Source organism: Atractosteus spatula, chromosome 12, assembly GCF_055471065.1.
Source record: "Atractosteus spatula isolate fAtrSpa1 chromosome 12, fAtrSpa1.hap1, whole genome shotgun sequence".
NCBI classification, from domain to species: Eukaryota; Metazoa; Chordata; class Actinopteri; order Semionotiformes; family Lepisosteidae; genus Atractosteus; species Atractosteus spatula.
In genome coordinates, this window is record NC_142717.1 from 4600283 (window position 1) to 4888640 (window position 288358).

Sequence of the window (288358 nt, forward strand, 5' to 3'; positions counted from 1 at the left end):
CAATTATGCAAGCTAAAAACTTTCATTGTTTCATTGTTTTTTAGCATTCTGAGAAGTGTTTAACTGACATAACTAGGATTTTTTAAAGTTTCTTTTCCTGCTTGCTGATTTTGAGTTTCTTGAAAAAAAAACAACAAATGCGTGACAAATGAAAGGCTTTGGCCATAAAACATCTGCAACGGCCTCATCTGCCACTGTTTTAAATGAGGTAATTACCATTTTAGGGGGCTGTGTACCAATACGTTACTGTTTCTTTGCTGTTTTGAGAGCATATGTTACTCAGCTGTTTCTGAAGAGAAACAAAACTGTTCAAGAACGTCACATTTCTGTGGAAAAATTCCACGACACTTTAATCTTAATCTTTAATCTTAAATTAGTGCACAAAGATTAACTGTGCTTTTGTAACTGCTCTTGTAGTCTTACTGTACGTCCTATATGATATTAGTTTTGTGTCTCCTCTAAAGGAGGGGCAGAAGGATGAACCACAGCAAGTCAGTGGCAGATCCACAGCTTCAACCACTGGTAAGAAGCTCAATTTGGCCGAGACTGGATTGGGTAAAGTCATCTTTACGTATTGCTATGTATTACTCTAATAGTAATGAGTGGTACAGTAGTCCTGCATTTTACCAAGCAAACATAAGCGTGTTAAGCTTGATGTGATGTACTCTGATATCCACACCTACTGTAGCTGAGGCTTAGCCTTTTGTACAATAAAGGAAATAAATGACAAAATCACCAAAAGTGAATGTGTATGATTCATTTTAATGCTAGCTGCAATACGTATGACCTGATGGATGTCTATCTACTGTATATAATGGCCTTTATATAGAACAACCCTCCATTACTATATTACAGTACGTCTACCCAAGTAACGAGTTTTTAAGGCAGTTTTACAAAGCCCATATTACAGTATTCAAAAGAAAATCCACCATAGTACATTGATAACTATGAGTGTAAGACATTTCCATGCTCTTTTTCTTTTGTAATCGCAGACGTGTTCCTGTGGGGAGTCAGATCCAAGCTCTGCACTCTGACAGCTGCTTTGTTAATGTTACTGAGTCAGATGATATTCATATACTGGGGAGAGAGCAGAGAAAATACCATCATCGTCGCATCAATATCAGGACTGTTATTTAAGCAAAAGAAACGATACGAGTGACTACAGTTCAACAAGAATTTTACATTTGGAAAGTGACTTATTCCACTCTAAATCCTTTATGACCACAGTATATCCACAGCTTCCTTGAGATTTGACTCATGAGCCAGAACATTCTTTAAGGAATACAAACTCTTCTGTGGCAGCTAAAGTCCTTCACTTCCTTGAGGGAGAAATGGAGAAGATGCGTACAGCTCAGATAGTGAAGAAATGAAACGAATTAGAGAGAATAACCCTATCTTTTATTATGCAGTTGCACCTCTATTCTTACAATTGAACCCATCTCTATTGTTTTTTTGAGTCTCATGTGTTAGTGACTTCATATCATCCATGTCCTTGTATCTACCCTTCTGTACAAAGCACTAAAGCTCCCTCTGTCCTGAAGACGCTCGGTCTTTCAGCTTCTTCTGTCATAAAAGGCATGACCAGCAAACGTGGCTGATGTTGGGATCCTCCCACCCTTTGTTTAGCGTTCGTTACTTACTGAATGTGCCCAGCAGCTGGATTCACTCCAGGCATCTGTTCTATTTACCCCTCAGCCCCCAAACTCATCCACCCATCTGTGTTTGCTGGTGTCCTTCTGCCCCTCCTCATTGTGCTGAGTCGGAGCACGAGCAGCCCGAGGGAAGATACAAGTCGGCCATTCCCCCAGGAGAGTTACACCATCGCCTGCAGCCCTGAAAAATCTGCTCGAGGTAAAGAGAGCGAAGGAGAACGTTTTTGAGTTTTTCAGTGCAGGAGGGCCCATGCCATAGAAACCTGAAGACATGTATGTTTACACACAAAAAAGAAGCTTTGTCTTTTGTTCTTTTCTGGCTAGTTAAATACCTCCCTTGGGTGATTTTCATCCATAATTCATCATCACTGGTTTTCATCTATAATTCATCATCACTGGTTTTCAACCATAATTAAGATGCAGGACACCTCATTTCACGTTAAGTGGAAAGTATCTGTGGAGGTGCCAATGGGGAAATGTTTAGGGTGGAGGTGTGACCAAAAAAATGAATCTGTGCAAAAAAAAATCATTAATGACTTGAACAAGCTTCAGTCACCCAACATCCAAAGGATAAAATCAGATGAATGGTCACTAATGTTCTTACTCCAGCTGTAGGACTGAATCTGGTTGGACTAATTGACAGAAGGAAGGTAGATACAGTATGTAAATTAAGTGTTACAACTATCACACACTCTAAAGTAAGTTAATTTGATATCTAGCTGCACAGTCTTAATAGTAAATTGGAACTCTGCTAGTTTATAGACTAAATATTGATTTAAATGTATTGTATCTCTATAGTGCTTTTTGTCTTAATACTATTCACCCTGATAGGAAAGAACCCATCTTATACTCCTCTAAGGTTCAGCACACATCTGAGTGACATACAGTATACATGTCATTATGTGCCGGCACCCCTACTCCACAGAAGATCAAAATTCAAAGTTTCTTTACCAGCGATCAGAGGAAAACTTTGGGTAGACACCCCTACTTTTCTGGACGATATCACATAAGCTTTACTGACCCAAGTCCAAGAAATCAGGACAGGGTTTTGGAAATTTTGTGATATCAAGAAGTGTTATTGACTGATTTTTGTGTTTTTTCTTAAACTCAGCCTAGAAGGTGGCACTGTTGTCTGGGGGCATCCTTCCTACTAAATATACTGCAAACATTTATGAGGAGTAAGAAAAAAAATACTAAGAAAATTCCGTCTCCCTGTATTGCACTCAGCAATTTAAAGTTTTTCTGTGTGTGATACAGCCTCCATCCACACATACTTACAAAGTTTAATGTCATTTTCAAGAAGCACTCATGATCACAGATGTGAAGTGTCAGAAGTATTTGGATAATACATTTTCCAAATTTCCTCAGAAACCCTTCCTCTCTTCCTTGAGCCAATACAGTCTGTTTCAGAGTCAGAATGGATGTTGTCTTAGACAAATATATTTAAAAGAAATTAAATAAACACTGTGCTTTCAAAACTCCCTTTAGGGCCCTTCAGTGGGAAGATAACAACATAGCAATGAAGTGTCTGCATTTCTGACTGCCTGGAGAAAAAGAATGGGCCAACAGCAATAGTGGAGCACAATTACAAGACACAAACAAACACAGAGATAAAAAATTGAATTACTTGCATTCTTTGAAGAGAAAACCAAAGAATGTAGCTCTGGAATGAAGGTGAGGGATAAACACAAGAATAACAGAATTGACCAGGGCTGTGCATGTCGTTTTTCTTCTACAAAGACGTCGGTGCAGGACAGTAAAGCAGTATTAAAAGAAATTTATAATGAGGCTGTTCTGCCTGGGCTGGAGTCTTGTAATGAAAGGCTAGGGGAGAGTGGGGGGTTGGCGGTTCATGATGGATTAGCAGACTGGTGGAATGATAATGTCTCTGTGATGCTGTACCTCTGGTGTTGGCTCCTTGAGGCAGGGGTGTAGGACTGGAAACCATGGAATTCGACTTGCTTAGCCTGACTTGAAGGGGAATCGGATGGGATTCGGAAAGTGCCAAAAACAGCAGAGACCCTACAACCGTTTGAAAAAGAAAACAGATGCAGAAAAAGGGTGAACGTCATTCAGATTGCTGCCTTGCAAGTCACAGGGATACAAAAACGAGGAGAAAAATACTTCTTGAAAAATGAAGACAAAAGCTGTTCACTGTGTTATGCACATGATAAAGGAAGTCATCATCTCACAGACAAAACTAGGAAAAATGAAAAACTCCGGTGTGTTGTTTACCTTTCAGGATATTACAGAAACATAAACAATTTGTACATAAATATTTATACACTGAAAGTGGTGCAATGTGGTTTTTATCTCAATTATCAATTGGGCAAAACTGAATAACCTGCTTGAGTAGGACATTATGAGAACTGCACACCTTGTGGACAACATTAGAGCTCTTACTACATTTTATCCATTCCCCATTACCTTCTGAGTATGAAATGCCAGATATGCACATTCGTGGTAGGAATTGTACTTGTGAGCCTACAGAACCAGAGGTGATATCTTCATGCGTGACAAACACACTCGTTCCTTGCTTTAAGGTGAAATTCACTGACTCCGTGGCTCAGCAAAAAAGAGAGAATAAGCATTATAAATGCTGCTAGCACTAATTTCCACATGTCGCATTCAGTTTTAATTCACGTTTCATATACACATCTATATAAATAGATCATACTGTATATACTAAAGCAATTCTGAAAATGAAATATAAATCAAAGCAGCTAAAATATAAATAAAATATCACACATAATAAAGACAGAACAAGGGCAGATAAAGACATGTTAGTAGCCTCCTGAATTTTTAATTACAATATATTTAAAATTAAACAGCTAAGACTAGCAAAAGCAACACTCTTGAGTGGTAGTTTATTCTAAGATGTAGGCCAACATTCTGATATTTATTTTTAAGAGTGAAACATACATTTATTTTTGTAAGATCAATTTAAAACATTATATATGTATGTGTTCAAAAACGTTACACTCAGATTAGAGATTATTGAGATTAGAGATTAGAGATTATTATTACACGGAGAATAATGGCACCAATTTATCACCCAAAGCTATCAGGGGAAAGAAAGGCAAAATGTCATTGATAACAGCTGTTTGACGTTTTAACACACATTAACATATTGTTCTATGTCACTCTTTAATTACTCTATTGAGGCCTTAAATGTGCACTTCCAGAACATGTGTATACTGTAAACTGCACACTGTTTTATTACATCTATTATCAGAAAGTTGCTTTCTTATGTTTAGGGGTTTGGCAACCTGGAGCCTATACTGGAAGTATGGGGCACCACACCTGACACTTTTGTACCTTGGAAGGGATCTCAATTAATCTCAGGACAAACACACACATGCAAGCCCAAAGGTACAGTTTAGAAATCAGAGCACCTGAAGAAAATACAGTTGCAATGCAGAAGATTAAGTCATCTTAGACAAAATGTACAGTATGTATGATAACAACATCAACAATTTACTCAAGCATCTGTTAAGAGTCTGTAATAATTACAACAACTTTGGCTGTTATTGATACAGCCTACTTTGGGTGAGGAGAAATCAAATTTGTTGTTGAGCAATTCTGGATTCACTTTGATCAGAATCACTTTGTACGTTCTCCCTGTGTTTACATGAGTTTCCTCCAGGTGCTCCGGTTTTCTCCCACATTCCAAAGATATACTGGTAGGCTAACTGGCTTCTAGGAAAACTGGCCCTGGTGTGTTCATGTTTGTGATCTCCCTGCAATGGACTGGGTTACCTGATAGGCTTCAGGAAAGCCCTCCTTTTTACCAAGAAATACAGAATAATACAACAAAAATGCTTGCACTTGCTTGGTTGGTTTTTTTAACTTTGCAGGTGCTGTTGCTGTTATTAAATATTGTTGAAGAGGAGGTAATTAGCTTTATCACCAAATCTGAATCCTGTCTGCAAGTTACACTACACACCACAGTCATGAATCCCCATTACACAGAGTGTAGGATCCATGCGAGACCTATTTTTTTTTCTTTTCTACGACAGCCCAGCCCACCAAAAGGCATAAGCTTGAGTTCAAACATGGCGCGAAGCCTGAAAAAAAGGTCGAATTGACAGTCAACACTGGAACAATTCTAATCAAAATGTTTCATCCCCATTTTGATTAGAGAAAAATTAATGTTAAATCAACTTCATACCCTGGCTGCACAAATACTCATCAGTCTGTCATACTTTTAGTACATTGTTTTGATCCAGCATTTGTCACATTAATTCTTGTGTTTTACTCTGTCACTCCTAGCTTCCATTTCATTTCTGTTTTGGTTTAAATTTACTTTGATATAGTTTTGTCACTTTATTTATGCATTTCAAAATGTGTATGCACATTTGTAAGGCAAAGAATAAAACAAATATATTAAGGCATGTACTTTGAAATTAAGCGGCCCAGTGCTTTCTACAGTTATGACCATAGCGATATACTATTATTTACTGGCGAGCATACAGGAATTTATTAATGACAAAATGGTATCTGTCCAGGAACATAAAACTAAATAAAACTCTGAAGTTAAAATATTAAACTTCTCTTTCAGTGCAAATCCCAACAAAGGAACAATAATATCAAACACAAAGCTGGCTGATAAGCAAGACTAATTCTGTTTTTATAAACATTTATATTTAATTCATTACCAAGAATTCTTATAAATCATCTCATACAAACATCCCAGATTTAGCACGACAACCAATTCTAGAAATGCAGAAACAGCTGGAATAAGAAATAACATCTTGAGTACTTTTGTCCGAGTGATATGTAATTCCATGTTCATTTCCTTGAATGTTATTTTATGTTTTAACACCACCGTAAAATTGGGTTAAAAAAAGAAAATTGTCACTAGAATTGCCCAGAAAAAAGGGCGAATTAAAAATAGGTAAATGGACTGCACAGAAAAAATTCTTCTAGACTTTCGCTTTTCTGCTTTGTTGCAATATGGCAGATTGAAAATTGCTTAGATTTCCAAAAATCCTGAACTGATCTCATTTTTTACTGTATATGTTCTCCTTTGTGCAGGTTTGGGTGAAAGTGCAGTAAGTGTCCGAAATCTTTTAGAGTTCTGTGTTACAAAATGATGTGTTACACAACAGAGCAATAAATAACCCCTTGTTGTCGAGTGTTTAACAAGGATAATCCCATTTTGACTGTTAAAATTAAAATGGTGTTGAACAATGCCACTTATCTTCCACATGAACAACTGAAGTAAATGAACTAGAAGGGTAGTTTTCACACAGTGTGTTGAAAGGAAAACTAAAACCAGGAGTTTCTTTTGACCATGAGAGTGATTGTATAATATGTGCAGTAAAATGCATAAACTGTTATGAGCCTGTGTGCCTGGGTGTGAGGTTCCAAGCACATCATCAGCCACAGCATTTTAAAAATGTAAATGTTTGTTAAACCTCAGTGAGAGAAATTCTGCATTTAAAATATTTTTCTTTTCTCTCACATGAAGCAACTAATTTCTTTCTAGGTATAGGCAAACATTCCTTGTCATGCTTAGTAGTCAAACAATCATTTGAGTACAGAACAAGAGTATTTTACATTTTATTAATACTTAGCAATAGTGTGGAATATTATCCACTAAAAATATTTATTGTGAAAGGAAAATAAAACTGACACTCTAAGTGGATGTACCTCAGATCTCTCTAGAAACTAGTTTACTATGAGGTAGGCATTGATAATTTATTTTCTCCACCCTCAGTACAGAATATTGAATACATGTAACAATTTAAACAATTTAAAAATAATCTTATTAATGTATGAAATATATGATTAACATCAAACCCTGTACAACACAAATACAAAATAATATAATAGAAATTATTACATTTTGAGTGCATATAAAGATATATACATTTACAAGAAGTAGTTGCTCATTTCTCAGTTTTTGCACTTGCAGAGTTTAAATATACAAATATTTACAGATCAAGTTATGAACAACAGTGCATTAAAAGCTAATGTGCATTTAAATATAATCTCGCTTGCGAGTCTTTTTAAATTAGGTGTTTATTTTGATCAGGTTACAGAGGATGTGTTACGAAAGGGCATTTCTGCTTTTGTGGACACGGAAGGTTGCTGTAGAAGTGCACTTTTAAGATGATGCATGGTACAAATGTCAGTCCCAGCAAAGGCCTTAACGTTCTTTAAAAGTATATTTACACAGAACAATTATGAGCGCCAAAATTGCTTGCGTATTTCTCCAGGCCTCGGCTTGAATGGGCTAAATAAACAAATCTGAAATGCCCAGTCATATATACAGCAATGCACCACAGTTTAATTTATTCTCTGTTTAATTAAAAAAAACATCCACCCCTCACTTTAGCTACAGTCATGCCTTTACCACAGGCTTTATGTAGCTGTTATCTCTTAGGAGTGCTACCTAGACCGAGCAAGAGACGTGTGCCTTAAGAGAAAACCTAGGGGGAAATAGTCCCCCCCGCTTTCTCCTTTCATTGGATCTCTTTTTGTGTTTGGTAAATTACCTTCACCTTTAAAGAGGCAGTAAAGATCGGTTGATAATTCTTGGGAAGTGGTGGAATAGAAGAAACTTTATTGGGCTGTGCCATCGGTCCACGCCGATTCCATTTCTCTCCGCATGCCAGCCCATGAAAGGAGCTGCGACTATTGCCTTTCCCTTAATCTTAAACGGTCTCAGTTTGAACAGGTGCTTGTCACTGCAGCCTGTGTACACTCCTGAAAACTAACAAGAGCATGAAGCAATACAATCCTCCTCTGTCCGGACGTGACTGCCCCCGACCTGGTTTCTGATGGTGCTCTTCGCCTCCGAGCCGAGGAGCTGTCGGCGTCGTTCTTATTAAATGCTCGTTCGGCTGCACGAAGCCGCGTCACCAGACTGACTTCATTGTGGAGAACACGTTAGTCCTGTCTGACTGTTTGAAACGTCCAGGACCCTCAGTTGTTTTGTATCCGTGTGTATTTAGAAATGGGATTAAAAAAAAATCGGATTTGGGGGATTCAAATAAAAAGATTTTTAATCGCAGTGGAATCAGCGGCGTTACTGCCCGTCTAAAAGATATACAGCCTTCCTACATTGAAGTAGTTCAACACCTACTGGTTGACATCTAAACCTGTTCTAAACTGACTACAAAAACTTGTTTCAAAAATGAAATAAAATGTGTTCCTTTCAGCTCTCCCTTTTGGACATTCATGAGGCACTCACTCTGTGGCAAAGCTCAGTTGAAGCGTCTGCTCCAGAACAATTTTGGGGCTTCTTCTCGTCCAAACACGACCTGCCCAGACTTGCTCTTTCGTGGTGGTTGAGCAGTTTCAGCAGTACACCCCAACCCCCCACCAAACCAGGGGGGGGGGGGGGTGAAAAGCAGACCAGAAACGCTACCTGCAACCGCACGATTCCACTACCATGTCTTCGTACTGCTTGTATACAACGTTATTGCCCGAATCGATGTAAAGGATACTGATGGGACTCAACTTTGTGGGAACGCAGCAGCTGGGAGGTGTGGAATTCGGGTCCATTGAATTCATCAGAGTTTGAATGATGGCGTGGTTAGTCGGCTCCAGGTGCGACCTCAGGGGAAAGTCGCACACGCCCTCGCAGTGATAAGCTTCGTAGTCCAACGGAGCGATGATCCAGTCATCCCACCCCAGCTCTTTAAAATTCACGTGTAACGGTTTTTTGCTGCACCTCGACTTGGACTTTTTGCCGTGCCTTTTCCCGTGACGGTTGTTAAAAGCGGTTCTCCTCCTCCGCCTCGCTTTTAATCGAAAACCACTTGGGTCTTCCGCCTTCCGAGAAGACTTGATTTTTTCTTTCATTTCGTTGAAGAGGTTCTCCTTCTTCCTCGACCGTGTGAAAACCACCAGAATCGCTTTCTCTTGCTGACGACGATGGTGTCTTTCGAATCCGAAGTGTCTCAAGTCCATTTCCCTTTCTGATGTGCCAAAAGTAGCCTTGAGTTCGAAACAAACCTGGTTCTGGTGTGCTGAAGGTCGGTGATTTTTAAATAATTCCCACACATCCAAAACCTCCCATCCAGGCCTCTGAGAATCCTGGAGATCAAGAGATCTTGAATCCAGTAGCCGCCCTGATCGACAGGAAAGTAATTGAATGCCATATAGACCTGTCTCAGACATTTGGAAATCCCCGGGCACTTTTCTAAATATCCTTAATTCAGCTCCCACCAGCTCCTCTTTGTCTGAGAGAGTTGAGACATCAAACAGATACTTTTGTCTTCGCAGAGGAGAGTGCGAGAGATCGTCTGTAAGATAAAAGGAATAATTGCAGTCAGATTCACTCAGGGGAACACAGTGCACAGGGGGAAATAGCGCATACAAACTGAAAGACAAACCAAATACATTTTGCCTAATGCGTTATGAAAAATGACTTTTCAATATTTTTTTTTTGCCACAAGAAGTTAAGTATAAGCCAAGAACGCCATGATTGGTAAGATGACCACAAGTTTACTGTGCGTAGTTTTCTTTACCACATACCGAAGCATTTACCTATTAAATCTAGTTATAAAAGTATAAATAGTAAAGAAAATTAAAATAGAGAAAACTGTAATAGACTAAACCTATCTTCCCAACGACTTAAAATGCTGCATCTTAAAAACAAACTTACGGCGATAGCAGCAGAATACGCTGGGGTTCTGATTTTCAACGTGCACTATACAGAAGAAAAGTAAAATTCTTGAAGAGTAAAAAATAGTTCGTCTCTATCGGGGGCGGTTTGGGGCATGTTCACATTTAAAATGTTTACTATAAGTCTAGATTTGTTTTTTCAGAGCGTTTAGAATTCTAATTTCGATATAGATTCGTAACATTAGCATTTATTTGTTCCTTACATGTTATCAAAATGCCCCCTTTTCATTATTAGTAGTAGTAGTAGTAGTAGTAGTAGTAGTAGTAGTAGTATTACCATCATCATTTTGGATAAATATTTATTATTAATAAGTGCCTTTGTTATACCTAAGGTTAGGGTGACATGAGAAGATTTTGCTTCTCGGAAATTGTCATTTGTACACATTATAGACATATATATATATACGAATTCCTGGCGAATTGCCAGGCTGCTTAAAGAACAAAAATATCCTAATAAATATATAATTTGGTCTGAGGCTCAGTATTTTTACTTTAACAGTGATAATCTGTAATCGATGGGGATTTACGTTTTTGTTTCCAAAATTCCCAGTTCTTGCCCATTTTAGCAGTCGTGACTCACATTTACTACAAGCTAACCCATTAGGAGCGCATTCCCAGTTTTGTATATACAAGGTATTTTGTGGCTTTGAAAGTTGTAATCAAGATCGGAATTATGTTTTTCCCCGGGGCATGAACATGTTCAAAGTAGAAAATATATTGTAAGAGACATCTAATTTAGCCTTTCGCTGCATTTTTTCCTGCATCAGCGGGGGGAAAAGGCAACTTTATTCTCTGCAAGTAACACAAATCACCTTGGGACCATCTTTGTTACATGTACAGCAACACCACGATACACCTATCGAAATTGTACTTTTGCACCTAAAACTAGGTGGTCAATGTCTGTGTGTGGTGGTAGTGGTGGTGTGGGAGCAGCGAATTTCAGTAACACATAGTAAATTGAATTGCTAAAAGTAAGAAATCTCAAAGACACATACAATTCTAACCTTTTCGAAGCATTTTTTCACACGAAGTTACTTACTGTGTAAAAAAATGCAGTATTGAAGGCCACGCTTTGGGTACCACTTGTCTTTGTTATTGTGGCTGGAGCTGGTTAGTGGTATTTCTAACCCAGTATGGGCTCTCTGAACAGTTTTGAAAGATCGGTTTAAACGCATCATTATTAACCTGACTATTTTTTTGGACTAGAAAATACAAACAATTAACCGAGTTAAAATGAGATTGGTATGGTAAAGTTGAAGTGTCGCACTCGGGACAAAATACACAACCATGATAAAATTATTATTCATTAATTATATCACCCTTTAACGATTTTTAGGCTAATGTTCAAGCCTGTACTGTAGGTCCACTTTTCACCGGGACAATTAAAAGCTTGCACAGTATGCTAACATTTGCCCTAAATATGTATGGATTTTTTAAACTATTTTTTTTGTTAGTACATTTTAAGAGGTCATTTCATTGAACGACATGCTTTCCTGGAGTTTAGAGACACAGCTACCCAAAACGCATATTTAACGTAACTTTAAATTTTAAGTAATTTATTTGTGTTATGGAATATTGTTCACCGTAATGGTAGCAGTAGTAAGGTTTATTGATGGTAGTGGGTCGGTTTTGTATTATCATCATAATCATAAACGTAAATAAACATAAACAATATCAAGGTGTTTTAAGTCACCTAGAAAATTAATATCACCTGAAACAGGAAAATTCTGCATTTTGCTTATAATAACTATGTCTTGCGCCCAACAGCACCTTTTTACTAGGTTACAGATATAGTTATGTTAGCTTTCCACAAGGAAAAGAGACGTCATACCAGACTTAAACTTTTACTCTTATCTTCATTCCTTTCCTCGCACAGCAGATATACTGTAGGGCGCTCAGAAAACGTTATAGACTCATACAGGTCGTGGTTCATGAAAACCGAGGTTTTCTTTCTGATTATAAAGCAGACATAAACACGAACACGATCATTTCAGAAAACATAAATAAGAGTAAATTTCTGGCAATGCTGCATTTAAGTAGTTGAACATTAACGCCACTCGCGGATTAGATAAATGCGATTAGCCTTTTTTTCTTATGCACAAATTTAGGCCTATGTTGAAGATACATTAACACAAAAAATATTACTGCTGAGTGTATGTTTATATTGTACGGAAATGCAGTGCTTCTGCGATTGTCAGATTTCCTGGGCTTTCCGCCAGATCTTAATTTCACTTTAATTTACTTGTCAGTGCATTGCATTCCTCGAACATGTTTCTAAAAATCATAAAACAGATCCGAACTCACTTGCAGATTGTATGAAATTACTTTATTATCCGTAAGAACGCTTGAATACAACGAAATTTTGTTTGCCACCTGTCAGACCAAAACCTTCACCTACTGTAGGTTTGAGCTAGCATTTCTAAGTCGTGAGTTAAATAATTATCGGAGCAAACGCGAAGAGTGGTTACTGAAAAAAAACGAAGGAAAACTCACTGGTTATAGAGCCATCACACACACCCGAATGTGTAGTACTGTACGTATAAACCACGAGTTTGGTTAATGTATGGATGGAGAAAAGCGTGATAAAAACCTATCTTAGAACATAATGCGATGGACATATTTTCGTGGACCGTGTTTAAAAAGCACTCGCATACGAGAGTCACTGGACAAAATCGAATAATCTCTTTTTTTCCTTAAATGCATGAGAATATTGGTTGTGCACAAACAATGGGATTGCGAGATGGATGTTAATTCTAGAGTATTTAAATGAATACAGTGGGGTACAGTTTTGCCAAAAGAGAATATGGTCTCTTTTGGATAATCCATCTAGTTCCATTATTAAAAAAAAATAAATAACACCCTGTAATCACGCTAACTACGAGTAATTTGTAAGTATGGCACAGACTTGATCTTAGGTTTGGATGTATTTTTCTTCATAATGTATGGCTCATTTAAAAGTGCTTGAAAAGTGTATAATACTTTAACACTAAATCGTTTTTCAGAAGTATCTTTCACTCTCGCATGTCTGATACAAAAACAATGTTTTCGATTTTTGCTCGATAACTAGTTACTGATGTTTAACTTCTTCGTGTTTTATTTCTGTACTTGAACCCAACCGAGTTAAATAATAAAAGTAGATTGGAACCTTCTGTTTGTTTCAGTTGCTCAGCGCGTCTGGTCTGCATTAGAGATTTTATAAGAGCTCAAACAAATCGAATACAAGGTCACCGAATAATTAACAGTTGTGAATTCCCTCCTTACCCATTAAAATACTTCCCTGCTTATATTTCATTTCCCGTTTGCCAACGACAACATTCCCAGTGCAAAACTGCTCATACCGATTACACTGAATTTAAGGTTATTACACTCACATCATCATATTACGAGAACGTATTTCACACGCTGGATATTTCGATAGTTTGTCTCCCTAAAATACAACCAAAACATTTTTTTTTCCCCAAAACGGACCTAATAGTACACAACTGCTTTTTTTTAAAAAACATTTACTCGAATGTTTATTTACATCACACCAAAGAAGATGTTGCTTCTGATTAAGTACCATTAATGTACATGTAAAGATAATGTAGTCCATGCCCAGACGGAAGGTACCATCTGAAAGAAACATGCTAAACTCAATAGCTCCCCAAGAATTAAAAACACTCAACTAAAATTGGTAAATGACTTATCTTTTTTCCCAGACAAAACATAACTGTATATTTAATCGTTCATTATTGACAAAGTTGACGAGTTACAATCCCAGTTATCTGATCTTATTTTCTTTATTCATGCGGTTTCTTTCATAACTGTCATTTTTTTCTGAGCTATTTCTAATGCTGTGGCTTTCGAGGCCAGCGAGCACCATCTGCGTTTTAATGAGTTACTTCAAGTGCCAAAAGTAATTTTCATACATTCAGCTCGTTCTTGTCTGATCTTGCGACCGTAACGAAGCTAAAATCTACGACGTTTTGAGATCAACTTTTACATAAAGCCGATCGCTCTTTTTTTTTGTTCTTTTTTCCAACATGAAAAGGGAATGTCGATGGTTATGGATACTCTACAGTGCAGCCTCAACACTTCAGAAGTGCTTTTGCTTATAAATTTATAATTAAGGACCAATAACGAAAACACATATTTTTATACCCCCCCAAACCCTCTATTTGGGGTGCAAATTTGTATATAAAGGCGACTGTTCACTTCGTTTACACTTTGGTATCAGTATTTATCACAGCACATACGTTAACGCTTATTTTTTCATTTTTTTTTTACACGGATCTGCTTACTTCATCTGGTATTTTAAAAAGACAGAAAAATGCTGTATACAGTAAAGGGGGTATTTCCTATCGGGGTCAATTTAGACCATAGTTTCTGGACGTTGGCTTGGCTAAATCTTTACAGAAAGCCTGTTTAGCGGAGAAAAAAAATCATTCTAGCAATTAAAGTAGCAGTCACGCAGGGAGGTGGGCTGTAAAATAGTAACCACTTCATAGGAACGGAAGTTCTCTTTAATTTTTTTGGTGATGTGCCATTGGCTGGGGTAGTTCATTATGGGAGAATAGACAGTATTTGATATGTTATGACATGAACACTCAATTAGATCACTGAGTTCAAATACTCCAATCAGTGGCTGGATGCTAAGCAACCCTCTGAAGGCCCAGCGAGAGGTCACAGCCTGTGACACATCAAATCAAAATCAGGAGGAAAGTGAGGCTTTTTCCTCATCAAACCAGTTCACAATTCACCCCTTAAAAGCCACGGCCTTTATTTACGGACCAGGAAGAATGTCGATGTAGTAAACTGATCGCTTTTATTTTCTCTGCCGAAGATAAACTCAACATTCACCCCTTGTTGACCGTGAGTTCAATGTGTTTGTAACTTTTCTGCTTTCTTGTCTGGAGTTACACTGTCAGATCATTCGGTTAAATACTTCACTCCCCCGCCCCCACTTCAGTTAAACAGAACAACGAAAAAATATTTTTCCCTCTGCTTTACCACTCTCAAGTTGGCTTACAACCACCCACATGATGCCTTTAATATCGCAGTAAACACTCCGCATGGCAATGCCAAAAATCATAATCTGCAAAACGAAGGCTACATTCTTATATCTTTTGGCCACAACTGCCCTGCTTATTTTTAAACTGGTATAATTTAATTCTTTTTTAAAGTCGATTGGTTACGACACAGAACTGAGAGGCTACAAAGGGGTCATTCAGTTTTGGCAAAGCAGGAGAGTTGTCCTTACCGACATGAAATAAATTACGGTACGGTAATGTAATTTTTCCAGCATTTCAACAGCTAATGAACTCCGCTGACTTGAACGAACTGCCACTCGCACCTTTAGAGCGGGGATGTGGTCAGTTTGTAACAGGCCAATTTGAGGGCAAAAGTGCTAAGCATAGAATTTACTGCCCCATTTACAGTACCTTTCCGTGGATGTAACATCAGCCTCACACTCCCCAAAACTTTTACAATTTTCAAAAAACTTATTCGGATACTTTAGCATTTGACACTGCTATGCTGTCTATGCTTATATCGTTAAGGCGTCACCTAGTTGCACTAAAGCATTCAAAAGCATGTACTGTACCACATACGAGGGATTAGTTAAAGAACTAAATTAAGGCAATCCTAGATTATTCCCAAGAACAAACCAACAAAACGTAGAATGGTTTTTAGAGTTGAACAGGTTTTCAGGTGGACAGCTTATAATACTACTACTACAGTAATATTTTTCTAGATTTCCTTGTTACTAAAACAAGCCATGTTCAATATATACAGATTAACGCAAAACATTCTTGTTAGCCTACTGATTGTTACACTTGTAAAACATTCGCAAAAGTTTCTCTCTCTCTCTCTCAATTAATACAAATTACCAGTAACCCTTGAAAGATAACCTGGAATAATGTTATCATAAGACCTTCCTACTGATACGCAAACTAGACCATAAAACTGCCGAGCACGCGGATGAGCAGCTAAACGCACGCACATTCACTCTTGACGAAATGTTTCGTTTACAGGTGAAGACATGTTGTTTTGTTTTTTTTTTTCTGACCAACCTTGTCCTCTGTCCACAAAACTTGTTATGGTGTTAGCAGTCTTTGACGACCGAAAAAAACTTGCGTTTAGCCCGAGCTTTTCCGCTGCAGAGTAAGTCCTATAAATAGATAGCATATAGTCGTGCGGTACGATGGCGTCTTTAAGCGCATCGGCGTGATGGCTTCGGAGAGTGGAAGACGATAATATTTCTTTGAGAGACTTGGGTGCCTTCCTCCCGTCATTCAGAATCTTGGTTCCCTTGTTGTTCCTCGGGACAGGAGAAGAGAAAAGAGCAGCTGACTGTAAAGCAGGTACATCCCAAAGACAAATAAGGAACAGGGAAAACACCGCGGCTCTGAAGGCATCCATAGCAATATTGTCCCACAGCGAACTGGAAGCGCTCTCTACAGTTTAGTCGGTGCGGTAGCTCAAGAAACGCAGCGGTTAGAGATCCGCAGGCTGTACGGGCAAAAGAAAGTGCGCTCCACAGGACAGAGGGACTGCTGAGGCGATGGAGGGCTACGCCCACTCACTCATGGGTCTGTGCTCATGTATTTATTGGAGAACCTCTACCCCCGGTCCCTCAATCAAGTTGTTAAAGAAGACGAGAAACCCATCCCACGGGCGAGGCGAGGCAGATGGCGTTTTCTCTCCCAGCGCCACATCCAGCAGAAAGGGATGGCACGCTCAGAAGCAACAGGTTAACTTTTCAAACTGCCCACCCCACCCCCTCCGACTTCCACAGACAGTCACACGCTCACTGACTGGTTAAAATGTAGCCACTCTAGATAATTCAGAAATTCATTCCCCCCCCCAAAAGATCAGGCTCGGTGGTCGATAAGCGTTTAGCATTGATAAGCTGTGTACAACTAATGCAAGCTAACAGCATATACAAGACGTTGACCTTTTTCCTATTGAGTCACAGGAAACAGGTTTAGATATATATATTAAAATACACATGAATATCAAATCAAATTAAATCAAATAAGAAAACGCCGTAACAGCCTTAATCGGTTAATATATCCTATGTCATTTTGTGCAATGCGAGTGTCTCATGTGAACTGCTTTGGGCACAAGCAATTATTTTTTAGACAAGAAACCGCACGCGTGCAGTATTTGCACCTGTAGCAGATACGCTACATGAATACCCCGTCATTATCGTCGGAACCACGACAGATTCTAAGGGAAGGAGGTGTTATCCAATTGTATGTACACGAAGATACCAAAAGCTGAAAAAAAGTCGAAAATGATTAGTCCTAGCTTCACTTTACCAGTCACAATAAAGTCGAGAAAAGTTCGAGAAGAAGTCTTACCACTTCTGTTTTTGCCTCGTCACTTTCTTAGTAGTAGTAGTAGTTTATTCTTCTTTTTAAATCTTGGCGAAAAAATAGCGTTACTTTTCCTAAAACGCTATTTTGCTCGTTTGCAGAAAGCTGTGACCTTTACTTTAACTACTTATCGCAAAATATTACCGTATTTAACCACTATCCACCGTCTCACAAGTTTCTGGCTTCGTCACTGATAAATTTGCAACGCTCATTGAAGTTCTCGTATTTAATTTCTGTTTTCTTTAGCTCTAGTGCCTCCAAGCGGACCAAACGCGAATGCAACCTTAATTCACCTAAGAAAACGACAACGCTTGATGCGACGGCTTTTCTGTCCTGGTAGTTTTAATGCCATTAAACGTGCAGACTGGGCATGATTCTACTTTTCGTTAAGGTGCGGCTTTGAAGACAGTAAAAAACAAGGCTTTAAAAAAAAAACACTGAATAACATAAACTGTTTATGTTTTTCTGTGGCTCTGTAGAACCAAAATGCAATGCAACCGATTGCAAAGAAAAATAAATAAATGTATTATTAAATTAAATTGATTTTTTTTTGCGTCAAGCTTTTATTGTTTTATTGTTTTTATTTTTTTCTGAAATCATACACAAATGGGATCGGAGTAAGGATTAGATTCAACTGACATGAATTTTGCTTTTTGAAATCTTTAATTATAATTGTACCCCTCTGTGGCTGTTCTCAGAAAGCAAGGACTTCTCCGCTAACCGCTGCTCCTCTTCTTCATTCTGTAGCATGCTAATTAAGACGACAGGTTCCCTTTAAGCTTCTGCTGCTGACTGACATTTTTTTCTTTATCACACTATCATTACATTTACATGCTGCGGCTTCTATCCATTGTGAACAATCTGACATCCAGAGCAGCATAATCAGGCTAACTAAATCACATCTCCCTAAATAAAAAAAACGTCTTTTAGCAGCAGATAAGACGTGCAAACACGATGTTTGGGAAGTCACATATTAACCAGCTGCAGTATTTGCAGGTCGTATCTAACTGACAGTCTTCCTCCACGATAAGATTAAACATTTTGAGAAACAGGAAAGCCATGAGCAGTGCCACACAAGAGAGGTGATTTTACTCATTCAAGTATTGGTGCGTGTGTGTGTTTGTTCGGAGTTTACATTTGTTAAATCTCTAGATACATTCCAGCACAGCAACTAATTGTGCTTGAGGGTGTAGGTTAGATAAAAACCATAGTTTTATTTTGTGGTCCTCAGAATGATCTTAATTTAAAAAGTCACTGTTATGTGTAAATAGGAATCGAAATATTTCTTTGAATTTTATATTGCTTCTAAACAAGAGCTCCTTCAGCACATTACCTGAAGACGAGCAATGCCATTGCAATGCCTTAATGTGGCCTCTTTTTGAAGGTCAGTGCCTAAAAAGACAAAATAAATTAAATCTAAAGACGTATGCTTGTATTTTTTTAGGATCTGACAAGGCTAGACTTGTAATGAATACACTTCTAGCTCATTGTAGAATGAGCAACAGAAAAATTGTAAAAATGTTTCAGATTGTACCGTGGAATGTTAAACACAGACAATGTGTACAGTAGCCTGGTGATTAGTCATAACCACCCAATTCCATGTATAAAATAAAATACAAAGGTTAGTTGATTCATCCAAAATATAGCTTTCTTGTAGCTCAGTATCTATTATAGTTAGTAATCCTTAGCAATGTGGATTCTGTCCTACATTTCATTAGTTGTATCATAAGGGAATTTCTGCATTGGTATTAACACATTCCTTTATGGATCTGTTACAGATTGTTGTTTTGGATTGTTTTACTGATTCTTTTCACACAATAGTAAAAGCGTCTTCCTCAAAATACAGATTATGAACCGATCTTTGCAAATATCATGTCAAAACTTGTAAACTTTTATCTAACTTAAGAAAATCTCTAATGTATTCAAAATCATATTTTTCAGAATAACCATTTTGCATTTCAGAAGGACATGCATGTCATTGTATTAGGCCATTTTCATTATAAAGTGACAGAACGTAAAATATATTACTGTTATAAATATATCGATTGGTTTAAATAAACCTATCCTTTTTTTGTTTGTTTTTTTGATAGGTTTAATCCAAAGAAACTTACCTATCTTTTTGTTAATACAGATTTCGGTGTCCATTTACACAGCTGGGTTTGCTGGAAAACTCTCATCAAAACTACCAGTGCTCAGTAGCAGTGTCACCCCCTAGAATTTCATTTCCATTAGAATGTTCGACAGACTGTTCAGAAAATACCTTACAGCTATTATCAGTAAACTGTTATCAGAACAAGCACTGGAAGAACAAATGCCCTTTATCTTGTCCAGCTGAAGGAGAGAACAAGAGCACATCAGTACAATATACCATTTAAAACCACACCATGAAAACAATATCAGAATTCAACTATTTGTTCTTTGAAAATGAATCCATTTGTTTTCACTTTTGATCAATTGAATACAATTCCAAAGTATGATGCAATAAAACTATACAGTAGAAGGCTTTAGCTTTTATCAGAATAAAACCTGGTATAATTATGGTACATAACAGCTACCATAATTATACACAGAACTTAGCCAGACCACGTACTGTATGTGGTAATTGGAACTAAGGAACATAATCTTACAGTGACACCAAGTGGTAGAATATTGTAGCTCTAGATGTTTTAAAAGAAATACAACCATAATACAATTATCATAATATCTGCAATAAACGAGAATCCATACTGTCTAAGCATACATTAATTTCTCATCCTCATACGGAAGTTTCCTCTTGTTCTTTTATATTAAACCAGTCTTCAAAATAAGTGCCAATCACGTTTATTTCCGCCTCAGAAGTAGTCCAAATTCTTAACTACTTAAACTACTTATACTTTATTTTTGTGTCGTATTATGAGCAGAAAACAAACACAAATGTCCAATTAAACAAACAAATTCAACTTTACATTAAAGTGAATTAGGAGGTCGAAAGAGAACACAGCCATGGAGACTAGGAATCAGATTTAATCATAATATCAGGCCATTTATATTCCAGATTTGACTGCGTGGTGGAAAGTCGAAGCCTCTGGCAACAACAAAGCTGTCATGACATTAGTGGGTCTATCATTTCTGACTGGCAAGTGGGTCAAAGTTTTGATGTATTCCAATTTGGGAATACGTACAACACTTGGGGTTCGGCCTATGCGTTTTTTTTGTGTTTTAAAGAGCACAGTTCTTTTAAAACATAAATCTGGTTTATTTTAATTATTTCCAGGAACACAAAAAAACAGATTTTTTTGTTGGGTAGCACACGGACACAGTGGATAGCTTTGTTGCTTCATAGTGCTGGGGCTCTGGGTTCAATTCCAGACTTGAGGTGCTATGGAGATCCCCACGTTCCCTAACACACACCAAAAACATACTGGTTAATTGGTTTCTGGGGAAGCTGGCCCTGATGTGAGTGTCAGCATGTTTGTATCTGTGCTCTGCAATGGACTGGCATCCTGTCCAGGGTGTATCCTGCTTCGTGCCTGTTGTTTGCTGGGATACAGTATGTTCCAGTTGCCCTGCAGCCTTGTGCTTGATCAAGCGTTTAGAAAACGGATGGGTTTGTTTGACACAACAGACAGTCAACAACATTTTCAGCTGCTGCTAGCCACAGCAAAACACATCACATCACACACATCAATAAAACTGTTGTTATACAGTAGGTTCAGCATGAGGATGTGTGCCACACAGCTGAAATGTTGTCAAATCAATATGAGGCTGGAGAGGGGAGAAAGTGAGGACACAGGATTTGATCAATGCGGTACCATGCTGGTCTGATTGCTACCCATCATTATAAGTGGTGTGGGACTAGACACTCCTGCTCCCATTATCATACTTGGACCTGCACATCGACGGGTCATTTGTACACATTATCATATGGCTCTCCATATCTTTACCACAGTTGCTGAAGATCAGTCGGGTGGTATAACAAAACCTTGATTCATTGCTAAAAGGGACTTGTTTCCACTGTTGGCGAGCCCATCTGAGGTGCTGTTCACACCACCTCATAATATTGCATTAATGAATGTTGGTGAGCACTGAACCCCCATGCACTCTCTCTATATAATTATGTATCTTTCTCTCCTCAGCTGATCTGCCAACGTAAGGGTTATTTTTGATGCAGTGGAACAAGAGTGGGAAAATGTTCACGAAGAAGAAACATGTTGATGTGTCGGAGAGAGAGGTGATGAGGTGAACTAACCTGTCGAGTTTCAAAAGTCAAAAGAAAGACAAAGGCTGTGCTTACAGAACAGTTAAAATCACTCTAGTGATTCACGAATTACCAATTAAACAAATGATACTAAAACATTTAGTCACAATGGTTATACTTTATTTTTACAAAATGAGCATGCATAGGGTACTGATGATCAGTGTACGCCAAGCACAGCCAGAGCAGAGTACTCAATCATTCTACAATGTTTCTGAAAATATGATAGGTTTCTCTCCCTCATCAGTCCTTAATAAGTAAAGATCTTTACCCAACATGTCTGCAAAATGATAAAAGGTGGATTTGAATCCAGGGTTAAATTCCTGTTGTAATTCAGAAATTATAGGATATTAACCAAGGAAAAAATATAATAATGTCATTTCATTGACAGAGACTGGATTAAAAATGTTTAGGCTGGAACCCTGGACAAATAATGTAGAATCTTTAGTAATACAAATAGAGAGAATGTGAATAGAGAGAATGAATAATACAAATACAGAGAAAATGAGAAAATGAATAATTTCCTTTATGGATCAAGTTATTTACTGAGATGTATATGTTAAAAAATACAGCTAAAAAGCACAGGTCCTCAGTCTTCAACCAACTACGGTACAACAGTAGTGTAATTTATTTTGAAATCCTCTATTTCACATTTACAGTATGTCCTAGATAGTGTTTGATTTAAATTAAAAACTTTGGATATTTAGGTATTATCTATTATTCTGAAAGAAGTCTGATTCTAGCTCTCATTTATTCAGCTTTCCCCAATTTAAAAAAATACATAGACAGCTGGTTAGACCGCCTAATTGAATTCATTTGAAAAAAGATCTTTGAGTTGAATTTTAGTCAGTTCTGCCCAGAGTGCTCAAATAGTCGATTTCAACCACCAGAGGGTAGTCACGAATAAATGTCTTGACGTCTTTGTTGTTTACTGGGCAATTATGAAATTGCCATTTCAGATTGTTTGTTTCACTTCATAACTTGTACATTTGAGTGATTTCCACTATGGAGCCTGAGTGATGACAGAAATTTACAACAGCACAGCTGTACACATAAACGGTCTTCAGCAAATGACTGCTGCTGCATTAAACTTTCAGTAGGTGTGCTCCATCATGAATAGGCAATCAAGAAGCACAAGTCACAGCAGATTTTATTTAAAGCACTAATGGACATTTCAAGAATAAAAAGTTTTAATAAATTTCAACAACAAACCTTTGACGCAGAAAGCATAGGAGAAACTCCAAAATACGACACTTATATTACAGATATAATTCAAACCTAGGGTGGCATGGAGGCACTGTTGTTCGCATGTCTGCTTTGGAGCTCTGGGTTCAATTCTTGTCCTTGGGTGCTATCTGCAGGGAGTTTTTAAGTTCTGCTTGTGTTCACGTAGGTTTCCCTCTGGGTGCTCCAGTTTTCTCCCACAGCTAAAGATATGCTGGTAGATGAATTTGCTTCTGGGAAAATGGGCCCTGGTGTGAGTATGTTTGAGTGTGTGAGGAGTGTGTATGATGCATTGCAACCATTGCTTGCTGGGGCAGACTCTGGCTCCCCCGTGTACCGTCAATCCCTGTTTTGGATAAAATAGTTAGAAAATTAACGGATGGATTTAACTCAAGCCTAACATCAGTGCAACCATAAATAAGCATGCATGCCCATCAACCAGTGAGTCAAGCATACCTTCAATTAGAAATCTATATTCCTTATATTTACCATGGTTTCTGGGAGGTGATTGTTGAAGATGATTTCCCCATGATGTTGGGGCAGTTCATTATGGTTCAGGTGTCTCATTCATGTTACCTATATATGTTTTCACTTCTCAGTGGGTCGTTTGTTCAGTGGCTGAGATTCTGCTCAGGGATTGCTAGTTCAGATCCTAATTTTGCTGCGAGCTTCCACACTGTATTTGTGCTGCATATTTATTTAAGAGATACTGCAATTTCCAGCAGAGTAGTTGTCTGGGGATTCTTAGACTCACTCCACATCATCCCCTTAACCTGCCGCTCAGGCACCTGTTCTGTAAGGGCTGTGTTCATTCTTTGTCTCACAGAAAGACCACTGCAAAAAGGACCAGAGTCAGCCTGCAGTGTCTTGTGCAATGATATACAACTCCCAGAGAGCCACAGTGTCTGATTTCTTCAATTTCAGGCCATTTCTGCTCATAATGACCTAAAGGAGCTGATCGTTAGCTTAATGGAATCAACTTAACACTTTTCAAAGGGTCTTCGGCTGCTGATGATATAAGGAGAATATCTGCTGAATTTTGCACTTCTACATATAGTATGTAAACCTATAGTCTTGTTTGCACAGTTTACATATTCCGCAAACTGCCCTGCAGACCTTAATGATAAGCTGGGTTTGACACACATTGTTTTTCCCAAGTAAATGAGTAAAAAACTGTAAATAATAATTGAGTTAACATTGGACTTTTTGAAACTTTTGAATTTGTATTCAATTTTTTTCAGACCTAACAAGACCTAATAAATACACTAAATACTAGTTAAAAAAACTAGTTAGTTCTATATATATACTGATGGGGGAAAAAAGAAACACAACACCTCCTCCTCCACACTCTGGCCCTCCCCTCTGCGTGGAACAGGCTGAAGAGTGACTCGTCCGTGAAGACGACCTGAAGCCACTGCTGACGAGTCCATCGCAGCCTCTGTCTGGCCCAAGCCAGTCGGGTGTGATGTCTAGGAGGTGTGAGCACTGGGCCTCTGACAGGTCACCTTGCTCTAAGGCCAGCAGCATGGAGCCTCACTGTCCTGTCACTGATGCGGGCATTGTGTCTGCCGGCAGTTTCAGCAGCAGTATGGGTGGCAGATCTGAAACGATCTCTCAGATGGACCAGTCTGATGTGTCGGTCCTGCTCTGGTGTGGTCACTCGAGGGCGACCGGATCTTGGACGGTCATCTGTCCTGCCGGTCTGCTGAAACCTTCTCTGCAGTCGGGACACAGTGGAGCAGCTTACTCCATAGTGTCTGGCAACGCTGGCACATGACATGCCTGCCTGCAGCATGCCAATGGCCCTCTCCCTTGCTTCTGGTGACATTCGAGGCCTTATGGAATGCACAGAAAACTGACTAAGTGTGGCCATTTTCTTGCAGTGACCTCAGCTTTGGATTAAGGCCTTTTTAAAGGTGACCTGATCAGGCACTGTTCCACTTGGACCTCGTCGGGTAGAAGTGCACCTAATGAGCTTTCATGTGATTGGCAAGCTGCAATGCCTCACTGCACAAGCCGTATTGCTGGTCAGAGGGCTTAAAACAAATTGACAACAGTTTGTGAAAGTACATCAGCTATAACACTAGCATTCTCATTGCTGCGTTTCTTTATTCCTTCAGTGTACTGAACGCGATCACAGAGTGAACTGGAAGAACGGCTCTTTATCGGCCCGTTGGCTTCAGCACCACGGACAGCCGTCGACTCTGTGCTCTACAGCTTCATCTCGGTGAATCAACTCGCTTCAGGACCAAGGACAGTTTCCTCGGTTCCCTTGTGATTTAATGCGCTTCAACCGAACACAACCAGCGCGCAAATCCCATCGTTTCAGATGCGCATTATAAGTACTGTACTGTATATAGACAGTAATTACGTTTACGTATTACAGTTAACGCTCTAACCGTATATTGTTTTCAATACTGCAAGAACAATTATATTAACCTACTTCAGAAATTGTACAAAAAAAAGGAAATGTTGATATCGATACAGAGAATAAACAATGAACCAGAAAGTAGAAACAATCGCCGAATTTTACTGCCCCACTTTAAAAAGCAAATTCTTCAGGATCCCCAAGACACGTTGTAAAGGATGACGTAATCCGTGCTTCAGAGCATTACATCTGGAGTGGTGCTAAATAATTGATCGAGCTGCTAGAGTGCATTCACATCTTGTTTTTGTTCTAAACGCACTTTGCGACTTCGAAACCCACAAATAGACCACGGCCTACTAGTGTGGTAAACAGTGAAAATGATTTATTTTACATATTTAATGTTTGCCTTCCTAGCAGGCTTACAATATTAATCATGGTTTTATATAGTTGCTATTATTTTAAAGATGATAAAGCTCTAAATTCAATGGTTATTTTGCAAGTATATTGAAAATGTGGATTGTAAAGCACAACTTACTGTATGCATCCTTCATTATTGTAGTTGATTATAATTAACTTGATTTGTGCTACTGTACATCAAAAGTTAATCATTGGTTTGTCTTTCACAAGTGTAAGAAGAAGTGATGATCATTTTTCTAAATCTCCATGCGAGCCCTGTTACTGGTATTACGTTCTGTTGTTTTTTACCCTCCTCCCGTGCGGGGGTCCATTGCTGGAGGTGGGTGTGTCCCTCAACAGGATATCTCTCTGGATTGGTTGAAGAGAACGGTCCGGTTTTAAATGTCCGGAGAGAGGGTGCGGAAGAGAGGTGTTAGAAGCAGAAACGGCGAAAACGCGAGACGTATCGGATTGGTTTTCTTGGCTGTGGTGTAGGGTTGGGATTGTTATGGCTTCCGTGTTTTTTTTCAGTTTTCCCTTATAGCTTATTTCAGATAGAGTAGACAGATGTCTTGCGGAGGGCTTTGCTTTGGCTTTGCCACCCCTTTCTCAGGAGAGAGGTTTAGAGGGTACTGGGTTGTAGAATAGTGTAATTCGTGTTTTTTTTTTTTGTTTTGTTTGTGTATTTCCGTCCGTTAACCCCTGGCTCATGGGTAAGTCCCCATGCGTCCCTAGACTGAGCCATATTGGGGATGTAACACTGGTAATCCATTTTAGACTCCCCCCCCCCCTCCTTGTAATGAATCAAGACCGATCCTTTTTCAATCCAAAAAGGTACGGCCTCTACTGAAAAATAGTTCTTCAACAGTGGGAGACGACAGCTTCCAGGGCTGTTCCAGACGTGTTCCTCCATTGCTCCACCAATTGTCTAACCAACTTATCCAATGCAGGGTTGTGGGGGAGCTGGAGCTTCAACAAGCAACAGGTATGAGGCAGGATACTCCCATCCTAGGGCACACACAGACACAGTCATGCACACACTCACACCAGGGTCAGTTTTCCCAGAAGACAATTATTCTCCACACTGAACAAGCGCTGGAAGGGACTGTGGGTCCTGTACGGGGACTGAGGAGGAAAACCCTGTTCCCTTGAGGAGGACTGGACGATCGCGTTTTCAGAGCCAGGACAAGAAAAAAGGCACAGACAAGTGATAGGGCCTGGAGGGACTCTTTCATTGCGCAAATCCAGCCCCAGCATCCACTTGCCCGGACTGAGAAAAGACAACCAGCCTTTTAAGAAAGTTTTTAACATTGTAGAAATTGCATGAGTTGTTAGAGTATGTCCTCACTGGAAGATGTCTACTGTACGTGGAATAAAATTTGTTTTGCTAGAAAAAAAAAATCAGTGTGTCTTGAGACCATGGGAGGAAACCAGAGTACCCAGAGGAAGCCCATGTTAACTGAGCACTGAGAGGCAGCAATGCTGACCACTGAGCTACCCTCATGTTTAATCTGTCCTGGAGGGTCAGAGGGTTTCTGGTTTTCCTTCCACATGAGCCTTTAATGACCTAATTGAGCTCATTATTTGCTTAAATAGAGAAGTTGAATTATTTCCTTGCTCTTAAGAGGCTGGAGATTTAGAGAACTATAAATGAGCTGGACTGCAGCCATTGAGGACTGGCATATACAGTAGATGGTACAACCTGCCAGGGATCCAATATTGTAAAACAGGGAGCTTTTGTCCAAATTCCCTATATTATGCACACGTGCAAGTGTAATGTCGTGTTACAAGACATCAAAATTAGAAAACAAATGTGTTCTCACCTTAAATCTTCCACGGCTGCAGGCTGTAGGTGCTGTACTTGCCAGTAGGTGTTGCCAATCTCTTTAAGTCATTACCTGCTTGAGATGAACATGCCAAGTGCTGTAATTGAACAATTATGTCAATAGGGTCATTGAGGTGAAAATCAAGAACAACCTAGAGCAAGATATTGACTGCTGAGAGTCTTGCTAGGCTCTCAGTTGTTAAATTAAACCCTTTATACAAACATATAAAACAATAGATAAAACTGTATCAAGATAGTTCAGTATAAATACTGTATAGCCTTTATATACTGTAGCTGAGTAGGTTCTACTGGTAAGAGATTGCATGTTTTATTCAGAAGTTGTATACATTGTATACATTTTTTGTACTTTTTTGGGCAACTCCTATGGCATGCACTTTGCTGAAGTTTATTGTATTGCAGGGGTTTGGGAAAGTGAAGGCACTGAATTGATTTTAACCAGCAGGCTGGATAATTTCATTTGTTTCAGCACTTTGCCTCTCCCTTTGAGCAGTTGATTTCACCTCGGATAAAAGAAGCTTCCCAGCAAAACACCTTTACCTGTAGCTTTTATTTGGATATGTCACCCCCCTACTGTATTCCAGAGTTTTTCCAAAGAAACCCTGCTGTGTGTTGCATTGGGTGTAACACAGAAGACGGCTCTCAGAACATCAAGCTCATTCACCTTGTCCCATTGTGGCAAAACTAACCGACCACTTCGGTATAACTCAGGGATAGTTAGCATCTGGACTACACGCCATGACAGGACTTTTCATATTCCAATAAGTACCGAATTCATTGTTAACTGCTTAATTAACCAGGTGCTACACATTACTTTATCAATTAAGGATTAGCCTAATTAAAGACTTTCCAAGGCATGGTGTCCAGATTGCAGGAGTGACTAACCTTGCTACAGACTAACTGTATTGTGTGCATGATTGACTCAAAGGCAGGAGGAAATACACTTCCTATTCTCTGGTTTCTACCACCAACCAATCAAGAAGAGTTTCAACATTTATGACCTGTGGAGATTCTTCAAACTGGACTGGCAATTGTCAAGCTCCAACCAGACTTTATTCCTCTGAACTAATAACCCATAATGCCTCAATTAGATCTCAATGCAACAATTCAAAAGTTCATCACCCAATAAATGCTGGATTTAAAAATACAATACTTTCGAAATCTAAACGTTTGAAATTAAATAAATACAGAAATCTATTTCAGTGATTTTAAATATATGTGAACAAGTTAAATGTGTAAAATGTGTATGTTTATCTAGATAGATGAGGGCGATTAAACTTTATTGATATTCAAACGTAACGAAATAGTTAATATCTGTTATGTTATATAACGTGGTTAATGTTAGTCATATTTTTACGTCCTAGTGCCTGTCAGTCCGGAGCTATGTTAACAGCTACATGTTTATCCAATCCGATCTCGACATTTCAGCTACAGGCACATCAGAACAGAGAGCGAAAGCTCAAGAGAGCTACACTCGCTCAGAAATCCCCTGGAATGAAAACTACCCCTTCGGTATTACAATCCTTGCAAGTGTTTTTTTTTTAGAAAAAATATAATTAAAGAGGTGATCAGAGTTGTTAAAACATATTGAAGACGAAGGATAGCCACCTTAACCTTTGGGGACGGTGCTGGAAGAAATCTCTACACTTATCACAGAAAGGCAAGTAGGATATTTATAGACGGTATATGAAAATTGACGATGTCTTCAGAGCATGTTCGCATATAATAATACAAACAGGTTAAATGCTTTACGTACTGTCTAGATACTGAAAAGGATAAGTAACCGAACAAATGTTTTAGATTAAGTAGAATACGCTGTATATCGGTACCATTTTTGGTTCTACGGATTTTCCATACAAAACTGATGCCTCAGAATTGTAATTAATTGTAATTAATTTGTTCCGGTAATACTCAAGATTTTAGTTTCTGTCTATTGCCATCAAATTCCAACAATTTCAACAGTATAGAATAAAAACACATTGATCTTAACATGGATGATGAAAAGAGTTCTCGTTCAAAGCAAATGGTTGATCTTAGTCTTCCTACAGTAGATTCGCATAAAGTCGCTTAAATCCAGTCGCATCAAATAAGAGCGAAACATTTGCAATTCTTTAGATAGCCTGCCCATCTTCCATTTTGTTTTCAGTCACGTACAATAAATTATAGATTAGCAATAAAATGTTTTTTCTTTTTTTAATTTTCCATTATGTTTTAATGGTAACGGATCACATTTTGAGAATTATTTGGCAGCTAATTACATTTTAAAGTAACACTGGCCATAATAATTTGATTATGAAACCCTCAAGACCCACCAGTTATATATTTGTATGTTAAAGAACACAGGGGTTGTAAAACTATTGATACTGATGACTACTGGGGTCAGATTTTGCACTGGATTTGTATTAACATTTAATAAACATTTCCAAGTATACATCTATCCAATATAATTAGCATAAGTTAATGGAAGAAATATACCCAATCTAAAATTATGCACAAATCAATTCATCCATCCCCTGTATACAGTACCATTGTTATTTTCATGAAGGCTCAGTTCAGGGTTGCTAATGAGTGTGATCACGTAACTCCATTGATGTTAATATTGGGATAACGCTAATGGAACTACTGGCACATCAATTGCTGGACCGTTAGCAAATAAGTGTGGTGGAAGACTATCCAGCTATTATATTACTATTCAAAGATGTTTTGAGTATCACCGACAGTCTTAAAGACTATCAAACTACACGCTTTGAACAGATGGAGCATGATGACTCTGAGATGGTAGATGTTGGACATGTCTTTCTGCAGACGTTTTCTCGGGTCTGACAGCCCTTCTAGCACGGTGTTACACATGCCTGTGTGAGGAAAGCATGCAGTAAATGCAGGATCCAGACCCTGAGGGACTACTTCTGAAATATGCTGGAAGGCTTCTGATTCGACTAGCTGGACTTCCACAGGTCCAAATGCTGTATAGGAGATTCTTAGACTCTGAGGATTTTGTTTTGGATAAGCCACCTTTGTAGGCAAGGGGTACAACAAAATACATTTAAAAGATAATTTTCTACTTCTGTGGCACTCTCTCAAACTACATAAAGCTCCAACATTTCTTCCAGCCTTTCCTGCCAAACAAACTAGACTTCCCCACGTCTAAATTTCCACATTTGTGTATGTAACTCACTTTTCTCAAGCACACTTGTTCTTGTTTTAAAGCTAATAATTGTAGTATTAGTACTTAATAATAATTCACATGAATAATTCATATTGAAGTGTAAAAACTCCTTAGTATTTCCATAATGTCAATACAAATTACAGAATTTATGCCTGTGGACTTATTCCATTAGTGTTGTACATGGAGTACTTTTCTGTTGCTAAGTCTGTTGCTAGGCATGTTTTATGGCTCTGCAGAGCCTAATCCGATTCCACTCTGAGACATGTTCAAGAGCTGCTCTCCTGATGTAAATGAGTCTTTTTGGACCTCATAGTTTTATCATTTCTGTGCGCAGTACTGAAATGTAAGTTTCCTGTAAGATTTGCTATTCACATTTTACAGTGTATTCTTTGTTATGTGTGATAAAGAACAATGAAAAAGAATAATTTTCATATGTATCACAAAGACGACATTATCAATAATGAGATATTCCAGTAATGGTTTTGGAAATGCAATGTTTTATGGTATGTTATGCATAAGAAGGTATGAAAAGGTATAATATATTCCTAATAATTTAAAGCACCTTGGCCTTGAATAAATCAGTTATCAACAGGATTAAAAGTTTTAATTTAAGCTTAAAAATATTTTACATTTTCCCAAATACTGTATTTATAGCTTTCTTTTTTGAGGTGGCGAAGGTAAAAAACGAATTATGTCAGATTAAATCTTTTGAAGCACGTACAGTACAGTACATGGAAGAGACTTGAATCTGCAGTCAGGTAGCCCACTGGAATAGCTGAGAGCTGCTGCTTAGCACTTGGGTTAGACTCCAGCCTGGGGACCCTTGTGTGTAGAGTTTGCATTGTTCTCATCATGCTCTTGTGGTTCAGATTCAAAACACAGGCTGTCTAGGTTCATGGGTGTCTCTAACTGGCCAGCCTCGCACATGTGGGAGTGAATGTGTGTTTGTGCCCTTTGATGAACAGGTGTTCCTTCTCGGGTGTTATCTCACCTTGTGCCTTTTGCCTGCTACTTCAGCCTCTGGCTCACACTTACCCTCTGAGGATAAACCTGTTACTGAATATGATGGATGTGATGGATGGAGGAATATTCAGTCTTGAACGATCGTTATAATGCAGGCTGCTTTCGTCTCCTAGACAATTATACACCTGTTACTTTGCATATACAAAAACAAACAGTGCAAAAGCCTGCAAAATCCTCAAATTAATAAGATGTTTGCCCTAAATATTACTTGAATATTACTGAACATAGTTTCAGTTTACATTTAGATATAAGATTTAGTCATTTTAAAGCTATAAATCCTTTCCAAGAACTGACACATACATTTAAAAAGATTTTAATGATTCTTCTAACCTCTACGTTGGCTGTACTGTACTGCAGTTTTCAGTAGCTCAGTAGTTTTTATTCGAATCAGTCCAAATTTCCTATTTCCTCTTTCACCTCAGAAGAAAATGTCTTGGTAATATGAATTTGGGACACTGGGCATAAAGTACATTCATGCCAAGATCAACATTTGTTTGCGTAGAGGGCAAAATGTTTTTTTTGGAATAATAAATACAGCATAGCACATAAGTCATGATCTAAGACATTGAAAGCAAGTCCACTGAAGTAAACTCCCCAGGGAAGTCACTGACATCATTTTCCATCAAAGAGCAGAAATGACTGTTCTTACTTACATAACCACAGCCCTTAGAAATATGAAAAGACTTTACAGAACACACAGTACATTGAAAGATCATGACATTACAAGATGGAAAATGGAGGGTGTTGATACAAAATGCATGCATACACTACTGAGAGACTCAAGATCTAAAATGAAATATTGAGAAAACACAATGAAATTTAGCTACACATTTTTACACAAAATAAAAATACATTATAAATAATGTTAACAATGTACAGTAGTTAGTGTAGTAACAATGGCTACATTAAAAACATATTTTAAGGTGTAAGCTATAACATATCTGCTAGACAGCCTTTCACTTATTGATTTCATGTCAGGAAATACCAAGATGATAACCTTAAACTGGATGAGAAATCAATGGTTACAAAAATGTTTGCTAAAATTTTTCTTTGCAAAAAAGCTTTGTAATAAAGTAAGATGTCAGACAACTTATACATTTTAGTAATAAAGAACACAGTCCAATCTCTGGGCAAAATGATTGATCTACAACATGTAATCTTGTGTTTTACCACTCAAAGTCCTCCTGCTATCCTGCTTTTTATTCCTACCAAGCTTTCCATCGTTTAATTAAACCAGATTAAAATGACTTTGACCTCTAACCACGGACTGAAGACATTTAAAATCCTGAAAAAAGCCTTGAATGATTAGGGCACAGCAGACTGAGAAATCATTTATCCAGCTGATGACACAGTCTCTTGGGTTTAGTTTGTCCTTTCATGTAGGCACTTGTCTAATAACTACAGGTTCTGTGAAATCCTGTGCAAGAGAGTGATGGACAGCAGCAATGATGAGATGCTTTTTTTCTAACAAGCTTTTCGAGATCATAAGGTAGACGTTTTTCAACGCAAACGTTTAAATCCTTTTTATCTCAATTTTTTACAATTAACATCTCCCTTTGATTCATAGACATATTCAGTAAGTTTGGCTGGATGCAGCACTGGGCTGCATGTATATACTGTAGTCTGTAAAGCACAGTCAGAATTTGACCTCTCCAAGGCCCTGTGTAATACTAACTTCAGAGGTCTCCCCTATCATCAACTAATTTATACCTGCTAAGTCTTGTTTTTTATATTATGTTTTTTCAAAATCTCACTTTTATTTATAGATCAGCAGCATATTCAATTACATTTCATGCATAAGACACCGTTTGTTGGTAGGTTTTGCAGAGTTGACAAAAAATAAAATACAGAAGTGTACTAAACTACAATACTTTGATTTTTCTGGAGTATTTCAGAGCAAAATCACATATATTACAATTTGGGCCAGAGATGAATCAGTTTAAAATACAGTATTCAGGAATATCGGTGAGAATCTGCATTTCGATTTCTTCACCCCCAACAACAGTTGATGCAAAACTTAGGAGGTGGAGTCGTATGCTTTAGCAGCTTTGAAGTCACGGATTTACATGATCACTCTTGCTGTCTCATGCTCAGTCTATGTCAAGATATTCCCCAAAGCACTGGGAAATCCAGTTAGCACAAGTGACATTTTCTTGGAAAAACAAAAACCTTCTTCTAAGGGCCATACCCTGGTCCAGCCAATCCCTAAATGGTGCACAGTCAGCCAATTACACAGACCAGCCCTGAACAGGTGATTTCTAAACTATGAAGCTTGAGCCGCACTTTAAACAGACAACCTGCCCAGTCCGAGCAAGCCACCAACCACCCAGCAGAATTCCCCTGGGTTCCCTGGTCCTTTCATTTTAATTTAATTAATTAGCAAGGTGCAAGAACTTCAAGATGGGCTCCTACAAAGGAGGCTGTTTTTGTGTCAGATGTTTGTCCAATAAAAAAAGCAATCATATTGTACAAAGCCTACAACTCTGCCATAAAATTCCATTTTCACTGCAGTGAAGTGTTTCATCGCAGAACAAATTTCACGGTGGAGGCATGCTTTGATCGCCACACAGAAGCCAGAATATAATGCCAGTGTTCTGTCAAGACAGTGCCAATGTGTAAAAACCAACAGCAATAGCTTCAGAAGTGCTAGGTGGCTCAGTGGGACTCATTTGCTAATGACAGGGTAGATAGTTATATCCCTTTCTGTTTCCAAGGTGATGGGGTGGCTCTCTATTTCATTCTCTCACTTGGCCACAGAGGCTACAGAATCATCGGCGCTGAGCTCTGATTTGACACCTGTGGTCAGCCTCTGCAATAATTACTGATCATTAAAAACACTGAAATGTCCGGAGATTTGGGTTCTGTAGCACAGATTGTAAGAATATGTGCTATCAAGTTATGAATTTTTTATTTTCAGTTATCTAAATATTTGAGGGCCTTGAACCTCGTAGATTAATTCTCAAAAGAATTACATTTAGAGAAAAAACAGATAGTCCGACTCTTTAGAGAAATCATGGAACCATCAGTGGTGGGATAAACTCTAGGAGATCCCGTGCCTGTATCAGCACTGAAGCCCATTCCTGCCGTAGAGAATGGAAGGATTTCTTTTTCTTTTTTTTTTAATATGATTCAATCTGAAAAATCAGTTGAGATATTTCATTTAAGGACTGCAGTTGATTTACTCCCAAAAACACTTTGGATTGTCAAGGTCAGCAGTAATTTTCCACTGTTGTTAATGTCTTGCAAAAATAAAAGTATTTAACATTGAAACTTATAGTTAAAAATGAAATAAATACAATATTTACTACTTCACTTACATTAGCTGTTTTATTAATACATATTAGCAATTATATTTTGATATACCTGTATCTATTTTTATGGTATTTATATGTTATTTGTAATATAAGTATTTCTAGGGTCAAAAGTAAATATTGATCAAGAATTCTATTTCTATAATGTTAGTAATCACAGGTTTTGTTAATAAGGAAATTCAAAACTGGAATTAAAAATCATAATGACCAACACCATACTGTACATTATGACTTAAACCCCTAAACCCTGGGACGGAACACTGTAAGGTAAACTATCCACAACATTAACAAAAATGTACAATTTAATGAATAATACTGTCGCTTTGCAGCAGTTAGGTTTTTGTTTTTTAAACATGTATGTATTTCCTAACCACTTCATCCCGTTCAGTGTCTGCAGGGAGCCTGCCACTGGGAAACAAGGAGCACAAGGCAGGAGACACCCTGGACAGGATGCCAGTGTCACAGGGTACACACAGACAGACACAGACCAGGGCCAAAACTTCCAGAAGCCAATTAACCTACTAGTATGTCTTTGGACTGTGGGAGGAACCAGGAGCACCTGGAGGAAACGACTGTGAACAGGGGGAAAACATACAGTACAGTACTAACCCCAGTACCCCAGGTCTGCAGTTGAACCCAAGTGCAGCAATTCTCACCACCAAAATACCATGTCACCCTTTAATAAAAAGCATGACAAAAGATCCAATGCAATACGTTATGTTTAAAATTTAAGCCCAATTAACGTATTTAAAAGGTCATTTCAAGGGGCGGCTGTAACAGATACATTAATTCGGCGTTTATGACAAACTATGCTCTTGTAGGCTACATGGACAGGCATGGAAAGATCTTGTCCAAAGCAAATACCTGAAGGATGCTGCTGGAGTCACTGACGAGGAGCTTGCAGTGAATTATCTGATCTGACAGCACTCTGGCAGATCTGACTCCCGCTCTGAAGTGTTTCGGAAGGAATGTCATTTTCCATCTGCATCTGCAATGTCGTTTTCCACCTGCGTTCTTGGGTTTACCATGCGGTAAATTCCTGTTTTTTTTTCTCGTTAGGCTGTTTGCAACGTTATTAGAATAAAGCCTGCTCCGACGCGCTTTCCGACTAGTGCCCCAGTGCAAGACACTCGGTACAGTGCGCTCTGAGCTTTTCCAGCTCGTATATTTCCAGTGCCACGTGTCTCCGCCGCACAGTACCGCAGTCGTCTGAGCTCTCGTTTTTCTCTCATCACAGGTTGGGGAGAAGTGCTGTTTCAAGCAGAATGGGACCTTTCCAGGAATACGAGGTGCTTGTGTAGTCTTTTCATTACTTCGGGACAAGCATTGTTCTGAGCACTTAGTCCTAGAACAATGTAGGGGAATATCTCACACGTGCAAACGGATATTTTGCACCGTCTTTCATTTCTCTGTTAAGTTTGAATGGCATTTATATTGATGGTACGTATGAGCCACTTAATTGTGTTTATTCCACAGCTGAGCTCTGTGCAGTCTTTATATAAACGTGCATTTTAATTTAGTTAGTTCACATTTAAACGCTGCCTGCTGTTAAACGCTTTGTACTTCAAGGTACTGTAACTACTGTACAGTAAGTCGCTGCGGCTGAAAGCAATACTGCAAAATTTATGTTGCTGTGATGCGCATACTGTCGCTGCTAGATACGCTTGGTGCTGGGTTGCGGTGCTGAGCGAACTCTCATGCATGTTGTAATCCTGTCGGAATCGCTATTTCCTGGCGAATAATTGCTCGCTGTATTTTGGTTTTAAGGAACCGAAGTCGCAGGGGAAAGAAAACTACCGCAGTCGGATCCCTCGTCTGGTTCTCCGCCCGTTCCGCCCCAAGCCAAAGGAATCGCCGCTGTCAGAGTCACCATTTTATGGAGAGGAGAGCAAGGACTGCGACCTCAGTCCCGACCATTCTAGAAGAACTATCAGTAGTAACAGTTTTTGCTCAGGTAAACTGTTAATAACTCTTACATCTAAGCGGCCATATTGTCAGTAGTGCATTGATTTCAGGTGCACGCAGTCGAAACATTAAATAATGTTCCGTCCATTTCGTTGTGAACCGATTCACGGAGGAGTTATTGAGGAAGGGAGTGGAATACTGCCAGACAAGGCACATTGCATCATCCTGACTGTCCCATTCTGTACAGAAGATATGAAACACTTTAATTCTTTCATCCTGTTTTTTTCCCCCATGTATTTGCAGTAGTTCACTCCTCTTGGGAACTCCTCAACTCCTGGGTTGGTTGGTTGGTTGGTTTGTTTAACCATATCGTTTTAAAAAGAAACACCATATGATTGTAAACTGTCCTTACCTCTCTTTTGTTTTTGGAAGTTTGTGTTTAAAACGAAATCTAAAAAAAAAAACCCCGAACTTTTAGGTCGTCATTGCAACCTTACGGCAAATAAAACTAAAGTATATCATTTAGATGTCTGAGTTTGGTTGATCTGGATAGCTAAGCAATACTTCACCTATGATGCCTTCCTTAAGTACTGGGACAGAGAAGTCAAAATGGCTATTTCTGCTGTATACTATACAGATCAACAAGGCAACAGGATCCCACCTGGATAATAAGAAACACATGGCACCCAATTGTCTCAATACTTACGATCACTTGAAAAGGAGGGGATGAAATAAAAAAAGTGTTATTATTCTAAAATGTTAAAATGCCCAGAAATAAAAGGTGGCGTTCTGTACTTCTGCCTCATATTCATCTTTTCATCTCAAATCAGAATTGCTTGGGTTTAGGGCAAAAATAGCCATTTTGACATCACTGTCCTAATACTTCTGGTGGGCACTGTAATCCACACTTTATTTCTGCTTCATTAGCCATGATTGTAAGAAGAAGGAACTCTTACTTAACGAGGCTGGAATGGCAGCTCACATTATGTGAGCTGTTAAGAACATGCAGAGGTTAATCCCATCTATGCCGAAAGATCGAAAGAGTAAAAAACACTTGACAAAGACTCCACAGATAAAATGTAATGTGTTTTAATCTTTCGTTCTGCTTTTCAGTGTAGATGGAATTAACACTGCTTGTTGCTTTGCAGTCCTTGTCTAAATTTGCTCTTTTAACACCTCTGTGATCTGACGACACCCGGCTCCAAAACGAGACGCTTTGTGGTGCAGGAAAAGGATGACTTCTGAAGTACTTAGAGAAGGCGCCTGAATGTTTAGACAAATAGACGTACTCCACCATAGCCATACTGTAGATGAGATATAATAGCAAAAGTTTTCCTTCCTGTGTTACGGACGTAAAAAATAATACTAGACGTTAAAGATTGAGAGATAAGACAACCCACGCGTCACACCAGCAATCTGGCTTTCTTGTCAAGATTTTTGTAATTAGACCATATGTCCTATTTTTCATTTAACATTCACCTACCCTTCCCATCACCCCTGGCTACCTTGTCCTTAAGGCCAAGCTGTCAGCCTGGAGTCATGGCAGTCTGAGAAAGTCAATAACTACTTTCATGCACCTAATAATAAGTTACTGTGTTGTGGAAGTGTTGTCTGTCTGCTGATAAAATACTGTTTTTGGTAAAGAAACATAGCCTTGTAATCACCCTCAAAGCGTAGATCTGCGGTGTAGTAAGTGGTAGACTAAACCCTTCATTATCCTGCTGAACAGTTAAACATGTTTTTGTTCTCCTGTTCCCATCTCAGTTTGAGAGGGAAACTATGGAAATGGGGGCAGCGCGCTTGCTTGGGGAATTTGTGGTTGCATCCTTATAAAGTGACAGATCCCGTGATTGTTTGTCGACAACATGAACAGAGAAAGAAACAACCATTCGCTGACAGGTGTGTTCCTTCATTCTTTTCCGGACCACCGCCGACCGTTCCTGCCTTAGATGACACCGGATGCCCAAGCAGTCAGTCAGCATCCCCTTCGAAAAGTCCTTCAGGCTCGGAAAGCAGCCCGATAGGGCTACCTCCCCCGCTCGAAGACAAAGAAAATGTGAAGAGGACCAAAACGAACGTCATGGCGGAGTGGAATGTACCCCCAGTTCGGCACAAGAGGGAGCCTAGGTCATGCCCTTTGCAGAGAGGTGAGTCGTACCTGCTTTCATTGATACCGCACAGTTGAGTACAGGACGTTATGACTACATGGATGGTGTGTTTAGTCCCCAGAGTGTTTCTGGATTGCTGTGACACTGAGAGCACGATTGGTCTGTATAAAAAAAGGCTTTTCAATCTTTTCAATCGTATTACCCTACGAAAGTGCACACGTAAAGACAGGACGGGGAATAGCTCTCGCAATTAACTTGTAGGGTAACTTTCTCCAGTTTGTTCCAATTAAAACAAAATGATGCAGACTGAACCCTGTACACCCAACGCGAGCCATAATCATAACCTGTGGCTTAAAGTGTTGCCTGAAGGTTTCAATAATTCTGGATTGTACACATTCAGTGCATGCATGACAGTTGGTTTCTTGTCAGTTGTTTCTTGAGTGTGGTTATGAAAACTCTCTGCCTCCAGGAGTTAATACAATGAGTGCAGAGTTTCTATCGAGTGCGGTGAGACTGAAGCTCCCAAGGACAGGGCATAAATACTGGACACAGTATTCTTGCTGAATGACGGGAGTTTAAGAACATTGAAACATAAATCCCAAGATATGCCTTCAGCGAAAACTGGGGGGAACAGCAGACACTTCTTCTCTCAAGAATTCCATTCACGAGAAAGGTACATATCCTTCCCAGAAAATTCTCTAGATCTTTTTTGCACAGATCTTAGAGGATTGGCTGTGTGCCCCACAAGCAGTTTCACATTTTATTCTGTTTATGTTTTTTTCCTGAACGAAATATATGGTAAACCCTAATTGGTTGTCTTGTGTCACGTATCCAGTGTATAAAATGGCTGTGTACAGCATGTGTTTCTGTGAGTAAAAGAATACCTGTAAGTAATGAAAAAATGAAGCCCCCCTCAAATTTTTATTTCCTTTTTTTTCCCTGGGTGTCCTACCATAGTCCCATAAAGTCTTTTAAAATTGTTGGCTGTGTGAGGGAGAGCACTCTGTGACAAACTGGTGTGTTTTCATTTGCTAACTGCATACATTTTTAATGCCGTGTATCAGCTAATATTATTAGATGCATGATGAATCTGTGTTTTACTTTTTCTGCATTGTAGGGTACTTATATGCTTATTCAGCATTGCAGTGTAGATTTGTTTTATACAAATACTTGTGAATCCTGAAGAAGCTGTACTGTATATGTACATTTCTGTTTTTTCACAGTTTTATGAAAATAGACGTAAATTATAATTGTGAGCAGCTGGCAACATGTTTCTCTTCAAATACAAATGTGTTGTTCAAGCAGCTGGGTATTAAGGAATTAATGGTTGATAGAAGGTGTAGCAGCTGTGGATTGCTAGTAACACAGGTTCACATTGTAATAGTCGGATCAGGCGCTATTTGTTTTAATTGATATTAAAGTGGTGGAACTTGATTATGCAGCAAATCCAAACAAAAAACACCATAACCTAAAGAGGTTGATATTCTGTAATCACTCATAACTTAAAAATAAAATAGTTTCTCTTCCTTTTTAGAATATTAGTTGATTTTAAGTTTAATTGAAGGCTTAATTAAACAAAGAGTAATTATAGATGTAAATCTCCATTTGCTAGAGCCCTGATTTACCATAGCTGGGAGGCAGTTCTTTTCAGTTGTGATCTGACTTACCTGTGCAGAGCTTTGTGTTTTTTACACTGTTTGGCTGTTAATAACCTGTGATTTTGCTGACCATTATGGTATTGGCAAAGGCAAATGATCGTCCTTTTGGTAAGTTCTAAAGGCTTACATGTTCTTTTCTTTCTAGAGGCAAATTTCTTGCCATCATAGTGGTATTGGTAGAATGTGCAAGATTTTTTGTTTAAAATTGAGCAAATGTTTTGGTGTGATACTTAATAGCTCTTGACATGTGTTTGAATCTGGTCTCTGTGTTTTCTAGGGATATTTTCCAGGTAGTCCTGTTTTCTTTAACTTTCCAAAAACATGCTAGCTAGGTTAACTCTTCTAAAGTGTGTGTGTGTGCCCTACAATGGATTAGTGTCCACTATTTGGTTAGTCTATCCAAGCGCTACCAGAGTAGACTGTCTTGTTGTGTTCCTTACCAAGAATATTTGGCTTTCTGATAAAAGATGGATGGCCTAGTTTGGTGAACTTAATATGCAAGAAAGGGAGCTAAAGGATAAGAATTATGATTATACGTGTGGTTGATAGCCTTTAAGTTATCAGTCAGTGCAGGGAATCATTTTTGCATTGTGAAGGACTGTTTTAGAGTGTCTGTTAATTCTATGATAGGCCATCTGGCTTTTAGTTGGAAATAGTTATGCTGTGTTTAGTATCTTCCATGTCACTGGGGGAACTGGGCTGGGACTGAGAGATCCAACTGGGACAAATGTTGCTTTGGGAGAGAACTTTACTTATTCAGCTTCTCTTGATCCTGTTTCTCAAAATAGCCTCCACAACTTCCTATCCTACCCATAAATAACTCTGTGGATACACCATAAACACCTGCAGATTTTTTTTTCAGGCTTTCAATTTGCCCCATTTATGTCCTTAACGCATTTAAGATTCCTTGACTTTGGCTCCAATCATGCTGCATTGTCAAGAGGTTTGAAGCTGGCTTTAAATCAATTTCTTCTCCGTAAGAAACTGGAGAGCAGCAGTTAGCATAGGCGGAACATTGTGCTAAGTCGGAGGTATCGTAGTTTAAAAAATACAAATGATCAAAGCCTTGGGATACTTACATGACTTTTACAATTTTAAAGGTGTCACTTGACATTGCAATTTTGTTTTTATTTAATTATAGAGAGAGAGAGAGCATTAGTTGTTAACTGAACTGTAATTCCACTCTGGAAATGTTTAAAACGAGTGAGTATACACTCAAGACTTTTTTCAATTGGAAATCCAAAATAATTTTAAAATGCATTTGTTGCTTCTCTGATACACTTCATTGCATGTGCATTTTTTATCTTCATTCTTTATACTGAAATGGAATCTGTGTTAGATATTTTCCTTTTACTGTTCCAAAACAGTTTTCTGTAAAACTTTAAAAAGAAAAGGTTGTTTCAATGTTTTTTTTCTCTTGTAGTTGCTCACTATTGCTTTGCGTTATTATTTTTTTATTTTTCATACAATGAAAGATATTTTTGATCTAGAAAGCTTTTACAAATTCCATGTGTTTCAAATCTGGGGCATCATAATTAATGAGAGATCACAAGTTAATTGGCTGGTACTTTAAATAAGGCTCTGATATAACACCATAGCTGTCAGAGGAACTGTAAAGGGATATTATACTGTAGCAAAAAGATGTTAATGCACTCTGGAATTCATTATTTTACTATTTGTTATGAACAGTGAAGGTTGCGCCTGTTTTGGCTAAATATCAGCCAATATAATAAAAAAACAGCACTTGTGCCTTTTTAAAAAAAATAGTAGATTTTTTAATGTGATGAACGTCATTTCCATTGAACTAAGGGTATGTTTTTCTTTATTGGGACATTCAGAGAAGGTTATTGATTGGTATATGTTTTACCATGAGATGTACAGTAAAAGTGGCTCTGTGTATGGATATCTATAAGGCTGTATCAAAAAGAATACTGATATCAGATAGCGTGCCTTTTTAAAAACATCCTCTGTTAAGATTTAAGTGAACACTGCTATGGGTATTTATTTAAAGGACAGAAATATGCGATGGATTACTTAAATATCTTTATCAGTTAGTACTTTTGACTGCTTCGCAGGCAGTGAAGCGGACTTCAGTTCATCGAGCAGTGCAGGCAGTATTACCGCACAAGAGACCCTGACTACAGGACTCAAAAAACCAGCTTTCACACGCAGGTAGGTTACTGTGTCTGAGGACCGATTCCCTTTCCCGAATACGAGAGATGCAATTCAGGATTGCTGTAAATTGATGCTGAAAAACAACTAAAATATTTAGCTTTCTGTTCGATTTCAATATTGAATATGTAGACATGCAGAACAGAAACAATTAACGGAATACGCTTAATATATTTAGATGCGTAGTAAATCAATTCTGAATAGTATCAAGTCAGAATTCTTGGTGGATTTTAACTGAATTATTCACATTATGGTATCGAGCAAAAGATACAAACAGTTCATGTAAAAGTATTAGTTTCCACAACAAGCTTCTGTTTCATTAGGACTGCAAAGTTAGCTCGATGGCTTTGCAAGAGCCTTTTGTGCATTTCTTGGCAAATGTAGGTGTTCTGAAACCAAACTTAAGTTGCTGACTGTAGTATTTTTGTATGCAACATGGCCAGTTTGTACTTGAGATACCCCGAGTTATTGTCTAAACAGCAAGGGGGCAGATAAGATGTTGTATTGATGGAGTAGTCTTGACACATGATGATGTTCCTGTATTTTCACAGTCTTTAGAATGTGTGATATTGTTGGGGTTTTTTTATATAACAAAGTGATAAATCTTCACTACTGCATAAATGTTAGTCGGCTTAATATTTGTTTTGTCTCTTGCGACAGCCGTGGCTCTCACATGAGGAGCAGTGTAACATCGCAGAAATCCACCATTAGCCCAGCCTCCTCCGCCCGAGACAAAGACCCCTTCGCCAGCCTCTGCAGGGGGCCGCTTCTTGGCACGTCCTCAAACAGCAGCAGCAGCAACTCCGGCTCTTACAAAGGCAGTGACACCAGTCCTACCATCAGGTACGCTGTTCAAGTCCATCGCCTCCGAGTTCAACTTCCAGGGTTACATGCTTGGCACAGAATGTGACCAAATCTGAATAAGGGTCGGAGTTATACGGGTACAACGGTGACTCGAGATAACAGGGGTCTAGCTTTTGGGCGAAGACTTAAGGAGAAACATGGGTGACGTTACTCTGTTTCTGAACTGTAACATACGATGAAATACTCAGCTGTTTCTGAAGTGGATTAACAGAATTCAGACAGGAAATGGTGTAATAAAGGCACACCCAAAGAAATAGTTAGCATGTGGAATACAACTGGTTTCAGCAATAAATGGGGTTTTAATTTTATTAAAATACCCCCGCCTTTGATGCAGTTAATTAAAAACCAGTAAATTCAATGCTTTATTGCTCTTTATGAGACCATGTTTATATGCACTGGTAAATAAGGTGATCTGGCTTTTTTTGTCTTTCATAATGTCACACTGCTATTTACTTCTCAGTTTTTAAATATTTCAAACTGTATGACAGCATGGTGGAAAATGCAATTCTCTCATTCTAGGTGTTGTATGCTGTGAAACCTGTAATTGTCACCCTCAACACAGCAGCCCTCTCGTCTTCAGTTCTGCTCGACTGGGCTTAAGTGATGTTCTCATTTTGAATCGAAAGTGTACCTTCTGCTGGGGCTGCGTTCTATTTCTGGCAGAGATGCAGTGCTGACATCAAAGCATAGTCACAGGTTGCTAGGATATTGTATGAGCAGTGCTGCTGGTGAAGAGCCACTTTGCATAGAGGCAGTCTTGTCTCTATTCTTGGTGTGTTTAAAACCTCTTCGCCTGCTACAGCTTTATAAACTTACGGCATTAGCCAGAGACTTCTACAGAAAATCGAGCACTCTTCATATCATTTTGTTTCCCATGCTTTCCTTTATTGTAAAGGAACAAGTAATAGGTTTATTCCATGCTGAAAAAAAGAAGAAAGAGAACACGACGTTTCGGCCGTGGAGCCTTCTTCAGGTGTGCACATTCCCATTCCAACGGCTGCCAGTTTGAGTATTTCTCGGTCGCAGTTAATGGCAACGTCAGCTCAAAGATTTGGTTCAAACCACCAAATGGAGACTGGTGTGTCGACAAGCAGACCCTGCTGATGCGGGATTAACGCTAGGAAAGGGAGATCCAATACAAGATTGTGAGGGAGCTGGGGCCTATCCCGGCAGGTGATGGGTGCAAGGCAAGATACACCCTGAATAGGATGCCAGTCCCTCAGTCTCGCACCAGGGTCAGTTTCCCCAGAAGCCAGTTAACCTACCAGTGTGGGAGGAAACCGGAGCACCTGGAGGAAACCCACATGAATATGGGGAAATGAACACGCAGAGCACCCCAGGAATTAAACCCAGGTCGCCAGCACTGCGAGACGGCAGTAAGGCACTGTTCGATCGCACTGTGACTCCGCCCAAATGCATTCTTATTGATCTGTTCTGATTATGCAAACTGGAAAAATCCCAACACACCTGCTCACAGCTGTGAGTCACGTGTATAAACCTCCTTTTAGACATGTCTGTGTTTTTAATGCCTCTAAAAGGATTTGGAAATATTTGATCGATTTTTCGGTCGGCAATTATTAGCCCATTAAGATCTTGTGATCACCTGCTCTGGGCTAGCTGATGAGGGGTGATAGCGTAGCTGTAGCATTGGCAAGTTTTGAAATTTTGTGTGCCTCCTCTAAAAGCTCCAGCAGTGCACTTTAATCAAAACAAGCCATAAGGAAGACCTCCACCCCACTGAAAGCAATTGTGCCGAGTGTGCCAAGAAATCATGTGAGTGTCTTGGCCACCTCTCCGTCTTTTAGTAAAATCGACCTCTGCTCTCTCCCCTTTTGGATACAGACACTGGCACCTCATTGTAGGCAGTGCAAACATTTCATGAAATAAACTCCAATAGATTGGAAAATTTTGATTGTGCAATTTATTTCCACATAGACAACTTCTAGATCTTAAATGTGGGATCAATTTGGAATTCATATTAAATTCCAGGGTGGTGAAGTGGTATTTTTTGTTTTTTTAATTTTAAGTTACAGAAGATCCAGCGGCGTTCGATACACTTCTTGTGGGGACAACCATGGCATTAAGCCGCCAAACCCTGAGCAGTACCTCACCCCGCTTCAACAGAAAGAGGTCACCATTCGACACCTTAAAACCAAGCTGAAGGATTCGGAAACTAAACTTCGCGAAAGGTATATTTCTCTTTTACATGTGGGCATTTGTACATGGCCCCTCCATACAAATACAAAACTCATTGTGGTATAAGACTGTTTAAGACTAGTGTCACTGTCTTTTATGCAACGTGTTCTTGTTCTAATTTGAGTATCCCATTCGCCTACTGAAACTAATTATTTAATATTGATATTAATCTAAAATCAATCTCCATTATAATGCTGGGAAAAGAACAGATCAAGGATAATTTGTGCCGTATCTTAATCCTTATAAAAATACAGGAAAGCATGCAAGTATTTTGTGTTGTTAAGGATATTCTACGTTTTTAAGTGTTAAAATCTGTTTCTTGTTGGACACGTCCCATAATTGTTACAAAAGTCGGTCGGATGTGGGGATCCGACCACATGCTGTACTTGCCAATGACGAGCTGTGACTTGTTAACAGGGAGGTGGAATCTGCAGAGCTGAAGGCCCAGCTGGGTCGCATGCGGGAGGACTGGATTGAGGAGGAGTGCCACCGGGTGGAGGCCCAGCTGGCCCTGAAGGAAGCCAGGAAGGAAATCAAGCAGCTGAGGCAGGTGGTGGAAACCATGAAGAACAGTCTGGTGGAGAAGGACAAGGGGATCCAGAAGTACTTCATCGACATCAACATCCAGAACAAGAAGTTGGAAGCCCTGCTGCACAGCATGGAGCTAGCGCAAAACGGGTCCCGGAGAGACGAGCCGGCGTTGGACTACCTCTGCGGCTCCCCGGGCAAGTCCTTGGGCAAGCCTTACGCCAAGATGGAGGAGGGCATGGCTCTGGAGGACCAGGCGGCCGAGGAGATGGCCGACAGTGGCCTGCTGGTCAACGACGAGATGGCCAACCAGACGGACATCTTCGAGCACATCCTGATGTCCACGGCAGGTGAACCCGGCGAGGACTCCCAGCTGCAGATGGGTTTGGACCAGTCCAAGCTGCTTCAGAGTACATTCAAGATGCCTGACCTGTGTGCCAACGCGTCTGTGATGACCGCAAGATTGCCGCTGAACGAGAAGGCTGTTCAGACCGACGTAATTTTCTGTACTCCTGACATACAGGCTCTTCTTCTTCATCTCCTGAAGCCGCAGGATGACGTTGCCTACTCCTCCCTAGCTGGGTTTCCTGAATTTGGGAGCTCGGAGGGCAAAGCCGTACTGGATTTGACCCCCAGCGACCCCAATTCCATGATCCTGGTTTCTCCCGAAAAGTCAGACGATTCGGGTCTCGGATCGGAACCCGCCGATCGCCGCTTCATGAAAGAACTGGATTTCGATACGTCGCCGGAAGACCTAGACGGGAGTGAGGCCCGGCACACGGCCGTTGTGGGGCAACGCTACTGGAGCAGCAGCTTCTTTGTGGATCTCCTGGCGGTGGCCGCGCCTGTCCTGCCCACAGTGGCCTGGCTGTACGCGACTCACAGGGGAAGCGCAGCTCCAGTGTACAACATCGGGGCCCTGATCCGTGGTTGTTGTGTCATGGGCTTATACTCTCTCCGCCACATGCCCCACCCACCCAGTGTTTAATGCTTTTGTCTGCATGCGAAGACTTAAAATTGAGAGCACTTCGGAGATTGGAGAGATTTTATATAATGTAGAATAAATCTATATTTTCTTTGCCACCCTCTTAAGTTTTTTATTTGCACTATTTACGGTTGCTCTTGATGGAGGCAACGCGAGAACGAAAGGGGGATTTGTGGTATTAACCGCGGTTGTAAGAAGGTGGATTGAAATGTATTAACTGTGCGGGCAGGCGGATTGACAATAAATTTTGTGAGGTTGTGTGTTTTCTTTTTCCTGCTCCAATTTTTTTTCCCCCCGTTTTTAATAAAATATTTATTTTCATGGAGAAGAGGGGTTCCAAAGGGGAGCAATGAGGGATTGAATGTGTTTTGTTTTATTTTGCAAGAGAACTAAACTAAGTTGGGCTCATAGTTTGAAACTAGAGCTGTGCTGTCCACGTTAAAAAAAAAAAAAAAAGGTCCAAAACTTGTAGCCAAAGCTTAAAAGTCCTTTGCCATTTGCATTTAGTGAGATGTTTGGGTTTCTTTGGTGATTTTCTTTCCTGTGTGCTGTATTGTTTATTATGTAAATTTTGCTGCTTAATTTCAGCTGACATGTTATGTGCCTGAACCATGTGCAATACTGTTTTACTGTTTACACTGATGTCCTGAAGTATTTATTATTAAAGCATGATAACTCTATCTCTTTTTGTAGTAATTTTTTTTTCTCTAAGAAGATTTCCTATTTCTATATTGCATGTACTTTCTCTACACCATGTGCTTTATATTCATATGCCTATTCGTGCAGCTGAACAGATGGCAAAACCATCTGTAAGATTCACTTTACAGGAACGACACTGGCAAAAGTATTTAACATGCTTTGTCATCTGTGGTAGCCCTATTTCAGATCAAGCTCTTTGAACAAACAAATCATAATACATTTGTAATAGACAAAAGCAAACATTTTTCTAAGTATAACCTAGGTCTATATAGGAAAATGCAGTGTGTATCTCAAACAAGTCTCTATTTCTTTCATAAACATTCATTACCGAACAGGTGCAGTAAGTATAAAACCCCCCTGAAATGAACAGATTTTCAATACACTGGAAATAACACAAGAAGATGGGGAAAAAGTGGAAATCTGCTGAAAAGTAACAGGGTTTAATTTTTTTTTATTTGGTTTTTATTTGAATAGAAATGTTATACTTGCCATTGTCCTGTTATGCATTTTGCCTAACTGCAGCCTCTATTTTGTGATTTTAGGATGAGGCAGATTACTCCGAGGTAAAAATCATTGGACTGTAAAATATCAGAAGCATAACCTGGCCAAGTGTCATGGGAATGCATGAGGAGAGTGGATATGTATAATTCAAAGGTTTTTATCAAGAGGAAGTGAAAATAAAGGTGAAAGGCGCTTTGATCCTTAGAGTGCAATATTAGTGAAATTAATGCAGTACACTATATTGATTTGCAGTTGCAGAAGAATCTTATTGCACTGATGATCTGCTTTATATTGTATAAAAACGTAAATCGGGGAGTTGCAAAATTCTCATCGGATTAAACTACAGTCCAATGTAAGGTGTACAATTTACTGTATGTTCAAAGAAAGCAACTGAAAAATGTGGGTACTGGAAAGAACAGTAACAGGTTTTTATGAGAATGCTTCAAGCGAGAATACTCCAATAGATAACTTTTAGGATACATCTGGTGTGGATTTAAGAGTTTCCTCAGTATAAGACATGGACTTCTAAAAGGTTAACTGTAAAAAACAGGCAAAATGTCAGTTTCTGGATTACATAAAACTGGTACAAACATCTTTCAAACAACTCAGCACAATACATTGTCAATTTTAACTTTGATGCACTCCATTATGTGAGGTACTGCAGCATTGTGGTCTTTTCAGGTGGTGTCTAAGTGAAATTTGAGCCTTTTGATAGTCTGGTACTTGAGAACTAATAATCACTTAGAATAAAGACTTTATAGCTGAGAAAGATGTTTTATTTTTGAATTGATCAGAAGCCTAGGAAAAGACAAGAAATCTGTGAGGTTTAGGATATTCTAACCTAACCAGCAATGGTTTAAGGATAATACTGAAACCCTATTTAAGTCTTGATCAGGCCTAAGTGAAAAACATGAATATTGTAATGTTTTGTAGGATCAAATTCATATTTGGGAGTGATGTGACGTTTTTCAAAACGATAGTTACAAGGCGTAAGCATGTCATAGATATGTAAGGATATCATATGTCCTGTTTTTCCTGGATATGTCCTTCTTTTTTCCTTCCTTTAATCTCTGTACTGGAGAAAATTTCAAACCTTTTAAACCATCTAAGATTTTTTCCCTTAAATCGATACAGTATTTTGATGAACTTTCAATGAAGGTGAAATTGCACTGAGACAAATTCAAATGAATTGTGAAAGTTATTTTATTTAAAAATTGCACAGGAAATAACACAGCAGACAGCAATGCACTTTTGTTTTAAACACTTACAGAGTAATGAGGACTTTGCTATCAGATTGAAACTAGCAAAAATGTTTGGTTAGGTGATGAGCTCGATTACATCCTATTTACAGAACACATGGGTATTTACATTTATATATATATAAAATATTAAATCAGGGATACACAGCATGTAGCAGTAATAATTGCTAACAATTGTGACAATGTTTACAGTTTCTATTGCTTCACTTTTTTATATTTTTTAAATACATTTCCTATTGCTTCACTTTTTAAAAAAAATACAGTACACCTTTTGGTGAACTGCTTTTATTAACAATGTGATGTGAAACTAGAACATTCAGAAGAACGTGGTTTGTTGGACAATATGAAAGGATGACAGTATCTCCTAACTCCACACTGCTCATTTAAGAGCAGCATTCTGGAGAAGAGTGTGCTTACATGGTGGTTATGAGACAAAGCCTCTTTTTCATTTCATTTCATGCCATTTGAGCTGGCCAAAAGGGATGCCACTGTACATAACTTAATACTTTAGAGTAATCCATATAATAAACATGAACCTTTCTGAAAAGAAACGCCTGTTGCTGAAGCACTGTACACGTCTCCATTAGGTATCTAGTATAACGCAGACCGAAACGTAATTCCCTTAAGAAGTGAGTACCACAAAAATGCATTAGACATCTTGAATAGTAATTGTGTTTTTCCTCCCATGCTGTAGTGAAACATGCTGAGAACAATTAAAAGGACTGCTCACTGAAAAATGGGTGGACAAGTCATTTTAAGCGTATAACCTGGCTTTTATTCTGATAAATCAAACTGGAACTGGAATTTATTTCACTGTCTCTGATAAAAACAGCCCATGCCGTTAACTCATGGTTAAGCTTGGGAATATGGAAAGTGTGTTGAGGTTTTGGTTTTCTGCGCCAACGCTTTAAGTGTGCAGGAAATCTTCTTGTTTTTGTTCTACTTATGCATTTTATAACACAGGCAGCTGAGGAGGAAATTCGTCAAAATTCAAAATTAGGTCTCATTTAGGAATATCACTTTAATAAAGCTGAACAGCATAATACTTCTCTCCACCAAGAAAAAACACTTCACTACTCTTATAAAAAGTAATAGTAATTCATATAACCTGCTCACATGGATGATTGATTGACAAGAAAATGTGCGTGTTGTCACAGAAATACACTACACTCAAGTGTTTTTTTTCCAACATTTTTGGTATATTTTAATGTATTAAAAGATTTATGACTATAAACAAGGACCATGACAAGATGGAATTTTGTTTTTTTTAATTAATCTTGTCTAATTCTATATTACAAATCACTTGATATTTCAACATAACCTGAGAGATTCTAGCAATACTGATGGCACATTTCTACAACAAAGAAATCACCAAGGAATCAATACATTGCAGTAAAAAAAATGAGACAGGGAAAATGGACAGTGCAATAAAAAAAACAGCTCTTCGAAGGGAGCTTAATGCAGTTTTTGCAAGCAGATTCCTAGAGCAATCAGAAAACAAAAATACTGCACTTACAAAATATTGTATCCAAACTCGCAAACAAAATGCACTACACAAGGATGACCAATCCCGGTTCAGGGCACCACTAACCCACCACATCCTGCAGGTTGTCCTAAATTCACACGAAACAGTCTAACACTTTAGCTCCATTCGATTCATGCAGTCACTTGGAAATTTGAACTTTGGAATAAAAACACAAACATCCTTCAGCCTTCCAGAGCTGTCCACTCTGAATTTACCTGAAAAAATCATGTGCCATACTGATTAAAAACATGGTTGCCAATGTTCCTAAACAGATATTTTAGAGCGACCATTGAGAGGTATCCAGGAACAAAACTGCCCCCCGAAAGAAAGAACTTCAAAAGTAACAGTGACCACCAAAATATTTGGAGTTCTGTCCTTGAGAAATAGGCTGCATGCATTCCTGAAAGAGATCACTGAAAAGCTATTACATATTTTAAAATTGCCATGAATTCTACAGAATACGAAGAAGAAGCCATGAAAAACTTTAAATGATTTTATTCTGTAGTGACTATTTTTCTGCTCCATGCAACGTTTTGATATCTTGCTGAAGCACACTCAAGACAGCCCTTTTCATAAAATATTCGGCATTGACTTAAGAACATCAAACTGTTTTTATACCCTAGTTCTTGATTTAAAAAAAAGACAGTCAACAAATGAAGTGTGTATTTTTTCAGATACACCCTTTAATGGATAAAATATATCCTATCTAACCTATCAGTATAAGAACCTGTTAACATTATTGAGCTGAAAGGTCAATCAGCAGACCAGACACACCAAACTGACTCCATTTGATTGTAGGCACTTTAGAAGTCTCCTTTGATGCTGACCATGTGATGGGTTGAAATTTATATTTAGTGTCTTGGCAATGTAAGAGTCTCAGCTCACATCCAGAGGGCAGTGCTATGATAAATGCACAAAAACACACACAGAAGCTCACTCAAAGAACAGCAGATGATTGGTTTTAACTTGATGAACATTGATGAATTAATTTGTTAGTTCATTTGTCTTTGAGTAAGAACAGCCTACCATGACAACAATTAATTTGCCAAAGCTACAATCTGACTTTTTTAAATGCACTGTAGATGGCAGTAAAACTTTGGGCCATAAAAAACATTTTTCTAATTAAAACATTGACTAAATTAAATTACACTGAATTAAAACCGTGACCCCCCTAAATAATTGTAAGAAACCCCACTGCAGTGTTATTCTGTGAAATCAAGACATCTTTTCAAATAATTAAGCACTTGCCATGATCTTGATAGCAAATCACTCTCCAAATCTAAAACAAATCATTTTATTCTTGTTTATAAAGAACCAGATGTCTTATAATAAATAATAAGACAGAAATGAATACTAAATAAGTTTTACCCAAATCCGTCAAATGTATAGAAATCAGACAAATTTATTCTCCCTATAAAGAAAAAAAATAAACATTAAAATAACACAAAGATAGCAGTTCCCAAATTATATAATACTTGTTTAATAATCTCATGCATCTCAAGCATCACGTTTTTTTAAGAAAACATGAAAGCAGGGATTTATATTTCACATCAGCTTTTCATTATTACCACCAGCTTACAAACAGTTGCCCAAATAACTCACATCTGCTCAGTATTTGGCTCACCCTGCCCCATGTTCTTGTTAAATTAACTGTTGGATGCAACAGTGGTCTTTATTGCCCTCCATAATGTCTGAGAAGGAATTAAACTTGAAGCAAATTCCTATACAGGTTTACAAATAATCATGCATCTCACACATCATTATTTAAAAAAAAACACACATAAAAACAACTTGCCACCCCCTGTAATGTATTTGAAGAGATGATTCTGTTTAAAAAGGCAAAAATTACAAGAAAAAATTACCAGTGTAACAGCACTTTTCTCTCTCTCTCACATTTTCACACTTCTACAAATTAAAAAAAAACACTACTGCACAGCTTAAATTGACTGTTGTTTTAAATCTCCTGACTCCTTACATTTGACACTACTGTGTCTATTTAAACAAGGAGCTTGGGCTCTTTAATAATTAAACTTGCTGGCCAATCATTACTGCAGGTGGACATTTACTAATATTCTCCAATTTACCTTTACAAAAGACTAGCATTTACATATCCTTTGAAGAACATTTAACTTATTGGAAAAAAACTTGGCAGTCTTTGAAATGATTGTGATTATTGCTAGTAAGTCAGAAACTGGGTGAATACAAATAATTAAAAAAAAGAAATTGGCTGAGTAGTGATCTATTTACAGTAGGTCAGTTTCATAATCCCAAGGTTGCTAACAAATTCTTAAATTCTGATTTCCAGTTTCTGTTCACAACCCACATAGCCTTTACAGGTTTTGTGCTTTGAAAAAAAAAAACCTCTCAAGATGCAAGAATGTAAACCACATTCAAGAAACACTACTTCTGAGAGATGTCAGTTTGGTTTCAAACACTTATCAACATTCAACACAGACCAGAGTGCAACAGATGTTTTGATCCAGGCTGGTATCACATGGTACTGATGAATGAATGTTATTCAAGAGATGGGCATCTTAGCAAACTTGTGAGCCACTGAAGACAGAGCTTCAGAAAGTTAAAAAAAAAGATTGGTATTTAATTGTTTTAATTGGCTAGAACAAAAATGCTCCGAGATGTGTGAGGAACCAAAACCCGATCTGTTTCAAACAAGGATTGCTAGTTTTTGTCATCAAACAGTCCCCTGCATGAAAACCTAAGACGTAAGGTTTTTTACATTTTATTTTACACCTTTAAAAGGTTCATTTTTTTATCATACAAGTCCCTTCAATCAGTTTCATGGTTCTCAATGACACTTAAAGTGTAATTTGTAAGACTTTTCCATCACATTGCAGTTTTTCTATGACATTACCTTGTCATCACTATGCAAAACCTTCCACATTATGAAAGCAAGTTTGCACCCCATCAGAACAGGAGATGTATAATTCAAATTACTTTGGAATTATTTCACTTTTAACCAAACCAGTTAAATAGTCAAGACTGTGAGTCGGTGTTCATTGGCATGAACAAGAAACATAACTATGAAGGTAACTGTCACTTCAGGGTATACGGTATAATTACTATATACAGTACAACGCAGCACAAGGTTTGACATGGTGAACTACAGATAATGGACAAAACATGGAAATGCCAAGGAGATTAAAATCAAGCTCTTCCACAGGCGGGCAGAAGCACTGACTCCAAGATTGTGATATCAAAGCATTCAGTTGAATTGCAACTGCCAATGAAACTGGGAGAGCGAGCAGAGAGTTTAACCACAAACGGTCCAGTGAGAACTCCAAAGAGGAGGGTGCCACAGTCAAGTTGCAGTGTGCAAAGTTATACATCAAACTTGCACGTTTGTGAGTCTACTGGCACCAAGAATACAGGCAATGGACTACTGAGCAGTGGAGAAATGGGACAGTCAGATGAATCATCTTTCACCATGTTCTTGACAAACAGAAGAGTACACAACTGGTTCCAACCTACAGCCCTGAGTGCTTGCTTCCAACACACAAGAGTTCTGGTGGTTTTATAATATTGTGAGCCGCTTTTGCCTGGCCTGATATGGGTGCAAGGTCAATGCTTTGCGTCACAGTTTCTCCACCCACACAGAACATGTGGTCACCAGTGGTTTGATGAGCCTAACACTGACCTCACCCACATGTCATGTCCTTCTCAGCCACCATATCCAGGAACGACGCCCGAGACAGCATTTTCCACTAGGGGTGAACTGATTGACTCTCTTAAGAGAATAATACTTCATCTATTCTGAGTTCCAGACGATGGTCGACTCTATCCCATGACACATACAGTATAGGCCATGTTGCACCTGTTAGCCCGACGCCCTATTTAATGACAGCTCTATTTAAGTTTCATTTTTCTGTCCACTAACTGAAGTGTGAATTAATTTAATAGTGAAGATAATAGCAAGCATTTCACGGAATATCATTTCCTTGATATATAATACATACAATTTCTTAGTTTATTTACACTCATTTTTTAAAACACTTCTATACTGTTTTATCATTCTAAGAATGTGGTTTGCATATTTCAATTGTCATTAAAATAAACATACTGTACGCACTGCATTCCATATTCATAGTATATACTACGTTCTTTGGGTGGTTTATACAATGCTGTGCAACTTTTAAATTATAACCAGTAGTTTTACAGGCCTTGTATCTCAAGAATCCTGATCTACTGAATGTTAATTTAGAAAAGCAAGTCTAAGACTACTGCTAATCAAGGTCTGTGAAACTACTGTACCTCAACATGTTTTTTTAAATTAAGTTTTATCTTTAAAGCACTGGAATTGAGCAAGGTGATAAAGAAATATCCCAAAAGTCTGCAAGATTGAAATGAACATTTTTCACAGCCCCAGCCTGAAACTTTATAAATAAGACAAAGCAAACATGTTCTTCGGGTGTCCATTTTTATATTTACAATAATTCCTGAAAAATGGCTGCAGCAGAAAAACGTTCTGGCTTTCTAATTACATTGTATTGTTTTAAAATCAAGCCACAGACACCAGAATGACAGATAAAGGCTGCTGGTGGAATTGTAGGGGACACAGTGGGTTATGAACTGTTACTACCTTATCAAAACCTATTATGCAAAAGGATGGCAATTTGATGGAATTCGGCATGTCTCTGGCTTACAGCGTGTCCAGGAATCATTTAATGTTATGAAAGCTTAACGGCAATTTTCTGTTCCTTTTTTGATAGTCTTTGGGCTTCCTTTTCCAGTTTCTTCCGCTGTTGTTCCAAAGCCCTTTTCTCCCTTTCTGCCATTTTCTGCTGCCTGTTGTGAAAATATGAAAAACAAATGCGTTCAGTCTCTCCACAGATCTGACTTGTCTCTTCTAAGTCAAGGTCAGTGCAAATGATCATCCCTAATAAACAGAAAACGCAGGACTTAAAGAGCTGGCCCATTTAATTTCAGAGCTCAGAGTTCAGCTGCCAATCAACTATGCAACATTTATAGAGAGTCTGTGGAATACCTCCACTACCAACCCTAAACAAATATCAAAGTAGAAACTCTCTGAAACAATATGTCACTCGTTCCAAATAAACTGGTTCACGTTAGTGCTTTGGGGGGACAGAGCCAAAAGGTTTAGAGGATTAAAAATAATTGATTTTGCAAAGGTTGGATTGGAAACTAAACCTCAACATGATGAGGAAAGATGGTAAAAACATACTGGTTTCAGAGGTCAGTGCCTCACAAACTGAACATGTTGTGAGACATTTGCAAACACTTTAAGAAACGATGTTTTGTTGGAACAGATTATTGTCCTGATAAAAGGAACAAAATCAAAGGTCATGGCTTATTTAACAGGCATTGGACACGTTTCCTGTGTTGGTGAGCAGCAGGTCTTTAGTTCTGAAAACAGCAGTAAAGCCATAAGATAAAGGCTCTTTCACATCCTATTTTCGCAGATTATCTCTGTGCAATCCTACAATATGCCCTCAATCTTGTAAGATTATAGGAAGCGATCTGTGATAATATGGCTTTTTCATAATTGTATCATGACTTCAGTTACAGACCTGCAACTTAACATATATTCAGCATATAACACCATAACTTATTAACACTTTCTTATTGCATAGAAATAAAGGAAATTGAGAAAAATGTTAAGGGAATAAATTGCACAAACAGACTTAAACCACAGATAAATAGGAAGAAAATGGAAAGCAATCATCCTTGTCTGTGAGAGAAGGCAAAGACCACAACAACTATTAACCACATCAGTTCTTTCCAGAAATAAATACAAATTCATTTACCTGCTGTACAAAATCTTTATGTATGAACTATAACATCAAGTAAAAAATTATAGTTCCCTCTAGATTAGGTTTCAGATTTCAGTAACATGTTAAATGCAATTCACAGTGGAAATGTAGACTAATTCTTTATACAATGCAATCAAACAGTGTAAACCCTTTTTCTCCTAAGCAGTAAAAAATGCTCTTTGTAAATACAGTATGAATAAAAAAATGTAATATGTTCTTATGTTCTCATGACTCATACTGGAATTGAAGAGCAGCTGTACTTTTCTGAACTGAACCCAAGTTAAGCCTGTGGTTTCTGTGACATGGAAACAGGGCCTTATATAACAAATTACACAGAGGGTGAGGCAGCTTTCCCACATCAACGTTCAAGTCAAGTTATAGCGCCATCTGCTGACAGAATGTACTATTTGGCCTGTCTGAACTTTTCCGGTCCTCATGAGTGCCAGTTTCTTCACATCGTTTGATAGTCTTGGCCACAGCAGTTAACCGACACTTGCCAAGTTCCTGTAATTTGTCTTAAAGATTGACCTTCATTTCTTAAAATAATTACAGACTGTCTTATTCCCTTGCTTAACTGAGCAAATTTTGCCATGGTCATTCAGGAATTACAGACTTTTGCTGATGCTCCCTATATTTATAGTAATTATGGACCCTCACCTGCTTATCAATAATTGGTGACAAAAGGTAAATGAGGTAACATGCTAGTTAACTGTGAGAACATCTAACAAAGACAATTTTAAACTTCTTTTAGTGTTCTAACACCATGTTATACACATTTCTGACTTTTAACTAACCTGGTTTCAACAGGTGTACTCACACTTTTGACTGGTACTGTATACAGGATTAGGCGGAATGAAACTGTAACAATTGCAAGTGAACTGGTTTTGGTCTCCTATTTAGTCTCATTTTATAAAGTCTGATCACTTTTGAGTCTTTTTAATCTGACAGTCCTGCCCAGATACCGTAACACATCCGCCCATCCATTCTCTAAACGCGTCTTCCAGTTTAGGGTCTATGGAGACCCGGAGCCTAATCCCAGCAAGCAGTGGGTGCAAGGCAGGGCACTCACAGTCACACACCACTCAATTCTTCCCAGAAGCCAAATAACCTAACAGTGTGTGTTTGGACTGTGGGAAGAAATTGGAGCCCCTGCAGGCAACCCATGTGAACATGTGGAGAACATACGAACTCCACGCAGACAGTACCTGAGGCCCAGAACTGAACCCAGGGCCCCCGCACTGCGAGGCAGCAACGCTCACCCCTGAGCCACCATGCCACCCTTATCTTAACACAAACGCCTGAAAACAGCAGGTACCTTAATACTTCCTCAGCGTCCCAGGCGGCATCTGCCTCGTCTTCCCAGGCATTGGAATCTTCCTGCCAGGTGTGTAAATCTCCAAGCTCGGCCTGGAGAGAAAAGCAGCAGAGCGAGAACATCATTCTCGGTCTGGTCAAAACGATACAAGGCGCTAGTAAGGGACTGTGTAGATCTTTAATAAAAACAACCTACTGCTGCTCTGGAGTCAGTTCAGGAGTGACCAGGTGCACTTCTTTAGTTTTTTTATAGAAATGTCCTGCTCTGACACGCTAAAAAAAAATTAAAAAACCCTGAGTCTTGAACTGAGAAGACTAGGACGGAGGCCTGAGTCAAAGACTTACAATTACAAGTCAGTCCATTGGACATCTTCAGAACCATGAGTAGAGAATACCAAAAGACAAAGGTAGAGACTACCGGGTGTATTTAGAACTGATACCAGGAATCCCTTTTTTCCCCCACAGAGTCTTCCACGAGCCAGGCTTGTCAGAACCGACTCCTGGGATTCTTTCAAGAAACGGCTGAATGAGATATCTGGATCTCTTAATCACCAGCTACCAACTGAGATAGACAGGCCGAATGGTGTTCTCTCGATTATGATCTTATTTTCACAAATATCAGCAGTAAGCATAAGCAAGTGTATATGACTGAAAGCAGTCATGCTAATACGCTGTTGTCAATAATAAACAAAGCCTGTTTTGTTACTTTTATGTTTATTTTTTTTTTAATCTAATAAACACTATAATGTCATTAAAAGGGACTTTTTGGTGTGGTTAAAATGAGGTGAGAACGGAGACCCCTGAAGAGTGCACTTAGAAATGGCTAAGAGATAAGAACATGATGCCCGTTACCACCAATAATGATGGGATGGCCTATAAAAGTTTAATTCTATTAGTGAAACCTGAGCCCAAACATATTGTCTCAAACCAGGCAAAAGCCTTCTCAGCGTTTATTGAAAGAATGGCATGGGAGAAGCAATGTAGATGTCAGAAAATATTATGGAACAAGATGTCACTTAATGAAACCTGTTTGTGGTGAACTAAATTCGTCATAAAGGCCTCCATCCATCATTATGACAACCTAGAGTACTAAAGCTAAAACATTAGACGACATCACAGAGACAGGAAGAGAGATTGTAACATTTGTCTAAAATTAATGTTTCTGTCATCATTTAAAAAAACGGACATCATTGGAGCCACAAAATCAATATATAAATTTGAGAGCAATGTTGTCAATACTAAATGTTCCCTCTGTCATACTCTGCATTGCCTCCTTTTGAGTGTCAGCGCCTATAGCTCTGCTGGAAAGGAAGTACATTGTTCTTCACCGAGTAGATGTCTGATTAAAAATGAGTGTCTTGAGTTATATAAGCAGATATTGTACAATCATAAACACATCTAAAAAACACTTAACTCAGATATCTCCTGTTCCAATCTAGGGGTTTTTATAAATAAGCCTAAAAATGAAACTGTCAATTTCAAGATGTTAAAATCAAGAGAAATAACAGGTTGGTTGAGATTAGTAGGTGATTTACAAGACTATACAAAAACCAGAGATTACTTGGTACAAAAATCAGAACACCATTCAGCCTTTGAGGATCAGATTCCCTTTAAGTGAACAGGTTACTCGCTTAAATAATAAGCAAGTGTTGCTATGTGATAGAGGTTGTTTATCTGCAGTGACGTATGACAAATTAATTTGGGCCGTCAAGTCCCAGGGCTCAAGATCTCTGGCAATTACCAAACTTATTTAGAAACAATTCTTTTTCTTACAAAATTCTTACCTAAATGAGATTGCCAAGACAAAGGTTTAAGGACAGTGCCGTTGTAAACTGGTAGAGATATACGTCTTTGACTTTAAAGCTGGTCGTACTTACAGAAGGCTGAATAAAAGACATGTCCTGGGTGACTGCTAGCCTGCTGGAGAATCCCGCATTGCCATCAGAGACGGCGAAATTCATTGGATCCCTCTTTTTCAGGACAATCTGATAAAAGAAAGTTTGTCACTGTGAATCTGACATTTCCAAGCACGGTAATCTAAGGCACTAGAATCAATTTCACAACTGATCCCAGTTATATTTCATGGAATAGGTTTGCTTCTTTTTATGTTTATCCCAAGCTGGGATGTGTATCCAACATTTCTGCTTCATTGACTACAAGTTTTAAACCTTCTGACAAATACAGTTAGCATGATGTCAGAAGAAGACTCGTCAGCTGGCCCAAGCAGTCTCACTTGAAACAGGCCACGATAAAGTACAACAGGAGAGGCTGTGGACAGTGCATTACAACACAGCCCTGCCATCGCTGACACGAAGGGAGAAATCGGAACTGAAAGAAATCAACATCGTGCTGGGCTGAATTTAAAGAAATGCACAAATGCATAAACCCTGATTTTGCACGCATGAACCCCTGTGACCTGTGATTTTATATGGATTTGGTGTACTGTATACTAAACCAAATGCTGGAAGTTTAGTAAAACAGTGAGGAGAAGATGCACAATTAGTCCACAGCGCATTGCAAACACCATTCACACTACCAGAAAAAGACAATGAGGATGTAGGGCTGTTCAGTAGGAATTTACTATTAACAAATATTTGTAATGTTTGACTTGGGTGTTACAATTTATTTTATTTTCACTATATTTAAAATAAAGAACGTAAGCAGTAGTATATTTATTTACTGTACTTTTGATCCTACAGCATTTTGAATTTTGATTTAATATGTAAAGTATAAACTGGCTGTAGACAACTTGCACTGCAGACTGTAAATATGGCCAGTCAGGGGTGTTATGAGAGGTTTAGGAATCTGCTCACCTTCACGTTCACTTAAATTATTGTTAAGAGTAAACAGCATTTTGAATGTTTTTAATGCAGTAAGGTGTACCACTACCAGACAGAAGTGTCTAAGATGTTTATGTCACTTTTACAGTGGCACCAATACACGTGGCATTTTGGAACCAATAGGAGCTGGGAGCCAAACAGTATAGCACTATACAGCACTAACAGTACATCAACTGTTCAAGTAATTCAGCTATTATTAGCTTCATTGCTCATGTTCTGGCACAGTATTCAGTGTTTACAAGGTATAAAGCTTTTAAGATAAATTACTCCAGAGAAGTGCAGCCAGATACATTTCCAGGCTTAAAAGAATGTCCTATAATGACCATTTAAAACAGCAGAACCTTCTCTGTATTATACAGAGAGACGATGGGTGGACCTCATCCAAGTATTCAAAGGCATTAACAACATCAACGCAGTGAATTTGTATCATCACTGAAACACATATCGTAGATCGCATGTACTATAGAAGCCAAAACCCTGGTTTCTTTCAACAAAGAAAGACAGTTATATCAGCTACTATCTCAGTCTTCTCATTTGTAACCTTGCGTTCATATAAAAAAAAATCCCAGCACCTAGGAGTGACAACGTATGAACAACAGTCTGAATGACACGTCCATGACAGAATGCAAAATGACTTCAAATTGAGTGTAGCACATCCACAACTTAAATGTAAAAACTCATCGTGATATCTTCCATGTAAAGATCAATTACTAAACAGGAGTAGCAACCTGTGGTAAATGAAGTGTTTCAGAATGTGGGACAAGGTTCTCGATGTATTCTTCCAAATACTAAGCATAATCCAGAAAATAACCCCGAAATGATTTAGCTAGAAATAATAAAAGGTAAACGATAACTGAGATGTACATACTGTAGGTCATTGCACACTAGCTCGAAAAATCTTCTCTGCACAATTATAGTATTCTAAAAAACACATCTAGCCATGAGCGACTAAACAAGGCAGAAATAAAGCAAGCCAGAGCCATCCTTCAGTAAGGTTACCAGTAAGCTGAAGCTATGGGGAACATCTTCACAGCATACTGGAGTGTGTCACTTATTCACTTATGTCTTGCCTGCATGGAAAATATAACACACAGCTGAGGCAAGCTGTTCAATGCACTACACAGTGCAGTTTCACGATCCACTTGTCTCAGTAAGGCAACTCACTTTAGAAGCATTCCACTGTATATATTAAAGGCAGATGAGCTTGCAAAGTACTCTTTTTGATCGCTTCCCATGTTTGAACTGCTTGCCATGTTCCGAGCACTAGCAGGTGCCACTAAGTTAGATCCAACATACCTTTTGCGTTTTCCTGATGGTGGGTGCCATGTCTTTGAAATAATCGGGCTCCTCTGCCTCGGTATCATTTTGCTGGGGCACAACACTACCGTTTCCACCTTCAATCTTAATACTCGTAGGGGCTTCCTCATCCCAGGAACTCCATTCTTCAATCTCTGGCTGCAAGAATGACAGGGGGAAAAAAAAAAAGGACATTAAAGAATGCACATCACAGGATCTATGCGACAGCGTGTGTTACAAAACTCAAGTTCCTGTAAATTGAGTTTGTTTCAGGAAATACCTTGCGGTACACGAACGGAACTACTGTTGCTGCTGCTGTGCATTCTTCAGATACACTGGAAGAACGCTAGCACGATTTCTAACATATTACAGGATTACTACTTTTAATACCACATTACTAATTTTAAAGACATAATACTAACACTTACTAAACACAATGACTCAATCTCATTGTGATTAGAATCGACAGTGCCTCATATATCAGGGAAAAAAAAAGGATTACAGATCTCTTTTCATACAGACACTGCAGCTCCTAATGGAGTTCAGAACCACTCGTTGAGGAATTAGGACTTGCTTGGGCGAGTCACTGACCTGTTTGGGCACTGTGGAGAAATCCACCGTTGTCGGTAAAGTGATCTGGTCGCCACTCAGTTTCCGTAATCTTCCAGACCTGAGAATGAAAAGCAGGAAAGAGACAGATGAAATATGCATATGTATTATTAACGGCAGTCACTGAAAAGCTTCTCCCAACCGCCCCATTCCTTTCTCTGCAAAAGTTTCATTTGCACAGTTCCACAACGTTTCGGTCGTAGGCTTTTGTGTCATTTTGAGAGCTGCAAAATATTGCAAACTTCGAAGTAAAAAAAAAACAAAACAGTTTTTATTACAAGAAAGGTTACAGACATTCAGCTCATCGTGTTTAGTTGCAGTTTAGTACTAGATGAAAGTTTAGATTAATTTAGCTGTACCTTGAAAGACTGGTGAGCTTTCACCAGATACCCACAACATTCTGTGCTCAGAAGCATGTTCTGTTCTCCGACCTGAATAAGATCCCTTTTATGTTTTTTGTGTCTTTATTTCACAACCAAGTGAGACACAGAGGGGACGCCATCTGTGCCTCTTAGAATTTTATATACTTGAGCAAAATCACCTCTCAATCTTCGTTTAAACTGACAATATGGAACTCCTTCATCTTGTCAATTCAGGCAGATTTCTTTTTGTTCTTTTTTTAATTCTTCCCATTATTTTTGTGTTCCGTAAGATATTCTAACACGTTTTCGGCATTGCAAGTTATTCTAATAAGAGTCAAGGCTACATGCCTAACACTAGGTCTCCTGGTTTAGACAGCCATTCTTATTTCTGTGGTGCAAAAGGGAAACAGCCCCAAACGCAAAGACAGGGAGAGATTTATAATTATTTTCCCATTCATGTCAAACGTAGTGGACTGTGAAGCCTATTAAAAGTACAATGTTTTGCTGAAGGCGATTGCTGACCAAACAGCAAGGCAACCTTTCATGTTATCATTTCTTTTCCTAGCTGACTTCCCTCTTGTTGTCAGTTGCTACAGAGGACAATTTTCTGCACTGTCATACAACTTTAACTATAACAGGACCTGTATTACAGGCAGAACTTGTTTTTCTGTTATAGTTTTGATACCAAGTTTAAAAGTGGCACGCTATGGCAGATTATTGAAATTGGAGTGAATTGCTTTTCATCACAAATACAGACAAGTGACAATGTTAACAAGCACCATATACCAATTCAATTAAACTACAAAAAAAACTGTCACAATACGCAATTGTTTACACTCATCAAAAGTTAAGAGGGCAAGAAAAATCATCATGAAGATTAATGAACAGGAAATCACACCTGTACAGATTAACATCAGAATGCAAATTTGCAAATACCACAATCACAAATGTCTGAATTTAATATTGCACGCAAATGAAGCCCAAAGATTAGACTTGTAAAAACATGCAGTGAAACAGGTGTGGTGGCTCATTGCTTGGACAAATAGTTTGGTCTATAAATGGTTTGCGTCACAAAAACCTCACAAAATTTCAATATATAGAATATTATATTATCGGACCTTAATTAACGTTACCCTGATTAGTGACATTAGTAACAAATATATATTTCCAGTACTGTATTGATGTATAAACAGCAGAAAATGATAAAAACGTATTTATTTGACACTAAGAAGTTCCTTTACGGACAGATATGCTGAAAGCAATGCAGACCCTCTTAGACAATGACCTGGATATCGAGGGCAGCACAGTTGTGAACAGGGGAATGCTACAGGGTCTCGCCGTTTCTGGACATCTGCTTTCTGACAGGAAGAGGTGGCTTGTTTATCTCAGAAAGACGCAGCCAAACCAGTGGACGATAAGCCAGAGCCTAGCCTGTTTTCCCAGCTGTAGCAGTTCTTCCTCGGTTGAAAAGCGTCAACCAACAGTGATGAAGAAAAACTGCAGCCTCTGGCTGATTTTAAATGTACGATTTTAGATTTTATGTGATATGCGTCTCAAAAAACTGGGCAGAGTCATAAGGTGAAAATTTGTAAAGAAACAAACCTTTCCGATGCATCATCATCATCATAATAATACCTTACACCTATATAGCGCTTTTCTGGACACTCCACTTAAAGCGCTTTACAGGTAATGGGGACTCCCCTCCACCACCACCAGTGTGCAGCCCCACCTGGATGATACAACAGCAGCCATAGTGCGCCAGAACGCTCACCACACATCAGTTATCAGTGGGGAGGAGAGCAGAGTAATGAAGCCAATTCGTAGATGGGGATTATTAGGAGACCATGAATGGTAAAAGCCAGGGGGAAATTCGGCCAGGACTCAGGGTTAACACTCGATACCACAAGAAACATCCTGGGATTTTTAATGATCATGGAGGGTCAGGACCTCAGTTTTAGGTCTATCCATTTACCACTGACACTTATGATAACTAAGGTCATGCTATGAGGGTGGAGTCTTCAGTTCGGCTGCGAAGAACATCCCTGTGCTTGCAGGAAAATTTCTTCGGAACCGAATAAAACACGTATGACGACGCATGTGCTTTTATTTTGAAAATTCCCGAACGGGTGTTGGTAAATGAAGAGATGGGTGTACCTTCTGTTTATCTCTTCGTACACGTTATGGAACTGTACTCGTATTGTGCTGTGCTTAACAGTGATCCCCACAGAGGCGTTTACAGACAAGCTATCATTATGATGTTGGGAATGTATCTCCATGGGCATCGTGTTATAATGACCTTGGTTAATGCTTTGAGCTATTAAGAGCACTAATCAAGATACCTTAATACTTCACACAACTGAACTCCAGGAGATCGATGACTGGATCAACAGAATGGATAAATATACGATATGCTTTGCATCAGTACTGTTTAAACGTGTAACATAAAAAAACTGACTTGCCCTCCAGAGGCAAATATAATTTTTAAGCAAATGTATAACATTTTAATTCAAACGTATATTTGCAAAAGCCATCATGTTCTACAACATTTCTCATTTATTTGAGTTTTTAGGAAATTTCAACGAAACAGATGAAACAGGAGCCCGCTAATGACTTTAAAAAAGAAACTCTTTAACAGTGTAAAGTATGTGAAGAGCAAACATTCTGCACTTACCTGCATATTAATCTTTTAAAGAAAGACAGCACCGTTGCTAAGCATGTGCAAATCCTAAACAAGCGAAACTGGGAGATAGCCATAGTGAAACTGAAACCTGTGGAAGATATTGAGAGAAAACACTTATAAAGAGCATATGGGATGGATCAATAAAGGTATAATTTTGAGAAACAGTCATATAAAACCAGTCAGTATAAAAACGGTCATGAATCGGTCCTATTCACAGACGTCCTGCGCGTTTACAAGTTTACAAGAGAAACAGTTGTTCTACTGCCACTTTTGACTGAAGTTTACAATAAGAGATGCTATAAAAACTCAGAATAACGTCTGAACCTTGTGCTTTCTGTAATTAAATGATTTCTGTTACTGTACATTACGTTTTCTGTTCTCGGTTCGTAGGGTATAGATAACTCTGAGGAAGCTGCACCTGTTTGTTTACTGAATATTAACAGCTTTGATCATTTTAATAATTTAAATATTATTCAATATTACAAACTGAGTGTGAAAATTCCAAGCTTATCACTTTTTAAAACCAAATTATTTTAAAATTGTGTCATAGTGCCAGAGATGACATGAAAATGTCGTATTTTACATGCACATTTCCTGTACTGGAATTATAGGAAAAGGGCGATAACATCCCTGCCCCCTTGCAGATAATTGACTACATTAAACAGCATAGTGCCGTTTAGAAAATGCTTATAATCAGAACGAGGACAAGTGTTTTATTTATTCCAGAATGCAGTATTTTTCGAAAATAAATTGCTTTTTTAATGTATGGTAATATTTATTGTAGAAAACAACAAAGAAACCTTTTTTTTTCCTGCAGCGATCCGTACGTGTATTCTTAGTCCGTACACATGACAGAAGCCGTCACTGCGCTGCAAAACTTTCCGATTGCACAGAAAGCAAAAGGCACCAGGTTTTGCACAGCTGACACATGCACGTATACATACTATCGTAAAACAAAACATACAGCACGACATAAAAAAGGAAACCTAGCTAGGTTACTTCCACTTGGAATAAATGAAATTCGCTACGTCTCCTTGTGCGTACTGCAGACGTGCTTACAACAATAAACGCAATGGAAAAGAAAACCAAGAAGGCGTTGTCGCTTTGCAAATGCCCTGACAGAAATGTATCGGCTTCAATTTCAATGCAATCTTTTATCGGGAACGTAACTTACCAGGCAGACCACTAACGCTACGTATTCAACCAGGGGCAGCCTTTCCAAAAGTCACCAGCTGGCCGCACGCACGCACGCTGCGCGGATCTGCGCTCTTTATCCGTTGCAAAAAAAGAAATAAAATACGCTAGACCAGTTTCATGTCTAGACCACAGAACGTCTGTAGCAATCCCGGAATCTATGCTACCTTTTTGGCTGTCCCATTTTTAATTGAAAGAAACATCAACCCCACACCGCCTTCGCTGCCATATTTACACTCACGAGGAAGTGCCCACTGCTCCGGCTGCTGCCGCAGGACCCGTCTGTAGAGCCCCGCAGCAATGCCTGACACCTCCGCAGCACCGAGAGATCGTGCACAACAGGTAAGTTACATTATGTGCTGCATAATTAAGTTAACACGTGCATTTTAAAGACATCGTATTTTAACGTTAAGGTGCATGTGGTGGTTAAAAACCGCTCGGAAATAAATATATGGTATACAATAGGTAGAAAGCACTCTTCGAAACTATTTAAAGAAAGCTACTACATTTCCAACGGCAATCTTCCGTAACACGTTACATATATACAGCAGTCGGAAAGCATAACCAAAGAAGTCAAAAAAGGTCTCAAGAGGAAGCACTTGGGTTATGTTGACCACTGTTTTACGTGCATTGTCCCGGTACGCTCCTTCACCAATATGGCCGATGGTGCCTTCGTTGGAAGACTTCCGGTCTAGTTTGCTTTGAATCCTTTCCTCACATCCTCAATGCTTGCCTTAGGGAGAAATTACAACTGTGGCTTTTAAAATTTTGTCCATGGTAATTATTTTTTATAGAAAACAATTTGAACTTATGTTAAACTGTTTGGAATATAAGCATTATTATACATACAGTACAGTATTCACTCACTGGCTAAACTGAGCAGTATTTGTGTATACTGGATATATATATACTGTACATCAAAATAAATGTATCTCTCTGTTTATCCATGTAGTTTTATGGGAAGGTCTATATGGAGTTTATATATTGATTGAATGATTTTGTTAGTCATTTGGTTGTTGCACCTAAATGGATTTGACAGGTGCATGAACACTAAATCGCTTCAGTAGTGAGAAAGTTGATTAGGTGCAGGTGATGATGTAAATTAACCTGGAACCAATACGCCCCCCCTTATCAAGAGAACAATTCACTCATGCTCTTGGTATTGCAGACTAAGTTAATGCACTGTTGCTCGTTGTCTTTTGGATTACGCTGTAAATTTCATGTTGATAATAAATGTTAATCAACATAATTAGTAGTTATGTAGTTAATAGTGTAGTGCCCTCACTACCTCTACCTATTTATCCATTACATACTGTCATTCTGATTTAGTGCACGTTTTGTGATTTGATGTGTGTTTTGCACTTTTGTGGGAGAAGCCAAGGTCAAATTTACACAGTAGTGGTCAATAAAGATTCTATCCAATAATATCATTTTTATAATAATATACAGTAATTGACCTGTTTAAATGGTAAAATGGGCACAGTGGTTAGTATTACTGCCTTGTAGCACTGGGGCCCTGGGTTCGATTCCTGGAATATTGTCTGTTTGTTCTCCTCAAGTTCAGATGGGTTTCCTCTTGGTGCCCACAGTCCAAGTACATGCTGGTAGGTTAATGGACTTCTGATGCAAATGTGAGTGGAGCTGTGCCTGTGTGCCCTGTGATGGACAGGATTCCCAGCCAGGGTGGATCCTGACTTGTGCCCACTGCTTGCATCCACCACATCTCCGTATTGGATACAGTGGTAAGAGGATGAATTGGTAAACATTTGCTTGCTCTTCATGTGGCAAAACAAAAGACTTCTTAATCCGGAGTGGTCCAAATCACATGAATTTATACCAAAAAAAAAAAGGAAGACCATCATGCCTCTTGCATCTTGTGTCATGTGATGTGACCCGTGGCAGCCAGGGGAAAGGTGCTCTTTGACACATTTCATTCAAGTAAAAAGTGAACACCTGAAGTGTAGGTCTATCGTTTCGGTCATCTTTTTTTCAAATGCTACACGATGCCCCAAGATGATATAATTACTACCGCTAAGTTTATTGTGTTTAATATTTTTTCAGTTTTTAAAGCTGAAATGTTTACAGTAGTAGTAGTTTTGTCTTCATAAAAAAAAAAAACTGGCATGAGGAAACACAAATCCAAAAGTTATTTGTGGGAACATTTCAGCTCCGTATTGTGTCTAGAAATATTTGAATTATGTCAAAGTCAGTCAATGGCCTTTTCGATTTTAATCAAGATGTAACAGGTGTTTCAGAGATGCACTTTCAAAGCGTTTTGAGGGATTTGAATTTTGAGGAAAGAATTCAGCTTGTGCTTTTGAATTTTTACAGTGACAGTAAGCAGATCACTGATACAACTGCAAAGCAGCTATTATCCAAGCTTGATACTACTTGACAGGATCTGAATAAAGTTTTAGCATATCAGACGACAATGCCAGTGTTATTTACAGAAACCACAGTGTTCATCAAAAATGGAAAAATGCTTTAAAGATCAAGGTTGCTGCAAACTGTTTTTGCAGCACATTGTAACAGGAAACCTTGATTTTGATGTGGAACATATCATTCTCAAGGTGAGTGCCCATTTCAGAATTTTCTGCTAGTAGAACAGAACCGTTAATGGCCTTTTGTAATTTTGTTATAGATCAATGCGATCCGCTGTGGCACACTGTGACAAGACGGCTGACTCTGCTGCCATCTCCTGGCCAATTGTTGAAATGCGGGCACCCCTTGACAATCTTGTTTCATTGTTTAGATAAAGACAAATGCACCCGAGTCCTAGGGAAATGTTTCAGTGACATTTGAATGTGACTTTGTTTCTTAGCCAAGCTGTGAAGTTATCCACAGGCTGTACTTAAACATTGGAAGCTAAGTCATAGCGGCATCATCTCAGAGTATGAGCTCATGACTGACATCAACGGGGAACTTAACAGAAGAATCCAGGACTGGTTTTTACGGGTTTGGAGCTTAAGCAACTAGCATCAGATGTTGCCACATGTGACTACATTATTATGTAGTGCAGTAGTTTAATTACTCTGTAGATTAAAGCATTGATAAGGTCATAATTTGTTCTTTATTTTTTATTTGATTATATTGAGCAGAGAAGCTTTCAATCAAGCAAAAAAAATGTCAATATCAAACTTATCTAAAAAGACAAAAGGCAAAAGATTAGGTGCCAATACTACATTCATTTCTCAGAGTCAAAAAATGTTTATCACATTTAAACAAAGAATAAAGAAGTCATCTATAATGTAAATATGAGATTTCATTTGCAGTGACATTTAAATTATCTATGTTCGTAGAAGTAAATAGTTAACATATACTATATATTTTAAATATATATATTTTGCAAAAGAGAATCTTTTGTCTTCCATACAGAATATTAACTGTAGGACTAGGATTCAAGTCCAGAAAGCAGTAGTTTGAGACAACAGATAACTACAAGCAAGTACAGAGTGCTTGCTCTCACACATGGGCTGGAGTTCAGTGTGGTGGTCTGGGTGGAGTTTGCTGCGGCTGTAGTAGCAGCAACTGCTTTGACGCCAAAGGATCTTGACTGCGCAGACACTTGATTCATAGTGAAGGTGAGCTTCAGGTCTGTGCCTTCAACATCAAAGACACAGTTAAAAGGTTAAAAAGCTGTACGATACGTCCTGATCTTCCCCCCAGACCTAGACCACATTAACATCTTCCAAAGTGATGCAAGAGTAACACGCACTTTACGACAGGCTTAATTCAAAATCCTAAAAAAAAATGATATGTCAAATAATTCCTGGCTACTGCAGAATTTAAACACCCGAAAATTATGTGACATCCTGTTTTAAACAGGGTTTGCTGGGATCCAAATCAGAGGACGGAGCTGTTGTAACTTATTGATTAAACCCCTGTGTTCTAAACATAAATTATGTATTATTTCCTGAGTGCTCACTATTATTTTTACTAATGATTCAAATCAGAAAGTCTTGCCAAGTCTTGGGTGACTCAAACATGTAGACCTTGGTTCACCTTTGTGTGGTAAAACGCTTCAGAATGGACACAAGATGTTATGGCAGCCGCGTGTGGAAATATACATACCAGTTGCATTGAGGGAGAGGTCGGTGTAGTTTGCCCAGCAGCTGCTGAAGAGGACAGTGGTGTTCCCATACAGTCCTGAAATGCTTGCACCATTAGAGCCTATGAGTACTGCAGTAAGGGTGAAAGACGTGACTCCTACAGACACACAGTTGCCCTGCGGGAAGATGAAGAGTGTCGAAATGTTTACAACTCCATCTGGCCACTTCGCTTGGTTAGATTTTCACTTGCCAATTTATCTATGTATACCAGAGTGGGAAACAGCTTCAACAGCTTGGTTGGGAGAACTGGAGAGCTCTATTTACTGATGAATTTGCCTTTTTGGTGAACATTATGCTGCCTGTTGTGCTTTGTGCTGTTCAATAGGGGGCACTGAAAGTGTGACGATGTGGGGAGAAATTCCCTTTAACATAAGAATGTCCTCAGTACTTCCTCTCAGTGATGTATTGACAGCGTTCTCAAGCTAACAGCTTTTTGGAGCAACTGGATAGTAACAGGTACCTTTGGGATATGCAGAACCCTATCGCTATCACTAAAAATACCAGTCATCCTGGTTTCTCATTTTTCTCCCCTCTTCCCTCTGGTAAGCGTTATAGGAGCATAAAGGCACAAACTTCCAGATTCAGAGACAGTTTCTTCCCACAAGCTGTCAGATTACTGAACTGTACCCTTACCACTGGCTCACACTGATGTTTTTTTAAAGTTGTATGTTATTTAACTTGTCGTTGTTGCTGCTGCTGCTGTTCTGTTTATGTTTTTGGTCATTCCTTTACTGTCTTTGTATCGGAGCATACAGTAGATGCAAATTAGCATTTCATTGCACTTGCGCACATGACACTGAACTGAACCTCAGAGAAAATAGATTTGTCCGGGTGAACCAGATCTGCTGCATTGCAGCACTCTATATGTACTTATAAATTATTGCAAACCTTTGGGGTTTGATCTTTGCCAGCCTTAGCCACACACACACACACACCACACAAAGTTTCGTAGGGGTGGCACAGTGTTTTATATAAAAAATTCTTAACCTGCTGTTGTGTACCACTGTGATCATGGTATTACATTCCCTCATTGTAATTATGTTTAAAGAAATCTAATTTTCTACACCTAAAATCTGAAGGAAGACCCACTTACATTAGAATCTACGGCCATGACTGCAGGTTGTTGGCTCAGAAGCTCTCCATTCCCTCCAGCTATTGGATGAACAACCACAACCAGAGCAGAGACAGTCGACACATAACTCACACTAGGATCTGTTCTGCTAACGTCTTGTGTAGCAACCTAGGGCATGCAAAAAAAAAATTAGAGCAAACTCCACTTGGTGCATCATGCACTTTAATCTTCACTTGATGTCCTCTTCACTATCAAATTACTCCAGAACATATATAAGCATAACTCTCTTCATGCAGAAATGTGGGTCATGCAATTATTTGGTTCAGCTCAGTACTCAGAATTGAGTAACTTGAGTTAAAAGAGTTGTACTTGGCACATCAAAAAAGAGAAGACCTACAGTATAAGCAGAAAAAGCTATCTGATAAATGTACCTTATTGAAGCCTCATAAAATGCTAGAGTTAGTAGCTACAAGTGACTATGCCACATCAGGTGGTTAATAAAATAGCTGTGGATTCTATCCTTTTCTAAAATAATCCATATCTTTAAATCAGGTAAACTGATCCTCAATCCAGACAGCGCAGCGGTTAGCATTGCTGCCTCGCACCACTGAGGCCCTGGGTTCAAACCCTTGGGTGCTATCTGTGTGAAATTTGCATGTTCTCCATGTGCTCACGTAGGTTTCCTCCGGGTGCACCAGTTTCCACCCACAGTTCAAAGATGCATTGGTAGGTTAATTGGCATCTGGGAAAACTGGCCCTGTTGCGAGTGTGTGCTCTGTGATAGACTGGCATTTTGTCCAGAGTGTATCCTGCCTTGCACCTCTGGATCCTTGCCTGCCAGGATCGGCTCTGTCTCCCCTGGGACCCCGTATTGGATAAAGCGATTGGAAGATAGACGGACGGGTGATCTTCAATCCTACCTGGGTCCAGGAGCTGTCTGTAGGTGGAGGTACCGGAGGGATGACTCCAATGGACGAAACATTGAACTGGATAGACTGGCTCAGGTTTCCCGAAATCGATGCCTGGGCTAAACTATTGGCAATGTTTTTCAACGTGTCAAATTGTTGTTGCTCTGAAATGAAACAAAGGTAAGGGCGGGACATTTCAAAAGTCATCAAATCATAAGACGACGGACATCTGAAGACACACCAGCCCTTCCCGACCAGGACTGCCCATCTTCTTTGATACCAAGTGCAACACAGAAGAGTATTTCATAAAAACGGGGACTCTTACGTGTGGTGGAACTGTTGGTTAGATTTTGAGATGGCGGCTGACTGATCTGCACTTGGACGGATAGTCCCGCGGCTCGTTTGCGCCGCCTGCTGTCTTCCCTCACCACTTTGGTGATTCGGATCATTCCTGGCGGGACTTTGAGAAACAGGGCCAGGTTTTGCACCAGTTTGTCCCCGTAGAACTCGTCAATGGTCATTGCAGGCAACCGGAAGGAGATGAACAGAAGAGGAGAGGTGCGGATCTCCACCGGAGTGGACCCTCTCACTAAAATATTAAGCATCTTGTAGGTGCTGTCAAAGAAGTTGTCTCCATAGACCATTGAATCCATTTGCGGGACATAGTGCCCTGTGACGAGAAGACCAAAAACATTTTGACCTCAACAGCTACTTTCAAGGAGTGTGTCCAGAAAAAGCAGGAAAGTTGTTTTAAAAAATAGTTTCAAAATACAAACACCCATACTGTGCAAAGAAGTACCGTTAATCATCACTGAGTTAATTTAATCTCATTTAAAAGATGTTATTATAAGGATCAAACCAGAATATCACTCTTCCAGAAAATTGTACAGGAATCCACATACTCTGCACGCCATATCAAGCTCTGCGCAGTGCCATTCAAGATTATAGGTGAACAGAAGGCAAATTTAATGTCCTAATATGTTCTTCTGATACTTGCCCATAATTTAATAAATCAGAAGTGAAAATTGTTAACAGGAAATATTAGTCTTACTGAAAGTTTCTATTTTAGCAGCAATCATTAATTACATTGCAGAATTTAACGTAACGTAGGCCAAACCAGACCAAGGCAAAAAATATATTGTAATAGGACTACCTCCTGCTGACTTTCCTACATTTGTAAGGAAAACAGGGCCTTGAAGCAGGATACCTGGGTAAAGAGGCTCTTCTAAGGTGTAGTCCGTGTGGTCAGCATTCCACTTTGCGTTCGTTGGTGCCACCAGCTTATTTTGCACGTACACATCCAAACGTTGAGGACTGGAATAAAACACTGCCACACGAACAGCCTGAGAAGCACACGTTTACATTATAAACCAACAAAAAGCATATTTCACTGAAATACGTACTATAAACATCAACAACAGTGATTCCACACCTTAAATGCCAGCAGCCATATTACCCTGCAACTCACAACTGGCAACCCACTGAAGCAAAAGCAGGAGTGAACCTGGTTAGTACCTGGATGGGAGACCTCCTGGGAAAAACTAAGGTTGCTGCTGGGAGAGGTGTTAGTGGGGCCAGCAGGGGGCGCTCACCCTGCGGTCCATGTGGGTCCTAATGCCCCAGCATAGTGACGGGGACACTATACTGTAAAAAGGCGCCGTCCTTCGGATGAGACGTAAAACCGAGGTCCTGAATCTCTGTGGTCATTAAAAATCCCAGGGCGTTTCTCGAAAAGAGTAGGGGTGTCCTGGCCACATTTCCCATTGGCCTTTACCAATCATGGCCTCCTAATAATCCCCATCTACGAATTGGCTTCATTACTCTGCTCTCCTCCCCACTGATAGCTGATGTGTGGTGAGCGTTCTGGCGCACTATGGCTGCTGTCGCATCATCCAGGTGGATGCTGCACATTGGTGGTGGTGGAGGGGAGTCCCCATTACCTGTAAAGCGCTTTGAGTGGAGTGTCCAGAAAAAAGCGCTATATAAGTGTAAGAAATTATTATTTATTATTATTTAAAGTTGAAAAAGTAAAACGCAGCTGACCAGGATTAAAAAATGTAGTGAAAGGTGGTTACCACTAATGGGCTACTGCATTTTGACTTTTTGTGTTATATCTATGAGAGGTGTGAATTTATGGTTTCTAAACGTTTACTGTATATTAATAGCTCTATTTTACTTTTCCATAAACAGCCAAGTAACAGGGAGTTGCTTTTTAAGATACTGTTGCATGTCAGCGGGTAGCCAAACTAAATTTACCATCAAAGGCACCCAAGGCTAACAAGGAAATCATGGACAGCTTTGAGGAATACCCGCAAAATCTTTTTTACTGATCAGTTCATTTGAGGTAGTCACCATAGCCAAAGATCAAGACAGCCAAACTGTTACATTTACAGTATCTTTAATTCAGACTAATTCTGTTACATTTTTAACAGAGAAAAAAAAGAGGATAAAAAGTGAAAGAAATATACAATGTAAAACTAGGGAGAAGCTACAGCAAAACACCTTCAACAGACCAACAGACTGAATCTCTACAAGAATTTAGAGCACTAAGAAGGCAGGACACTAGCCCTTAAGAAAGGGATGAGAAATTTTATATGTGTTGAAAATACTGATACTTATTTGTGTCATGCTTCAGACTAGGAGAAATCTCCTGATGCGTTATTTTGAACTGGGAAATACTGTAGGTTCCCATTTGGATAGCATCCAGTTTTAGAGTGAGATTTAGTCCTGAATAGAATCCTTTATTTGCTAAGAGACAGCTTTCCTCTTTTCTCATTCACTGTGGCTCTGTTCCCAGGAAGAGTTCTGTGAATTAAATATTTTAACTTAACCGTGAGATGTCGTGTGTTGTATATTTCTGTAAATATAGAAATAAAATAAAAAATTCTCATCCATTTTGATGTTGCCATCTGGTTATTACTGTGTTACTACACTTTACCAAGAAAACTCAAGCTTTGCTACACTTAGTGTTCTTTGACCACAGAATAGTCATGGGGGATGAAGTACTGTTAATTTGATAAAATTCTAGCTTAACAAGCTAACACCCTCAGCACATAAAATACTGGCCCTACATATTTAGAGCTTTGGTCACAGTTTAGGAGTGGTGGAAAAGACATATGAATTATACTGAACTCACTTTAGCGCTGTCAGCATTGAGAAGCATGAAGCGAAGATTCTGAGGGCTGGTGCTGGTGAAGTAGATGTCAAATGACTTATTGCTGGCCACAATGCTGTGGAAAAGAGATACTCTTTTCTGACATGTATATCCTGCACACCAGCCATGATCCTGAGGGCCTGCCAAGTTAAATAAGGAAACAAAGACGAAGGGGTTAACAATACCCAGTCTTCATAGACACCATCTCACTAAATCATGAAGATTTAATAGCAGGCATTCACTGCTCAATCGCCCCCTGTGCTGTTCTATACGTATCAGCACCTCATGCATCACCTCTAATTCGTTGTGTCTGAGAAACAGCTTTTGTATTTTGAAGAATCTGCTAATACATAGTATGACCTGGTGTAGAACAAACTATCACACTTAAAATTTGGAATGAGCAATCATTTTTATTATTATCATATACCCACATAAGGTGGGATTGTCGATTGTTTTGAGCACTTGTTCAGGAGAGAATGTGATATGTAGACATACAGTATTCCTCTAGCACGCCTACTTGAAGAGTCATTTGTCGTTCAACATGATGAAATCCTTGCAGGGGAGGTAGCACTGACTGAACATTGCTGGCCTGCAGCTGCTCAGCAACACACCGTGAGAGCTGTTAGTAATAGGAAGGCCTGGAAGAATAATCTCAAGCTGACAGCAGCACAACAGCTTGTGGAATCCTGGTCATTGCTGTCAAGCTTGATCTAATATACTAAAATATTTTTCCACGATTAAAAGAAAGAGAGATCTCTGTAGTTGCATGTTTTTCACACCTCTCTTCTTATTAAAGCTAGTTTTAGAAGTTATATATGATAAAGAGTCACGGTTTCATTTAACATGCGATCAAACTCTTATGGGAAAACGAGTGCATTGGACACATGCAATGAGAACTACTTAGAACCCACGAGATGTATCAGAGTTTTCTCGTTCTCTCTTCTTACTCCGAGAGATGTTGCATGACAGCGTTTCTTCCATTGTGATCACAAAGTAGGGTTTTGAACACCGCTACTGTATAAGCATGTCCTTACCGTTTATGAGATCAATGTAACGATCCCCCAGTACAGCCACTGGCGACAGGCGTCTGGTCTCTGTGTCGGCATCAAGGCTTTCAATCGCCAACATCTCATAGTTGAGACCGAAGCATTTGTAGCTCTGCCAATCACTCATGTATGTGCAATTGGCGTTCCTGATTATTCCTTGAAGAAAGATGAAATATATTCTTATTACTGTGATTTGTGTTGATCTGTGTTACGCTTGAGAATAATGTACAAAATATAAATAATGCCTACTTTCACACATAATTACTGTGCCCCCTGCCTTGCAGCATATTCAAGGTCAAGTTCACGTTTGTCATTCCAGCCATATACAAGTATACAGTGGAACGAAATATCGTTCCTCCTGGTCCACGGTGCAAATACAGACAGGACACCGACATAGACATTGTGGACAGGATCCACATAGTGCCTTAAAACATTACTTCCACTTATTATGATAATACGTGTTCCAAATTATTAGATTTAACATGCCAGTGTTTAATGTATGCAAGCGTAAGAATGTGCTGGATTAAAAGCGCTTTGCGGGGCCTTTTCTCATGCTGGGCATTTGGATTGTGTGATATAATCGTTCTGCGGTGAAATTTGTTAATAATAGGAGGACTCAGGTTCATCTAATCATACTCGCTCAAAACCAGTGTTAGATCTGAAGTCAGTTCTCCAGTGAAACTAAGAATTTCTAAAAGCCATACAGTCCTAAAAAACCATACAGACCTTTATATGGTGCCACTTGGTCAACTGGTATCCGGCTGCCATTCAGGAAAGTGAGCATTATTTTGGGAATCCTGTAATCTCCCAAACCTCGACGCTTGTCTCCATTCCACTCGTACTCCGACTGGGGAACCACAGCACCCACTTGCCCAAGAAAGGAGCCATCCAGGTCTTTGAGCAGAGCTTTCTTTTTCGCATCACAGTCCATATCCACACAGTCAGAAGGATTGGCCTTGCTGAGGGCAAACACACGCAGCATGGTCAGTATCACACAGTTCCCTGTCGCCTTACTCCCCTTGGGTCTGAAGAGCATCTAGTCCCAGAAAGAGCCGAGTTATCTTTCAGTATGTGTGGAAGAGAATAAAATGAGTATTTTGTTCATCATTTAAGAATGTGATCATCAAATGTTTCTACAACATGATACGAATCTGCATTCTAAATCATTGGGGAGCTCTGTGAAGCTAAGAAAACATAAAGGAATTCTGGAATATTCCCTTCTCTCACTGCTTTCTAATGTTCAGTCATAGTAATTATTCCTTCTGCACAAAGGTCAATGTTTCCATCTGTAAATGGGATCTAAACTCATATTGTTCAATCAGCCTACCACAACTTTGCTACTGTACTTCTTTGAAACAATATCTAGAATTGCACTACTTACGTCTGAGACAGAACGAACATTGCAACTTTCTCATCCATTATTATACAGTCTTCTTGCCAAATGTGACTCTCCCCACTAACACTTACTGGGCCATATAATACTGATGTTAAGAGAATTCAGTAAAAGTGTCACTTTGCTTTACAATGTTACATTAGGAGAGGTAACTTATTTTCATAAATATCGATATCTACTATAATTTCTTAAACATTTTTTCAGCTTCTTTCGGTATATAAAACTAGTATGTTTTAATATTGTAAAATCATTTTTACTTACACATGAACATGAATGTCCTTTTCACACAGTTACCATTTCCATACAGTAACTGCAAACTGAAAATCACATGAATTAATAAGCGGCCTCCACACTCACCTCAAGTCGGGTCTGTGTATGAACACCTTGGCAGTCTCCATGTAGTCGACCATTCTCAATCCTTGCACGTGAACTGGGTGCTGTAAGTCTTCATTTCCAGGATTGGTCATGAACATCACATTCACCTCTTTGGAGCAGACACTCTTAAATCCCACAAGTGTGGTATCTTTAAAGAAACGATTATTCAATTTCAAGAGGTCTTGCTACAGGCAGAAGATGTTCTCAAAGATATACAGTAGTTAGTCATGTCCACGACCACACTAACAGTGGAAGATATTTTCTCCTGAAACAGTTTTGATGGGGGACCCTTTGCTTAATGGCAGATCGAGGATAAATAGATGTGACACTGCCGATGGTACTTGAACATACATTATAACCACAGGGGATTATAGAAACTAGGAAACTGTTCTCTAAGTAATTATTTTTTAAGGCAGTGACAAAACAACTGATGAGTAAATAAAGCAGTTGAAAAAATGCCAACCTAATTCTGAATACATCAGAGAAAAAGTTGCATGGGGTTGATAATGTGGTTAGCTTTGGGATCAAATCATGGGATGCTATCTGCACAGAGCCTGTATGTTCTCCCAGAGTTCACATGGGTTTCCTCCGGTTGCTCCAGATCCTTCTCACAGTCATACACAGACTCGTAGCTTAACTGGCTTCTGGGAACACTGACCCTGGTGTGAGTGTGTGCATGTTTGTGTCTGTGTGTGTGTGTGCGCCCTGGTGTCTCATTCAGGTATATCCTGCCTTGCTCCTGGTGCTTGTCGCTTGCCAGGATGAGCTCCGGCTCCCTCTGCAACCCCAGACTGCATAAAGTTTGTTAGAAAATGGATGGATGGAAAACTGTGTGCTTAGAACGTAGTTTTGCACCAAATTAAAAAGCAACCACTATGGATAAGAAACTGTTATCCCAACTTGTTATGATGGTAGAACAGCACTTATTCTGATCCTCAGCAGAATAAACGAAAGAAGCAAATACAGAAAGTTAGCGATTTACAAGCTCCACCTGTCTGCTAGGTGGAGCATTAACCTGGTTTCCACAGGATATTTAAGACCCCATTTGCCGGTCATCTCCGGTCAGTCTTCGAGGGTCATTGCTCTAATCTCAGTGATCCTGATTTCCTTCTGTGCTCGTCTTTTTCTTGGCTACGGACCTCACTCGTGTTTTGACTCCCCTTTGCATTTTCCCTGCACTTAGCACTTGTTTTCTGGGATTTGATCTATGTTCATGCCTTGGTTATGCATCTGGGTGCCCCTGTGTGCTTTTGCTGTCCTGCTGGCTATGAGCTCAGTTGGTTTTCTGGCCTCAGCTTGGATGACTACGTGCCTGCCTGTTTGCTCTGTCTTGCACCTGGGTCACCTCACTGCCTTAGGATGCTGTTCTTGGTCAAGTAAGAGCAGGGATTACAAATACACACTCTCTGCAAGGAACACAGCAAGCATCAACAAATTACAAACACTGGAAGCTAAACTTTTCTTCTTTCTGATAGTGACTGCCTTAATAAGATAATAAATAATTATTATCTCCCGCTTTTAACTTCATATTCCAAAAATCCCAAACACACCTGGGGTCAACCACATGTTATAACACCCAACCCTGGATGATAACAGACAAGACAAATTACGTCAAAACATGGTTGCTTGGTGCAGCAGCCGAAAAACAGACAAGCTACTAACCCACAATCTGTCATCAAAAGAATTTCTGCTATATACAGTATTCCACAAATGCCTGCAATGTGTTTTGTGGTTTGCTTGTTTTAAAATAATGGTAGTACATTTAGTATCACTTAAAAAATAACTGTGATACTCACTGGTCACGGTCATGAGCCCACTGATAGCGTTGTAGCTCATCAGTCCTGCATGAGGTTTTCCTGGTGCCATATTGTGATCAGAGGCGAAAGTTGGCCAACAAAGTCCACTTCTCCCACCTAGACAAGCACAGAGCAAAGCAGTGTTTCAGACACATCTGCTAGATTCTTTATGTGTGCAACAGGTGTGTTAACATCTTAGAAATGGAAAAAGACATATCCCCTGTATAGAGATGGAAACACTACATTGAAAGAAGGCGCCATTATTTGGATGAGATGTAAAACCGAGGTCCTGACTCTCCGTGGTGATTTAAAATCCCAGGGTGTTTCTCAAAGAGAGTAGGGGTGTTACCCCGGCATCCTGGCCAAATTTCCCCCTGGCCTTCACCAATCATGGCCTCCTAATAATCCCCAACTATGAACTGGCTTCATCAGTCTGTTCTCCTCCTCACTGATAGCCTATGTGTGGGGAGTGTACTGGAGCACTTGGGCTGCCATCGCACCAACCAGATGGGGGCTACATATTGCTGGCGGTGGAGGGGAGTCCCCATTACCTATACAGCACTTTGAGTGGAGTGTCCAGAAAAGCGCTATATAAGTGTAAGGATTATTCATTTATTTTAGATAATTACCTGTTAGAGGCCTGGGAGCCCTGTGACTCATACTGAGCTTCACATTGGCATCGCTGCTGGTAAGGACCTCAGAGCAACTGAAGTTAGGGCTACTTCCCACTATCAGAGAGTTCTGCACAAAAAGGAAAAACAAAATTTCTAAATCAGTCAAAATATTTAGATTTTATGTAACATCTTGGCTGTGAATAATACAGCTTAATACATGAGCTTTGCATGATGGCATGGTTTTTGCATAGTACCTTAAAGTGAATGATTTCACAGCACATCTCAACAAATATATAGTAACCAAAAGACCCTGAGAACCGTCATCAAGATTTGCAAAATTATGATTTTGATATAAAAGGATGCTGTATGCTATTGGGTTTCTGATACCACCTATTTCTCGCAACATCATTCTCAAATCTACTTTTTAACCTCCTAAACCAAAAAGCACGGCTTGTGACAGAATATACATTCAATAAACACAAAATAGCTGTTTATATTTAAATATAAATTAGCATGGTTTTGTCCACTTTACTACAGACTACATCTAGATCACACTTTTAAATCATTCATGTTTAAGAAATCTGGAAACAGCTTGTGCAACTGTAGGAAATGACGGTTCCTTCTTTAGATTGACCCCTCAGAAATGTTCTGCAGGTGAATCTTTGTGATGTTTGGAATTTCCAATGATATCAATTCTGAATATATATTTTCCCCAATGCATTCATGATAAGAGAGCAGGCTGTTCACAACTAAATGTCTATATAAAAAAATGCCAGAGTGTGTAAAAAACACCTAGACATGAGAGAATAATCGCATCTCTCTGCTCGGGTCTCCAGAAGGATTTTCAGATTCATCTATACAAAACGACACTGAAACACTGTAGCATCTGTACAGCTCCTTTGTGGAGTCAGTGACTCCGGTTTTTAAAACAAACTTTAGTCAAAGTGGGACACGGTTTGAAACAACAATTCAACAAGTCAGCTTCTTACCTGGATCTGAACAGTTTTGTCAGAGTACTGATGTGACACTGAGGGGGGGGTGTATATGATCGGGAGAACTCCCATTCCATTGTCTACTAATGTGACATCTGAGATTTGGATGCTCATTACCGTCTGTAAGAAAACAAAGCATGGTTAAAATGGCACAAACACATCACTGAAGTTCTGTACAAAAGCCCTCCTCTCATTTATCTCAGTTGCTTTAATACTGTTTTTGTTTCTCTCAATTATAAACACATTTCATTTAATCTCATTTCAAAGTGGCTTTTATTCTCCAATATTGAGTGGAAATGGCAAATACAAGAAACTGCCTAAAATACAGTACTTTGCTGAAGGTTGAGCTCGCCAAATTCCATTCTATTCGGAAACAGAATTTTCCTTTTTTGTGTTGTTTTTTTCCATATGTTTCTTAGCCTTGATAACATTTGCAAACATTCTTACGAGAGCATATACCATTACAGGAAAAAAAGGTTGTTATAATAATAGTTTGACATCAATGTATAGGGCATCACAACAGCTAAAAAATTGTTCTTAGTTTTAAATCCCTGTTTTATTCATTAAGTTATCAGATTCAGTAGGATGACACCAGAACTTTACCTGGAAATAGATGCCATAGTCCCAGCACTTCCAGACTGTGAAGCCTTGAATGAGAGAGCAGCTGGCAAGACCATCTTTGTTCATGTACACACCATACAGTCCCCCATGAGCCTCATTGCTGTGCCAGCTTTCAACCGGATTGAATGTTCCTGAAAGAGACTTTCATGAGCATGTGTGTGCTGGAAATACCAACAGACAAAACGGACAAAACAACCTACAGTATTTGTATTATTCTCTCTCCTACCAAGTCTTGCATAGTGTACTATGCAGGAAAGCAATTAAGAGTATTCTCTCAGCATTGCCATTAATCATCGGGAGCTTAATGAAAATCCTTTAATGAAAAAGCTTTGTTAATATGGCTCACCAGGCAAACTTTAACTCACTATTTTGTAAGGAGAAAAATCATTACCTGGACAAGGTTCTCCGTTAATATGATATGCGACTCTCTCAAACCCAGCCACAATGTTGTCCTGAAGCACGATATTCATTCCTTCATTAACCTAAGGAAGAGATCAAAACTAATGTTGAAAAAAAATGTCATTTTAGATTTCTACATAAGCTGTCAAAAGGAGCTCTGAACATTTAAACATTTGGTTCTCATTTTCTACCTTTTTATCTTGTTTTGATGTGGTAAAGGCATGGAATGACACTTTCTAAGTACGAGTTGATTTAATTGTAATTATGACAGTGTATACAGGGAGATGTACTATACTGTATATTTATAAAATATACAGGTCACAAAATAAACGAATTTGGGTAATGGCAGAATACAGCAAATAAGGGCCATAGAATTCAAAGAGCTTGTTTGGTATTAATTTGATAGAAGATGGAATGTTGTCATATGTGAGATTTTGAAAGTGCTTACTTCAATGGCAGCATGCCACAGAGAATTCAGCGTCTCCTCTCTGTCTTGATAGCTTCCAGGCCACACCGCCACAGTCACCAGATTCCTCCTGACTTTGATATTACTCCCCCAAACTCGGATACCTGTCATGCACACAAAAGCACCAGCTGACCATTCTTGAAAGCGAGATGTATGTATTTATTTCTGATAGCAATTACCATCCGGCAAACCGAATAGAGATATGTGCAGCATAAAATGATCACAAGTATGATTTAATATTAAAATCGTCTTGAACTCAAGGGAAATTAACACTTTTCACTGAACTGGGATCTAATGAACAATCAATGAGAGCTAATTACTGTTTAAAGGTAGATATTTGGAAAATGAACACCAAACACGAAGAGTCCCAAGGATTTTTAAACACCATTGACTGTGATTTACAGTATTAGTTAGTTACCTTCTCCTACTGTGAAATAAATGACATTGTCATCTATATTCATCCCATCAGTTCCGAAGACACCAATAGCTGGGGAAAAGCCATGATGGAATGAACAGCCTTGAACATAGGAATCATTGACTGACACCTGGAAAAACAGAATTTAAAAAAATACACACAATGTAAGCTGATGACGTCTGCTGGTGCCGGGCTCATGACTGAAAACAATTTCAAAGGGCACTACAGTATCTTGCTATGAGGCAAGCTGGTATTTCAAATTGAGATTTATGTGTAATATTTGTGAAAAAGGAAGAACATACAGGATGTAGGCATGACTCCAAAAAGAGCAGAGATGGTACAGACTGTAAAATTAACAAGTATGCCTTGAAACCAGGGGGAGAACGTTCACTACTGAATTCATAACAGCCTGATTTTAAGTCAAATAAAACTCTCGACATGTCGGGTAAGGAAAAAGAATTTTACAAAAAGTTTTGTGTGCTAAGCAAGACACAAGGAAAAGAGAACAATAATGTGGAATTGTGGTTTTCTATTTCATCTCAGAAATGATATATATATATCTCAAATTCTTGCATTTAATAGATAATATATACAGTAACTCAATAACCCAATTACCAGTATAGTATATTATTAACTTCTTCTTAGTGTTTTATAAGTGTCTGTATGACAAGCACAATAACCGGGGCAGGTCAATGGGGAGAGAGGTGCCAGAGCCATCACTATCTCATTGGCAGGCAGTGAAATGTGTTGTCCAGTACATTTCTTCAATGGGACTAGGTGAGGGATGCACCCAACTCTATTTACACAGAAAGCACATGCTCACAAACCTGTCCCAGATCCAGGAATGCCACTGAGTATCTTGGATCAAAGGAGTCTCGATAGCCCTCCTGTCCAGTGTGGTAGAACTCCACGTTCCTGATTTGGGCTTTTCCTAAAGGGAGCAGGACATGTGAATGAGTTCTGTTTTCAAGCTTGGAGTAAAAGGAGTTGCTCTTAAACACCCTGCCGATGACAATGGATTTCTAACGGTAAGCAGTTCATCTCCTGTATTGTAACATAAAGCAAACAGATTGTCAAGATGCTAAAAACAGAAAACATAATTTTACATTAATATTTAATGTTACAGATTACAGATTAAGGACGCATCAGTAAAAATAAGACAAAGGTTTGCTATACTTTTACTTTTTATAACTGTTTGCCCAATCATCATATTTCGCCCATCGTACTATGAGCAAACATCAGGCTTTGATTCAGATATGATTAGTGTGATTGCAGCACTGAGCCCTTGACTGCTCCTACTCATTGATAATTCCTAAATTAATATTAATCTTCAGGCATGCTGGTTTTTGTTCGTGGGTCAAATTAAGTGAGTTGTACTGTATTTGGAAATCTCACATCTTAGAAAATGTTTGCCTTAACTTTTAAAAAAGCATCAGTACCGATGCTAAATGTACATGTAAATTACAACAACGTAACAATTATTAAAATCCAAAGGCTTCAAGGATTAAATTAGACCCTGACAAACTATTGATGAGAATATGAAGTGATGTCTAGAGTGAAAATGGCAAACAATGTTGTTTTCAGGAAAAATGTAAGTTCAGTACATAAAACATTATGATGTGAGAACAGCCCGTCCTTATGTAAGTAAGAAATAGTGAATTGTTTACCTTTATACAGATATACTCCATTCGAGAATGAACCGACCAGAACTCTGGCTCCAAAAGATTCCTGGTACCAGCCAGGGTAGTCTTGACCGATGATCTTAATGTTCCGACTGAGAAGGCCAACGTCTGCAGCAAGTCTATACTGCTGGCCAGTTTCTGATACATTGACTGTCTCAGCTGGAAAAAAAAAAAACAGAAAGGAGAGATTATGTTAATGATTTTATTACAGCGTGTGAAATTTCATTTATTCATTACATATAAAATCATTTTATAATAAATACAATGTCAGTATTCAATACATTATTATACAATGGCTTCAGCTAGGCTCATTCATGTCACACAGATGTTTGTCTGTTTAAGTCCTCATCCTGAAGATGTACTGTGTATGCCGTAAAGGTTTCAAACTCTTTCACAGGAAATAGAAGCGAATACTGTACCTCACATACTGTAGTATCGTTTTCACTTTAATTTTGTTTGTAATATTGTGACCACAATTTTATATAACATGTTTATTCATATAACACCCTATCTTTTTCCACGTACTTTACAATTATTTCTTTCACTTTGACTGCCCAGGCTCTGCCATTTGCCACAAATGGCATTTCCAAAGTAACATAAACTGCACGTTTCAGTGTATGTTCTCATTTACCACTAATTATGTGGAAGAGAATAGAATGCAAATAACATTTACATTTACTTTTTTAGCTTCTTTTTCAAACATTGACTTGCATTTCAAGTTTTAACCCGGAATAATATTCAGAATAATGGAAAATGTGAGGTTTCCCAACTTGAAAAAGGTTATCAGGAACAAAATGTGCTATGTAAAGTATTATCTGCTTCAATTTGCTTAATGTTCTCTGGCCTTTTAATTCAGTCAGACAATATTTAATTCAAGTTAAATATTACTCCCAAGTCGGGGTTACAGATTCGATCAATGTTGCCTTTATAAATACAGAAACGGGTAACACTGTTAATCAATTCCATTGTCTAGCAATTCCTTTGCACTGGTTTCTGAACAAGCCAAAATTATTTGGGCCATTTTAGCATTTTTTTTCAGAACAGACTCACCAATGTGCGTATATGAAAGAGACTGGTTTAATGTCACATTCCGTCCATCAGCTGAAATCATTGCAATCTTTCTGATTTCAGTTTGCCAGGTGTCATAACTGGTTGTTGTGATTACTAGATCATCATCCACCTAAGAGAACGTGCAGACATTCCATGAGAGTTCTTCATACTAAATAATTGATTTCATTGACGTTTGAAGAAATAGTTGCTTTGGCACTAAAGCAATTGGAACAATAGAACCATAAAATGCTTTCATGCATACTTAGTTGCTTTTGTTATTATATGATGTTGTAAAACAATTTTAAACACGTACATTTTTGTTTGTTAATGTTTTCACAACACGTTAAACTTTTTTTTGACAAAAAGGTAATTTTAGGAGAATAATTTTACCTGGAACCAAACAGTTTGGAAATGACATATTAAGTGATTGGCCATGAAAACAGCGTCATTAAAACATGAAAGAGATGACATCAAATTTAAGATGCTAACCTGCCAGTCCACAGACTCCTCTAGCAATATGTTGAAAGACCCTGCTCCTGCTGTGGCAGCCAGCTTTGTGTGGTAAACAGACCGAGGCAAGCCATGGAGTTGCAGTGTGCCGAAGACACCTGAAATTCAATCCAGAATAAGACACAAGACCCTTCCTGTGAGGTTTTGATGCTTCCATTACAGTTTTATTAAGATTGAAAAACAGTTTCTACATTTAAAAAATTACAATTGCATGTATCAATGCCTAAGATACATGAAAGAAGAATTCCTCACAAAATAATTGCAGTAGCTAAGTCTGGATTGGATAGTGTGCAAGGGGCAAGAGTAATGTGTTATTCTGGAAAACTGTGATTCACTGTGAACATTGCGATTAACAAAAACACATTGTTCTGCAAACAAAATGCTGGATGGGAGACCATAAAACCAGTTTGTACTCAGGATCTCTATCCTTGACCACTATCCTCACTATCAATATGAATGTATACAAACTTTTCAAGACAATGAAAATTTTTCTGATAAAGCACCCACTAACAAAGCATTAAGTCATCTTAATACAAAGGATTAAGATGTACTAACATCTTCCTATTTTCATTGCTTGTACAACACATGATTTTTCATATGCTGTATTTTGTATTGGTATAATAGCATTCTTTCTGTTATATATTAATATATGTTAATAATTGATTATTTTAAAGAAAAAAAAATATTTGAAAGTACAAGGAAAATTTCTGCTGGTCCAAATCAAAAACAGTTAAATAAATAGGTGAATGAATCTACCACAAACAACTTCAGCACTGCAAGTTCCCCGCAAACATAAGTAATAACGAGAACTAAAACAGCAACAACGTACAAAGACTGTAGAAATGTAGAAAGACTAGTTTTATATAAATCTATTCTATAAAAATGATTTTACAATCTCAATCTTTGACTTCAGGTGGGATGTGCTCTACATTTCCAGAGTACACTTCACGATAGTATGCACTTAGAATAATAGTGACACACTAAACTCACTGTAATATACAGTAGCATTGGGAATTACAAAAAATATATTGCTGGGTCTCACTGTTAGACAACTGGCTGTGATTTAGCTTGACAGCTTTTAAACTTGTGCCTGTGCTAACCCATGAACTTACCCAACACCTTCGCTCCCTGATTGGGGCCATTTGGCAAAGGCCAGTCAGGAGTGAAATGATTCCCTCTCAAGACTATTTGCAGTTCACCTCTAAAAGGTTGATCACTCCACCCTGCAATGAGCCTGCCACCCTTTAAAACAAAAAACGTGATTAACGGAGCTAATTATACAATTGATTATAATGGACAAAATGAAGTCATATTCCTGTTGAATTAAAAAGTATCTGAAGTGTGTTTAAGTTACTAAGGTAGTTAATACAGTAAGTAAGATGGGCTGAATGTTGTCTTCTCATACAGTATGTCATCTTATGTTCATAAAGTATCTGATTTGCCATATATAAATACATCATGTGATACTCTTCTTGGGTTTTTTCAACAGAAACATACTAAGATATCAGACAAATATTTTGCCTTGAAGGCAAATCAGCTGTTCTTGGTTTAGGAGGAGTAGGATCGTGGGTAAACAGTTGTAGATTGGTACAGTATATCAGAACTATAAGGATCTTCTGGAGTACATTAAGAGAACAGAGGAAAGAAGGAAGAAAGGCTTATACTGTATCAAATCCTATATAGATTTTTGTATTTGATTGCACAATGAACAGGCATTCCACGTTCATGATACTGTACATCATGACTCAGACTCAGTTCAGCTTTTTGATATCTGACTCGTCAACTGGTGGATGACCGTCTTTTTTTATTGGAGACCACCTAGTGTCTACTTTCTACTCTATATGACTTTTGCTTCCACAAAAACATTCTAAATCCTTCACAAATGGAAGATACAGTAAAAGCACAGTAGTGTCTACACTTCTTAAGAATGATTAGTGACTGACTGCATTTTGGGTAAAGGAAGGATAAGCCTCAAAAGTATTTTTGAATGAAACATTTGTAAACAATGCATCTAATTCTGTCAAAAAAAACTTGAACAGTTTTGCAATTTACCTGAATTGATATATAGGTTGCATTTAGAATGATCTTCCTAAACGTGGAGGTAGTATTTGCAGCAGGTGCAGATGGAACAGTTATGTTGTCAGGCAATTCCAGAACTCCGTATACAGTGATTCGGTTAAATGATGGAATGTCAATATCCAGAACCATCCATATCCCTGCAGAGATGAAGCAAAACGTTAGGTTAACAATCACTGGTACTTGACAGAAAATTACTGCTTTGAGGGAATCTGTGAAGCTAGCTTTAAATTGCCTATTTTTGTTGATCAAAGGGCATCCAACAGACCTTGGCTTGATTGAAGGTGTCAACAGTGAGACCCTTAAAATAGTTCAGGATACTGTAAAACAGCTCGACAGTCAGGAATCAAGCTCTTTTCAACTACGTACAGACCTGAAGAATATGCTGTTTTAATTAGATTAGAATATGTTACCAGCAGGAATCACCACATCTGCTCCTTCCTTTGGTACAGCAAAGTTGTTTTCTGCAGAAGAATTCCAGAAGGACTCATTGGACCAAAAGCTATAAACACAAAAGAGAACAACTTATCAATTTATTTCTAAAATGCTTCCATAATGTCTCCTATGAAGTATTTTTAAACACTTATTGCCATTAAACTGGAAGTTCTACTGAAGTTCACAAACGTGAAAAGAATAATAAAAGAACTGTAACAAAACTAGTTACAGGTGTTATTCGTCAGCTGCAGAAACACAGAACACATATCCATGCCCATGATTCATGAACATCACTGCTGTTCCTAATCTTCAAAGCACTCGACTTTTCTCTCTAATACTGTGAATTTTTCTTCCTCTCTGCACATGATAATGCAAAAAATAGAAAGTCAGTGAATGGAAGGCAGTGCCCCACTCACTAATGACATCAAAATGATATGGTGTGGTAAATTCACCAAAGAAAAAAGCTATTGACAAAATATACACATACACATAACCATTAGCAGGTCTTGGGAGCACAGCCTGGCCTGGGCTGTTTGGTTCAGAAGGACCTGGAAAACCTGGAGGACCTGGATTGCAGTTTTGAAAGAAGCATCTGTACACTGCAAACTCCACATCAATGTCTGACTCCGTGGGATCCACACTGAATGAACGTTTTCTCCTTACGTTTTTCTTCCCGGACACTGAAAGACAAAAGCAAATTTGAATTTTTTTATTCTATTCTTTATTGCCAAATTTCATCACTTCAAAACCATTTTCAGTAAAAAGCAACTCTCTGCCTTAGTTCCTTCACAAATAGTTGGGGCTTTTCTATGAATGTCTGTCACCACTATTGTGGGCATGAAATTTAATGTATGCTCTTTCTGACATAAAGATTACTTAATTAAGAAAACCAGCTTTTGGGGAGGATTAGGAGCTTGGTCAAACTGCTGTAGTTTCATATATCAGAACTATAAGGAAGTTCTGGAGGCCACTAAGAGTTGGGAACTAAGAAGAAAGCCTTATATCAAATCCTACATCAGATTTCTCTGTTAAATTGGATTGCACAATGCACAAGCATTCCTGTTCAGCGTACATCAACATAAAACATCAAACCCCTTGACTATCCAACCGGGTCTACAAGAAATAGTGGTAGTATATTGTGAAACATTCTATGATAAAAAGCCACCTTTCAGGATGTGAATGACATCTGCTCACTCCCTGAACTGCATTTTTTCCTCTATCTCAGACTCAGTTTAGCCTGCCGATATCTACCATGTCAACTGATGGCTGACCTTGTTTTAATGGCGACCACCTAGTGCCTACTTTCTACTCTATATGACTTTCTTCTCTCACCGGTTACCTTTATATAGAATAGAGAATTTGACATGCTAATTCGGTTGCAGGTGGGCATAATACTTTCTAACGATCCATCCATTTTGTAATCTCCTTATCCAGTACTGGGTCATGGGGGAGCCAGAGTCTAACCCTGCAAGCAACGGGCGGAAGACAGGACACACCCTGGCTGGGACACCGGCCCATTGCAGGCCACACACAGCCGCAAAAACGCACACTCTCACTGCAGAAGCCAATTAACCTACCAGTACTGTATGATCTTTACTCCCACACTCAGTAATCTGCACAAAGAATGGGGAGAACGTACGAACGCTGTTACGGATGTCGGAAGGGCAAGCCGTGGAATGGCCAGGAGAGCAATAAAGACCCTATGCGTAGCGGTAAAAGGGGCAACACGCGGGTTAGCCCAGGCTCAGGGGGTCAGACGATGTTGGTATAGAAACCTATGCCATCACGCCACGGACGTGGGGCGACCTGGTGCTAGGCGGGTCTCAGGACATCCGTACCCTCAATGCTGAGCCAGGAGCCGAGCAGACACAGGAAGTGAAATAGGCTACACAACAGCACACACCGGAAAGACATGAATAATCACAGGGAACAGGGAACAGGACAGAAGCAGAGCGCCCTCTAGGTGTACAGGGCGTGACAAACACCATGCAAATAGCACCCCAGGATCTGAATCCAGGGCCCCAGTGCTGCAAGGCAGCAATGCTTAACACTGCACCACCATTCCTTCCAAAATACTTTCACTTCCTCTAAAAACCTAAGAAAATGGCTAAACTGATTTCAGTTTATACATGGAAAATATGACACCATGCCAGTGGCGCCAGTTTGAGTTCGCTCCCAGACTTCTCAGTCTCATGGTATATTGGACATGCACCTACATGCTTTAGAAGTATTCTGTAATAAATAGTTTTTTAAAAAAATGTTTCCCCTGATGTGGTGCTGTGCCCTCAATCTACCGTACATGGCTGGGTGAAGTCTATTGTCAGGTTGCACACTGTTGTATGCATTCTAATTGAAAGAAATTTGACTAGATTACATTATGTGCAGAAACCTGGTTTGATCAAATATTGTGTTTTGTTCTGTTAAAAAAACCTGTTTAATTAGTTCAAGTGTCTATTTGGAATGAGCTAAGTTTTTATTTGAAACAAAAATAAAAGTTTAAAAATAGACTGAAATTTAATAAAGGGCAAGGGAAATTAAACTCACCCATGTAATAAACAGTTGTTGTATTGTCATCGAAGTACCAGTCTCCATTTTTATTGTTGGTGAAATTCAGAGGCTGTGATGATCCGTTTCTTATATCAATGATACGGAACATATCTGGATGCTGAGTCAGATTGTGGGAAATTATTACGTAGTCTGCTTCCTGTTGGAATGAATTGCGAAGCTGTTTGTTAAGTTAAACATCATCAGAAATGTAACGTAAAATTTCCTTAAACACACACAGCCTTATTCAGTGGTTAACAGTGGTATGTACAGTAGATCTTACAGTAACTGCTCTGTTTCCAGTACACAGGGAAGGTTCCAACCTCTTCTTCCAACTAGTCTGAAATTTCTTTTCATTTATTTTTAAATTGACTATCATTCCAGAAGGGGTGACACAGCTTTTTCCAATGGACAAGGTTAAAAAGCAATCACTATACTTTATATCTACATTCATGTACCATAAAAGGTGGAGATTGCCTTTTCCAAAATTCTGAAGATTACCTTGAAGCCATAAAACATGGAACTGTAAGACATGTCTGTGATATGATCCTCTTGTTCAAAGCGCCAATTGAAGGTGTCTGAGTTAGGAAGCAAAGCCATCCAGCCAGGTCTGTGGGTCAGTCTTTTCACTAAGTAAGGAACCACACTGATGCCTGTGTTATAAATCAGAGAAAGGACCAGTTCAGAATCTTTCAATAAAACACAAATAACATACATGCACTAATTACAACAACACATTTCAGTAAAATCCTTTGTAAAATTCCAAACAACAACAAAAAAACGAGAGAAGAAAGGCATGTTTCAAGTGCTAGTTATAAATGTTAAATTATTGTAATGGGTTTTGCAGGGGTCTAACAATAAATAATTCTACTTCTGCTACCTAAAATTTTTTAAACAATCATTGGTTACATAAATAACTTCCAGTATTATAAAAAATCTATATCCTGTAAAAGAAATGTGCCTTTTACTTCATGAGTCACTGTAGGAGACAAAAAACAGAGATGGAACATCTTTGATTGATGAAACAGTAAATCACTGCAAGATTTAATAATGAGGGAGATTGTTTTTTTTTTTAATCACAAAGGATGTTGGTTGTTTATATAACCATCTTGCTCTCTCTACTACCATCCGGAAGATGATACCGAAGATGATACAGCCAACCCCAGCAGACGCCCGCAGTTACCTCTTTGAACTGACAGGGGGCACCAGGCGCCCTCCTGTCCCTTGCACTCTCAGGACACATACTGTATGAAGAGCGCTAAATACCTCCTGCCCTTGTGTTACTTTCTCACAATCTGTAATGTGTATTGTAAATTGCAATGGTGTAATTAATTGTATCCTAATGTTAATCTAATCCCTACAGATTCTACTGTCCTATCCCTCTGACGAGCTCGCAGACAAAGCATTTCATTGCCGACAAAACCCCGCTGTCTGCTGTACTGTTCGTGCATTGATCAATAAACCTTGATTGATTGATTGTTCAGCTGTACCGTGGGAGTTGGACAGGATTATGTTCTTTGCCAGCAGAGAGGAAGGGCTGGGGTTGTTGACGGCGAGCCGATGGAAGCTCACTGTGGCATCGCACACGGCTCCGGGATATCCCACACTCCACTCAGCTTTTTCTGTACAGCGCGATGGGTCCAGCAGGCCACTCCGGGGCACCACCTTGTGGTTACGATTCCCTGGAGACACATGAAATGGGGCCTGCTGCAGTATAACCATAGTAAAGATACTGTAGGAAAACTGGAAACAGCCAACTGGCAAATCCAGCACTATGAAAACTTTGGCACTTTCCCCCTCTTCCAAAGTATGTTTCAGAAGAAGAGATTATATGACTTAAAACCTCCTAAAAAGCTTTTAAGTAAATTTTGTGGACAGTGAACCTTAAATTATTGAGCAACCTGCATCAACTTCTTTTTTTTATCTTATTAATGGTCTTGACTGCCTTCGATTGCTACCTAAGAGTTTTTGTGCGCTACTCACGCGCCCTAGATGACTAACACCTGAGAGTGGTTATTTTAAAACAGCAAAGTTCTGTGGAAAAGGCAGAAAAGCGCATTTGTACAGTAATTCCTAGTTTCAGTCCAGAGAACATGATGAGGAAAAAGAGGTTAAAGCAAATGGTACAGTATGTCCAGTACTGGATGGATTGGAAACATTCAAATGAGCAAACCTGAGAAAATGTGTCACACTTCACTGAAAACATGAAAAAAGAGTATTTTTAAGTAACTGATGTCTCATGGTTGTTAGGTTGTTTATCATTCTCCATTCGTGCGCTTATTTCACTGGTATATGGTGTTGTTTTAAGGCAGTGATTTCAACCTTTTCTTCCTGCATTTTACAATTAAAATGATTTTAAATATTGCTGAACTAATAAATAGACAGCATGCAGTCTCACAGTATTTAGAAAACTGTCCTCACTGCGAAATCAATTCCTTTCTCTTGATGACCATACTGCTCAATTTGTTAAGACCTCTGGAAACCTTTCTAACTATTTTCCTACTGATTTTCTTGAAGACCAGTGAATGGGAGAACAAGCCAAACAAAACATGACACACGCTAACAGCCAGCCCTGTAGCCAGTGCTACATTACCTGTGAGAGAGCCATCACTGTCAATCAACACTACTTCGTGTTCCCATCTGAAGCCGGCCTTGTTGGAGGTGTTAAAAAACTGTATTCCACTAAACCTGGCGCTCCAGCCTCCACAGCGGTCGACACAGGTTCCATCAATTGACGTCACTCCAATGGCAGTGCACGTGGGGCGGTCAAAATTGACAAACGTCACCGACATGACACTCAGTCCATCATCAAAGGGAAGAATGATGCCCCGTACAGTGCAGTAGTTTGGACCAAGGCCCAGTTCATCCACATGACCAACTATCGTGGTGTTTTTAATCACGGCTCCACCTGTTTCTCCCCAGCCGCTGACATATGGGGAAAGAATGCGTTTGGTCTCGATCCCGGCATTTTCGTTGTTCACCATCAGGAAGTTCCTGAATTGGATGGCTCCCACATTTACCCACTCTGCTCCCTTCTGGCAGTTCCAGGTGGTTAGTGAGCTGAAAACAGCTGGCTTGGGCTCATAGGAGTAGCAGGATCCCTGCTTCATGGGGTAATACTCTTGGAAAATCCAGATCCCAAACCAGCCTTGAGAATGGACGGTGTTGTTGCTGAATTCTCCCAGGGGGACCTTCTTCTGGCAGATATTGGGATCGTAGGATGGGCCATCTGGGTGGTCGTGCATCCGGTACCAGAAACCAAAATGGGTGCCGCCTGCTGCCGCGTTGTGGCGGATGGTGTTGTTGGGGTTGGTGACCCAGAATGCTGCCGGCGTGACATCGTCATTCAGGAGACTGGTACTCTGGCGGACAAAGACCGCTAGGTTGTACTGGAGGACGTTGCCAGTCTCGATCCCATCTTCAATGAAGAAGGCGCCTCCCATGATGTCGTAGATGACGTTTTTTTCCACCAGCAGGTTGTGTGTGTTGTGAATGGTGACAGCCCTGTTGTACGTTTGGTGAATTCCACATCCTCTAACATAGGACTTGAACTTCATGTCTCCCATCAGGTGCCAGTGTATTGGGTAACGCCCAAGCCTGAAGGCCTGTCCAGCATGGAATACCTACATGGGGACAAATAAGACAAACATGCTGGCTAAAGAGAAAGAACTGATGTTAACATTTAAAGTAGACATCATATTTTATCATGAAATTACATTGTAAAAGCTTCTCTTCAGTTATGGCTCTATTTCAGAATATTATGACTTTTACCTCTTTAATTATCTATAGTATCCTAAATAAATTGAAAGAATATCTTTAAAATTGCACTGCATTTCCACATCTAGAGCCATCATCCATCCTTCAAAAGTAATAATTACCTCAACATACTCAATCCTTCCAATTGCCAAGTTTTCACTTGGCCTAGGTGCATGGAACATAATGCAACCACCAAATTGATCACTTCCTACTTCTTCTCCAAATCTTCCCTGGAAACAAGTCTGGGTAGCGAATTCGCCTGCAAATGCAGAATACTATCGAAATTAAAAGCCATTTCGACTTCAGAGCACAAGTTCAATATACACCTGAAAATGAAAAAGCTATTGCAGTGTAATAGCCTGTCATGGGTTTCTTCATTCTGACAAGTGAATAATACATACCACTTAATAAGGGAATTGTGGCGTTAGATAAAAAATAATTGGTTTATAACCTGTACACAGCAATATTTAAAGAAATGCCTTGTCTTTTTACAGAAGAAAGATATTGTCTACACCTTGAGGCTAGGATGACTGCCTAGCAGATCCACAGAATTACAGGTTATGCTAATAGCAGACATTACCTGTGTCAAATCCATCTTCACAGGCCTCTATTTTGTCATTCCATTCAATGTTATTGGAACCCCTGACAACAATGTTTCTGGTGAGAAGACCAACTTCTGCTCTCCCTTCAAAAACTGTTCCACCTGGCAGGGTGACCGACACCCCTAAATGTCTGTACTTCAAGGGCTCTGTCAGGGTCAGTGTCCTTCCATCAGCAGATACAGATGCGATTTTCTTGACCTCATTTTCAATTTGGCTATGCCTACGAAATCAGGAATAAATGGAGAAATATTTACAGGTCTTTATGGCACATGACTGACTATAGTAAAAACTGAAGCACTAAGAATTCAATTACATGATTTCTCACGCATAAGCCTGACCCAAAACTTCAAGATGTCCGCCATTTTTTTCCAATTCCAAATCCATCTCACATGCAAACAAACGTTGCTTTCCGGTTTTGGAAAAGATTTGTGATTGTTGGTTCGGTCAGTGCTCAAGTTTAGTCCTGGATCTCAGACCAAAATCTTACCTGTGTCCAGTTGATGCTATAACAATTTCATCCCCTGCTTTCCACGTCACATTGTGCTGCAAAGTCAATGTGACTGAGCCACTAGGAGCTGTCTGTGCCAACCGAGTCCAAGTAACAGGAACAGGAATTCCTAGAAACAGGATCAAAGTTGTCCGTAATCTTTTTCATCTTAACTTTTTTGGGTTGGCCTGCCTTAAAAGACTCTGACTTGTTGTAGTGTTCATACCTTCAAACTGCAGATTTTAAGGTCTTACAATACAAGTGTAGACGCGTTTTAACACACTTACTGGAAAAGAGGTGTTTGTTAGCATCACAAACTGTGAAAAATGGCTTATTTAACTTTGAAACCTTTAATATTCATTGAACGGCAAATATTTCACAAAAAATATTTATACAACTTTATAAATTGGTGATCCATCTTGCTTCAGACAGACACTGATGATGATATTCAAAACCTTGGTGTATTTCTAAAACGTTACTGTATATGATTCCTAAGGGGCAACAGGGTGTTCAGGAGGTGGTATCATGTTCGGTGTGGAGAGCTGGAGTTTACCATGGAGGTCCAGGATTCCCTCTCTGACTGCCAGCGTTTTAGCGCCATATACTGGCAGCTCCTGTGAGCGCAGGTGTCCGTGCAGCGTGATGATGGCTTTGTGCTGGAATGGGGCTGCTTCAGTGCCAATCTGACAGCGCAGGAGAGGTTGGCTTAAGATTAATCATGTTGGTACAGAAAAATGTGTAAAAAGCAGCCAAGACGAATCTGTGAATAATGCATTGTTTGATATCTTTTTGGGATGAAAAGTCCTATTTAAATGCAAGGAACTATTCATTATAAATATTAGTCTTGTTGTTTTTTAAAATCTATCAATGCTTCAGTAGTGTTTGATAAGATATATGAATAAAGCACTTGGAAACAGGTTTGTGGCCAATACTAAGGTCATGTGATGCAATAAAGAATGCGCATACTTTGGGGAGCAACAAAATTTTCATCAGGAGGAGTCTTACATTGCCATAGTATAAAGAGAATATTTGGAATCTGTAATTTATGATACCTGAAGAACTCCCCCATCTGTGATCAGAATATTTTCGGCTTGAAGTTCAATATCAGCTTCATCAAACACCAACATCCCACCTAAATAAGAAAGAAATAGCTCATGTTCTGTTATGTTATATAATGGAAACTATTGGTTTCCCTGGTCCTCTCATTAACCCACAGGAGTTACCTGTTAATCTTTGATAACAAAAGGATTAACAAAAGAACCCCAGTCTTTTTGGTTTTGGTAGGTGTAAATTCAGCAACATTGTAAATTAAATACCAGTTGTGTTTTAGGAAATAACAGATCTTCAAGCACTAGTGAACACCGCTTTCTTTTTTATGTCTAGATAGTAACCTGAAACGTGTACAGTATTGTATTTTGATTGAATATTGTGTACAGTTTTGCTATTCTGCTCTGGAATAAGACCAGAGAAGAGCCACTAGATATATTTTGGGACCTATGGGAATGTACTACACTGACAGGCAGTGGTTGTGAAAGAAATGTAACAAGTTTACCTTGAATGAGGAGCATCTTTAGTACAGGTGTGCTTGTATCCAGCAGGATTGTTTGTCCTTTGGTGATTACAGCGAATGTTCCTTCTTCGGGGGGTGAGAGCCCTCCCCAGGTGTATTTGGAGGACCAGACATCAATGTAAAAGAAATCTGCATTGTCCTACAGTCAAGCAAAAAATAAGCCATAACTAGTAACAAGTGCCCATAAAAAATTCTGTTGTGGAAATTCTCTATTTCTTTGGTAAATATATATCATGTTCAATTGCTTTCCTATGCTTATTTGGAAGGCCAGGTGGACATTTAGCCCTCCAGCAATCTATATTAGCCCAATCTTATTTTTCCCTTTAATTTGTTATCATCATTTTTGTTTCTATTTCATCTTCTCTGAGTTGGTAATCACCAACTGTTGATCACCCATTGATTGACTTCCTGTACATCAGTACAGGAACAAGAAGGATCTGCGCCCACTCTAAACTAACTCTAGTGTTGGGCCATAGACACCCCCCAGCTCCACAAGGGGCCTCAATCCTTATAGGAGAGTAAGCTCTAATTGTAGGATTGCTCACTGGCAACATTGCAACTAACAGGTATCCAAAAAGCCTCTGCATTCATGTAGAGAGCTAAGGATAGCCTGGCTGACACACTTGGGTCACCTGTGCTGTCACTTGGGAAATATCCATCAAAGCCAGCAAATAACATAGTCCAGGCACAAACCAGATATATCTGGGCAACACAGAGCTCCAATGTGCCTTTACTGATTAAAGCAGTAGAACGTTGGTACAGTAGATGCTTGTGAGAATTTGTAACGACTAATGAGTATCTAATCCTCCTACTGTAGATATAAATGTTGCTGAGCTACTGACCAGATTCAAGAAACCAGGCCGGCTGTGAGCATTGCAGTTGTACAATGAGAAAGACCAACTCTTTGGCAACAAATTTACATTTCCAGACTCAGACAGAAACTACCGACACAGACATTATTAAGATTTACCCTGTGGTCCCATACAGTCAGTTTAACACACTTCATCCAATGGCAACAAAATATATAATAATTATCTATATAATTTCAGCACAAAATATGGCAATTTACACAACTTCACAGAACCATAAATGATCTCAGCAATAGTCATCAAGTACACCAGTAATAGTATCATCAATACATACATATATTATGTCATGCATTACTAGTATACTAGTTCAATAAATTTCCCTTTGTAGAAAAAGCAGTTTCAAAACATTATTGCGCATAAAAAAAATTAGAAAAATACCTTTCCTAATGCATAGTGTGCATAAGGTCCTACTGTATATACTGTATAGCCACAAACATAACAACAAATTATGTCAACAAACATGGAAAAAGAGCTGAAATGAATACTGACCAGCTTGGCTATGCCATTATTTCCGATGCCCACTTTAACTTTTGCCATTTGTGAGCTGGGCTGGGAATTTGTGACACAGATGATGCATGTGCTGTTTGCAGACTGCACATCGCAAGGCGACTGGGCAATTGTGACTTTAATGTCACTGCTGTTCGAACTGTGGGGAAGGAGAGTAAAAATGTATCATCCATTGCAAGCAACCAAATATCCTGCACATCAGGAAAACGGAACGTTCTTAAAATCCCCAATAAATGACAATTCACAAATAGAATAAAGGAACATGATTATTTCAAAGTTTGGGTTAATGAAAGATTTGGTCGGATAATAAAATAAAGTAGAATCAAATTATTTTAAAACTTCTCAAAATACCATATTTACTGTATGTAACACTACTGCACTGTGTATTTGATATGTTTAAAAAATGTGTCTTTAGATCCTAATAGAGAACTCATTAAATCATACATAAGAATGTACTTGTTGAGAATTTAAGGTTGTAATTTTCTTTATTTTGTATAGACAGATTCAGTCATTCATTAGATAATATATGATATTTAATGCAAATCATTGCTATTAATTTGAGTGTATAGTTAAAGTAATTGTTTCAAGTTTTCAATATTTTTATTAAACTTTGTAAAATTATTTGAAGACAGAAAGTATGATTTTCAGAACACACAAAATGTTAGTGAGGGAAGGGCAATATAGAATGGACTGAGTTACATTGTGGACAGAATAGAAACTGTATTGCTCTTTTTCTCATTCTTATCGCCACAAGAGGGCAGCCCATTCAAAGACAGGTAACTACAAAGGAACTGTATGAACTAAAAAACATGTCAGATGTGATGAGGCTGAAGGTCAGGTACACAATCATCAAGAGGATTTGGGATTTAGATCTGAGGTGCTGTTTCAAGATCTGCAATAACAACACTAGTTCTGTAAGTCTTACAAAAAACAACAACTTTCTGATTCAGTCAGATCCAGAGGCGTACAACACCAGAGCTAGGAAGGACAGACACGAAAGTAGAAGAGTTCACTGAAAATGAACAGTAACGTAGCAGAAAGACAGCTAGAGGCAAGTTGCCCCATCACATGTAAAGAAGTATAAATGATTTTCATGAATAGATTCCATTTTAGTTTCCACCTGTTACACCAGTTCCTTATTTTAGCACTTTAATATCTCCCTGGATTGATGCTTTCTGCTGTCTATACTCAAATGGGTTTCAATACTTAGGCGGACGCCCTTGCTGCATTAGGTCCACCCCGCACCGTCGGGGGCTCGAACCCGGGACTCCCGCGTCACTCAGCAGCGACCCAGCCCGGTGAGCTAAAGAGAGATCTCTCTACAGCCCAGTAGCTGTAGTCCTGCTATCACAGGGAAGGGCGGTGACGTCACCTGCTCTGGTACGCCGGCTCTTACACAGTGCCTGTCGGCCGTAAGCGTTACAATACACTCTAGACCTCAATTAGCCCCGTAGCCCCAAATCTCTTCTCTTTCCTAGCTGCATTTACCCTCATTAGAGTGTACCCAGCCGTTGTCTCCACAATAATCATTTTGCGGGAGGTTTCCATTGAGAAATGATTGACAGGCCTTGAAAAGATGGCTGACATGCTAAAGCTGGTTATGAAAGACAATGAAGATGCTGCTTGCATCACCACCAGGTTTCCCACTCATGTGTGCCAATAGGTGCAAAGGTCCCTGCTAAGAATACCTGAAATTGGAGCCGGTGATGGTGAGTCTGGTGCCTCCTGCAGTTCCTCCTCTCCGTGGAGACACCCCCGTAATTACAGGTGTCAGGGAGGTTTTGTAAGAGAAGCCATTTGATATGTTCACTGCTTTGTTGCTATTGAGAACCACTACAGGGCAATCCTGTTGTGCTCCAGTTCCTGTTAATTACAGGCCAGGAAAAGGTATTGTGTTAAGGGTCTAAAGCAGTACAGTGACTACCAACACAGGTCATTACAGATACAGCCTTTGGCCAAGGTTGGGAAAGGTGGTTTCAAGTCTCAACTGGTTTCTCCATGGTGAAGTCTCAACACACGCTGCAGAGATTCACGTTCAGCAAAGCAGAGCGCCAAAAACAGAGCACAACCTTCGTATGGTCTTACTGACAGCAGGCTGCAATCAGAGTAAGGCTTACCCATTGTTGATTAGATAGTGTACAGTATGTATGTCAGGACATGTCAATGTTAATGTCAGAAAACAGCTCATGAGAAAAAAATAAGTTGCATCAGTAGAGGGCTTAGCTTTACAATTTGCTAAACAGGTATTTTTGGCTACTCATTTGCCGTAGGTAGCGTATTGTTTAAGATACTTTCCTTGTGATATTTTAATGCATTATTCAATTAATGATTACTTGTTTAAAATTATCTTATTAAATGTACTGCTGAACTTTAACTAAATGTCAGTATGGTAATGTCTGCTCGTAAGCATGCTGGTTGCATTTAATTAATGACACAACAACAAAATAACTTCTTCAGAACCCAAACTACTGACAGTGCCAGGTATACAAAACACAATCTGTTGGTTACAGTGTGGAGGTAAGATAAGTCTCACAGGTTAGAATAATTGAGGTTGTACATCACTTCAACTAGCCTGAAGCTGTTTGCAGAGGAGACTAAAAGGCACAAAAACTGCTTTTATCAGTTTAAAATGTGACTTAGATCCCATTATAGACTCACCTGGCCCTTCCAATTTTTTTCCAATCTTATTATTCATTTATTTGTGAGCTTATAAGGTGTTTAAGAAACTATAATTGACTTGAGGGGAATAATTGCTTCTAAGGAGCAGAAGCTTGGCCAGACTTTGAATTGTTATTTTTCAAGAGCGGTTCACTACAGACCTACCATTATTGGGTGGAACTTCGCAGTAAAGGCTGCTGAAAGTTGAATTCTGCCTCAGTACCTCACAGTCCTTGTTGCAGATCAGCACTCTAGAATGTGCTGGATCAAATCCAGAACCTTGTACAGTCAGAATGGAACCTCCACCATAGCTTCCTGTACACGCATCACAGAAACAACCAGCGATTTAGAAAGGATACTGAATAACTTTCAAACATAAATCATCTTGGCAGCAAGTGTTTTTGTGAAGCCAACAGTTAGAACTGAATTTTCCACTTGGCAAAAAAAAATGTAGCAGTAGTTTGTTTATGTCATAGACTTTGTCTCTCCAATACAGTTGATGCAGGAGGGTTTAAAGTACCTTCATTTGGTGTCACTCCAGTGATCAGCAGCTCATATGTGAAGAAAGCTTGTGAAGCAGCAAAGCCCTTTAAGCCATGGAGGAGATTAACTAGAAAAGTGCCCCCAGCGTGGTTTCCCACAGAGCACAGAATCTGGGTATCAGTTACTGCTGAGACATTGCAGGGTACACCGTCTATGGTCACAGAGATGGGCTGAAGATCCATGCCGAATCCTGACCCTGTAATGGTGATTTCTGTTCCGCTGGGACCTGTGAATATAAACATTCCAAAACATCTTTCAAACGCTTTCCAGCACAATTTCACAAAGTCCAACGGTACTGAATCTACAATATCAACTGAATCTGCAGAATAAGGCACAATTTAAAGTTAGATCGATGCTTAGAATAGCTTGGTCAGTGCTTTGATTTAGTCTTTTCTTGTCATAAGAATAATGAAAGGATCTTTCTGGATTTTTTCTTTAACCATCAAGTGCATTATTTAACTTCTGCTCAGGATCAGATTTTCCCATACACAGAGTTTCTGAACTGTATAATTTAATATATATATATATAATATCTGTTTGTGTTAAAACACATTTAAATGAGTCACATTCAATCTGACACAAGGCTTTTACATAGTGTGCGTCATCTCAAATGTCTTTACGGCGCTATTCTTTAAAGGCCTTGTAAATGTAAAACATACTTCACAATCAAGGTTTGCACATTTCTCAGTATCATTGGAAAATAATGCCCTTTCCCCGATGCAAGCAATTTTGAATGGGCTGACAAGAGATGAATGAAATAAGATCTTTCTGCTTTCACTCGTTAAGGTTTTATTCACGTACCTGTCTGAGGACTCACTGCAGTGATCCTTGGAGTATCTGACTGGGAGTACACAAAGCTCAGAGCAGGGTAGCTGACCGAGAAGACTTGAATATTCACTATGGCGTTCCCTTCATTGTTTGCTGGTGTCATGCACTGGATTTCACTGGGCTCCACAGTAATGAGCCAGCAGGGAGACACACCTACTGTTACAGAGGTGTTGCCAGCGGAGAACCCGTTGCCTCTGATGAATAATGTGGTGCCACCCTGAATGCTGCCGGAGCTGGGTGAGAGGGCAGCCTCTGCCACGCTGCGTAGAGTGACACTTCCTGTGGCAAGACCTTTGCTCAGGACCACAACCTTCAGGGAATAAGAACCAGCCGGCAACGGCCCGATGGAACAAGTGATGTTCGTGTCGGCGACGTAACTCGCCGCAAACGCGGTGCTTCCGATGAGCACCACCACGTCCTCGGGCTGGCTCCCGAAGCCCGATCCTTGAATCGTCAGCGTCGTTGAGCTGCTGTTGATGCTGTCCGGCGAGACGCTGGAAACGGAGGGCACGGAGGAAGAGGAGTACTCAAAGGCGCAGCTGGAATGGCAGGAGGCGGAGACTCCGAGCACAGACACCTGCACGGCCCCCGTGCGGGCGGGAGAGGGAGAGGTGTCGCAGGTGATGGCCGTGTAGTTCAGCGACACCACTGAGCAGGGCACGCTGGCTACAGACACCATGATGCTATTGGCTGAGCCCGAGAAGCCCGATCCTAGTATGGTCACTCTCGTTCGTCCTGTGGTGGCTCCAGCCTCCGGGCTGATGGAGTCGACGACGGGCAGGAAAACGAAGCGACGGCCGAACTCGTTCACGACGGAGTTGATGGCGGTGCCCAGATTGTTGACCCTAACGGACACCAGCTGTGCCACACCTACAGGCATGGCATTCTCTGGGTCAAGACTGCACATTATTTCTGTTGTTGTGCTATTGATAACACTGCAGGGATGTCCACCGATGGTCACCTTTAAGAATACCACAAGCCCTCATATTTAAACAAAGCCGCAACAAATGTTTCATTACATGAAAACATATACTGTACTACGCTAACTAAACTACATGTATACCAAAGGTAACAAACGTTAAATTTAAAAAAAGCTTCTTCCCAGTAATGCTTATCTTGCCATTGATTTTCTAAATGTATCAGTCAATGAACCATAAATCCTAATCCTAAAGAAAAAAGGACATAATCCTAAAGAAAAAAGATTTGACACTCCATGCGTCAAAATGAATAGTGTAGCTTTCAAAATTGTGTTAATTGCTGTTGTTACAGCAGAACTAACATTTATTTAATAACCAATGTTAAACCTAAAATGCGTAATTGACTTGTGATAACTTATACCAGGTTTTTATAAGAAAGTACTGCATTTATGAGAGAGGGGAATAAAAGCCTACAAGTTTTAGAAAGCCTACTTTGCTTCTACAGACATCTGAACAACGTACTTTTCTTTAAGTGTTAACAAAGTAACCCAAATGTCTAACCTCATTCGCACAACTGGTGTTGCTGAACCCTAGTCCTTGTATGCTTATGACAGTGTAGACGGTCCCGCTGGGTGGTGAGATAGCAGTGATGGCAGGAGAATAACAGTCTGAGAGCAGGAATGAGAAAGCTTCTCCAGATGCACCTGGGTTAAGGTCATAAGAGCAGTTTGGAGCCGTGGCTATACAGTCTGTCACTGACCTTCTTGAACGCTGTGCAGCTGCAAAAGACAGTAAGCAAAACTAGGTCTGTGAAAATGACACTACAAGAGCCATGTAATATCTGTATACAGTATGTCAACATATCTTCTGAAAACTTGTATGTGACTTTATATTCGAAAGTATGGTATTTTGAAAATACATCCATATGACTTACTGTTCTGTCTCCTTAAAGGCAAGAATATCATGATGGAACATGATTTATTTTTTTTGGAATTCACATTTAGAGAGCTGCAATATTAGATGCTTTTTGTAGAGTTAGTACAGATGTAAGAAAGCACCCGGCATAAGAGAAAGCGCATGAACAAACACCTTCCTATAGCTCTATGTTGGGTTTGTGCCTCAAACAGAGTGCGGTGCAAGGACATATTGTGGGAAAATATGGGAATTTCAATGCAACTGAGAAGTTTTAACTTTTCAGAGCTCTGTATTAGAATTACATATCACTCAAATCAAGACCTGAAAAATCTATCCAATTAAAAGCTCATCCGACGTAATCACGAAGCCTAGAGCTCATATGCCGTGGAAAACAAACAAACCAAACTTCAGTGGTTTCAGAATCTTCCATCCCTACACTTCTCTTATTTCTTGTATGGTAGAAATATACAGAAACTGACGTGTAAAACAAGTCTGTCACTTGAAGCTGAAGCATCAAAAGTAGTGCAGTGTTCCCAAGATTCTTGTCTATCTTAGTAGCCCAGCAGTCCCAGGCTGTGTTTACTGATAGTTCTACCTCAATGCATTCGGCAAAGATTCAGACATAATCTGGGATAGTCTGGCTTAATCCATTCTTTTAAAAAAAACGTTTGGTAGAAAAATAACATAAAAGATCAGTAACCTGGTGTATATTTTGCTTCAATTCCCCCCACAGAGAGGTAAAAGCGGACACTTTTGGCTTCAATAGGTTTGACTGTCACCACTCCTTGCATGAATCTGCTGTTTCGGTCATCTACAAAGCCACTGCTGTAGTAGTAGATCCCGGCCACTGTAAAACGGTACCTGAAAAATCCTGACAAGAAAAGAAGTATTTTTTTATTTATGTAATGTTTTATATATTCAAATTCCAAATCCCCATCCTTCTTCGCCTGGATGAGCTGGAGTAACCAACCACTTGTGTACCTTCCCAACTTGCCTCTGTTGATCTCTTTGAATACTGAACACGCTTCATTTTTTAAACTGCATTCACTGGGGAAAAATACTTGGTTTCAATTTTATTTTTGGGGTTAGGCCTCCCAGCAATATGCCACAAAATCATGCAATAGATTACTATTCTGTCATTTACCTTAAAGCAAGCAATTACCTGGTCATAAGAAGAAACCAAGCTCTTTTATCGTTCTTTTTCTTGGCATCATTTTTATTGCTATTATTATTGGTAGGTTGGCTGATGGATTCACTGCGATATCAGTTGCTATTGATCCCACCTAAATTCTATGAAGTGATAATACAATTCCAAGTCTGTGAGTAGGCGTCGTGTCCTACCTGAAGCAGTTTTTGTGTTTCCACTGATGAAACCAGTGCCATCATAGGTCGTGCTACTGGGCGTGGAGACACTGAATACTCTGTATCCAAGCCCTTTGACTAAAGAAGGGGCCTGCCAGCTCCACTGTACTGTGTCTCCAACATACACATCCAGAGAAGATGGGCTCCAGGCATATCCAACCCCATAGTCTAAAAGAAAAGCGAAGTAAATTCATGAACTCATACAAGACAATGGTCAGAGAAGCACCTCTTTAAATATGGATTTCCCAAAGACTCCAAGGAATATCTGAATCTGATATCACATCTCACTTCCTGGAGGTGCCTAATTCTGATACCTGAGCTCCACCATAAAACGGATATTGTGGGCCATTATCTGATGTGAAAGCAGGAACAGGTTCACCGTGATTAAATTAAAAAGGGACATAATTAAAATATGCGGGTAAGTGAAACCTTGGAGCATACAGGGAAGGAACGAAATGACTTCATGGATGAAAAGTCTTAACTTTTAAACAGAAAGGCAAAATCGTGAAAAGCAAAACCTATGTCCTCTTTCTGTTATTTTCACAGATGCAAATCCTGTTGACTACTAAGAAAAAGGTTGTAATACAACTCTACCTGGGTGGGAACCAAGATTCGATACAGTGTAGCTACTTTCATTTGCTCGGGTGATGCATTCCAGGTGGTTTTCTGATGCAGAAGTCACTTTGCATGTGATGTTTCCTGCACATTTGATCAAATTGATAAACAGTCAGAAGGAACTGGTAAACAGAACACTTTTTGAAACTTTGTGCTGTTTCTCCACAATGGACAGGAAAAAGGCAGATTCTTTATTAGTAAGTTGAGAACAGTGTCAAGCGCTGAACAAATGTTGTGTAGCTCTCCAATGATGTCCCCAAGCTTTTTTGTTGCAAGAAATATAATGTGTTGTTATGTACCGTACAGAAAACAAATTATCTCTTGCACCGAAAAACTGTTCTGTTTTTGATTCACAGTAATGATGCACCAACATGCTCTTTACATCACTTCATAAATTTGAAATACAGGTCTGGCGGGTCTATATTTTAGACCATGTTAAAAACCTGACAGCAGCAAACACAGGAAAGAGCAGTCTTACCCATAGAGATCTGGATGTCATCTGTCACAGGACTGAAACCTGAGCCAGTCACTGTGACTTTTGTGCCCCCATAAAGAGAGCCATGCAATGGAGAGACCTCGGTGACCTTCAAGACGTATTCTATAGAAGCATTCACTCCATCACTGTAACATAAAAAATATAAAGAGAATAAAATGTTTAGAAACCAGTTTGGTGTGTTTAAGAAGCATGACATTGCAGGTCAATTAATTTCAATGATTAACTTCTTCTTCGCATTTTCCCACTTATGTGGGGTCTGCATGTTTGCACCGATTTTTCCACTTTGTACGGTCTAAAAAACAAAATTCAATGATTAACGTTTGTCATTAATGTATTGACCAGCACTGGGTGTACGGACGTACTGTGAAAGTCACAGGCTAGTAGTGCAAGTGGACACCACTGGAAGCAATATAAGCTCATTCTCTGCAACACATCATTTATACAACCAGGTATCAAGCCCTGTATTATGGAATTCTATACCATTCATCTGATATAGTCTAGACAAGCATGTGCCTGCTGGATTAGACAGTCCTGCCCAAAGCATCACTCTCAAACTTCCCCATTAAGCTGCCTGTTATACAGAATGTTTATCATTTATCATTTTGTAGCTTTGGATAGCTGTGCCACACTTGCTTACATCCTTAAGGGCGGTCTACACTAAACAGTGATTCAATGTTGCAACATACTGATGACAAAAAAGAATTGTTCTCTTTCTGCATTTGATTTTCACCTGGCTTCTGATTTTCATTCAAGAACTTAATTCACCTCCTAACCTGTGCAACAACCAGCTCTCACTGATGAGGCTTAACTATCTATACTGTGACTCCATGAAGCTGGCCTCTCTAAAAAAAGCACAGACACTGAAACCCACTGCATGTGTTTGTGCTCTCTTTGTACCGGTTTGAATAACTGAAATTAGTGTCTGAGGTGCTTTCTTTCTGAGGTATAGCTCCTTTTTTTTCCCAGGGCGTCACGTGACTCTTTGTCACCATTGTAAGGGGGACTGAGTAACATCACATCCCCCCCAAAAAAGAAGACGTTATATCTTGGGAACGAAAGCAGAACAAATCCTACTTTCAACACAGTAGCACAAACAGAACACAAGTGCATGGGTTTTATTGTTTGTGCTGTTTGAAGGTGGGGCCAGCTTCACAGAGCTACGATCAGTGTATTTCGGACAATACCTTACCTCACACTGGCATAACCCCAGTTTCCAACTTGCACATAAATATTATATATCCCAGGTGGATGCCTTGGTAGAGAACAGGTGATGTTGTCAGAAGTCCATTCAAGTATTTTGCATTCCTTATCTCCAATAAAGACAGAACTGCCGTTTGCGTCATCCTGGAAATTGATCCCCATAATGGAAAGACTTGCATTTCCTAAAAATAAAATACAAAACATATAATGAAACATTTAATCATTTGCCTATACCATATATCACAGAAATTCCCCCAAAATCAGCATTTTCAATTCTTGCGAACATTTTAATTAATTAACTAAATAGTTTTGGGCTTCAACAGAGACGATTTCTGATGGAACTGGTTCACATATTCAAACATCTCAAAGGTACTGACAAGGTTATCCCTATAGACTTCAAAATCAGAAAACCAATATGAATAGGTGTACCCAAATAAGGAGGAGTGCATTTAAAATTGAGATCATAAGTCACTTTTTGACCAAAGGGTGAAACAAGCTACCCAGTTATGTAGTCAAAGCCGATACCATCAATTATTTGAATAAGCAGCTCTATAAGATCCTTGGATCAATTAACAATGAGCATCAAAATAAGCTGCATGGGCCAAACACCCTCTTCTTCTTGAAACCTGTCTATGATCTTTTCACTACAGTATGTAGGACAAAGTTACCACTTTTAATCAGAATTAATCACTCATATTTAGAGCAAAAATGCCATTAGTACTCACATTGCCTGTACACGATATTCTGCCGAATAAGACGTTTCAGGGAAATAGCAATCTAGACCAAGGCCCTGTTCAGGTTTCACAACAGCTAACCTCTTTGATTTATTGTCCTACAGATCATGTCATTTACATAAGAGAAAAAAAACAGCTGTGCTGCTGAAATAATACACAGCACCTGCTACATACTGCCCATGTATAAATGTTAATATACTATAGAAGGATGGAGTAACCATTTCCTCTGAGCAAAAAGCCAGACAAAATGCCGTAACAAGTTATAGCAAAAACGATAAAACAAATAACCAAAACAAATTACTTCAACCTGCAAAAGAAACCTTGAGAAGATAAAGTATTCATTTGTCATTTGATTTTGAAGTAAATATGAAGAAAGCCCACTAAGTTTTCACTTAGAATTTTATGTTATTCCCGTAATGCAGACATGTATTTACTGTATGAACTGTCCATTAAACCTTTGTATGAGAATGACAGCAAATTAACATATCATATTCCCTCTCACCACACGGCCAGAATGCATCTATTATAGTTTGTGTTTGTGGTTGCCATGAGGTTTACAAAGAGACAATAAGGCATATATATTTCATCTCTGTTTGTTTTTGGAGTCTGTAATGACCATTTGCAAAGAGCGACCATGTGCATACACAATATGGGCTGTAAGGCTCAGCTCTTCTCAAAGGTTCCTTCTAAGAGCCTACAGTTAAATAATAAACAAGAGGAATAGGGGTTTGCTCCCTTCAGGCCAAACACAATAACTCTGATTCTTCTCGCTCTGCTCTTGAAACAATGGTGTCTTTCGAGAATAAGAATCATGGATCGCTTACTCTAGCTACCAAACAAGCTACGAAGGCTGAATAGAATCTTCTCCCTTCTAACATTTCTGAAGTTCTTCTAACATGTTGAGTCATTGACTCAAAGCCGCACGACAACGGCACAGCGTGAAACTATGAGATGCCATTCAACCCAGACTGAGTTTTTAGTAGCCTGCTAATTGATTGACCCCATCAGATTTCCACCAAATTATTGAGATGGGTTCATGAATTACATATTATTTCCATCTCATGCAAAAGAGCATGAATCTGTCATGTCAGATAAATCCCTAAGGCTTCAATGGATTTTGATTTCGAACATCGGTTAGGCACTGTTCCAGCACGATATCACAAGTTGGCACGGGATTGTCAGTGTAAGTAATGTCCTTATGCTTCCCATTAGGTTTCTGAACGTTTTCCACATGGGCTTTTTCCTGTATTTAGTGTTAACCAGCTGAAACAGATGTATTATTCAACTGTGGGTTAAATGACATGAAACATAATATCCTGACAAGCATAATTAAGCATGAGGAAGTCTTCTATGTGGCTTGATATAGTTTAAAACAAACATTAAGCACAGTGGTGCCAAAATAAAGGCCTACCAGTGGAACAAATACAAATAATGTCCTTAAGCAATACTTTACTGGTCTGATCAGTATAGCTAGTGTATGCATTAATGAACTTACCCATTACATTGGTGGTCTGCAAACTTAATTCTGTAATTGAAGGTGTCAGAGACTCATCGTAGTTGAAGAGATCACTGGCTGATGCATTTATTTCATTAGTTTTGAAAAGCACACTGACGGGACCAGGTGTTCCCTGTGGTTAAAGGATTTGGAGTTAACTTCAATTTAAGACATGAACCAGACCTATGCTCTCTGTACTTACAAAGTTATTACAAAATATTGAATGCTGATAAAGTACACAGTTCTAGAAGTCCTGGGAGGTTAATATAAAGTAGAGATCACAAGCTTTCACAGCTAGTAGTATTCAAGTCAGAATATTCTGGAAAATCTTTTATCTCTTCTGTTTTCCTTATCAGTTGTAATGGATTCTGAAAATCCAATCCATGTCACTTTCAGACTTTTGTCACTAGACCATACAGAGATTAAAATAAGACAGAACTGTTGTTTTGTATCTCTAATATGATGGCTACATATTTTTTTATTGAAAAATAAATTTAATTCTCCAACACTTGGTGATCATGTTTGACTTTATAATTTGGGATAACTTTAATTGGTTATGAAATGTATTCAGAAATCTATACTTACAGGTGGTGTTCTACACTTCAGTTCATCCAAGGACGCATATATGACAGAACAAGCACTGGAGCCAATCAGAGCCTCTGTCACATTGCTGAATCCATATCCTGACACTGTGAGCACAGTTCCTCCTGATAAATAAAAATGCCACTGGTAATCAAAAGTAGGTGCATAAAAATTGAACTGATCACAGTTCCTAGGTAGAGCAGATCATTAATATTTCAAGCCTAAATAGAATTTGGACTTGTTAAAAAGCTATTTTATTTTACCAGCATTCAAAATAAAAAAAATGTTTCCACCTATTTGCTAAAAAACAGGTTTTATTTACTTTATTTACACCTTTCAGATTTTGTGGATTCATATTATAGGAAGCGTATGCAAGCCATCTCAATTACATTTATTCATCTTACTTGATATTTTTAATTGAATTGAAATTGAGGCATGAACAGTTTCAAATAAATAGCTGAACAAAACAGGTTGGGCTGTGTTCCTTGTTCTGTTTTAAGGAATTTGTTCTGAATTACCATCTTTTATCATCACTTTAATTCTTGTATCCATCTTAGCTGTTTTAGTATTTTACTTTCTGAGAATTGTTTTCAGCAAAGCAGGAAATACATATTTATATAGGAAATATAATTTTCAGCCGAAGTACATTTATTCTTCAGATTTCACTGAGAAATGTATAGGAACTACAGGTTTGTAGATGCTCTACTCTGGCAAAGGACATCAATGTCATCAGAAAGGACAAGAACATTCAGAAAGCAAATTGTGCCCTGCCTAGCAGTTGTATGAAGAATGAACAGGCCAGCTCCAGAAAAGCTCATATTGGAAATGCGTTTACCTGCAACACTGCCAGCAAGAGGTGAGAAGTTAAAGATCCCCATGTTAACGGTGAAATTAAACACAGCACCTCCAGTGTTTTGAGTGAAACCCAGTTTTACAAAGCTGACATAGACTTGGTAGGTGCCAGCACTTGCATTTCCAACTTTACAGGTGATGCTGGTGCCTGCGACACAGAAACAAACATTACTGAAGGGAGAAAAAAGGAGTGGAAGAGAAATTTTACATCTATTTTTCATTATTTTCACATGGAGTTTTTATATCGTAAAATAAACAGTCTTGAACAAAAAGACACACCAGCACAGCTACATCTCAGTTCAGAACATTAAATACAGCATGTGTATATGCTAGAAATCCATTCACCATGGCAAAAGAAAATATATCAGCTATGCTATTTTCTGTGATAACATTTTAGTTTAATAATTTTCACATCAAATGGTTCAATTTCATCAGACCTCTGCATGTTGAAAACAAACAGCAATTTTCATCAATAGACTGTTGCTTGCTTGGGATCTCCCAGAGTTCACAGTGTTGACTACGTGACTTACTGTTGACCTCCAGGATGGGGCACTGAACACCGCCTACTGAAACAGAAGCGTTTTCACTGGCGAAGCCAGAGCCTGTGATTGTCAGGACTGTCCCCTGAGCATACGATCCTGAAAGAAACAGAACTTTGTCTTTGAGAATGTATTTTTGCATTGCTATGTAACACAGCATAGATTCACTGCAAACTGTCCTAGCCACCTTCTACCACCGTGCTTAAAGACAGATCCCTTTGATTTGGACCGGCAGTCGGCCCCTTTAAATTGCAAATGCAGAGGAATCACCTTGTGTTGGGCTGATCCCTGAAACAATGGGAGTCTTTGCGGAGGTCCACTGAAACCCACAGTTGCCAGTGCACTTTGACATGATGCCATTGATGTAAACCTGGACCTGCAAGAGGGTTACAGAAAGGCTTTCAGCATCCTAAATAATTTCCTATCTTATGTGCAAAGTGCATTCGACTTGTGAGATGTATTTAAAATGCACAGAGCATTTACTGAACTTTATTAGCAAAATTAACACCCGTTTAGCTGACACCCTTGTCAAGGGTAACCTCATGCAACCAATACAATAAGTAGATAAAATACAGAATAAGTAAAAGAAAAGAAAATGCAAGAAGGTAGCATGGATTCAATTCCTGAAAAATATCAAGCTTTTTATTTTACACAACATTCTGGCTTAAAAACAATTTCAATTGAAGTAGTTCCATACAATTTCATATTGTGGGAAAATATGGGGGCACATCACACTTTTTTCAAAGTCTTTCTTTTTACAGTATCTGTTACATTATAAGGTTCACTATGCGGTATTCCATTATATTCCTGTGACATACCTGTGGCTGGGTCTCAGGCACACGCAGAAAATCACCCAAAATGCTGCTTTTAAAAGTCCCTCCTTCTTGTTCAGTGTAAGAGTTTATTCTGCAGGTTATCCCATCGATACATGAGCTGTTAATCTGTTCGGAGGAGCAGGAAGGACTAACACTTATACAAATGTAAAAATAAACTCTGGCACATTTCATTCCTATGGAGAACAGTCACCTTGCACTAGTTCATAGAATATTTATAATCATATGAAGAATAACGTAAGAAATGTAAGAAATTATGATTTTTTCTGACAAAACACCTTAAAAATGTCGAAACACCTGTCTACACACATGTAAAATAATATAATCCAGTGTATAATATTTTGATAATAGATGGGATGGGAATACAGAAGGTGTACAATTGACTGCATTATTGAATTATTTATCATTTACAGATTTTGCAAATCCTTAGCCACACATATTACAGTACATGGTTACAGAATGGTATAGCTGAACTGGTCAGCTCAAACCATTAGTGAAAAACAAATATTTACAATGTCCATTGACCTATGAAAACCTGAGCTGTTTAACCAGTTTTCCACAGGAAAAAAGGACTAAAGCACAATTTGCATATTTATATACTGTATATAGAAAAAAAATATTAAAAATTCCTATTTGAGTTGTTCTATTATGCTGTAAAAGAAAAAATCCTAAATTAAAAGCCTGTGTTTCTTCAATCCAGATTTTACTGTGATGTATATCTTGACCTTACGTCTTAATTTCGGGCAATTCAACAGCCCAGGTCAGCCACCCTAGCCTTCACTCACACAGAGTACATTCTTCCAGGGCTCTGGCCTCTGAACTTAAGCGTCATTGGTTCCACTCCAAATGAAAAGGGTATTTTTCAAAAACTGACTCATGCCTTTAAATAAGGTTTAAATTAAAAAAAAACTAAATCTATAAGAGGCCACCTTCATGATGAGAATAATCTACTACAGTTGCCTATGGGAAAGGAACTGACAAGCCAGGGAGAACAGAACAAATTCAGAGCTTAAAAGAAAGTTGTTTCCTCATCTGCCTCTAATGAGTAAACCATTTTCCTGAATTTATGTCTCTAGTCTGCGTGTACGCAACAGGTTATTCCACAAACAACCCTAACCCTGGTGCCTGTAGAGCCCTAACCCTCGTGCCTGTAGAGCCCTAACCCTCGTGCCTGTACAGCCCTAACCATCGTGCCTGTAGAGCCCTAACCCTGGTGCCTGTAGAGCCCTAACCCTCGTGCCTGTAGAGCCCTAACCCTCGTGCCTGTACAGCCCTAACCATCGTGCCTGTAGAGCCCTAACCCTGGTGCCTGTAGAGCCCTAACCCTCGTGCCTGTAGAGCCCTAACCCTGGTGCCTGTAGAGCCCTAACCCTGGTGCCTGTACAGCCCTAACCCTCGTGCCTGTAGAGCCCTAACCCTCGTGCCTGTAGAGCCCTAACCCTCGTGCCTGTACAGCATAGACAAAGAGTCACCAGGAGTCAACATTCCCCTCAGAAAAGAGTATGAACCTGAATGAGTGGCTGGTCTCCGGGGTTGGAGACCCAGACCACTCTCCATCCATATCCTCGGCAGTCTCCCCATCGGCTGACACGGATTTGCCCCATCTCTGGAATGCCCTGCAACGCGTACTGCAGGTCCGACTCTGACACGTCCACTGGCAGGCCTGGCGTGGTTTAAGAGAAAACATGCATTGTACTTCATTTTCCAGTTGCCTGATCCGAATTTCTAAATAATTTAGTCCATATAATAATAAATAAGTAATTAACATAAGCAATACAGATGACTAAACCATATGTCCCAAATATTCATATATAATAGAAACTGACTAAATATTTATCCCCCATTCTTTATTTCTAGATCTTTTATTTAAATAAAAAAATATTTAAATATTTCTTGTCCTGAACTCTTTGTTGATGATGCTTTTTTGTTGGATTGTTGTGTTGGACTTGGCTGCCAAACAAATTTCCCCCTTTGAGACAAGAAAGCTTGAATTGAATTGAAATATTAGTGGGTATTGTCTTTCGCAGGAGTTTAATTAGTACTGCGGTATCCTGAGGGGTAGAGATGCAGTCAGATGTGGCATTACCTCTTGACGCAAAAGGAGAAGATAGGAGAGATGACAGAAAATCACGCTCCACCACTTCTCCCTAAGCAGCTCCTACTGCAACAAGGGCTGGAGGTCAGGAGAATAGCATGAAAAAGGAAGAGAAACACAGGTGTGTGCTGTGATCTACAGGAGCCCCAGAAAAACCACACCCTGAGGAACCGAGGGAGGTCTGACAGAAGTGTGGCAGCTAAAAAGAGAAGAAAGACAAGAGAGAAACAACTTCAGGAGGACAACCAACACCAGGGAAAGGGGAATGTGAGGCAGCAGAAACAGTAAAGGGGAGAGAAGGTCCAAAAACACAGTTTTGTGCTATTTCGGGGAAAAAAAAAACAATGAATTGTGTGTTTGGTTTTGGGCAGATTAGCTGCGTATTTGCATTTAGAGAGATTCAGAGAGAGAGTCAAGAAGTTGCGCCAACTGACTTTTGGTAGCCTTTTGTTGTCAACACTTCTTACCTCACTTCTGTGAAATAGCTTAATACAGTAAAGCAATGTGTTTAGGTGCTGTGTGCTTTGAATAATCTTCGTCCTGCGTCCAGATATCCCACTGCCCCATGTATCACTGCATACTCAGCAACACTCTTTTAGCCATATGATTGATTTTTATAATTATAATTGCTTGCAATTATGCTTGTATCAGATGCTTTATACATTGGATACTGTACATGGCAAGCTTAAAGCACCAGAAGCCTCACTACAAGGCAGATCGGCTGCAAACGTGGGAAACTGCCACACCAGATTCATCAATGGGGAATCAAGTGGGTTCGCAAGATTTGCTACAACATGATATCCCCTCTCGCTATACTGGGTGTATTCGGTGTAAAAATAGTGGTCCGGGGGAAGAGTACCAGCTACTGGTCCACCGACGCCACATACAGCAGTACGCAGGCCTTTTATCCAAGTACTGACCAGGCACACACTGCTGATATGTGCGAAGGATTTCAGGAATATTTTGGTGTTAAATTGTTGGAATACACTGCATTTCTGGACACACTGCCTGAAAAACAGGTACCTCGCAAGGTAAGTGCTAGCATCACATTTGTCTGCCTTGAAAGCAGGCTACTGGGATTTATTTACCTTTAATCTGCTTCCCGGAGAACTCCACATCAAAGGTGCCCGACACTGGAGGGCTGGCCCTCTGCGTTCTTGTCACCTGGATGCCTACCCCTTCTGTCCAGCTGGGGCCTCCGTACATGACTCCTTCGTCACTGGTGTTTGAAACCGCCTGTTAAGGACCAAAACATTTCAGAATGGCTTTACTTGCATCACCTGGCTTGATCCTTTTTCAACAACCTCTTTTAATTAGATTTCCTTAGCCTTTTCTTTTTCAACATTTTTCAGTCAATTGCTAGTAAAATATTAGTTCTGGTGTCAATTTGTTGTTTTCCCACGCAATAGTTTGTATACGGGATATTATCTCTACTACACACCCACCTGTGCAAATGCAATACGCATGAGAGGAAAGTCATATCCACAGCTGTAAGGGGTCACTGTAACTTCATATCTCCACTGTGAAGCGTCTGGTTTCTGGATTTTGTTCACCATGATTTCCTGTACAAAAACACCTCTGCTTGCCAAGGCTGGGGGCCTTCTCAGTGTAATAACATCTGTGTAAAATAAAAGATCCAAACAAGGATTCTCTTAATAATTAGACGTACTGTATAGTATCGCATTAACACATTACGATTTCATGGCGTGTATTTAAATGAAATGTCTTAAAATTCATGCACAATTACAATTTTTAGTTTCCCAGCTATATAGTCAAGACTGTTACATTTTGACAGATTTTTCTGTCAGATTCTGAACTGGTGAATATTATGAAGGCTCCGTTTTAAAGGGCGTGGTGACTGCAGTGCTTGAAGAATACAGTCCAGTAGCTCAACTCGAGAGAAAAAAAGGTCAGAAAGTTTTAGTAAATTTCACCAATTTAAAACTTGACACAGGTGCTGGTGATTTAAAGTCACCAAAAAACAATCACAAACCCTGTGATAGGGGTTAATGGTCCTTATGGAAAGACTGACGATGTTATGGATGTTGTCATTTTTTACTGAGGTTAATTGATATTTCTGTCTTTCAGATGTACAGGTCCTTATTTCATTGTACCTCCAAAGATACAGACAAAGTACAAAGTCAAAAGAGAGTTCAGTTTGGTTAGACAAAGTGCGAGTTCAGTTAATAATTATTTTAAAAATATACCATTTTCTGTTGTGGCCATTCTTCCAATATAAACAACATCCACATAGAAATCTTGGTTTGGTGTTGCCTTGTACAGTAGCAGTGACTGTAGCATATAGTTAGTCCCAGGGAATGATTTTTGCAAGGCAGAAAGCAAATCAACACACGTGTACTGCCAGCTATGAAAACAAATTACATTTAAATGATACGTCAATAAAATCTTGAAAAAGTTAAAAGTGCTATTAAGTTAACTTAAACAACATTACAATCATGAAATTCTGATGATGATGATAATAATAATAATAATAAGAGTTTTAATTTAAGAGATCTACCTATTGCCATATTTTGTCCATTTTTTCCCAATACTATATTCCGCAGCAGTGACTACAGATCTTTGTTCAGCTACTACATTAAAGTAATATTATTGAAAATCTAAGACTCAAGACAGACAGCGCTGTCTAGAGCAACAGAAATGGTGAGAGTTAGTTTAGGTCATCTCAGTAGTAACACTGATTTAAATGCAATGCTGACTGCCACATTTTTAGAGATCACAATTGTTTTCCGGACACTGTTTGCAAAAGGAATGTAGGATATAAAAGCAAATGGATTTCTGTTTTATGTGATTAAATGTGTTTAACTGTTTTATTTTGTTATCTTCACTATAGCTGTGTCAAAACACTGTATGAAATATATGGGTTCATATCTCACACTATGTCTAAAAACTCCTATAGCACACAAGTACACAATAAAGAAAAATGTGCTTCCGAAGTTTAAACTTCCACATTCAGGATGGACATATGTGATTACTTACCCAGCTCCTGAGACAAAGATGGTGTCAATATTGGATGTAGTGGAAATTACTACATTTATATTATTTTGGTAGGAAAACTGAATCCCAATGTAATTCATTAGAAATCCTTTATATGCGAAGCAGAACTGTAAAATGAATAACAATGTGAAATTAGGAACTAAATATTTTTACAAGTGTGCATACCACTTGTAGCTATTAAATTATAATGGCTAACAATCTAATAGCAATAATGTTTATTTTATACTGCAGAGTTCCTGAAACATAATTTCAGGGCGTTTTACAATTAAGCAATAAAAAACTAAAAACAAGAGTACAAAAGCCTGAGTTTTAGAAAGCCTTTAAAGTGCTGACTGATATGCCGATCTAGTTGTAGCTGGTATATACAGTAGCGCAGAAATACTGTATAGTTATACAGTGTCTTCAACAATTCTTTAAACATACTATATTTCTATTTAAATTCATTAGGAAAAAAAAATATTTTTAGTAGTATTTAGTATTCATTCAACTTAAAATGTTTCCTAATTCATATCTTTCTTTCACAAAAAAATTATGCCAGTGTCAGGAGATATTCATTTATAGATTATTGATCCTAAAAAATGCTCTGTCAAAGGAAAAACAGAATGTGAATATTTCATTTACATTGTACATAAGGCTGTAGTATTGTAAAGCAATTAAGGTTTAATTTCTAGCAATATTTTAAATACATATTTTAAACGCTCTCTATCAGAATCACACTGTATTAAAAATGAAATTGTAGCAGATTTTATAGTTGGAAGCACGCCGAAGTGCATAAGCACAGGCAGAGCTACACAGTAATAAAGTTCGTAATATAAAAACCTCCTTAAGATATGAACTTCTTGATGACCTTCCCTCTGTTATATTCTTTTAATTTAATGTTTTTCTTCTCTATGAAGACAATCACTATCATATAGTGATATTTTACAGATATTGTAGCCATTTCAGATACTGTTAATCATGATCATTTGCATTGTGCAGAACAAGACAAATCTAGACTAGTTTGTGTTAATGACAAAGACAACCTGGCAATGTTTACCTGTAATTAGTACACATTTTGGCATTTCATATTAGTTGCTCTTTAGTTTACCTTGAATTGATGTGATCAAGATTAGGATTGATTCTGGTCAATATAAATTAAAGACTGCGTAATGAGTAGTTGGGTGAAAGATTATTTTCACCTAAATCAAAACTGTATTAAAACAAATCAAACCTCTTATAATAATCCAAATAGGGGAGGCTTTGAGTGAATTGTTGATTTCACAGCAACAATTGATGCTGGTATCATGCTGTCAATATACTGGAATTCTTGATTGTGTCTAAGATGTAAAACTTTCGCACATGAGTTTCCATTTTTAAAATGTGAAGCTGAGCAGCGAGAATGGGCAATGCACAGCATTTAAAACCAAAATGATAGAAAACACAAGTAAAATGTCTTTTTACAGTATTAACAAGAAATAGCTTTGAATAAATATGGTCTGTTGGATCCCCAATAAATTCTGTCTCATGGTATAAAATCAACAAGGCAAAGTATTCATGCAAAAAACATATTTGTATTAGGAGTCTTTGCTTAATGTTCATGTTTGCGATACAGGTTTGACCATGTTAAATGAATAAAACAGAAGTACATTTATCAATGCAGGTTTGACTTCATTTAGACACAGAGTGATAAATCTTTAAGACACTGATTGAGAATGCTCACCATTCTGTACTGCTGCAGTGGAATCGCTCCATAGGTATTTCCAGAGACCTGGAAGTCTGATGACAGGAACAGATATTGTGGATTCATAAGTGAGAATCTTCCACAGAAGGCTTCTGTGTCTGGCACACGTGTTCCCCTTGAATAACCTGTGAACTGGACAAAAAAGCATTGAACAGACACTTAATTATTCTATCATTTCTTCAAATTACTATAATCTTTAGACAGGCTATAATGTACACCATACATTCTCTGTTAATCTACTTTGTTTTGGTTTTTTTATCTTGTTCTCATTTTGTTGTAATTAAAATATAATATTTCTAAACATACAAATGTTTAGTTTCTTCTATTTTATTGAACTGCTACTCAAAGAACTAATTTCCTTCTCTGATAATCAATTAGCAATTAAATCACTTAGATGCATAGAGCAGTAAGTTTCTTTTAATACTTCTAAGAACATAAGGAAGATGACAAACCTTTTACATTAGCTTGTTTGAGAATGAACCTGGTTTTACTAAACAATAAAGCCAAAGTAATTTTGATGGAATGTATCTGACTGGCGTTAAATTACATTTGTGCAAAATTCGCCACAACAGTGCCAAATAACTTACCGTTTGCATGCATAAGTGTGTATTTATGATAATTAACAGTCTCTTACTGCCTGATACAGCTTTAAGGTTTATACTTAATTCACAAAATTATCTGCTCATATTCACCTAATTCTCACTTTGATTTATCTAGACATTTTTTACACTTAAAGATTTTTGCACTTACCCCCGTTTGATCATTTTCATAATCCCTGAAGTACTTTACCAAATTGCTCTCACTGCGGAGAATCTCGTCTGGGCACTGTGCACTGACCAAGCCTTCAATTGCTTTTTGCACCTGTAAATTGTGTTACATTTTATTTAATGCACAGTGCAGAATTTTCATTTTCTTATTCTCAGTTATGGATTAACATTTGTCCACCCTCAATAAATATAAAGCAAAAAGTCTGATTCACCTAGAAACAACAAAGAGGTGTAAAACAATCTGGACATTTGAAAGCTCTGTTGTTTAAACAAAACAATACCTGAACATATTGAGAGAAGCATTAAAATTGAAAAAAAAACTAAATCAAAAGCATCTAAGGCATTTAAACATTAATGAATGAAGAAGCTAAATTAGAATAATACAATTACTGTATACACAGTCAAGGACACAGCACTGGTTTATTTGTTTAACTTGCACTGTGGGGTTTTTTAAAACACATTTTAAACTTCTTTTTTAGGAAGCAGGTTGTCCATAAGCAGGGACTCTTAAATACTGAAAAAAACACAGACAAACCTCAACACCAGATGCATTGAAAGCGACAGGTGTGGACAAGGCTGTGTCCCACTCTAAAGTGAACGTTTCAAGACTGGGCCTCCCTTTAGTTATTTCCTCGACAGTAATGTTCACATCACCTCCAAAAGTGACATACTGAAGGCTTTCAAAATCACCTGTGCGGAGAAATGGAAGTCTTTTTTTAATCTGTGTGATAAATACATGCCTTTACTCAGCATATATCTATGAGCTGTGAACACTTTGCTACAGTATGTCATGTTTGTAACTAACAACCATTTGCTAGGAAGCCTTTCCTCAGCTCTGAGCTTACAACACGCATCTACAGTAGTTCTCATTATAAAAATCATCAAACGGAGTTTCCTCCTTGCGGTTTTTCTGTTTTAACATGAAATTTATCTTCAGATGAAACATCATAAAAATGAAAAAGGATTCCTTATGTGTCGATCTGCATTTTAAGTTAAGGATTTAACAATGGTGATACACTTTTCATTTACCTCTGCGGGACATGAAGTTCACTGTGTACTCAGATCCTTGACTGATGTCCACCTTTGTCACTTGAACCAAATCTGGCTTAATAGACCAAAGAGCATTTAAAGCTCTCTGAACCTCTTCAGCTGAAGCACTTACTGGAATCAATGCTTTAAAACAGTAAACAATGGAGAATTAGATTTTGAAGGAAAAGCTCTGGTTTTGCAATGAATCTGTTAACAAAGTTTGTAGTTGTGCCACATTTTTGAGTTTTCTCTGCTATGCATGGCATTTAGGAACACAATTCTTAAACAGCACTTTTAAAAGTAAAACTAAAAACAAAATCCTATTTGCAGAGAAGAAGGAGGTTCTTCACATTACCTTAAATTAAACATACAGTATGGGGATAAATAAAGTACTTTGAATTGAATAAAGCGACTAGGCCTGCTTCATATCGGACCAACAGTAAAATTAGTTATAGAAATGGAAACTTTTTTGAGTGTAACGACATTTCTCAGGCAAGGCATTCCATGTTCAAAATACAAATGATAAAGCAGCTGATATGAACATCTAGCTAGTTTTCCAAAATTAGTAAATTAACTTCATACCTGTTCCATGAGAACTGTAGATAAGGCTGTAGTATGTGTAGCCACAGCTTCCTAAGCTGTAGCACCCACTTGTAACTGTGACCTTTTGAACTTCATTTACTGGATTTCCTTTTGTCCAGTTCTCAAATCTCAGGACCTACAGTAGGCAGCAATAAAAACAGCCAAATAATGATAATCTGACAAGCTGGAGTGCTCAGCTATATATGATATAAAACAAAGACGCTAGGCTTAAGTAAATAAGAATGAGACAAAGATGGAAGCTGAGGGCCAGCCTTTAACCTTTAACCTTTAATCAACTGATTAAAAATTGCTGTGGAGGCTGAATGAAAGTTGGATCAATGTAATCAAAGCAATACAAGCTCAAGAGACAATTACTGCCCAAGCAGACTGCATGGGCAGTGCATACACAGCCTTAGAAACACAAAAACCTTCCATTCAAATTATTTTAAAAAGCAACAATGAAAAGCAACAGCACAAAATTGATTTTGACACTCGTTTGCTATATTTTTATTACCTCTCAAAACACGTAATAATATAACCGACCTGTTTTTCTTGTAAAATGTTGTATTGAGTATAGATGATTTGGACTTCATTGATGCCTTCAGTAGTTTGCTGATTAGTGAAGGAGCTCTTCCCTTTGAAGAACCCAACATCTACGAAGGCTTGCCTTCCGTATTCCTGAAACCATATTTCAATGTAGTACCTACAGTATATAGAAAAGATGCTGTTTAGATTTATCTGCCATCACTGCTTAAAATTGTGTGCATTTTTCAGTTTTAGTGCAGACAAAGATGTCAATTAACTACTGTACACAAATTTCTTCGGTATTATTGCTCTGAACATATTGAGAATGACAGTCAATCAAATTGAGAATGAATCATATTTTCTTTCACTTTCAATTGTAAGTTCTTATGTGGTATTAAATGAAGAGTAATTAATGAAATATGCCTACAATAATTATTGAATTAATTTATTGATTAATTGATTCAAATATTTTCATTAGTTTAATGTTTCAACTCACAATTCAGCCCTATATGGTAGCAGATTGGCAGGCAGTCTTTGTGTGACTGGAACTACTACGTCATAATCAATACTCAAAAGTACAGAACTAAGACATACTGTAGCAAATGGGCTATGATGACAAGCTTAATTACAATACTTACACTTTGTCTTCCTCCAGATGAAGAATGTCAGAGCGCTGTGTGTAGTCTGTGAAAAAGTCCCAACTAGCATAATTCCTGAATGCGATCTTTACCTACAATACATTCAATAAACATGCCTTTAATCTTTCTGAATACCTTTTAAAACCAATACTTTTACACAAAGGAAAAAAAAGCTGAGGTCCACAGAAAACTAATAAAGAACATGCTTAAACAGAAGCCGTATCTGCAACCTTCGTATACAAAATTATACTTGAAAATTGTGAAATGAGACGCATTTTGTTCATTTCTGATGGGGAAAAATTGTCAACTATCTGGAGTTTTGAATCGCAACACTCCAGATTTTTTTTAGATTTTTCTAAGTGGAATTTCCCTTTATTTATCAACTCAGCTCCTCTCTACGACCCAGCTCCTGTATGGGACAGATGAAAACAGCGTGCAAACTGTCCTTATTAAGGTACTCAGTCCCGCCACTTGCTTGGTCTCACGATTCAAGCCTACAGCACAACCCGATGTTAAGGTGCTGGTTGGTGGATGGAGACAAGCTGATTTTAGAACTGGAACTACTGATTATTTTTCTTTCTGTGCCCAGTTTGAAATCTCAAACTGCAAATCAACTGGGGTCACCAATGCGATGCTTGTACTTGCACAGTGGAATCAAGGACAATGCGTGCTTTTCATACAGCTCTCTGCCATTTTATACAATGCAAGACCCACAGTGCCTCTAGTGACGGTCATCTTGGATTGGGAAAGAAAGAACTGTGCCTTTAATGAACAACCCAAGGGGTTATATGCTGTACAGATTCACTTGCACATACCAAACCTCAAGGCTACTGTTCAATACCTAGCTGAAAATACTCAGCCCTTATGAGGTCCATCCATCCTTAGCAGCACTCAACCAAGTGTGCATCTCTGCTTGCAAAACCCTAGTCACCTTGAACAAGTGATGCACTTGTAAGTCTGCATTCTGTGTAAGTGCTGTTAGTGGTTGGACAAAAAATATTTACTAGCAAAGACATCAGACAAGATGACTAGATGCAGTAATAGCTCAGGACTGCAGCTCCAGTAGGACAGGATTGGGCACTTCTGTCAATGTCAATATATTCTCACCCTGTGGTCCATGTGGGTCCTAATGCCCCAGTAAGTGACGGGGACATTATACTGTAAACAGACGCCATCCTTCGGATGAGATGTAAAACCGAGGTCCTGACTCTCTGTGGTCATTAAAAATCCCAGGTCGTTTCTCGAAAAGAGTAGGGGTGTAACACCAGCGTCCTGGCCAAATTTCCCATTGGCCCTTACCAACCATGGCCTCCTAATAATCCCCATCTATGAATTTGGCTTCATTACTCTGCTCTCCTCCCCACTGATAGCTGATGTGTGGTGAGCGTTCTGGCGCACTATGGCTGCCGTCGCATCATCCAGGTGGGGCTGCACACTGGTGGTGGTGGAGGGGAGTCCCCATTACCTGTAAAGCGCTTTGAGTGGAGTGTCCAGAAAAGCACTATATAAGCGTAACCAGTTATTATTATTATCAACAGAACAATGATTGCAATAACAGGGTACAGTCACAGTCTGAGGAAGGTAAATACTGTTTGCCAACTTCTCAGATTTCATTTCTGTTCGCCATACCTTGTCTCTGGGGCTTCCAGTTTTGCTGAAGTACAGTGCGTAGCGGTCGTCTCCTCTAATATAGAACCTGTAATTGTCAGTCTCTGTTGGGACTATGAAGCCACTGAATCGGGCTACAAAATAGTCCCACTCCACAGGCCAGGTGTATGACATAGAGTCCACCCAGCTGACAGAGTAGCCTGGCTTGGTTTCATTGTATTTCAGGGCCTCGTCCAGTGTACTGGGGCTACTATTGTTCCAGATCTCCAACTTCAGCCCTCTTCCTCCTAGACCAAACAATCAACAACTGTTTAAAATACGATGATATGTTTTACTCTTTTATCTTTGTCATAAAAGTATGTCTGCCTTCCTGTACAGTATTATTTAGAGATAGATACAGCCTTTCTGTGACTAATCTTATATATTAGCTACTGTATTTGCCAAAAAGAATTTGCATTGTAGGATGCTATTAACGCCTCAGACTGTGTCAATGCTTACAGTATGTTGTCTGTTGTGATCACCACTGTCATTGTCACTCACATTTCAGTTTGTGAGTCCGGGTACTACAGCAGACATTTTAAACACAAGACACACAAGAGTGCCATGTAAAAAAATAAATATAAAGCAAAACTGTATGGCACGCACTCTCAACAAAAATAACAACAGTGACTCACCAGGAAACAATGTCATGTTCATCGGCGTGAACACGGGGCTTTGGCAAGTGATTTCTCCATCAGATAACGACAGGATCGGGCATTTCTGACCTGCGAAATAAGAAAAAAAAACGAGTTACAAAAGAGGCATTTTAACCCTGTTCTTATAAAAGTTCTCAGGTGATTTATTGGCTTAAATTATTCATTTTGGTGTTTTTGCTGCTTAGCTTTCCAGCCTATTCTAGCTTTGTTATAACTTTATACAGTAGCTAGTGCAACTTGTCGATAATGAGGACACTGGAGACTCTGTTGACAGAATAACAAAATATCCATTCTTTTCTCTGTGTCTGACATAGGTAATAAAGGCATTTTTTTTAGGAATGCACAGATACATGAGTAGGTTATTGGCCTGGACCCAACATTAGGATAATTATGAGTTATCACCCAATTCTCTTGTTGTAGCTGTTAATGTGCAAGCATAGAAATAATCAGACATATAATTTTTTACATATTCCATTAGACTCATAGATACTGACAATACAATCAATATCTGTATATATCTTTATAATGACACATTACTTTTGGCTATACATTGCCATACATCCACCTTCTGCTGAAAAATTTCTAGAACTGAACATCGTGGATCATCCCGAGATGTACTGTGTATTCCATGAAACCGTTAGTCATTTCAGTTTCCCTGGGATCTTTACATTCAAATTTATTTAAATGACTAAGCACTTCAAGCAATGATTACTGCTTTACAGTATGTCCTGCTTAGAGGAAACCAAATGATTGCATTCAAAAGAGTGTCATACCTGGAGACAGTGAATAAAATTAGGCATGTTCACAGTAAAGGGTGACTATTTTGCACACTACATGTGCACCACAGCTATGCATATACAACTTACAATATTCTATGCCAAAACAGTAAATGCCACATTAATTTCATTAACATCCATGGGTGTTCTGTTTCGATCTGTCCTTTTAAAACTAACGGCACGTTGAGATGTTTTGAACCTACTGTATCTTTTGAAAATTGTTACCTCCAACAAGAACTTGTGCTGGACGGTCAGTCTCATCAAAGTAGTGCCCGTTTATGGTTAATATGGTTCCTCCCTGCAGACTCCCCTCAGAAGGAGAAACTCCACTAACCTCTGCAAGAAAAGTTGTAAAATGCGTCGCAAGTTCCTAAAGACATTTTTTCATGTAGATTTGCAACACTGCCATCATTATTACATTTTATTTTAGTGACCAATTGTCACAATTAGTCAGTAGTTTTATGTTGTAAACCTGAACTTGAAAAATCTTTGCAAGTACAGACACTGTTGCTAATGGACTTCTTAACTGAAGATGGTGATCATTGCTAAAGATGGTGATGTTTTGAAGAAATCCCTTGTTTTCCTTACCCGCATAGCTTTGAAACATAGATAGCTGGTTTAAAGATGAAACGATGTAGTTTGACAAGTAGGGTAAGCTCCTGTAAAACAACATGAATACCAGAAGGTTCATACACATTAGGACTTCATATTCTTTTTAAAATAGCTCTCCAATTATTGATGTTGTTTAACATAGATAAAGGAATGGCTTTTACCAGTCCTTTTAATATTATGGAAACTAGACAATTAGTCTCTGTCCTTTTATTAGAAAAATAATATGAATGAAGTGAGTGACAATCTTGACCTAAATGCAAAAATATGTTTTTCTCTGTGGTGCTAAAAAGCTTCCATATACTTGATATAGCAGACAATAGGAAGTAATATATTAGTTCTGCATAGCATTCAAACCATATTGACATGTTAGATTGCTTAATAACAATAATCCAGATATGGAACTATCGACTTTGGAAACTGCAGATACTAAAGAATTATTAGTTATTTTTGTAGTTTAAGTTCCCAATTTGTTCCCGATGTTCCCAATACAGTACGCTTCATGGTGAAAAATAATTACATTCACAAATATTTTTTTTCATCTGTAATTAAAAAAAATAGATATATATATATATTTTAATGAATGTCTCTCATTGGAGTATTGACCAAGCTCAGTCTTTCTTAACATCTGAGTTCTGATTAATTTAAGATAGAAGGTGACAACACTGCAGTACTTTTCATCAAGACAGTAGACATGAACAGTACATCTTTCAGTACAATTGTACTGTCACTCACCTCCCATATTCACTGTCAACAATGAAACTCACATTCTGGTGCCCTGATAACAAAGAGGATAATAAAAACATTTGCATGTCTGCAAAGATCCAGGGATAATACAAATGCAATCCTGAGTAGCTCAAGCAGTAATACTGTTCCTGCTATCGACAAACCCACCCTTCACTAATGAACAGCAGATGTCAGCCAATAAAATATAAAATGGAAAAATTGTTACATTCAAAACAACTGAGAAGTGGTCTAACATTTGTAGACACTAATCCTACTTTAAAATAATGTTAGAATTTAAAGAAAGGAATTGTCTTTTTAGGAACTCAGAATGGAGACTCTTCATTAGACAAGACAAAGCATATTAACAGGAGAAAGCCAGTGTAACGCATTAACAGTATACTGTGATCAAAATGTTCCATTGGTTTGTTTGGAACATTCATCACAGTATTCATTTATTGATAAATATTTATAGAACAGAAGAAAAAACCTGCTTACCCACGTATGTTCCTGTAATTTTGCAAGTCATCGATCCCCAGACGCTATATTCGTAGTCTAAGGCAAGGCCATATCTAAAGAACAAATAAAAATGTTTCATCCGGAACATGTAAGATGTACAATTATTTTTATAAAATCTTTAAATACATCCTATCGTCATAGGTCAAACTTACCGAGTGTCAGAGTTAGGCTGGAGAAGTTCACAAGGCATTCCTCCAACATAAACTCTGAAATGACAACAATAAACTTTAAGAAATGTGGTTATTATTATTACATGCATATAGGATTCTATCATGTGTTTAATTTTTCTATTTTTAAAAAATAACGAGAACCATGTCTTTGAATTTTTCTAAAATTTTCTTTGAAACCATTTAAGAGTATAGCCACGTTTACATATAGTATGTAATATAGTTGGAATCTGAATCATGTTGTTTCATTAGACAAATGATAGAGAAAAAGATGAATATCAATTCATGTTCTCTCACATGCATTCAGATATTAATTGGCTTACATCCTCTGAAGAAAGAAGGGAAGGTTATCCACAACAGTATAAGCCATCCTGATTAACAGAATAATTAACAGGTAATCATATATATCAAAGGTGGAAGGTGGAAAAATAACTCTTGACAGCAGATCAAGATCAGAGGCCACTACTAATCAGTCTTGGATTGAGTAAACATGACAACATAGGTATTTTTGTACTGTATCTCATGCTGTTGAGGAATAAAAAGACAATACATCTTTTCATCCATCCATCTATTTCCTGCTAATTCCAGAAAATTATTAACTATTATGATTATTAATTATTATTAACTGCTAATTCCCATTCCCCTTACTTCAGGGGACTCAAGCAGCAACGGGCACAACACAGTGCACAACCCAAACAGGATGCCAGTCCATTACCGGGCATAATATGTCTATAGGATGGATCAATGTAGAGGCTTTGGGAATCATGAATACCTGAGAATCCTGGCATCCAGGCCATTGGAGCTCTTGTCAGTATTGCTCCCATAAACATCAGTGAAGATGAGCCCCCGTATGGTGACCAGTGTGCCTGTGGATTTAATGTTTAGACAGCAGAAGACAGATGATATAAGACCATTTCTGACATACAGGTTGTAACAGCAACCTCTGTCAGGAAAATGACAAAAAAAACCCCAGCAGATTAATGATTCTTTCAGTACAAAATAGCTCCTACCTGGCAAGCCTGTCAATGGTGTAATGCTGGAGATCATGGGAGTCCTGTAGCTCCTGGGCTATGAGCACACACAAAAAAATATCATTTTTCCTCCTTCCTCTCCTCAAGCTGTTCTTCTTTCACTTGTCTTAAATGCCATTAAAATGTACACGTGTTCCATTCAAATGACATGACATCAAGCATCTAATAAAAAGCTGCCAAAATATTTCACAGGCTCTAGGACACTATAGCATTTATTGTAATATTAATTATAGTAATTAATTTAATTACAATTAATTACCGCTTGAATTGGAATTGCTTTACTTGATCTGAGATGAAAGAATTCTTTCATTGCTTTAGTATAATAACATTAAAAGTAGAGGCAATAATAAAGCAATGATATTTATTGCATTAAGTTTGCTTTGCTTAATTCTTGTCTCTCCTGGTACATGGTAAGAGTGCTTAAATATGTTGCTACAGTAATCGTCTTGAGAAAGAATATGTCAGTCTGTTTAACTGCACTTAAAAATTCTGTGCTTGAAATGTATGTTGTGCAGAATATCTAAGAGTTAGATCCATGCACATTGATCTAAAATCTCAGTTTCTAGAACTACCGGAAATATCGGAAACTATTTGCTGTGACCTCTTATTCTCATACCATCATATCACTTTTCCCTAAATTTTGTCATAAGATCATCTTTTCCAGATCTTTGTAACTTGAAACTGTAAAGTTAATGCAGTTTTTTTTAAAAAAAAAAACTATTAGCATCATCCAGTTGCACAAGTTACATTCCTGTGTTTCACATATTGGATAGCTGTGATCAAACATACTGTAAATAAACTTACATAAAAACTGCACCAGTATGAATACAAGGCACCATAACAGATGTTACTGTCAGGAATTAGTACTCCATCCACACTGACTTGGACAACATAATTATCTTCAGGCATTGATCTGAGGAAAGACAGAAAGCATTTAATTACCATTGAGGTTCTTGGCTTGTTTATTAATTATGTTTAAATGCCTGCATGAGTAAGAAAAGCACACTGCATTTACTTTAGAAAATGCACACTGTGTGAAAATTCAATGTAAAAAATGTCCTGTAAAAATCCAAAAGGTAATTCAACTCTCAAGTTAAGAACACATGCAAACACAATGATGAGATACTTAGCCTTGAGGGAAAAGTATTTTAATTGGATTTATTCATCCCTGGAGACAGTATTGAAGATGTGGGACTCTGTATAACCATATAAGAAATGATTTGAGAGGAGGGTATTGGATTGGATTGGTAAAGCTACTCTTTAGATATTTATAATACGATCTTCAACGGAAAATTATGCACTGGAGTCAATGTGATTGTTGTATGGTAATTGCTTTCAAAAATTGCTTTAGGCATTTGATAGTTTTGACAATTGAGTGCTTTGCACGAATGGTGCACTACAGCCTTTTTTTTTTTACATAAGCAGAGTTCAAGTTCGATTAGTTACCTGGTATAACAAATGATCTGGGTTTTGTGACTGGAGTCCTTTTCCACATCGCAAGGAATGGACCTGGTATCAGAGACTAACTGAACACTGTTGCCGAGGTTATCGTTGCCTGCTCCAAAGTTAAACTGGTTCGCATCGGAAAATCCTAAAATGGATGATAAAATCTGTTTGAGATTGAAAATAATGAAAAAAACATCAGTGCAGTGGTTTGCATTGCTATCTCACAGTGCTGGGGCCCTGGGTTCAATTCCAGACCTGTGGTGATACTGGCATGGTCCCCTCTTGGTGTTCTGGTTTCTGGGGAAAATGGCCCTAGTTTGCGAGTGTGTGTCCTGCAATGGACTGCAGTGCTAACCAAAATGTAGCACCGTTCATTATCTCAAATGTAAGCAGTATGGGTCTGTCATGGGAGCTTTTCTGATTTTACATACCTTGTCCTGCAATTGTAAGCCTTGTTGCCCCATTCACACTCCCTGTTTTAGGAGTTACCAAAGTGATGCTGGGGGTCTGTGCATCTGATAAAAGACATGGTAAGATAATAAATAAAATAGATATTTGATTTGCAAGGATCAATGGTAATTAAGGTGGCACAAAAGATGTTAAAGGAAATTGTTATGGTGAACATGGATATTATTCAGTTTCTTTGAGCCGAAATATAAACTTCTCAGGATGCGTTAATATAATCTGGTATTAGTTTCAATTACTATAAAACGTAAAGGTATAGTAAAATCTACAGTATAACTATGTTAAAAATAGCTAATCGTGTCTGAACTATTTTTACATTTTTAAGATATTACTACAAGAGCCGAAACGGAACCAACCCGAAAGAAGTAGAAACGTATCTTTGCGAGTTAGAATATTAACAAAAAACAAAACAAAAACGAAGACAATTACTTAATTTCTTATTTTAGGAAGACTTGGAAAGAAAACTCGAACATCTGCGCATCTATTTATTTATGAATGTCAAAATACAGTAGCGATGTTATGTACATCTTTTGCGGTAATTCACCCGAAACTGCCACTAAAACAAAGCCTCAGAGAAGCAGTAAACCCTACGCTGCAGCATCGAAATGTTTACCTGAAAATGTTAGACGTGAAAGTAGAAAGGGAAGGAGAAGCTGATTCAACAGCAGCTTGCGTTTCATGCTTGCCTTTCTCTCCCCAGTGCCGTGATAAATTCTGCGACAAAACCAAAGTTGGAAGGTGATTCATCGCAAATCGATAAATAAAAGAAACGAATCATCGCAGGATAATCGACATCAAAACAGTCAACTGTACTTTGAATCTTCAAAAACCCCTGACTCTTGTTGGACAGCTTTCTAATTAGACATTATCTCAGGTACTGTACATATTGCATCTTAAAGTGAAAAGCAATTTATGGACAGCATAAACTGGTAGCAATTCTGTCACTTTAGAAACTGTAAGACATTTTTTTTTTTGCTAGAAGCGGCATTAATACAAATTAACTTTTATTCCCGGCATACAGCAGCCTGTTCCTCAAGCGACCGACTATCCACGCTTAATTGGCTCCAAGCTTTAGTGTATTCATTCTCAAATAGGCGATGTGATGGTAGGCTAGCATTAGAATTAAGAGGAAACTGATGAAATAAGTACATTAAATATGTTTTTTTACGCTATACAGCTACATTAAACTTAAAACCCAGGGTGCAAATTGTTATACAAACGTTTTAACCATTTAAAATAATTCAAGCGCATGTCAGTACAAAGAATACATTTTTTTAGAACTGAACTACCTGAAGGAGGAAGCTCCGTATTTTCAAGTTTGCTGTTTAGTATCCGCAGAATACTATAAGACGGTGTGTTTATATAGGCACCGAGGCTTGTGAGAGAAGCCTGTCAAATGCCCGGAATAATTGCATGGCAACAGTTTGCACGTACAGTATACATAGGTCACGCTAGAGCACAAACATATAACAAAAAAAAAATACGGATGATATAAGTTTTTGAACGAAACAGCATTAGTATCTTGCATGCACTCTTTCAAATAAAAATAAATATAACTAAACAGTACGAGAATATTATATATATATCAAATTAGCTACCATTATCCTACCATATGTAGGATAAAATTAAGACAGGGATTGCTTTTTCAGTATTAAACTAAAGTAAAATTAATTTCTCAAACTGTATTCATCTAATTATTACTATCATTAGTCATTTACTTTAAAATCCATTTCCATTTAAATCCAATAATTCAAGGCAATATGAGGATAACCCGGGCAACTTCCAGGAAACTGATTTTTAGTCCATGTTCTAGAAGAAAACATTTTTTTAAACTACACATATATTTTAAAAGAGGGAACATCAAATAAGCATCACACTGATGATTTAGGAAATAAAAAAACCACTTACCTTCATAAATTAGTCCAAAAATTGTTTATAGGAAAAATGACGCCTGACCAGTGATTTGAGATAATGGGGCTGTTTCAAAGCAGATTAAGGAATGTTTTCTGATTTGCCAGTACATTGTAGCTCTACATTCTTCTTGTAAAACTCCCAATACTATTAGATTACAAAAGTCTGCAGTTTTTTCAGGGGTATTAAGGCATTCCTCATTGAAAGTAATTCCTTTTTTTAATTGCCTTGCTCTAGGAATCAATTGTAATATGCCTGGATTCTGTTGTAGACATCCAGAAACCTTTTTCTTCTTTATCAGGCCACCACAATGTGAGTCTCATTTTTTACAGTGAATTTGGCAGGTGAGTGACAATAAAACACTACTGTGTGCTACTGTGCATTGCTGACTCACAGACAGCTTCGGCATGCTGCTGTTTCACACTGCAGTATTACCACCTTCTAACCTGATCTCCTCTGATCTCAAACAGTAAGTGCTGGAGGACATGCCATTCTTCAAACGAGACATTAAAGTGAGATCCTAACTGTTTAGTCATTAAAGATCATCAGGCCCTAGGAAGAGTAGAAATGTTAGCTTTGTTGGTCCTGGATAAATTATACTGTGGCCCTGTTCAATCAGGCCAGCGTGACGTTTCCTCTTAATTCAGTTGGTGAAACAATTTCTCACCTAAATTGCTGCGTAGTGGAGCTGTTAGCTCATTATGGCTACCAAACATCACTGCTTATTTGTATGCAATTCATCTTCAGACTAAGCGTATCCACTCCAATAGCTTTGGGATACATTCGTCTGAAAAGCTCTATTCGGGACTGTACATGAAAATTATTTAATTGATCGCTTTATATTGTAATTATTTCTTTAATTACTTAATTTATTTGATGACTCTAATCCATTTGCTCTTTGGTTACACATTTTATGTCTGGTAATTAACTCACCCATAGCTTAAATTAATTAAGTTTCTGCATAAAAGACAATCAAAACAGTCTGGTAGTGTAGGGACAGTAAAGTGGTTACCACATTTGTACACAATATTCTGAAGTACTAATGCACAGCATCGTACACATTTAACATTCCTCAATTTAAATTCTGCACTCTTAAGTGCACTACTATTTTATTTGCATTTTTTAGTGCTTTCACATATTGTCCAGAAGATAGAATAATATGCTTTTTCCATAAGTAGTGTCTTCAAGCTCTGTGTTTCCTATATTTTATTTCTATTTGCAATCTGTACTTATTTGCCTTAAATGTCAGGTACTGTATTTGCCCAGTCTGATATTTAATGTTTTTTTAAGATTTTTAAATTTCATCTTATACAGTGTTTACTGATCTTCTTGTTTTTGTTTTGTCTGTGAACTTTATTTTAAGTACATCCTAATCTTGATCATTGTTTTAAATTAGGAAGAGCAGCAGTCCCACAGTCATTTAGATCCCTGTGATACTCCAGGAATTACGTCACCTTGATCTGGGTATTGACTTCTTGTTTGTACTCTGTTTTCTGTTCATGGCACCTGTGACTCTTGTTTCTTGTCTTAAATGTGCTTCCAGGAAATTTATACTTGTGTACTTTGGGTCTCATGTTCATTTCATATGGTCCTTGGGCTTACCTTTATAACAGCTTTCAGGATGTGAATGGTTCTATCAAGTCCTTTTCTTAAAATAGTCACTTTATATTGACCAATGTTACACTAACATTCTGTAGCAAAAGTACTTCTGTATTCTATCTCTAGTTAAGTTACTAGTATCATGAGTTTACTGTATGATCAACATTGTGTTATTCAGTCAGAATCTCTTTGAGTGTTTGTAAATCTAAAAGCAAGTAGTTATGAATGGATCAAGAGGAAAGCTGTATCAATGTGTGGGTTGCTGAAGGATAGGTAGGGCTTAATTCTTAGGCGCTCAAAACATCATGTTGTTTCTAAATTTCAGTATGGAATTAACTTCTGCTTGTTCCTAGTTTACAAATGTGCTACTTCATTAAAAATTGTTTGTCCAAGAAAATGTTTTACACTGGTGTACAAGTGTACGTGTCTCTAAAAAATCTTCGTGCCCTAAATTTTAAGTCATGTGTTCAAAGCAAGTCAGAATCATAAGGTATTACTGTCGGAAGTATTAACAATTAGGGAGTTAAAATCAAATCATACCTAAATACTCCGAATTATAATAACTCTTGCAGTCTACAGAAGTAGGATATAAATATGCAAAAATGCAAAGCCTACTATTAAGTCCTTTTAAATAGTTTGATGGATAAAACTCGATGGGTAAGTCTTACTTCCTTATCCCTCCTATGTTTTCCCATTTATTTCATGTTCTGTATCGCCTCTGCAGAATAAGCTGCTCTTGGGTGACGCAGGTGAATGGCAGTTTTTCAAGTTCAACAAATTATAACTAGTTGCTACGTGTGAGTCTCAACAACAACACCTTTGTAAATGTGTACCTTAATCAGATTTGCTTTCTGGGATAAAACATTCTGAAAATCTATAGGGTTTGCAGAAACCCATTAAAAAAAAAACCTGAGTGATAATGATTAGATTTCAACTTAATTTCAGAGGAGATAAAATATTTCATATATATATAAATGAATTTGAAGAAAATGCTTACAATACACTATAATAAATGACACATTATGGAACACCTGCAGTGCAGTACAATGAAAAACTAGGCTGACACAAAGACACCCCTATTTGTTTTTTTGCCCTCGTTTATTTTCTATAAAAAGTCTTTGGTTCCTTTTTTTAAACCAGTTTTTAATGTCTAAGCTGGTCATAAGCTGACTGTGACTCGATTCCCTCAAGCAGCAGTATACAATCAGCACAGCACTGAGGGGGGTAGGTATGAGTCCACCAAAGTACCTGCATTATTATTGCGGACAGTTGTTGAGTACCTAGGAGATCCCATTGTTAGATCAAGTGAACAAATAATAAACATCGATGTCTCAATTACATACCTTCAGAGAGTGCTGTGCTTCAAAGTTGCTTGCAATTTCTGTAATGTGAAGGATTACCAAAATTGCTTAGAAACATTTGTCTACATCTTTGCTCAAATTGCCTTTAAAAGCCCCCCCTCACATACAGTAAGAACTTTTTAAACGTTAACAGCTTTAACTCGATTCCATATTCTGCCTTACAAAGTCTCAATAGTATTAAGAGTAACCTCTTCCGTACATGACCTATGTCAACTCGTCCTGTAGATCCAGTGTCATACTCTGTTATCATAGCTAAAATACTGGCAAGGGAAAATGTAAGAAAATACGGTGCGGTTAACAAAAATGAAAGAGCAGTAATTTCCAAAAGCTATGAGGAATCAAGATAAAGTGTTGGTGAGTGTCTAAATCCGAGGAAAGGAACTGTTTCAGTCCAACGTAAAGCACTTTTGCCCTGTCACAACTAAGATGCAATTGTTCTGCACTGAAAATTTAATTAGAAGACATTATTCATTCGAGGCTGCTAATGTTAACATATTTATTTAATATCCACTATGTGGTATTGTTAGGTAAAAAAAATATAAGGTACCAATTCAGTATAGACATCTAAATATTAGACAACTTATAAATACAGTATGCATGCTGAAAGCTGTTTAGCCTGGATTGAGGTGGAATGTATCAGGGAAAGTGAAAAGGCAGCAGGAATCTAAACTAAAATAAGCAACAATTTCCACTGCAACATAAGAAAGCACATTCCTAAAGGACTTTGTTATCTGTTCTTATACTCATTTAGAATTCATTATGTTCTAATAATAATTATACAGTAGGTATAGAATCTTGCACTGTACTGTATTGAACGCTACAGAGATCACCAGAGGTAACGATTTATGGTCAGGGCATGCATGGCTGCCCCTGGAACTAACTCTGGAAGTACGAGTTTTCATTTAGCTGTCCCAGTACCTTTGAAGGGCATGTTAATTCAGCACACACAATAATGTGCCACTGGACTGTATTGAACAGCACAGCCTCTCAGACAAATCTCCGATGTCTCAACAATACAAAGCGAGACAAGTGTATTAACTGCAGCACGACATTTTTGAAGACAAACAGCAAATAACACATTTGAAATGATCCCAGATCTGACCTCTCCATTACTATCCTTCACCTTGATGTGCATGTCATCATTTTTTATCATCACAGCATTGATACGAAGCTTCATATACTGCTGGAGCAGGAAATAAATGTACCGTACCTTAAGATTAATGTATTTTCCCTTTAGTTGAATTCAGCTGGCGGTGTTGAATGGCACTGTGGCAGTGAAATAGCACTGAAGTGGTGGAGCAGTGGCACTGTGGCTAAGGATCTGTGCCTGTGGCTGGAAGGCTGCTGGTTCAAATCCCATGGATGGCAGAGGAATCCAACTCCGTTGGGCCCCCGAGCCAGGCCCTTCACCCCAGCTGCTCCAGGGGTGCTGTATAAATGGCTGACCCTGTGCTCTGACCCCCAGCTTCTCTCCCTATCTGTGTGTCTCACAGAGAGCAAGCTGGGGGTATGCAAAATGAAAATCCTAATACAAGAAATTGTATACGGCCAATAAAGTGATCTTATCTTAACTGATAATTTTTTAGGGATGTCTTATCACTATTGCTTTAAGTCTATTGATAGTTCCATAAACCTCCCTACCTATGAAGTATATTCAGTGCATCATTTAGTAAATTATTTTACATATTGATATACCTTGGAATCTATAGCTTTATTTTGCTTAATGTTTATCATATGAGGCTACCAGTAAAGATAACGATTCCCTTTTTATCTGAGTTTTCTTTTAATGTTGTGCTACAACAATCACACCATTTTCCAGTATCGTATCTAGTATTAACGCTTACTAAAGGTCTTTTCTGCAACTGCAACACAATCTTCCCATGTGGTCTTGTGTAACGTTAGAATACTTTTCCTTTTTAGCGTGGTCATATTGAGCAATGACTGGAACTACCAGTTTAAACTACAACTTAAAGTTATCCACAACAGTACAGTCACGGAATGGCTACACTGCATTGAAAAGCCCTGACCCCATCAAACAAAGTTGTAGTTGCTAAATGTTTTGACTATCGCTTTATGCTGCTATTTAAAAAAAAAAATCAATCAACAATCTTTTCATTTGTCATTTCAGACCCTGTGTACTGCATGTGCAAATGCTCGATTTGTTTTAATGCTTTCAACACCTTCCATATTCTGACACAAGAATTAGATATCTAATATCTGTGACATCATAGTCAGACATATGATCTACATCTTTTTAAAGATTGCTTCAGTAAACACAAACTGGTCCGTTGCCCAACAAGTCTTCCGACGTCATTTACTGTATTTTAAGAACAGAAATGAATGGTATCTCGGTCGCATCTTTAAAGTCCATATGACACAGTCACGAACACATGTAATTGTAATCTTCAGAGAAAGATCGGTCTAGCTCTCAAGCAAATTCTAAAAGTTTGGTCGCAAAAAACAATTCAACCATCAATTAACTCGTCAGTTGCCTACTCAAATAGCCCAAGACATTACCAACTCAATAATAGAAAGGAACAGAAACCAAAGTACTATGAGAAAGCTAAATATTAACATGGTTTCTTCTGCTTCTTGCAGCCACAGAAAAAACAAATAAAAAAACTGAGACCGTATATACGAGGACATGTAAAACAGTCATTTCCAAATTGAGGAGAAAAGAACAATCTCCAAAAATGATTAGCGCAATATTTACTTGTCACAAACCCTTCAAATGGCATTTTCGATGTCTTTTTATATATAATTCTGAAAATTGACCCAGTGTTAGAACAGGGGCAGGTACATTCTGGATCTCCCTGCAGTATCCAGTATCTGGTCAGAGATGACATCACTGCCTTTCCCAAAAAATACTGAGAAAAACCCCCAAGTTTTGTTTGTTGAAAGAGGGGTCGATTTCCTTTCTCTCTCACCCAGGCCTGAGATAACCCCCGAGATAAAAAGTGAAAATCCTCCGAAAAGAAAAATCTTTTGAGTGGCACTACCATTAATTATCCTGTAGCAGCACGCGTGATTGGTCTCTATGTACCAGTAGCAAAACCTAATGTTAACCTGGACTCAAATCTCCCTTTATAAGGGAAGTGCAAATGTGCTGTGCTGTGGTTTTATAAATTTTAGCTGATGTGTTGCTGTGAAAACATCCGAGTACCCAAGCCTTAATGGAAATATTGGAATATCGTAAGCTGTCACTACACCGTCAGAAAAAAAGTAAAAAAGGAAAAGTTTAAGTCAAATGTTCTATGACTACCCAAGACATAATTGAGTGGCTGTGCACAGCAACCCAACTATATGGAGACGTATGTGGTCTTTTGCTTTCTGGAGTTCACGGTGTATCGTTTTTGATTCAACTGGCTGCTCACATCCCCAGTGTTGAAATCTGCAGTCAACTGACCTTGGGTTTTTCTTCCGTTTCGCCTTGCACCTCAAATTCATGCACAGATATCGTAATCCTAGTGTGTGCCTCTTCCTACTTTTTGACCCTGTCCAGCATTTTAATACATGACCTTAAGCATACCGAGATGTTGCAGTCTTTGCTTAAGTAATGCATGATCCATGAAGAAGCTCTTCTTCTCATTCTCCGTTAGTGTCCCTCATGACTCAGGTTTCCATTTTTTGTCCACTACCTGCAGTGGTGAAACCATTTAGTCCACCTACATTTTGGAATTACCAAGGGCTTCCCTGAGTGTTACAACCCCACTTCATCACTGCAGGACTATAGACTACTTGAAGGCATTGTTCAAAATGTGCGCTCTCATCACTACGCACTGCCAGTAAAACTCAGAATTGCACACTGCTTTACAGGTAATCCCTAAAATGGGAGCAAACCGTCACTTTAAAATAATAAATTGGCATATGTGACATTTTAATTCACAATTTGAAAAACAAAATTCACTGGTGGTAGAAGCTTTTAACCAGAGACAGTCCTGAATTGTCCCTTTTCACTTAAGCAGCACCATTACTATAATCAAAATGTATTGATTTCGTTTCAGTTGTAGAAGGTAACCAGAACAATGACACTGATGTATAGAACAGGGATTCTTAACACCTACATTAAATTTAGATGAAGAAATATTCATGTTGCATAACCGTGATCTAGGAACAGCCATGATCTATCTCTGGCTTCATTTTACTAAAAGTACTACAAACACAAAGTGAGGACTGCAGTACTTGTAGAGAGAGGAAAAAAATGTTTTTCTTTGAATGAATAGATGCAAAACTCAAGAACAGAGTTTTATTTAAACAAAAATAATCTAACACAAGACCCTCCCCAACCACTCTGAAATGAGGATTTTAGCCTTGCCTATTTCCTTTCGGTGTCTGTTGCAGTTTGAAGAGGCACCTACTGGCATTTTGCTGTAATTGCATTTATTTGAGAACTTATCTTTTAAAAAACTACAGTTCAAAGTTGGGTTAACACTGGCATTTAGGTATTGTACTAGAGATGCCGCACAGAACTTTTAGCTCCAGATTTTTAGAAATTCCTCCAACAGTGCAAAACCTTTGAATGCAATGCTACTTCATGTGAAAGAACAGGCTAACAGACTATTGAGAAAAGTTAGTTTAGAAAGATGTATTAGTCTACAATACTTATGAAGACTGTAATAATTAGACCATTCCAATATACATTTTTACTGTTATGCAGTGATGTACTACTTTTTGTACAAGGGTTCACAATGCAGGTCCTGTGGAACCACTATCTGTTATATTTTAATATTAAGTTGGTTTGAAACACTTCCAAGATTTTAATTTTTACTCAGAAGTTATTAGAGATTTATTTATGAAATGCAATAGTGGAAAAGCAATCCACAATATCTTCAGCAACTAAAAACGTAATTCTTAAATGAGTCCAAATTTTAATCTCAAATGAAAAGTGAAATGAAGGGGGTGAATTATGTGTGATGCAAGACCTCAGCTTAAACAAATTCATGTGCGTGGTTCACCAACAACACAGCTGAGAATCCCTTTTGTGAAAGAAGTGAAAATGGTTTTCATAGGAAAAAATGAATTTCCTATGATTGTAGAAACACCTGTTATGCCATTCTTGAATTTGTAACGGTAAGAAAAATACATGATCAATATGACTTATTAAAATTCATTTAATTTGTTTTGCAAAAAAGTCAATATCAAAAACTGTCTAACTTAAAACCGAAGAATTACCATTTATTAATTTCACCTTTAGCAATGTACTGAAAGAAATGGGAAATTGATTTTTGTCAGGGCTACCAAAAAACAAAGGAAAAAAGCAGCAACGGTTCCATTTATAGTGTGGCATGCTGAGCTAAAAATGCTCTTATTCTCTGCAAAAGTTCTTTCTTCACACTGTCTGGTACAAGAGCTAAAAGAGAAAGAATGAAAAGAAACATTTTAAAAGGCAGAATAAAGGAGAGCACAGATACTGTACAATAACACATTCTGACAGAACCAATTACAGTAAAACTTTATTTTAATGGACAAACTGCTCAAGGGGAATTTTGTCTGTAAAATCAGAAACAGGAAATTTCCTGCAAAAATGAAGAAGTTAATTATAAAATAAGGTTAAAATAAACAATATAGGTTTAAAATTCAGGAATATTAAGAGGTGCCGTATAGGGGTGGGTCAATTGTGAACAATGGGTATTTGTGTTTCGTATGTTTAGCCAATTTTATACAGTATTTTTACAAAATGCAATAAAGAACTTCTATATATGATAAAGTACATTTTATTGACTGTCTAGATTGCAACTGTCAAAAACATAAGTCCAAAGATCCAGAAAGCATATATATTTTTTCATATTGTTTAATTGTTCTGGAGCTTATGTACAAGAACAAAGACCTGTCATTACAACAGCAATATTTTTTACTTGTCATTATAAAAATAAATACAAATGCAATTTTAATACAATTACTGAAAGAAAAATGATAATACCTCTTCCTTTTGGTGTGATTTCTGCCACCAAATCTTCCACTGTGACATGCTCCAGTCCTTTTTCCCCGATCACATCTGTAAAATAACCTTCCATTTTAATATTTTTCAAACAATCAAGGCAGAAATGTATTTTGTTTTGAGAGGATACTTGTGAGCCACTCAAAATCAATATTGTATTCTCCAATTCTAATACACCTGTACTGTTTTGTTTGCCATTAAAACTTCTCTGAGCTGTTTCTTATAGATCGGTTTATTCAAAGTGTAAGAATGTCTGCTGGTGTGCAACTCCAATTAAAGCCTAATTTAGAAAAAATGATCAGGCCAGTAGATCAAAATTAAAAAGCAATCTGAATTTAACAATGCTAAACTGACAAACAAACTCAATTGACATACCTTTACAGTGTGCTTTTAATTGGTCCTTCCACCCACATTCAATAAGTTTCGCTCTGAGCAACTCCTTGAGTCTGTATAATTACAAAATTGGTCAGTAATTGTAAATCTTACGGGAATAAAGAAGGTTGCTTAACTGTCAATCAGCTTCCTCATTCAATTGCCTAGGAGATGTGGAAAAAAAAACGATAATCCTATGCTAATTGCTGGGCAAGCACTATGCATGCTTACAGAAACAATATTAACCATTTTGTAGCACCTGTTGCATTATGAAAAGCATAAAAAAAACATAAGGTCACTCACAAGAACAGACCCTTTGGGATATCATGCCCATTTCATTGCTATAAGCACATTTTCCTGAGGATCTCATCCAGTTTTCTAGATCCCAGGAAATTCAACAATATTGTTGGATTCCTAGTTCCATTTATTGACAACTTCTGAGTCACCTGTTCTCATACGTAATTGCTTATCCAGTAAATTTCCAGTTATGCTACTGGATCCCTTTACAAACAGGTCTTGAAGTACTGCTCCTGTTGTGACCTCGCCAGTACCATCTAGGATATCAGACGCTTGTGCCAAGTCCCATTTAAAGCTAAAATCAACCTTGTGCTTTTCTTTGAGGAAATTTCAGTTCCACCAACGTCCACAATCTTCAACAAACGTCTTTCTATTGCTTTGCTTAGCCCTGGTTTTACGTTCCTCGATTTGAAATGGACAAGTCTTACTAAATAACACCACCCGCTGGCTAGTTCAGTCACTTCTCCATCTTGATAATATCCTTGATAATGCCACTGCTTCATTAGCGCAATTTGCCATTAGACCCGTTTATCTCCCAACTACAGTGCAACAAATGTCCAACCAGTTTTTACCTGCAGGTGAAAGCCACCGCGTACTGTAATGCGCCTCTAATATACCTTTGATCATTTCCAAACTCGGTTGCACTTACCGCTCTCGCTCGCCCATTTCAATTAGTTTCTGGTTAATTGTTGCTCTCATTTGTGCCTCTTTACTCATTTTCTTGTAACGTAACCTGAGACAAAGAACACTGTTAGCACGTAACCACGTCGTGGAAACCTGGGCTTGCTTCTGCGTTCATTTAAAATGGATAGTTTTCTGAACACGCCCGATTCCTGCTCACGCAACAGAACACATCCTTTACTTTTTTATTTGACAATATTCAATATGCATAAACGCCCTTCGATTATGCCGGTAAAAAGTCAATTAAATCGAAATAGCTAATAATCACTTAGTAATCACAGACAACAGATCACACAACTTAACGATCGCACTTGATTTCTAGGTACGTCTCTTACACTGGAATATTACATTGGCATTACGGATAGAAAGTTTATTCGAATACTTTTTGGAATGAAATCTTTTTTAACATTATATTTTCACATTTTGACGTGAAAACAATATTCTCCAAACCGGGTTTCCTCAACACAGTAGCAGCAATAACAACACTGATATTCTCACAGCTTTGTAAACATGGCCCAGACACGATTGTTTGCTTTAACCGAGGATTTGATTTGATTTTCAAAACGTCCAGACAACGTGGACTTGAAATTATTCACGTTTGTTTTCTGCCATATGACCCCACATTTGGCTTTGCCCTTTTTTCGACATTATATAATTTGTCATAACGGTATCAACATGTGAGTTGACATACAGATTCAATGCTTCTTTATGAAGCGTATATAAACATTTTTTGGTAGAGACAATGAAGCAAACCTCACCAAAAACCTTCACAAGGCTTTACTGTCGCATTCAGTTAATTTGCTGTTCTTCTCTCAGCTCTCTGGGAAACAAACCTGCATGCCGCGCCTCCAAATTTTATATTCCGTGCTGCAACTTGTATGGAAGAATATAGGTTCCTAGCTCTAACCGCTGCACATTGGGAAACTGAGTTCTACATTTAAGGAAGTTATGTAAAGTATATTTAAATGCTCTTTTTTTGCACACAATTGAAGAAGACAATTGAAATGTTTGTTTTCCTTTATATATTTTTCTGTCCAGTGTGGAATTTGCCTCTGCTTGTTCCTTTAAATGCAGCTCTTGTTGTGATAAATGAAAGCAATAACAGGCAAACAGAAAGTTAAAATCAGAAGAAAATAATATAAATGTTAATACCTTTTTAGCGGTTCTCGCCGTTCTTTTAACTGGTGTTCATCAATATGTGACCTTTTTCTAAATCTTTCACGGCCTCTCGTTCGCAAATTCATAAAATAAAACTACAAATCCCACAACACCACAGGGCACAAAAGGGTCCTTTTCATCATAATTCCGAAGTGGAACAAACAGGAAACGCGTGGGGTTTTGGCATAATAGAGAATTTTCAGTAAAGAAACGCAATCCGCTATCAATTTAGACAAGTACAGTTTTCTATAGTTTCATTACGAAATGGCGGCTTCAAATTACTCTTTGAAAGTAAACAGGCAGCTACTGGATCCCAGCTTTGAAAGTTACAGGTTGTCTCTCGACCCTTTACCAATCTACAACATTGAGCTTGATGCTGGTAAGTCCATTTAGAGAATTGAGAACAACAGTAAAATCTTGTGGTTGTATATAGGGGTATTATAGATATGAAGAGTGTAAACATTTGTTTAGGGAAAACAGTTGTTTTTTTTAAATGTTGTCTGCTGCGCTGTAGTATTTTTTATTTTTTACAAAATTGTGGTCTAATAATATGGTGTTCAACTTAAAAGTTATCCTTTATTCTTAAAGTCTTCATATGTTCTTCGAGAAAGAACCACAAACTTCTTGTCTCCGCAATTACACTAGTTTATACCTTTATACTACAATCTTAGTATCAGTCACCTGTTTGTTTACGTTGATTTTACTCAGATTTTTAGTTAGATTTTAGTCTCTGAGACGGAGACAAAAAGTTAAGCTCATTTGGAGACAAGGAGGGTTCTCAATTTTTTAACCAAATTAGGAATAATATCGATTTATTGTTCAACTACACACTTACATGTTTTGCAGTCAAGCATTGCCACGTGACAATTAATTACAGGGTGACTGGTAAATGATATCCAGATATGTTCATAAGAAAATGAAGTTTCAACCTTGCTCTGTACTTAAATTAATTTAACCTTGCAAAACAGAACACATTTAACTATTACTAAATTATACATCTAAATATATCCCTTTAAAATGTACTTAGAAGGCGATGCATTTTCATTAGATGGCAATTTTGCTAAATGTGCTGATTAACTGATCAATATGTTCAGTCACCTGTCCTCTGAGTATGGCATGTATTATCTTTATTAGGCATAATTGTTTAAAATACAATAATCAGAAAAAGTATAAACTATGGAAATCTGTTTTGATGAAGTTCTATAACTGGCAAAAAAGTGCAACTATACACATGTACTGTATATGAATTCACGAAATTTGATTTTTTGCTACAAAGAAGCATGTATTTTAATACCTGTCTTTTGTCACTGTAAAAAGTCACTTTCATTACATTTAAAGTGCTTTCCTTGTGATTTCAGTGATTCTGTCTTTGAATGTCTTGCTTATTTGAAGCATCATCTTGTTGCTAGTGCTTCATGTGTTACAGATAAAAGAAAATAAAGCCATTATCCCTGGCTGTAAAACCTGAAGTGATGGAAGAAGCTGAAAAAGACAAATAGTCAAAAGAATGCAAATAGCATTGCCTTGAATTTTACCTTTTCTGCTGTAGCAAACCATAGTATCTGACTGATGATAATAAAGATGCAATATTAGTTTGACAATTTTATTTTAAGGTGGTAGCAATAAAGAGTTTATGGCAATTATCTGTGCCTTAGAAATGTGTCATAAGCTTTTACGTGTAATGTAAAAATCCTTATAGGAATTTTGAAATTCCATAACAGTTTTTGAGGAAAGAATGAATTCAGTAAACTCTGGAATGCAAGGTTCCCTGCAGGTAAAAAGAAAACCTAGGGCAGCTGATAACCCCCATTCCTCCCAATATAATTTTTGTGTATGGCCTAAGATGAATGTTTTGACCAAACTCGGGTTCCCTCTTTAAGGAAGCTCCATAGAGTAACTATGATGTAATACTGGTACTGGGGGACCTCCTTAATATTACCTCTTTATCCTATCTTTATAGGCAATATCCAGTAATTGCCTACTCTTATTCTTTGATGAGAACTCCTCTGCCTTTCCTGTTCTCTGCTGATAAGCCTTTGGCATCATAGGATGGCTATGGCCACTACTCTTAACAGCATTCTTCAAATGCTAAACCTGAATTGGCCAATGACAGACCTGTAGTACTGTTGTGTTTGCAGGTTTTTAATGCAGTTCCACTCATAACTCTTTTTCCCTGTTCCCTGTGTTTTGGAGACTTAAACAGACTTATAAAACCAACTGGACTGCAGGCCTCTGAGATCAGGTGTGGTCAGCGTTGATCTGGACATTTGAGTTGCTAAATGATTTCATGCTCACATTAGAGCTGTATTAAAAAAAAAGACTGGCTGACATAAGTGGATTAGAAAGTTAATGCTGGTATTTCTAGCTGCTATGGGCTCATTGATCCAGGAATATAGTTCATTTGTCTATTTTTGGAGATCTATGTTCCAGTCATTGAAAAGTTAATGGAATAATAGGAATTTGATTAAATAATTCACCATCTCAATCTGAGATGAAGCCCTTTCAGTGTCACTGGGTGTTTGTATATCCTTTAGCTGTGACTGTTTTATCTTTCATACTGCCTGCATAGTTAATATGCCAAATATGTATGTACATAAGTAAAAATCCATATATTCTAAAAGAGTTTTGTTAAAATCTGTGATCTGTACTCATCTAACCGTAATGCTAAGGTGTCCTAATTTCTAACAAAAATTACCCATCTGGAGCATATTGTCTGTGTTGCATTGGTCTAAACCCCTGGGAGGAGAGAAACTATTTTTCCCTTCTAGGTAGTTCCCTTATTAATGTTATTTGCAATTCACTGAGCAGTGCACCCTAGATAGAAAAAAATATTAACATTCACAAACATTCACAACAGTTGCAAAACTGTACTGAAAATATAGCTGTTCTTAGCTCACGGATGCCCCAAAGGCTTTTACAATAATTAGAGCAGATGGAAGTTGTACAGAATATGAAATTCCATTTCTATTTGCAATTCCAATATCTCTAGACATTTTTTTAAACCTACACAACATTTCCTTGGACAATATTTTGTAAGAGCTTTGAATGCACTGTACCACTTTAGTCTCCCTGATGTTGCCAAGATCAGTTGATTCAAACTATACGCGTGAATGATGAATTCGGCAGTGATTCTACATTTTGAGTCCCTGGTTTTGATCCCTAGAATAGACTCAGTCTCTGGCTCTTGAATCAAAATTACTAAAGACAGAAATTTCAGAAAGGAAGGAAGTTCCTTGAACCAGGTTTAGGCTTGATTGCCACAAGATGGCACAAGTGCAATACAAATGATTTTGTCATCATGAATGAAACGGCTTACTCAGTATTTTCAATTTTCATAGGATTTGGAACTAAAAAAGATTATGTGGTTAGTTGTTAACTTGTAATTGACTTATTTTTAATAATACCTGTTACAGATGTTAAATATTTATACGAGTTACATTTTTTAATTGCAGTTGATCTTATGTTAATTTTTCCATTGTTTAATACTTCACGGGTCAAATTGACTGCAGCCGAATTTGACTTTAAATATGAGGCATTATTAAAAGTGAAAAGGGATTTAATTTACATTTCAAGCGTTGCATAAGGTCTCCATAAGGTAGTCATTTACCCTTGGTCTTAAGAACAGAGCTCCTCTCCTGCAGTCTAACTATATTGTTTCAGACTGGTGATAGTGCAGTCTATATAAGAAATGTGGTGTTCAACAGAACAAAATTGTAGATGGGGGGGAAAAAAGCCAATCTTGTTTCAAAGTGGCAGAAACCTCTTTCTTTCCTAACTTCTTAAGTGCCTCTTTTGTTAGTGTTCAGCACTCCAGTGAAAAAGTACCATTTTTTCACAACATGAAACATTTTCTTTTTCTTTGTAATGAAGGGGACGGGGCTAGGAGTTCTGAACTCCTGGTCGAAAAGGTTGTGGGTTCACATTTCTACAGCAGACACTGCTTTTGCACTCTTGAGCAAGGAGCAAGGTGCTTCATTGCAACCCCACTGCGTAAATTCCTCCTTTAATGGGGGTAACTGTGATGGACTGTGTGGGTGAGTCATGTCCGTCCAGTGTGCGTAATGCTACAGTAAATGGGCTCTGGCCTAATGGAGTTTTCAATTTAACCATGGACTTCACTTCCCAATGACAAATGGAGTAGTAGGTTGTGTTTCTTCTCTGAGTGATAAACTGCTTGGCATATAGATAGTTTATTGCTCGTTCTCATGCAATATACACAGTATTAGTGCCTATGACTCAGTCCTTAGCCTCACCTGAGCTCTTGAACAGTTTTTAATTTGTCAGTGCATGAGTGTTGCTTGCACACATGTGATTCTGAGGACTGAATGGCTGCCTGCCTGCGTGGAGCTACACTGATCAAGTCCTAGAATCTCCACTGCTTCCTGTGGACACACCCTTAGATGACAACACTCCCACAATTACCGTCACCATGCTGCTCATGTAACAGTGTTTGTCTTACAAGCGAGGACGCGGCATTTGTGATGTGGATGCCCAGCTCCTCGGATTTGAGCTGTATTTGACATTTATAGACGAGATAACGTGGCATCATGGGCTCCAAGAATAATGAAGAAGCATGTTGTCTTGTGGGATCCTACATCTTTAACCAGGTGCAAAGCAGGCATCGTAGCTACATAGATTGTGTTGTTTCCAGTGGTGGCCACACTAGAGCTGGGCGATAATTCAATAACGATAATTATCGCGATATAATTTTAACAAAAGTTCGATAAATGTTCGATATATATGTTTATGCTTTGCGCATGATATGCGCATGCGCACAAAATACTGCGTGAGTGCGCGTGCGTGTTGCAGACCGGGCAGCTAACAGATTTGTTTAATGTTTCTGCTGTTTGGCAAGTGTTTGTTGTGTTCTTAAAATAAAAAGTTGTTTAATTTACCAATTAACTGTCTGGTTTCTTCAACTTTCACTCAGGGAAAAAAAAATCTGCTTTTCAACTTGAAAGAAATAATGATTTGACATTTATCGTGATAATTATCGATATCGACTGATATGAAAAAGTTTATCGTGATAATGTTTTTGGCCATATCGCCCAGCTCTAGGCCACACACACACTCCCAGCTTGTGACTTTCACAGTAGGCAGACCTGATGATGGCACATGAAGAAGCATAATGAATTCACCAGTGTCATGGCGGTTCAGTAATGTGTCCGTACACTCCCTGCCAAAAAGATCATTTTCCTGATGCTAACCTTGTGGATGTGTCATCATTACGGGCCACGTTTCTTTTGATGTTCGGTGGATTTAAAATGCAGAAGGACTTTCTCGGTAGGGCTTTTAATGAGTTCCAGTCTGCTTTCAGCTGCACCCCTGGATATTTTTTAATGGAGTGATGCGCACTTCTAGGCCCTGGTTATATGAAGGATTTTTACTGAAGTGCCTATTGCAAATTCAAACCAAGTAATTTCTTGCAGCTTTTCTTCCCCTGATAAAATCCTCTAGTTTCATAAGTGGTCACACGGCTGACATTTTTATTCTGTTTTGGCCCAGTTGTTGGTGAGCCACAGGGTCTTCTGGGCTTTTTGTTCTGGCTGAATTGTTAATGATCTATATGATCTGAATTCCCACTGTGTCAAAGTCTTGAGCTTATTTATGAGACTTGGGAGGGCTGGAGCTCTCAGGGACTAGGAGTCAGTGTGAATGGTGAGGTAATTTGCGAAATGGTTTCATTTTCTGTATTAAAAAATAATAAGTACGTGCTGCGATCTGAAATAGAGCTTAAAATGAAGCGAGTGAAGTTACTTTTTCCCCCTTTACATTAGTCTTAGTGAGAGGCCCTGAGGCGTAGTGTTGGGCTTTGCTGCCTGGGGCCCCGGGTTCGATTCCAGAGCTGGGATAGCTGTCTGTGTCGAGTTTGTCTGTTCTGCCCATATTCAAATGTGTTTAATCTGGGCGCTCCAGTTTCCTCCCACTGTGCAAGAACATACTGCTAGGTCAACTGCAGCCAGCAGCCATATCACCCTGCAACTCACAACTGGCAGCCCACTGAAGCTAAGCAGGTGTGAGCCTGGTCAGTACCTGGATGGGAGACCTCCTGGGAAAAACTAAGGTTGCTGCTGGAAGAGGTGTTAGTGGGGCCAGCAGGGGGCGCTCACCCTGTGGTCCATGTGGGTTCTAATGCCCCAGTATAGTGAGGGGGACACTATACTGCAAACAGGCGCCGTCCTTCGGATGAGACGTAAAACCGAGGTCCTGACTCTCTGTGGTCATTAAAAATCCCAGGGCGTTTCTCGAAAAGAGTAGGGGTGTAACCCCGGCGTCCTGGCCAAATTTCCCATTGGCCCTTACCGATCATGGCCTCCTAATAATCCCCATCTATGAATTGGCTTCATTACTCTGCTCTCCTCACAATGATAGCTGGTGTGTGGTGAGCGTTCTGGCGCACTATGGCTGCTATCGCATCATCCAGGTGGGGCTGCACATTGGTGGTGGTGGAGGGGAGTCCCCATTACCTGTAAAGCGCTTTGAGTGGAGTGTCCAGAAAAAAGCGCTATATAAGTGTAAGCAATTATTATTAATTAACTGGCTTCTGGGTAAACTGTCCCTGGTGTGTGTGTGTGTGTGTCCTTGCCGGGATAGGCTTGTGCTCCCCGGCGACACTTTACTGGATTAAGTGGTTAGGAAATCGATTCGTTTTATTGTTTTGTTAGTTTTTTTTCCCCATGGATGATATGTTTATTTAAATATATAGCAAAATAACATAAGCTTTTAATGTTTTATGTTGATAGGTGATGACGCTATCAACTAAGAATTCAAAATGTGTTGTATTTATTTATGCAGTCACTCGTAATAAATGCACGGTATTTGATCTCGCATACGAGTGAATTCAAAGGAGATGTTGTGGATGGAATGTAACCGTTCCCAAAAACATCTCGTTTGATCAGCTCAGATACAAGTGACGCCACTGAGGCCAGGCCTGGTTAGTAACGCAGCGTAGGGACTGGAGATGTGTGGATTGTTGTTAGTGATCACTGTCCCCTTTAAAATATTTTTCTGGTAAATGGTAAGGCTTTAGGAATTTAAGGTTTGATTTAAGTGTGTAATGATATATGCAGGAGTAATGTGAAAGCTATTTGATTTGAATAGCTAGGGGGTTTAAAATGACTTTTTGTACACTATGTAACAAGGCTGCTGGCTGTGCGGTGTACTACTAACAAAATGATTTAGGTGACTTATACATACACAGTGGCTGAAATGATGTATAGTCTGTACGTTAATACATTTATAATAAATGATGAATTGCTTTGCAGTAAGTCAATCTGTCAAGGGCACTACTTTTATATCTTTATATAACTACCTCTTTAAAATTCCAGAAGTCTTAACGCAGCCAAGCATCTTTCTTGGTTATGTCGCATCATAATTAAGAAGGCATTAGCATTTTTGAACATTTTGTGTACTAATCAATCATGGTAGAGTTTGTGGGACGATTCTCTAAGGCAATGAGCTGCTCAGGTTTTGTGAATTAGTTGGCATGTATTTAAGTTTAATTAGCATCTGTTGGTGGGATTATTAGAATGCCGAGAGCTCTCTCAGATTCTTCAAGAATAATATAAAATAGAAGAAAAGTCTGTCTACAAGTTTGTAAGACCTGTGATTTGTAGGACCAAAGTTAAGGCCCTGAGAGCACATTTAAAAAAAATAAACTCCTCACACAGAAGGATACATCTTTAACCCTAGTAGTTCTTAATTTACGGTTAAAAGTAGTCAAATCATTGGAAATACAGTAATATGCATCACTAATGGGAAAACAGGAAATGTGTGTTAAAAGTTTAAGAACAACGTTAGAAGTTAATGTGTTTTGTGTCTTGCCTTTATAAATATCTGCTCCTATAGTTTAGCTGTTATAGTTTGTATTCAGCTGTGCAACAAAATATGATAAGAAGTAGTTCAGGTGGGGAGCTGCGTCAGCATGCGTAGGCTGCAAAGGAACAAGTGAAAGGTTTATTCCGTGCTGAAAAGAGAAGAAAGAAAACGCAACGTTTTGGCTGTGGAGCCTTCTTCGGGTGTGAAAAGGCTCCACAGAAATGTTGTGTTTTCTTTCTTCTCTTTTCAGCATGGAATAAACCTTTAACTTCTTCCCTTATATAATAATAAGGTATTAAGGTCCGTTAAATTAAATTACTATTTCAAAAAATATGAATGCCTTTCATACAACAACATTTGCAGGAAGAGATTTAATTCTTTACTTTATGTTTTTGGACTTTGTTGGGAATGGCCCTGACTCAGTAATGCACCAAATTTTCAGCTGCAGAACTTTTAATTGATAAATCGGCACTCTCTGAGGGCGAGTCCTGCACGATAAAGGAACTCTGCAGAATCAAATAATTGTTTAATCTACGTGGTACAAAACATAATAAAAAGGAAACTCAAAGAGATGAGTCTTGTAATAATTTGTGTTTTGGGATTTGGAAAGACAACAGATGTGTAGACTGATATAATCAGGAGGGAACACCATTGATAAGGAGATGGATTGCACACCCTCAGGTTTCAATCACAGGCTTAGAACGTTCAAAACCTCTTATTCTTTATATGGCAAAGCATGAGCACAGATGTGTTGTGGTAATGGCTCAGATAACAGCAGATAAGTTGGAGCCAGACTCCGGATTGCTTTGTAAATCAATATGATAAAATACAGGGTACCAGTGCAGATTCTTAAGAACAGGAGTGTTGTTTTAGCTTGCCTGTTCTGTACACATGCTGCTGTGCTTTCTTGTTTTCTAGAATTTCGTCTCACAGGCCAGCGGTAATCATACTCGTTCATTAAAAAGCAACGATTAAGTCTGCGACTGGCGCTCTCATGAGGTGTACTTCTGGCTGGTGGTCTTTCAATCATCTTAGACGACATTGCGCAAAAGTGAGACTTTTCTCAAGCTGCAAATTCAATTCGGATTCAACAGTTCGGTTTTAAAGCAGAAATCATATTTCTAATAAGCATTTCGGTAACAGCGGCAATGTCTTACAGTGTTATTTTATGCCAGGCATGCCAGGTTGCACAAGGATAACTTCCTTTTATTTCTTTTGCAGGTGTGGCTGAGGTCAAGCTTCGGGATAATCAATACACCTTGGATCACGTGCGTGCCTTTGGCATGTATAACTACCTGCACATTGACCCCTGGTACGAGGACAGTGTGTACTACGTTGACCAAATGAACAGGGTGCTGAATCTCACGGTGACGCTGGTAAGCATTTTAAATGGATGGCGTGTCCAGATTTGGATTGAGAGAGTCAAGGCGTACCCTCTCGTCTCAGATCTGCTGTACCAAGTGTGGTTTCTCCTCTTAACTCGGTGCATGTAAAATAACATGAGAAAAACCTGAGCATGGCTTTTCAGTCAACTTTATTGTGAGCGGTGTGTACGATTAACACTAAAGCTTGTATATACCCAGTGGAAACAGGGCAACTCATGTGCATGAGCCACAGCCATGCACGCCAGAGGGTAATAAACATCACTGCTATCTCATTTGCCAGAAGGGTAGATTTAAAATAAGCAGCTCACCGCCCTGTATTCTGTCAGTGATGTGTCCTGCTGATGTTCATGGCAGAGGTGCAAACTAATATGTCCTCTGAAACTGGAACCACCTACTTCCCATTAATGCTGAATGTGTGAAGCATAAACAGCTCCTGCCAGGGCCGGATTTGGGTGTTCGTAGGCCCTAGGCTCTTTCACTCCGAAATGTGCAAAAAGAGGGGTGAATGCCAATGTAATTACGTCGATTGACATGATGCACTTTAAACTATTGTAATGACCGGGGGATTCGCACAGAATGAAGCTCGCACATCCCTGATGTGCTGGCAACAACACGTTTATTTACCTCCACCTATGGGACTTTGACAGACAGAGACTGAAACTCCTCAGAGGAGTTACACACACACACAGGGTAAGGATTGAGGAGGGGGACTTCAGTTTATGGTGGGTTACAAGGACAAGGCCATGTCATACCTTCTTTCCTAGGGCAGAAGTTTCTGCTCAAGCAGATCACTGGGTATTTCCCCCCCCCCCATTATCATTACACTATAGTGTGGATGCACTCTGATGCCTCATTTGGGACAATAGTTTCAGTATTGATGTCTGTGGTGCTAAGTGCTACTGTGATGCACTAAGTGTTTTGCAAAGATCTAAAGGCCTCCTCAGCTGCCAGGGTCCAGTTGGCCATAAAAGGATGTTTATTCCTTGTCAGCTCTATCGGACGATGGCAATGATGATAAAATAGAGAATAAAATGCCCGTCATAACTGATGGTAATGAGGAATGCATTTACCTATTTCTCATTCACAGATCCTGGCCACCTGCTGTTCTTGTAGTTTTGAAATTTAAAAGGGTTACAGTTTCAATTTCAGGATTAAGTCTTCATCTCAATATTTTTCCTGCTTTCTAGGAGGTTAAAATCTGAGATTTGGGCTGTATGTGGAAAAGCATCGACCTGCCATCTGTTTTGAGAGTGAATGTGAACCAACAGGATAGTGTTAATATCCGTTCCCCAGTTTTTCCATGTTAATATTCTCCGCACAGCTCTCGTTCTATATTAGTTAGGAAATAGTTGCTGTAATTTAACTTTTGCTGCTTGCCTTTTCGATTTAATATTTATGTTTCCCTGAAGGAAAAAAAAAGAAGATCTGTAGCAATTGTCAGGTTTTATGAAGCCGATGCAATAGTGCTGGAAAGCAGCCGGTGAGGGAAGAGACAATTTCTGATGTAATAGCAGCGGTTTATTTTCCAGCCAGTATGAGCTGCACATTAAATGTTTGAGAAAAGTATTAATTTCACCAAAATAAATTATGCATCGTATTTTAAATAAAGGTTGTTGAGCACTTAGGCACTGCTTTTCTTTTCACGTTTTTTTAGTATGCAGTCAAACTGCGTAAATGTATTCATATCAGTGTATGAAATAATACTATAAATTGCATTAATTGCAAAAAAAATTGCAGCTTTTTTGCTCTTCAGCTTGGTCAGCTAAATCAGATTGTTTGCTTTTGGGAACAAAGCCTAAAATCTGTTATGGATCATTTCACTAATTGTGCTTTCTGGCATTTATTTGTAGCTAGCAGTTCATTTATGTCTGAAGCCAGTATAGAACTTGCAAATCACCCAATTCTGTGACATAGATATGTAAACCTTGGTCTCGCCTCGATCTGGATTAGAATAAGCCACCAAAAATGCTAAAGTGAAAAGGTACCTTTTTGAAGCAGGGGAATTTGGTTAATTTCTTTGAAGACATCTCTAGTTCCCTAAGATTAATACTAATTTTACACATTTAAAGAAAACGTGAATGCTCAAAATGATCACTTTGATAGGTGACCATGTCATATTTAACTCCTTTCATCCATTGGTGGGTTTAGTTTGAGCCGCCTTGTTTGGATTAAAAATATTTACTTCAAGAAGTGTACAGTAAGCTTTCATAAATTAGAATAGAGTTTATGGTGCTGATACATCCAGCCTTGTTATTATACAACACACTTAAAGAGGTTTTTTTTAAGAACTCTTCCCCTTTTGGTTTCTGAAGGTCATATCAGCATTACAGATACTGTAGGATAATGCTGACCATAGGACTGTGGCATGAAATGGGGAATTTTTTAAAAAGAGTTTCTAGAATACAAATATTGGAATAAAAGCAGGCTTGGGGAATGTATCTGTGTGTGTTTTGTGCCTGTGGGAGGATTTCAACATTGTGTACACTATGCTTAAAAACTTTGACAGGCTTAATCTGCTGAAATCCAAGATGCTACAGTATATTGAAGTTAATCGTCCTGCCGACTCACCCGTGATATTTGTTTAAAAATTCACTTCATTTCAAAAAGTTTATTTTTTGTAATTTGTCCGTAGGGAGACAGGGGTTGAGGTAGAAGTTACGTAAATTAACTGGAGACTGTTATACTGAGCCTACTTTTCATGGATAAATACACATGAGGTTTAGTACCTTCATAGTAATTTGTAATAGCTCTTCTTTCTAGCACTTCACTATTAGTTTGCACATGGCTAGCTAAAATAAATGAAACAGTTACATTTTGAAATGAGATAATGCAGTAATGAAAGTTGTAAATTAACATACATTCTTTATCATCTTTAGTTGGTTTATAGTCCAGTTTTTACACATTAATTTACTCTAATGAGAGGTGGCGGGGTCGCGCAGTGGTGACCATTACTAACTGGACCTGAGGTGCTGTCTGTATAGAGTCTGTATGCTCTCCCTGTGTTCGTGTGGGTTTCCTGTGGGTGCTCTGCTTTCCTTCCACAGGCCAAAAACATCCAAGCAGGTTAATTGGCTAATTAATTAATTGGTTAATTGTTGCCTTACTAAAGAATGCTTGTTAAGAAGACTTCTTGTGCTTTCACTTTAAATCGCTGATTCATTTTGTTTTCTTTTCGTAACCTGATTTGGTGAAGGTGAAGACAACATTAATTGTTCTTCAACTCTGTTGCCTCAGAAAGTTAAACTCACTGATGCACGAAATTAAGGCCTTAGTGCTTCTCTCACTGATATCACTTCAGACTCCAAGGTGCTTTCCTGACCATGAAAATCCCAGGCAACTTCAGGCACTCTAATCCTCTCTGTGCTGGGACAGCTCTGTAATATCCTCTAGGAACTCTCACTCACAATCAGCTACTAAACTAGACAAATTCCCTAACCAGCAGTCTCTGGACAATAGTGGTCAAACTGCACTATACAGTCCTCATGTACAGTACCTGTATGTGGTGGTGTATGTATATTGATTCATGTAGGTGAATGGAAGTTTTAAATGAAAGGTTAATAGGGGTCAATTCAGTAAAGCCCTTCATAATATAATATAATTTTCATATAAACAAGGAAATTTGGTCACAAAAATAGCAATTGATTTAGTTATTAGTTTCACTTCTCAAAAGAATACCTTCTGCTACTTTGTAAGTATAACCCTTGTCTACCATAAGTGAGATTCTCGTTGCATTTGATTTAGACTTTTATTGAATTGGATGTTTCTCTTTAGTATGGTTTTGTATGCATCATAATTACATTTATTATATTTGTAAACTTGGACGTTTTTCTTTACAGGCAACAAATCCTCAGTTGAATGCCTAAGCAAATGTGCTGTTAATGTGTTTAAAGTAATTAGTTAAGTAGGAAGGTCTTTGGCACCTGCAAAGTTTGCTAATTGTGTGCTTTGAAAATGGTATGTAGTCATTAGTGACACATAAAAATCTTTCTGCTGCAGGATTAATGATTTTCAGCCTTCATTTAATAAAAACTGTAAATGGCCCTAATCCCTTGTGAATAATATGTAGGCTGGCTAAATGGTGTGCCAGTGTACCCACTATTATTGCTCCAATTTGCCTACTGGGAAACTGGAACCTCAGAGTCCAAACCTGTAGCACAGGGCTCCAGAGCTGCAGAGTGTGCGGTCTGTATCATTTAGAACAAATTAGTATTTATAAAGCTTTAATTAGTCATTATAATTTGAATTTTTACTAATTATAATTAGCAATTCTAATGTGCCTGCAATTGTACAATACATGTTCCACAACAGCTTTTTCAGATCTGGCAGTAAAACACTAACCAAAAGACACAAATAGAAACTGTGGAAGGGAATTTCAATTTAAAAACGGGAAACACTCCTTTACTCAAAGGGTTGTGGGAGTATGGAGCAAGTTACCCAGCCATGTTGGTGACAGTTGGTTACAGTATTTTATCTGGGATTTGATCTGACTAATACAAAACATGGAATGAAACCTTGTCTCCCTTATGGGTAAAAAGACTGATTTTTCAATCATGACAAAATATCATTTGAAAAAATCAAATTTGCATATTTTATGTAATGCAGACATTAAACTTTGAACCAGGCATCTTATCTACAACTGGCTTTGATCATCACCCATTAAATGCATAACAATATAGACTACTATATATAAATACAAATTAATACATGAAATATTTTTCAAATCGCCTCTCCTCCAGTGTGTGTGGTAGAAAGACATGGCTTTGATTGAATGTTTTTAATTTCTCATTGATGTGTTTGCCGAATTTCATTTCATTTCCTCATGTGTATTTGGCTTGGCCAGACTGCAGTTATTTTACCTGTATTCTGCAGTGGAGTGAATTAATTGAACTGGTGTGTGGAATTTTGATCATGGATAATGTTTTTTCAATATTCTTCACACTGATGGTCCTGAATATTTAGTTCTGCTTTTGTTGTGGAAATCTGCACTCAATACATTAAATCCTTTTGCTGCCCTGCAGTGAAACACAAGAAAGCTTAATGGCCTCCTGAAGCACTTCATGAATGTACTCTGTTTTATAAAGGAGTACTTTATGTAATTAACATTTCCCTATTATTTATTTCCTTCTTGTCTTATATAAGGCAGGGCTCGGAATATTACGATCTCTTCAACAACGGCAAAATAAAATCAAAGTTTTACTTAAAACATAAGCTAAAATAAGTGGCAGATGTTCTTTTTACCCAGGGCAGAGAGCTGTGCAAAGAATGATATAAATAACAGACTGCTTCCGAAGGGTAGTCGAATAACTCTGTGGCAAAACTCCATTTCTAAATCCCTCGCAAAGATCCGTGGGGTGTTACAGCTTCTGGAAACTCCAACTGAAAAGAATATCCAACTAGTCCACTTCTAGAATGGAGCACTTGCTCACAAAACCCCGCTCTACTGACTGATCGAGTGAAAGAGCAAAAGTCAGCTATTTTGTAGGGCAAGTTATTGGTTTGCTGTTCCCTATTAGCACTGGAACCAGACAGAACCAGCTGTTGACAGCTTGTTTGTTTTTTTTTAAAATCCCAGGACACTGCTTTGGGAAAACCTAGGGAAGTGTTCAGGATCCCGTCGGACCTCAGCACGTGCGAGAACCGCCTGTGTGCCTCTTTGAGCTTTGTGTCCTCCACCTGGGTCGCTCTGTCGGATGGAACCGGCAAGCTGTGTCTCCTGAGAACCAGCAAGAGAGGGGACAGTGCACATGCGAAGTGGGAGGTAGGATTCCTCTGTAGGTCTGAAGGCTGCGCAGATACATTTACCAGGCCAGCCGACAGTGTAATTACATCCCGGAGTGTTAGAAGAACCACGAACCATTCTGAGTTTTCAAGCCACACTGTTAATGTTCACTACATGCCCTAAAAAATCCTGACGGAGCAATAGTAGAGTCCTGTGGCAGGCTGAGAGTTTTGCTCAAAGCTGATTGACTGACAAAAAGCAACTCCTCGCTCCAAATTATGAATTGCTCTGTGTTTTGGAATGTTTCTAGGGATCCAAGGCACATATTATAGGTCTACTCGAATACGTTCAGGCTTTGCTTTGGAATGCATTGCTTTTTTCTAAAACATTTAAATATAATAGCTTAATAATGGCATTTTATGTTTATAAGAGGGTTGCCAAATGATTAACACAGGTTATATAGGTGACCTTTTTATTGCTATCTTGTTTTTGTAGACAAGACTCCCTGTCTGCTTTGATTGTGAAAGTATATTAAAAAATTAAAGTTCACTTCAGGCCTGTATTTATATACCATACTTCTAACAATACACATTAGAAGCAAGCTTAGCTTTGAATAACTGCTGAGAATATAACCAATTTTATAAACAGATGTTACACTTATTTTTGTTTGCTTGTTTCGACTAATTATTGTAATTATTATCTAAACGGAAAAATCTACGTATTTTCTTGTTCTATGAATGTGGTTTTCTTTCACACACTGCTTTTTCTTAAGCAGTGGTTTAGATTTATGATGATTTAACATCAGCAGTTACTAGCAGAATATTAATTTGATAACATGACAGGCATGATAAAACACTAACACAGGACAGGCTAAATGATAAGCACACATAGAATTTTAAATTAATTAATCCTCTGTAGCCTGAGGTCAGAAGAGCTCTACATTTACGAATACGTACATTTTGAACTGCCATGGAGGATACAAAGCAGGGCATTAATCATTCTTTCCTTTTTATGTGATCTTATTATGATCTCAATGGGATATAATAATCATACAGGTTACCTCTTCAAAGCAGCTAAGCTTAATAACAAATGTATAATCTCACTAATGTCTCAGTGTGTATTCTATTAAATCTTTCTATCATGTGGTGGCCATTTGGTTCATTTTCTGTATTATCAGAATTTTCAGTGCCGTCAGAAAAGGTCTGTGAAAAAATGTGCTATTGTAACCATATTCAATTGATGTTAATTTCTGTTTTATTTTTTCCAAACATGTATTATATTTGTTTTTCACAGTGCAATATAGATATATGGACATCTACTGTGGTAACCATTTTTAAAATGTGCATTTCATACAACATTAGTTCTCTGAGAAAATAATGAGCATAATTTTACTTGCTGATTGAAATCAGAGACTGTTATTTTTTGCCAAATGAAAAATCATTGTCATCAGATGCTGGTGTGAAGCAATAGTCTATTACTCACAAACCACAGAGGACCACTACAGTGAAGCTGTGTGGGCGTCAGTTTGAATATTTGTGAATCTGAAGACACCAGAGAATAATCTTTAAAGTAGAATGGTTAACCTGTTCTTAGATTTTTACTCCAAATTGTCACTTAATTACTTTAATCTTATCTGGAGATTCAAATTTTATATGGTTGAAGCTCATCGTGGTTATCGAACACTTGTCTGATTATTGAAATGTCCCCTGCACTGGGAAACAATCAAACAGATGGTGTTCAACTAATTGTGATGTTTTGTCAAACGAAATGCCCTGAGCCCCTCTTAAATGTAGCCTGGAGTCTCCTGTTGCCATTGTTAGTGTGTTGCTGCATTTACAGTCTTTCTATACTTTAGTGTTTAGTGCATCCTCAGACAAAGTATTGGAAATAATTTTTACCATATATGGCAAAAAGTGCAATTATATTAAGCAAATGTGTCACAGTGTAAACACCATTCATTATTACAGAAAACATGCAAAGGCAAATAGTACATTGCTCAGAACTTAACAGTTTCCATAATTCGGATAAGTTATTGGGTTGCAATTGAGCTTTTTCAGCTTCCGTGAAATACGATATGGCCTCAATGATGATCATACCAGGACATTTTGAAGGGCAGAATATCTTTGTAATTGTCCCATCAGCTTCTTTATATCCCAAAAACATTTTCTCTACACTGCATAGAAATCGGCTATGTACTTGTGATTTAATATAACGCTGAAGCATGAGTCTCTTCTCGCTGGAATGTACTCCTAAAGATGGATCCCAAGCTCTCTGTACTTGGTGGCAGACAGGGCACCTTGAATTTCGTGTTAATCTGTGACACTCTTAATTGAGATACACCGCCATGCTACAGTACGATCTGCTGTCATGCTGTAGCTGCTGTAGACTAGTCAGGACTCTTACATGGCTTTCCAACCTGCCATTGACTACTGCTAAAGAACCCAAAGTTGTGTATAAAAAGCTAATTTATCCAGGTGTTTAGATTTCCTTTCAGCAGGGGTTTCTGAGCAACCACACATGTTTTAGGATTATTTTGCGCTGGCATGCTTCTTACTGTTCTTGTAGAAACATGAACACCTTTTGGGTTTTGTTTGCCACTTCTATTGTCAATAGTACCGGTTTCACAAACCCTTTTCTGGGTCTTCAATATCACACTGGTTGAAATGTGAATGTGAATTCAGGCTGCAGTTTGTGAAAATGAGTCGTTTTCTTTTGCTCAAACTTTGATTTTTATACACCTACTTTGTGTCGTTTCCTTCCCAGGTGTCATTGTGGACGCAACAGATTTCAAATTCTAAGTTTATATCCACGAGTATTTCTAAATCTGTACCACCAAAACAAAGAGTAGAAATGTGTTTTTGTTTTTTTTACTGCCAATCGGAGTGACTCATGTATTGTATTGTTTCTTTCTCATGTGCCTGTAAAATATGTTTTCAGATTTTGTTTAACCAAGATATTGGGGAGCCATTTATCATCATTAACAGCCTTTCATATGTGAGCACTGGCACTCACTCAGTGGAGGCTCTCCTACTGCGAATTGAGAAGGATGAATCGGATGTAAAAGGCAGTGGGTTTTCTGTATCACTTGAATGGCTCAGCATAACTAATACTGGCAGACAGGGTAAGTACCTCTTAAATGTCATTTTTGCTGCTACATTACATTGAAATGGATATAGATTTGCAAAATGAGGGCAGGGACAAATGCATGTGTCTCTGCAGAGACCTGATTCAAATTACAGACTATAAAAAATGGTGGTGGGTGCTTCTGAAGTTAATCAGTCTGTTCAAGCAGCTATTAAGAAAATGCGCTATGGATCGGTGAATCTTAGTACACGCATAAATAGGAGCAAAGGGAGCATGCCTCTGTGGACAAATAATGTTCCTTGTTAAGTACCAGATTGACTTAATGATTTTGAAACATTATATACAAAACTTTGTACTACGCAAGATCAATTATTTAAAACAATGATTTGCATCGTAAAATTAGCTACATTTTTGCATTTTGGTAAATAAGGCTTTATTCTAAAGAGCCATTTTTAACTAAAGCAGATACAGGCTGGAACTTTATACAGGTCTATCTTCAACTGGCCTTACCACATTTTGCAGGTTTCCAAACAAGGATATTTGTTTCTTTACTAAATTTGTTAAAAGGCAACTCTGATTTGGCTAATTTGGTTGGGTGGCCTCATTAGCAGTTAATATATATTGACGCTGATTTGGGATACTTCACTGTCCTTCCTCTAATATCATTGGAGCCTGTCCTGTCTTACTCAGGAAGATGATGGGGCTTGGAGTGCTGCAGCTGATCTAGTCAAGTCCTTATTGCACAGTGCTTCTGTCATACAGTAGCTGTGTATTTCTTTCTTAGGCGTCCCTTGGGTGGAAACGTCCATGAAGGAGGAGGAGGACGCAGGAGGGTTAGGATGAGGTTGTGGGGGGCTTTGTGTTTGACCATTTAGTTAATATTTAGGTTTTGAAAATTTGAAACTAACAAGAAGTGTTTCACAGGAGAGTTTTGACTTTCTACAACTGATTGTCCTCTGTGGTGGTGCATAATGTGTTTGTGGTTTTGAAGATGGATAAATGGATAGCTGTGCTGGATGCATGTGTCAAGTGTTCTTAAAAATGCGTAACGTGCACTGGGTGAAGTGTAAAGAAATAGCAGATTTGTTTGCGTTGTGAATACTTGTGGTGATTAGAGTATAGCTGTGCAGCTGTCAATTAGAATGAATAGGGCCTGTAATTCCACAGTGGGTTTCTCTGCCTGTCAAAGCCAAGCATCCATCACAGCAAAAATAAATCCTTGTTTCACATAATTCCTTTAACCTCATTGGTGACAGACACACACAGATTCTGATATGGAACTTACATGTAGTGACTGCATAAAAATTAAATAAAGACCTTTTAGACACTTGTATTTGTAAAAAAACAACAATGAATACTTAGTTACTCATAATGAATGTAATTTAAAATGTTGCAACTAATGTTAAAATTCATTATAAGGAATAAAATATCAGTGCTATTGCTAATTGCTGATATGATACTCAACTTAAGAGTAATATGCTTCATATATTATAGTTGTGAATGGCTGGCTGGCATTAAACAGAATCTTTGTGAAATACTGTAGTAGCTACAGTATGTATAATTCTCTTTTTCATTACCTAATACATATTTACTACTGTGAAGTAGTGAGATACCATATTGAGGGCATTTTGACATACAGGGTTAAAAGCTCATATGGTAATTCACTTAATCATGCGTAGCTACAGATAAAGACAATAATATGACCATAGTACAGTAAATTTCAGTTTTCCATGCCACAATAATGGAGGATACATGTATCCCACTGTGGCACCAATGCGACTAATCCAGTTTACCAGTATAAATTAGAAAGATTGGTGGTACGAATACAGATCCTTGCGGTACCCCCACTACATTACATCTCCCCAATTTGAGCACCCTCTCCTAACCTGTTTTCAATCCAAACACACATCCCCCCCGCAATGCCTGCTGTCTGTAATATAAGAATTAGGAAAGGTCCTCATAAAAGATTAAACGCCTTTTGAAAATCTAAATACACCTTATTTATGCTCTGTGTGTTTCACTTACTGTTGTTGCTTGTGCATAAAACCCTGAAGTTCATTTAGCAATGCCCTAGTTTCTTATCTTATGTTTCTAATAAGATTTTTTGCAAAGCTTGTGAGCTAATGCAAAATAATTGCTTTCTGGAGACACTAGTACGGGTTGTGTGCAAATTAAAAAGGGAGGTTAATCAGTGCTTCCTATAAAATGCTTTTACAACATGCTAAAAGGTACAGTACAACACAAAATGTTAATTTGACGCTGTTGCATACTTTTCAGTGGAAAAGACTGCAGTACTTTATTTTTGAATATCAGACTAATATGCATCTTCTTACTCAGGAACAAAAATAACTGTCCACTGGTGAACTGTCTGAATGTCTCATTGAAAATTGTTTCTACTCTTATCCATCTATAAATTCACATTCAGGACCAGAGGTTTACAAAGCAATTGCAGTTTTTGACATCCTGGGTGTTAATCCCTTCTCCTGTATTTTCTTAAACTACAGAACAGGAAACGAAATACGAGATCACGAAGAGACGCATTCTGCATGGGAAATCAGTTCCTCACTATGCTGCGATTGAACCCAAGGGAGAAGGCTTGATGATCGCATCTGGGAAGCCTTTCAAATTCACACACGTTGATGGGAAACCACTGGAAGAGGATGAAGAAAAACCCATGGAAGTTGAGGAAAAAACTGGTAGGAAAGCATTTTTCTCAAGTTTGAAGAAAAGGGCTTGGTGTTTGTGAAAGAGTCCTGTACACAAACGCTCACATCAGTTTTTATTTTTGCGAACATTCGTAGTTTTGAAAAAAACATGCTGAAATAATGATGGGTATCTGTCTTTCTTCAACATAATAGATAACAGAAATAGTTGAGGTTACTCAAGGAAATGAATTTAACTGTTGGAGATATTGTGATGAAAATGGACTGTCTTAGTGAATTTTCACAAACAGCTTCTTCAAGGGCAATCTTACTGAACAGAAATCAGTGAAATATTATCCTGAAGTGGAAAGGCAATAACTATGAAAATCTTTCCCTGCTGGAAATGGGTTTTCCGAGCGAAGGCAGGCCTACATATCTGACAAATTGCAAACATTAATGTGTCTTTAGCTCAGAGCGGTATTGATGTTAACAGTGCCTCACCTGATGAAGGAATCAAGATCTTATAGTACCATAGTCTGGGTACACAAATAAGCCTAAAGGTTACAGCCAGTGCAGTTTACTTCTCAGATATGACTTATTTCACTACTGTAGGCAAAAACGATTATGAGCATGAAATAAAAATCCACACCCTTTAAAACTGTAAACAGTGCAAGGGGCTTCATAGTGGTTCGAACAGTAAAGGCACTCACTCAATAGAGATCGGTACCTTCGGTGTTGCAATTTTGAGGCCGGGTCATGTCACTCTGATTGTGACTAAGCAGCGGTATACATTTGGCAGAGCTGGCTGAGGGCTGTCTGGGCTTTCCAACTAACAGTGACAACTGTGCCGTTAAGCTAGCCTTGACATCGGTGCTAGACTCGCTGACACTTTAGCCAGCAGCAGTTCTGCTCTGACTGGCACCGTAGAGCTTGCAGCGTGTCAAAAGATAAATGGCTTGATGTCTGCACTGGAGGACGTCTGTCCTCCTCCCTCTGGCCAAGCACTACAGAGAGCTGCTGCGACACAGGGTGGAACTCATGGCTCCAGGTTAGCGGGTTATGGAAAACAGTAGAGTGGAATCCACAGTCAATTACATGTATTTTGCCTCCTGTTTCCATCTAAAATTGGAAGAGTCACTGCTCATGCTGCTCCTTTAGTTATCCGTTAACCAGATTGCCAACTACTAATGCTTGTGCATTTAAGTGTAGAGTAAGTTATGATTGATATGATATCAGATCTCTATATGGTACTGTCTTAAGAAGAAAATACGTGTTTCTGAAAGCGATTGATGTCAAAACTATTGGTGGTAACTGGTTTAATTTTTATTTAAACCATTTTAAGGATTTGAATATCATGAATTTAGAGGTGGCCGTGGGATGTATTCGAAAGATTCGAAAATACAGCTGATATGGTGAATTATGGGGTGCAGTGAGCTTGAAGCTTTGTTGCGCTGGCGCTAACTGAAATTGTAATAAATTTTACTGTCTGCATCTCCATACCCAATATTCCCAAGACGTGGCTTGCACTCTCAAAAGGAGAATTTGGCGAACCAAATTAGGTTTGAAATATTAATGCCGTTGTCATCCCTGGGACTCTAAGCTAATTTTCTCTCTAGGGAGGAGTAGAAGGTCATATAGTAAGAATGCAAGATAAGTTCTTAAGCAGCAGTATCAAAGGAGAGTAATTTCCTCAAATTACTAAATTATCTTTGCATAGATGTGTTCACTGTACAGTAACGTTCAGTTCAAAGGCAATTTTAGTCACGTAATGATCCTGAAATTTAATACTGATGTACTTTAACAATGCAGAGTTGTCTTGTGTGAGTAATGCTGTTAATTTAGAGCACTTCCTATACTGATAATTTGTTTCGCATGTTCTTCTTATTTAACATTTTTAACTAAAGAACTGCAACTTGGGTGGCATGGTGGTGCAGTGGTTAGCACTGCTGCTTCCCAGACTTGGGGCTTTGAATTCAACGTGTCAAAAGATAAGTGTTCCAGTTCCAGACCTAGGGTGCTCTCAAAGTGTCCCTCCTGTGTTCATCTTGCTTTCCTGTGTGTACTCGTTTCCTCCCACAGTCCAAAGGCATACTGGGATGTTAATTAGCTTCTGGAAAAACGGGCCCTGTGTGTGTGAGAGTGTCTATCTGTGTGTGTGCCCTGCGATGGACTAGCATCCTGTCCAGGGTGCTACCGGCCGTACACCTGTTGCTTGCCAGAACAGGATCCGGCTCCCTCAAGACCCTGATTTATTCATGCCCCAATTTCCAGCTGGTATAAAACTAAGCTGTAGAGCAGGGCAGGTTACCTTGCAGCCTCTCCAATCTGCTCTATTACCCAATTCTGCTACAACCAACTCCTTAATTATTAGCTGATTTAACTGAGAATTTCTAAGAATGGTCACTATAGGAAGAAAAGCGCTGGTTACCTCAACGTACAACAAATGGTGAGGATCAGGATGAGGATCAGCCGCATTTTTCATGTTCTGCCCATGTTCCTGTGGGTTTCCTCTGGGAGCCCCGGTTTCTTCCCACTGTCCTAGTATGACAGGACTGGTGTGTAAATTGGCTGCAGGGATCGGGCCCTGGTGTGAGTGTGTGTGTCTGTGTCTGCACCGAGATGGATAGGCGTCCCATCCACACTGTACCCCATCTTCCACCCGCTGCTTGCAGGGATAGGCTCCGGCTGCAGCTGTGAATTTTGAAGACATTAATCTGTTTGCAACACACATTTTTAATACCGTTCTTATGCCGATTCGTTTAGCAAACTACCAGAAAAGGGCCATCTGTTGTCATTTTTGGAAACATTAACTAATTACACAGCATGTGAAAACATAGTTTATACCCAATACAAACACACCCTTTCCTTCTAAGCAACTCACCGACATGCCTGGAATCACAGAGAATGGTTTTGGTTTTACATAAGCTTTTCCATTGTGGTCTTACAAGCAGTTGAGTTAGAACCACATGTGTCTGTAGAACATATGTCTGAAGTACATGCCCTGTATGCCCTGAACTACAATTGTAGTCCGAGGGTGAGATTAGAGACTTGTAAGTGAAATGCCTTTTAAACCAAGGACAGTAAACCCTAGGGCACAGTTAGCAGTTAGCAACGCTATTAATGTGTGGTCATTCGTCAGCCTGCAGGAAGTTTTGAGTAACATAATGAGGTTTAATTTAGTAACTTGAGCAGGGAGGCAGTGGAATTTTGACACAAAACTAATACTAACGAGAACCTTGATTTTAACAGTAGAGATCTGATCGTATAAAGAATAGCAGAATCAGAGTTTTGCAGAAACTGGATCTCTCTACACTATATTATCCATTGAAGAAGCTGCGGCTTGGACAAACCTAATTCTCCTGATGGATGAAGGAACGAACTTCAGAACAAATGGAAAGGTGAAGCACCTGGTATAGCTGGTTTCCAGCCAGAATTGGATATGCTTTGCATTTTGGGATTTGACAGGGTCAGTTTTACTTCACACCGCAGGTCACAACTGGCAGCCCCACTGGAGCTCAAAAGTTTCGAGCCTGGTCAGTCCCTGGATGGGAGACCTCCTGGGAAAAACTAAGGTTGCTGTTGGAAGAAGTATTAGTGGGACCAGTAGGGGGAGCTCACATTGCGATCTGTGTGGGTCGTAATGCCCCAGTATAGTGACTGGGACATTATACTGTAAAAACGCACCATCCTTTGCATGAGGCGTAAAACTGAGGTCCTGACTCTCTATGGTCATTAAAAATCCCAGGGCGTTTCTCATAAATGGGGTGTTACTCTGGCATCCTGCCCAAGTTTCCCCCTGGCCTTTACCAGTCATGGCCTCCTGATTATCCCCATTTATGAATTGGCATCATCAGTCTATTCTCCTCCCCCCTGAGAGCTGGTGTGTAGCGAGCGTACTGGTGCAGTCTGGCTGCGGTCACATCATCCTGGTGGGGCTACACACTGGTGGTGGTGGAGGGGAGTCCCCATTACCTGTAAAGCACTTTGAGTGGAGTGTCCAGAAAAGTGCTATAATGTGTAAGCAATTATTATTAAATTCTCTTCTCACATGCATTGTTGGAATGTTGTCATGTCAGAATGAGCTTAAATAAAGGGCAGCACATGAAGTCCCAGAACTTGTTCAACAGAGAGCAGTCTGGCTGCCATCAATCACTACCAGTAGAATTCCCCAGCAACTACACACTCCTACCCAGAGCACCACACTTGGATCTTACCATCAATTAGTTTGTTGTACACAAAACAATAGTGCATTATTCCACTTGTCTGCACCACATTTCCTGATGTCTAACTGGGATGAGCTACACAAAACCGTAATTCATCATCGTGATCAATTAAAACATATTCTATTCACCATGTGTTTTATTCTTTTAAAAACATACATGCAGTTGTGGCTCGGTTTTGATGCTCAGTATATTTATTCTCCAGCCATAAGTTTTCTTACAGTGCAATAATGCCACCTTGTTATTGATAAATGATGATTAGTCATCTTTTTTGTTTGGGCAACCTCAGAAAATGACAGCTCGCACCCAATTGCTTGTTTGTTGCATAAATATCCCAACAAAAAGTGAGTAAGAGCACTGTTTTTAAAGATGGAGGCAGTTATAGCTCTTTATCACTTGCATTTTCATTTTCTTTTTTATCCATTACCTGAATGTTTCCCAAAGCGATGTTTTCTCAGTTTTACTATTTGCAGGTTTCTTTATTGCTTTATTACAGAACCTCCTTTTCTGGGCACTTCTTGACAGTGGGAGGCAAAAGGTATTTCGTAGCAATCTACTCAACCCTTGGTTACCATAGAAACCACAAAAAGGAAAACTCTGCCTTAAAGAAAATGATAGTTTCAGAAAAACATGGCGATCTGAAGCACCCTGATCACTGAGGATTAGTTTGTAGGATTTTCTTTTCAACAAAAAGTGATTTATAAGAAAGTAAATGTAATATGTTTTTTATCTGCCTTGCACCCTGTCAGCTTTATCACCACAATGTTTAGGGGGAAAAAATATACACATGCAAGTTGCAGCTTTTATAAATGAAGAGAATGTCTTTGGATGAAACATAATTGATATAACATACCGTATAATTCCTTGCATTTACATACCACTTTCCCAATTTGATTGACAAATGTGTCCAGTGTAGAGTACTACTTAAGGCATCAGAATCCCAGCTGGAAGGTTGTGACTTGGATTCTGTTAAAGACACTACTGGTGTACCCTTAAGCAAAACAACTCACCTCTACCGATCTCTAGAAATCGCAGGAAGCATTGCTAGGGGTAACACGGTGATGACCCAGCTTTCCATCTAGGGTGGTTATCAAATACTTTCAGTCTCCTCAGTGCTGCAGAAACTAGGATAAGATCTGGCCTGACAAGAGACAACACTCAAATTTGGACTTTACCTCTGCTTACCTGTCTTGTACTAGGTAAGCAGAGGTAATGTACAAAATGTGAAATCTTCTTATACTTTGTAGTAGTGATACTTATGGTTTTATTTTTTCATATACAGGTAGAAAGGGTGTAGACACAAATTACACGTAGTATCACACAGACACGGTATCACACAAATTTCTTTAGCACGTTCTTAAGAGTTTGATTAAACCTTTCCACAAGTCCGTCTGCCTCTGGAGGATGGGGACTGGTCTTTATCGCTGTAATACCTAACTGTTGATGGAGCCGTTTCATCAGTCGGGAAGTAAAGTTAGTTCCCTGATCAGTCCAGATTTCTGTTGGAATTCCCTCCGGAGAAAACAGTTGCACAAGTGTACTGATAACGTTTGGTGTTATTTAGCAAAGTGGAAATGCTTCAGGAAAACGGGTTGCATAGTCACAGATAACTGGTATATATTGGTATCCTGAACTACTTTTCTCTGAAGGTCCAATAATATCCATAGCTATTCTGCGAAGGGGCTGGAAATTATTGGCAAAGGTTGAAGAGGAGCTCGGTTAGATTTACGTAGAGTACTGGTTTTCTGGCACTCGGGGCATGTTTGACAATATGTTTGCACATCTTTGTATAGTGTTGGCCAATAAAAGTGTGAGCTAATCCTCAAGTATGTTTTCTGATGTCTTAAATGCCCTGCCCATGGAATTGTATGTGCAAGGTGTAAAATCATTGGCCTACAACTACTGGGTACGACCAAGCGCTAGTCAGTTTTCCCGGCAATATATAATGCATTATGTTCTACAATATACTTCTCCCCTTCACACATTTTCACCTCATCTCCGCAAGCTTTCTTAAATAAAGGAACAAGAGATGGATCTTCCTTCTGTAATTTCCTGATGTCATTTGGGATTTTCCATTGCCCTGGACTCAGCCCAGATCCATGTACTTTAGGTATAGGGCTACCTAGCTGTTTTTCAAGGCGCCACTGTCTACGGGTCTTCCTCAGTCCTGTGGTTCCTCCTATCACAAAAGCTTGGCAGAGGTTGTAAACCAGCTTTTGGTTGAGCCCTCGTGAGTACTGGACATGAAACATGACTTTTAAAACTCTCCACATTGGCATTATTTTGTAGCAAGTCATTTAACACTGGTAAATCTCTGCCTAAAATCATGCCACCTGGTAAATGTTCCACTACCCCCCACTGTCATCAAATACTTTTGATCTTCTACCACCATTGTCATTTCTGCCATGGGGTAGTGCTTCTGATCACCAAGTACACACCGAGTCGGTGTCTGTTGATCATATATAGTGCTGCTATCTGGTACATTATGTTTCTTTATCAAAGACTGAGAGCTACCACTGTCCAGCAGTGCATGGACTGCATGTCCATTAACAGTCACAGATACATACATAGATCTTTCATTTTTCTGGTCCCGCACTTCTTCCTTTCTTGGAACATAGCAATAACCAGTCATTTTTGGTTTCCTCAAAGGACACAGTGATGCTTTGTGCCCTGTCTGTTGGTAATAGAAACATATAAAGTTTTAACTTGCATTGTCCTTTTCTTCTCCTTTGGCTGCCTTCCAGACTCTGACCCCTCCCAGAGGTACTTACAATGTTCCGGCCATCCTTAGTGCTTTTAGATCCTCTGGGTATATATCCTCCAGTTCATGTTCCTTGACCCAGGTCCTGACATCATAAGGAAGGATTCGAAGCAGCTGCTCAAGAAGAATTGCTTCTTCTATTTCTTCCTTGGTGTGTTGATCGGGACAAATCCATCTCTGGCTTCGTTGATCAGGTTTTTTAAAAGCGCAGTCCAGGCCTCCCTCTTTGGGAACAGTACTCTACAGCTTGCCATCCCACCCTAACACCATAAATATCACAGTCTCCTCCTTGAAGAGTCTAGAGGCGTAGAGGGAATGCAGCAATGACGATGGCACAGCCACAATCGCAAAGAAGTGCAATGGTGTTTATTAAGAGGAACTGGGTTCCAAAAGTCCACACCCAAAAAAAGAAAGTGAAAAATACAAACTAACCACAGAAAAAAAACACAAAACTATAGTACAATAATATATACATGAACTGATGTGTAAAGAAATAAAATATATAGTTTTTTTGTAGGCAGCTCCAAACCTACCTTACAACTAACTTCCTCCTATCTTGAGGAGCTCCTTTTCTAGGTAAAACTCCTCCCCCTAGAATATTCCACTATAAAGCAAAAATAATTTTACAAAATAATAATCAGAATTCCGATATACACATGTCTCCATTGAGTCCACAATTAAACATGAAACATATTATTACCAAAAATAAAATGTCCTACTCCTTTCGTGTACATCAATATTGTTTAAGAAAATGCTCTCCCCCCTCTTAATGGTGTCTTCGTACAAGGAAGACGCATGCGCATCACTGAAACAGGCACTACAAAGCCGGCCCCCGTGGCCGTGCCCATGTTTGGGTCCTACAGGTTGTGGGAGAGACCATTTTGCAGGTGAGAAATCCAAACAACGGTCTTGTTTGAAACACGTGAGTTAAACGCCATTTTGGTTAATTTCGCTTCTTAATCAAAGGAGAACAGGTGTTTGTTTTGAGTTAATGTTTAGTTTTGATCATACGGGAGCAGCCTTATTTCACTGTTTGCACCCATAGAGCAAGTATAGCTGTCCTCGGATTTCCACACTAGGCAAAGTTTGTTTACGTCGGAAAACAGATTTATCGCCTTTGTTTGGATAGTTATGTGATAGACATAAATGTTATGTGTGTGTATGTCCACATATGGATCCCTCACGAGTGCCAGGTGGTCTGGAAACGGAGTCTCCAGTCACACAGTTACTGTTCTATAAATAGTGAAATTGTAAAATGAGAATATAGATATATGGCTGAGTACTGTAACAGTCCTTAGATATTTTTTAAAAATCTGGTCTATTTTTTACACTACTCTGTATAATGTTGAGACAATTTTTATGCTGGTGAATTATTAATTGCTTCATGTTCGACAACTTTGCGGTGTATTTTACATATTGCTTAGCCAATAAGCATGGTTATTTACATGATAATTTACCTATTGAAAATAAACAACCGATTGGAACATCTTTAATAAGCAGGAACAGGTGCATTGTTAGTTCTGACCAGTGGTGCAAGCCAACGAGAAATAGAAATAAACAGAAAACAAAGTTATTTCTCATTGACGGTTATTTCTTCACATTTGTTGGACTTTCTGTTGATTAGAAAATGTGCCGTGAGCATTTTCTGATGAATTGTTCGATCTTGACAATCTTAAATATGACTGTTTCCTACCTGCAACATTAGTGAGCCTGCAGGGAATAAAAATCTAACATTAAATCAAAAAGAAAATGATAACCAGGCCTTGCAAAGGGTGCTTTTGGTTGTTTAATTTCTAGAGTAACCGAATCCAAGTTTTTTTTTTACTTCATTCTTCCATAATCTGTATTTTATAGAGTTATTTCCTTTAAGAAATGTCAATGTCAAGTGATTCCAATAATTAAAAAGTAGAGTAAATTGGTTTTTAAAACTTCTGGGACTATGATAGTGCTTTTTCTGGTGTTAATGACAGCAGTAGATTGTGTGGTTCATTCATTTGGTAAATTGCATTTGCAGCTGTTTTTCTTGAAGGTAGACATTTGCTTCCAGTGTATACTGTACCTAGTGTGGGAGAGGGCAGAAATACGGACAGGGTGAAATGAACCTTATTATGGAACGTTAATAATGAAAAGTAACAAATTACAGGGGAAATTCTAAAAAAAAAAGTATTTTGAGGTGTAAACTAACATAGTTAAAGTAAAATCAGACTTTTTTTTTTACATAGTCATTCAGTAATTGCTTTATTTTGTATTTCATACAGATAAATATCTATGACTTGAATTTGTAAGCAGCAAAGAAGTAATTTTATTACCACTGTCTTTTTAGCTTGTGGATTATGTTATTTCTCAGGATATGTTGTATAATTGGAGATGCCTAATTAAGTTGGCTTCCAGCTGTATTCAAATGCCACCTATTTCTGTATTCCATGGTATGCAGAAAAGCCATACCTGATATTATACTATATACTATACTATATAATATCAGTATATGATATTTTACCATGATATCGTACTGACTGCATTAAACTTACTATTGAATACCAATACATAAAACGTGTGTTTGGTTTTTTGGAAAGTCTGTTGTAAGATCACTTTATTAGCCATATGCAATTTCTTTCATTAGGGATTCGTTGTATGTACAGAACTTCAAATATAACTTTGCACTTTGGGAATGATGTCCGCTTGTTTGAAAACACCGATGCTGGAAGATTAAGTGCTGTCTTGTGCAGGTTTTCGGCTCAGATGAAGCGGTTTGCCGAACACTCCTGTTGCAGCTGTCAGTGTGCCACGAGCACTGCCCTACATAACACAGCTGTGGCAACACCTCCCAGGGGAATCCTGTATTAATTCCTCACTCCCAGACTAATTAAGACCACTCTTTCACAGTTGCGTGTGTGCATCTTAAGTTTTGCATTTTGAAAGAAGCCTCATGTAAATAGGATGTGTTTGGTATAGCAATCCCTACACAAGGGATAGGTGTAAATAGAATACCCTTTCCGACCAGGGCACTTAAACCGTACAGGCATCTGGCCAGTTACAGGCTTTACTGCTGTAGTAGAGGGTTCAGGAATCCCCCAATTGCCAAGGATGATTTAGCTGTTTCCTCCCCACAGCTAGCGGCAGGGCTCAGCTTTGAGGCATCCCAAGTTCATGTTCTCACCCTGGGAAGCGTGCATCTATTGAATGAGCCTCTTGTGGGGCGGGGGCTTTTTATGTTTGTTTGCACTCGCATTTCAATGTATTCAACTCGTGTGTTCGCATGCATTTCAGCTATTTGCGCCCTGTTTGGCACCTTTTAATTTGTTTGTAAGGAGTCCCGTTGGGGAATTGTATTGGCGTTCAACTCGTGCTTGCGAAGCCGTCTCTACCTCCGTGTTATTAATGAGGTGATATTGAATTAATTCTGTTTGGTTTATACACCTATTTTGTCATTAAAATATTAATACCGCTGTAGCATCCAAAAGTTGCAATAGGAGCGAAAGTGTAGAGATTAAAATCTATTCAGATTTCAAATGGGATGAAGGTAGTGTCATTTAAAGCAAGTTAAGGATATTTCTGATTTATTCAAAAACCATCCATTAGATTTTGATTTAAGTTTCGGATTTGTGAGATGGCTTCTATCAGTTTTCACACTTTTAAATCTGTTTTTTTTCTGTATTTGTGTAACTTGAATTAAACAGTATGAAGGGAGATTTATTAGTATTGACTTTTTGAGCTTTCACAAGAGTGATGGATCATTTTGGATGACTCACGTGCAAATGGATGGGATTTTAAAACAAGTTTTTTTTAATAATCACTTACTAATTTCAGTTAGTTGACCCACGTATGTTTTAGCCTCTCATAATGACATTTTTAAGAAACATCCCGTTATGTTTAAAGCACATAGTGACTGTTTTGTTCTTTAGAACAGCAATGAAAAGACCTCAGGAGCCTTCCTTTAGTCATGCGTTATCCTTGAATAAAAACATGACAGAAGTAATTGCTATAATAAAATACACAGGGTAGACAAAAACTCATTAGAATAAAAATACACATTGTGTGCTTTTTGAAAGCATTCGGTCCTTTGTTAAATATTAAAATACTTCACCCTTTTATGTTATATTATGAAAGGGGTTTACTGCTGTCAACAGTGAATGTGTATTCACTGCTGTTTTAATGACTGTCTTGGAAATGAGTAGTCTTAAGCAGAGATCACATGCGTCTTCTTTTGCTTTGCAGTGCTGTGCCATGCAGTGGCTACAGTTGACCTGCTGCTGATATCATTATCTGTTTTATGTCGGTGGCAAACTAATTGATTTAAAACTGCATAATCCTCAATACCCACCTTGAGTCCAAACAACCTCCTGTCTAATGCTACATGATGATAACCTGTAAATGTAACTTGTATTCATATATTACGAATGTAAATTTGTGCTTTTATGCATCTCAGTGTGCACTGCAAGGCTTTTGCATTGCTGAAAGTTTGAATTAAGAGCAGTGTACAAGGAAAATGTTTCTTAGGAAAGTAATCAAGTCATGCATGTTTTGAAATTGTACTCTTATAATGAGTGTCTCAGTGAAGTCTGAAGCTGTGTTCAGCAACTGGTCATTTCAATGATGTGGACTCTTAATCAAATCTTGTCATTCTGCAATCCAGTTCAGTTGTAAAGAAATGCTATGTAAACATTTGTATGGACTCACTATGGCTTATAAATACCGGCCAGTTATTTGTATATGTGCTGAATAATTCCCTTGAGAATTGTCTGTGCAGTCACCATGCAGTATTAAGTAGTGGGAAACACATTTTGTACATCTAGCATACTTGTAAAACCTGCTAAAGCACAGTGGGTCTCAAACACCATTGCTGTAATGGTCACTCTATATGTGGTCAAAAAAGATGAATACATTTCTCCTATGTAGAAAAACCTGGCCTGGCTACCAGTCTCTCAAAGGGGGGAACTTTAAAATTCTCCTGTTAGGCATTGCATGATCTGTCTCCCCTGTGCCTTCAAGAGTTATCCCAGTTTGTTCAGTTTGTCCAGTAGGCTCTAGGCTCCTCTCCTTAAAGTTTCAAGGACTTCAAATGTCCAAGGGGCTTCAGCTGTGCCGTCTTTGGATGTTTTAAAAATCTTGCCTTAAAACTTGTGCTTTTGATGTCCTTCAGTTCTTCATGTCTTTCATTCTATGGATGTTCCCAACTGTATCTATTTTTTGTACATTCCGTATACAATACTGTTTTTATTTATAAAATATCAAAGTGCCTTGAGAAGGCTCTGTATTGAAAGGCATGATTATAAGAATAAGATTGACCAATTCTCCTGCTCGTCAGCTTCAGCAGTCAAGAATACAGTACAGTTGTCTATAACAGCCCGGAGGAGAGAATGAGCTGAGTCTAAACCAAACCTTCACCCAGGGGTGGGTAGTCACCATGGTACTCCTGAGCCTTTTAGTTCTATTTTTTGGTGACTAATCATTTTGGCCTCTTGATTATGCTGCTGACTGGATGTTAGTGAGGTTGTTGTATGTTTGAAGCTAATATTTTTTATTTTTTTGACTGTACAGTTCTGTGGTATTTCTGCTAACCACTTGCTGCATTGAGCAAGCACTGCCTACACACCATAGCAAAACAAACTCTCCCTGATAAACAGAATGAAATTCTATTAAGCTGGCAAGATGTCTCACCGGCACTATATCTATTAATTATGCAGCAAGTGTTATGGCCTCTTTGAAGTTACCAGCTAATTAAGCGCTTTGTCTTTTGATTTCAAGATATTTAAAGGATTTTCTTAATGTATTTTGAATACACATTACAACAAGCATGATGACTTTTGCTTTAAGTGCTTCCCGTTTTTCTTTTTATGGTCTGTTCATCTACTGCAATTATAGTGAGGGTGATCTTGTCACGATACACTGGTACTTTTCCCAGAACAATTTATAACCTGAGGTTATTTCCTATGCATAGTTGAGGTGATTTTTTTTTTCAACAACAGAGAATGAAGAGTTGATTAACTTAACCAATTTAATTACTATACTGTACAAATACGTGTACAGTAACCATAAGTGGGGGGGAGGAAAACCATTTTCCAAAAAAGGACTTAGATTTCTTATTTTCCGGTTTCAAAGTCTTTACTGAGACAGTCTGATGAACTTCAGGCCTGAAAATGTGCCATTTGAGTGCCTTGGGCATCCTGTAGTTCTGGCTTGGATGTGAACTGGGAGATTCTTCTCCCTTCCTTGCGCTTGTCTTGCATGCGAGTCACACGAGAGGATTTCCCCTCTTTTGAGAATCAGTAACTGCAGAAAACTCTGCCTTTATCAGAAAGGATAAATGGTTTATGACAAATTAAATGACTGTAAGCAGTTAATGAACATCACTGTTTCTGTTACCCTTAGCTTACTTGACAGGTTCATTAAGCTGCTGTCATAATTAACATTTCTTGTCATTGGATTCCAAACGAAACTGAAAGGTAAACACGCAAGTGTTCACTTTTAATGATTATTAATAAGAAATGTAACGCTTCCATTTATTAAAGGTATAAGAGACCATTCTATGATGCCTTAGATAATCTGAGTCACATGCTGCATTTTGATCTTATTTTAGAATAATTAGATGGAATGTTTTCATGTTTTTATTTTCATGTGCTCACTTGAGTTGAATGGCTGTTAATATTGTAGGGCATTTCTTTCTAATTAAGAAAATTATGATATAAGGAAAATATTGCAGGAAAGTCACATTGCTCAGAAGAAGCTGCATCCTGACCTTTTTCTGATCTTTACGGTTTCCCACGTTAGGTAATATGTTGGATTAAGTGTTGATGGTACTGTTATTGAAACTAATATTCCATAAACCTCTGCAATCTTAGTATTCCATTGTATTCTGAGGCCTGAGTGTATCACTGTTGGGGACAGCCTTCTGATACTACAGTTTAAAGCCCTGCAGTAATTGTATCCATTTTATTCTGAGGCCTGATTGCATCACTGCTGGGGACAACTTTCTGATACTACAATGTAATATGTATGTTATTATAGTTACAGAATGTTCCAGAAAATTATAAATCAATTCTGCCATGGTGAACACACTGATTAAAAAAAAACAGTATCAGATGCATGCTCTTTCTAAAATAGTCACTTGGACATCTGGGGCAAGATTGTAAAAGTGACCATCATTGTTTAATAGATGCCATAAAGTTTTAGAAGGAAGAAATATAATTGCTTATAGAGTTTCAATTTAATTATTCTTGGGGTTATAACAGGGTTAATTACTCCTTCAGAAAGGATGGCTGGAGTCATTCCGTTTGTCAGCTTTCTGTCTACTCCTAATACATTGTAACAGTCTTTTAAAATGAAATACTGTTTTAGTCTTTGTGGTTAAAGCAGACAAGCAGATTATACAGCCTGATGTGGGAGTGTGAAAGAGACTATGTGCTAAACACCTCATCACCTGTCTGAAATCATTTGGTTTCGGTGTTTTTGTACAACGTACAGTAATGCAAAATGAGATGAATTTGTCAACACATCATAAAACAATGTTTAAAGGGTTTTGGGTACACTGTACCTTTTTAAAGTAGGATAAACACTTATATAATACAGTTTAACAAAAATAACCTGTTTATATCATTGCCAATGTGTGTAGTTTTAGAATAACATCCAGTTATTCTAAGAAATTAAATCTCTGATCTTTTTTTAATTAGTTCCCATCTACTATTGGCAACAGACAGCAGAGGATCTTACAGTCACAGTCCGTCTCCCAGAAGGCACCACTAAAGAAGCCGTTGAGTTCAAGCTATCGATGGACAGTCTTAGTGTTGGATTACGTGGATATGCTCCTTTGATCAAAGGACAGTTGTCGTCTTTGGTTGACACAGAAGCTAGTACATGGATACTAAAAGATGACAAAAGGTAAGTTACCACCTTCTCTAAGAATATTACAGACACTCCATGTGAATTACAGCATCTATTAAAATATTTAAAAGTGTTTAAAATTATTTTAGCTATGGAGATATTTGGCATTTTTTCAAAAATGCAATGGAATATTTTGTAAAATGTCATTAAAGAGTATGTCCCACATACCTATCAAAAGCATCCTGCATAGTAGAGTTAGTACAGGAGTATGTAAAAAGGAGTTCGGCGATGAAAAGCAGAAAGAGGGAAGCACAGCACACTAAAGATTTACTGCTGCTTCACAACAGTGCATCGGTGCATATGACAGCATTTCTGAGCCTCCTCGCAGTTCAGTAGCCCACACTGTAATCCAGATAATAAAAGCCTGAGAGGCATCCACTGAGTCCTGCCTCTGAGAACAGCTGTGCCAAACCCTTGCACTTTGCTGGCGCAGGCAGTTTGAAGGAGAAAAGAGACAAAGTCCAGAGAGACAATACTGAAATGTTATACAGAGACCCTGTGGTCAGAATCATTTTGAGTACTTTTGTTTTCTTTGAAATGATAGATCGACCTTTATTTTAAGTGTATAATGTTAATGTCTTTTAAATTGTCCTCATTTAAATTGTGGAACCAAGTGTAGAAAAAAAAATAATTGTAGAGCCAATGTTAGAGTAGCTGTTTTTGTTATTTCTTAATGTTGTATACCCCTTTTATGAATTTACCTTCCACAAACGTCTTGAGAAGGCAGAAATTAGGGAAGAAAAGACTGTTCCATTTTCGTATGAACAATTATTGTTGAGCCAGGTTCTCCAGTTTTTTCAGCTTACTTGGAGAACTGACTAGTTGGTCTAAACATTCTCTTCCTAGTTCTAATCGCATTTACTCTTTGACCAGAAACCTCCTTCAAAATATTCTTTGTCTTTCTAATAGAATCGTCACACTGTTCTATGCAATGACCTAAAAAAGTCTCTTTTGCTGGCAGAGACAGTTACCCTGGCGTGAATAATTTTTGCATGGCTAATCGGACTGTAGGTGACTTACTCTTGCCCTTGCCCTGCCACAAGAAGCCTAAAGCTTTTCAACCATCCATCCACTCTTTTTAGGAGTGACAGATATAACCACAAATTAACACATTTCTAAATTCCTAAGATTATTCTTGTTACATGTCCTTCACAAATAGTTGAGATGGAAATATCAGCTTTTTTCACAATATATTAATGTGTGCAAATGATTTTATTTATGGGTTGTTGTCTTTGTGGGAAAATAACCATTACTTTTGGGGGGGGGGGTAAAAAAGGAAATGCACAGATATTCTCCAATATTACTAATGTAAAATAAACAACAGGATCTTAATGATCCAAGATCATGTTTGTCCATTTCTTAAAAGGATTTCACATTGACACCTTCAAAAACATAGTGAGGAAGGTTGTTCCAAACCGCCTTGTCCCTGCATTTGCTCTACACAAGTAATTACTGGGGTTGTAAATGCATCTTGCTTATTGGTAATTGCTGATTAATTAATGTATGTCAAACAACAAATTTAATTAAAAAATTTGTGATGAGCTTAGTACATTGTATATCCAGGGTAAATCCATTTTATGTAAATATACAACCTACATATCGTATATCATTTGTACTACATTGTAACTGCAAATAACTGGATATATTTCACATTTTGATTTAGAAAAAAAATACATCTCTTTGGGCATAGGAACTGAGAGGAACTGAGAATACACTATTCTTAAAACTGCTTACAATAGTCTCATTCTTAAACTTGGCAGCCTCCAGGGCACTTTTAAAAACAGCATGAAGATTAATGAATGAAGGGTACAGGAAAGATATGAGCCTTTTTCCCTGCACCTGAGCTTGCAGTCCCTGTTCCCCAAAGTAGCCTGAAAGCAGCCTCCCACACTCTCTGATCCATCCTCATTTTAACAAGCTGCTTTATGGAAAATATCTGAGTGAAACTTCTTCTAGCGTTTCTTTGCGAACTCAAGTTCTCTCTAAATAAACTTCTTGATTTAGTTAAAAGCCCAAAAGTTAAAGCTCTTATTATTTTTTCAAAGGTGCAAATCTTCTTTCCTCGCTTTGAAATGGAAAAGCTAAACCACTTGTTCCGTGCACAATTTTGATTGGGAAGTACAGTGAATATCCTGCAGGATGTTTGCCTAATGCTTCGTTTATGACTGCTATAGCATCAGAGTAAAAAAAAATATAATTTTCCTTTAATGTACATTTTATTGAAAGCGGCTTTCAAGAATCTTTCTCGCATAGAAGGATTACATTTATTATGTTTTTTTCCCGTGTATGTTTTCAGAGTTTAAACACAATTACTTTGATTCCACATATATCAAATTTTCAAGAATGAGGAGAACAACCATATATAGCACACTACAGCATTTAGTGATTAATTGAGTTTGAAAGCAGTTGACTCACTTTATATATCCTAGCAACCTGGTACTTATCCAGAGTACTGCCAGGTAGGTAGTAATTGGAAGAAGCAGCCTGGTGATTGCAATGTATTGGTGTAATATTATTTGCTGCAATTACAAAAATTGAGACAAGCTGATAAAGATTTAAATCTTTGTCTCTGGTTTTCAGTAATTTACAACAGTGTTTCAAATAATGCCAAGAGAGCAGGCAGCCCTAAAAGGCCTAAAAACGATTGAGCACTTATCAGCAATGGGAAGAAACACAAAGCATTTCCACTGATTCTCAGCACACTGAAGGACAGAAATATAGTGGCTATGAGTGCCATGTTTCTTAGGAGATTGCTTTTATGTGTGCCAATTATAAAATAAAATCAGTTTTCTAATTTCAGAAGAGTCTATATAAAGATGCCATTTGAGCTCCTATTGCATCAAGAGCCATAATGTTTTCCAAGTGCTTAAATTTGAAGGCAGAACCAGTTCCACTGTTGAGTTGTGTAAAATTTTATGTAAGTCTTCTAATATTGGCGATGTATCTGTGATGCGCATGTTTCTTCACCACTGTCAATTGAGAAATGGACCCATGTGACCAGGTACTTGTTAGGATTGCATGGATTAATTAAATGCATATGCTAAAAACACTTAGGGGTCATTAGAAAATAAAAATCAGATTTGAATCATCACCACAGTTATCGTAATGCAGCATTATACATAGCTTTTGAGGGCATCTGTGGCAGAGCATGGTTTTTTCATGGTTTTTAGCATTACAATCCGAAGCCTGCGTCAAAAGTTGTTGGTTTCCTCAGTTACATTACATTTGAATAGCCACGAATGTCAATGCATGTAAATGCACCAGGATATGCAGTGAATGTTAAAAAGTATTGCTTAAGTCGTCTAAGCCACTAGCAAAGAGGTAGCATGAACGCATTGAAAGGTGTCACCGGGGAAGCGGGTTTGTCTCATTATTAAATCAGTGCAGCTGTGTGCATATTTATTAGAACATTTCAAGTTTTTTTTTTCCCCCCCCGTTTACTGAGGTTCACACAGAAAGAAACGTGTTCATTGACTAGAGAAATTAGTTCTTTAATTGTCAGTTTTGTGTTACAGAAAGCTTGCTCTGAACTAAAAACAGTTCATCCTTTGTAGAAATTACCTTATGATAAGGGATTGTGACTTTCTTGGAACATGAATTGCATCCCAGTCAGCTTCAGAGTGGAACAGGATGCTGGACTAAAATACTTTACCATTTAGTGAATGCTTCCATCTATCCATGATTGCATCTGTTTTGTAAAGAGGAAGAGTCACCTTTTTAAAACATTGCCGTTTCTGGCAGTGCGTTCCTTTTCTCTTATTGGCCTTTACAAATTGCATTTGTCATTGACATTGAAGTCATGAATAAAATTAGACACGTAATTGGCCTACATTTCCTTACTTTACAAGATTTCTGGATACACAGGTTGGATGTACATCTAGGGACTGGAACCACACTTCACGTTTCAAAGGCATATAAGAGTGGTGTATGTGGGATCCAGCTATCACAAAATGTCGTATTACAATGTATTTGTTTTTAATGTGACTAAACTCTCTACTTGAGTATACAATTGGTAGTTTAGTAGGTAGCGGGGATTGAGAAGAGCAAACTGTCAGGATATTTTTCTTTGCACAAACATTCAGTTCACCTTGGATTACTTCCTTTTTGGGAGCTGGTGTTGCAACTATTATATATATATATTATTGTGTACATATGCAAAACAATGAAAGAGAATGGTTAAGGAAACAGTTAATAATAAACACATTACCATTACAATAGCCTTTTCAAGAAAATGCCAAATGGCAAAATTCTGTGTAGATCCCGGTTTACTACCGACAATTTTCAAAAGAATCACCTAGAACTGTGACTGTTAGTCATCAGCTTTGCAACCTTCATTTAGTAAGAGAAAGTGTTTCTTTTATTTCTGATCATGTGTTTTTGTCATGTTTCAAAAGCCTCTTTCTAATAAGTGTTTTGGAATGTTTCTTCAGCAGTGGCTGACAGAACTGTATGATAATAAACATTTACCAGTGAATAGGACTCCCAGGCCCCAGTTAGAACCTGTCTTGGACTCTCCGGTGTTATTTTATGTTAAGTATATAATTCCGGCTAATCCGAGCCCACAAAACCAGCTCTTAGACCTTTTAATAGATATATTGCAATAAGTGATCAGTGGCTGTTCCTACGCCTAGCAGTTACTATCCAATACCTATGTGGCATCTGATATTGTATACTTCTAAAATGAATACAGTATTATGATATCGTACTTCTGATGTATTCTGACATCCAACAAGGCACTTCGCAATAACCAGCCAATAATCTTTTCCTTTTAGCTTGGAGATAACCTTGCAGAAGAAAGATGAAGGTGCTATGTGGCCCGAGCTGATTATAGGTGACCAGAGGGGGGAGTTTATAATGGATCAAGCCCAGGCAGCTCTGATCCATGAAAGGCTAACTCACCTAACTTCAGAGGATTTGGTGAGTACCATCAGTAAGCTGATATGCTTGTATTGCTTATTGTTTGATACAGTATATGGATTTTTCGGTGTCATGACATCATTCTTTATTTCCTTTATTTCTTTCTCCTCTTGAGCTTTGCATTCTCCATGTGGCAGTTCTTTGAGTGTTCACATGTGCTCTAGAGCTTAAGATGTCTGGAGTATATAAATATATATATATAAGTATAGTGTATCACGTCACCGGAAATGTTCCTGGTTCTGAATCTCAGACCATGGCCCTGCTGTTTTGTGATGGAAATTGGAGGTTTTACAAGTTACTGTGTACATTTTACTTTCTTTGTGCTTTGAAATGCACTCGATATCAATTCTTTCTGACCCTGAAATATGTAAATGGCCTTGCGGTTCCCCCTTAACCAAGGTGAGTGAAGTCCATAGTTTACAATATAAAGGAAATAGCTTATTTTCGTTCTTAAATGGCTTGTCTTATTCACTACCTCATCATACTAGATAGCATTCAAATACCCACCTATACGGTAATGGTAACTGTTATTTAAAGAGTAGTATCAGGTGTCAAGATAACAGGGTAACCATTCTAGTGCATGTAATTATTTCTTGCTGAAGTTGTAGCTAATTCAATAAAATCCAAATGGCAGATCACCTGGATTGTGTTTTTATTAAATTATTATACAGCAGGAAAAGAACTGGATAAGCTCCTGTATGTTACACAGAGACCGGGATATAATTTGTTTATTTTGGTTCATACAGGTTTTAGTTGGCAACCATATTTCATTGCATTGTTTAACATTTCTGCTTCTTAAAGATTACATAAAAAATCTCGATTCAGTCATGTCTATTTAGAGGAAGAGTATAGATTAAAAAAACAATCTTTAAAATGTAGTTCTGAAAGAAAATCACTTATACAGTAGTTGCAATTACAAAACTGTTACGATACGTTCAAAAACCGTAACTGTGAGCAGGATTTCCCAAGTGTTTCAGTTGGGCGCCAGCAAGGTTCAGTTGGGAATACTCAGCCAGGGCTCTCTCAGATCTCAGCCAACACCGACACCACAACCCCTGTGGCTTCCAGGCTCTCGTGGGTTCGGGGTGCTGCGGTGAGGGACATTCCTCCACTCCAGCCGGTGCTAAACCTCCATTACCAGGCTGTGTTCAGTGTTGGAGTCTTTAGAGAGAACAGCTGCTTAACACCGTCAGAGCTCTACTTCTTCTTGTTGCGAGGTGCAGTTTTCACCATGTACTGAGATCCGCCTTGTTTCTCCGATACTCCTGGTTCTGAAACAGCGTGAAAATGGTTGCAAAAATGCTTGTAACGGTTTTCATTTGTGATTGCAATGTTCCTGGCTTGTAATTTAATTTTAATTTACTGTATTCAAATATTTAGATACTTTCCATAATCATGTAAACATTAATCGAATCGAATCGAATCGAATGAGGGTGATTTTGGCTAAGAAAAGTCTGTTAACCCAGAAATGTTGATGAATTTTTCATCAGAAAGCCTGGGACTTTCATGTGGTTGTCAGTTTAATCTTTTGGCCCTTTGGGACACTGGTGCTTTTTTCCCATTTTCATGTCAAGTAATACTTTTCATGTTCATGATGGCTCGTGTGATTATTTTTTGTTTGCGTTGTTTGTTTGTATCGGTAAAACATCTTTAAAAGGGGAGTTTTAAAATTCTGTGCTGATTTGACAGTGGTGAAATCATAGACACTGAAATATATCTTCTGCTTAGGCCACAGACCCAGGGAAAGATAAGCCCCCATGCAATGCTCAGGAATTGGAGGACTGTGACATCTTCCCAGAAGACAGCTCAAGCTTGACCCGATTTGATGGCAGCTCACTGAAAGCTACCCATGTGGTAGGATATATATTTTTTTCCTTTGCTGCTCTTTTAACAATGTACATTTGATATTTGCATACATTTGCCTTTGCTGATAGACACATAACATAAAGATTGCCAAAGCAAAGGTGGTCATTAGGCTCATTTAGCATATTTAGTATCTTATTGATCTAAGGACATCATGCTGTCATTTCTTGATGGATGTGGTGGCGTTGGCTTCAAAAGCAAGACCCGACGCTTATTCCAGACTCCTACAGCCTCCTCTGTAAATCTGTGCTTCCAGTTCTGCATTGTTTATGCCTTCCCTCTTGGTTCACATGTATCCTCTGGTTTGTGTTTCACTGTTCTAAAAAAGCCCATTGGGTTAACTTGAACGCCTGTGGGGATTCAAATATCAATATTCAATATTCTAAAACGGCTCTTACTATAGCATTACACTTTTTTAACATGATACCACACAATTTAAACTCGTTGCCTTTAACTCTATATCACGGCATTGTTGGCTATATCTGTTTTTGTTCCCCAAATTGTGCAGAAGGTTAAAATAATGTATCCACATAAAGTCTTCATAGGTGGCATCTTCAGGTTTAGCATTTCACTTTGGGACGTTTGACATGTGTTTTTGCGACCTGCTTGTGACACTTGCACTTGCACTTGCCTATATAATGTGTTGAATTTAAAATCTTTTTTCATTTACTCTGTTGCTTCTATAGCATTTGTTGATTCTATTGCTTTGGTATCATTTGCAAAATTAACTAGAAGCAATGATCCTAGTGCAGATCCCCATGGTACTTGCTTAATACCTAACCCCCAATTTCACATGTTACTTCTTATCAGTATCAGTTGTTTTCTATGCATTAATCAGTTCTAAATCCAGATGGTATGTTCTTGTAGGTATTCAATTTTGGAATTATTTTAATGAGAAACTTCATTAAAAGCTTTCTGTAAATCTAAATAACTCATCATATACTGTTTGCATCCTGTACTGCTCTTTTTTTGTTCGAAGACCTTTGACTTGTAAGTAAAACCTTTTCTAAATCCATGTTGACTTTCCTCTACCATCCCGTTGTCATACAAATGATTGTCTAGTTTTTTTATCCTCTTTTCCATAGCCTTACATAATTTGAAAAAGACTAATTTGTATTTATTTTTGCCAGCATTGCAATATTCCTTCTTAGCCTTTCTGATATCATATTAACCTGTGCTGTCAGTTCATTCTATTATTTTTCTTAAACTGGGTCCTTTTCCTTTTTGATCACTTAAGTGTGTTTTTATCAGTATATTGCTTTGCTTTGTTAGACTATATGGGACTGCATTCTGACCTTGGATTTGCCTACTCTTAGGTGAACATATTGTGTAACTATCCAAGCAGAAAAATCTTTTAAACTTGTTGTATTTTAAATTCCATGTCTTTGATGCACCACTCTGCTTCTCTTAACCTACCCCATTACTTATTGGTCTCTTTTCCTAAAATTGTGAACCTTTGTTTTGGACTCACAAATTCAAAATCTGCTTCTGGCCAGATCATGTTATGATCACAGTTCTCTAATGGTTCTTTCAATCGGTCTTTATTGTGTGGAAATACTAGATCAATAGTGGGCATTCCCCATAGTAGGTGTTCTGATAAACTGAGCAAAGAATCAATCGTTAGCCATTTCTGCAGTTGCGGGTCCAGCTAATGACTTCCCCGATGGCTTTTCCCAGTGTGTGTGAGGAAAGTCCAGATCTTCAGCTTTAACCACTGCTCCGTTGACATATATACAGTATACCTGATTTAATTGAGTCTTTTTAATTTGTTTTTGAATTAGCAGCACTGTGCCCAAGGCTGTGTTGTAAGACTTGTAGATCTAATTGTACATTTGCTTTGCCTTCAGCTGCTTCAAAATGTTAATTATTGCAGTGGAAGGCAATTATTTTGCATGTTACAGTGTTCCATATTGTATATATTCTCATAGTCAATCTAATAGCATGACTTGCTGCTATTTACAAAATACGATTGCCTTATTACCTAGTTGTACTTAATAGTATTTGTACTACCATATTTTTTCCCTTTCAACTATATTTCCAATTTATTTTTTGTATGTCTTTAGGTTTTGAATATGTTGTAAATAATTCTGGATAGGGGCATCTGCTAAGCGAACAATACATTTATGGACTGTAAGATCATGAAAACCCTTGGACAGTTCTCGTGAAAACATTACCAGGCTTAAGGAATTAAACCTTAAATGCATTATTGTCAGAGTGTTGTAAAATTGAAATATAATTAAGAATTTAGAGGTACAAAGTCTGTTTCATGTATTATTGTGCATTGTACATTACCTTTAGAACGGATGCTGTTTCTGTCTCGGGACTTAAAAATTAAGAAACTTAATTCTTATGTAGATTCAGTGCTTTCCTTATTTACCTTAGGTGAGGTGTAAAGGCGGCTTTTTATATTATACCACCTAGTTTTAAATATGACTGTACTGGGGTGGCCACCAATTTTTTTGACATGCAGTGTGTGAATGCACCCTTTTTATTATTCTTCGTATTCATGCAGTTACTTCAGACATTACTAATCAAGCAGTAGTTTGACATGGATGAATGTGTACGTCACACTTACAAACACAAGAAGTGCATAGTGATAGGATCAGGACGTGCAACGTCTCCAGAGGTTTGAATCACAGTCTTCCAGTAGTGAGTCCAAACTCTAATCAGGACTCCACACAGCTTCCTAAATGTGTTGTCATTAGATATCTGAGCAAACTTGTAATCATTCAGTTCTGTGCTTCATTTAATAGGCAGACTTGCAAATTATTTTAGTAAACCCAGTAGGAAGGTATCGTGTTGAATTATCCACTTGACTATAGGTTAATAAGGGCCCTGTTTGTAGTGGGAAAACAATAAATGATTGTATAGTACATTTAATTGTATTAAAAACTGTGTTAATTCATTAATCATTTTTTTTCCTGGTGCCTCTTATTTATGCATGGGATCGGTATTTTTGTGAGATCAAACAGCACATTGTTACTAATGGAGAAGTTCTTAGTACAAATTACAAGTGTACAAGTACGATGAGCAGGCACAGTACCCTGAAGGTGTTTGATAGATTCAGCGATCACTGCAGACAAGAACATTACACAAGGGAGGTTTCCAGACCAGTGTATGGGTGGCCTGTGCTCTGTTTTTCAGCTGCTGCTGCTTTCACACAGCAGGGTCAGCTATATAAGGCGTTTAAGAACAGCAGGTCTACGCTGCATAGCAGAAAGTACTTGGCACCCCCCCATTGCTCAGCTTGGGTTCCTGGAGATGCTGTGTGCAATTCTGTGCTTTAGTTCATTGAGACCTGAGTAAGATCTTTATTTTTTTCTTTTCTAGAGGGGAAAAAAGAGAATCCCTAGATTTTTCTCTGAATATATATACATCTGAATCTATCCTTATGTTTCATTTACTTATTGGTAAAGGATATTCTCTATTAAAATGTTGCTTGTGATTTATCTGTTAAATATTATAGCCTAAAGCCTACCCAATTCAACAGTTTTTGTTTGGATATTAGTTATGTAGAATTAGCAAAAGGCCATTTTAGAGATGAAAGTCTCTCATTTCACAGATCTCTGTGAGTAGGAGTTGATATTTGTATTGTACTGTATGGTGGCATGGTTATAACCTCTGAGCAGGTACTGTAGAGATTAATGAGAACGGAGGAAAACGCACAAAGAATAAATGTCTGTCTCCATTTAAGGAAGTTAAAGTGATTGGTAAAATCAATGTTTAACAAAAGACAATTTTTCAACCTGCAGTTTGCACACCAAAAGATCATATTTTATCATTAACCTTTGATTGTGGAAATGAAAATGGATGGGAGAGTGAATGGCCTTTATATTTTTCCTCTGGCAAATTGTTTTTTTTATGCAATTCAAAAGATGTTTTCAAAGTTTGTCCTACTACAACATTGTCTCAATTTGATCTATTGAATTTAATTTAATTCAATGTAAAGTCCAACTAATTTATCAAAATAATGAGCTCATTAATAAACAAATTGTAAAACAGCAGTGAACCTTTTATAATGACTTTTGTTTTACCAAATTAATAGCTGTATGAAAAACAAATAGTTTGTTTCTGTTCATCAATGTTAACAAATTTCATAATTGCCTAGCAACACATCACTTTACACTGACAGTTTTCCTTCCAGGGTGCTGGTAGCATATTGCTCTAAAGCTTTGATATATAGCCCTTGGTAATTATTTTCTACTTGATCATTTCAGCATCAATTTGGTTCGATCTTCTTAGGAAATATATTGTTTAGGGGATATAAATACACGCTGTCCTCTAAAATCAGTTGGATAAAAATAGCGCAAAAGAAACTTAATCTGACTTCTTGTTCATGGATTACCCATTTGTATTGAATCTAAGCACCACTTTTTCATATTGTTTTAAAAAAAAGGTACTTGCGTCCTACATATTAGTATAGCTGGCCACTAATTCACTTATTCAAGTGGTAAAATCCATCCTGACCTTTAGTTCATAAATGCATGCAAAATGGATCAGTCATTTTGCCATAGCATTGCAACACTGGAGAGGAAGTTAGTCTGTTGCCAATGATTTAAAAGCACCTGGTAAGGCAATAATTAGCTTTTATGTGTTTCCTTTGGAACTGTACCAGAGAAAGTAAAATGCTGTAATGAATAATATGCTTAATCCAATTGTGCAAACTCTGGATACAACAAATATTCTTGGTATTTGCTTTTGTTCCAGCCAGAGACCATCTGAAATACACACACATTTTTTTCTAAAGTTAGTGTCATGTATAAAGCCCAGAAAAGCACTGCGGTGTCCTAAATTAAAAAGCGCAATCTAGATACCCAGGCATCGATGACAGTGTGTCAGTTTTCGGAATTTGGTGACTGATTTTTCAGTTTTGCTGCTGCGTGTTCACTGTAGCTCATTTTTTGCTGTTCATCTGTGCAAGTCCTTTCTTAGAAGTGTATGATAAAGTACTTCCTTTCCGCTATCTGAACTGGAACATTGTGCCACAATCCAAGCACGATCATCTCCCTTGCAATTTGTACAGTATTGACATGATGATATTGTGGCAAAGCATATTTACTGATAAAGGTTTGTTTCCATGTCTGATGTTTATAATAATGCTACAAACCTTTTTTTTGTTTGTTATTGTGAGGACAGGAATGATTTCACTTTCCCTCATTTCATTAGCCAGTGCTCTTCCTCTGCAAGTGCTCCTCCAGGGTACTTCCTAGAATAGCATTAAAAGAAGAAATTGGAGATTGTCCTAATCTTTCTGTATTCTCAAAGGCAAAGCATTCTTTGCAATTAGAAGAGGTTATCCCAGCATCTGGGAAAAAGTGGGACATAACCTATCCAAATTCAGCTATGCTGAGAGTAGCTCAGTCTGTGAAACGGGTTTCTTCTCTCCATCGCAGTGCATTTTCTTTAATTTGTATGGAAATATATTTTGGCAGATGATGTAGCTTGAACTGTGAAGGTGAGCGACATGCTGTGCATTTATTAGGATTCTAGTAATTCCAAGATAAAGGCAAAAGAAAGGAAAGAAAATGCTGTGGAGATTTTCTTTCTGTAGTCTGTGACAAGTGCAGATTTACACTTTTTATTTCCTGCAATATAAAAGTTTGTCGTGAACTATATATGTATACTGTATACAGCAGATTTTTATTTTTTCATCTATTTGTATACCTCAGGCTGGTTTTCTGCTGATTCACATATCACAGTACAACTCATCGTATTACTAAGCCACTCACGCATCCATTCATTTTCAAACTGCGGGTGCCAGCTCAGGCGCCCGGGGGAGCCGAAGCCTGTCCCAGCGAGCAGGGCGGTGCACACCGTGGATGGGACGCCAGTCCCTCGTAGAGCAGGCACACAAACGCAAACCGACTCCGATACACTCGCAGCCTTTTAATACAAATTCCACGCAGGTTGCGCCCCAGCTCCAGAATCGAACCCAGGGTTCCAGTGCTGTGAGGCAGGAATGCTAGCCACTGTGCCACCCCGTATTATTAATATATCACAAAAGGTTATATAGTCTCATTTGAAGAATGCCATTCTGTACATTTGTTGTTTAAAAGGCACATAAACTCTATAAATACCTATACATGTCTACATACAAATAAGCTCGATATGCTTTTAACTACTTATCCTAAGAGGCATTAAAAAACAGCAAATATTTTGTTGCTTTTTTAATGCTTTCAGACTGGAGGCCAACACTATGGGAGGTATGCAACATGATTATTTCCCCTAATTTACCATCTCATCAAACAAGATTATCAAAGGTAGCCTTCAACAGTGAAAAACACTGTTTCTCTCAAAGATTGCAATGCTGTTATTTTGTGTATTGATTCAGTTGAACCTAACTTGTTAAGTCATTTTACACATGAATCTTTATCAGTGTTGGACATTGCTGAGTAGATGTGCAGCAGAGTGGCAGGCAATATAGCCCGATAAGGTCATGTCAGCCTAAACAGGAATTGATTTTCAGAATATGTAAAGCATTTTAGATTTGCAGGCTTTAAAATGTAATGGTTCAATAAGTTCAATTGTTTTCTTTCAGGTCCATTAAATACTTTTCTTCTCATAGTAACGTGAGCTGGCAGATATTATTTTATAAAGAGCTCTGCCTTTGCATATTTCAAATCCTCCACCTTCCAGTTGTACTGGGTGACTACTACATTCTTGTACAAGTCACTCTCTATTATAAATCATAAATGTTGTCTTTACGGCTGGAGCCAGATGAAGGAATAGAAAATTAAAAAAGTTGTTAAGCTCTGAAGGAGCTGACTAAATTTCACCACTTAGTTTAAATATTTGTTTTAACATTCATATTTAGAATAATTAAAGAATCCATAACCGCTGTAAAAAAAGAGGGGGGCCTGGACTTTGAGGACCTTTCTACTTAACTGTGTGTTTGGTTGGTGACCGTCCTTCTAGGTCTGAATTCCCAAAACCATTTTATGGTGTGTGACAGCAAGGCTGTGCTGTAGGAAGTGCCATCCTTTGAATAAGATCCTGCCTCCTTTAAGGATTCCACAGTCATAAATGACTCCCATCGCACTATTCTTATGAGGAGCGTTAACCCCCCGTCTCCCGGCTAAGTTCCACTCTAACCTTACACAATCCTTATTTTTATATGAAATTTATATTTTGGTGTTTATTTATATGAAAATTATATGAAATTTGGTGTTGTCGAAATTTTTGTGATGTTACGTTTGCTGGATCCAGTGTGTATTTCTGCGTTTCCTTACATACCAGACATATCATATACCTCTTGAGAAAAAGAACCCAAAAAACCCTTGTCGCTAATATAGAGTGAATAAAACTGGTGGTCTTATCTGGCTCTGTAATTAATAGTGATGTGCAAAAACACAATAAGTAAAGTTATTTTGGTGGTAGCTTCATAAACAGTTTCTTCAAACTATGGTTGTGCGCAGAGTGTTAATAATTCTACTTCATTCTCTGTCTGTATTAGTTTTTATATTTAATTCTGGCAGCAAAACTGACTCAGTTCCTTAGAGACCCTGGTGTAGGTGAAGCAAGATGAAGTAATGAAGTTAAGTGACAGCTGCGCTAAGGGGCAGGACCAGCACAACATCTTCAGTATTAAATTACAACTGCTGTGTGACTTTAACTAGATTGAAGTCCTCATTATAGGGATAGTACAAGTGGGGTTTAATGTGCTTCTGTGTACTTTTAAAGTTTTGGTCGAAGACCAAATTACATCACTTATGAGGACAACAAATGTAGATTCTAATTATTTTGCTACTTTAAAATACTTCCACAGTTGTTCACAAAATATTGCATGATAATAAAGTGGAAGAACACGTTGGTATCATCCACTCTTTTCTTGATGGGTTCCAAGAGATTTGATTTGAGAGAATTCCTTACACTTATACAGTGCTTTTCTGGACACTCCACTAAGATCGTTTTACAGGTAATTGGGATCCCCTCCTCCCCCACCAATGTGCAGCCCCACCTAGATGATGCAGTGGCAGCCAGAGTGCGCCAGTACGCTCACCACACATTAGCGATCAGTGGGGATGAAGCCCGTTCATAGAGGGGGTTATTAGGAGGCCATGAGTGGTAAAGGCCAGGGGTGACATTTGGCTTGGTCGTACCCTACTCCTTTTCAAGAAATACACTGGGATTTTTGATGACCAACGAGTCAGGACCTTGGTTTTACATCTCATCCAAAGGTTGGTGCCTTTTTTTACAGTGTAGTGTCCCCATCGCTATACTGGGGCATGAAGACCCACACAGACCTCAGGGTGACGCTCCCTACTGGTCCCACTAACACTTCTTCCAGCAGCAACCTTAGCTTTCCCTCAGGAGGTCTCCCATCCAGGTACCGACCAGGCTCACACCTACCAAGATTCAGTTGGTTGCCATTTGTGAGTTGTAGGGCGACACATCTGCTGTTTTTAGTCCTGAATTCACTGTGCAGGTACACCTGTTTTCTAGGAATATTGGCCACTGTAGTTTCAGAATTGCATTTCAGAGTTTTACATATTTTAATTCTCTGCATTTTCTTTTCTTCGCATTTTGTTGTACTTTTTTATTGGTTTTTACCTTTTCATATATTGTGTAGCATATACAGTTTTTTTGTGTATATTGCCCAGCACACAGACTTCTTGCTTGTAATGCAGATTATCAGTGATTTGTTGAACTTTTAAGTTGCATTTCATTTTGGGTGTGTTTTTTTTAAGTAACATTTCTCTCCTACACAAGTGTAATTTCATTTCATGATATCGTTAATATTGGTCATAGACCCTGGAAACCCTAAAACATTGTAGATAACTTCATAGTTGCTTTTTAATTCACTCTACCATCTAGAAAACATTTTTTGTGTCCAAAAATGAACATAGCAACATTATAATTGAATGACTTTGGTGCAGAATGGTTCCACAAGGTGTTTCATCAGACCTAACTGCTTCAACCTGTCACAGTTGTCTTACAAAATGTCATAAAGGCCAGATGAGTCATCTCCAAAAATGTATGTTGCTATGACAATCTGTTGCTCTATTAACTTCCTGAAGTGTCTAGGTGCCATAAGTATTAATACGAGACTGCGAATGGAAATTGGCATCTACTGTGTGGTATTTTATACCAGAATTATGTTGCTTCTTATTGGCCTGTTTGATTTGGAGATAGCATTTCAAATTTACAGGCGACATGAACCCTTATTTTTAAAAATTAAACTTTCAGTGTTTTCTCTTTTTCTGGGGATTGTCCTATGTACAGCTTTGTCAAATGTAGATTCCGCATTTTATAAGACAAGTCTGGATTTTGCTAGGGTAAAATACCGTAATTAGTACCATAAGCAGTTTAATTATATTGAGCTTATGTTCATAGTATATGCCACATTAATGAATTTAATATAGTTTATTCCAATTAAACAGTACCAAAAATAAAAAGATGCTGGTCAATTTAACATTAGCTAGGTTCACAATTTAGTCTCAGAATAATTGTACACGAAATTCTGCTACAAATATTCTTGTCGGCCTAACAAGTCATCTTTAGCTTCACGGAATCTTCCTTCATTGTGATTGATCGCTAATGACATTAAAACATTTATAAAGTATAGTTTACAGCATTAAAATGGTAAGTTTTTTTTTTATTTGTAGCACACAAATTCACCAATTTCACATTACATATGCATACATTATTATAAGCACACATACACTACGAGTCTTTTCTTGAAACCATTATTTTCTGCTGCTAGTCTTTGGCAAGAAAAAGGAAAATGACAGAAGGGCTTTCAGTGAAGTACAGAAACTGTTGAATTGATTATTACTTTACACGCGTTTGGCTGTATCTATACATATCTGTATGACAAAGAGATGCAAGTAACTGTAAAAATTTCTTTTGTTATAACAGAATGCTCCTAGCAGTCTTTTCTGTTCCCTTCATTGAATCCACCTTTCTATTTGCTGAAGTGAGACAAGTGTGGTATTTGTCTTTGTTTTGGCAGTAGAAAATTTATACATATAGATACAAACAGCCGTGTGTCACGCAAGTAATTTTAATCCGGTTTTCTTCCACACGGACTCTGCAATGAAGAAGTTATCTTTATCTTTGTCTTTTGACAACAAAGGGTGAAAAGGTCTCTGGTCTCTCTAAAATCTGTGTTTGTTTTAAGAACTGAGGGGCTAAAGAGAGTGTGGGAACAGAAGGAGGCCATTGCTTGTAGTTAGGCGAGAGGAGTATCTTGCCCAGCCAATCCAAGGTATCTGTTCCATCATTTAGGCATGTTCCACACTCCCACAACCTACTGTTCCCAGTTTAAAATGCATTTCCCCTGAGTTTCCACTAGTCTTATGGTTTGTTTCACTGTTGACTGTAAAAATTTTTGAGGATTTTGAATACTTGTTCTCTGTTTATGACTAAAAAGATTTAGTATTTTTAGCTTGTCAGTGTATGACATTCCTTTGGGTCCTCAAACATTTTTGGTTTCTTTTCTCTGAACTGTTTCCTGAGCAGCAGTACCCATGCTGTAATGTACCTACATAAATTGTACATAGTATTCTAAATAAGCTCTCGCTTGTCTGTTGTGCAATTTGAATCCCTGATTTAACTGCATATCTTAGCTTTCTATTTGTATGCTTAATTGCTTTTTCATATCACAGAAAATGCAAATGATGTGCCAGTATAACATGTGGGTATTTTTGGAGGTAGTCCTAAAGATCACTCTAAATTTGAACAAACAAAATGAAAACAAAAGAAAATTCCTGAAATTTCAATTTTGTAGCTATAGTTTGTTTTTGCTACCTTCTTGCAATAATCAGTACTTGTTGATCTGGCCGTTTCTTGTTGGAAGTCAAGGTATGAGCTTCAGGTACATGGCTGGGTAGTTTCTTCCTTATTCCCCTTATCCGTACAAGAACATGTACTTGTTACTTAAATGTACTTCCCTGTCACTGTTGATTGTGAGAAAACCATTCATTTGACTTTTGAGGGTTCTGACGGTATCGTAGTATGTAGACACTTTGTGGGGCCGTGACATGTTTCAAAATCCCTTTTGTGTTTACTTTAAAGTGCTATTTTTGCTTTACGGAAATCATACGGAGACTTTCAGTCAAAGATCACATTTTGGCAGTTGCAGTATAAGATTGTAAAGTAGAAATTCTGTAATGAATGAAAAGCACATCGCTGTATTTGCCATACTGGAATTACCGTGTTTTCAGCGTTATTTGTTACTGCTTGTAATTTATTGATGGTGGAAAATTAAATTGTTGTGAAAAAACCTAGCTTGTTTTTGAGAAGTATTGCCTATGCTTTAAACCAGGTGATATATATCACTGCTTGATCAAAGGAGAGTACTTGTTTGCCTTTTCTGGGTAAAGAGATTTGAAGAGGGCAGGGGTGTATGAAGGGGGAGGGGGGAGTTTTAATGATGAACAGATGTATAGATTTGTCAGAATAATTGTTCAGATGAAGGTAAGGCATTACAGAAATTCTGTTAAATTGCTGAGGGCTAAGGGCTACTTGACATCATTTGCGCTAAACCAGCTGTGACAGGCAAAGCTTTTTTAGGAAGTTTTTTAAACTCTGAATGTGTCCATGTGACATGATCTTGTCCAGACATGAGCTATGAGCTATTGGTCCTGTTCCAGCGATGTGTCATGCAGGCTTCACTGACTGTGATATGCAGACTGTTTGACAGTGTTAACAATTGCCTAGTTTTCTTTAAGAGTGGGCTGAGGTGTTCTGCCTGCAACGAATACTGTGGAAAATGAGAAAACCCCATCACCTTTTAAGTAGCCTGAGATTACATTGGGAATTTGAAGCAGCCAAACACAGAATACAATTTGTCTGTTTTCACATAAAACACTACAAACATGCCTGGGTCTGGTCTCTCTTGCTATGGACTCCAGTGCAGTTCCTGAATTAGAATTGCTATGACCCCTAGTGCTATCACAATCCTCTTGAAATTACACTAAAATGTCAAAGGGCATTTCTGTAATAGAGGTATTCATGACTTTTAAAGGGTATTTTCAAACAGTGTCAATAAGGTATAGAAATTGACTGCATTGTTGCCAAAGAAGTAGATATTGCTTGAAAAGAAAGCATCAGTTTTTGTCTTTGCTAAAGCACAGATTTAAATACAACGTAAATTCAATTTTGGTTAAGAGTATGTATGGGAACTACAAATCTAGGGAAAACATTTGTCATGTAATTCAAGAATGTGCTAAAAAATGTTAGAGAGCATCAGAGTCTCTCTCTTTCTCCATTGACAAATGATCTTCATTGCATTAAGGCTAAGTGCTCTGAATTACAATGGTCCTCAATACATACTGCTTTTTGGAAATGATGAAAAATTAATCTAGATATGGAGTCTTATTACATGAACAACAACACATGGTGTTTTTAGTTAAAAGTTATCTTTTACAAACGATGTAAGAGCAATTAAACATTACTGTATTGTTCAAAGACTTAAGTTTAAGCAAAAGCAATAAGATATCGAACTCCAGAGCTGTGCCACCCAAAATGTGGCCCTCCTAATCCTTGCCATTTTTGTACTTTGAGGTTACTTATTTTCAGTTAAATCAGTTGAATAATTAAGGAGTTGGTTGTAGCAGAATTGGGTAATAGAGCAGATTGGAGAGGCTGCAAGGTAACCTGCCCTGCTCTACAGCTTAGTTTTATACCAGCTGGAAATCGGGGTATTTTGATTTATTCATCTGTTCTTTAACCACTTCATCAGGTAGACAGGATGCTAGTCCATCGCAGGGCACACACACAGATGGACCCTCTCGCACACACAGGGCCCGTTTTTCCAGAAGCTAATTAACATACCAGTATGCCTTTGGACTGTGGGAGGAAGCCAGAGGACCTGGAGGAAACAAACACAAACACAGGGAGGACATACAAGCTCCATGCGGAGAGTGCTCTCGGTCCAGAATTGAACCGTGTGAGGCAGCAATGCTAACCTCTGTGCTACAATGCCATTCATTAAAGTGTTTATTTTGTGTTATTGTTTTGGTTGATGTTACTATTATAAGGTTAGTGATTTTTTTCCCATGTAAGTGTTGGACTTGCTTTGAAAATCCGTAATTGGGCTTATATATACACTCTAGGGTTTTTGAAATATGAATGTTTGCCAGTAGAGTAAACACCTTGACATTTTATCTGTAGTAGTTTAACTCAGTCATCTTAGAGTGCACAGTCAGTTGTGAGAATGTAAAAAATCCCAAACCAAGTTTTAAAACCGACAGTAATAAGGTCATGATTAGAAGAGAAATGGTTAATCCCTTATTTGTGTTTTAGGATTTTTTGTTTAGCTATAGTAATAATGTGCTTTGAAAAGTGTTTCTAACTGTTATTAGTTAAGAGCTTAGCATTACCTGTGTAGGTGTGATTTATTTTATATGAATTGGTTTGTTCACTCTGAATCAGGTATATCAAATGCCATCAAAGACTAGACTAAATAAAGGCTATGATTACGTTAAATATTACATAACTTAACACCATTTTATATTATATAATATTTATAGGTTATTAAGAAAGTCTTGCCCTGGCCAGAAGTTGATTTATTAGAAAGACATTTTTATTTATAAAATGTTGATAAAATTTATTAAATGTCTGTATTACACTCTGAATAATGATAGAAAAAAATCAGTGCCTTACTTTGCAGAGGAAAAAATGAAGTGATTCATTGGACATGGTAGCGAAACTGGAATCAAGAAGCAATAATGATATAAATTTGAATGAATCACAAGGAAGTCTGTGTAAGCATTTTTATTGATATTGTTTATGGAACCTTTGCTTCAGATTTGCATCTTTTTCCAATCAATTGTTTTGTCATGCATGGAAAAACTGGAATCGCACACAACTACAAATCCTGAAGTTTCATTTCCAGTAGTGGCTTAGTTTTTTCTAAACTAAACCAAATAGTGTTTTTTGTTTGTTTTACCCAGCTCACTAGTTGACTGCATTAGAGGACTGCATTTTTCTAACCTGCTCCTTTTTATTAATGAACCAGAAAATGTCTAAAGAATTCATTTTTTTATTCTACAGTAATTATATATTCTTTAGGATTAATTTAAAATTTATGCGTCTTGAAGTCATGTTGAGCACTATACATGTAGGTATAAAATCACACTACCGTATATATTAAGTCATATGAAATTACTCTTATTACTCGGTTTCAGGAGACAAAAGTGTATCTATATGACATTTATTTGGATCTGCGTTATCTAACCCTCCAAGATTTTCTATTAAAGTAGTTGGTGAGAATTTTAGGTTTTACTACCACAGTTCTTGAATTTGCAGATTTAAATCCAAGGTGAACATGAAATTGTTATATCTTACATGTTTAAATTTAAAGTGAAGCATTACTTAGTAAGACAAAGTAATTTTCTTGTTATCTCCAAATAGTTAATTAATTAAATTATCTAAATTAAATTATCAGCACTGAACATAAAGTCTAAATTGTGTGGCAAATCTAACCCTTATCCTAACTGGAGATTCAATGCAGCAATCCTGCAATCTGTCTTGGAAGGTCTCCAGCCATTAGATTGGAAAATGTTCCTCAAAACAAGCAATACGAGCCTAAAACGATGAAAAGCACTGGAAAAAAGCTCTTGGAAATTCAACTCCAATAATGTGTGTTCTTTAGGCCAATGTTCAATCAGCTGAAAAATGCTGCAAGAAGAGTACAGAAATGAGTGTGCATTTCAGTCCATTGTAGGGTTCAGGTTACACGAACTATTAAAGCTGGACTCCAGTCACACATCTAGTTGCCCGTGAGATGGCAACATTACGAGAGCTTACACATTAGAACAGGTCTTACAACTGTTGACCGGACTCACTTCTGGAATGCAATTACTGAACACTGTCATGCATAGTAGGAGCAGCCAAAAGTCTCTGACGATTCAAGTTGCCGAAAGGAGTAATTTATCCCTCACCCTAACGTTCTCTTGGGACTCAAAATCCAGCACTGAACCTAAAAATGTCTAAATTGTGTGGGAATGCTACCCCTTATCCTAATTGGGGATGTAATGCAGCAATCCTGCAGTCTGTCTTGGAAGCTCTCCAGCCATCAGATTGGAAAATGTTCCTCAAAATAAACAATACGAGCCTAAAACGATCAAAAGCACTGGGAAAAAAGCTCTTGGAAATTCAACTCCAATAATGTGTGTTCTTTAGGCCAATGTTCAATCAGCTGAAAAATGCTGCAAGAATAGTACAGAAATGAGTGTGCATTTCAGTCCATTGTAGGGTTCAGGTTACACGAACTATTAAAGCTGGAGTCCAGTCACACATCTAGTTGCCCGTGAGATGGCAACATTACGAGAGCTTACACATTAGAACAGGTCTTACAACTGTTGACCGGACTCACTTCTGGAATGCAATTACTGAACACTGTCATGCATAGTAGGAGCAGCCAAAAGTCTCTGACAATTCTAGTTGCCGAAAGGAGTAATTTATCCCTCACCCTAACGTTCTCTTGGGACTCAAAATCCAGCACTGAACCTAAAGTCCAAGTTGTGTGGCAAATCTAACCTTTTTCCTAACTGGAGATTCAATGCAGCAATCCTGCAATCTGTCTTGGAAGCTCTCCATCCATCAGATTGGAAAATGTTCCTCAAAATAAACAATACGAGCCTAAAACGATGAAAAGCACTGGAAAAAAGCTCTTGGAAATTCAATTTCAATAATGTGTGTTCTTTAAGCCAATGTTCAATCAGCTGAAAAATTCTGCAAGAATAGTACAGAAATGAGTGTGCATTTCAGTCCATTGTAGGGTTCAGGTTACACGAACTATTAAAGCTGGAGTCCAGTCACACATCTAGTTGCCCGTGAGATGGCAACATTACGAGAGCTTACACATTAGAACAGGTCTTACAACTGTTGACCGGACTCACTTCTGGAATGCAATTACTGAACACTGTCATGCATAGTAGGAGCAGCCAAAAGTCTCTGACGATTCAAGTTGCCGAAAGGAGTAATTTATCCCTCACCCTAACGTTCTCTTGGGACTCAAAATCCAGCACTGAACCTAAAAATGTCTAAATTGTGTGGGAATGCTAACCCTTATCCTAATTGGGGATGCAATGCAGCAATCCTGCAATCTGTCTTGGAAGCTCTCCAGCCATCAGATTGGAAAATGTTCCTCAAAAGAAACAATACGAGCCTAAAACGATCAAAAGCACTGGGAAAAAAGCTCTTGGAAATTCATGGTTCCAGCTGTTATTCAGATATTTGATTTGCCCAGAGGAGTCTTCTTCCTTACAAAGGAGCCATGAATATCACTGAAGTGGATGTTACATTGAAGTTAGTTTTTGACACTAGATTCTGGAAAATAATAGTTGTTGCTTTCATACTTATGGCCGTTTTACTGAACTGCTTGTCTTGTAGCTTGTAGTAACAAGATACATTTCTTCTTGATAATTCAATTTCTTCTTGAAAATTATCAATTATCTAGTGCTAGTTATCTTAAATGTGTTTTAATACTGGGCTCTGTTGGAAATGGGTAGATTTTAAAGTCCTCCTAACCTCAGTCAGTGACCTCCTAACCTAAGTCAGCCTGCATTCTTTAAAGAGCTCTCTGAGCTAAATCATGGTGATGCATGGTACCGCTGAATGTCTCCCACGTGTTCCCTTCTTTTATACCCAGGAGACTCTGGGACCTCTTTGGAGGCCTCTTTATAGTTCAGTATGCTTCCACTGTACTTTCAAAGAATAGTGTTATTGCAGAATCTTTCTTATTTTGTATTTAAAGAAATGCTTAAGAGCTGGGAATAATTGTGACACTCGTGTTTTCAGGAATTCTGTCAGTTTCCAGTTACAACTTTGTACTCTGTAAAGTTTTTTGGGATTATAGAATGTTTTAAGCAAGATGCTAAGTTTTGACTTATGATAGTAGCGTTTACAATCTTTTTCTCCTCAATTAGGTTAATCTCGGAAGCCATCAGTACCTATTCACTGTGGACATCAGCCCAGCCGAGATGCCGTGTTTCTGCCTGCGCCATGATGTTGATGCCTTGCTGTGGCAGCCCCACGCTAACGAGCAGGATAACATGTGGGAACATGCTGCCACTTTCAATGCCTTAGGTGAGCAAACCCTTTGATACTCATGGGTGCTGTACTGGAGTACCTTGAGACCCCTCCTTTTATGGATCCAGTCAGTTCATAAGAACATAATAAGGTTACAAATGATAGGAGGCTGTTCAGCCCATCCTGCTTCCTTAAAACCTAAAGTTTTTTGTAATAATGTGAAAGCTATAGTTTTGCATTTCCACAAAAATATTATACATGTAGCTGCTTATTGAAACTCTACCTTTTTAGGTGGTGAGTCATGCATCTTGACATTTGCTGAGGTTTTGTTGATGTGCTGTCTTTTGTTTGCAGGGTATGTTCAAGCATCGAAGCGGGATAAAAAGTTCTCAACGTGTGCACCAAACTATTCTTACGCTGCGCTGTGCGAGTGCATGCGTAGAGTATTTATATACCGCCAGCCTTCCCCTGTGTCTACCGTGCTGTACAACAGGAAGCAAGGAAGACAAGTTGGACAGGTTGCTAAGCAACAGGTTGCAAGCCTGGATTCCAGTGATACTGTTCTGGGATTCAGAGCAACAAATGAGAGGTTATTTGTTTTAACATCCAAGAATCTGTTTGTGATAAAGGTCAATAATGAACAATAAATGGTGTGCACACAACTGTTAGATTCCTTTTTCGAGTTAAAAAAAGGCAAATTAGAAATGTCAGGTGTAAATCTTTGTTATATCCATAGATGTGTTTGATAGCAAAACAGTCAGATTGCATTTGGTTATTCCAAAAAAATTTTTTATCGTGTTCCAAAGCTAAAATCAGTTATTTTAACACTGATGACATATACACGGCCTCTGGACATTGAAGCTAGGTGCTTCAATAGCTTTCAGAGTGTCTCTTATAATGAACCAAAACAATAATGTAAGTCTAATTGTGGGGAGAAAATATGGTTGAATAAAAATGATCAAACAGAACAGAACTTTCAGTGTGTTTCTTTCATATTTCTTCCATTAATTGTTCATTATATTTATGCGATTTGTTCGTCTCGATACAGCAGGAATAAAGCACTTTTTTGCCAGATACTATCACTACACGTTACACATCTGTATTCTACAGTTCCAAGAAAAAGTTGGTGAATCCACTAGGTTGGTTCACCTTCTCATATTTTTAAACATAAAACCTTTATTTATGTCTGAATAAAAGATTAAGATGAACTGTTTAAACATAGATCCATGGATGTATTTGGATTATTTTTGTAATTAAAAAAAAAGTTCCAAGAGTAAATACTGTATCTTCATGTGAATGTGTTTAAGTTAATGACGACAACCTTGAACAGCAAAGCCTACGAGTAGAAGTGTTAATTGTAACAGTTTCAGTCTCTCGCCATATATATTGTGTACTGAATATCCCAAGTACATCTATTTGTGAATAATTTTAGCAAACATATTCAAACACAGAATACCTCTGATTTTTTTTATCCCCATCGCTTGAATGCATATGTAGTTATGTTATAGTTTTATCTCTTGATTAAGCACATGAATCTATGCAGCTACATATATTTGACTTTCAAGTACAAACTGGTATACATGGAAAATAGTGAATGCGATAGCATTCTTTTGTTAAAAATTACAAGTGAAAAGCATGACATCCATGACTCGACGAAAATGGTTACTTAATATACTAATAACTCTGCACTGAAACTGAAAAATTAACTGTTCAGCTACTAAACTACCAACTCCACAGCAATGATGGATGTCAACCTAACTGCACGGCATTACATTGACTAAATTGAGTTTTGCCAACAGTGAATACTGTAGCTAGAGAACAGGAATGAAGTAGACGGATCATAATGGAGTCTTAACAGGGTTAGAAGAGGGTTTGATTTTATGAGTAATCTGGGAGATATTAACGAAGGGGATAATGATAAATCTGATCTATTGGGTGAAGCAAAGTAGAAGTGTCAGGGGTTTACAGTTGGTATTTTACTGATTTTATAAAGAGGTATTGCAGATCTGGGCTTATATTGTACAGTACATAAATGTAAGAGCTAAATGGATGAGTTTGCACTGGTTAAATTGTATTTTGTTTTGGTGTTGTACTACTTTTAATATAATAGTCTACCATTGCTGTGATTTTCTTATCCTAGGGGAAAAATAAGGATTATTCAGTTTTGAAGAAGTGAAGCAGTATCCTGTTGTGTACAGCGTAATTCACAAAAAAGCCTTCCCTTTTACAGTATGTACACATCTGGTGTAAATTTTGGAAGTTTTTTTCCTCATAAAAACAGTGATACTATTAAACACTCAAGAAAAACGGAGGTATTGTTGTCTTCTTTGTTTTTGTTTTCTCATTTTCCCTTCATAATAATGGGATTATTAACTACACGCCTTTTTTTAATCAGATTTGCATGTCATGCCATAAAACTCTAAGCTGTGCTTTTTTCAAAGAGGATAAGTGGCATTGTCCTAAACTGATTAATGCATGTTTTGTGTTCAATGAAACATTTGCATAATGGAACTGCTAATCCTGGGAATGTAGGTGTTTTTGTGTACTTTGCTCGGTGTGCTTTCTAAATATATTTCCTACGTATAATTTATTTAAGTAAACATCTTGCAAAATACTAGGTTTTTGCAAATTTGCCAAACTCCATGAAGCCTCTAATACAGAAGTCTCTTTATTGCAACAGCTTTTAAATTGTTTTGCAATGAAGGATGTAAGTAAGAAGGAGGAGAAAATATTAAATTTATCCTGTAAGTTAAAAATGTGACGGTGGTATAGTTGTACTATACATGTAGTTGACAAAAAAAAAAAATCACTTGTTAGAGTGCTGGGCCACCATGTGCAATCAGTATGGCCTGTGTTTGCCATAAAGTTTACCAGTGCCTGAAATTTTGTAGGAGGGATGCAGCACCATTCTTCCAGGAGGCAGTCAATCAACTGCCACCTGTTTGATGGAAGTCTATAGTGCTGTCTCCGGCATTGCTCAAGAATATTCCACAAAAGCTCAACTGTGCTATGATCTGGTGACTCAACACCATAATATGTTTATCAAACCACTGGGTAACCACACATGCTCTGTGGAAGCAGTAGTCATCATCCTGGAAAACACCTCTCTGGGCAGGTATGAAACTCTGCAACATAGGGTGAAGATGATCCTTCAGTACCATCACGTAGCATGATCTTGAAAAGAGTGCGTCCAATCCCTTCAGGAAACTGCAGCCCAGAACCACCAGACCACAGCCCTTCACTGCTTTGAGTCGATGTCACATGTGCTGCCACACCTTTGATGGGCACATGGTGAAATATAATTCATCTGACCATGTCGCATTTCTCAACTGCTCAGTAGTCCACTGCCTGTGTTTTTTACGTTAGAAACGTGCATTGCAGGTGTTATGAGAGATTTGTGCACCGCCACCTGACTTCAGTATCCTGACATCACCTTAGACATATTTGCCTGTGAAACATCAACAAGTTGAGCTGTCTTTATCATTGAAGCTCTTGCCAGACGTGCTCCAACAATCACTCCTCTTTCTCTGTCACTGGGGTTTCCTCTAACAGTAATGCTAGCCATAATTTCCAAACATTTTCAGGATTTTTATACTAGACTGTAAGCTTGCTGGGTTGTGATTTCTTTAATGAATGAGCGACACCCCATTGTTGCTTTCAAATTTCATTATACCTTGTCATTGTCATTGTCCCTCGTTTATCTAGGTCTTTCCATTTGTTGCCGCTTACCTGTACATAACAACATGAAATATTCTTCTCATTTTCAAATTACCTTCATCAGATCTACCACCTCCCGACCCTCCATGGACACACAATCATGAAAAAAAAATACTTTGACGCAGAACCTTTTAAAAGAATATTTTTTTTCCATTAAAAAAATCTCAAAAACATTCTCCAAGTTTCAGATGATGTAATTTTCAAGGTCTCTTGCGTGCGTTTGAGTGCTACACATGATGGAAAAAATTCCAAATGCAAACCAAACTTCAGAACAATCCTTTTAACTGCACATTTTGTGGTTTAACAAGGTCGGCATTAAAGGAGTTCTATAGCAGTTTGAAGGAAATTGCGTGGCACTCTTCTTTTTGTAAAGGTACACTTAGCTTAAATAAATGAATCCCTGAAGGAAAATGAAACCCTTTGTAGCAGTGAAGAAAGGTTTAGAATTGTAACTGTTAATAGAAGCTAAAAAACTTGGCACAGTACTGTCTATCGGTCAATTTCTAATCTTTCAATGTCACAGGTCCCAGCTGCAATGTAACAGAAAAAGCTCAATGACCTTAGAGTGCTCACGACATTCATTTGCTGTTTTTCACATCATGGGGCCAAATTGTAAGTGCTGGCGTTCAGAAGAGGGACCAGGTCCTTTGTGTGTCGTTTATTGGTTAAGTATCAACCCTGCAATGGTTTCTGCAATATTTTTCTGTATTGTATGCCTATCTAAAGAATACTCCCTACTTTGATAAATTATTACACAATCAGCAACCCCTCTCTGCTTGTTTGTTTATTCATTCAACCTTTACTAATAAACACCTCTATAGCAGATGTAGTCACTCCTCTGTCATAAATGTATGCAACTGGAATACAGGTACAATATCTAGTACTTTTCTCTTGATTTTCACAAAGTGAAAAGAAATTCACATTATTAAGATTATGCAGAACAATGTAACAATACAATTTGAATACATACTTATGACATTTCCTCTACATTTATCTCTTTTCCTCTCTCTTTTCATATTCTCCCATTCACTTTCACAAAAGCAAGGATCATCCATTTGCTTATTTCAAATAGTTTCTCATTGGGAGACGTTAAAAATCCATACGAGGCAGAAACAGTAATTATGGGTATCAGATATCAATTCTGATGTCAAAGGTTAATAAATAATATCAATAATTGAATAGATAATGTATATACAGCAGCTGTATAGTAAAATGAAGTGACAGACCAACAGCAACAGAAATGATTTTTCTAACCTTACTGTTTAAAAGCCCCCCCCCCAACCATACCCCACTCTGAGCAACAGGAGCAACAAAACTGGGAAGCTGCCTTCCAAAGAAATGGGACCCCAACTGGAAATCTCTCATTTTCCAATTCCTTTCTCTATTCAAACCCAAGAGCCAAAACATGATCACCTTCTCCCCCTCGTCACAGTCAAACACATCAAAGCAAAAAACTGATATTTCATAAAAGAAAAACAATAAGAATACAGTCCCACCTTTATAAATCCCTAAAAAAAAATAGGATCGTAAGTTACATGTATTGAATGAAACAATAAATGTAAAAGTTCCAAATAAGCATGACCTCCGTTTCTCTTTTGTACCTCAGTACAAAAGGCTGTTTTAACAAGGAAAAGCATACACAAAAGAAACAGTGGAGGTGACACATGCATGTCTGATCTTACCTATGTGCACAGCCATATTTCCGAAAAAAAACGCTAGCATACTTGAAAGAGAAAAAGAAGATAAAAGTCTTCTCTGTTAAAATTGGTGCAGCAATCCACTTCACTGTGATCTACTCCTCCGCCTCCCGTGGTGTGGTAGACATATGCTATCCACCAGCTTGGAGGATTTTATTTCACTGTGGGGTACAGCAGAAAAAAAATGGATGTCTGCTTCACCCTTTGATCACCTCACTCTTGCGCACTGTATGCCGCTGTCACCATTAGACTACAAGGCTATCACCAGGCTGAATTCTGGATAAAAAGGAAACACAGATCTCTTTGTTAAGGAAATTGAGCAGGGTGGCCTATTTCCTTTTCTAAGGGGCTGTCCACTTCTGGATACAGGGCTTGTTGTGGCTTCCAGAAGTGTGGTCTTCATATATCTTGAGTGCAATAAGTTCCCTCTGGCAAGCCAGCTATATGGATATTATGATGCTGTGATCCAATACTCTCTATGTGAGAATTCATTATGTTTCTTTTTTCTTACATTGCTCATTTGAGACCATCTCCAGTATTTGAGATGAACTGCTGAAAACTTGACATCTGACAGTTTGCAGCTGTCAAAGAAATCCCAGTTGTCACAAGCTCTGCCTGCTGTATAATGGAGTGCTCCAGTACAGCCAAAATCATAGCCAATGCAGGAGAATCTTTATTTATAAAATAGTTTCTTTTGTTTGCAGAAAAGCAGGTGAAATATTTAACCTCTTCTGCACCCTTGTTCTCTCAGATAGATCATTAACACAAAATACAAATCAGAAAATAAGGTTTCACACGACATGCTACCATTCCAGCATTATGATAAAGTGGTCTATTAGATGTTATGAACAATTAGAAAGCAAGTTTGTAATCCCTAATTTTAAAATGACAAATACTGTAAGATTATTAAATCCAGGGTCTCCCTTTCTATAGAAAATGCAATTTTACTAATAAAAGGAGGACATGAAGAGGAAAGTTTCTCAATGTGATTAATGTTTTGTTTGCAATCAAATACTGGTACGCATTGCAGCTTTAAAAGTGTTAATTAAAGGGAAACTTTAAGGGAAATCCAAAGTAAACAAAGATGTCCATACCAGCTTTGTTTAATTTTTATTGCACTTTGCTTGATCCCTTATCTATTTCAAAATAAAGCTAGGATGTGGCACAAAATGGAATGTATGTTCAGTGTTATTTTTTCTGTAATATATTTGAATCTACGCAAAATATCACAAAATAGAGGCATCAGTAATCTTTGAAAACAACAGTAGATTCTCAGCAGATGTACAAGCTTTGATATTGGAAAAATGGACGTGCCACCTTCAAATAGAGCTTTTACTTTTCAAGAGTATGCACATGGATTCCTGGGTTTAAAAGTGGTGCAAGGAGCAAAGCCATACAGAACACTCATTCCTAGTCATCCACTACCGCTCTAGCAATAAAGAAAGGATTTAAAGTCTCTGAATTGATCTTTCTTTGCTCCTTATATAAGCTCTCAAGTTAAATATGCTTCACCACCACTTCGGTAGATGGATGAGTGAAATGCTGGCTGCTGTTATCACTGCGGAGTCTCTGGGGCTAGTAGCTTTTCATTTCTCGTTAGCCGAATCAGCTGAGGGTAAAATAAATAAAGCAGTGGTACCCTGATCATGAGTCTTTATTTCTTAAAGGGGATCGGAGCTCTACAAGCTGTTCCATGGGCTGTAGACAGAAACACTTTTTTATTATTTGTCTGTAATCATATTTTTCCAAAAGTATCCATTAAACCCCATCTAGGCTGTTTTCTAAGTAAACTCAACCAGGAGACATGTTAATTGAACAGAAATACAAAGGAATACCCACTCATAACTACAGTTACTATCTGCAGAAAGGAGTAAAGGAAATAAAATGTTGAAGTCTGTTGCTAAGACACATTTATTTGAAATACGCCAGTAGGCATGGAGGCTTAATACATTATTTGAAATATTATGTGTTAAGTGTATGATTTAGTCCTAATATTTTTTGCTTTAAACCCTTTCATTTTTTACACAATTAGGGATCTACATTAGGATTATCTATGAGCACATCATAAGAGACTATTTTATTTTCATATATCATGGCATCATTACAACAGGCAGATCATCCAAACTGCCATGGACAGCAGCACAAGTTAAAATTAAAGCTATTGATTGTTGCATACAACTTATTTAACAAAAAAAACAAAACATTTCTGCCTGTTCAATATCTGTGATTCCTTTTCTCAAAAGATATAGTTCCAATTTTTATTCCGTCCATGTTCTCCAGCGTGGCTTTGTCGCTTCGCCATTTTACCTCTCTCACCGCTGCGCTCGTAGGAGAGAAGCAAAGACAGTCATATATTTTATAGTTCAGGTGGGGAGCCGCGTCAGCACGCGTAGGCTGCAAAGGAACAAGTAATAGGTTTATTCCATGCTGAAAAAAAGAAGGAAGAAAACACAACTTTTCGGTTGTGGAGGAGAAGGCTAAAGAAGGATGGAATTTTCAGCATGGAATAAACCTATCATATATTTTATGCCCAGTTCTGAGATTGTCAATGCCTTTTGCATTGCACTGTGGGATGTGCCTGTGCTAGAATCTGACGTGAATTCTGAAATATTTTCAGACCAATTCCAATCGACTTTGCTACGGCATGTGTAGGCAGCCCTAGTCCTAGAGTGCCCCGATCCCAGGTCTTAATGAATTAAATGAAGTACATACAGGGATAAGAAGACAAGTCAGCTGTGATTTCTGGGTCTTAAACAGGTGCTGACTGAAAGAAGATGCCTCTATGTCAGCCAGGGAGCCATGCCCCATGTCTGGGATTGCCTTTCTGTGGGAATGCGTTCAATTAGAATTGTGACAGGAGGGGAAGGAAGGAAGTTCTTGATCTGGGATTGATCTGCACGTTCCACCAGCTGTACTAACTTACTGTTGGTTGCAAACAATGAACTGGGGATCGAAACTGGGGATTTTGTAGTATTTTGCACATTGAGTGTTTGTAAAGTAATATGTGGCATGATAAGGATTAACCAAAACATAGCAATATAACAATAAAAATTCAGCATAATACTGCTTAAATATCACTCAAATTGAAATTATGCATGAAAAAAAGTTTTCACACTGGACGTGTTTAACGTGTCCTCTGCTGGATTCTAATTGTTCTTCATGCAATATCTGGTGTCATCTCACTTTTCTGTGAGAACTCTTTTTCATTAAAACTCCTGTTCTTTAAAATATTCTTCAAAATACAGTATGTCAAAAATGAGTGCCCATACTGGCACTTCTTACAGTTTGTTAACGTAATTCACTTTACACCGCTGATGTCCTTCAGGAGAAATTGAAGTACAAGATAAGGAGGTTGTACAAGTAAGGATAAGGTCAGGATTTGGGCATTAAGACACATTGTTCTCGGAAATCACTGGCTTTTCTTATCTGTGTGCTGGCAGAATTATTTTTTGACATATTAAACAAATTGTTCTTCAGAATGTGCCTCATTTGTGATATTATGTCTGTGTGCTGAATTATACAAGGATGAAACAAGTCTTATCTGCAATAATTAATGAACTCAGAAGCTCAAGAGACTAGATGTTGCTTACTCCGTACCAGTGTATCACAGAGAGGAAAATCCCAAAATAGATTTTTGTTTTGTTTCTGTGCTAGAGATAATTCATTTCTATCTTGGAAGTAAAAAATATTAACAGGGTAAAATGAAGAAGATATGACAACTGGATATTTCTGTTGAATATTTTATCTGATTTTTGATTAATTAAATCATTTATAAACATTTTTCTTATGTCAAATGAGCCACATTATAATACCTATCTAACTATTTTTATTACTTTGGTGCTCTGTCAAACTGTAATATAAAATGGTAGAAGTCAACATTACTGCCTTCATATATTTCTAACCTCTAACTGTACTTCAGGTTAAACACTTGATCTTTCTTGGTATTGAGATTTATTCCTCTTTATACTCTTTTGACATTTTTGAATAGGTATTTGCAGACCTGAACTGCTGGACACCTTTTTGTAATTCTACCCTTGTGTGCCCAGAACAAAAAATATAAGTGCTTCCTTTGTCCTTCAGTTTCTTCATTTCCATCATTCCTCTTTCTCCTCCTTTAAGGTAGTGAGAGAAATGGGATACTCATATGCCCAAACTCAACTTGAAACAGAAATGGATGCACATTAAATTATCCACTCTAGCTCTGCTGAATTTACATTTTTACTTTTGCAGCTTTGTTTTGCAATCAGTGTCTGTCTGGCTCCAACCTCAAACTCCTGAGTCTTAGTGTCCACTTGAAGAAATTACAGTCTTTTGATTTGACCTATGTGATCGATCTATTTTAGTACTCCCCATAAACATTTGAGATTGGATTTTGGGTCCATAATTACACAATTGATTATGACTTGACATCTGGTGGAAAGACAAACACATTTTGGGCCAGCTCACTGTTCAATTTTAAACAATCATAGATTCTTTACAGGGAATTCACATTCTATAAATTTTGCTCATTCCAGGACTTCTAGCACATTTGAGGTTTGGAGTTCTGCCTATTAATGGGACACATCCTGCTTGCATGATTTCTCCATAGTAGCTACCTAATCCATGCCTGTGATTCCCTTGGGTGAAAAGAGCTTATGGAAAACCCTAAGAATAGAAGCTTTCGATAAAAGGGTGGGGTACCACCAATATCATGAGGGAGTTGCCTGTTATACGTTCTGTTCTCCTCTCTTTAAAAAGTTTAAACTAATAAAACTGGATTCGCAGAACATGAAGACGCCCACAGAGCTCATACCTGGAAAGCCAGAATATAAACAACTTTGATGAACAACCCATTCCACTCTCTACTAGTTATCCTATAACTCCTTCCTCAATCCTGCCTCCCACCAGTTGACTGTACATCATCTCCAGTGCCATCTCTCTGAGCCATATTCATATCTGTTGCTTGAAATGCCCCTTTGGTGGTTACTGACAAAGCTAATTGCATCAAAGTGTTATTGGGAACACAAGTGCTTTGCTGGCCAGGACTGTCTGTACATCATGTAAGCCTTTGATCACTGGTGTGGTTGCCAGAATGTTATGGAACATTTTAGGATATTTTTAATATAGTGAAGGATCCAGTATAAATTTGAGAAAGGAGGTAAGAGGGAGAACGGTGGGATGTGATTGAAGCTTTCATATGCACTTATGTTGCTTAGCTACAGGAAGCTGGCAGACTGAAATCCTCCTCACACACTTCTGTTAATTCATTATCTTTGTTAATTACATTATTTTCTTTTTTTGTTGTTTTTGTAAGCAAATATGCTAATCTCACCTTGTTCCCTATGAATGAGGTACTGTAACAATTCATAAACAAGGATTCAACGTATATGTATTTGAAGGCAGATGTTCTTCAGGAAATCTTCCCTTTTTTGGCACTGTGCTCTTCTGGCTTGGGATCAAAATGACAATGAAAGCTTCTGTTGTATTTCCAGAAAAAAATCGAGAACAAGATAATCTGGTAAAGGAAATACTGTTCTAGAGCTGAATAGCCTAAATCAGTAGGTTAGCTTCCCACTATCATTACAGGTGTCAAGTTGGAATGCAGCTTTTCTTCAGTTTCTTTCACACTAGAAAGCATAATCAGGACGGCTGAGCAGTCTTCTGGGCTGTGTATAGGTTGTGGTCTCCCCTGGAGGCTTGGGTTTGAATCACACTCCTGATTGCTCTTCTATCCTTGGACTCCAGAGGCCATCTCCTTGTTCTCACCATGGGACAGGATATTGAGTGATGTAGTCAGTACTGACTGTCGACCCTGGAGCTGTTTCAGTTACTGTGAAAACTTCTTAGGATTCCTGCTTCCTGCAGACTCTGTAGACCGTGCTCTGGCAAGCAGGTCCTGAATAGCAATATAGGCAAACGAAAATGTACCACCTGGGATATCTCAATGTCAGTTCTGGCAGACAAAGGCTGCTGCAGAATGAGACCTGCAATGGACTTGGTCTCCATGCCGGTGTGGGTTCACTCTCTCAAAAGGAACAGCTGAAATCATTCATAGTTCAACAACAGGAAGATGCTCCTGAAGTATGGATGTCCTCCAGAATGTGCTGCTTTTGCTTGCTTCATGTCGATAGGCTTGTAGTTATCCTAATTAAAGTTATTGCTCCATAACAGAGCCCTTTGAAGTCTTGGGCAGCCAGAAGGAAGTGCACCTGCTGGAGTGCAGAATAATTACCAAATGGATGGAAATTTTTTTAATCTCCAATGACTCCAGTCCAAGACTAAAACCACCCTGACTTCAATCAATGAATCGTGATTTCATTACATAGCTATATTATATTCTGCTTGTATTATGTTGTAGAACAAGTGGATAAATACTGTATTACTGTATTTATTTTAAGTATAACAGACTAATTTCCCTGTGAGGTCCTTAGAGTCTCACAATTCAGCTAAAAGTATAAAGATTATCAAGATAAATGTTGTAGGATCATTTATAATTTTCTGTGTTTATATACCAATTTGAATATTTTCCCCAGGTTTGAATACTGTTTTATAATAATGTGCTGAATAATGTTAATGGACCTATTTATCTTTTCTTTGTCATTTATTAGCTATTGAAAACCAAACAAGCTAGATGGTTTGTATGGCCTGCTCTTGTGTGTAACCTTTATATTATTTCGTATTTGTACCACCATTTTAATATGTAATACTAATATTCTAAAAGGGAAAGAGGCATTTTGTTGTGCAATGCTAAATGCAAATCCATAAAATAAGATTTCATGTTTTTCTATATCGTTGCATGAAACTGATTTTTTAACAGACCCATATGAAATTAAGTAAAGAGTGTAATGTACAGTATGATTTTATGATTTCAGAAGGCAGTGTGTATACAATCTGTAGAACTCATTCAGCAGTTTCAGCATATATTTGTTAATTGACAATACTAACATTTTTCTGAATATGTAATTTATGCCCTTCATATAAAATGGGGGAAAATTAATGTTTCCCATTGCCAGGAAAACACAAGAATAATTATAAATGAAAGAGAGTCATTCTTCCCATCTAGACCATCTCAAAGAGACAAGTCTTTCTTGAAAGACCCTCAACATTTCTGAAAGAAGACAGGTTATCAGCTTCAACAACATGGTAGAGTCACTAGGCCCAAACACCTTCAATCCTCTGTGTGAAGGAGGGCATCTTGCTCTCAGTTTAAAGTGCTCTTCACTGTAGTTTCCACTTGTGTCATATGGATCATGCTTCATTTTTTATTCTAAAGAAGTCTACTGGGTATGTCTTCAAGAGTTTTGATTAACTTGAGATACATTTCCTCATAGTCTTCTCTGCTCAAGACTAAAAAAGCTTAATTTGTTACAAACATTAATTGACTTAACATTTTAAATTTACTAGAGGCAATGAGAGAGAACTTGAACTCCCATTTCCTGTATTGCTTGGTAACGTAGTCTTCTGCTAAACCAAAAGAGCAATGTATAGTTTGTAAGAATCAGCATTTTTTACAGTCATCTCAACCTGTGAATGGGTTCATTATTTAGATTCCAAGCAAATTCATTTAAATTGGTAACTACAATTAGTTAATTACTGTATATTCTGAAAAAACATCATCCTTCTTGCTTTCCATAGATATTTTAAATACGTTTGTTTCTTTCATGTTTTGCTTAATTTCTAAAATTATTTTAATACAAGGGGAAGTGCAGTTAAATTTGGAGCAAAAAGCTTTCAAAATCTCCAATTTATAACTCCAGGATATTCCTCTTTATACCATGAACTATATATTGCGAAGACTAACATGGTAGATAAGGACTCACAGATAATGACATCCATCAAACTTATAGTTTATCTGTATTTGCATTAGGACTAATAAACTTAAATGCAAAGCACAAATCATTTTTGTAGATATGTGTTATCCTTGGAGATATATGAAGTACTGTTTTCAAGGCACATTTGCTACTGATGAGGTTAAAGAGAATTACATAGAGTGCAACTGATTCAGATTCTTTGAAGGGGCTTCTCTGCTCTAATCCCCAGTTTAAGATAATCAGCTATAGGTCAACATTTACCCTGGTCACCAAGGGCTTTACAAGACAAGCCACAACCATTTAAAATGCTTTGATAATGTTCATTCTTAAAGGATAACTACCTTGAAGATAGAAGTGCTTCAGAGATAAAATCAGACTTACTCCATCCTTGTTTTTTCTAGCTGTTCCTTCTAAAAAAACATTTTATAGGAAATAGTATGTACAAGAGCCTTTCAAAAGACTGATATCCCATCTATGAAGAGAATACTTTTGTGCTCTTACACCCTATGCTTTTAGTTGCTGTGACCCCCACCTGTGGACTTTCTAATACATGATATTCATGTAGAAATGATGTTTTTTGTTTTTTGCCTTACAGCTATCTTCTATATAACACCATATCATGGCAAAGATTTTTCAAACCTCGCTGGCATCTGTACAGGTTTGTATGTACAACAGTGTTCCTACTGTGTCTCGTAACTTTTCACAGTAGTGGTGGTGTGGGAAAAAAATGAAGCTTTACCAGAAAGTCTATCCTTTCTATACATTGACAACAAATGGAGGCATCATTGAGGCTACAGAGGGTCATATCAATATTATTAGTCTTGCTGTCTAACCCATTACTCTTTCCAGAGGTGTAGTTCAATCCGACGCCATTCTCATTCTCACCTCAGGGCTTTGTGCTCCTGCCAGATCAATGTGTCTCGCTGCAACGTCCCGCTAAGAGGAAGTGCTTGTTCAGGTTAGTATCAGTCCATTTGAGCCCACAAATTATGCAGCAGAGGTTTCCTGAATCAGCCCAAAGACATTTTCAGTACAGCAGGGCGCAACACTGTGAATTAAAAATCTATTACAATAAGCATGTTGTTAACACGGGCTCAGATGTAAAAAAGGGCACCATAGCAACTATATATTGAAGGCATAGAGGAAAAAACATTGAGGTTTATATGTGACTTTCAGTCATTTCAAAATTTCCCTTCTCAGTGAATTCTGATAGGCTTTTATGATGTTTATGGCGTTTTTTCCAAGATGTGACCCTGCACCTTGTATCTGTTGTATTGGGCTCTATCACCCCAAACCTGTAGAGGATAAAGTGACTGTGATTAATGGATACATGGATGTGTGCTCTGTTACCAGTTAGGGAGATTTATAAAAACAGGAGAAAACATAAATCAGAAACATTTCCAAAGTGAAAAAGAATGTTGTGCTTTTTCTGCTCATAAAGTGAAACAAGTCTTTAATTTATTTAAATGCAACTTGGTTGTCACAGTTTTTATATTCTGAAGGCTATATTGAATGCAGGCTTTGCATATCTACATATCTGCATGGAAAAGGCTAATGCTCCTTGTGACTTTATGAAGCACCACTTTTTCAATATACATGTTTATGTTTTTTATATGCACAGGCAGCTTACTTTATAGTTATGGAGGTGCAATACAAATGCTATACAAATCAAACACCTCAAACCATAACACAAAATAACATTTACACACATTTAACTCATAATAAACATGATGTAACCTACCTTTACATCAACATTAGGAGACAAAACCTAATGGGAAACGGATTTTATCACAAAAGGTGCGAAGAAGTTTGTTCACTTTTTCACATTAAGGCAATAATCATCTTTTATTGTTCATTGAGTATTTCAGATTTACTTTCTCCAGTTTCAAAGATACAAACATTAATCATCTTTGCCAAGTATTGAGCTGGCTGCCATTTGTCACAATGCAAAATCCAGAAAATGGTGCTAATTTGGAGAAAAGACATGACTTGTGGCTACAATGACTGTTGCCTGACTAACTGTAATGATTTTGTCCAATCTAATCAGTGCCTTCACTGCACTGCGAGGCAGGAATCTAAACTCAAAGTTGGAATCTCTCTACACCAAACATAATGAAAAAATGCAATAAGTTGCAGCCATGCATAATATTTCCAAAGAGACTCTAATAAAACAATGATTAAGTTTGTGAACGTGAAACAAAAAGGTCAGATTAAACAATAATATTGTTTCTGTTTTGTAAAAGAATGAAATTCCCGACACCTTCCATGGTGACCATGAAATATTTCATGATTGGACTTTCATCGATTGGAATCTTGGAAGCTTATATATATAATTATCTAAATTAATTAAAAAAGATACATCCAGTAGATATGCTTGCTATTTAAATCACTAAGTTGAAACACTACATTAATATAAATAAAAATACCCTCCCAACCAATTTTCCAACAAAATATATTCCAGACAATTAGATTGGCTTTAAAGTTAAGATGTGGAATGTGGAACAACACAAACCAATTAACTTTACTCATAACCCTTAGGACGCTGAAAGACCCTGAAAGAGCAGGTCACCAACTGACTTATTTAATGCTGGGAACTGAATATCACCCTGTCATTCTGACTTTAGGCATCTCACTGTAAAAATATTGCCTTGCTGAAGGTTACGAGAGACATCTGCCTTTTTTCTGGGATCAGGTCACCTTTTTAGTCTCGACCTTCATTACAGAGGCTTCCTATCTGATAAATTGCTGTTTACTTTCAGTTAGACGTGCTTTCTGAGCTTCAGTTGGAAGAAATGAAATGCATAAACAGTCCGTATACTTCAAGCACTGTGACATTGTATTCAATTCCAGAAGCAAGGCCGAAGGACTTGTCTGTCCTCCTTTTCAATGGTTATTACAATATTCATATTTGTATGTGTATATACAGTAAACTAGCTGTCGGAGCTACGGGTTCTCCTCAACAATCAAAGTGAAATACAATCAGACAGTTTGGTTCAGCATAGGTTATTGATTTATACAAGAACTGATTAACCTCCTGAAAAGAAAATGCAATTGTTATTCAGTCATTTAAAGCTACATTTTTCTGACCAAACAAACACAGCTCATTAGCAAATATAGTTACACATATTCAAGGCACTCTGTAATGCATTTTTAGCAGTTCAGTACATCACATTCTGCTGTCCATCGATTTACCTGAGCATTTGGGAAGTGGTTGCAGTCTTCATTTTTATTTTGCTATGAAACTCTGTAGGTGTAAGACCTGGTGCCCTGTGACACAACCGCACCATGTCAAAGTTTCAAAGACTCTTTGCTCCATTCCTTTATAATTAAATTCGTTTAGGTCTAGTCTTCATTTTGGGTTATCATGAGAAAAACAATCCATCAGCCTACACATTGTCTTGGGAGCTGCGAGATGATGTTGTTGAATCGAATGATACAGTTTTTTTTACTGCTGTGATCCAGCAAAGCATCCTTTTAATAGGGGTAAATGTTATTCATACTGATGCCAATTTCCACCACAGCCCCTAATAGGTGTCCTGTGTTATACGTATGACACAGGTGCTCATTTTGTTCTGGCAGGTCACTGGAGATGGACCACATGACTTCAAGTTTGTGACTTTATGGATGTTCGTAGGTAATACACTCATGGCTGAAAGACTCTTTGGTTCGTCTCAGGTATCAGACAGGTGCCAAACGCAGATCCCTGTATTACTACTATGACATCAGTACACCTTTGCTGCACTGCACGTGTGTGGAATAAATTATTTCACTACATAAATATTTTTAATGTGTTGCATCTAAACACTTAAAAGTTATTGAACATAGAATAAATATCCAATCTATCAACCCTAGTGTTTAAGTGAAATATTTTCACAATACTTAATTCATAAAAAGCACCATTTATACAGACATTTGTTAAAAATGAAGGCTATCATAATCACGTTTTTTGCTAAAGAATGAATGATAATGCATTCAACAAAACCTCGTCATTGAAGTACCATATTTTTTTTTGTGACATGCTTATTTTAATTTAAATAAAAATATGACAAAACTAACATAAAGTATTGCACATTGCACATTTGTACAACACATCTATTATTCTTGTGTTTTGACATAATTCAATGTCACAAAAAAATTCACTGCATGGTGAGCTATTAAGGAAATGCCATTTTCTGCCCTCAAAAAGATGTTTTTTTAATGAAAAAGAGATTTATTATGTGCCCTAAAGTACTTTCTTCCTTCCTTTGTATCACTTATTCATGCATAAAAGGCTGAATAAAGGGTTAAATGTTTAACAGTGAGGCTTAAACTCTTAAATTGAAAGCAAACACAAATATTTGAGACCCAAATGTAAAAAAGGTTGGTTATAAGGTTTTGCGCAGCCACATGATAACACCCTGATTACAAATGAAGTACAAACCGGACTGTTCAATACAATCAGGGTATTAAATGGTAAAAGGCTTCACAGGCTAGCTTTTGAATTAATTTAGAATCATCCTATAGCATGGTTTTCTCATTTCACTAAGTAAGCTTAAACATATTCATTGGCACTGTGTTGTCTGCCTGTAGCAATCTGTATGTCCCTGTAGAGTAAGGAGCCCATGAACAAACAGTGTGATTTTTTTCTCCTTCACTTAAAATTAGAATTAGCATGAGTGCAGTTTGCTCTATTTCCCGTGGCACAAATTGTACAGCATGTTGAAACACCGAAAAAATAAACGAAAGTGAATCTGGGTCTCCTTTTTTTCCTGTAGGACTCTTTATTTCTAGGATAAAGAACACAGTGTTTTGTCAGTTCCTTTTTAAATGCACATTACATTTTATTACCTGACAGTCCTGGCCTGAAAGGTATAAACGATGAAGGTATAAGTCATGAAGACATAACATATAAAATGTTATGTCTTAATCATAACTTACAATTTTGAATAGAACCTATTTAGCTGAAGAGTATCATTCTCACATTTAATCTCTGCATTTGGCAAATGACAGTTCTATTGTGCACAGTATTCTAAAGACCAGGCTGTAAACTGTGATACAGAGCATTATAAGCTTATGCACCAAGGTGATGTCACACCTTATCTCAACTAAAGTGTAATTCTAAGTCATTGACTGTTTTTAATATCAACAGACAGGATTTTTGGATTTGTCTTTTATTGTGTTTTAATTTTTTCATTGTTATTATTCCCTATTAAGCCTTCTGAGTCAGTCATGAAAGATATTTAATACTGAAAAAATTAAAACATTGTAAATGTGAAGTATTAAATAGAAGCAGAACAAAGATACAGAAATCCATGAGATGTTGTGCAATGAAAATATGACTTTTTGAAAAATCAGAATCAGGAGACCCAGGACTGTTTTACGTCCTTGGGACTATTTTTTTCTTAGAGCTGCAAATTTACAAAAAGAAAAAAACAAACTCTTGCAGCCTTTCCCAGTATTCTGAGACTTCACTCACTCTCAGACTTTTTCTAGCAGTTGTTTTAGGGTTTTCCTTTACAGTTCTGATAATTTTTCAGTCATTAACTACAGATGTCTTTCTTGGCTGAACTAGTGTTAATTAATTGGTAATTATACTTGTGGTTTCTTCTCACTTCTGTAGATTTCAAATTGTTGGTTTGGGGTGCATGCGGTTTTGATTTTTTTCTTTCAGCTTTCAAATTGCCTTTGTTTCAGAAACAGAAATGTCTTTGGTTTTCATCTGACTTCCAATTAGACTCTGAACTCAAAGTAAAGCAAGGTTACTTTGGGTAATATGTTCGCAGGTCTGTTTTGAAGGCCTAATTACCTAAAAACAAGCACCTGACTAACAAGAGACACCTGAAAGGTGATTGGCTCCATACCTTTGCTCCTTCAAATAAGTTTCAAAAGTGCTGGTTTGCCTTAAAAGACAGCACAGTGACACAGTGGTTAGCATTGTTGTCTTGCATTGCTGGTGTCCTGGGTTCAATTCTGGATGTGAAGTGCTCTCTGCGTAGAGCTTCAGAAATGCTCAAATTTCCTCCCACAGTCCAAAGACATACTGGTAGGTTAATATGCTTCTAGGAAAGTTGGCCCTGGTGTGAGTGTGTGCATGTTTTTTGACAGTGTGTGCCCAGTGATGGACTGGTGTACCGTCCAGAGTATATCTTGCCTTGCCCTTGTTTTTTTGTGGAGATAGGTTCCAATTCCCTGTGATCCTGAATTGGATAAAGCAGTGAGAAAATGGGTGGATTAATTTAATTGACTGAAGAAAGTAGAGATTAACTGACTTTGTTACACATAGAACATGTGCGAGCTGCACATAACACTCCTATTTTGTATGGCAAATTATTAGGGTACTTGGCAAAAAACTGAAGTTTAGACTTCATAGTCCCATATGACTTTTCTAAATAATTTCTCTTAATACCTTTAGGGAATGCTCAAAACATTCATTTCACTGAAGTAAAGACACCCTAAAACAACTCAGAACCTCCTCAGAAAAATGAAAGCCATGGAGTTAATTAAATGATTAGACAGGCAAAGTAATTGAGCTCAGGTGGGGGAAAAAAGCAGACCTTAGTCCTTCAGGAAAGATTTTATGATCTTCTGTTGATGAGAATATTGATAATTAATTGTGGTGGAGATTTAAAGTAGGAACTGTTTGGGGAAAATGATGGACCTGAAGGGAAAAAAGCTGACTAGAGTGAACCAGGATTATATTCATTAATTAAATTTTGCTTTGGTTGTCTTAGCATTGTCTTACATAGACTTGTAGCTGTAGCACTGCTTTACATTTTCATCGTTTCACTGCATATACCATTTTTAGATTTCCTTTGCAATTATTCCATTTTAAAAATAATATCTCCTTTTCCCTTTAACAGTCATACAACCAGTTTTGCCTAGAAATATTCTTGGATGATTTATTTCTATACAATCAGTTAAGACAAAAGCTCCAGAACAAGCAGAACAATTTTATTACAGGTGAATAACAAAATTCTGGAACAGAATAAACCAAAGAATACAATACAACAAATCAGTTTAAAACTTCAGCTAAATTTATTTGTGCATTAGAAGAGCCTTATATTCAACACATATCATCGATGATAATAAAACACAACACATTTAAGAATAACCCCATAAAAACGTTTGCTTTTGCAGAGACCACATAGTACTGTACTGTAATATCAACCACGCAGCAACAGGAAATACTGAATTCAGCACAATTATGTCTTCCTTGGTCAAATTATGGAAGAAAAAAGGAACTGCATAACACTATTCACATCAAACACATCTCAGTTTCTTAACAGGATGCCACTAAATGAAAACATGATGTCAAATACATTTTCTACACATTACTCACAAACAAAAAAAGATGAATAATTTTATTCAATTTCATACATAAATAAGAAGAAAAAGAAAATGAAAGCCCATTTAAGGTCAAATCAGAATTACAAGCTGCCTGTGAATCAGGTAGGTAATTTAATTGTTTGCTAGAGGCTTCTTTTTAGTACTGATTGGAAACCTTTCATCAAGAAATGGGTTTTAAAATTTGGGATGGCTGGGCAGAGATACATTTTGATTTAATTTAGACTTTCACTTTTGCACGAACGGTTGTTCTGCAAGTATGACCTTCTGGTTTAAGATGTGAGGTAAAAACTGTGAGACATTTAACTTTAAACAAGACTGATAATACATTTACTAGCATTTTGCCCTAAAATTATATGCAAGAAACTCTGATTATTACTGTAGATAAGATATTTGGTGATGATTGTGTGTAATTATTGTTCACAGCTGTTTTTTGCATTTGTTAAAGCACAAAAAGTCTACTTTTTTAAGAATGAGAATTAAGCATACGGGAGGTGTATTTTGGATGTAAATGTACTCCACCGCTCAGGAATTAATTTTCTACAGTAAGGTATTAAAATCATCTAAGCTTGACTTTTTGAATACATATACAGCTACGTCTACTAGATGTACTACATATCTACTGATTTAAATCAGTAGATATTTAGAATATTAAGTTTTAATATTCTGTTATGATCAGTCATTTCACTTCCAGTTCTTTGCAGAACTACAGAGTTGGATGATGGATACTAAGATACCCGCAATAATCCTAGAATTGCATTGTCTACATAACATGACAATCAAAGTAGCAGGTACAGTATACTGTATTTATGGTTACATACTTACTGGCTTTGATAAAACACAGATTGGAAGGATTTCTAGATTTAAAACAGGCTTTGCTTTCTCTCTGCAACCTAATTCTGACCATGCTAGCAAACAGCTCTCTGATTTCTCCAAAGAGGAATGCCCACATGGTGAGTATTTGCAATGGGGAGAAAAAAAAACATACATATGAAAAGAGCATACTCCTTTGTAAAACAACTACCACTTTTACAAATAAAGGAACAATCCACTCATTTCACTCTGCTACAAAACATCCAAAGCAATAACAATGGAATATTTGCTAAGGCATTAAAAAGTTCTGCATATACAGTACTGTCCATACAACCATTGTAAAAGTATTCAATATGTCAGTTTGTTATCATAGTGTTATCACAATATTTTAAACGGTCTAGTAAAATGTTTTTTTTCCAGCTATGCAACGCTTTAAATTCACCATTAGCACTAACAATCAGTGTTTCTGTTTCTTTTTTCCACAAGAAGCACATTTGCAGTATCTCTTGTCATTACAGAATATCCTGTGGCCAAAAAACCCATTAAGTGGTAAGCACAGTTAAAACAAAACAAAACAAAATTATGGCTTCTGGCGGTAGGAGATCTCAATCCTGTTGTTATACTGTACAATAGGTATTGCAAAATTTATGTGGAGAGATCAGCCAGATTCCTTATGAATATTAACTTTTCTAATGCAAAGCAGAAATTGCTTCTTTCCTCTCTCCCTGTACAATACTTGGTCAAATGATGACACTAAACACATCAATGATCATATTTACTTTCCTGTTGTTTTTTGTTTGTTAATAATTACAAAAATGATCGGTTAAAAATACTAATAAATTTATGAAAGAAACATTAAATATAACATTGTACCAGTATGTATTCCCAGCAATCAAACTTAGCTCAAGATTATTTTTAATGCTGTGTGATGTATTGGGTCTAAAATTAAATACAAAATGTAAATAAGAGCTGCCCCAGTACCTGTCTCGGTTAAAAAAAATGTTAATTAAACTGTTCAATTCAAGCTGTGTAAATTTTCAATTTTCAAGCTTTGTAAACAACACAACAGGTTAGACTACTTTATGAAGTTGCCTCTTAGGAACTGATAACTAATACCTAACTGATAACTAATTCCTAAAATGTACTTAAGAAGTAATAATATCAAAGTAAATTAAAGTGTAAATCCAAGAATGTCCAAGTTTCTGTCCACAAAACAAGAGGTCCACCTTGAAGTCTACAATGTTTTATATTAAAACTGGCACCAAGGGAAAAATGAAATGTGTAGTGTTAGAATACTAAACACAAATGTGATAGATGGAAATGTGTTGGTAGCAAAGGAACAAGTAAAAGGTTTGTTCCATGCTGAAAAGAGAAGAAAGGAAACACAACATTTCGCCTGTTTCCTAAAGTTCATTTAGCATGCAAAATAATATCCTTGATTCAACAGAATGTTGCTTCTTCCTATTAAATGTAACAGCAACCCAGATGTCAGAAGTATAGGGCGCAAGGTAGGACAAGCCCCCAGACAGGATTCCAGTATAACACATACAGACAATACTGTATACAGGCAAAAAAAAAACCGTTGTCTTCAGAAGGTAGGAAGAAACCAAAGACTATAGTGAAAACACACAAACTCTGGAATTTAGCCAAGACTCACCTGTGGAGCAGCACTTTTAACAACACCATTGCTCCTACAAGCTTAAAAAAAAACTATTTTCAGTTGATGTTATTGCACAAACAATAAATACTGGATCTACAATGTTACCTGATCCCTATTATATACTGTATATACAGCATGTCAGACAACAGAGCACAATGAAACTCATTAGTGTCCTGTATTTTTCCATTTTCACCTGTTTTGCAGGATGTTTTTAAGCTAACACACGTTGATTTTCACCTTTAAGATCCTTCAGTTTTCCAAGTGTAGGGTGTTCTGTTGGGAGACCTTTCAACAAACGGAATTTGTTTGGGATGGACATAATTAAAAAGAGGAGAGGTGTTATATCATATGAATGTAACATGAATGATGTATTTTGTATCTCTTGTCATCTGTGTGCTTGATTAGCTGCTGTCAAATCAAGAATTAAAGAAGCTTTATTGTGACAAAAAGAGTGGGTGGTTTTCTTTAATATCAGCTTCCTTCTTTTCTTGCAATGCTACCAGAAGAAAACTAAGAGGGATTAATTTATTCTTTTCATCTAGAGGCTACAGAGCAGGTAGATTTACAATGACCACACATTGATTTCCATCTAATTGTACTAAAGGACTTTTCACTGTGTTGTTCTGTCCAGATTATAATCCTCATATCCATTTAAAAACCTCTTCCCAGTCTAGACAGCTTAACACTTATTCATCTTACTTCTTGAAATGCATTGAGGCAGGCTGATCAATGAACTTCATGTTATCTCCCTGTGGGCCTGGATCCTCTTTACACTTGACAAATCGGATATGCAGAGGTGAATAGGCTATCGAGTCCGGTGTGATCATCCTTTAGGAGAGGAATTAATCTCCGATGTTGTCAACTTCCTTCCCAACTGGGAATACAAACACCAGCCCATGATTATTAAATTTCAGTTAAGACTGGTAACTCAAACTGTTTCTTCGCACTTATGGCTCCCCTAGTGCTAAAAGAACACTATGCGCTGTCCTAGTTTGGGTTGTCAAGCTTCCTTTTTCCTTATCACTACAAAGAAAAAAGCAAGACCTTCACCTGATGTAAAAAGTAAAGGGAAAGTTTCTGTATATATTCAGTGCCTTAAAATAAGCAACAAAATGGTCTTTCAGTGTGCTGATCAGTATATCTGCAATTTGACATTCAAAACTAAATGAATGAATACTTGAAGTTTCTTCTCAGATATAACAGATTAAACCTTAATTCGTGAAAGTCAGAGTAAAATTGTCCTGACTGTCTTAAATTCAAATGCAACAAAAGTATTTAGTCACAAATCTGTTTAGTGTTGTGCTTTAGTGTCACATGTTAAGTGTACCACACAAATTAACATTTCAGAACAGCGAAAATGCTCTGATGTGATACAGTTATAAGCCCACTTAGTAACTAATGTCAAACTCCTTTTGCAGAGCTCTTTGTATTGTGGTGCAAAGGCATCACCATAACGGGTACTTCGGCACGTTTTGAAAGATGGAAAAAAGCTAGACCAAATCCTGTGAAAACTAATTAAATCTGAAGTGAACACCCATGAAAAGAACACAGCACTTATTTAGTAGTACACACTGTAGACGTATTCTTCCTTCATGGAAATCTATTTTTGAGATGTTCACAAACACTTTCTTGGATTGCTTTCCATTGCTTCAACATGGAGTACTTTGTGATGTTTAAGGTAAAGAACTATTTTGCTAGCAACAGAGAAAAACTTAATGGGTTGTCTTTGACCTACTGACTGGTATTATTGTATTATTAAATATTTGTATGCTTAAACAAAAAAAAGTCTCAACAGCTGTGAAATGTTCCTAGGTGTGGGAACCCTCCATAGAAATCAGTCTTTGGGAGAAAGGCGAGAAACAGTGCAATTGAATCTACAGGAGGTTGTATTATGCTCTTATGGAGTCCACAAATCACCAATTCCCAGGTGTAACAGAAAAAAAAAACAGACCCTCACTAGGATTTAAGTGTGTTGGGTTAAAACCACAACTTGTCACATTAGAGAGGAACTGTCACAGTTTGGGCAGCCTAGAGATCAGGGATAATATAAGCCTGTCTTCCACCTGCCTCTTTAAACGCTATTGATTCCACTCAAAATACACAGTAAGAACAGACCAAGCTAATAGGGCATGGCTAGATAACCACCCCTTTTCACTTTCTGGGAAAATCAATGAGTACAAGGGCCTGCCTGACATCCGACAGCTAGGATTTATCTGTTCAGGAGCACAACCTGACAGAAATTTTGGGCATGGCATGTTGTGTGGCTTTTATTGTATCCAGAACAAATGATGCCTAGAAAGTAAAATATTTAGTAATTAAATAAATAAATGCAAACCAATAAACATATTCCCTAGAGAAAGTTAATTCAAAAATCTAATTTCTGATGCGTCATGTTTCTTTCATGTATTATGTGATACTTCCCCTAGCATAGCATATACGATACACAATGACTTCTTGAAAGGTACGTTTAACGATTCCAAAGGCTACCGCAACAGCAACACGAAAATGGCCCGCATTTTACATTAATGTACAGAATCTCACTGGATAGGAGAGATCGTGCAGAGCCAACAATCGTTTATAGCTAAGCATATTTCTTTGACACTGAAAAACACATCAGTACACAGGAAAAATAGTGTATGACCCACAAAATCCTTTACTCTATGAATTCTGAAGTTAAGCTTTGCTGAAAGTGACCTTACTAGACAAACAGGTGTCATCAAATGATAATTTCTTGCTGGGAAGAAACTCTGCGGTCACGGTCATGTCGTCTAGCTCAGTGGTGAAGTGATCTGGACTCTCCCCATTGGACATGTCTTTTATTACGCTGTAATTGAGAGCCATGCTGTAGGTAGCTGGCTTCTCAGAATGCGGCTGCTGGCATTTGCAAAGCTTCTTAAAGGCGGCTCTGAATTTCTGAGACATTGCATTGTAGATAATCGGATTGATGGCACTGTTAAGGTAAATGCAGATTCGGCAGAATAAGACAAACCAGGTATCTAAATACGCCTGAGTCAGAAAAGAATTCACCACCACTAACGTTCGATAGGGCATCCACAGCAGTGCAAACAGAACGACCACCACTGCCAGCATCTTTGTCACCTAGAGCAGAAGGAAATAGACAAAGTCATGGGAAAGTCACACTAAAAAGATATTGTTTTACTCGAGCTAGATGATGACAGATATTTATTACTGAAGCTTGGGTTACTTAAAGAAGCTAAGCTCTAACTAAAAGAAAATGTAATTCCTAAAAACCTGTAAAATATCTTAGCCAGAATACTTCTTTGAAAAATGTTCAAGAACAACTGTACTGCTAGTACTTTTAAGACAAACAATCACAAGAATAAGATTGCCAAACTTTGACAAAGATTACACAAATCTTATTTCATGCAATTAATTGATTTGCCGAAAAAAATATCTTTAGTCTAGATTAAAATATAAATAATGTAAGATAAAGATATTAATTGGTTAAGCAAGAGTTACACAAATATGAAATGCCAATACGGTATACCACATAAATAACTGTAGTAAAAAGCACCTCAGCAACAACTTCCCTTGTAAACTGCAATATTCTACAACGAATCGAGTTTCTGGTTTTTCATTTGCGATAAAACGATACTTTTGCTTTGTTTTCAACTGTTTAGGAAGGATATGAATCTTAATCTCACTGTAACACCAGCAGAAGTCTGGTATAATGTTTATCAGCAGTAAACCTAGGAGACTTCAATTCTGTGCCAAGAAGTGGCCACAATAACGCCGCGCAGTGCTTTTGATGCTGACCGCACGGTGCGTAAACGAGCCTCCTGCCGTGCGTAAATTAAGGGGAAGGAAAGGTATTAGTCACATTCATATTTTGTAGGAGGTAGGTGGGGTTTCAGAATAAGTAATGCATTGTAAGCTGGTTTGACTTCTAAGTGTATTTTACGTCGCTGTAAAATTAGGTATCCTTTATGTCATACTTTATATAGAATTTGTTTTCACTTACAGCAAATGACATATTAACACAAGACCTTACCTGTCTCCGTGAAGACGCGGTACTGCTTGAACAGCGACTTGAGCTTTTGGAGTTAAAGATCGTGTTGTCCTGACTGGATTCGTTTTTCCACTTTTTGTTTTTTTCTTTGGGATCTGCGGGAATGGGGTTTAGGAACAGAATTCTTGCGATCAGTCCGTACAGAATAGTGGCTAACGTCAAGGGCACCACATAAAATATGGCAAAGTCCAAAAAGTAGATCGGCAGATAAAGATTTCTGGACACTTTGTAGGCACAAGTCACCACAGTCACATCTGCGTAGTGTATTTCTTTAGTGTCCGACAGGTAAAACCACATAACGCAGTAGAAAGAGGTAAATGCCCAAACAACCACGATGATCTTCTTGGCTCTTGAAAGGGTACAGAGAAATTGGGCTTTAATAGGATGGCAGATAGCGATGTACCTCTCGATGGTAAAAGCAGTTATTGAGCAAGAGGAGGCATTGATGCCCAAATACTGGAGATAAGTGATACAAAGGCATCCAGCGTAGCCATAAACCCAGGACCCATAAATGCTGTCGGTGATGTTTGGCAGACCGGCAGCTGTAAGAACCATTAAGTCTGCGACAGCCAGACTCACCAGGTAGCAATTGGTAGGCGTCCGCATGTGCTTGGTTGTGAGGACAACCAAGACCACCATGATGTTGCCCACAATACCAATTCCGCAGATGGCCATGACCAAAACCGTGCTCACCACCTTGTATTCGATACTAGGTCCGGTCCAGTTTCCGACAGTCTGGTTGTCTTGAAACAGCGTCACGTTCTCCATCTTCGTTTTCCTAAAACTCTGTGGTACTGTAACTACCAGTTTATGAAGGATCCCAGTATCTCTTTTTAGCTGAAAAACAACAATTTAGTTATATCAGATGTATCAGTCTTTCTATCCTGGCTTTAACGACTAACTTCTATCGACGAACAACTCTTTGTTTTACCGGTCAAGGCTGTTAGTTAAACCAATAATGTCAATGAAGTAGAAGTAACATAAACCCCTGTTGGTCCAAAGAGAAAGACTGGTCTTGTAATACAACAGCATACAGTATATGCTCCCTTTACACTGCTAATTTATTTTAGCTTTCTTTTGATAGAGCACAAGTTGGAACTCTCAATTACAAGCTCTTAAAAGAGCGACGAGAAAATTGTACTTACATTAACGTCGAGCACGAAGTACGGGTTTTCTGCACAACTCTTCTTTTTCCGAACATTTTTGCCTTTTCTAGTCGGATAAAGTTCAACGACCAATTCCACAGCAAAAAGTTTTTTTAAAAAAAGGTTCTGATCTCAGCAAGTATTAGTTATTAACTTCCACAACAGTTTTTTCACCCCCCAAAAAAACCTTGATACACTGTCATACACAATATGAAATTACCTGGACCAAGCAAGAGAGCTACTGTACAGTACGTTTCTTTTGCCTTTTTCCCCCCACACCTCAAAAGCGTCTGCAAGTTTCTACGCCCTGTGAAAAGACGCAGTAAATCCGCCTGTTGGTTTACGAAGTTCGCTGAACAGCACAGGCATCGATCTGACTGCCTGCGAGTCTCAGTGGAAATTGTCCTATAAGGGAACGAGCCTCAGTGCACAGTGAGAAGCGAAACCGCACTGAAATTAGGCGATCCCACGGCAAGTCATCAGTCATAGGGGCTGCGATACAGCTGCCTCAAAGACCAAACGTAAACACGCCGAGGAGGTGGTACCTATACAGTACATTATTATTGACAATCAATTACTAAATAGTTATATGATTGTAAAAAAATAATTATGATTATAGCACTAACATAAATGACATATTAGATAAGTCATATAAACCCGATATTTTAAATCTGCCTCAGAAGACAAATATTCAGCATAAGCAAGGTGTTTCTTTTTTTTTTGTCTTATCCACTCTTAATTCTATATCAAAAAATCAAATATACCGAGCTGTAACGGTAAAAAAAATAAATATTCAAAATGAAGCATGCTCCGTGTAAGGAATAATTCTTCACTAGGAGAAAAATAGGAGTTTCAGAACGAAACGGGGCTTGTGTTAATCCCTAAAACGAATGTGTAAACTCCTGTTCTTCCTGGTGTTGTGATTGAAACCAGTTTCACCTTTATAACCTGAGGTGTATAAAGTTTACAGTATATGTACAGAGAGAGAGCAGCTACAGCTATATCTCTACTGAGCTAATCTAGCTGCAAGTGTAACAACTGAAGTTCTGTCTGATGGGTTGGCCACCGACAAAGGGAATACACAATGACCTTCAAAGCTATTACACCAAACCGAAATGTGCCTTAGATAGAAAAAATAAATAGGAAGATCTAACTACATATATAACAACTGTTGCTCTTAACTTCCAGCTCAACCTGGAAAGGTATTTCTTTTAACACATTGCTTTGGAAAAAGTACTCACCCCCTGTTAATACTATAGCAGTTCATCGTAATAAATGTATATCATTTCTTATTCAAATGAACTTTTTTTTATATTGAAAACTGTAATGGTTAAAGTGAACAGTTTTATATTTGCATGAGGATGATTGTAAGCAAAGCCTGCAAGAAAGACACTCATACTATATCTGAAAGCAATTACTGTGGTCAGTATTTTGAAAAGCGTCTCTACCAGCTTTGCTCTTTGGGATGGTGTAATGTTCTCAGTTCTTCCTGGGATAATTGCTCCAGTTCTGACAAGTTTGTTGAGGATAGTTGATGGATCATCAAGCCCCACAATGTTGTCTATTGGATTCAAATTAGGACTCTGACAGACAGGACATTCACTCTCCTCTTGTCAGACCACCGCAGTGTGGATATGATCTTGTGCTTCAGGTTATTATCCTAATTTGAATATTTGACCCAAGTTTGGATTTTTGGCTGACTCAAGCAGGGTTTACTGTAAGATTCACCTTTACTTTACACATTTCCATTTTCTGCTGATGTAATGTATCAACATAACAAGATACTCTCACCACCAGGATTTGCATTTAGACAATGTTTTTAAACTTTTTTGGAACTCGCCCATGCAGACCAGCTTTGTACAGTATGTTTGGCTTTGCGTGTTGTTAATGCAGCAAAGGTGACCCCTATTTCAGACTTTTAACTTTGTAGATCTTTCCATATCAGTTTTTGCTTCACAATGGCAGCATTAACCAGTTTCCTACTTGCTGCTCAGTTTGCAAGGGCAGCCTGATCTATATAGCCTCTTCATGATGTGCTTCACTGATCTTAAAGGGATAATTATATTAATGTCATAACCCCTAAAACTATTCCTTTCTACATGATCTGATCTAAGGTTTCTGGAGCAAGGGCATTGGATACTTAAGCAAACAGGAATGTTTTAATAAAAAAAAAAAGTCATATTCTCTACAATAAGCATTTTTACTTTTATCAGTATGGAGAAGACTCTAAATATACAGTAGACTGCCTCGCAAAATATCCATCCCCTTCCAATGTTGTTCAATTTTGCTGAATTACAAATTGTGTTTACACATTTTTAATGCGATTCTGTTCTGCAGGTTTTGCTGACAATTCACTTCTTTCACCACAAAGGTGATACAAAGTGTTCACTTGAAAAAAATGCTATGGATTCTGGACATAAATGAATGCACAAGTTTTCTTTGGACAGGGTCAAAGTCAAGTACCAGAGGGAAGAAATGTGGAAAGTCACCTTATAAAATGGGGTTACTGACAATTCCCACAAAACAGTGAATGCACAGATTGGTAAAGCACTTGATTTTGTAATACTTATAAAGAATACAATTATAATGTTAGCTATCGAGTCAATGCTCTACTAATTAGAAAAATATTGATGGATGACTTAGAGGATTCCTCTCAGAAAGACCCTTTGTTCAGCAGGTTGCATTAGATCAGTCTGTGATCTAATGCGGCCTGTTCATTGTGTAATTCAGGCCCAGAGAATCACATGCTGTTTTTGAATGTGTTCTGTTTCATAGTTCTTTTTTCAAATCTTGTTTTTGTTCCAATGGACAATAGCTACAGCAAGCACTGCTGGCATTTGTAAACAACATGTTTCTAGTAAAGTCAGTACAGTATATGCCTTGGCCTTGGTGTACTTGATGAATCAGTCAGTACAGTATGCATAGTATCCCATCCTCTGTTTTTCCAGGAATGAAATGTGATTCAGTACTCGCAATCAAATTATCTAGCTGTGCTAAAGGGTTTCCTTTTGTTTGCATTTGAGTTTTTCTCTTGTGTTCTTTGGTTCATGGTTCCTTGTTGATTCTCACAAAAATCCATCGGATTGGCTCTGTCAAAGTCTTTGAGAATTTTGAATGCTAGGCCCATGTACCCCTATAATCTTCCCTGTTCAAGAGAAGAACCTAAAAGACGGTCATTTATTTTACCCTACCTGTTTCGGACATTCCTTTATATCCTGGAACATGCCTGGTCACTTTTTCTAGGTCAGCAATATGCTTTTGTAATGTAGTAACTGACATTTTACACAACAATTTTAATGTAATGTTCGGTGATATACAGGAAGTTCTACACATTTCTACGCCTCTGCATTTTTATACTGTATAATCACATTGTTTTTTTACCTTTTTATCGATTTGCACTATTATTTAGAAGAGGAAAATGAAAACTTTATGAATCACTGGATCTTCTTCAAGCAGTGTTTTCCACCTTACATTTCGGGGGTTAGTCAAAATATTGTTAACAAGAATAAATGACAATTATTTTACTAAAGTTTTGTTATCACCTCCACAGATGGCGCTGCAGTCACACAGTTTCCCCAATGGCATCACCTGTGGAGAAATCATTTTGTGCTCTCTGTTATCGTGAAACAAAATCAAGTGTTTCCATGTGGTGGAAGAGAGTTGTCGACAGCACTTTGACTAACCCTGTATATCCTGAGTGGCATTAAAACATTTTATTTGGTTCTAATACTAATTAATTACTTTTTTTATACCTCCCAGCATAATTCATGTTTTTGCTATCAGGATGTAACACCCTGCACTCATCCACATTGAATACCAAGAGTTTATACAGGATTTAGAAATCTAATTGCAACTCTGGGTCTCAGATATTACTATGGATAAGATGAAAGGTATGTTTTTTTTTTATTTGTAAGAGCAAATTAAAATGATAAAGTGATAATGCAATAAATAGGTCTAATGGAATATATATATTTTTTAATTTAATGTTTAATATACATGAACTTCCATTGATTGATTTTGTAGCTGCTTCTTCCAAATCAGGGCTGCGGGAGAGCCATAGCCTATTCTGGGAAACAATTGGCGCAAGTAAGGGTACAACACAGACACTCACACCTACAGTATGACCTAATATGTTTTTGGTCTGCGATAGGAAACTGGAGCACCAGAAGGAAACCAACATGAACAGAGGGAGAACATACAAACTCAATACATAGAACAATACACACCTATCAAATAGTATACTATTAAACTATGTCATTTGCAAATGAGGTTTTCCACAGTGTGTTCAGAAAAACAAATATCAGTTAATATTTTTAGATCTAGGCTGTTTTAAAATTGGCAAAACACTGTGATTATTAGGAACACTGTCATTTCACTTATATAATAATGACACTATACATTTATTGTACATAGATGGGTACCTTCTCTAGCACCTAGAGGCTTCCTGGTAAAGCTTTAAAGATAAAACATATTCATTGGATGAGACAGAAATAAAACAGTTCCTCACTTTGAGGACTGCAGGGACTAGGACTGACAGTACAGAACTGTTCAGATATTGTATTCCTGTTTGTTAATGTTTGAGTCTGTCTTAATGCTGTTTCCCCTGTGTTGTGACCCCCCCTCCTCAGTGTTAGAGTGAGCGTGTTTGTCAGCCTGCCTTGACTGGACTCTGTAGCTTGGAGAGGAGCAGGTGGGTGTTTTGCGTGTGTGTGTAGGTGGGCGGCAAGTGCTATCTGCTTCCTGCAGTGCCATATTCTGCAGTAAATGGCGTATTATTTCTCCTTGTAGGCACAGTGACTCACTGCTACTTCCTGGGCAAAAAATTCCATTTAGTCCTGAAGAGCTTAGAACGCTTCTAAATAGTACACTGGTTAAGAGTTAATTAGGTATGAGGACTCATCTTCGGCTGGAAGAACACAGTCAGCATGGAGCTTCAGGGAACTCTTTGCCTTGAAGGTAGCGGATCTGGTGATTGCTTGAGTCACCAATATGCGCAACATGCACACACAAACAGCACACCACAGCCTGCAGAGTAGGACACAGCACCTGGCAAGAAAGGAGACCGATTCGCCATACTTTACATGCTGAATCCACACCTCCAGAAAGATGAGAGAGTGAGAGAGGGAGCCTTCCTTAACCTTTGACTACTTACACAGGGCTGGATGGCTCTGACATACTGTACCACCACATACTGTATGAGAAGAAGCACAACTGGAACTCTTAGCAGGCAGCTGTATTTCCTTTAAAGGGATGTGGAAACGATATAGGAACACCTTTTCACCATCCCTGAATACAGAGTTGGATACTTTCCTGTTGTCTGGATCCCTCCTTACATATGCAACCCCCGTGACGGGGCTTTGGAGTTTAAAAGGTGTAAGATGAAGTTTAAAAGCTTTGGCAACCTGTCTCTGGGTAGTCTGGACCTACTGTTCCTGGCTCAGGCATGGCTGGACCTCTCCACCCCAGCAATACACCTCAGCATCAGGAGGGATCAGTTTGTGCCAGACCCTGAGGGATGCCCACCAGTTAAAACGTCATGGACGCACCTCAATGGGGATCTCAAATGTACCCGAAACGGCGGGCCACAACATGCTCTAGATCCACAATTGACGCAATGGGTTAACAATCACCCCATGAGCCTGACAGCAATGGCAGAAACTAGGATCACAATGGAGGAATTCAATGGGCTGCTAGTGGCGTGACAGTAACAGGATAAACCGTGCCAGATGTGTCCAGCACAAGGAACCCTACTTTGATGTCAGTAGAGCAGTGGGGGGACTTTGAGATGCCCATCAAAGAGAAGCTGAACAAATGTAAATGGAGACAGTTTCAAGACACTACTGCACTCCACTTATAGTGATTGATGACATCCTGAATGCAAAGAACTACTTTTATTAACAAATCAAGTTGTACAGTATATAGCCTATTTCTTTTAGTGCCTTTTATTCTTAAATATTCTTCTTTTGCCATGTTCGGTTACAAAGATTTGTGCTTAGTAATATTAAAATGTAGAATCAGAACACCTCTGGTAAATAAGTACATACAGTATGTATGTTATTAATTGAAAGCATATAAAAGTGAACTGAATCAGAATTAGTATTTCCTATGTGACATTCTTTTGCAAATAATGCCTAATGCTTGTTAGTGATCTCAGTGTGATTGGGTCCTCTTTGGTGTGGTTGATTTGATTAGTTCATTGGCCTTTTGATTGGGACAGTAGCATCACTGCCAACAGATCTGGGTTAATACCTGTCGGTTCGTTTTTTAAGGACAAAAGCCCTCACAGAAAAGAATATTTCAAAACCTTTGTATTTAGTAATTTTTTTTTTTAACTTGCCAGGGGGGAGGCTTTATTAAAAAGGACGCTACATGAATGTAGCAGAGCGTTTCGTGTTGGAAACGCGAGTGAATGACCAAGAGGCGTGGTCATCTCATTTAGGCAAGCCGCATTCTTCAATTTCTCACGAGGAAATCACTGAATTGGCTTCAGCTGGAATGTCTAGCTTCTTATAAAAGCAGTTTCTCGGGGAGTTAGAGGTTGTCTTTATACACGTTCTTATGGGTGAGAACAGTAAGCATTCAGTTTGGTGGATCGAGAGCTCTTGGACCACATACTGCAGAAGGGTTATAGCTGGGTAATATTGATAGCGGCCTCGGTCGTTTTCCGGGTCGGGGCGCCGGTAAATAAGAAGACGGATAATGAGCGCACCCGGCCAACCGGAATCGACCGAGAGAGGCTCTTGCCACTGCTGTCCGGGGAATTGTACAGTTACGGTTTATATGGGGGGGGGAAGCCTCTCGCTACGTTAGCAGAAAGGGGGATCTTTCACCATGCAATGGTGTGTGCATAGTTATGCGTATAAAGTCCTTTTTAATAGTTTTCTAATGCTACTATAGGTTAGTAATCGGGGGAGTGGTTACATTATCCTCCAGTATGATTGGGGGAACATGCACTGATCAGAATTAGTCATTAATTATCAAACTAGTATTTTCTTTGAATGTACCCATTTACAATTCTGTGTTTCAAAAGATTGAGTGCAGTATCAGGCAAGCAACTTCTGGTGCATGTTACAGCTGGTTATTCTGAGAGATTTTTTTAACCTACTGTATAGTTCTACTGTTAATGAGCTGTGCCTGCCAAAACCAGCTCTGTGCAGACAGCATTCCTGGGCACATGCATGTGGTAGATGGCTGTCTACCTGCTTATTGGCAGATTTTAAAATCATCCTCTCAATAGTTATTGTAGATGTTATATTTAACTGTGATGTCTTGACCTCCTGAATACTATCTTCTGAAAGTAGTGTTTGGACACTACTTCTACAATGTAGAATGAGCTCACATAATTGCATATCAATTAAGGCCATCGGTCCTGATTTTATGCAAGATGGTCATACTTTGAAAAATATTGTCCTTGCATTGTTTTATTTTTATTTTTTAAAGTCTTACTAGATAATACTTATTCTTTTGGATTTTTTTCATTTGAGTTTTTGCTAGCTTAAATCTTTCTTGGATTGTAAGACATGATACATGTCTATTGGCCTCAGATGGCTTTTTTGGAATATGGTGGTATGCAGCTGTGGTGTGTCTGTTCCCATCTATCCTCATACGCTGCAATATTGTAGTTTGACTGAAAGTTGCTTATGGAATTCCTAGTGTATGTGAGAAAGTTGTTGTAGATGTGCTAAATACTTTGTCACTTGAAAAAGGTATTTGCAAATATTGGGCTCATCTTCTCCTTGAAGTATCTTCTAAAATAAAGCTACATTCTGAATATTAAGGCATTGGAACTTCAAAGACATTTCCATGCATTTTTAGCGTGTGTATAGGGAGTAGGCTGCTTTGTTCAATCCATCAGGCAAAATTTCTACAGGATATTTTTAAATCCATATTGCAAAAAAATTATCTAATTTCTGTTGAGTTGTGCAGTAATTGAATTACTATAGATCTTTGGATGCACCAGAAACATCTGGATGCACAATTCTAAGTAATGTCTCATAAATAATATCAAATTAAAAATTATTATACCAGAATTTTCTGCAAAGGCTGAAGCTGGTTTATATTTTAATAAGCCTTATTCAATGTTGAAAAATGACATATCTAAATTGTAAGTACCAGAACTCTGAATTCTCTTGAATCCAGTACACGACTGAGCATCAAAAGAAGGCCTCGCTTATAACTACAACAAATTCACAGTTCTATCAGGAAAATTACAACATTTTCTGTAGCAGATGCAAAAACATTTTATTGAACAGGCATGACTTAGTTAAATTCACTATGCAGTTTAACATTTGTCATCAAATTGTGGTCTACTGTGAAAGTCTCGGGCCAGTAGCATACAGTACTGTATATGGCCAACATTGGAAGCAATAGGATCTGTGCACAGTGTCTGCAACAATGCCCCCTGTGGTCATAATGCAGTGAGTAGAGAATTGTTGCACCAGAATACCAAAAAGTACATTTGCTCTACCTGGCCTGTCTTGCAGGCAGCCAACTTGGACTTCAGGCTCTTCCTCTGCTGTGTGTTTGCCTGCATGGTCCCCTTCTTTTCCCTTATCTCACAGGTTGATGAGGGGCATTTTCCAACCACAGCCGTTTGCACACAACCTAAGCTGATCTCATAGCTGCTCATGCAAGCGCCAAACCCTAGTAAACAGCTGCCGCTATCATTTGGTCCCAGCAGCTGGAGGCCATATGTTCCTGCAGAGCTATAATCTCCTGGGCAAGGAAGCTCAGCTGTTCCTTTGGCTGGGCTGCTGGAATAGGCTTCCACTTGGGTATTTTCCATTCTGGTCTCTTTTTCTCACTAAGCAGAGCTTATCTTGCTTGAGCCTGGGACACACAAGATGAGTGTCTGCATCACTCATTCAACTGACCAGGAATGAGGTCCCAATAACCTCTAATACATTGAGTGTGGCACTAAGGTGTAAATGCCAGATTGATGCAGGGATATACTGTACTTTCAATATAAATCTCGGTTTCTCTGTTTCATTAGAATTAGATTTTATAAATCTGCATCTGTATTTGTAAAATTTAGAAAAACATTTAGAAAGTATAAAACGCTTAAGACCAGAAAGGGATGGTAACAGATTGAGAGATGATCACCTGTTTGTTTTCCATGATTAACAGAGTTTAATGTGGGGTCCTTCAGTGCTGATACAGATGTATTGGTGACACATCTTAAAGCTACTGTATTCATACAAACTGAAATGAGCTTTAGGTAGTTTAATTGTGTTAGCTAGTTTAAGTGAGTCACAGTTTAAAAGAAAACAGGCCTAAAGTAATGACTGCTGAGGAATACGGCATGATATTCATCTTCATTAAACTAACATGTCAAATGCCTCTGCTTTCCGTCATAAACTAAATCAAAATCTATTGTAGTATTAAATGATAAAACAGTATCATCCACTCATCAAAATGTAGGTTTTAAAACATCAGTCGGTATTCTGCCAGACATCCACATTCTCCCTATAAAATACTTCTGCGAAGCCATAATCCTGCAAATCACGGTTTCTAGCTCGCTGACTGCCTTTCATAATTCCTAATGAAACAAAACATAATTATCTGCACATTATGCCAGTCTAATGACAACGGCAAAGTTTCATTATCTCCAGTCATCTTTCCAAATTTGTTTCTCTTTGTGAAAATGTTAGATATTTTATCATAAAAAAATTAAATACAGAGCAAGAACAAAACAAAAAGAATAGTCCGAATTTAATGAATCACGAAGGATTAGAATTTTTGGAAGCCACATTTATATTGTCCCTGTTGTTAACACTAGAATATCCATTAATGAATATTCAGAAATGCTAAAGGTCTAACCTGTGCCAGGGTGCTGGAAAGGACACTCTGTCCAATAGCCGGGCCTCGGATACAGGAGGAACAGTGAGGATTCCTTTCTGGCTGTGGAACAGTAGACCAACTCTTTACCCTCTCACTGATTTTTGAGGGAGCATGTGAGTTTCCCACCCTGTTTCATGGACCTGTAGAAGGCTTACTACTGTGTATTCTGGGTTGTCTTGGGAGGCACTGCAGGAGTATGGGGTGCCAGAGCCTAAGCTGCATGCCATCCAGTTTGGGGATCTGAGGGCTGTGTCTCCATTGTTTGCAGATGATGTCTTCTTTGGTTCATCCAACTGTGTGCGCTGGCATGGTTCACAGCTGAGTGTGACACAGTAGGTATGAGGGTCAAATCTTTCAGCAAAGGGTAAATTGCTCTCTCCAGGTGAGGGGGAAACCGTTGCACCAAGTGGAGGAGTTTAAGTACCTCTATGTCCTGCTCACGAATGAGGGTAGAGGGGGTGGCAGGCTTAACACGCAAGTTGGTGCAGCAGTTACAGCAATGTGGACTCTGTACCGAACCACAGTGAGGAAGCGGAAACTAACCTTTCAGAGTAAATTATTTTCCAGTCGATCTACGTCCCTATCCTCACCTATGGACAGGAATTTTGCAGTTGTGCGTGAGAAATGAAATTGCATGTGCAAATAGAGGAAAGGGGGTGTCTCCGTAGGGTTGCTGGGCTTTCTCTCCGTGATAGGGTGAGGAGCTCAGTGGTCCAGGAGGACCCTGGATTAGAGTCGCTGCTCCTCTGGATCAACAGGAGCCAGTTGAGGTGGTTCAGGTATCTGGTGAGGATGCCCCGGTGCCTTTGACTGGAGGGGTGATAACTCAGCTTGCCCGAGAGCACCTGGGAGTCCCCCTCGAGGAGCTGGAGACTGTTGCTGGGGAAAGGGAAATCTGGTCTACTCTGCTCCGCCTGTTACCACTTCAACCCTCACCAGGTGTAAGTGGTTAGAAAATGATGATGCTAAATATCTAACGAGTAAATAACTACACAGTTTATCGATAGTAAGTTTCATAACTTTTGACATTCTTTTCGTGCTTACAGTTTATAAGGGGTTTATGCATCAATTTGCAGCTCCTATACTGTAATAACATGGTACCAAATTATCTTTAATGATGCTTTTGACTGCATTCTATAGATATCTTCTCATTTTGGTCTTAAAAACTGCATCTGAAAAACAAAACAGATATTTTTTGCACCACACAATTAAATACAGTTTTATAAAAGGTGGTGGGGTTAGGATCAAGTTAGCAAGTAGATGGCTTAAGGTGCATTAAAACTTTCCTGAGCATCTCCGTATTAACAGTAGGAAAAGAGTTAATATGAGCTTCATGTGATAGTAACGGACAAAGGAAAAATGACTCACCTACTGTATAACATTTGGTCTAGTCTGACTAATACCCAACGTAACTGTCATTATCTTGTCTCTGAAATACACAGCAAACTCTTCACATTTTGATTTGGAGATCAGATCAGAGTGGATATTAAAAGCAGGATTTATAAGGCTGTCAATAACTGAGAACAGCACTCTGGGGATGTTCTGATTTTCAACAACCACCTTTAGGGGCAAAATGGGCCCATCTGGCATTTCTAGTTGCATTGTTGAACCTAGTGAGATGCTCTCTAAGAATGTTATAGTGGATTTATAGCTCAGTCACTCTCCATTGTTGTTCAGCCTTTATACAATTTCTCTAAAGGTTGATTATATTCTTAATTTCCCATCGAGGTCTGTGTTTGGGTGTAATCGTTTTAACTTTTACTGATGTTATAGTATCTATAGTTAACTTTATTTTATTTTTAAGGTTGTTTAGTAAATCATCACAGGACGAGGGTTAAACAGCTGAAGGTGTGTCACAGATGCATTTTATAAAGTTCTCAGCTTCTTCAAAGGTAAAATAATGTTTCTTGGCCACCCACCAAAGGATATACTGTGTTGTAGACACCATTGATGAAAAATGCTGTAAAAATGGAGAGAAAAACAGTTATGATCGGAAGAAGCCACAGTACATCCACATCAGAGGATGCATCAATAGTTCAACTCTGTGTAATAACTAGATCCTAAGTCGGCCCACTGGTAAGTTAATAAAATCTATAGAACACAAAAGCTTTATAGAAGCTATGCCCTTGGAGTTAGCTGAGTATCCTCATGAAAATTAAAATCGCCCACAGTAATAGTGAGAAATTTGTTCTAACAATTGATAGCAACTCTGAAAAGTCATGTAAGAAAGCAGGGCAATGTTTCGGAGAATACTTCTATATTAGGTTGCAGCTGATATTGAGGGCTGACAATTTAACAAGACAACATTATGTTCAAAGGATGAAAACTCACCAATACAGATGTTTCTTTGAGCCAAAGCATCAGCAAATATAACAGCAGTCCCACCTTTTTTGCCTTGTCTCATAGAAAATGGGAATTATAGCAGGGAGAACTAGTTTCAATAAGAACAGTAGGCCCGTCATTATTCAACCATGTTTCTGTTAAAAACATCACTGTACAGTCTAGTTTGTGTTCAGTAAGAAATCATTTAAAACAAAGGTCTTATTGCTGAGTGATCTTCTGTACATTCAGAATTTTCCATTTTAAAGGGCTTCTTAATCTCTGTTGGGAAGACAGGACATTTAACAGAATTGCGATTAAATTGCACTTTATTTACACTACAAACCACTGTATACAGTAGCTCACTCTGTCATCTGTGTAAGCATTACCAGCTGGTTATTGCACATAAGCATGAACAGACTTAATATACTGTATGAGTGTAAATCATGACAAGGTGAAGCTGATACAAGATATTTCAAAGAGCTTCAATTTGTCGAGGCAGAGGGGAAACGGTTATCTATACCAATGCACAAGGAATGATCTAGATGCGTATCCACCCCTCTGACACAATGTCATTAACCATTACACAACATTCAATATATTTATCTGTTAAAACTGGTTCCCCATAGTTGTGGGTGTAATCCATCTCTGTGTTAGAAATGGCGTCCCTCCCAGAGCAAGTCACAGTTGTCAAAGTCTATGGAGTGCTCCACACAACTTTCTTAGCCACCGGTCTAATGCAAATAATCTGCTGAAAGATTCATTTCCTGTGTAAATGATCTTGTTCGTGTTCCTCTGCAAGACCCACTATGCTGACATTTCTCTGCTGGAGTCTTCCAGTTCAGAAATTGCATGATCCAAACTCGGTTTCACCGCACGAGCACTGTGGTGCAACGCAGGGAGTGTCTGGTGTGGGGGTGGAGGAGTCCCAGATTAATGGAGACGCGTTGCCGTGCAAACCACACCTGACGTGAATAAGTGAATGAACGGTGTAGAAGTGGTTTAAACCTAGCCCGAATACTTCCTGGAAATGGGGGGGGGGATCTAGCAGGACCTCAGTCTTGCTGATCTCGCTGGAGTGGTGAGAGGACACATGCGGAGGCTCTGCTGTGAGAGAGCCGGGCTGAAGCATGACAGTAGCGGGTGTGAGACGCTCCTAGTTGGGGCAGCTGTTAGAAAAGCGTACCGCAGCGTATGAGTGAACAAAGACTCAATTAAAGCCGCTGTAGCAACCCCGTGACAGGGTGAAGAAGAACGACAATCCCGGAGGAATAGCTAGCGAGGAAAAGAGAGAAAACGTCAGTCTGCGAGGAGACTGACGGAAGAAACGGAGCTTTATGAGATCATGGACAGAGTTAAAGGGACCGCATCCTGCTAGGGTGTGGGAGCAGGGCCATAGGTGTCCGCTGTATGAGTGAGTTGTGAGTTGATGAGTTAGTGTGTGTGGACCAGAGCGGGTTGTGTGGTAGAGGGACCCTCCCCCTGGCAATACATGGTATTGGGGAAGCGAGTGGGGTCTGTGTAACTACACCCTCTGGGAGATAGTGCAGTGGTGGCTGGGCACACTGAGGTGCGCTGGCAGCTGTGAGTTCACAACCTAAGGCTGTGAGAGTGAGATGCCAGAAAGTGTACGTGTGTGTTAGAGAGGGACAGTGTGTTGGGTCTCGGCACGATGTGTACTGCCAAAGAGACTCAGTGACGTAGGTACTGTAGTGTGTTTGTGTAACCCAACCTGGAATGTCGGGGCTGGAGGTGGACCTGGGAGTCCGAGGCACTGGTTGTGTGTGAAAGAGTGACCTAATGGAGTAGGGGCAGGAGGCTCAGTGAGGGTGTCTAAGAGCAGGAGGTTCCTAGCAGTGAGGACAACAGGTTGAACTTGGTGAACCTTGGACTCTGAAGTTAAAAGGCCCAGAAGTAATGGAATGTGGAGTTATGTATCCTGTTACCTCAATGAGGGGTTCAGTGTGATCACCACTCTCGGAGGAGAATAAAGAAAAGGGAACCTAAAAGAGCTTGTAAAGGGGTGTGACAGGGGAGAATGGGAGCCTGTCCACGCCCAATGCGGTGTCAACTACCCCCATGACACAACATCACTCAGAATGTCACGAATCTCAGGCCAAGTCTAGTTTTGAGGGCGGCTGCTAAATTGTCAACATCTGAGAGAGACTGCAGCACAGCTACATCAGTTTTTTTTAAAAAAAATATTACTAGCTGTTCTGCGCTCTGCAGAAGTACAGTGGTCATTTTTGCTAGTTCAAGTGAGTGGAAGTACTTTAATTTCTTTGTAGCTATTGAAGAAATTCTTTACATGATGATTCCTTGCTGGATCATTTTCTCTTGTATATCTCCGTTACCTTTTGGTATGCTGTATGTGTCTGTCATTACATTTTTTTTTAAAGATGTTTCAGGAGAATCTATCATAAATCCATTATGATCAGGTATGGATCTGATGTTACAGCATTTTCCGGTGTGAATAACCAAATTCTATACTTATACTTGTTTCTCAGGGATGATTTGTGACAGATGGGTGTAAGATGTACATCAGTTAGGATACTGGGTGTATTATAGGAAAGTTTGTGGCTAGCCTTGGTTGTGTTGCTGACTCATTTTGCAGTGAAGAATCTGCTTCACATCTTTGACATTCATTTCTGGTTTTGGAAGGTACAGAATGTAGCGTTTTGACTCATAAAGCTCCATACATATTGCCTGCAAGATGAAAAAGGGGAGCCCACACAAAATGAATGACTTTTAAGTTTTCCACAAACTAGGCTTTACTCGGAGTGCGAATGTTTTACAACTTTCATAGCATGTAACAGACTCCTAGCTTTAGTTTAAAGAAGTCATATCCTATAGATTTTGAAAAAGTGAATATATTGGATTGCCTACCCTTTTTTGTTAAATCGGCTCTGAGCTACTGTAAATCCATATTTAATCCCACCCTCTAAAACCTATTCCAAGACTGTAACCATATGAGTAAAATACTGTATGTCTTGCAGCATGAGAAAAAGAAAAGTTGATCCCCAGAAATCAGTAGCAAAAGATCATTGTGATGCTTTATTTCCCATGCACATGAGTACAAACATGTCCAGTTGTGGACCATTTAAACCAATGGTTTGAATGAATAAACCCGTCATTAAGAAGTGGATTTAGCATTTGTGAGAGATGGTGAATTACCCCCAAGACTAATATTTACACTATTAATGGATATATGTTTATGTAGACTAAACCATATTAAAAAATTCAAAATATCAAGGTGGAATACACAGTGGAAGATGAAATAAAAGTGGAAAAGAGAAACCCCACTCTGGCTATTCTCAATACAGTTAAATTGTTAGTTTTCCTCATATGATCAATACAGTAATTGTCTTGATTACACTTTTTGTGCTAAGAAAATGAGCCTTGAACTGTCAACAGAGTACTGCAACATTGCCATACCATTCAAGTTAAAACTTAAGAAATTTCAGACAGAAGTGTTTCAAAGTCATTACATTTTCCACCTTTGCCCTGACTAAAGAGGAGTAGTCTACCATCTTCTCTGTGAATGATCCAAGTGTAGAAGATAGTGATAACACCTGTACTTTTACCTCTCATGGTCTCATTTAGACTCTTCACATTATTACAGCTTTAATGGCAAGGTATAAAGACTCATCCTCAATCATTCTCCTTCAGGATGTAGAGCTCTGGTTTTTAACTAGCTCTTAAGCTCAGACAGCCTCAAATGACGACAAAAAAAAATACAATTGGGTTTGAGGAGATGTAAACAGAAAGGCATGTGTGCATTTAATTGAATAATCACCTGTAATTCTATTACACATCTCATTATAAAATATGTTGATAGCCTCTTTCTCCTGAAATATCCTTCTCAAAGGGCAATTACTAAGTTTCCCAGAAGCAAAGTCATCAAGTGCAAATCAAGCAAGGTGCAAAGGGGAACATTTGGTCTTTCATAGTCAGGAGCAGCACCGTGAGGTGGAAGACCCACAATTACTATTAGGGCTCATATAGTATGTGAGGAACACCGACACCTGGTGAAATAACAGAGCTTTTAAAGTAGGATTTGAAAAGAGCACCTGAATTGAATAAAATTAACAACATGCACAGAATGCTTGGCTAATTGTTGTTATTGATATTTAAGAACTTATGTTAGGGGCAGCATTTTCAACATAATAATAAAATACTTTCAAAAATATTCATTTTTTTTTGCAATGCTTTCAACAATTTAAATTTATATAAGTCAGTTTTATTAATACACTGTAGCACCAGGTCACACACCCTCATTTCACAGGTCCCAGTCAGAGGATCACCCCTTTAAGCTAGCTCTTCACTGGGTCCAATCAAGAGAGGGAATCAGTTTATTTAATATTTTTACATTTCTTTCTTTCTTGCGTCCATTATTTTCTGAATATGTAACATAGGGAAATAGCACATATATTCAGTCTTAGGTGAACTGATGCATGCTTTTGTGATTTTGGTTTACCTTAGCAGTAAATCGAATGATTGTCTCAGTTGTTCATGCAGTTGGTCTATAATACCATTGTCCCCCTTCCCTGGATACTGTAGATTTTACTTGTAAAATCCACAGGGGTACAACTGTCCATGAAGGAGGAATGAGTATCTTTGTACCAGACATCAGAGAGATCAACACTAGCTGTACACAAGTACTGTAATTCACTAAGAGCAAAGTGAATTACAGATTATCTAGGTAGAGTAATGTTTTCAGCCAAAGAGACTGAGGGTAAGCTCAGCCACCACTCTTTTTATAACGGTTTCTATAGAAAAAGTTTAAAATTACATTTGTATTTTATAATAGAATTTAGGCGGATGTAAAAACTGCAAACAGGCCGCCTACTCTTTAGAATTGGGTGTTGCCTATGAACAGTAACTACAGCACCTTCTTTTGGTTGGTTTCTGAAAAGATCATCTGTAAAATAATGTTAGTGAGGCTGTAAATTAATAGCATACATGCAACTGGTTTAGTTCTAAACAATGTGGAGTTAAATAACATTGATGAAAGTTTGTCGGTTTGCGTGCTGTTCAGCTGCATCCACTTCATAGTAACCAAGCCCTAGAGCAGACATGGAATCTTTCTGCCACCTAGCGGCTGCATTTTGAATAGTTTGCACATACAGTATTACGTCTGTTCTTAAGGTTTACAGCTTGACAGTTCGATTAAAAGCCTGAATCGCGCGGAAGATATATTTTCTTTTACTGTTTAATTCCCTCCTGCATTAGCTCTTAGAGGAGGTTGTCCTCATCATTTGAAATGTAATCATTTCTGTTCTGTCATTCATATTTTAATCAAACTACACAGCCTGCAGCACTAATTTAACAATATTTTATCTCCTTTTATCATTGTAAGCGAGTGTATTTCTGAGAGAAGAGTATACTAATTCCATGATTCCTGTTAAAATCCATTTTTCTTTTCTTCTGTGAACCTTATTTTATCAGCTTCAACTTAACTGACCCAGCAGCTGCTTTTGAAATGAAGTAATACCATTAGTCGGTGCTGCATTAAAGTTATTAAGGCAGTTTTTCAAAGTGGAAGCATGACCTTGTTTTAAAGCTGTTGCATTTAAAAAAAAAAGCAAAGTATTCTGAAACCGACGTGAGATGTGTAGATTCAAAGCACTGAAAATAATGTAGTGTCAGAACTGAAAACCATACCCTTAATTATTATTGGTTTCAATAATCTCTATCACAAAATGGAAAAATAACATTTTGATATACTGACAAGTCTACATATCATATATACGTGTTATATAACTTAATTTACATTGCTGCAAGACATGCTAATTTATAGTGATTCATCTTTACTAGAAATAACTTTAGCAAATTAAACCATATTTTGAAACATTAGCTCTGTGTGTGATAACTGTAAGATCTCATGTCATTGCTATAATTGATGTGTAAATGAATGCTTAAGTTTATATTGTGACTTATTTTGGAAAAAGAGAGATTCAAGTTGTTGATAATCTAGTCGAAGATGACCATTGCAGTCAATATCCATGATTGTCCCTTGTCTGTTACTGCTTAATCAGGTAAGAAGGCTGACCAGAGGAGTTCTCACCAAGCAACAAATCAAAAGAGCAAAGAAAATCTTCAGTAGATGGAATGACAACACGTTTGCTACGACAACAGATCTGGTGTACCGGTGGATTCAGGAGCTGGGAAGAGTCCTGGGATGGTTGGGTTCCCTGATTGACTGAGTTTGGCCAAAAGAAAACAACTGAATAACGAGTGTAATGAGAGTGGAAAGAGATTGCAAGTGGTGAATGTAGTTTCAGCAGAGATGCCGCAGAATGTAGTATTAGTAGCGGTGCTGTGAGCAACGACTCTATGTCGGCTGCACATACAGCAAAGAGTTTGAAAGGATGACCCAAGCTCTGGTAGGCACTCATTCCAGATGATGTTTGAAGAGTTATCGAGATGTGAGACTGGGGAAAAGACACTTACAGTATTGCTGCCAGCAGTCAGTCAGCCCTTAATCTCTCATCCTACCCTGAGGTCAATGGGCATTTCTTGCAATATTCCAACAGTACATGGGCCGCACATGGAAAGCTTAGTTTCCTAGCACAGCAGGAAGGGAGAAGGAAAAGAGAGATAAAACTGTACTCCACATCTTTGTGAATTAAAGTGGTGATAGATCTCCAGGAAAAATGTAATGACCGTGTTGGAACTGTTGAGCTCTATCCAAACTGGGCAATCATCACTAGATAGGGGGGGAGAAAGAAGTGAGCTTGGGCAAATCAGTTTCCTTATCAGATGGGTTACTACTCAAGACGACTATGAGATGACGTACTGTAGAGTAAACGGAGTCCTTTCTAATGAATAATTATTTTCTGAATTTGCTCAAAATTGGTCTTTCAGCTTAATCAGGGCTACCTTTCTTACTTCTCTCTTGCCTTTTTTCAATGAAGGCAACTGAAAAACAACTTCATTAAAGAATATTTTAGACACTGTAATTATGCATACAGGCATGTTGAGATTGGTGCTGCTGTCTTGCAGCTCCTGGGTTTGATTCCACTGTGAAACATTGTCTGTTCTTTGTTTGTTTGGGTTTTCCCCTGGTGCTCCTGTTTGTACTTACAGTACCTTTGTAAGACATTCAGGTTAGATTTGATTGGCGGTTCTACATTTTCCCCAAGGGATAACTTGGAGATTTATTTTGGAATGTCACACATGTTATAAGCAAGAAGAATATTGCACATATTGTAGGATTGCAATGAATAAAAATCACCTCACCCACAGACCTAATACATTATTCCATCTCTACGTGTGTGATTTGCACTTCTAAACTGTATCTGACCTCTCAAGGCTGGATAAACAGCGGTATCATAGCAACAAAGAAATAAGATGAGACCTAATGAGAGCCCATCTCCCATAATTTCTGCTTCATAGTCGGAACGCATTTTTATGAGCTTTGAGTCAGAAATTTCATAAGTTGATAAAGGGGATATAACAGGACCTCAAGGCCATAAGCAATGAAAGAAATGTCTTTGTTTCAGAGAAGAGGTTTCAAGGTCCTGTCGTTGATGGCCACTCTGAAATATTTCACATTGAGTCAATGTATTTAATGTCTGATAGCTAAGTTGAAGGTACGTCTCTAAAAAAAAAAAGTGATTAATCAATCCCAGACCACGTGTTGCAAGTGGGATTTAAAAACAAGAAAAATTAAGAAATGAATGCTACAAAAAGTTACTGTACATTAGGCAACCCAGAACGACCCTGACATTTGGGGTGTTCGTGTGCGACCATACGAGTCACACACTAACAGTCATCAAGACACCACTGGAAAGATCAAAAACCTGAAAAAAGGCACCACAATAACTGTGAAAAATGGCCAACACTTCTGCCAGGCCCACTCTCAGAAAAGTCAGTGGACTTTGCAGCCTGACCTCTAAAGTCCAAAAAAAGATATTAATGGTAATTCCCAATCTGATATCTCTCAAGGCAAATTCAGTATTCCACGGTTGTCCAAACAAATTGTAAAGCTTTTATAAAGTGCATAAAACAGAGGACAAAGAAGTGCTTAAATAGGGGGTACTTCATGTGAATTGATTAATAGATGAATTGATATTCCACAGGCTTGCTTCATTAACTGAGTGCTGGAATGAGACATTAGAAAAACTAAGAGATGATCGGAATTAGAGACAAAAATATCTAAGATGTTAACTATGAGAGGAAATTAAATTTAGAGTATGTGACATGAATTAATGAAAACAACGAAGAGTGCTAAAGTTGATATGGTGTGAATTCTAATGAAAGGGATGTATTTTAGCCAATGAGCTTGATGCAAAACAAAGCAATTCTAATTTTACACTATCTATATAATGAGAATACACCACAATTTTGCATATTAGCACAGTTCTACATTTAACAGGAGGCACAGGAAGCATATACCACAACTATTTCACTTCTGAAACATATCACACTGACATTTGAAGGGTTATGCTGAAATATTCCTTTATGAAGTGCGCAGCTATACTGATTTTATATTTAAATTGAAAAGCTGGATTTCTGAAAAGACCACAAACCTTCCCCCAGGCAGTAATACTAAACCATTTGTCTTCTCGGACATGTGGTATTTGATGTATGCAGGCTTGATAATTATGAATACCCCTTCAACAAAGTCCCCAAAAACTTGAAATGCATTTTAAACAGGAAGCTGAAAACTCACATTTACAAAGACAGCTTGTCAAAACTGTTTTGTTTATGCTTGTTCAGGCAAAAGCAAAAGACCCATATTCTTGATGGGAGTTTATTTCTCCTGACTGATATTTAATTAAAACTTCAAACAACTGGCATTTTCAAATCATAATATTATTCTTTAAAAATGACTGCACAATTATATTAACCGTGTATATATCATTGGAACAACACGTGAGTAGCTCAGGCAGTGTTTGATATTTCATAGTATTGCAATTTATATATCATATAGTGTATCTCCTAGAGACATAGGTTTCCCATTAAAAAATATATAGCCACCAGAATGATTCATCACCTTGTAACCAAAGTTAGTAACCAAGTTCATTTTTCGTGCACTACAAAGAAAAGTACTTTGCAATTACAGTACAAACAGACTGTATGCTGTACGTACAGTATATGGTTTTAGTATGTACTGTATGTGCACTGACAGTACAAATAAAGATAGAACATAGCTGTTACGAGACAGATTCTGGAATATAAGGTACAAACTACCAATGAGAGTTGACTCTAGCTGATCCGACTCTTGCAATGAAGTTAAATTGCTAGGCTGTGGTAAAAATGTTGAGAAGCTACCTCAGTGTTGGAGCAAGGACACGTTTTCAGGTGACCTACTGTAAAGGAGATCACTCATCTCTGATTTTCCTTTGACTTCCTTCAAAAGATAGGTATCTATACAGTGCTCCATGAAGCTTCAGCACCTAATGCTACCCATCTTGTACAGGGATGTCTCCTAGGTAGAGTTACATTATGAGTCTTGTGGAAATAGCTGCTGTCTGTCTTGAGATGTTCTCAAGTCCCCAGAGAAAACCATCACTGGAACTTGCCACAAGCAGGCAGATCAAAGATACACTATGGTTTAATCCTGGATCCCATCTCTTCTAGCTTTCATTTCAATCTTTACTTAGGCTAATCAAATGCTTAATTTGCTTGCTTTTAATTAGTTCCTTTTTTCTACATTTTATAATTAAAAGATATTGACGAGATTATAAAAGTAAGCAGTTCCATCCCATTTCCCTTGAAGCTAAAGGCTTCAGAAAACCCTTTTTTATGGACCTTCATATTATCACACATGCGACGCTTTTATAAACTAATAGAGTACATGACACTTAACATCAACTCAACAGACTGTTGAATGATGTTTGCATCATTTGGTTTCTGAATCAAGGAGAACTAACAGTAGCACACACAAATTGAGTAGTGCACAAAATTAAGATTGTTTTTATAGTATCCCCTTTACAAAAGTAATACATTTGAAATCTTCGGTAAAATTGCTAGAATTACTAACCGAAACATACACAATCGGAAGAACACCTGAAGAAGGCTCCACAGCAGAGACGCTATGTTTTTCTTTTTCCTTTCAGCATGGAATAAACTTTTACCTGTTCTGTAGATACACAGTCAACGAAGAAGTAATTGAAAGTCTAGATGTATTCTAAACCTTTTTTTCTAAACAAACCAACTCTGCTGACGTTTCACAGAACTATTCACCTTACAGAAAGGATTAAAGATGGGTTCAATCCATGGGCTGCTATCTGTGTGGAGTTTGTATATTTGTATGGATTTCCTCTGGGTGCTCCAGTTTCCTCCCACAGCCCAAAGATATACAGTACTGGAGGTTAATTGGTTTCTGGGGAAAATGGTGTGTGTGTGTGTGTGTGTGTGTGTGTGTGTGTGTGCCCTATAATGGACTGGCATTCCGGTACCCTGCATTGTGCCTAATTCTTACTGGGATAGATTCCAGTTTCCCCACAATATTCTGAGTTGGATAAAGTGGTTAGAAAAAGGATTGATGGACAAAAGCATGAGAGGGCTGGTTTACAACACAGATGTACTGTATAGTTAAACCGAAGCTGCATTATGAACTAAGATGGGTAACCAAAGTCACCTGAAACAGTACATGGCTAATAAATTAGGTAAAAACTGTTGCAAAAAACACTTGACATTCTGACTGATGATTTGGTTTGGAGGCATTAGAATTGACGTTTCACATTCTGTCAGGTTTAAAATATCTTTGAATAACTATTTTATTGTCAATATGCTTCAGTTTGATTATTTGCATAACAACTGTAAAATTGACATTTAACACTTTGATTTTAAATATTTATTACCCTCTAAATATTATGGACCTATAAATATGTATCAAATGCTCATTTAACAGTAAGCTGAATATGTGAAGTACACAAAAGCTTTATTGACCCAATTTGCTTTAAATGGCTTTCAAAGTTATTTAACAGATAACTGAACAGTACTGTAGTACTGTTGAGTACTATGGAGCATGATTAGTAATGTAACATTTGCCACTCAAAACAGTAATGCCTTCTGCTGGCATACAGACCCAGATTCCCATCTATAAAAAGTAGAAAAAAATTTGAATGAAAGAAAAAATTAATATGAATGCACAAAACGTTTGAGAAAAGTTAACAAAAAATCGTCTTTTAACTTGTCATTGAAGCTACATTGAAAAGAGCGCAAAGGGTGACTTGTTTCTCTGACTTCAGCTATAAAGCAGGCAAATTTCGAAGGTGCTGTTTGTAATGTGCATGAGGTGAAAAAAGACTACTTCTCTTTCTGCAGTGCAAGGCAACACCAATTCTGAAGCGAGAAATTATCGTTGCATTTTTCCAGGAAATCACTTAATGATTTTATTCAGCACATTATGACTCACGCAGTGATGAACGTAGCAGAAACTGAGCATGTGAGAAAAATAAAGTGTGAAGTGAGGTTTCGGATTGGAATGGAAGACAGAAACGTTTCTTATATTCAACATGTGGTACATGTGTATATACTCTATTTGTAACCACGACCATCGGAACTACGATTCCCACAATTCTTTTTATTTTTTTTTCCTTTACTGTACAGAATCCTGTGCTGGTCTGTAGCTCCCCAAGGGTATGTACAGAACTCAGTTCAGCACCACAGCGAGGCAGACAAAGCCTGGCGTGGGAGGGACTAGCAAAAACCTTTTCTTTTCAGTCTCGCAGGGAAGAACAGCCGGAGATGCCAGAGCGCAGAAATAAAAAGAAAGGTATTAAAATAAGTCTTACTTAATGCTACTGCAAAAATCGAACGCTTTGATCTGCACGTTCCAGTATATTATTTTTCCCAAATCATTTTGTGATATTTTGAAATGCTCCTTATCAGTTGTCTGCTCCTATTGTACAAACTATGAAAGGGTGATGTTTCAAACGACTTCTGTTTGATGTCTTTAAAACAGCAGGTTCAGAAAGTCTTATTTGAAATGATTGTTTTTTCTTTTCTAAAATGCCATGCCATAGATCATTGACTTGAGAGTAAGGATTTGCTTTGCTAACACATTTTCATCCCTTGGGCTATCGTGTTACCGTTGGAGACGTGCTCTACTTAAAACATTTTAAAGTAGCATTTCAATGTTCGTTCGGTCTTGTGTAGGCACAGTTTTGATTTTGCACGTCACATTTTTTTTGCGCCATAAGATTTATTGTTACCCTTTAAAAGGCTTTAATAATAGAGACTACGTTTTAAAAGACTTAGGATTATCTGTCTTTATGCGGATTTCTTTCCTAATAGGATACTGATGACTAATCATCCCTTCTAATCGCCTTTTTATTTAGGGAAAATGTTAAGCTGCTATGTACAGTATGATACTTTTAGAGGAATTTTACTTAGCGTGCCTTTTTGAATTTGACTTAAGTTGCCGGTACTTAAAAACAGAATACTGGAAAAGCCGTCGCGTTGCTTTATTAATAATTGCTACAGTTCTTTTGGTATTTGATAGTGTGTGACAGCTAATGTATATCTGTTTTAATGTGTTAATAGGTATCCTGGCTATGCCCTAACGTGCTGAAAAAAGAGACAATCAAATGGCTTCCCTGGAGCTTCTTTACATAGATAAAGATGACAAGCAATCCGATCCTCCAAGCAGCGTTGATTGTGGTTTGAATCCACTGCATATTCATAAGTCGAGCACTTCTGCTGGAAATGCAATTTCCAGAACACTTCAGTGCAATTCAGCTCAAAGGGCATCTGTCAGTGAAGGACAATGTAATTCAGCACCAAGGACAGTTCCCTTGAAAGGGGGGTTGTTTGGCAAACAGAATCCCCAGGGACTGCCAAAAGAGGTAAAGGTGTGCTGTGATGAGGAATTGGAAACATCCTTTACTTACATCGACGAAAACGTCAATCTCCAACGTGCCAGTCCTCAGTTGTCTGCTAAAAGCCCCTATGGACAGTCAAGTCAAAGCCCCGGCAGTGAGAACCAGCAGGAGGCTTTGCAAGAATTGTCACAGATGTCGGAGGATGAAAGTTCCTCAGAGGCTCAGGGGAAATCAGTGGATTACGGCTTCATCAGCGCGGTTACGTTTCTCGTCAGCGGGATCACACTGGTGGTCATCTCCTACGCCATCCCGCGGGACGTCAACGTGGACAAAGACAGTGTCTCAGCCCGGGAGATGGAGCGGCTGGAGAACGAAAGTGCGAGAATCGGTGCCCATTTAGACCGCTGTGTGATCGCGGGGCTGTGTCTCCTCACTCTGGGTGGAGTTGTGCTTTCCACTCTGCTCATGATCTCTATGTGGAAGGGAGAGATGTACAGGAGGAAGGCCTTTGCATATTCAAAGCAGTCAGCAAAATTGTATGGCTCAATTAATTTAAGAGCAGGATCAAGTCCCACTGGAACTACAGCACACTTGTCTGTGTTGGAGGATGATGTGATAACCCTTAACTAAAAATATATATATATTTTTACACAACAAAAATATCCAGTCTTATCAACAAAAGACATACATGCATATTGGTAGCTTGACTGATATTTTTCTCTTTCGAATATTCGCTATAACTATCTTTGAATTTGAGATTTGAAAAACAGTGAAATGTGATTGATAGTATAGATAGGGATCTTCTCTTTGGGGAAAAAAATACTATAAATGATTATAAAAGCCTTCCGATACAAATGCATATGAAGACATAAAGTCATCAATGAACAACCATTGCAAGACGATTGACAATTACATATTTTATGCTTGTCTTTAAAACCAGTATTATTGACAGGAGATGAGAAGACTGCTAAGGAGAATATACTGTAACATGCAGCTGTGTATCTGCATTGAAAAACATTAGTAATTGTTTTTTCACATGAAGACAAAATACTTCTGCTCAATATAATCAATTATATTGATTCAAAAGCTGTTGTTTTGCTTTATTAATCATTATATTTTTAGTGTTTTGGTGGCACTTACGGTTATGACTTCATAGGCTAGTGAAAAAGTTAGGTGAGTGAGTAATAAAATAAAAGGCACATAGTGGCTTCACTCTCAGTTTAAAAGCCTGCTTGAGAATTATCGTTATTCTTATATAATCATTATTCTTATGGTATAATAGTGTTTTAGGAGAGTTTTGTGTTCTATTTAAAAAACACTCCATCCAACCCTAGGCCTTAGTGTATGGTCTCATGATATTCTTGGAAAGGCTCTGTGTGTTCATAATCCTGCTTAATTTGGCATATGTTCCTATATGTCTGTTTCATTTACAGTATTAAGCTGTGATTCTTTAAAAGAACAAACTATAGAGTAGAATTGGAATGTTTCTGAACTGGCAAATATCTGCCAGACCTGGGTTGTACACTAGCACCCCACCTCATTCATCTGGGTGGTCTCAGGTGATGTTCAACAGGTGCCTTGACTTTGCAGTGAAGGGAAAAACATTCCTCTCGGCTCTGTAGCTGACTGTCAAGCCCTCGTACATGGGCTACAGAGGTCTAAGTTGGCATTGTTAAAAATCAGAATACCATGAAAAAGAAATGTTCAGAACAATCAAAGCCTAGTGCTGAATAAAAAGGATAATGTAACTGTTAAAATATTGAAATTGTTTTTGCTTCTCAAATATTAATATTTTTCACTTTCCAAGTGCAAGACCAAAGTCATATTTGTAGATCCTCCAAGCAGCAGTGATCTGTGCACATATACAGTAAATATCATCCACCTAATAGTATTGTTTTTGTCTTGGACCTAACATATTTATAAGGACATGAACTGTACAGTATATGCTATTGGAGTTAATATGTTAATATGATCATTTCATTATCTAGCTCCCTGTAATGAGACACATTACCAGACACAAGATTAAATTACCTACTTGCACAGAAGGTTGAAATCACACTATAACATTGCATTTTGAATAAAATGAGAGTGTATTTATTAAAAATGAACTTGTTTACTCCTTTACTGTGGGTTTTCACAAAGTTAATACCAAGAAGAAGAAAAAAGTCATAGTATATCAAGACGGTACGATGTCAAGAATAACATTATACATCGGAAGGCATTTCCTGTATAAATTGGAATCACTGTTTCTGAGTCGGTGTTAATTGTGCACATAAAAGAAACAAACTCCCTTACTTCAAAGCTCATATCCTTGAACCAACAATCATACTGCACAACTAGATTACAGGGAAAGGGTGGAAGATGCAAAGATGTTTTTCAGCAGCTTTCAGGATGTTGTGTTTTTTTTCCTGCTGAGTTTTCTGGGAAGCTTAGATTAGAATCCCCCAAAACAATTAGAGCCATCTCAGCTGAGGGAGGGTAGGGAATGAGCAAGAGCTGTTGTAGAGCTGAGGCGTGGCTGGAGATCTATGAAACAAAACATCCATGATCCCAGAATGCCTAGATGGAGCTTTTGCTTTATCACTCCCCAACGTTTAGTACTAAATACGTGTGCCTCATGAAAGTATTGCGCTGGAAAGCTTTAACTTGAAAGACGTGGTCTAGTTCCCTTGCCTTTTCATGCTGAATATCAAACACTTTATCAAAAAAGGAGAAAGTCAGCCAAAAAATTCCAGCTTAATTCACCTCGTATTCCCATTGGTTTATATGGGGTTTCATGGGCTACATGCAGTTTAAAATCTTAAACTGCAAGCCTTGCGTTTAAGAGAAATATGTCAGTGTTGAATCTCACACGGTATCATGAAATGTTTTGTTCCATAAACCAGTGATAAATGATTTCATCCTTTTTTCTAAAGGAAACTTGGAATCTGAGATGTTCTTCAAATTGTACAAAGCTTTTTGTGTATTAATGTCATATTTACTAAGGCCTTATTTGAACTATTACGCTATCTGATTGCAACCTATGCATAACTGCGGCAGAAAATAAAGTGTTAATTTATACATGATGCTGGTGTGTCTGTCTTTTTCCAGATTAGATTGCCAATGCAATGCCAGGATATGCATCGTTAATTAGCTTTTTTGCAAAACCCGGATTAGTGCAGATTGGAGGTCAGATACTGTACATCCTTTCATACAGCCTTTACTAGCTTTGAAAGACATATGTAAAATGGCAGATATATACATTTCAGCATCCCTCATTTCCTAATTCCCTCTACGTTTCAGTTTGCAGCTGTTCTGCATCTAAGCTTTGTGTATTCTGTTCTTTTATCAAAACATAATTGACTTTTCACTTTCACGATTTCTGATCCATTTCTTTCTCACTACAAGTGTTTATTACATGTAATTACAGAAACACAGATTTGTTTTAAAATGGCAAAGTTTTGTATTTATACCCAGCCATTTTTAACTGGACCACTTGTGCAAATTTCTATCTTATGTCTGTCGCCGTTGTATAGACTATAAGGATAGCACAGTTAATGTTACTGTAAGCCCATAGAGTGAGCAGAGAGCATGTAGCCACTTGTATTCTGGTTTATTTTCATGAGTGCAGACTATCTTAAATAACAAGGATCTTACAAAACCGAAAGCACCTTCTTATTTCTTTCTCAGATGAAATTGGGTTAAACTAAAGCATTTGACAGCTCCATGTACCTATACCAGAAAGTCACATTTCCAGACTAATGGGCACTTGGTTAATTGGTTATCCATCTGATAGATTCTATCCAGAAAGCAAATGGGATGTACTTTTAAAAGCCTCTGGGCACAAATCTTCTCCATAGTAACTACACAAATAAAACTCTTCAGCCGTAGTCCCATACATTTGGTTTGACATAAAATTTTGACATAATATCAGACATCAAGAAGCATGCTCACAGTAGAATGAACACAACAATAGAAGTAACAGTTTATTTCCTTTTCCTACTCCAACTGAACTCTCCCAGGACTCTTGATTGCTAAAAATGCATGCAATAGCATTAAAAGAGCATGGCTGATGAATACCTTCTTCATAATGAAAATGGAAATAAGCATCGTGGTCAGTCTGGTTCCATTAACAGATTGGTTACTGACCTTCTGATCAGCCAAGCTCCAATAGTTATTTTACTGCACATTGATGTGTGAAGCAGGATACAGTGACACTAGAGCTTTGCAATTTCTAAAGAGCAAACAGTGAGGTTCTGAAAAATATAGCGTCTCTCATATGGAGCTACAGCTGATCAATTAACATAGAACTTCTCTTTCCAACAATAACACGCTGTCAACTTTTAAATGCACATCTCATGTTCCACTTGTCTTCCAGAAACAATACCATATAAAAAAAGGTACTTTTTTAACCTGCTTAAATGTATAACTTATTTTCCATGAATTTTATATGCCCAAACATACATTGAATCCATAAGCAAATCCTAAAACAATACGATATTCCTACCCATTTAGTATTGTAGTACATTAAGGTTACCCATACTTACATTAACTAGATTTAATGATTTCTTATTATTTTATAGAAAGAAAACAGAACCTCCTTTTTATAATTTTTGATTGAAATTTAGATTAAATTGCAAATATTGATGGAAAGCCACAAAATAATCTTCTCTGCATAGTATTAGATAGAAATCATGTTTGCATACTGTAAATGCTGTTCTGTACATCACACATAGTCCTTGGCACATAATCGACCAGATTCTGGAATTCTGTAATAGAGATGCGCCACCATTTTTCCAGGAGAAAGTCAAGTCGGTTCACATTCGGTTGATGGAGGTGGAAAATGCCATCTTCAGTGTTGTTTAAGAATATTCCATAAATGTTTTGGGTTCTATATCGCTTTCAGATGTGGTGACTGAGAAGGCCGTGACATACAGTATGATTAACGTCAGTGTCATGATCATCCAACCATTGGGTGACTACATGTGCTCTATGGATGAAGGAATTGTCCTCCTGGAAGATGTTTCCTTAAGATGATTGAGACGAATCCTCAAGCAGCAGAGCACATCTGGAGAAACACTCCTGGTATAGAGTCAGGATTAATCAGCTAGGGATCTCTTAACTCTCAACAAACTTCCTAAGTGCCTGCAGGCTTGAGGTGATGTCAGTGGGAGACACTCAGCTTCTCCAGTCAGCGCTAAGATGTTTTTATAGCATGTCAAAAGATTAACAGCTGAGCTGTTCATGCATGTACAGTACCTCATGCAGTACAGGAATCTTTGCTGCTGTGAGCCAAGACTTACGGTGACAACTGGTGATAACACATTGTTAAAAACATGTCTTTGAATTTTGTGCAATTTCCTGTAACTTTAAAAGTTAGTTGCATTCCCATCTCTATGTGACCATTCTGTCACTGTGATTTTCCACTCTGTCAGGTTGGTATGCAAAAAAAAACATTGCCTTGAACCGTTTCTATTTATCTTGTCCAAGTATTTTATCCCTAAGCTCTTTATCCCCTATTTTGCTGCAGTTCAAATGCACAGGCTGATCTAAGCAGGACAGGGTAAGACAGATAGTTAGCAACCTTTTACAGAAATAAATTAGATACCTGTATGCCATCATTTATGTCATCAATAATTTAGGATTTAGGCAGTTTTACTTACAGTGGCCTTGATTTATGAAATAATTATACACTTTGTGCCTTCTCCATCTTAACAAAAGTACTTCTGTAAGAACACTAAAGATTTTCCATTTTTTATTGATTGCACTTAAGAGTACGCAAACAAAACCCTCAAGAGATTCCAAGTTATCTCTTACATCTTTAAGAAGGGGAGCAATTTGGCTTTTCATATACCTGTATGTACTATATGAAGGCTTGTAAAATGCTTTTTACAGTAGCTAATTGCTGGCAGTGCAAATCTACTCGTTTAAGGTCTGTTTTGGAATTTAGAGAAATGTCTCAAAATTCAGCAGATGCTTCTGTGTAAGTAACATTTTTGTTTCATGTAATTAATCATTGATACGATGTACATTTAAAAGGCTGAAACTGTCTCCAGATTAGGCCAGCACACAATGTTCTACACCACTGGTGGAGAGGATCTCTGCTATACCACTGGTATACAGTAGTATACATGAAATTAGCAGAAAGAAATAAACGGTTTATATTCAGAAAACCATACAATACTTTTTTTCTTACTACATTCCTCCATCTTTTTTTAAATAACATCTACAGGATCCACAACATTTAACACACCATTCAATTCCTAGTCCAACACCTTATACTATCTGGATTTAACGTCTGTTGCTCTCTCTTTGCTGATCATCAACCCAGTCTTTTCAACTCATCTACATTTTTGCTGTTTCCTTCGGATTCCCTTTTCCTCACTTTCCTGTTCAATCCCTATTCTGCCCAGACTTCACTGGCTGCCTGTTTCTTAACACATGATTTAAAATCATTGTTTTTATCAAAATCACTACTCTTCCTTTCGTTCCCAACTGGACATATTAGATGCAATTTGATGCAAGTACATAAACTATACAGCAAGCGGCACGAAAAGGCGATTTTAATAACACCTAAAGGAAATATAGTGGATTACAGGAGAGCTCATTTCTTTTCTTTTTCCTATAGGAATTGCCAGGCCTACTTTATAGCACACAATACCAGTTCATTGTCCTGCGTTTGATGTCATAAAGCAGAAACACATTGACTTTATATAATTGGCAATGGAATTGTGCATTACCATGACCTGCATTAGTTTTCCAAACAGTGTGCACGTTTCTTTTTAATCATGGTTGTGGCTGACATTATTTGAATAATGGATCCCACTATGCCCAGCTGCTCTGGGGTTTTGAAGACAGGTAATTGCACTGAAACAGATCCTTTTCCTTGCAGTTTATTCTCTGCGAGATTTTAACATCTCCAGTATATGCTTAAATGTAATGACATCGCTAAATGCTTCTTTACATGTAAATTAATAAATGCAACATAACACATTAGTGCCTGTGGGGGAAAAAAAGTCTGAAAAGCATAATACTCATTGAAGTCGATGCCAAGTTTATTCATATAATCATTGTTTTTCTGATGAGATGCTGCAAACAAAAAATGAGTGGTTCTGTCATGGAGGAAGCAGAGATGCTATTTCTCTGTCTCCCTGGGTGGGTCCTGAGTTGTGGTTTGAGGCATCTTACAGTAAGTAGCAAAAAGCAACACCAAACTTGTGGCCATAGATGATAACGAAAATAGAATATTAAACAGCAACTGAAAAACCATCATACCATCTTACCATAAGATAGCACATGCAGTACAAAGCTTATTAACATCATTGCTGCTTGTGTGTTCACGTATATATTTCTTTTTAATTCCAAATAACAATATATACCAAGCCAGGTTATACTGGGGCCCCTGGGTTCAATTCACTTACCAAGACCAGTTTTCCTAGAAGACAATTAACCTGCCAGTATGTCTTTGGACTGTGGGAGGAAACCAGAGCACAAAACCCCACACAAACAAGGGGGAAACCATCCAAAATCTATGCAGATACTGTAGCACCCCAGGTCTGGAATTAGACACACTGATCCAGAGCTGTGAGGCAGCATTGCTAACCACTGAACCACTGTGCTTATTGAGTTGTGAAATCTTGGTGTATGTGATGGTAGTTTTTAATCTTATTATAAAGGCATCGTCATACCATTGTATGAACTGTAACCATAGGAACCCATGCTATTGTTATCCACCACAGCACCTCGTCAGAATGAGGATTTGTTTTGTATCTTTTGCCTCTTTGAACACCCACACAGGAAATTACAAGACGGACAATAAAAAGTAAAATGTTAGGTACTCTGCTTACTTCTTTTTAATGTCATAACAGTATTGAATATATGCCATATATTGTTAAATCTAGTGTTAAATTCCAATACATTTGTCTCTGAAAGTAAAAACAGTGCTAGGCCCCATATCAGATTTCAAATTATCAAAAGTCTATAACGCCTCCCTGTGGTGTCCATTTTGTGAAATTATATTTTATTCAACTCCTAAATGCTGTTCTGAAGTCTTCTAAGAGTAACATAACCATACATGCCAGCATAAACTAAAAAGAAAAAAACGGAAATATGTGGAGGGCATAAGCATTCAGACTCATTAATTCAATATTCGGTGGAATCACCTTTGGCAGGAATTGTAGCTGTGAATCTCTTAGGTTAAGTATCTTCCAACTTTGCAAACAGACTTGGTGCAGTTTAGCCCATTCTTCTTGGTACATTTGGTACTTGGTACATTGGACTTTAGTTGGGCCACCCAAGGACATTTTCTTATTCCTAAGTAAGTTATTCCAGTGTAGCTTTGACATGCTTTGAATCATTGTCCTACTGAAAGGTGTCATTTCAGTCTCTAGCAGACTGGATCAGGTTTTCTTCTACTATTTGCCTGTTTTTTCTATACATTTTCCTTCAGTCCTAACAAGCTTTCCAGTCCCTGCTGAGGAAGAGAAGATTCCCCATTGCATGATGCTGCCACCACCATGCCTGATATACTGTAGGAATGGTGTTGACTGGGTGATGCACAGTGTTGTACCAAAACCCCCAATTTTGTCTCGTCTGACCACAAAGCTTTTGCAACAATTTGCAGTATCACTTAAATACTTTGTTACAAACAACACGTGTGGTTAAAATTGTTTGCCACTCTCCTATATAGGTTCGATTTGTGAAGTGACTGGGATATTGTTCACTCACGGACATTTTCTCCAGTTGTTTTTCCCATTAAACTCTGGAGGATCATTCAGTTTACTTTCATTTTCTCACAGAACAATTCAGAGACCTTGATATTTGTGTACCCTTCTCCTGATCTGTGCCTTTCCAGAACTTTATTCCTGAGTTTTTTTAAACCCCCATGTTCTTCAGGGTTCAGTCATTGCTTGAAATTAACTCGCTTTTTGAGGGACCCTACAGAGACAGGTGTATTTAAGATGAAATCACGTGAACCACTATTGTTGCACAGAGACACAAGACACTCAGACAATTGTGGGGCTTGTTAAGATAATTTGTGCAGCTAAATTATTTTGGATTTCCCACAGCAAAAGGTTTGAAAGTGTACACAATGATGATGTTTCCATTTTTCTTTTATATTAATTGTTTACAGTAGGTCTTTCTTTTTTGCTTAAAATGTATGGAATTTCATGTGAATATGAAAAAGCATTAATTACTACTTCAAAGTATTTTGACTGCAAGCCTTAAAGAAACAAAATATGAAAAATGTGCTGGAGTTTGAATACTTCTGCATGGTACCGTATAATGTACAGTACTGTACGTTTACACCATTGAACACTCAATGGGTTTTTTCACCTTTGTCTACAGCTCCATCAATTTCTAATGAGACATTTTATTACTAAAGAAGAAATAATGCTCTGAATGACCATTTCACTTATCAGGGCCAATGTAAACAATTATTTAGCTTTTCTTGTTGCACACCAAACTGATTGAAAGGACTTAATGGCCAGTACAGTCTTTTGTTTTCTGACAACTTTCCTTCTTAACTGCAATTAAATGTCGCTTCTAAATTCGGTCATCGCTGAGAGAGTTTTAGTTGGTCTTGAACTGAGTGCCTCCTAAGTGGCTTCAGCACAGGTGGAAACAATTGCTCCCACAGATTGTCTGTTTCCCACAAAATATATTTCTCACTGCATTTACAAAGTACTTTGCAAAGATTACAGACAAGTCGGAAACAAACATTCCCTGTGAGCTGCAAGGAGACAATTAAGATACGTGTGGAGGCCTCCATTTGTGTGATTCCACATGGTCATTCTGGCAGAGGGAAGGAACTCCATTAGCGTAAATGGATACAAAATCAGAGCTGTTTAGATTGGTGAAGTAGGTTTCTGCAAAATGATACAGCTTGTAAATGAGGTCTGATCAGATGGTTTCAAAATAATACAAGCCCCTGTGATTTCAAAGCTGATTGTCTCAGTGTGTCTCATTTCAAAGCTGTATTGTATATCGCAAATTAGAGGTTCACCCCCTCCCCAAAAAAGTCCAAAGCTAAAAAATGTTCTAAATCCCTAAATGAATGCCAGGAGCCAGCTTGGCATAGAAATGGGAAAGAGGACTGTGGGGAACTGTGACTTCCTAGTTTTTCTGTTAGCCAGTCCTCTTACCGGTCTTTGCCCAAAGGCAAGCAGGTAATAGCTCATACCGTAGCTCACATCTTCTCGTGTAAGACTCAGGTAACTATTTCATTTTGGCAGTAGAATTCAAATAACGTCATGAAGATCCTTATTATTACAGGTTCATCCCATGCAGGTTAAATAGCGTATTAACGCTATCGTCCTTTCAATCGATGAGAAGGTATAAAAAATTTCCAGAATAATAGTACATGTTGTTAATGAGAAGTATAAATGAACCGTTTCTATTGCTCAGCATAATTACAGCAACTCCAGATTCACAGTAAGTCATTTCACAGCTCTTGACTGATTACAGTTTAAAATTGTGATCCTTCTCTTTCTGTCACCTGGTAACCAAAGAGGCACTTGTAATTCTACAGACACCACTTGACATTATTCATTGCAACAGTCTGTACTTCTATGGATGCCTGCAAAGCAAGCATTTACCGGAGAGTGGGCTTATGCCAGCTACTGTGGAAAGCATCAGATTGTCATTTACAGACGAAGTAGGGCAGTGTCTCTGCTTTGTGTAATTGCAATGCAGTTACAATCGCATGGTCTTGTATGCATACTTTCCAGATGGCACAGTGAAGATTTCTTTCATCATATTAGGGAACCTAATCCATGATTTTAAAATACATGGATAACAAAATAGTTGTATTTTAACAGAGATTTGAAATCAGATCTGTGTGCTATGCTCTTATATGGGGATAATAGGGTAAAGTGGGTGGCATGGTGGCACAGTGAGTAGCATTGCTGCCTTGCAGTGATGGGGCCCTGGGTTCAAATTAGATCCTGGGGTGCTTCTGTGTGGAGTTTTTGTATGTTCTCCCCATATTTACGTGGGCTTCCTCTGGGTGCTCCAGTTTCCTCCCACAGCCCAAAGACATACTGGTAGGTTAATTGGCTTCTGGGAAAACTGGCCCTGGTGTGAGTGTGAGCATGTTTGTGTCTGTGTGTGCCCTGCGATGGGCTGCTGTCCTGTCCAGAGTGTAACCTGCCTAGTGCCTGTTGCTTGCTGGGATAGGGTCCCCTGTAACCCCATCATCGATAAAGTGGTTTAGAAAATGGATGGATGTTTAACATTATGTAGAGTCACCTTTAGTAAGGCAGCAATGTGTTTCTGCTTTCTGAAGACTGAGGCCTTCTCAGACCTGTAACTAGCTGTGTCGATAGACATCACATGCTCACTGCCTGACAGGAATTGTCTACTCGAGTCTCCATGGATAACTGTTTGCTCAGGAAAAAACTGTCTGTAATATCTGGTGTAATTGAAGGAAAACTCCCAGAATGATATTACAATGGCAGAATGGTATCAAGATAGAATTTAAAGAGTGAAGCTGGAATGCTTAGTGTGTAGAACTGAGAAAATTAAGGCTTCACATACTAGCAAAGAATAATACAAGGAGTTCCTTGATAACATTTCATTTTAATGCACTTAATATATTTTCTTGGAGAAAACCTCACACATAATTCTAATTATATATATATAACAATATAGATTTGACTTTTATCTACACTTCCAAGCAGTGTTTCCTCAAAATAATAAAACTATATCGATGTCTCTGGCACACATCCTGATAATGATATTTAATAGCAGACAATTTTAAATAATCTGTATAAATCTTAAACCTGCTGTCTACAGTATACCCTCTGTATTGGAAAGGTAACTGATGATCACTAATAAATGACCATTACCTTTTTTCAACTCATGAGCATTTCCATCTCTTAAAGTAAAGGAGCAACACAAATCAATTGAGTTTGCTATTATTTAATTTCTCCTTCGAAGCATATGTTTCTGTAAGTATTCTCCATAGTCTTCTCACACTGCTGTACTTAGATCTGAGAATTACTGTACAGGTTTACTCTTTGTCTTGAAAAGCAAGTTTTTCTTTAAAAATAACTTCCAGAGAAGCTTCTCAACATCGCTGACATACACCTTAAAATTAAATTAACACATCCCTTCCCTAAAAATCCTTATGTTCTTAAATGTGTTTCCATTCTCACACTAGAAGTGTAACAGTTGCATTCTTCAAAATATTCCAGTTACGGATATAATCACATCGAATTTATAATGTTACCTGATTATATAATTATAAGTTCACTTTTGTATCTTAAAATTAATGGATTTAGATAAGAACTGTGCTTTTAATAAAACTACTTTCCACAGAAAATCAAGAAACAGAAAACAAAGATTTCAAAGACACGTATCGGTAGCTTAAATAGTAGTTCTTTTAAAGCTCAGTATAGTTATTCTTACTGAACCACTGTAACAATATAAATTGGATTTAGTATACAAAACAAATCTGCTAATTATTTGAAGCATCGACTTTTTTTTTTGCTAAGGGACGTCTTACAATAAATGATTTTACACCTTAAATAAATTGGTAATTTATTCATTTTAAATTCTAATGATATTTTATAAAACTGATTTTTATGTTGAATATACTATTTAATACACCTGACTAAAAATCAGATTTTTTATGTTATGGACTGAGCAAGGAAATACGTGATATACATTTCTGTTTCTCTGGCAAAATAAAAACATGTTTATTCCGTTAAAAGGACCAGAACAAACTTTTAAAGCCTCTTAAGAAAAAGTTAACGCAGAAAGGGCAAGGAATCCAGAAGGTGGCAGTAGTGAGCCACGTTCTACAAACTCTTACAGTACATCTGACATGAAAGATTGAAATGTTTTTTCTAACATTGGGTCAACAAAGTATTCAGTACAGGTGACACAGAGCTCATGTCACTCGTGTAAATATGCCACTGGTTTCGAAATTTTTTTACCTTCCAAGTAACTTTACATGACTTCACGAGGAACAACGACATCCAAGAATCAGATGCTTTGTGAATGTTTAATGATTATTTTAAGTATAACAAGTTTTTGGTTAAGGAGTAAGTCTCCTGCCTATAGGACAAGTAGTATTGGATTGGTAACGTTGGATTGGCGTTAGATACCCGAGACGGTGTTTGCATGTGATTATATACAGTACAGAGCTAATGTCGGTGGTGATTAGAATTTAAAACTGCCGAGTGAAATTTGCTTGTTTGTAGTTGTGCCTCCCGAACTTCACTCAAGAACTTCCATTCAGAAATCTCTGAAATCACATTTATAGATTTACCCACAAAAGTCATCACAAATTCAGCATTAAGAATATGAAAGAAAATCCATAGAATTCGATTTGAAATAATTATGCAAAAGTTCACATTAGTCTTTATTAAGCATTAAAGGACAAAGTGGCATTAATGTAGACGAGTTTCCTTACAGACAAGCTTCAAAAATGCTTTCAGTATAACAGCATCCATTCTCGGTTTTTTGTTAAAATGACAACTCTTTTTGTATTGTATTCTTTAGCTCAGTTATTTACATTGTTGTCATTTTATATTTTTCCAAGATTGAAGATCTTCATGAAATTGAGTAGTGCTCAGAGTTGAGTTCATATCGTCTCTTGAGACTGTGTTGTACAAATTTATGCTTTTAGGTTTGATGTCAAGCAAGTTGCCAGTCTTCTCACTGTATACAGTATGTACCCAGTAATTAACTTACGGATGTTTACGTCTGAAATTTTAGCAGAACTGCATAAATGCAAATTAAATGAGGCTAATAAAATGTTCTGATTAAAAGGATGCTTTTGAAATTAGATCCAATGATTGATACAGCTTCAGTGTTTCAAAAGGCCAGCATCACTTTGAAATCTTGCTGATATTAAAATTTAGTAGATGGTAGGCTTTGTACAAACTTATGCAAAGTGTTGTTTCTTCCATTTTACCAGAATGCACTGTTTCCACACAAAGTGCTGTGTAAGGATCCTTCTGGAAAGAAACTAGGATTTTATTAATTTATGAATTTAGCTCGTTTTCACGAGGGTATATATTTCATATGATGTAATACCATGAAAAATTAAGTTTTTTATGTTTAGCTTATTGATTTTGCCTCCTGTGTAAAGTATGGTATTTGCTGAAGTAATGAAGTTAGTCATTTGCTATCCTAATTTAATAAAGTCATCCTGATACCCAATAGTAAGAGCAGCTCTTTGCGGGAAATACCACAGCACTGCAGTAGCTCATCAGAGCTAAAGTTTCACCGTAAATTGCACAGAGTGTTGCAGCCATATAGTTAGCCCCTAGCACTTTAATATGCACTCACCAAATGGAACAGTTGAGCTTTTCATAAGTCCAAATGTTTCATTGTATCTTCCACTTTATGCAAAACGGACAGTGAGCCCACTCTGTTTAACTGCATTCCAGACAAGCTTTGTTCTTACTGATTTATGATTTGTCTTGCCCTTGTTACCACACCTTGTAATTTAATGGAGTGATAGTACAGTATGTGATCGGTGTATGTTTAATTGTCTGAATATCTTTTTTTTGTGATTCATTTTAGGAAAAAAAAAAGCATTGAAGATCCCGCTTAAATCAGGAATTCATATCCTCTGTTGCCTTATTACATTTGTTCTTACATTTGTATGGAACTTCAAACTTTTTTTTCATTTACGGTGCTATCTAGGATCAAGTATGTTATACTGTATATACTGACATAAATTTGGTACATAATCCCTAAAAAGCTAGACATTTGAGTGATAAGCAATTTAGAAGATGCCTCAGGTCTTGCATCACAAATTACCTTCTAAATTACCACCTGAGCAGGATATACACTGTTGAATGCACTACACTTGTTATCCTCATCTCCATATTGATAAAACCACACTGTCATTTCTCCTTTCTTTTTATATACACCCAAAATGTTACTATACTGCATACAAATAGACTATCAATGTCATTTAATGCCAGGAAAATGTATATGTTTTTAAATTACTCTTCTGTTTCCTGGGTTTTGCATTATTTACTATAAGAAACCACTTGATGCAACACACACAGACTTTAAGATATAGATACCAGGCTCTGCATCTTTAGGTGGGCAGAGATTGGAGCTTGTTTAGTATTCAGTAAGACTCCCTTTCTCCACAGCAATGTTTTAAAACAATGGATGACTCATCTTTAAAAGGCAGAGGATGAGGTCAGTACCCCTAACCCTGTGCTCATTAGATTAATGACAAATCTCTCTGTTTATTGATACAAATAAAATGTCTGCCTTCAGTTTGATAACACTAAAACGTTTTTTTTTTCACAGCTCAAGGTTAGAACACTGTCTGCAGAGAGAAACTAAACAATCTCCTGTCCTGCAGCGTGCCCTAGTTCCAATGTTTGTCTCGGGTGACGTGATTCTTTTATTTTAACCAATAAAGATAGTGGCAGTGAAATCCGGAAATGTACGTGCTGTCAAACTCAATAAGGTATGCGGTAATGTTCTCTTTTAATCAACCAAATTGTATTATATGTTACAGCAAGGTTTTCAGATGCAAGCAAATGAAAGGCATGGCTGAGCAAAGAAGTTTCTAGGCTTTTATGATATTAGATGGGAAGAAGAAATTTGGGAAAAATTCAAATGTATACAGCCAGAGCCATGATTAATGTCCCTCTAGATCCTGAGATGAATGGTGGGACTGCAGGTTCTTGACATACTGATGCGATGCTTTTGTTATCCGTGACTTTGAAATGAGCTCTGAAATTTAAGCAACTGTAAATAATGGCTTTGTAGGCATTAAATGCTTTAAATACCATCTCCTCAGAGATGCAGATCTGGATAACTGAATAGAAGTGTCCTCTCTATAATCTTTACTTTCAAAGCTGGCACTATACAAATGTGACGTACTGCTGTTCTGCATCTGAAAGTTAAGAAATCTTCTTCAAATCGTATTTTGATATGAAGTGATTACAATCACCTAACCTGACAAAACCATGCTTCCAAACTTGAAATATTTAGATTTTTTTTCTAAATTATAAAGATTTCATGGTTTATAATTAAGAAGGAGCACATCAATTCTGTATTACATAATTGCTTGATTTTTGGGGGGCTGTACAAAAATCATTGTGAGTCCCTTTGAAAGTGAACACTTTGGTTTAAACATTAATTAAACATTTTAAAAATATTAAAATGCTCACCAGTATCATAATTTCTAGGGGCACATTTTTCAAGGTATGGTTTCGGAAATATAATAATTAGTTTATGTATACATTTATTAATGATTGTAGACAATGTAAACTGAAAAATATTCTTTCAAGTAAGTGAGAGACTCTCTCTGATAAATACAGCAAATCATACTTCTAAGAATATCTTCATTCATTTGTAATAGTTTATTACCTCTTCATGCAAGTATGAACAATGTCGCTGCTTTAAAAGGTTAGTGATGTTCAGTTCACCACATCGTCTGGTATATGGAACAATGTGTCACAACGAAAACAAACTTGCTGGGTTTAGAAGGAAATTACTTCAACTGCAAAGTCACTTTGACACAGTAAATCTGGCATCAGGTAACGGGATCAGGCTTCATACGGTGATTTCAGGCTTCTCTCAGCAATCATCAATCTGGCAGACTGCCACATATGCTGGCTGCACAAATAGACATTGATTTTTCAATAAGCCAAGAACCCTAAGCCAACATCACTTTGGTGATATCTTGTCTCCTGAGACCTGATTTCTCGCTCATGTCTGGCACCTGATCACATCTTCTCTGTTGCTATGGTTTCGCATGAGTACTGTAGAATTTGGCTCATCATCAGATAATATCCATAGCTAATAGCCATAGTTGCCACCATATGTTTCATTTGCTGTCCCATAAGCGCAGACTTTGAACTGTGTAGTAACCAGCCTTCTGGTCTAAAATTAAAAACCATCATAGTAAACAAAGTGGTTTGATTGTCATTGAGCTGCTAAACACTTTGGTTGGAATTCTAAAAACTGTTTATTTTTCCATTGTAGTATTTATATTATATATTTGGAAGTTTCATGCTCTCCAGTTATTTGGATGGTTATGCACTGGGTAAAACTTGCAGCTGAAACTAGTACATTCTATCAATAGATATTGTTGGGTTAGCTCTGAAGCAATACCATGTGAAAGAGGTTGTTTGGGGATACCAGACAGTACCCCATCACTCCCTGTAAAACCTCGATAAATTACTAGTTACTCAGATATGATGACAAAATTACAGCCCAGAAGGTGTCCAGGGACTGAACATTGGATGGACCACACTTTTTGAAGTTATACTGAAAAAGAACAGCATATCCCTATAAACATCAAAGTACTTGAGGCTCTTCAGATGCTCATGGCTTTATTTTCTCAATTTACAGGATACAATTCCATCTGAGATGATTCTAGAGAGATCCCAGTCTATTAGATTGTCTTAAAACATTTTTCCTTTCTGTTTTGTACACGTATTTTCTAAATTTGTTTTCCTGGATGAAATGAGATTAACCACTCCTGGAGTCAAAATTATTTATTCTATATTTTAAAGACATCAGTCAAATCTGCTCTCAGTCATAGATTAAATTTTTTCAATCCGTCATCACGACCAGTAATCTACAGCCCTGAAGTAAATCTGGATATCCTTTATTTGTATTTCTGTATGTCATTATTGTGATGTAGCGACCAAAAATTAATTCAGTCCTCCAAATGTGGTACTCCTCATAACGGACTAATAATAATGGACTTGAAACCTTCTGCACTCTCTCACATACTGTACACTAATAAGAGTGTCAATTCAGTCCACACATTAGGCCCATGTTGCTTGGTACTTTGAGACAGAAATGTATTCTGGCCATCTAGAGTCTGAGCCTCAGCCACCTAAGTCTATTTCAAATACCTACAGCTTTGTGTAATGAAAAAACAACTAAATCTAAGCTGCAAGATGTCCTTGCTTTGTGAGGGAAAAACTATTCCATTATTTAATGTTCTGATCCAAGCATGACTCTTATTTTTCAAAATCGTAGAATAAGTTCTACATGAAGGTTGAGATTTAAAAATGTCTTTGTTAAAGCATTGCTTATTAAACTAATCACACTCTAGAGAAATGGACTACAGTCTTGCATTGATGAACCAAAACAAATGTATTTCATTACTCTGTTTGCTTTTTCTTTTGACTTACCTTTTCTTCCTTTAATAGAGATAAAAATGAAATAACAAAAATGATGTGATGATAAAGATTATTATGATAGGTAGAACTGGATGGATAGATGGACAAATGCTTTTATACAGTACGTTCACATTCCTACTGTTTCATCTTTTTAACAAAAGTTCCCTTTCATAATAAAAAATTTAGGGTAGCTTAAAGACTCGCTGGTTGAAACAGACATAGTTCATTGGTTTTGTTTAATGGCATAAAGAATCTGTCAAACCTAAAATCAATCATAAAGGGTGAAGTGGGGTTTTGGACAAAAGTGACTGCTCTGATCCTATTTTCAATCTTCTATGTGATACGTAAAGAGTTCACTGTACACAACAACACAATTGCTGATCAGCTTTCAATTTTTCTTCCAGATACGAGGTCTGCAAGGAGAAATACTGTATGTCTGCAAGAATTGTTGAGGATATAAATATTTGCATAGGGAAAGAAACTTTGATCATAGTTCATTACGTTGTTATTTTCAAAATCAGGAATGGCCACCAACAGTACAGAATTTCAGTTGTTGATGTTATGTGGTATTAAATGAAATGTTAGAAATTATATTGCATGTGCAATATCCAGATTTATTACACACACTTCACAAATAACCTTTATGCAGACTTATCATGTTACATAAAAGATTTACTGTTATCTTTAAGATATAAGATACGCATTCTTTTGCAACTGAAGACCTGCAATCTATATTCAGACAGCCTCTTACTTGCACTTTTTTCAGCAATCAATTATGCTAAAAGCAAAAGAGAAATGGTCTTTTTTTTATTTATGCATAGTATGAGGTAAAAGCCATCAAGAGCACAATAAAACTTAGATAATGCTTAATGCCAAGTCATTAGAAAGCCAGGGTAGTTGTCGACAACTATGAGGTCATTTTGACTGAAAAAGAGATTATCATAAAACAAAAAACTTGTCAGCAGCCTTCACACAGGGCAACAAAATAATCATAATAATGTAGCAGAGTAGCAATGAGGTCTGGACTGTCATTTCCCCTTGACAGAGTACTGTGCTCTGAAACTATGAACTTCACTGAGAGTCTGTAATTAATTGCGATTGCACACCAGTCTCAGACTGAGGACTGTGGCACAGTTTGATGCAATTCTAACTTGTGGCACAGTTTGAAGTAATTCTAGATCTTGAATGAATTTATGAAGGATGTGGGGTAGGGGGTATCTTCCAAGAAAGTGTGTTTAAGAGTGAAGGGACTACAACCTGGAATGAACAAACCATCTGCCATATACTTCATATATTTCTGCCACATATGTATGTATGACTGGTAGAAATTAATTGCAGTTTGGAATATGCCCTGACTGGTTCTCTGGGGTAGTATCATGGTGAAGATTCCATCTGGGGTTTAAAAGCCAAACCCTGTATGCAAATGTTTTCATTATGTACATGAAGGCCATCATTTGTGTGCTGATCTGGTTAAATGTTATAGGTATTTATGTAACTGTGATTACCAAGATAATAAAATATTGGGCCAACAAATGAGCCAGCACTCCCCAGCATTAGTAGGGCTAACAAAATTTTGCTCATCAGTCTAATGATGGCCCAGTACCGTGGGTCAATTTATCATGCTGCTATCAGGCTACTATAGAATTTAATGTACAAAAACATGTATGATTACGGAAATACGCCATGGGTCAAAACCTCTGACTCCACTGCAAATGTTTATGTCTAAAATACATTACATACAACTTATCTTTAAATCACCCTCTAAACCTCTTTGCTGTTTAATGTATTAATCCCAACATTAATGCATATAAAAAAGAACAGTCTCAAAAAAGAGACCTACAGTAACTGGCCTGCCCATTGAAAACAGGCTTTTCATAGGAGCCAAAACTAATATGACGCAGGTCAACAATGAGCCCTTGTTGGCACAGCTGCAGCTCCACAACTGTATTCAGTCTCCAACCTGAAGGACTTGCTGTCATTGTTGATTCACTGTTTGCTGGCTATCTGTGGGAAATTGTTATGGTTTTCTGCAGATACAATGCTAAAAATGGATCAGGTAGAACAGATAATAAAAATACGAATCCTGTGACTGGTACAAAACACACAAGGCAGCCATAACAGGGAATATTGTGGTAATGATTTAATAAGCCTGAAACAGCTCGGCCACATTTTCATATCTTGTTAAAATATCTTCTGGGACATATATTTGTTTTCGTTTTTAAAGTGCACTTTGTAATATAATTAGCTCCACCAGCACCTGAGCTCTAGCACCCAGATGGTGGAACTTCAAGGCTGGGACATGTTGGTAGCCAACTGATTGTGACTGCGGTTGCTCAGACAGTGACACCCAATCAGCACAGCATGGCCAAGGTTCTAATGGGCTGCCCAGGGCTTTCTCAGTCCTCAGAGAATGAACAACTCCTGTGTCTTTATGAGGCACACTCTGCTCGTGCAATCAATGTTAAAAACTTCTATAAGATATTGTGGTGATTGGACCGTGTCAAAAGAGAAATTAATTAATGGATAGATGGGTGGGAAAAGCTTGTCTGGCCATCCTCTTCCTCCCCTTCCAGTACAGACAGTCAGTACTCTGAATTGAGATTTAAAGTACTGTAGGTCATGAGTTACAGTAAGGATCATTAAATTTAGGCTTAAGTTATTTAGAGGTCTTAGTAATAGTTTGAAGACAGGGGCATTTATAATGGAATCGGGGAAAAAATAAAAATATGGTTGATTGCTACATATTTAGTTTAACATTTAGTATGCTTTAACATGGTCAGGTTAAGAAAGGAAACACTTTTGATTATTCTTCTACACATCAGTAGGTGTGACAGTAGGCACTTCATAAAGAAGGCACGCCGACAGAAAAGCTGTTCTCTCAGTTCTGGTCAGTTCCTGTCCTGTTTCAGGAGGGCAGGAGATTTCCTGATTGGGGCTAAATTTAATGGACCAAACATCAGGATGGCATAAAACAAATGAATTGAAAAATATGAACCTCCTTTCTTCATGACGTTTCCTTTTTTCAATTGATTACTGGTTTTGGGTTCATGTAAACACAAGAATTAATTTGGAACACCGTGCTAATATTATTCAACCCTTGCATGTGGGCACCACATCATTTTCCAACACCAGGAGAATTACAGATAGACCCAGATATATTTATCTGTGTGTATTTATTGAGACGTCTGCACAAAATTTTGAAACAAACACTTTGCTTTTTTAAAACATGTATTTCAGTGCCATTTTGAATTTCTATGTGCATTTTTTAGACAATTTGATCAACCTGCATGGTGTTTACAGTATGTATACATATCCAATATTCATCTCTACAAAGTTGTGACTGCCAATAGTGCTCACTTCCAGTTATTTGCCCTTTCGGAGGAATAAACCACTTTTGTTGGACACTTTAATTCAGTACCAGATCATCTTGCATAGCGAAATGTACTTTCCACACCTGTCAACTCCAATTATCTTTGCTTGATGCCACAGCTAGATGATTCCCTCATATTTGCCACTTTTTACTATTAGTAGTATTATTATTTTCATTCAACATGTGAATATGAGTAGCACTCTGTCTGAATTGTCACAGGAGTTGCTATTTAAAACATAGGAGACCAACACCCATTGGATTGAATTGCAACTTGCCCTGTTTGATTGCCCACAGACTTTCCAACAGATTTCCAACTGTCTAGATTCTTGCAGCAATTAAAATATTTCTTTCATTCCCCATTTCTTTCTTCTTGGTCCTCTGGCACACAGAATAACCAAGCTGGTCAAGTCAGCTCAGGGCACATGAGCCCATACTGACAAAATCAATTTCAGAAAGCAATGTTGATTTAACAAACAAAAGAACAGATTATTATGAAGGGGACATGGATAGTTCAGATGTAGTGAGAAATCTCATAGGGTGTGCCACTGACTGTTAACCGCCAGCTATATTCAGAAAAACATTGCGCATATGTTTTAACAGAAAACTAAACGTCTTGTTCAGTGTTTAACAAAAAAAATAGTTCTAGATCTTGAATTAATTTGTGAAGGATGTGGGGTAGGGTGTACCTTGCAAGAAAGTGTGTTCAAGAGTGAAGAGAGTACAACCTGGAATGAAGAAAACAAATATATATTACCATCTGCCTTATATTTCATATACAGTATTTCTGCCACATACTGTATATGTAGCTATGCCACCGTTATAGCTATTTCTGAAGCATCTGTTTGGCATAACAGTGTCCACTGGTGTGCTACACAAGAAATGAATACATTAAACTTTAAGGACTTTGAAACTTTCATGTAATTTTATACAGTATGTCAGCAATTTTTTTGTCTGCTGATTTCAGGCGTGAGCTATAAATCCGCCTGTATTTGGAGTTTACAATCAACATTAGGGAGCAATAACAGTAGGCACAGTCAATTGACGTCAGTTGTCCTAAATTGTAATGATTCCTGATGTCATTTCCTCAAGTTAGAAACCTATTAATACTATACGTAAGGTCCTTCACTCCTTTACCTTCATCTTTTGCATCCCTTCTTCACCGATTCTCCATGTTTGCAGCTACAGTACCCCTATGTCAGTCCTTGCTCTGCATGGAAGTCCCTTCTTCCTCTTCCTCTGGCCAGGAGGTTTTATACTTTTATGAGAATGAAGAATGAAATCACAGTTTATCTGGTCCTATGCAAATGTGTATATCGTATTATACTCACATATAAGTTACTGTATGTAAGCATACTTATAAATAAGTACTTACAGTATAAAAAACTAATAATATTTAAAAAAATAATTGCATATTTCTGTCACACTTCCAATTTCCAGACTGCACTTAGTACGGGGGCCTCTGTCCCAATATATTGAGTTAAGACTAAGTCTTTCTACTGATAGCTAGTTGGTTAAGGCTGAATAATAGTGATTTAACCTTTAAAATGTCCTTTAAAAAGAAGGCAGAAGAAAAAAAGATACAAACCGATGTTTAACTGATGTTCTCAAAGAGTTGGGTAGTTTGACCTCTACCTGAACAGAGTGAAAGTAATGAGATATATGAAAAAGACACACTTTGTCAATAACGTCTGTGTCTATTAGACAGGAGATCCAGGACAGGGAGAGCAATGGTAATACATATGGGTTATGTCACACACTTTTTATTATCGTTAACTGTGTGTCCTTTTCTGTCAGCTGAAGACAGGAGGGCATGGAAGAAAAGGAAAGCCTGCACAATACAGATGGGAACTTGAGGATTCGTATTTCCAATGGTTATTTAAGGCAGGCACAGCTTTTTTCTAGTTCTCTTTGATGCTCTCTCAATGACAGCTAAGCAACAAGTGTTGTATTGATTCATTCTGATTTTGTACTTACAGTAGGACTGCCATCACGATTGAAAACAATATTTTAAAAATATTTTAATGTAACAAATGTTTCAAAGTATGCACTTGGTCCAAAACTCCAACTTAAATTACTAAAATATCTGTCCTTCATAATTAAGTTATAAAATCATGCATTCTTTCACATTTTCCTTTAATAAAAGGAAATATAATAAAAGTTGTTTTTCTCTATACTTTTCAGCCTTTACCGACTGGTCTATTTTTCATATTAATACTGTTCATAGCATACAGTACTTTCCATGCAAGGAAAAAATGATAAAATGTATTTTATAATTAAAACAATAAATGAATACAGCCTCTATTGTACAGAAACCAGTATCCCCTCATAAAACTGCTGTGTCCTGTACAGTAGTGAGTGTGTACTGCTCTGTTCCCCATTTTCTGATGTTTCTTATGTCCCCAATTTATCTCTAACTGTGTCTTTGTCTTTTCACTTGGCTTATTGATAAACTAATGTATTTTTTTAAATCTTTCCAATTATGTACAGATGTTGGGTGTTCTTCTCCCAGACTACAATTTCACCTGACAAACATCCTCAGCTTTCATTGTATTATTGATGTCAAACAGGAAAACCTGAAATTAGAATTCATCATTGCTTTCTGTCTTTCTTTTTTAAGGAAGGTATCATAAGAAAATGTACAGTTAAGTCTTACTTGTTTAAATATTTAATACGCATTTTCTTACAAAAATAACTTTGGATTTACTCTTAAATGCACTCTTAAGTTACTGATTAAATTAAAAGTATGGAGAATGTGGTATTTTAGTATACATTTATGTAAGTGCTTAAGTCTCTCCACTTCAATCATAAGGGCAATTTTATTTGACCTCAAAAGTAAATATGAACACTGTGACTCTTACCGGGAAAGCATCAAAAAATGGATTATTGGACTAATGGAAGTAAAGATAAAATCTGGACCCAACTCCTAACTCCTAACTCCTACATACACAGTAATTCAGAAAAACCCTAATCACGACAAAGATGAGGTATATTTTGAATAGGTAATTTTCTTATTGGAATTACTTGCCTTGTTGAGGAGAATGAAAAGCCAAACGGAAGAACCAGCCTCTTCCCACTTCAGAGAGGAAGCTGCTGTAAAGGAGAAGATGAGGTGGAGGGAAAGATATGAAATGAAAAGCAAATGTGAGGAACTTAGAAATGCGATATTTATTTGTAGGTAGTCGGAAGTGGGGGGAATATAAACTCCTCCCAAACCTGAATTAAATTTAAAAAATTTTAACCTCTAACCTTGTAGATCATTACAATATGTTGATAGTACGTTTGCAACACATGGCCTGTTCTGTGTATTGTATGCTATTTTGCTTATTTCCCAGTTACTGATGTAAAATATTGTGTTATTCTGTCATAATACCTTCTTAAATGGGATGTAAAACAACATTTAACAGGACAAAAGCATCAGGAAAAAAAGATCTCTAAGACAATCAGACAGACTGTAGGGTGTGGGGTGTAATACTCTGACGAATATTGTTTTAAACAAGGCTGATGAAGGGGTAGCTGGAGTATAACGTGCAAGCAAGGAGGTGTCAGCGTTCATACTTAATCTCTTCCAGAGTTTGGCTCCAAAGATTCCACCCTAAAAATGATTCTATTGATGCAGATCACAAAGTGCTTCTGAGAGTCCACAAAGGGAATTGATGATATCTCAGCCAAGAGGCTGCAAAACCTTTCTTCTGCAGCTGGGTTTCTCGGGGAATGGGAAGACGGGTGGGGGCAACAGGTGGAAAATGGTGGCAGAGAAAGTCAGGGGACAGCAGCATGCCAGATAGGAGACCAGCAATAAAAGAATGGGAGGCTGACCAGTTGCATAAAAAGGTGGAGAGGGGAAGGGAAAGACACAGAAGACTTTGCTATGACCACAGGTGGGTAGGATGCCCACGATGAAAATGGGACGGGAAAGAGGAAACAGGAAAACAAGGGAAGAGTGAACCAAGTGGGAGCCCCAGAAGAGCTAAGAAAGTTAAGGAGGGAGCAAAAGGAAGGGCGTAGAGGATGCAATGCAAGGTGGCCCTAGAACCACTGTTGCACTGGAGCTCCATGAAGGGGCATCATTCTCGGAATGGGCTTATGGAGGAAGAACGATGTCATGTGAAAAGGTCTGAGAGGTGTGGATGGGTTTGGAGAATCAACACAGCACCAAAGACAAATACTGATACTACAATATCGGTTAATGCAGTATCACCCTGGTTTCATGGTCATCCGTTTCTCCATCTCCCTCATCCTGCCCCTCTCTCTAGCCAGAGCCACTGCTCCTCCCTCTTCCTTCCTCCTTTCCTCTATCTCCTCTGGCCACTGGCCTTTCACTATCTATTAATCTGTCCATGACTAAGCTAATCACAGAGTTGTACATAAATATAGCTGACATGACAGCGTAGAGCTGCACAATCTATACTGCCCAATAATTTCTAATAAGAGATATGGGATTTCTGAAAATACTCTATCCTAGTTACTCCCCAGATTTGGGAAACTGATGTGATGTTTGATTATTTAGATAGAATAAATACCCAAGATGGGATTTTTATATTTATATTACACCATTGCTATGATGAAAAATACATCTTTTTGATATGCTCTGAGAGCTATTGTGACTGCTGAAACGGATCTTTAAGAATCTAGAAACAACGGGTAACACCAGGCATGTGAAACTGTTTCCAGGATGTTGTGAGCGTCAAAGCAAGGAGATGTTAACTGAGATGTTAGAGACAGTAAGGGTGGGAGATTCAGTGATCAGATTCAGTGATCAAAGCAATCGTAAAGTTTGCCTTGGTTTATGTTAGTTAATTTAGTCCTTGGTAAAGTATTAAGACTGTCATCAACAGTCTAGGAACACAGCATAAAAACAAGCAAGTACAGAAACACACAGAGGAGATAGAAGGACACAGAAAATAAAGTGTGTGTAGAGAATCCTTCAATTAAAAACTGCCTCTCCTGGTTATTGGATGCATTTTTTGAATAGGGAGATGGGTTTCCCGTTAATTTTTGTAGCATCTTTGTAGCATCCAGATTTATAGAGAGAGATTTAATTGTAGGTCATATTCTGTTTAGTTTAGGAGGCAGCTTTATCTTATTTTGGCCTTTGTAGGCGTTATAAGAGTTGAATACTTGGTAGCAGCCTGGGGTTTTTCTGGGTGGTCAGGATGTAGACCTCTGGAACGCCTTGTCTGTAAGCTTGTAAACAGTATAACTTGTATGTTGTATGTTTATGTTGTTGTTTAGTGTATCATTGTTATTGTTATCACCCAGTGTGCCCAAATTATTACTCTTTCCACAAAAGCTGTGCCAGAGAACAAAGAACTCAGGACAGTATATTAACCACTCTGGTATATTCTTAGTAGAATCTTTACAATGTGGGGGTTTTAATTATTTAATAGACTTATTAATCCATTTGGCCATTTTCTGATATTCACCATTTTCGTAACCCCTATGTGTTACAATACCATTATATTTCTCTATTTTTATACTGATTGAATTTTACTGGTAGCTCATTTTCTTATCATACTTTTTTGACAAATGGTACTGGAGCTTGTAAATATCAAAATGTACAGGTGTATCATGTCAAGGCACTGCTCAAAAATAATCTTGCGGTTTCATTGTTAATCAGTTTTTTAATATCCAAGAGGACTTTTCCATAGTTTAATGTATTCCTGTTTTTTCAAAAATGTTTTCTGCTAAATCATTTGTCTGGTTTATAGTCAAGTGGAGGAGTTTAAAAGCACTATAAGGAGTTAAACATTGCCAATAACAATTCACCACAGCCCAGCCAATATAGTTTCAAAGTTATACTGATAAAGCTTTAAGTGAATGTAAAGGTTCCATTATGTCTCTTGATGGCCACAAAAGTACAAAATGCTGATATGCAACCAACAATTAAAGAAACAACAACTTTGGCTTCATGTCAATAGTCTACTAATAACAGTAACAATCATTCCTCTATTATTTTTAGCGTATATAGAATGGAATCATTTTGATGTTCCAAATTGTATGTGAACAATTTCGGCCTACATATTTCTAATTTAGTAATGGTGAGAGCACTTTCCAAACACATCTCCACACATTTAGTCCATCAGCTCTGCCTTTATACAGAAGCCAGTATCTGATTGTGAATGTCCAAGCTGTCAGAATTTGACAAAAACTGATGTAGAAGGCTTACGCACATTGAGGCAAGATATTTTCTTGGAAACTCAGTTTGACTAATGCCCTCAGTTCTTGCTGGCTAAGACAGTACCTCATAATACTGCATTTTGAAAGATATGCATTCCCTTTCCAGATGTGTCTGTACTACTAATGATGTACATGAGACCTTTGAGGGCATGGAACAGGGGTTGTGAATATATTTTTTTCTGTATCCTTTACACAGATCCTATTCTTTCGTTGAAAACACACCCCTCTTTTAGTTAAAAACATGTCTAATCATAGCAGACACACAGTATATCCTAACTAAGAATTTGCTATAGAAGCGAGGCTGATAGATTGAAGGGGGAGAAAAAGATGTTCTAACTGGAGATTCTGTAGGCGTGACCAATCAAAACTGAATCATTTGCACAGCTGGTTTACCAGGAACGCTACACAGTTTTTTGCTCTGAGTGCCTGATTTGACAATGTCATCCCAAGTGTCTAAAGCTATTGAAGTCAAATGAAACAAAAACACAGGAGCTACAGAAAGCCCTGTTTAAACATTCTTGCAACTCCATTCCATGCCCTAATTTGACCGAAAGCATAAATTGTTTCCACGGTGGCATATTTGTACAGGTTTACACTCAGGGCTGAGGATTTCTTTTTTGCCGAAACTCTTTAATAAATGGACATATCGAACATCAAGTGAAATAGTTAGATAACTAATAATATTCAACATATATTAATCGTTCAGGTGGGTAGCTGCATCAGCATGCGTGGTCTGCGAAGGAACAAGTAATAGGTTTATTCCATGCTGAAAAGAGAGGAGAGAAAACACAATGTTTTGGCTGTGAAGTCTTCTTCAGGTGTGAGGGATATATATATATACATATATTCACTGTGTTTAATAAAGAGACATGGGAGTGCAAAACCTC

General features: G+C 38.0%; 8 protein-coding genes across 9 annotated transcripts; 3 read left to right on the forward strand and 5 right to left on the reverse strand.

The window, feature by feature from the left end:
* Positions 1 to 8359: 8359 nt before the first annotated feature.
* gdf6a (growth differentiation factor 6a) lies at positions 8360 to 16691 on the reverse strand. Its single transcript, XM_088929381.1, has 2 exons — positions 16343 to 16691; positions 8360 to 9910 (listed from the first exon to the last, which is right to left on the reverse strand). The coding sequence occupies exons 1-2, from the start codon at positions 16689 to 16691 to the stop codon at positions 9027 to 9029; spliced, it is 1233 nt and encodes a 410-aa protein (XP_088785507.1). The 3' UTR covers positions 8360 to 9026.
* A 12393-nt stretch (positions 16692 to 29084) lies between these two features.
* Positions 29085 to 48311, forward strand: sybu (syntabulin (syntaxin-interacting)). 2 transcript variants are annotated; one of them, XM_088928669.1, is made up of 8 exons: positions 29085 to 29375; positions 36453 to 36504; positions 36983 to 37169; positions 39070 to 39267; positions 42962 to 43058; positions 43719 to 43901; positions 45950 to 46111; positions 46536 to 48311. In XM_088928669.1, exons 2-8 carry the CDS (start codon positions 36481 to 36483, stop codon positions 47632 to 47634), a joined length of 1950 nt encoding a protein of 649 aa, XP_088784795.1. In that variant the 5' UTR covers positions 29085 to 29375; positions 36453 to 36480; the 3' UTR covers positions 47635 to 48311. The 2 variants fall into 2 exon arrangements, with proteins under 2 accessions (XP_088784795.1, XP_088784797.1); XM_088928671.1 differs by lacking the exon at positions 29085 to 29375 and having other exon boundaries at positions 36453 to 36655.
* A 1709-nt stretch (positions 48312 to 50020) lies between these two features.
* ebag9 (estrogen receptor binding site associated antigen 9) lies at positions 50021 to 67980 on the reverse strand. The gene is made up of 7 exons (XM_088929592.1): positions 67677 to 67980; positions 66494 to 66590; positions 63443 to 63521; positions 62852 to 63010; positions 60593 to 60700; positions 58717 to 58808; positions 50021 to 56415 (listed from the first exon to the last, which is right to left on the reverse strand). The coding sequence occupies exons 2-7, from the start codon at positions 66574 to 66576 to the stop codon at positions 56298 to 56300; spliced, it is 639 nt and encodes a 212-aa protein (XP_088785718.1). The 5' UTR covers positions 66577 to 66590; positions 67677 to 67980; the 3' UTR covers positions 50021 to 56297.
* A 3107-nt stretch (positions 67981 to 71087) lies between these two features.
* On the reverse strand, positions 71088 to 134805 carry pkhd1l1.1 (PKHD1 like 1, tandem duplicate 1). The gene is made up of 77 exons (XM_088929233.1): positions 134737 to 134805; positions 134090 to 134173; positions 133659 to 133803; positions 133017 to 133125; positions 132192 to 132249; positions 131954 to 132047; positions 131167 to 131220; positions 130994 to 131067; positions 130508 to 130550; positions 129752 to 129822; positions 129389 to 129499; positions 128367 to 128456; positions 127714 to 127979; positions 126085 to 126176; positions 125465 to 125624; positions 124922 to 125057; positions 124340 to 124483; positions 123846 to 124000; positions 123294 to 123404; positions 122523 to 122675; positions 120806 to 120930; positions 120016 to 120173; positions 119254 to 119426; positions 118897 to 119044; positions 117222 to 117376; positions 115699 to 115821; positions 115151 to 115256; positions 114872 to 114979; positions 114325 to 114489; positions 113493 to 113614; positions 112908 to 113040; positions 110668 to 110860; positions 109461 to 109603; positions 108962 to 109066; positions 108347 to 108535; positions 107706 to 107876; positions 106652 to 106869; positions 105147 to 106134; positions 104323 to 104571; positions 103968 to 104117; positions 102833 to 103007; positions 101127 to 101283; positions 99751 to 99907; positions 99251 to 99330; positions 98752 to 98881; positions 98199 to 98328; positions 97690 to 97931; positions 97232 to 97368; positions 95947 to 96976; positions 94844 to 95035; positions 93855 to 94006; positions 93354 to 93513; positions 91297 to 91489; positions 90788 to 90876; positions 90351 to 90514; positions 89411 to 89540; positions 88278 to 88396; positions 87789 to 87918; positions 86724 to 86897; positions 85884 to 85987; positions 85060 to 85186; positions 84624 to 84745; positions 84168 to 84258; positions 83759 to 83907; positions 83153 to 83275; positions 82179 to 82290; positions 81550 to 81666; positions 79736 to 79901; positions 78712 to 78944; positions 77974 to 78141; positions 76922 to 77079; positions 74993 to 75128; positions 74111 to 74455; positions 73798 to 73949; positions 72899 to 73045; positions 71768 to 71921; positions 71088 to 71296 (listed from the first exon to the last, which is right to left on the reverse strand). Exons 1-77 carry the CDS (start codon positions 134801 to 134803, stop codon positions 71088 to 71090), a joined length of 12693 nt encoding a protein of 4230 aa, XP_088785359.1. The 5' UTR covers positions 134804 to 134805.
* Positions 134806 to 144089: 9284 nt separating this feature from the next.
* eny2 (ENY2 transcription and export complex 2 subunit) lies at positions 144090 to 147139 on the reverse strand. Its single transcript, XM_088929253.1, has 5 exons — positions 147041 to 147139; positions 146251 to 146334; positions 145308 to 145378; positions 144915 to 144989; positions 144090 to 144344 (listed from the first exon to the last, which is right to left on the reverse strand). Exons 2-5 carry the CDS (start codon positions 146316 to 146318, stop codon positions 144268 to 144270), a joined length of 291 nt encoding a protein of 96 aa, XP_088785379.1. The 5' UTR covers positions 146319 to 146334; positions 147041 to 147139; the 3' UTR covers positions 144090 to 144267.
* Positions 147140 to 147601: 462 nt separating this feature from the next.
* nudcd1 (NudC domain containing 1) lies at positions 147602 to 207675 on the forward strand. The gene is made up of 10 exons (XM_088929594.1): positions 147602 to 147819; positions 156480 to 156634; positions 162216 to 162401; positions 165300 to 165483; positions 167951 to 168142; positions 182737 to 182944; positions 187720 to 187864; positions 189593 to 189718; positions 206605 to 206764; positions 207062 to 207675. The coding sequence occupies exons 1-10, from the start codon at positions 147705 to 147707 to the stop codon at positions 207352 to 207354; spliced, it is 1764 nt and encodes a 587-aa protein (XP_088785720.1). The 5' UTR covers positions 147602 to 147704; the 3' UTR covers positions 207355 to 207675.
* A 19231-nt stretch (positions 207676 to 226906) lies between these two features.
* LOC148822585 (thyrotropin-releasing hormone receptor-like) lies at positions 226907 to 234568 on the reverse strand. Its single transcript, XM_088929092.1, has 2 exons — positions 233720 to 234568; positions 226907 to 232806 (listed from the first exon to the last, which is right to left on the reverse strand). Exons 1-2 carry the CDS (start codon positions 234503 to 234505, stop codon positions 232381 to 232383), a joined length of 1212 nt encoding a protein of 403 aa, XP_088785218.1. The 5' UTR covers positions 234506 to 234568; the 3' UTR covers positions 226907 to 232380.
* A 24980-nt stretch (positions 234569 to 259548) lies between these two features.
* On the forward strand, positions 259549 to 261083 carry tmem74 (transmembrane protein 74). Its single transcript, XM_088929623.1, has one exon. The coding sequence runs from the start codon at positions 259587 to 259589 to the stop codon at positions 260448 to 260450; it is 864 nt and encodes a 287-aa protein (XP_088785749.1). The 5' UTR covers positions 259549 to 259586; the 3' UTR covers positions 260451 to 261083.
* The last annotated feature ends 27275 nt before the right edge of the window (positions 261084 to 288358 follow it).

Bases quoted from the DNA above. Each gene is read 5' to 3' on its own strand.
- tmem74 (XM_088929623.1), top strand. From the start codon at position 259,587: ATGGCTTCCCTGGAGCTTCTTTACATAGATAAAGATGACAAGCAATCC.
- eny2 (XM_088929253.1), bottom strand. From the start codon at position 146,318: ATGAGTAAAGAGGCACAAATGAGAGCAACAATTAACCAGAAACTAATT. The intron at 145,379-146,250 runs GTAAGTGCAACC...GTAATTATACAG, and splicing joins GAAATGGGCGAGCGAGAGCG to ACTCAAGGAGTTGCTCAGAG. The intron at 144,345-144,914 runs GTATTATCATTT...TTTCTCTTTTAG, and splicing joins AATCACACCAAAAGGAAGAG to CTCTTGTACCAGACAGTGTG.
- pkhd1l1.1 (XM_088929233.1), bottom strand. From the start codon at position 134,803: ATGAAACGCAAGCTGCTGTTGAATCAGCTTCTCCTTCCCTTTCTACTT. The intron at 125,058-125,464 runs GTCGGTTATATT...TGCCTACTGTAG, and splicing joins ACATTTTACAAGAAAAACAG to GTCCTGAGATTTGAGAACTG. The intron at 91,490-93,353 runs GTGAGTTTAATT...TTTGTCTTTCAG, and splicing joins AACAACTGTTTATTACATGG to TGTCCGGGAAGAAAAACGTA.
- gdf6a (XM_088929381.1), bottom strand. From the start codon at position 16,691: ATGGATGCCTTCAGAGCCGCGGTGTTTTCCCTGTTCCTTATTTGTCTT. The intron at 9,911-16,342 runs GTTGGTCAGAAA...TTTATCTTACAG, and splicing joins TTTTGTGGACAGAGGACAAG to ACGATCTCTCGCACTCTCCT.
- sybu (XM_088928669.1), top strand. From the start codon at position 36,481: ATGGGACCTTTCCAGGAATACGAG. The intron at 43,059-43,718 runs GTAGGTTACTGT...CTCTTGCGACAG, and splicing joins AAACCAGCTTTCACACGCAG to CCGTGGCTCTCACATGAGGA. The intron at 43,902-45,949 runs GTACGCTGTTCA...TTTAATTTTAAG, and splicing joins GACACCAGTCCTACCATCAG to TTACAGAAGATCCAGCGGCG.
- LOC148822585 (XM_088929092.1), bottom strand. From the start codon at position 234,505: ATGGAGAACGTGACGCTGTTTCAAGACAACCAGACTGTCGGAAACTGG. The intron at 232,807-233,719 runs GTAAGGTCTTGT...CTTCTGCTCTAG, and splicing joins CCGCGTCTTCACGGAGACAG to GTGACAAAGATGCTGGCAGT.
- nudcd1 (XM_088929594.1), top strand. From the start codon at position 147,705: ATGGCGGCTTCAAATTACTCTTTGAAAGTAAACAGGCAGCTACTGGAT. The intron at 162,402-165,299 runs GTAGGATTCCTC...ATATGTTTTCAG, and splicing joins GTGCACATGCGAAGTGGGAG to ATTTTGTTTAACCAAGATAT. The intron at 187,865-189,592 runs GTGAGTACCATC...TCTTCTGCTTAG, and splicing joins ACCTAACTTCAGAGGATTTG to GCCACAGACCCAGGGAAAGA.
- ebag9 (XM_088929592.1), bottom strand. From the start codon at position 66,576: ATGGCTATCTCCCAGTTTCGCTTGTTTAGGATTTGCACATGCTTAGCA. The intron at 63,522-66,493 runs GTAAGTGCAGAA...TTTCATTCTCAG, and splicing joins TTTAAAAGATTAATATGCAG to GTCTGGAAGATTACGGAAAC. The intron at 60,701-62,851 runs GTATGTTGGATC...TTCTTTTATCAG, and splicing joins CCATCAGGAAAACGCAAAAG to ATTGTCCTGAAAAAGAGGGA.